The sequence below is a fragment of the Perognathus longimembris genome, chromosome 12 (genome assembly GCF_023159225.1).
Source record: "Perognathus longimembris pacificus isolate PPM17 chromosome 12, ASM2315922v1, whole genome shotgun sequence".
Classification (NCBI taxonomy): Eukaryota; Metazoa; Chordata; class Mammalia; order Rodentia; family Heteromyidae; genus Perognathus; species Perognathus longimembris.
Genome location: NC_063172.1, coordinates 3,329,904 through 3,617,563, shown reverse-complemented (window position 1 = coordinate 3,617,563; position 287,660 = coordinate 3,329,904). Strand labels below are relative to the sequence as shown.

At 52.0% G+C, this 287,660-nt stretch overlaps 1 protein-coding gene across 1 annotated transcript; it reads right to left on the bottom strand.

Annotated features, from left to right (window-relative positions):
- Nucleotides 1-98,349: 98,349 nt before the first annotated feature.
- On the bottom strand, nt 98,350-266,838 carry Col22a1 (collagen type XXII alpha 1 chain). Its single transcript, XM_048358696.1, has 63 exons — nt 266,739-266,838; nt 265,430-265,996; nt 250,846-250,920; nt 246,596-246,707; nt 242,208-242,331; nt 238,100-238,375; nt 237,718-237,798; nt 236,263-236,379; nt 231,131-231,175; nt 230,139-230,201; nt 229,604-229,642; nt 221,573-221,626; nt 220,570-220,623; nt 219,404-219,457; nt 218,601-218,645; nt 210,390-210,443; nt 209,138-209,182; nt 204,795-204,839; nt 204,543-204,572; nt 204,241-204,294; nt 201,850-201,903; nt 191,093-191,146; nt 187,101-187,154; nt 186,417-186,470; nt 184,620-184,673; nt 183,746-183,799; nt 181,077-181,121; nt 180,542-180,604; nt 180,021-180,074; nt 176,030-176,071; nt 174,316-174,348; nt 171,130-171,183; nt 170,820-170,873; nt 170,450-170,503; nt 169,502-169,555; nt 168,143-168,196; nt 165,822-165,908; nt 164,482-164,526; nt 161,920-161,997; nt 157,069-157,104; nt 155,724-155,777; nt 155,375-155,419; nt 152,501-152,548; nt 147,906-148,019; nt 145,440-145,493; nt 138,539-138,592; nt 137,147-137,200; nt 134,838-134,891; nt 130,857-130,910; nt 127,647-127,700; nt 124,179-124,232; nt 119,175-119,219; nt 118,356-118,409; nt 117,283-117,336; nt 114,047-114,100; nt 112,774-112,845; nt 111,780-111,815; nt 109,538-109,582; nt 106,497-106,676; nt 105,412-105,478; nt 102,258-102,440; nt 100,312-100,389; nt 98,350-98,626 (listed from the first exon to the last, which is right to left on the bottom strand). The coding sequence occupies exons 1-63, from the start codon at nt 266,833-266,835 to the stop codon at nt 98,439-98,441; spliced, it is 4,803 nt and encodes a 1,600-aa protein (XP_048214653.1). The 5' UTR covers nt 266,836-266,838; the 3' UTR covers nt 98,350-98,438.
- Nucleotides 266,839-287,660: the final 20,822 nt, after the last annotated feature.

Genomic DNA, 287,660 nt, shown 5'->3' with positions numbered 1-287,660 from the left:
CTACACGGTTGTTGGAGCAACATAGCAATAACAACAAAGAAACTTATGAGATGTCAGCTGATGCTCAAGTCATAGGAAGACAGCCTGGTCAGCAGATACAGTAAGGAGGGAGCTCTCTGAGTATCAATGATCACAGGACATATTCTCCATAGGATAACAACTGCACTCTTTTGCTCCCAAACTATTCCTATGCATGGTAGAAGGAAATAGTCTATTTCTATTAGCTAATTTGATGCCAGGTAAAAATGAGAATGCAAAGACACTACATATATAATGAAGAGCAGAGAGGGCAGGGAAGGAAATCCGAAGGGAACAAAAACTGAAGTGTGCATGGTAGGTGGTGGGACCTATTTAGTTAATTCTCTGAGTCAACTAAACTGAGTTATAAGGTCTCCAGGTAGGCGGCCAAACTTGAATGTCATGTTTCTCTGAGGGGGTTTCTCTAAATGAGACTAGTATCTGAGTTGGTGATTCTATCACAGTGCCCCTAGAATGTAAGTGGATCTCACCCAATCCTTTGAAGACTTGAAGGGAAAAAAAAAAAAAAAAAAAGATCTGACCTTCCATATAGTGAAAGTGAGGTGCTTTGCTTGACTACCTAGAGAGGCTGTGGTGTCCATGAGGTCAGACACTGAGGGCCTGGCTGGAAATATTGCTGCCTCTGGGTCTCCAGGCTGCCCGTGTTCAGACAGAGAGCACAGCACTGATAGTTCCGGCCTTTGTCAGCACCATGGCGACAGCCGCCCATCCCCCACCCCCACGCACTAACATATGACACCAATCACCTAAAGTAAAAGATAGAACTCCATAATCACACAAGCCAGGTCCGTAGTTTTGTTTCTCTGGAGAGCCTTATATAGAAGGTAGCTAGCACTCAGAAAGGAACTTTTTTTCCCCTTTATGTTTATTAATGGCGATGCACGTGGAGATTACTGAGATACGCTTAGGGTGAAGAAAAGGTTTGAACAGATGCTCTTCTCTGCTGGAAGAGAGAACCCTTTCCCGCGTACCTGCTTTCTTTAGGGAATCATTTCTAGAGAGACCAGTGTATATGATCACGTCTTCTATTTGATGCTGGTGCTGTCCAATTGTTACTTATTTTATACTTATTTAATATGTTTACAAATAAGTTGAGATCATGTGAGGTCCAGTACAAAACTTATCTGAGTTCCTGGTACACACTGACCATAAAGGATTCATGATTTCATGACTTATAAAAAAAAATGCAAGAGAAAAGCATGCATTCATCCTTCCCCTAATTCACCATAAGTGTATTAAAAGAAATAAAAGACAAATGTAGGCCGCTGAGAGAGCTCCTGTTATGTAAACTGATCTGCTCTGAAATGCCAAATGGAGGATTTGGGCTGCTGGCCTGGATTAAAGCTGAGACCCAAGGGGTAAAGCCGGAAGTGAAGGTGCTTGGCTTGCTGGCTGTCAGGAGGGGCCTGGAGCCAGCAGGGGGAGAGAAGTCTTCACAACAGGTCAGGACTGGAACCTGGAAGGCTTAGAGGTGAGAGGGGCCGGTTGAGGAGGAAGCGGGGAGGGGACAGGAAGCAAACTAAAACGCACAGTGGTCCCAGTGAAATCTGATAAACAGTCATGGGCCCTTTAGTCAGAGCCAAGATCGCATTCCGGACGGAAACCAAGCCAGATACACTGGGGGCGGTGGGGGGGGGGGGGCACTGCTCCATCGAAAGTAGGGGTGGGGGGATCCACTCTGAGTAGAATTTTATTAAGACTTGAATTTTCCCCCACGTTTAAAATTAGCACCAAGTAGTTGCACAGAGGGTCTTATTTTCATGTGGGTGTGCATGATGCATCTTGACCTGAGCCACACCTCCCTCCCCTCTCCCTCCCCCCCCCCCGCCCTTCCTTCCTTCCCAGGCCAGCCTCAGCAATATCTGCCCTTCCGTCTGCATCTGTGTCCATAAAGCATTTTCACCACAGTTTCCTTCTTGCACCGCATGAACAACCCAGATGCACCACAATGGATGAATGGATCCAAAAATGTGGTACCTGTACACAATGGGATTTTACACAGTCATTAGAAAAAAATAAAACAATGCCATTAGCAGGGAAATGAATGGAGCTGGACACTGATGGAAGTGAACTATACAACTCCTGGGTGGAGACAGGAGGGAGGGTCTGGGAGAGAATGAGGGAACGGAAGACACCGTACGAAAGGAAGTGTACCCACTACCTGATTTATGTCATTGTCATCCCTCTGCACATCACCTCTATAATAACAATAAAGTACATTAATAAAAAATATCTGTGGTGCTCCATCTATTCCCTCCCTCTCCTTAACCCTTAAACAACCATTCACTGTGGTTTCCTTTCCCAGAATGCCCGGGTGGACTAATGATATTCACTCTACAGCCTTTTAGCCTGGGATTTTTTTCACTTAGTGATAATTATCACATTGCTTTCTTATTTCCATGGCTTCATAACTAATTTTTTTCAGTGTTGAACAGTATTCTACTGTTTAGATATACCACAGTTAGTTTATTCCATTCACCTACTTTCAGGGCATCTGGATTGCTTCTGAGCTTAGGTGATTATGAATAAAGGGACTAGCAACATCGGTGTGCATGTTTTTGTGCAGATGTAAGTTTCTTCACCCTTTGGGAAAACACTCAGCACAACTACCGAGTCACAAGGTAACAACATGTCAAATACGGTTAAAAAAAAAACAACAATAACAACAAACTGCCAACCTGTCTAGAAAGGGACGGCTGCATTCTAAATTCCCGCCAACAATGCACGAGAGTTCCTGCTACTCCATCAGAATTTCCTGGCCACTCTAATCCTAGGTGGGTGGTAGGCCTTATTTTTTCTGCTTGCATTTGTATTTTCCAGGTGACACATGATGCGGAACGTCTCTTTACCTATTTCCTTTCTGTACCTCAGCCAAAATGGCGAAACCATTTTGGAGACATCTGTTACGCTGCACAGACCTGTTTTCAAGTCTTATCGTCACATTGTCGTGATTACTGCGGGTTTAGAATCAGTTTGTACACCCAGAAATTGTTAGTCCACCAACTTAGGTATTCTTCAATAGTTTGCTGGTTTGTGTGAGGTTTTTACTTCTCTAGATAACCTCAGAATCAGCTTGCCAATATTCACAACATAATCTGGTGATAGTTTTGATTGTGATGGTTTTGTTCCAACGAAGAAGAACTGATATCTTGACAATATTGGATCTGCCTATTCAGGAACATACAATGTTCTTCCATTTATTAGTTATTTGATTTCTTTCAACAGAGATTAGCATACATTTTGCTCAGATGGATCTTGAACATATTAGTTAAAGTTACATCTAAGTGTTTCAGTTCCAGAGGTATGATTAGTTCACAATCTATTTGTTAGTTTCTGATAAATAGGAAAAAAAATTGACATTTATATATTAGGCTTGCTTCTTGCAACCCTGTTACAGAAGATGTATTTACAAAAATTACTTCTAGTCAGGAACCAGTGGCTCATGCCTATAATCCTAGATACTCAGGAGACTGAGATCTGAGGGTCCTGGTTCAAAGCCAGCACAAGCAGGAAAATCCATAAGACTCTTATCTCCAATAAATTACCAAAAAAGCTGGCGGTGGAGCTGTGGCTCTTACGTGGTAGAGTACTAGCTGTGAGCAAAACAGGAGTTCAAAGACAGCGTCCAAGCCCTGTGTTCAGGCCTCCACACTAGGGAAAAAAACCACAAGACTAGAAGTATGACTCAAGTGACAGAATACAAGCCATAAGCAATAAAGCCAAGTGAGAACACAAGGCTGTGAGTTTTAGCCCCGGTACCTGCATACACACACACACACACACACACACACACACACACACACACACTTGTTTGGAAGTTTAAACTGAATTCAGGTGAGAAGTCATGCTCGTGTACACTGTAACAGGGGAGAAGTAGGAGTTTGTTAGAGCTGAACTAAGGCAAGAAGACACAAGTAAGAAATATGTGGGAGCAATAACCTGATGGGATGTGGCGACTGGAGGCAAAGAGAAAAGCTATAGATGTGAGTCGGGCAAAGGGTCAAGGGTAGCGTCTGAGAATTGTGTGTAGGACTCAGAATGGGTCCTTAGGGGATTGGTCAGTTAATAATAACAACAACTCACCATTGCCAAAGGCCTCCTGTTCATGGGCACTGAGCTGATCTCATCTTTAACTAAACAGCCTCCACGGTGGAAGGTATCCCCTGTGCCCCCGTTTTATACGTCATGTCACATAAAGATGGAGAAAGCAGGGTTTGGATGCGCATCTATTCAACTCTGAGTTTGTATCCTTAACTTCTGTTTCTCGAGAAAAGGAAATTTAATGTAAATGTATCCCACATAAAACTTACATATCCTATGTAAATCACCACCGAAGTCCACTAATTTGTGTTTCCAAAACACTTAGAAACTCATTCTTACTCCTCCTTTTCCAGGGTAAGTGGTTTTCAACATCACTTTAGTTTCTGACCACATTACTGTGTCCTGCTCCTAACTTTTGTGGTTTGCCTTCAGACACCCCGCTCAGTCATTGCCACACTATCCTGTTGGCTATGCACGGAGGGGAGAGGAACGCCTAAGTAGGGGAATAGATTATAAGAAGCAGGGTGCGTGCCATGGAGGATCATCTCAGAAGCCAAGAACCATGAGCACCCCAGTCTGCAGCAGGACTGAGGCAAAGAAAAGATGCAAGTCTCTAACACAGAAAGCCAAGACATTTACGATCTCTGTTAAATCACCCGCCGTGGGGGCACGAGGCATTCTCTCGCAAATACCGCGTGCAAAAAGCCACGGCAGACACGGACATTTTATCTGAAATAATGCTGAAAGGTTACCAGCAAATATGTCTCCCTCTCAAAGCGGTTTACTACACGCACCATAATTAATTCTGACTGTAAGATCTTCCGAGTAGCAAAGAAAACAAAAAAGTTAGCAGCAAATGGTCCTCTTGGTGTAAAAGAAGTATGTGCTCACACCCTGTGTCCCCAAGTCCCCTCGGATCCACAGGCAAAAGAAGCTTGTACCCTGCCGTGGGGATTTGTTCAATGAGCACAGGACAGCATACTGGTTCAAGATGAACACAAAGCAAGGGACCACTTTTGGCTAAGGGGCGAATGCTAGACTCAAGGTCACTCAAGGTCCATGAGCTACTCTAAGGTCTCTTTCTAGAGCAGTACAAAATAGTGGTCGAGAAAGAAGTCTGCAGAGGCAGACTGTCTGGGCTCAGAGCCTGGGACTTACAGGTATTACGCGGCGACAACTTAGCAGTTACTAAAACTTTATGAACCCTGGCTTCAGGAGCTACTTAAGGGAGATAATGATAGTTCCGGTGCTATCAGGTAAAGTGCAAATCAAATTAGGCGCGGCGTCAGTCAGCTTTCCATCACTGTCATACAAATGGGAGATAAATCAATTTAGAAGGAGGTTTATTTTGGATCGTGGCTCAGAGGTTCTAGTCCGAATGAACTGGCCCTTGTCACTTTGGGTCCTGTGGCAATGCAGCGTATACCATGGCAGGAATGTGTGATACAGGAAGATGCTTTGACGGGGAAGACAGGAAACAGAAGGACCAAGAGAGCGCAGCACCCGCACAAAGGCCTTCCAGGGCACACCGCCAATTTCCTGAATTCCTTCCATTAGGCTCCACCTCCTAAAGGCTCTGCCATGCCCCAGTCCCACCCCACAGACCCCTGGCCAATCCTTTCACACACACGTGGCGTTCGGGGGGATAGTCAAGATCCAAACTGTAAGCGTCCATCCTTACAAACGTGGGTGGTGCCACCCTTCCGCTCTCCTCATTTCACCAAAGAAGCATGTGTTCCAGACGTGGCTTCCTGTGGTCGAGAGCCTTGCCTGCAACTCCCGTGTTCCGACTCCCGGGAGCTGCCTGGACACATGGCTAGCTTGGACATGCAGAGAATAAAGCAGGTGAAGAGAAAGCAATTGTGCAATACCTTGTTTGAAGTTCACGGCTTTTAAAACGGAAAGGCCTAATTTTTAAAATGCCTCCTTGGCAAGCAGCCTAAGTGTTTAAGCCGTTGAGTTGGCCAAGGTTCTCACCCAAAGCCAGTGCCCTGGACTGGGAAATGGGCTCAGGTACAGGCAAGTGGATTCCTGGCACACAGCCATGTTTCCGTGGCCTGTGTTCTCCTCTATCCATCACATGGGAAATGACTGTCCTAAATGCCTCCCTTGAATGATGGCTTTTAAGGGACTTACAGCTTAGTGCCACCGGCAGGGACTAGAAAATGACCATCGAAGGCCGGCAATGTCTCCTGGAATGTCCCTGGCATTGTAGCTGTTCCCTGGAGAGAGGGAAAGCCTGAGAGCAAACATAAAGCTGTCTTGATACGATAGAGCAAGGAACTAAAGACAAGAGGTGTGGTTGACTTGCGAGACCATTGTGTTACTCGAGACCCAGCATGTGAGGGAGGCACTCCATCACCGGATCACAGATTCTCCCTGCAGTTCACCTGGAGGAATCCGGCTTTGGTGTTCCTGTGGCCATGAGAAGGGAGGGCACTGTTCACCTCAGGAGGGCTAGCGATGAGGGATTACCATGGCCACGCCGCACCTGTCCACCCCGCCGCCTCCCTTTACCTCGACAGAATACAGAATCCAGGGAACAACAATGATAAGTTCAATGATCTCCCAGGAATCTTAAGATTGCAAAGAAGCACTCATTACAAATGAGAAAACTTGAACTCAGATGCATTGAAAAGATGCGTCTGAGCTATTCACGGTGGTGAGTGCAGAAACTCTAAGTAATCTGATGACCTTCATGGAGAGAATGTCCTTGGGAATCTATTGTAACATAGAAATAAGGTGGCTTCAAATACGGGGCTGTTGGCCCACAGGTCCTTTTCAAAGCGTCTCAGAGATTAAATGTATCCCTGGGCAGTTGCTCTGCTCTTTCCTGTTTGCTCAGCAAATTCCTTCATCATAGACAGGAGAAATATTAACTGCAGCATAGCCTAGGTCTGTCTGTAGATGCCACCGATTTCAAAGCGATGGAAATCCAAATTAAACAGGGTTTCCTACACTTTCAATTTCAAGCACTTTACCTGATAGAATCGCTTAAGATTTTAACCAACTAAAATGAATACATTTGAAGTAATTAATAAGTATGACATAAATGTACATGTACCACTGCATCTTTATAATTTTAAATGTAGGTCTTTATCATTATTGTAATAATTTCTGTTTTACAGAAGGAGCAACTGAGTGAAAGAAATAAGCTATGTCCAATAGACCAGCTATGTTAAATCTTACGCTGATTTTTCTGGCATTGTTTTCCTTGTGAGTGGGTAGGTACGGTGGTGTATAACTAAATGGGTAGATAGAAGACTGAGTGAACAAAACAATAGGAAAGATCAGAACTAACTAATGAACTGTAGCACGAAAACCCAGGCTCCAACTATGCAGTTTAATCTCTCATTCACAGAGCGGAAAACCCCAGAAGAGGCTGCGCTACACTGGGTTGGAGGGGGAGTCCAAGAAGAAGCGTTGTACGCATGAGTCCTGGAATCTGCCATTCCCAGCTCCTTACAAGCCCTACCTGCCCTTTTCGGTGGGTGTTTTCTGAGTTGCCGTTATTGTTTCTAAAGTTGAAGAACCTAAGGTTTTCTACTGGGAAGAGTATGTGGATCCAATGTTATTCTGGCATGCAGTAGGTGTTCAGTAAGTGTGAGCGGAAAAGATGAGTGCACACATCCGCAACGTACCACTGGCATATTCAACATGAAAGGGATCTGTGTCAAAGCCAAGATTTGGGGTCTCCTTTGTATCATGGTTCAAACTAGGAAACACCTTGGTGCAGCAACAGAACTGAAAATCCCCAGGCTCAAATGTTAAGCCGGCATTGCACACCACTGGCTACGAAGCAGAAATGTTCTGCTGTCACTCACATTCGAATTACCAGATGAGCTGAGAGCTAATTGGGATCCACACGCCAGGCAATCTTCCTAATCCTTGGTATCTTTGAACTGCAGTTTGCCTCTTGCAAAAACAAACAAACAAACAAACAAACTGCATTCCTAAAATGGGAATGGGTTTCCCAGGTTAAGGCAGAATACTAGCTTATATGTGAGCTAGTTCTGTTTGATTTATGGTGGAGATCATTCTAGACTCTGCATGAGCTTCATCTTCAGGAGAATCACCATTTGGAAGACCAATGGTAGTTTCCCCGTCATTACTCATAGCTCATTAGAAACACATTTTTTTTCCATATCAAAGAGATAAATGGAACTCTCCATGATGCTTAGCTGCATAGTGCTCCCTCAGCAGACCAAGGGAAACTGGGCAGTGTATACCAGATTCATATTCCCTTCCTCAAATCATTCTGTTTCCCTCACATCTAACACGGAAAGATGAAGACACAGGACAGTCCAAGAAAATCACCCTGGAAAGATCTAGAGAGAATAAGACTGGGACAATGAAGTAGATATGAAAGGAGAGATCAAAGGAACAAAAGCTTCAAACGTAGAAGTAGAAATGTCTGAGGAAAGGAAACAGGATGATGATCAACTCTCCATGCTGCACTTTGAAGACGAACAGAAGCCAGGCAGGAAGGAAAGGGGTTCAGAATGTAAGTGTGGATCTGCACGAGAAGGGCAAGAGCAAGGGAAGGGCTCGGAGATGCGGGGATAGTGCGGAGGCCCAGGAATCTCTGCCACCAACCGAGGGGAAGAGCCACCTCGGGGAAGTCTGGGAAATTCCAGAACACCATGGAAGGCATGAGGAGTGCCTCACTGTCCTGACCTAGTGTCTGGAGTGAAAGATTCCGGCAAACAGACGGAATATCCTCAAAGGCGGGCCCTGACCCCTCAGAGCTTGATTCTAGGCAAATCAATCTGACAGTGTTGGTGGGCAGCTCTGGCGCCACCAGCTCTGGGTGACGATTCACATCCACGTTTCATTCTGCGAGGGCTCTCACCACGCTTTCTGTGATTCCCAAGAAACATCCACTTCATACCCAACGGAGGTGTCCCTGTCGTGTTTCCACACGAACGAATTAACTACACGAAGGTCAAAGCCATCCTTTCTCTGCTCACCTTTGAAGCCTTAGCAGTTAGCACCATGGCAGCCCAGCCCATGGCAGGAACTCAATATTTGTCAAATCACTGAAGGAGCAAATGCACGGATGTGTGCACACGCGCATGCACACACACACACACACATACACACACACACACGTGGGCGCAGTCTGGCAGGAGTCCGAGTGGCAGGTTACGGGGAGAAGATTGGAAGCAAAGGAGACTCCTTTGCAATTCGATTGAGAGGAGCATGGCCTGAAATAAGATGGCCACTGCGTTGGAGGGAAGAAGGAGCAGCATGGAAGGGGTCCACACCTGTCCTGGATGGGAGAAGATGGCTGCTAGAGGGAGGGCCAAAAGAGCGAGCAGATGCCCCCGGGCACATCTTCCTTTCGGGCACCAAACCTACTCCAAATGTGGCCGGCCCTCTGCTTGTCCGTGTCAACCAAGCTTTATGGGAACACAGTCACAGCCGTTTTTAATGAATTGTCTATGGCTGCTTTCTTACTACAAGAATAGAACTGATGGGGCTGGGGATATGGCCTAGTGGCAAGAGTGCCTGCCTCATATACATGAGGCCCTGGGTTCAATTCCCCAGCACCACATATAAAGAAAATGGCCAGAAGTGGCGCTGTGGCTCAAGTGGCAGAGTGCTAGCCTTGAGCACAAAGAAGCCAGGGACAGTGCTCAGGCCCTGAGCCCAAGGCCCAGGACTGGCCAAAAAAAAAAAAAAAGAAGAATAGAACTGATATTCCGTTTCACTTTCCTAGTTCTAGTACCCAGTATATACGGTTTCCAATGTACTCAGATAAGATACAGTGATAGCGCAGGGACAACCACAGGAAGGGGATACAAGAGGATGATCAACACTAGAAGCTACAGTTTCACATGGCATGTTGAAAGTAATTACAACAGTGATATATCACTCGCTTCCATAACATGGAGTTCATTTCACTTAGCATCATCTTATGCATTCATAAGGTATAGCTCTTGGGCTCTCGTGATCCTCTGCTGTGACTAGCCTAAACCTGTAATACCAAAATCGAGAGACACAGGACAAAAAGACAAACGACTACAAAAGCAATACTTGCAAAACTGTTTGGTGTAAACCAACTGAACAACTCATGGGGGGAGAGGGGAAAGGGGAGGGGGGAGGGGGAGGATAGGGAGGAGGTAACAAACAGTACAAGAAATGTACCCAAGGCCTAACGTATGAAACTGTAACCTCTCTGTACATCACTTTGACAATAAATAAGAAAAAAAAAAAGAATAGAATTGAGTAGTTGTGACAGAGACCAAATGGCCAAAACAACAACAACAACAAGCAAAAAAAATCCCTGAAGTATTTAATCTTCCTGGCCCTTTTCAGAAAATGTGTGCAAACCCCTATTTCTGGGCTCCTTTGATTGTCTGCTATTTCAGAAGCGACGCTGAGTCCAGAGGGCGGAGCGGACGCGGATTTTCGACCAGCACACGGCAGAGGAAGAGGGACAGGTGGGATTCCTGACATGCAGTATTTCAGCGTGTCCTGGCGGTCACACGGCGCCCAGGTGGAAAACCTCGGTTGTGAACAAAGAAGCCCAGCCAGCCAGAGCAAAGCCCGGGCTACTGGATGCCGGGCACCCTCCGTCAGCTCAGAGCTAAAGGTCTAGGAGACGGCAAGGGCCCTAGGGGCACTGGACCCATGAGGAACCCGCCAGGGACTTGGCAGGGACTCGGCTAATGGAACAGTTCGGGGCAGCCGTCTGGGGGCGTCCGCAGGTCCCGTCCTCAGCTCTTCGGGGAACCTGTGGATGCTGCCCCAGAGGCACTGCTCACCACTGCCAAAACGTCTTGGGTGTGGGGGAGGGGACCCAAGAAAGACACGGGCCGGTTGTCTGCCTTTGGAGTTCTCGGGCCACACAGTGAGACACGGACCCTCGATCATCCACGCTCAGTCTGCTGCCCAGAAAGCTGCCCTTGGCGGAGCAGCAGCCACGAGGGGCCTAACACCTCCGGGCAGCCTTCTCCCCTTCTGTGGAAGAACACCTCCCCTCTGAACTTCAGGCTCTAATCCAGGCTGAAGAAGGGTATAGACTTCTGGATGCGTTCTAGCTCCTACAGCCCAAGCTCAGACATTCAGACCCTTTCGTCTTCCTGTTTCTTTGTGAACACAGAGCAAAAGGAACCAAGGCTAGTACAGGGAGTCTGAAATCTGCAAGGTTGCATTGACATTGTGATTAGCCACACTCCCTGAGTCCAGTCTGCCGTGATTTCCACCACAGTGACCTAGGAGAGCTGACTCCATGACCTACATACACATCCCTGTTCTGGGTTCCTTCACACGCAAAATGGATATAACAACAGAACCTTCCTCCTGATTCTGTTATAATGTATGCAAACCACACTGAACAAGGCTGGACCTTCAGAATGCGTTTGTTTGTGTGTGTTTTTTTTTACAGCGATCATTGTTCTTTTGCTCTATTTACAGTTGAAGCCTCTGCTGTAAGTGGTGCATTGTGCTAAGGCCTTTTCTATTCATTTCCTCTGCTTTACCCATCCCAGTCATTATTCCTTTTATTTCCATTCATGATCACAATGATCCCTTGTGGCAGACGCATTCTTCTAATTTTGCAGATGAGGACATTGAGGTACCTGTGGGTAAGAGATATCATTTGTTCAGAGATCCACAGCCAGCAAGCGGCGGAGCCATGAGTGGAAGATTTCACGGGCTGTCTGGCCGGTGAGGAATGACTCGGGATTCTCTGCGGCAGTGCCTGGGACAGCCACAGCCCAGCAGCCTCAGGCTTCAGCCAACGCCAGCCTAGAGCACCGGGCTGGTCCACACCTGTAGTGAGAGGCGAGGAAAGGTGGAAGGTCGGCAGCCAAGTCAACCCCAGCAGGCCCCGCAGACACTGGCTGAGGAATCGGAATCCACCGCTCCTCACTCTGCCCCCTGCCCTCTTGCCTGCCTCTGGCTGCAAAGACTGGGGCAAAGAAGATGGATATTCTCCTGCCAGCATTCCCTCTAGTGAATATATCTACAGAACCGAACAGAAAACATAGGATGGGGTTGGGAGGAAAGGGAGTGAACAATGAAAGGAGCGACTTTGATGTGGAATTGAAACCCTTTTGTACAATTACTGAAAGGCTATGTATGTACACATATATGTATATGTATATATGTGTGTATATATGTGTGTGAATATATATATTATGCATATTATATATATATCCTTTTTCCAAGGAGGCTTCAGAAAAGTTTAGATTTTTCCCCCTTTATTTTCCTCCTTAAGAAAATACAAAGGGGGCTGGGGATATAGCCTAGTGGCAAGAGTGCCTGCCTCGGATACACGAGGCCCTAGGTTCGATTCCCCAGCACCACATATACAGAAAACGGCCAGAAGCGGCGCTGTGGCTCAAGTGGCGGAGTGCTAGCCTTGAGCGGGAAGAAGCCAGGGACAGTGCTCAGGCCCTGAGTCCAAGGCCCAGGACTGGCCAAAAAAAAAAAAAGAAAGAAAATACAAAGGAAAAGGCTGCCAGGGCCAACTTCTTTCTACTTTTCTTCTTTTTTGAGTAATGAAGATGTGATGTTTGGCGCTGTGGTCCTAACAAAACAACTAAGGATGACTCAGCTATGTCTGAATTGAACCCTTTGTATAAGTACTAAGAAAAGAAAGAACAGAAAACTCTGGAGCTGGCCAACTCCGGGCTGGCTTGTAGAAGGCACCGCCGCTGACGTACCATCCATCAGTCCCCTGCTCATCAGGCTGACAGCAATCCTAGCCCACGCCGGGAAGGAGCGCAAGTCTGCAGGGATATTCAGTACTTACCACAGACAGGCAGGGGACTTCAAGGGACAGATTCACTGTCTGGGATATCAATTCTCATCAGTAAAAGAAAAAAGAAAGAACAGCAATCGGCAAAGGCCTCTCCCAGGCCTCTGATAGGATGACTTTTTGCAATGGTAAGAACCTGCAAAGAATTTAAGTACTGACAGCATGCATACAACAAATTGCCAGAAAAATATCATTTAAGCATGGCTTAGGGATAGATGCGTAACCCTGTTTGTTAAATTTCTATTCAAGTATGCAGATGAGATTCTCACCATTACCCCATCTGCACAGAGTCTATCCTACTTACTGTCTTCATAAGGTTTCTAGCACGTAACTCATTTAATCCGCATGCAAACACTGTGAAATTAGTTGGATGGTTCTCTTTCCCAAAAGGCAGAGCTGAGATTTCCAGAGTCTGAGTTTGTCCACCTGGGACCTCTCTACCGACTGTGACGTACAGGAGCTCCAAGCCCTGGCTTCCTCCACCAGCCATGGCCACGCTAAAACCACCACTGACGCCTCTCCAAACCAGCAAGTCCTCCACAGCAACACTCTTCTCCCCACGGAACCTAACGAAGCACGGTGGGAGAGAGCTGCTAATGATCACCTACCACGAGCATCAGGATTCGTGTGGCCGTCAAGGTGCCATACAGACATCGACGAGCTCATCGGCCCCCTCTCAGAAGCCCGAATCAAGAGTCTAGTTAGATGAGCCAGTCATCCAAGTCTGGCATGAGAGATAATGAGAGGCATGGTGATAAAGGTCAAAGTTCTTATCTAATTAAACACAGCCAAGAGTAATATTATATATATATATATAATATGTCTATATGCATACATATATATATGTAAAACTTTGTTTTCTTTTTCTTTCCACCCCTTTCTACTTCATCATATAGCAAAGGCCACCTCGGGACAACGCCTTTTGTTCTGTTGCTCTTTGTCTTTACTTTTGTTTGGGGAGTTGTGTAGCATGCTTCTCTGCTTGGTAGAGCGAGTCACATCCAAGTTCTTTCAAGGCTCCAAAAGGGTGGAGATTAAGACTCCGGTGCTCTTCTGTAAACCAAGCCAGCTCCAAGGGAGGCAGGTGCATTGCTGAGCCCTTGTTTGCTTGTTTGTTTGTGTTTTTTTTAATGCGGGGCAAGAAACAGCTCAAGAACTGTGAGTGTCTCATCCTCCTCCTGAGAGCCCACCAAACCCTGAAAGATGCCCGGAGGGAGACACAGCAGAACAACGTGCTCGGTGGGAAAGCCAGAGCTCCACGGAGAGGCTGCAGGCCCCCAAGCCACAGCTCGGCCCAAGGAGCCGTCCTCCCTGCTCAGTTAATGTAGAGGAGCTTCCTGTTCCGTATCGTTTGGGGGAGAAAAAAGAGAGCTGATAACTTTTCAGGAGGAAAAAGAAAATATTAGCAACTTATCTATACAGCCAGGACTAGCATGAGACATAAAGATGCCATGCAGATAGAAACACTGAAGCAAGAAGACGGGGTACGGCCAGCACCGGGAGCGGACAGCCCAGCCCTGCCGCACCGACACTTCCTCCACAGATGCCTGTTTAGGGCACGTCTAGAGTTGGCTCTATTCCTTATAGAAGGGCTCACTCTCAGTAGACCACTAACAAGGCACTTTTTAAACAAGAGGAGAGAGAGAGGAAGAAAGAATACATTATTTTCAAATAATAAATCATTTCCATTATAATGATCAAGCTTCCCGTATCCTCAAGCTGTACCTGTCGCTGTATGACCTCTAAAGACGGTAGACGATATCTGGTCTCCATCCTAACACATCCTAAAAGGACGTTCCTGTTGTTAAAATTTTGAGAAGCAGTACATTTTGAACACCTTCTTATCGGCTAAGCAGATTGGGGCAGAGATAGAAAAGACATCACCGAAGCCAGGCCCTGAATCTCAAGATTGCCATCCATCACTCGTAGTCACTTCGGCGGAGACCAGGGGCATCACAGCTCCGGGTCAGTCCTGGCCTCCGCGGGAAAGCCAGGGGGGCTCCATCTCACGAAGGTGGGGGCCATCGGCTACCCAGCTATGGGGAAGCACGGTGCTGCGTACCCGTCGTCATCACCAGGGCCGCTGGGAAACACGGGAGCTAAGTCTCAACCCAGGTGGGCCTGGGCTTTGTAAAGCGACAGCCGACCTCACAAAAAGTAACCAAAGCGAGAAGAGGCTAAGAGGCGATCGAGTACCTGCCTAGGAAGAACGAGGCCCCGAGTTCAGCCACCAGGACCACGAAAAAATAAAAAAGTAAAACACGATACCACTTTCAGATTCCTCACGGTGGGGGAGGGGGGGGGCGGCCACAACGATCAGACAATCATAGCGTCAGGCAGAGCGGAGCACAGCCAGCGAGGGCCACGAGGGCAGAAAGAGAGCGTGAGTACAGGGGAAACACGGAATCCAGGGAAGGCAGCCTTTCCCGTGCGCTGCTCTGTGGAGAACGTCTGGGATGTCAGCTCCGGGGCCTGGACCTCTGCTCTTCCATCGCGGGGACATTCGGAGCGCTATGGCCCTGTGAGGGGTCTTGCCCTATTCCGTTCCTGTGGTGAGTGTCTGGGGGTGGGGGGGTTGCAAAGCAAAGGGAAAATGACGAGGAAGAGGGAGTGAGAGCCACGGACACCTCTGTCGGGGGGTGGGAATTGGGGAGGGGGGGTTAGTAGAGAGAAGGAGAAATAAGAGGGTCAAGATTAGAAATAAGAAGGTCAGGAAGGAGAAGATGTGACAGGACAAGGAAGAGACTGGAACCTGAGGCCCGAGCAGCCCTGAGAAGAAATCAGATGAGATTCAGGGATGTAAAGAAAAGCCTCCTGGTAGAGAAACTGATCGAGAGAAGACAATAATTAGTAGTAGTACTATGTAAAAATAACGGGCATGCAGAAGTCACTTGAAAACAGCCAACATGCACTTAATATACTTCACAGTGTATGGGCTAAATCCATCCACCTGCTTTGACAGAAAGGGAGATGGGGGGGGGGGGGCGGGGGGGTTCTGAGAGTTTAAATCCGTTCCCTTCCTCTATGGGGTACTACCTGACTCTCCAAACCACAGGTGGCCGTGCCAGACACTGGGCACGAAGGCAGGCAGAAGCGGACATCAACGTTGTCTTTAACGAGGTTGCGGTGTAGCCGGCGGGCCGGGCTGAAGGCGGCAACGCAACCCCGTGGGGCGCAAGCCCAGTAGGAACGCAGGCTGAGCAGGGGCTCAGCTCGAGGGTCTCTGCCCCCTTGGGGTAGGAATGAACACCCAGTCTTCACACACAGCTCTGAAGGAAATCCCCAAATAACCCCCTGCTAAGACGAAGGCCTCCCTATCAACAGCCCCACAGCGCCCGGGGCACAGGACGCGGGGAGAGAAAGCAGTGCCCGGCTGCATCTCCGATGACATCTATAGACAAGTCCCCGCCCACCCCCCCCCCACACACCAGGGCGTGGGAAGCCACACAAGAAGAGTTTAGCCATCAAGGTCTGGGTGAGAGGAGCACTGTACGAAAAGCACAAGAGGGAGGCGGGAGGACAGCGGAAGCGACGGGGAAATTCCAACCTGGAAAAACCCAGCATGGAAGGATTTCAGGACAGTCCGACGCCACCTCAGGAGAGACGCCCGCGGCTGGACGGCAGTGGGCCCACTGCCCAGAACCTCAGCGCCGCGAGCAAGCCAGCCCGTGTCCTCGTGGGACAGGCACTCCGTGCTTGGCGGGAGGTGTCCAGACGGAGCCATTCCCACACCAGCCCCAGGGCTGAAGCGGCCTCTCTCTCTCTCTCTCTCTCTCTCTCTGTCTGTGCCCGGGCACGGAGACGCTGCCCAGCCGTATTAGAACCCTTGAGGGTGCAGAAGGGAGCAGGTCACGTGGGCTGCACTCCTTGCCATTCCGGAGACTTCAGCACTCTGTAGAGGAGCTGTCTTTCCAAAAACCCCCTCACGCCCAAGGACCTCGCCGACCAACGCAATCCCCACTCTCCCACCCGCCTTGCGGGCAACTCTTGAGCCCGGCGCCTGAGTCCAACCTACTCACCTCCGTACACGGCTCGCAACAGGAATTACAGGATGCCACTCTGCAAACAGCAGCCAAGCCAGCCCTCCCCGGCCCTCCCCTGCCCTCCCCTAGCCGCTGGTGTCCGGCTCCACATTCCAGGGATGAGTCACCTGATGTCTCAGGTCCTCGCCCCAGGCGGAGGCCTACGGTAGAGACTCAGGCCCTTCGCCTCTCAACACCTCTGGTCCAGAGCGAAACCGAGACAGGTTGAAGCACTCGAGGGAGGCTGTGCGGTGACCCGGTCACAGAGCAGGTCGGAGTCTCGGACGGGAGGCGCAAGCAGGTCACAGAGCCACACCCAGCCGGAAGCAAGCAGAGATGACACTAGGCAAGGGCCCACGGGCACTGAGCGTGTGGACAAGTGTGGGAATCAGAGCCCGAGGCAGGGCCCTGTGATCCGGAGGAGGGGAGGGGTGTGTGGGGTCAGCGTCTAAGATCCCCAGGGGAGAGGACACCCCAGCAAGGGGCCTGGCTCAGGAATTGGGTTCCCTAACACTTGCCGGGGGGGAATTAATGGCCGAACACGGAATGTGGAAAAAAGAGAATAATGTTGTATCTTCCAAGATGATAATAGGTAAGGACAGTTTAATATCATCCACGCAATGCCACAAGACTGTCAGGAACATTTGTTTTCGTTTCTTTATCAGTCACAGGGCCTGCGTGCTGTCCCTGAGCTTTTTCCCTCGAGGCTAGCTAGCACTCGGCCACTTGGAGCCACAGCTCCGCTTCCGGTTTCTGACTCTGCCCCTCATTCCTGGGGATGCGGATGGCAGGCGCGTGACAGAGCACAGAAGCAGATCCCACCGGGAACGATGGATGCAACGCATTCTCCCGCTGTGTCCTCCAGCAAGTCCTCTACCTTCCCCAGGACCGCCATCTTGCACACATGTGGTTGAGAAGAGTCCGTCTGGAGGAAGGAATTACAGTGCAGGGCCTGAGAGTCACCCTGGCCGCTCGGGGGACCCCCGTAAGTGCGTCCGCGGGTGCGGGGAGCCTCTACAATCAGGAAGTAAGTGTAAAGCAGCAAGCAGCATAATCACTTCTTGGCTGTTTAATCCGAATTTATCCAAGCTCCTGGACCTGAGCTACCAATTGGTAGTCACTAAGCTGCATGTGTTTGCTCACAACGTAAATTAACTTAAATGTTATAATGTTCCTGAAATTCAAGAAGAGGGACAGAGATCTAAGGTAAATGGTAGCAGGCGGACAACTCCAGCATGGGTGTTTGTATAGATGACTGGCTAGACTCAAACAGTAAAGTCTGTGAGTGGGGGAGAGGGCTGGAAAGGAAACGTGGAAGACAGATCTATATTCGAAGAGAATAAAAACAGGCACCATGCAAATAAATACACATGCTGGTTGGATTCTGCTTTATAATTATCTGTAAGTAAATTTCCAAACCATCAGGAAATATGAATGTGGAGTATACATTCACTGGTATTGTGGAATGTATTTAACTTTAATGCAGCAGTATCACTGGAGTCTTACTGAACAATGTCTTAGTTTCAGAAGGAGTCTGCTGAAGTATTTGGGTTGTACTGCCTTGAAGTCTCATTCTCACTCTCTGTGTGTGTCTGTCTTTCTCTCTGTCATCTCTCTGTCTCTGTCTCTCTCCCTTTCTCCTTCTCTCTCACTGATAATACTGGGACTTGAACTCAGTATCTCTCATGCTCCAGCTTAGCTTTGTGGTTTAAGGTTGGCACTCTACCACTTGAGCCACACACTTCCACTTCCAGCTTTTTTTGCTGATTAATTGGAGATAAGAGTCGTATTTGTCTGATGGCTGGCTGCCAACCTCAATCCTCAGATCTCAGCCTCCTGAGTAGACAGGACTAAAGATATGAGCCCAGTCTCTCTCTCTCTCTCTCTCTCTCTCTGTCTGTCTCTCTTTCTCTTGCTCACACTTTCCCCCTTTCCTTCATCTCTCCTTCCCTCTCTCTCTCCTCTCTCTGTCTCCCTCACCTCTTTTTGTAATTAAACAGAGTCTCACAATTCACTCCAGGCTAGCCGCAAAGTCTTGACCCTCTTGCCACTCGATGCGAGCACTGGGATCACAGGCATGTACCACCCACACCTTGCTAACCGACTTTCAAGTGATCGAGAAAAACCTGCACATATTCCTAAGGAACTGCAGCAAATTATTAATAATTTTTAATAATTCTAACCAAATGTTAACAATTTTTATACCTGAGTAGCTACGTGAAATCATCGTGTCTTTCTTTAGCTTTTCTCCTTGATTGAATTCTTTTATAATAAAATTTTTTGTCACACAGCCTCCCAGGGAATTTGCAAAGCCTGATGTGTGTCAAAACGGAGGCAGTTCGTATTTGAAAGCCCTTTTGCTTCCCTTGCCTCGAAACAGAACATTACCCTTCTCCTAACACTATTTCCCTTACATGTGTGCCAAGGCAATCAAATGAGAATAATCACATTGTGTCATCAGCTGTTAGCACCTTATGATCCATCGCACGTGTAATATGGACAGAAGACAGCTTGCGTATTTTACTATCATCGAGATTTCAACACAATTCCCCCAATCCCCCAACCACTCGATGCCATTACAATTTCACAAAACTGCATTCCATTATTCTCCTCCTCTCATCCTTCCTTTTCCTTTCTACATAGTGTCTTGAAATTTCCATTTGCTCAAGAAACACGAGGTATGCAATTTCTCCTGTGTCTACACTTTTAGTAATGTTGTTAATTACGTTGATAAATTGTTATAGGTGGAGATTTCATTTCAACACGTCAATTTATGAGCACAATGCATCTATCATTGTCTGCTCTGACAAGGCTTCTTTCTTCAATACCCAAACTTAGGACCCCCAAAATTCCAAGAAAACGTATTAGTTGGTCATTGTGTTAAGTGAGGTCAGCCAAGCTCAGAAAGTCAAATATGCCTGGTTTTGTGCACATGCAGATGCTCAAACTGAAATCCAATAATAATATGCCAGAGTTGTAAAGGGGGAACTCTATCTGGGGGAGGAAGCAAGGGAGAAGGAAGTGAAAAGAAGAAGGAACGGGGATGAGTGTGGTGGAAGTACATGATCTATATGTCTGTGAAGAGCATAATGAAACCCACTAGAACCTGCTGGGAAGGAGTGACGAGGTGGCGGGGGGAGGGGGAGGGCAGGAGACGACACATATCATACTCGTGCATGTGAAGGTCGCACCGAAAAGCGTTTGTGAAGTAATCAGTGCTAACAAAAACTTTGAAAGAACAGGTAGTCACCGAACGTTCAGAGTTGTTTCCCCGCGTGAAAAAAGAACAGAAGGAAATGCTAAAGGTAACAAAACATCAGAATTAAGGAACTGGCATGACTTTTCCTAAGATGGGAAGACAGGGAAGGTGTACGCTACTACCGGTTACAAGGCACTTCTCTGCGCAGACACAGTAAGGAGGCAGCAGGTGGCTTCCCGCGGGGACTGCTCGCTCACCGGGGCTCAGCAGTGAAGAAAGGAAGGGCACGTGAAGGAATGGTGGGTGACAAGCCGTGCAGACAGCATGTCCAGGCTGCAGGGGAGGGCAGCGGGGAGAGGACGCGCCGGGGGGGCCATCTCCACCAAACGCACATCCTCTTCAGAGGGAGGGTGAAGACCAGGCGTGATTAATGGGGCTGGCCGTGCTCAAGTCAGGAGGCGTCATAGGAAGCCAGTCCTGAGTCTCCAGCCTGCTTCGTGAGAGGCTCTGTGGCCGGGCAGCGCGAGGGAGGACGGGGAGGAAGGAGCAGAGTCCCCGCCATGTTGCTATTTATTCCCCTTTGCTTGCCTGGTACAGCGGGTGAGGCTGGTCTCGTCCACTTGTGGGAAAGGACAGCAGAAGTTAGAGTACTCAGACGGGGCGGGGGGCGGGGCGGGGGGGAGGAATAGAATGCAGGGAATGGAGGGTTTGAGGATTCTTCAGTCAGTGTTCAGAATGATGCTGAGTTTCTAGAGATGGTGGATCTCAGCTAGCTTCAGTTCCAGACAGTGAGAGTATAGCCTGAGAGAGCCTGGCCCCGGGGAGACCCCAGCCTGGGAAGAGGGAGCCAGGCCCCCAGGGAGACCCCAGTCTGGGGGCCTCAGATGCCACAGCTATAGTTCTTCTCTGCTACATGGCCTGAGAGCAGAGAAGTCACTGTGCTTACACACACACACACACACACACACACACACACACACACACACACACACACACAGAGCATTTCTTATCCCCAGTACAGCACACACTTGATACTCGCGCCATACTTCAGGCCTGTGCCACAGCAGAGCACATGGATACCAGCCAGCCTACAGAGGGGCAGAGTCAGGAGTGAATTCTAGAGAACCAGAAAGAAAGACGGGTGCGTTCAATTCTTCTCAACTCAAAATGTCTCCACGTTTCTGTTCTGCATAAGGCCGCAATTCCGTGGTTCCCTGTTCCCTTGACTATCTATTTACAGTTTTGAGTCAGTAGTTTTGAGAGTCACAGTTACAGTCTTGAGAGCCAGCAGGATCCAAACAAAGAACGTGAAAATAAGAATGAAGAAGAAAATTGTGACTGAGTAACCAAATTGGTCCAACCCACAGCTTGAGAACAGAACCATCCGCAACACAAACAAAAAACCCACAAACCAACAAAAACACACCTTTTCATGTCATTCTTTTACTTGGAAACTGCTCCAGGGTCGTTGATGTCTATAGCATAAAACAAGGCATCCTCAGAAGGTCTTACACACCCTCGTGACCAAAAACATGCCTGCTATTTCTCTAGCCGCTCATCCTGACCCTTCCCACAAAATGAAATATTCTTGGGAAATGGAAATAGATATCTTAAAAGAATTCTAAACTTCTCTGGCCATTTCCTCTCTACATTCAAGGAAATGGGCATTCTTGAAACGAGAACATTGCCTGAAGAGTAAATGTCATTGTTCCAAACAGATGCGGCCTAAGTCCCTTTAAAGCAATTCCCCAAAAACTTTCCAGGTCCTCAGGGTAGCTATGTGCTGTCGATGAAAATAATGCACTACGACCCACCACAATGAGGCCAGAGATCAGCTGATTCATCATCAGACCCATCCAGACATCGAGCGGGCTGGGCAGAGTGAGTCACACCTTCTCTCCCAGCTACTCCAGAGGCAGAGACTGGGCAGAGTCTGGTTCAAGGACATCCCAGTCAAACAGAGACCTCATCTCAACCAGTAAACTGGGTGTCATTATGTGTGTTCAGTAATCCCAGCCATGCAGATAACAGAAGATCAAGGCCCAGGGGTTCCTGGGGGGAAATGCAGAACTCTACCCCAAAATTAACTAAAGCAAAAGGGGTCTGGCCAGAGTGACAATCAGGAGGCACCAATGGAGGGACAGTAGGTGAACAAGAGCAGAAGCAGTACTCATAGACACATGTTGAAATTGAACTGTACAATTCGTGGGTGGGGACAAGAGTACAAAACTGGGACAGAGCAAGGGAAGGCGTGGCAATGTCCAGAAAGAAGCGTACTCTTTACCTGACGATGAAACTGTAACTCCTCTGTACATCACCTTTATAATAACAATAAAACCAGTCCATCAATCAATCAATAAAAAGAGGCACTGTGTTCAAATCTCAGCACTAAAAATATTATATATATATATGCATATATAAAAGATGAGGAGAGAATTATTCTAGATGTATTGGGAATCATGTTTATAGTCATTTTTTTTAGTCCACCAATACGAGAGTGGGAAAGGGAGAGAACTTTTCCACCCGACTGTGATTTTACTGCTTCAATCCAGCCCAAGCGTTGTGCAGATGGGAATCAAGCTAAAAGCAGAATGAGCTCTTTTAACCAGAAGCCCTCCCAGGGGACCTCAACCCGACAAGGGGTGCCCTGGGATGGATAGGTTTATTATGCACACTATATAAAGATCACTATTCCATGCTTTATTTGACTATATCAATGTATCTCAGGCAAAAAGCTTTACATAGACGCAGTGATTTTATCTGAGGTTTGCAAATCCATTATAAGCAGCCAGCTGGTCAACAGAAAACCCATCATAGCCTCGATTCCTTCACAGTGCAGGGGAAGCTTAATCTCTGCAAACGCAGGCAATGGCGCTGCCATTCACGGAGGGTGCTGTAGAGGGCTGAGCAACAGGTAAAGCCTGAAACCAGACAGAAACCACTGAGCCCTCCACTTCTGTCATTCACTAAACTGTGCGTCCCGGAGAAAATTATTTAGTCAATAAGCCTCAGTTTCTGCCCTGTAAAGTTAGAATCATCCTATCACTTCTGCTACATGTTGTAAGGGACAAACAGAGACTCAACACTAGCTCCTACTTTTATTTCTTTGTCTTTTTACTTCTGTGTCTTTCATTTTTATTTCTGTTGTTCCGGATTTAAAAGATGCAAGCTCACTGAGGGTCTGCTCACGATTTTAGTGTGAAGCTCGGAAGCAGTCATCTTGAGAATCCTTGGTCACCCTTCCTTCTGATATAAGGACCCGCCCCACATAATCACGTGACTTGTATCCCAGCCCATGCCGGTCAGCTGATGTCCTCATAATGGACAGATCACACATAGCTATCAGCTCTAACAGCAATGCCACTGCCTTCCCCTACCAGGCCTTGCTGCATGATTAGTTCTCTCTCTCTCTCTCTCTATCTATCTATCTATCTATCTATCTATCTCTATCTCTCTTTGTCTCTCCTCTCTCACACACACACATGCATATCCATTACTTCATATTACATTTGTACCATGCTTTGTTTCTGTTTTGTTCTCTTTGTTGATTTTATGTTCTATTTTTCATTGCTAGCTGTCTACAGCAAAGAACGTAACCAAAATGTGAACCCATTACAGTGTCTTCCATTCCTCAACAACCGGAGACTTCATTTTTCTGCAAGTGTCATCCCTTTCTCTCTCTGTCTCTTTTTCATTAGTGCAAATTAATTGGATGTGATAGTTCCGCACAGGTGTATAATTTATGCATATTTGTTTCTAGTCTAGGTGCTGTTGGATGCCATCCACCAAACCTGAGGCTCTCTAGGTACAGATTCGCTTAGGCTTGTGTTCTCCCTATCCCCGATGCGTTGGATAGCATCCATCCCTTGGTAAATTCACGTAAATATTTGAGAACAATAACTGGATGCATATGCACTGTTCATCGCTAAGTGCTCAGTTCACTGTCACCCTCTTGTCAGATGCTTCTCCAGATCATTCTGTGACACAGACTCTTAGAGGCACCCACTTTGGGACAAGTCCTACAATCTTAGGGTGTTCACAAGTTGTGCGAAAAGTATACCTTTGCCTCCGGATTGATAGAAAACACACAGTTCAAAAATCATACTTTGTTGTCTGAAGATTGTAGGTAGCTACAAATAGCTGCCTAACTGTATGTAGCATTTTCTCCCCCAGGGTCACACAGTACTTCCCTGCTTCTTACCACGGGCTCCTTCCTCAAACCTCTTCAAAGTTCACTTCCTCGCTACCCACAATTCTCCCTGTCTCCTTCTATTTCTTTTTCTACAGGAAAGAACCCATTGCTCTACCTGGGGATGGACATGAAGTTTCACAGATTCCATTGAAGTCCTCACATTGATAACAACCATGTTTCTGTTCGCAACCCAGATCTCTCCTCATATCCACAGACTGTGAAGAGCTCCAAACCAGACACCAAATTATAGCGCTAAAATTCTTTGGTGTCTTAGGCGGTGGTGCTGTGACTCAAAGTGGTAGAGTGCTAGCCTTGAGTGAAAAAGCTCAGACACAGTGCCAATACCTTGAGTTCAAGCTCCACAACTGACAAAAATCTGCAGTTTTGATTCTTCCTTCTGCCACCTTTGCAAGTAATACCACTATTTATCTTATTCTCCAAACCAGAACTTTACTTCCTTAGCACTAAAAACCAATGCACCAACAAAAGCTTTTTTTAAAATGGCAATTCAATTCTTCACCTCCACCTGCTTCAGTCAGTTGAAAACAAAGCAGTAACAATGGTGGTAAGAATGTGGGAATGGCCGCTGTCACTCCTTGCTGGAGGAAAGAGCAGAATCACTTCGGAAATGACTTTGGCCATCTCTTACAAACTTAGGCAAACTTTTAGCACACAATACGATTTATCACACCCTGTGCTATTTATCCAAGTGAATTGAAAACTGATGTCCACACAAAAATCTGTGCCGAGATGTTCATGACAGCTTTATTCGCATTTCCCAAACACAGAAGGTGTCCTTCAATAGGCAAATGTTTAAGTACACTATGGTACATCTGAACAATGAGAAATTATTCAGCACTGATACAGAAATGAGCTGTCATGTCTTGAAAGACATGGAAGAGAGTACATGCATTTGATTAAAGGAAAAAGGCTAACAAAAAGGCAACCCCAATAGCCAACTACATCACATCTTGGCAAAGGAAAAATTGAAAATATCAGTGGCTATGAGAAGTTAAAGGTGAGAGAAGGAGAAATAAATGTAAGGCAGAGGACACCACAAAGGGTTTATAAAGTAGAAAATTACTCCACATGATATTGCAGTGGCGAATATATGCCATTTATATAATATATGTCTCTCTGTATATATAATATTATATGGTATATACCCAAATGCATAGAATATACAACACCAAAAGTGAACCTTAATGCAAAGGATGGACCAAGGGTGGTATGAGGTAGCTGATGTAGATTCACTGGTTATAAGAAATGGCCACTGTGGTTCAGGAATGATGGCAGTGGAGGAGGAGGTTATACATGGGAAGGGAGGACTTATTATCCCTCTATCTCCTTCCCAGTTTTGCTGTGAAGTTGAAACTGTCTGCAAACAGGCAGCCTATTAAAAAAAATAGGCAAAATAAAAGCATGAAATAGTTTCCCGTCTCGTTGTCTATACCGATCACAGCCCAATTCTAATCACCCAAACCAGAGAGCTCAAGGGAGATGTCTAGAGGAAAATTTTGACCAAGCCACCTCAATATGGAAAAAAAAATCTTTTCTCTACATAGGGACCTCGTATCTGAAAGAAGAGCAGGGACTCTTCAAGAATGAAGTTGAAAGACAAAGTCACATGATAACGGCGAAGAACTTGGGAAGATTGATTCTTAAAGGCTACCAGAGAGTTACTGAGTACGCCAGACTCCGTCCTTGTTCTGTGGAAATCCTAAAGCCCCATGGGGATAAGGTTTTGCGTTGTCAGCTGGGCCCAGGTCTGACACACACAGTTTCTTTTTCTTTCATGATGATGATGACGTATGAGCAGTTGCACAAAGGAGTCGCCATTTAACAAAACCGTTTGTGAGTTGGATAGATCTTGATCAATATCAAAATCGAAGTTCAGAATAAGACACCAGGAAGTGGGTACTGAAAAGGGGCTGCGTGGGGTCAAGGGGAGAGGAGTAGACAAATGATGAGAAGTTGGGGGGGGGGGAATGTAACAAGATTCCAATGCATATCTGACAAAATTAAGAAGAGGGGGAAGGGGGGAGGAGGAGAGAGATGGGCAAGAATGAAGAAAGGGAGTGACCCTGTCAGCTCAGACTCCAGGGCATGGACTCAATCTCACAAGTTCCTCCACCCTCCCCGCCCCCACCCCAGGCCCAGCTGGGGTCTGTGCTTCTAATGGGCTGGCTAACGCAGAGAGACCCATGGCCCCCACTCCACGTCAATAACTTACTACCTCCCCAAAACCAAGAAAGAGGGCCGGGTGAGCTATTTGAGGACTGGAGTCTGCAGTTGGAGGACTGCTTGGGTTAAAGGGGGGAGGAGGGGGGAGCTAGTGGGAGCAAATCTCACAAACAAATCTGGTGTAGTGAGGTGTGCTGTAATCCCACCTGCAGGGGAAAGAGGATCTGATCCGAGATCAAAGTCTGCAGCAGCTAGCAGCCGAATGTACAAGACTCTGGCAGATAAGCGGACGAAAGTAAAAGGGGTTGCGGTGGTAGGGTGCTTCCCAAAGTAAGTGCAAGCAGTTCAAACCCCAGAACCTTTTTTTTTTTTTTTAAAGACAAAACTAGGAAACACATGCAGCTCAGGAACAGCCAAAGGGAAGGTATTTTAAGCTAAGTGTTGGGGAAGGGGACAGGGAGCTTAGAACCCTGTCCAGGCAGCCACGCCCCACATGTATCGACCAGGCCAGACACAGTGCAGAGCGGTGTGTGCTTCATGGCGTCGGCATCAGTGGCCACTGACGTCGAAGCCGACACGGCTGTTATCACTGAGGTGTACAATGGAATTTCAATTGCATGACTCAATTATACACCTTTAATGTCTGCCCACAGAATAGGCCGTGCGGAGAAGAGTGGACAACTCAATGGGGTTAGTCTTTAATTTGCCCATAGTCTAGTAGGAAAACGCTTTTTTAAAAATATAAGCCACCATGTGTAATAAAAGGGAGGCTACGAGCAACCGTGGATGTGAGAAATAGGAAGGCTCGTGGAGGAGATTCGTTGGAAGGAAAAGTTTCAAGAAAGACCAGAGGAGAAAGTATAACTCGCCAGAAAAGAGGACGTTCAGGAAGAACACCAAGAACGATCTGCACATCCCTTGACACAAACACACCAGGGCCACGGAGCCTCGGAGAAGCCAGCCAACCTGCCCATCCACACTTCCCAGGGCGCTCAGAGGATGCACACTTCCGGGGCTCCCTCATCCCCTCTCCTGGTTGCCCGGCCTCTCTCCTCCCTCTCCCCACCCTCTCCTCCCTCCCCCGCGTCTACCTCCTTCCCGCCCCACCCTCCACTCCACATACGAGAGAAAATGTGTGGTACCTCGTCTTCCCGAATGTGTTTTAACTTCACTTAGGATGATCACTCCCAGCTCTCCCCATTTTCTTTCAGACACGGTTTTGGTCCTCCTTGTGACTGAATAATATTCCACTGAGCTCCTACACTGAAGAGCCAGGCTAAAGCCACTTTGAAGTCAGGCCCCACTTTACCACGCGAACCTGAGATAAGCAGGCCCTGTGAGCAAACCCAGGACAAGCTTATTAGGGCCCAGCCGGTCCAGAACTCTAACCGCCTGGGAATGCTGAACTCTAACCATCCCCAGAATGCCTCGGGCCCTGAGCCAATCAGATTTGTACCTGTGTCCTAATCTTGCTTGCTTGAACACCTGATGGCTGTAACTTTGTTTTTTGTCTTGCTTAAACACCTGATGGCTGTAACTTTGCTTTTGCCTTTATAAGCCCTGTGTAATTGCAGCTCGGGGCTCCCTCCTAACCTCCCCTGTGTCGGTGGGTAGGACGAGGCCCGAGTTGCAGCTCGCCTGAACAAAGCCTTGCTGTTGCATTTCGGAACGTCTGAGTCTCGGTGGCCTTCTTGGTGGTCTTCTCACGGCTTAGCATAACAACACCACATTGTTTGGGATTGGAACCTAGCTCTCTTCCACGAGGCGACGATCGTGGAATAACGTGAGGACGTGGTACCTCAGGAGTAGGCTGGCGGACCCCGCCAGGTGCACACCCAGGCTTGGTGGTGTTGGACCAATCGTAGAACTATTCTTAGGTATTTTTTGAACCTGATCCTCAAAGGGGCTGCGCCGCTATACCTTTCCACCCACAGTGCATACGCTTCCCCGCCGCCATCCTCGCCAACGCTTGTGCCTGCTTGTTTCCTTGGCCACTAGCCATTCTACCTGGGGTGAGGTGAGATCTCACCATAGTTTCTATCTGTAGTTCCTTGATGACTAAATGGTGAACACTTTCCGCACAGTTCATTGGCCATTTGAGTCCCAGAAGTTCTGACGCATCAACTTTGGGCAAAATGATCCAGAAACTGAATGAAACCACACACACACACACACACACACACACACACACACACACACACACACACACGAGGTGAAAGGGCAAGTCGGCAATTTCACCAAACACATTGGCTTTCGCGTTGGTTCAGGATGGTCAGTAATGTACTGATGAAACGGACACCTGAAATTCTGACTCATCCGAATCACTAGGAAGACACAATTAATTCCCTCTGAATTTACATCATTTTTTTTTTGTTTAACTTGACCAGAGTCCTATTCTATGAAGAGTGTAACTAAGTGTAAGTTTTTTTACAGTCTTCCACACATGAATCAAAACATTTTAGGGAGCGGATGTGGTATCAGTAATCCTCAAATAAATTATGCAAACAATTCACTTCCTCCAAACAGAAATTCTACCACCAAACTCACATAGTTTCTGTTTTCTTCCCCGGCCCCCTTTTGTCCTGCCTTTACGATTGATGGCTGAATTTTAAACACTTTCCACGAGGAACTTCAAAGAAGAAGAAATAAGTTTGGGGATTAAGCCAGTTTAGGGGTCACCCTCTGAGTTCCTCTCTGGCTAGTTGTGTGACTGAAGGCAGAGTTGTCCGTCTCCTCAGCTTTCACCCAGGCTAGTAGCTGTCCTTTCTAAGCAATCCAGGAAGGAAAGTTCTGGTGTCATCCGCACACAGCAGGGGAGCAGAAAGTGCTCCACCTGCCCTCCCATCCACACCACAGATAAGCCACGGCTTCGCTCACGTTAAATACGATTTCAGCAACATTTTTTGTTTCCAATATTCACATGCTTTCATAAAGAAGAGGAAGAGCAAAAATAAAAAAACAAACAGGGAAATCTCATGTTGTAATTCAGAAGCAATTATATGAATTTTCATTTTATTCTCTAACGGCCAACTGAAGCTGACACGTTCAAACACCAGGCTTGATGCATTCCACCTTGGCACAAGATCCCAAAGGATAATCTTAATCTTTATACGTTGCCTTTAAACAAACTAAAAAAAAGGCAACTTACGCTTCCGTGCATTTCATATGCTCATCGAAAATCAACAAGGTTTCACAGGAGCTATCACTTCAGCCGCCTGCTCTCCCTTGAAGGAACCCTTCAGCTCCACCGGCACGTGCATCCAGAAATTAATTTTCCTGATAGCTTCCACCATGTCTTTTAAATGGCAAAGGCTTTTTAAATTTGCTTCCAGCAATTTCTGGCCCAGCACATTCTGGTAATCAGCCTCTTCTGTCTTACTCCGGCAGAGTTTATAGATTGTAATTTAGTTTTCCTTTGATGAGTCACTGCCACAATTCTGAACCTGTTTCAGCATTATCCTGAGCACATGGCCTAAAGACTCTGAAGGCGTGAAACTCTCCCAACATCCTCACTCAAGATTCCCAGGACCTCCCTACTGAGAGTCTGTCTGCCCTTGATCCATCCCAAGAGAGATGCTCAATTCCCATTCACGAAAGCCCATCACCTAGGCCCACTGAGGTCAGCCCCCACCATTATCTTGTTTTATTGATATTGAATTATTCAGGTCAGCCTTTAATCAGAATAAGTCATGGTTACAGCTCCTGTGGTGTACCAAATATCGTATTAGAAGTTGTTTGATTCTGCGTATTTGTTTTATGAAACGGTCTCTAGAGCATTCCTATAGGTTGCTCATTATTGCTATCTTGGACACAAAGGTTAAGTAACATGCCCGATGTCTACAGTATGCCAGAGAGAAGTTACTATGATAAAGGTTATACTGGGAACTACTGTCACTGCGAGTCCCGTGGTAAGAACCATGACAGGAAAAGAACACTCACAGGTTGAGAGGAAGAGGAGAAAGGGGTACTTAGAGATGGCTACGAAAGCACAGAATGGCAGCAGTGGAAAAGCACAATGGAAAAATTCAACCAGCAAGCCAGGAGGGCGGGCCTGTGCCTCAGAGTATCTGAAATTCATAACGAGTGTGTGGTTTGACTGGGGCTGAGCAGAGCACAGGAAAAGCTATTTGAGCTGAGACGTGGAAAGCACGCAAGATAACGATAGGGCTTGGGGAGTAAAGAAAATCAAGCTCTAGGTGCCAAAATAATAGTAAAATGGAGCATAGCGGGTGTTCCAGTGGCAAATGCAGCCAGCCCGGGCGAGAGGACCCCGCGCCACTAGGACCCACAAGGCAATGGCGCTTTGAAATGATGAGCCAGACCAGATGTGAGCCAGAGCAGATGTGGCTGAATTAGGAAGGGCAGCCACAGCGAAGTGTTGTCCCCAAGCACGTCAAGGTTTAAGGAGATGGAGACACCGGGGACACAGATATCAGGAAAGAAAGGACTGGAGAGGGGAGTCGGGACCACAGGAAGAAGCACAAAGCAGCAGCCTTGAGGAACTTACTTGTCTGAAAGGAAGACATGGTGGAGGGGAGGGGCGGGGGCGCAATGGAAATCTCACATACTGTAGTGGATGTCAGGGGTCATGACATCCCTGGTTCTCTCTACTGTGCTGGGGTACCCATCAAATCGCTCTTGACATCCTTGGTTCTCTCTACTGTGCTGGGGTACCCATCAAATCGCTCTTGACATCCTTGGTTCTCTCTCCTGTGCGGGGGTACCCATCAAATCGCTGTTTCATTTGCTGACCGCAGCCATGGTCACCTTGTACTTGTAAGAATTGTCCCTGGCTGGCAGGAGGTGTTTCCCAAGAAATACCCGGAAAGACATGCTGCCAAGGCCAGAACGGTGATGACCGAATCTAAGGCGGCTCGCCTGAGGTGGAAAACAGTGCTCCCGGGATGAGGAGGCCGCTCAGAGCCGCCTGCAGGCGGTACTGTGTCCATGCCTCACCTCTTTCTTGCTAAGCCTTCTCTCCCCTTTCTCCCCTCTCCCCTCTCTTCACCCCCGTCTCTTCTCTCCTCTCCCCTCCGCCCTCCTCTCCTATCTCTTTTTCTCTGCCCCTTATCCTGCCTCTGCTTCTCTCTTCTCTCCCTCTTCCTCTCTCTTCTCTCTCTCTGGGTCTCACTCTCCCTCCCTTCCTCTCCTTATGTCTCATTTTGACTGAGAGTCCCCATCAGCAGTCAATCACTCATTTAGCACAAGAACTCCCACTTCAACCTCGGTATCTCAGGGGCCTACGCCAAGACACGGAATACATGGATCTAGTCCACAGAGCCCAACCAACTGCTCTGGGTCAGTGGGCTAACAAATGTGAGCACCCATCTGAGCCACCCAGGACTCGGGGCCTTCCTGGCACGAAGGCTTTCGGTTTTCAACACTGAAGCAGTCCTAGGAAAAACAGACCTAAGTCAGTCATTCTGGTCCCAACTGGGATCTCAACTAATACGTGCCTCCCTCCAAAGAACGTCCACTCTAGACAACATGAGCTCTCCTCTCCTACGCTCGGGAGGCCTACTGGGCTGGGTTTCTCCAGACAACACGTCCGCCATATTGAGCCCGCAGGTTCTGCGTCAGCTCTGTCCCTCTCCTAAAAAGAAAAAAAAGGCCACATTTTTAGCTGGGGTGCAAGGGGAGATGAGAAGATTTCACCAGATTTACAGAGCTACCAGGATTTTGCTTAGGAAAAAAAAAAAGCCATAGATTTTACCAAAAGATCCTTGGCATCATTAAAATCCAGCAAAGCGTGACTTTCTGCACCGCACCAGCATCTCACGCTTACAGTCCTCACGCAGAGCTGCTTCCCAGGAGACGCCGGACCCAGACGCACCCCGCATCCCACGACAGGGACAGAATCCACCACAGGGTTCAGAACTCAGCCTCGTCCTGCGGGGGGGGGGGGGGGGGGAGGAGAGGCGGGGCCTGCTCTGCTATTAAATGGAAGCCTGGAAAATGTGCAAGCCGAGGGCAGTGGCAGGGCTGGCCACGCCGGAGAAGCAGCAGCCTGGGGCCTGGCCTCGGGGAGCCCCGGGACTGCAAGAACAGCTAGGGACTCGTCATACCAAACCCCACTGAAACAGGACTGTGGTTAATGTGTGGGTTTTTTTTTTTTAATGTGAAAATAAAAAGTATCGTTTCATTACTGAAGCTTTCTGGCACTCACTGCTCTATGGTTATTTTGATAAAGAAAGATTGTGTGCTCTTTGAGTTCGGCAAATTCCAGGCTTACCATCTTGGAGGGGAGGACAGCAATGAGAACGTAATTCAACATCGTGCCACAGAACCACTGTAAGAAGGCTGGAATAATAGTGCAGAGAAGAGTACACGATGAATACAAGGGAGACATATCTAGAAATGAAGACCATTAGATGGGCACCAGTGGCTCACACCTATAATCTTAGCTACTCAGAGGCTGAGATCTGATTGGGGTTCAAAACGAGCCCAGGCAGGAAAGTCCGTGAGACTCTTATCTCTGACTGACCACCAGAAAACCGGAAGTGTTCATTATGGCTCAAAGTGGTAGAAGATTATCCTTGAGCAAAAATGCTCCTGGACAGTTCCCAGGTCCTGAGTTCGAGCCCCATGACTGACAAAAAAGACAAAAGAAAGAAATGAAGACCACTAAAGTAAACCACTAGGGTGATCCAGAAAGACCTCCAAAACAAAAGGGCATGGATGTAGGCTGAAAGCCAGCTACCGGAACACCACAGGTGACCTGCCTTAGCCAGCAGGAGGTCAAAAGGTTTTGTATGTGGGGTTCACTTGGGTTTGGGTTTTAGTTTTAGAGGGGCAAAGATACAGACCTTGTGGGCTAGAAGAACATTTTTATTTCTTCATTCTATATTCTTCCCTTGGGCAATCCCTCCTCCTCCCATGTGCTCAATTAGTGTGCGCTGATGATTTTCTACGTCTGTATGTTCACCCAAGAAGTCTTTGCCGAGCTCGATTGATATCTCTAATTGCCTAAAATGTACATTGATGTCCTTAGAGATCTAAACTACCTATACAAAACAAAATGTATTATCTTCTCCTTAAAAGCTTGTTCTTGTCCCTTTAACCCACTCACCAATGAACAACAGGAGGACATTCTATCAGCAGTCAGCAAACCACCAGTCCTCTGTCTTTCCTCTTCATCCTTCCACTTGTGTGTGGAACCATCCCATGATTCCCGTGAACGACTCTAACTTAAGTTTGCTTTGCCATCTCCCTCTCTGCTAGATTCGGGGCATCTCTGTCAGCACCTCCAACACTAGCAAACCCCCCCCCCTTCCAGGCCTCTAGGCCTCCCATTGTCTGTCGCTCAGTGAATTCTTTACGATGTAACTTGAACAGACTATTCAAAAATGCATGTGGCTATCTGTTGCTTTCTAGTTTAAAATTTTCCAGCATACCCACCCATGAGGACCAGATCAAAATAAAACTCCCTTATGCTTTCCCTAAATCCCTGAATATTCTAGCACCCGTTAATCAGTCTACCTTTGCTCAAGCCCTACCTCCAGCTACTCTATCTGCACATTCCCCCTGTGTGCAATGTTCTGCTTCATTTCTTAGTCTTTACACTGCCATTTTCTTTTACCTGGTACATCTTCCCCAACTCCATACCCCATCAAAATCTACCTAACTCCTTCTTGTCTAATCCTAGTCCTCTTCCTCCCAAACTCCCTGAAACAGCTCTTACAGGCTGGGAGAGTTCATTGATTACTTATGACATGCTATGTTACAATTACTTGTCTACTCATTTGTCTTCTTCATAAGATACACACTTCTTGAGGATGTAAACAATGGTCTTTCCACCTTGCCCAGCTTCTATCACTGAGCCTGGGGCATGATGGGCACTTAGGAACTGTGCTGAGAAGCTGAACTACACAGGGTATCTGGGACGCTCAGTAGATATTATCAATGCCATCAATTCCCATCAGCTCTCTTAGATAAAATTAAGATTTATATTCCTCTAGAAAAATAAGCCCAGGGAGGTTAGATTCCAGCTTGAAGAATATACCTAATTTTTGGTAGCACTAACCGTAGACTTTCCCCTCAGAAACATGACTTCATGGGAGATAAATATAAATCTTGAGTTCATAGAAAACAGTTTAGCAGGCAGTCAGGATCTAGACAGAAAAGTTAAAGATTACTCGAGAAGGGTGGGGTAGGACCAAGGGAAGAGGGGTAGGAGAATGAAGAGGAGAAAGTGAGGGGAATACAGCCAGAAATTCAATGTACATCCTACAACATGAAGAAAAGCAAAGGAAGGGATGGGTTAGTGGGAAGAGCTGAGAATATTGAAAAGGGTGACCACAATCAAGTCACAGGGTGTTCATAAAACGCTTTGCTGAAGGGCAACTACTTAAAGATGTTAAACTATTGTAAGGAACGAATCCAAGGCTTAAGAAGGAGGTTTCACTGAATGCTGGGCAGCAAAGTGGAGCTGAGAGGCTGGAGTGTCCTTGGGGGGTGACCTTGGCAGCGTGTGCCTGGCTGGGAGAGGCAGACCCAGCTGAGAAAGGCGGCAGGTAAGGGACTTCTCTTCACTCTCCAGTCAGAGGTCACTCGCGGGAAGAAATTTCCTGCTAAGGTTCTGGCCTAAGAAGACCCTCCTGCAGAGAGAGGGGAGGGGCCCCACCTCTGAGGACTCGCACGAGGAGTGCACCCACTGTCTCCCGTGCTCCAGTCCTGGACCACGCACTCACCCTGGACAACGCACCCTTCACTGTCCTTGCGCATCCTCTACTGCTGAAGACTGAGCTTGGAAACCTGGGACATCACTTCAAGGTCTGCCTAAGTAAAGCAAAATTAGAAACAAAACCCACGAGGGGGACGAAACGTTTCCTCTCTCACAAAGCCAAGTAAAAGTATGTACCACCTTTCATCACAATCGAAGGCCAACCATCAGAGAACCATTGGTGAGGACAGGCCCTCAAAGTGACTGCCAAGCTGCCCAGACACCCCAGTGCCCACCTGAAAACTCTCCCAACAAGGACGCTACGGTTTTCAGGTGCTCCGAGACATGTTTTGTGGCCTTGGTAGTCTTGGCATCTCCTTGCCTAGTCATGCTGGAGCATTACAGGAATGTAGAAGGTAACTATTTAATTTTACAATCCGCCTTTTGGAACCTGTCATTGTTGTGTCCCTGAATCGTTCTTGTGATGTTGGGAACAGCATCTACTCCAGGGGCAAGCCAACCTTGCCCTCTTCCATTCATTCAGCACACATGCCCTGAGCACATATCACAAGAAAGGACGGGCTCTGCCAGTGGGAATTGTGCCGTGAACTTTCTAACATGACACATTCATAAGTACTATAAAGAAAGGTGCAGCAAGGAAGAGCCTGAGGTTTCAGAAGGGGCGGGTAGGCATGGGAGGTGTATCTAGAATAAAGTATTGGTGTCCGTGTGGTTGTGGGAGGAGCTGCAGAAGAAGAGCAAGGAGGCAGGAAATGGAGGTGAGTAGCAATAGGGGGAAGAGGTAATGGCTCTGTTGGGATGGTGCTTAGTGTTGGAATGGAGTGAAGATCGTGTAGAGCTTGCAGAAACTGGCCTCACCTTTCACCTTGACTTGGGAAGCCTTAACCTTGATTGTGGAAAGGGTGTTGGGCTAAAAATTTAAGAAATTTGACTCCGAGTCTCATCACTCCTGGCATTTTTTTCGTGTAAAAAGGAACCGTGGGGAAGCCGGGATATCATGTTGTCAGTCCAGGTGAGAGGTGAAATAACTAGAGCCAGAAAAATAGTGGTGAGGATAGAAAGACACCTGGGAGTCAACCATGCTCCCTGCTTCCTGAGGCAATGGCCCCAAGTCCCTAACAAGTCCATTAACATTTCCCTGAGAGACAGCGTATCACTTCTCTCCTTCCTTAATATGTATTCTCTCACTGTTTTATACCCATTCCCTCTGTTTGTATCAAACTCATTGCCAGAATCCAGCTACTTCTTGTCAGCAATGTCCTCTAAAAGGCCACACTACCTTTCATTGTATCCAGCTTCCACAAACGACTTCTACTGTGCAGGTGAAAGAAAATTGTGCCCCAGGACAGCCTTCCACTGAGAGGCCAGCTCCACATACGGTCCCCAGAACTCTCAGCAACGGAGCCCTGTGCCTATCCCCAGTCTCTGGGAACAGCATTCCACCTTTCCCCTCGATCACCCAGCCCTGCCCTGACACTCATTTCCTAGAACTTCTTGCCTACAGTGCTTTGCCTGTTTTTTTCCCACTTCCTTCCCATCACCCCGTCCTCTTTGCTCCATGCAGACATTCCTTCAGACCTCAGCTGCCACTCCATCTTTTCTCTAAAGCCATCCCTGACAGCCATTCCTAGGAAATGGCAGCTCTTGGCTGCCACTGGGCCCTGCATTGCTGATGAGAATATCTGATCCTCCAACAACATATGAAGGACCTGGCCTTGTTCGTGGTTGGAACTCAGGGTCTGGCATGGGGCAGGGTATGGATGATAATTTCCCATACCAGGCACATCAGAGTCCCATCCCATTTATGCTAGAGGTGAGGGCTAGGAGCCCTGGTTCATCTGCCAATTTCCTTTGTGATGCTGAAATCTCCCTCCATAATCACTCCTGAGATTGGTGTGCAGCCACCTAGAAATGATTCATGTTGGAACAGCAACATTTGACACTGCTGAACACCGGGTATCTGGGAAGCTCAGCGGATATTAGCAATATCGTGAATTCTCACCAGCTCTCTCAGGTAAGATCAGGCTTCAGACTTACAACAGCTTCTATGGTGAGTAAAGGAGACCTCTAAGGCTATACAGGACAACAGAAAATCTTGACTGGACAAAAAAGATGGAACGAGGTATTCAATAATTGCCCGAGGCCCGGAATCATTTTGGACACTGTAATCCCAAAGGCAGAAGGAACTCCCCAAAAAGAAAAATGTGGTGATTGTGCATTAGAATTGTATAAGCCATGAAACTGGAAATAAAGGGTGGATGGATGACCACAGATGTAACCTCACTCTGTAGAACATAGCTCAACATATATGAACATTGGAACTGGGCAAACAAGGCAGGCCATATACAGATGAAGAAACTGAGGTTCAGAAAGGCGGGAAGGCACTGGGTGCTGCTGGCTCATGCTTATCATCCTAGCTACTCAGGACACTAAGATCTGAGGATCATGGTTCAAAGCCAGCCCAGGCAGGAAAGTCCATGAGACTCTGAGCTCCAATTAATCACAGAAAAAGCTGGAAGTGGCACTGCGGCTCAAGTGATAGAGCACTAGCCCTAAGCAAAAGAAGTTCAGGGACAGTGCCCAGACCCAGAGTTCAAGCCCTGGAACCAGGAAAAGGAGGGAGGGAGGGAGGGAGGGAGGAAGGGAGGGAGGGAGGGAGGGAGGGAGGGAGGGAGGGAGGGAGGGAGGGAAGGAGGGAGAGAGGAAGGCCAGGCCAAAACTTCTATTAGCAGTTAGTGTCAGAAGTGAATCTAAACCACATCTTATTGTACTCCCTGTGAAATTTCACACGCCTAGCCAAAAGAGGGATTTGGAGGATGGTAGGTGAAATAGAGGGAGGAAATGCATGTTGAACAATTCAAAACATTCTAGAACCTCCTATTATGGGCAACTATGTCTATCATTTGAAGGCTAGGTGCAACTTTTCTTATTGTACATTTTCCCAGCTGCTCTGCAAAGGTAGCTGCCATTATAATTCCATGTAGAGAAGGCAAATGGCTAATGGCACTAGATGACTCAGTAAAGGTCACACCCAGCTAGTAAGGGGAGGAGACAGTATTATGAAGCCCATGTTCTCTAATACTGGGTAATTAAGCATAAGGATCTTGTTCATTTTCCAGAACAATTATTAAAGAAAAGAAAGAATTTACATGGGCAGAGTGCTTTACAGTGGATGACAAGCTCCTCCACAGAGTGATTCATTTACCTCAAGCATTTGCATCACATGAAACTGGTATTAATAACTATTGGCATTTTATAAACAAGGAAACTTAGGCATTAGAATCTCGATTCAAACCCGGGCCTTACAGGTGATTCATGTTTTTCCCATTATAGAGGAGCTGAAATCAAGGGAAGAGATTGAAGGAGAAAAAAAAAACATTTTTAAGTCTAAAATATTCCATCGAAGGTTTCCAGCAAATGTTACATGAGAGCCATTCAATGCCAGATTACAGCTATTTTAAATTGCCCACTTGGGGGGAAAAAATGAACATTTAGAGGTCAAGTATGTGTTTCTGTTCTATTTCCCTAGCTTTGATGTGACCCTAAATAACGTGAAACAGCCCAGCAAGCACATCTCAAGTTTCCTGTACATACCACGGCAAGGGAAGGCCACTGGGCCAACCTTTGTGCTACTTGGCCCGGTAGGAGTGGCTCATCCTTGATGACATTTGCCTTGGCAGCCACTCCACCAGGTTCTGGGGCCACAACTGAGGCAGGATGGAGGGGCAGGGAGCACTGACTCCTGAGAGAGAACAAGTTTGTGTGCAAGCAATGACACAGCACAGTCTGTCACAAACAGCTTTTGATGGGGAGCAGGGGCGAAAGCCCATGAGAGGGAATCTGGGAAGGCTTCTCATAGGAAGGAGCACTTGAACTGGGAATAAGGAAGGGAGAAATGGTCATCTTATGCAGAGACACAATCGGGGGGGGGGGGGGAGGAGGAGGGAGGGAAAAAAAGTATAAAAGACCAGAGAATTGTGTAACAAGGGCCAGTTCCTTCCAATAATCGAAACTCCCTCAGCTACGCACTTGGGAAGTTTCATCGAACCGTGCAAGCATGTAGTGAATCTGACACTACAGAGCCGAGTTGGATAAAGGTAACTCAACAAGGAGCCTACAAGGCGTCCAGTGCAACCACCTAACCAATAGTTGAGTGCGTCCTCCCTCTATGAAAAATCGGTTCCTACCTCTGAAGGCTCAGTTCCACTCTGTGGAGGGCAGATCTCTCCATTCCACATGAGTTTTGTGCTCGATGTCAATGCTCTTGACCTTCAGCCCTTGTCATCAAGGAGGATTGCAGGAGGCGGCACCCCCTCCCTCCAAACCCCCTTTCTATCGTCCTACATGGACCTCACACAAACTACAGTGACCTACAGGTCTCATAGCTGATGGCTGTGTAATCACTTGCTGGGGGGGGGGAGGGGGAGGGGCTCCTTTAGAAAATGTTAATAAGCATTTTTTATTGCAGGAGGCATTAGGCTTCCAAAAGCCCTTCCAATTCATCCTCGGCACGATCCCCTTTGCCTTAAGAGCCCAGTAAACTGCAAGGATAGTTAGCATCCCACTTTACAGATGAGAAACTGAAACCCCAACCAGGCAGAACAACCCAAGGTCACACCGGAAGTACGTGATAAAATTAGGGTCCAAATCTTGTCCTCCTTCCTCCAGAGCTTAGAACACAGTATAATCCTCCTTGTGACATAAATCCCCAGATGAAATTCTGGCCCAATCACAACCCCTCAGGCTGCATAACGACATCATAAATTAAAAGGCCAATTAAAGAACATAGCCTTTTAACTGGGACTTGCCACAGTCCCCTGAGGCCAGGATATAAAGGAGAACCCTTTCAAAGTCCACGGCTGTCCATCCTGGAAACCACTCAAAGACCTACTTACCTACATACAAGAGCTTTCAGACCCAACTTATTCACTTAACTATTCGCTTCTCCTAGGTCTGCTGAAGGCCTGATCTTGGCAGCTGGGTTGGAACCAGGCCCAGACCCCTGGTCCTCCCCCTCTGGCCTGCAGATGAGGTTAACAGTTCCCCCACGCAGTGCAGCGTGGTTAGCCCAGGTGCCTCTTGGCTCTGAACTACCACATCGGCAGCCTCAGAACCCCGAAGCAGGATTGTCTAGGTGTCTGAAGCGGGGTGCTCCCCGCCCCCCCTCCCTGGACACACGGGTAAAAGGAGACTCCACATGGCCCTTGGTTTCCTGGCCCTGGAGAGAGGGTGGGGAATGAAGTAAGGAGGAAGGGAGGGAGTAGCCTGGACTTCTTGCTTACATTTTTATTTCTGTCCTCACCACCTCCCCAATAACCAACACCATCGCACGATAAACTTCAGGGCACCCCCCGCCCCGGGTGCCAAAACAGTAGGGAAGAGTTATGACTTCCCTAGCCTAAATCCCCCAGCCTACCCCCTGCCGTGGGTTGGGTTTGAGGCTGGCTTAACCCATCCAGAGCTAGCTAGCGGTGTTCTGGTTCTTTCCCATGTAACAGCCGAGCTGTAGTGCCTTTCCCAACCCTTGGCCCCTGCTACGGAGGGGGGGAGAACGGTTCTCCGTGCCAGCGTGGACCCCGCAACCAGGGGCCCCCCTCTTCCCCCAGTGAGGTCTTTTTTTCAACAGCCTGCCCGGGGCTGCGAAGGACCCGGCCGGGCCAGGGGGGGCCGCGTCTCCCCGCGGAGCTCCGGGGTCCGTCCGGGTGGTGACCCTCTTTGCCCTCCCGGGGCTCCCCCAGAGGCGCTGCCAGGCAGGACGGGCAGGGTGGTGGGGAGGTTGGTTGGCGGGGGTGGGGGGTTAGTGGGAAGCGAGAGAGGCAAACCCCGTTTCGCGGCAGAATCCCCGTTCAGTAGCTGGGGGAAACCATCCAACGAGCAGCCGCGCTGCCGCGCACGTCACCGCCGCCACCGGGGAGAGTTTCGCGGCGGCCGACCCCCGCGCGCCCTGCCCTCGCCTACCTGCCTGGGCCGCAGGGCTCCCGCTCCGCCGCCGCCTCCGAGGGCCCGGCCGGGCGCACGCCGGCTCCTGCCCGCTCCTCCTTTCCTGCCCCACACCAGCCTCTCCCCGCCACCCGCCCGGGGCCGTGGAGCCCGCGGTACCTGGGAGCTGAGTCTCGGGTCCCCACCACCACCACGAGGCTGCCTGGAGGAGGAGGAGCGAGGGGATGGATGCTGCCCGCCCCGCCGCCGCCGCCGCCGCGGTGCTGATGCGGTTGCTATGGTTATGGAACTCCGCCACTGCCTCTCTGCCCCGCGCAACAGCTGCCCGGACGCAGCAGCCTCCCCTCCGGACAGCCCCGGGCCGGGCCGGGCTGCGGGGTGCGCGCTAGCGGGAATCCAACGCGTGCCCCAAGGGGAAGGAGAGGACTGAGGCTGGGGTGGCGAGGGGGGGGGGGTGGGGGGGGACCCGGCGCTGCGCGCCCAGCCTCCGGGCTCCGCTCACCTCGGGCGCCCTGGCGCCTCGCTCCTGTCCCACGCCACGCCGGGATGCAGGGAGGAGCCCCCGGGGGCGGCGCGCGCCCGGCCGCCCTCGCGCCCCCTCGCAGGCTCCCCGCTCGGGCTGCGCACCCGGAGGAGGCTGCGCTCGAGCCGCTGGCTGGCTGGCTGGCTGGCTGGGAGGCGCAGCTCCAGCGCGCGCGCGCCCCACCTCGGCCCCGCTCCTTGGCAGGGCTGGCTGCCCCGGGGCCGCCCAACCCCGCCTGCCTGCCGACCTGCCGACCCGCCGGGCCCTTCCGCCCGGCCCGCCCGGCCTGCGGAGGGCGCACAAGGCAGAACCACAAGTCCAGCCCCTGCCAGTCCAGGCTGGCCGCGAGCATGCTCAGTCTCCAGCCTGGGAATGCTCGGTGGAGCTGCAAGACGGAGAGGTGGTGCGGGAGCCGAGGAAGGAAAGGGTGCTGTGCTGCGTGGCAGAACCACCCACCCACCCACCCACCGGGAGAGAGGGGTGCTGAGCCTGGAAGAGGAGTCAAGGGACTGCGAGTCGATGCATGCTTGAGAAAAGCTTGAAGCACCCGAGCAATCCATTACCTCCCATGCTAAGTCATTATCTCCAAAGCCAAGTCATTATCTCCTATACCAAGCCATTACCTCCGATACCGAGTTTCTTTCCTCCAGCGCTAAGTCAGCAGTGCCTGTACACCAAGCAATCCACCCGTGGTTCGCTCGTGTTCCTGCAGGACACTTCAGGACACTGCAAGTGCAGAGATGTCTTAGAGGCTGTTCCTGGAGGGAGGAGGAGGAGGAGGAGGAGGAAGAGGAGGACTGATGAGCTGACTCCAGGCTACAGAACATGCTTCAGTGGGCATTTTACCTGGGACCCCCAGGGCCCCCCATCCCAGTGTTAGGAAGTCCTCCTGGCACCCCTTTGACAGGGGTTGGAAGAGACTTAAAGACGGCGCCAAGGCTGGGACTTGCAGCCCAGTGCTCTGTCCAGTAGATTAGAGTATACTAACAAATATTCACTACGTGCCTGGTATTTTGGTTTGTTTCGCTTTTCTTTTTTTTTGTAGATGCCACTTCTGGGGCTTGAACTCAGGGTCTGGGTGCTGTCCCTGAGTCCTTTTTGCAACTTAATTGGAAATAAGAGTCTCATGGGACCTTCCTGCCTATCTTTAAACATCAGTGAACCTCAGATCTCAGCCTCCTGAGCAGCTAGGATTCTAGGTATGCGCCACCAGTGCCCAGCATGAGAGACATTTGCTTTTTAATTGAAAGTTCTGAGCAGAGTCAGCAGCTCCCAAACCAGGGTGGTCATGACAGAGGCCTCACTAAGCCAAGGCCTGAAGGCTAGACAGGAAGGACTGGTTTGTGTTTTTGTCTGTCTACACAGCCCAGTATTGGTAGAACAGAGCGAGCCAGGAGAGGTGAGGCAAAGGCTGTGATGCAAGCGGAGGGGTGTAAGAGAAAGATGAGACGTGGCCCCGGGCTCAGTGGGAGTCACTGGAGGAATCTCAGCAGAGGAAAGGCGGGGGCCTGGAATAGCGCGGCCATCACCTAGCTGTCGGCTGTGGCAGTGGGCAGGTGAGCAGGAAGGCCAAGCGAGAGGCGTTCCAGCCCCTGCCCTGGGGCCGGGACAGGCCAGCCTTCTGCTTGGCTGCTTGGCTTTGCTCCCTACAGCACCCCGCCATCCCTGAACGGTGTATACCCCCAGTGAACACCCAGCAAATGGAAAAAACAAATGGATGGTTACTTCTGCATGGGGAAAGGCACGCTTCTCTTCTTACAATATTTCGCCCCCAAGTAGTACACAATCCCATGACATTTTTGCTATTTACTTTACTAGTTAATTTACTTTACCATTTATTTTTATGCAAATGTACTTTTTATGCAACTCTATCCCAATATTTTCCTTCCCCTTTACTACTGCTCAGCAGAGGAGACAGGCCAGCAGTTGCTGGCTTGTACTGGAAGGCATTTCAATCATCTGGATCAAAGAGCCCCAAATGTACAAAGTAGAAACACAAAGAGGAGAATAGTGCTTAAAACAAGACATCATTTGTGAAACAATGGCAGAGACACACAAGGAAATGTATACTTGCTTCCATCAGCCAGAAATATACTGAAAGGAATTGGGAGGAATGGCCGTCAGCTGTGGACATTTGGAGGAAGAACTGGGTGAGCAAGTTTGGGTGAGAATGAAATGCTCAAAACACATTTCTACAAAGCACTTTGATTTTTTTAGACAAAAGAATAAATCGCACACATATGTGCATGTTCATGTATTATATATAATATTCATATATTACATTGTTTATATATTCATATTTTAAATATAGATATATATATATGCATGCATGTAACTAGAATCTTAATGAACGTTGAAATACCCTTCTATGAAACGGGCACCGTGCCACAATTGGATACATCACCAAACCTGCTTATCTGCTCCCTACCTGGCAAATGAGATATGTTATAAATTGTCCCTACAAATTGCTTCATTTGGAACCCTGCTCACAGGTACATGACAATGGCACCCCTCAGTCTTCCAGCTGGAAATTTGGCCTCTAGACCAGTCATTTCCTTATAAATGGGCCCAAGGCAGTTTCCGCTCTTGAGTGACCCATTCCCAGGCCCCTAGAGGGTGGTCTTGAATGGCTAGGGCCTGCAAGTCATCTGGAAGGGCCAGCATGGCGTGACTTGAAAGAACTGACTTGAGGGACATACGGCTTCCGTATTGTCCTCCCTCCCAGGGGAGGCCATCTCCCCACCAAACCCCTCAAGTAAGAAACTTCATGTTCTCCCAGGCTCTTTCTCTCTACTTCTCTCATCTTAGATATCGCATTAAACACAACCATCGATTCCACCGTGTGAATAGTTTTCCAAGTCTTCAATGGCAGTGAGCCCCGTAATGCAGGAGATTGGTTTTAAATGTGGTGCACCAAGAGGCTGGCAGTGACATGGCATCTAGAGAAAGGGATGCAGTCGTGATGCTTTGAGGCAAAGGGTGACATTGGTTCTGGGGACAGGTACCCCAGGCTGGGCCAGGGCCAGGATCTGGTACAGCTGGAAGTTGGCAGATAACCCATCTGGAAGGCTGAGCACCAGGAGTTACAATCTGGGGAGATGAATACAGAATACTTCCGCTGGTTTGGCCCTGTCCTAGGTGCTGGACGCTGCCTGTCATGGAACCTTGAGCCTCTTCCTAAGAGGAAAGGATCCCTGCAAAGTGGGCCAGCACAAGACAAGCTTTCAAAGGCGACATCCTGTGGCCACAAGAGGAAACTGCCGCCCATGAAAAGATTACCAAGGTAAAACACTCCTATGGGAGGAGGGAGTTACAATACTCCCCCACCCCCGCCCCCCACTCCCCAGTACTGGTGCAAGCTCCATGGTTTTAGGCCAGTTGAGGAGGAGCAACTACGAAAAAGAGAGAGACAGAGTATGTGTGTGTTCTGGAGTGATTTTAGACTTTCAGAATAAGCTCCATGCATTCAGACAGGCATTCAGAGGTGTCTGAAATCTGACTCCTGTTCTATTTGTTGCTTGTACTTTCCAGAAAATTTGCACATCTGTGAATTTTCACTTGTCTTCCAAACTTTGTCTCCATTTGATGTCCTTGATGAAGGCTTCCCAGAGCTTCATGGGAGTTTGCTCCCCTTCCACAGAGCAACCTCCCAGCTGCACACATGCTCAAACGCCTTGCAATGTAATTGCTTATGTAAAGTGTTGTACCATAAATCAGATACAAATCCAGTCACAGGAAAACAGGGAAGCTACATTTTGAGAGGTCGAATTGGGAGTCTTTAAGAAAGGCCAGTGACTACAGATGGACTCTTGTCTCAAAGACCTGCAGTCCTGAACAGAGCTCAAACCAAGCTCTTAAAGACAACAGCCACACGTTGGGTGGAGACTAAGCCTCAGCAAAAGCATTAAACATTAAGAGAGCACAAGGACCAGGGCTCCATTGGGGTAAACAAACAACATGATTCATCTACACCTTCCCCAAAGCAGCGTTCCCCACCCCGCCTTGCTCTGCCCATTGAGCCAGGCATCTGCAAGGCAGAGGATAACGTCTCATCGCCAAGCCCTGGAAGCCAGGCAGATAGCTGCCATCAGCTGGCTAGGCACCAGGATGACTGTGAAAACAAGGTGACTTAACTTAGACCTAGTCTCTTCCTTACTTCAAAGTGTATCTTCTGAACTAGACTGAGAAGTCAGAAGGGTGTTTCACAGAGATGAAACCTTTGTCTTGTCTGTCTGTACCTAATTCATGTCACAATGTCTGGAATACACCAAAGATGGATGGATGGATGGATGGATGGATGGATGGATGGATGGACTGTGTGCTGATAGGGTGGCTTGAATGTAGAGACTAATGATCTTGGTTGGTTTTCACACGTAAAGCTGGTGCTCTACCACTTGAGCCACACATCCACTTCTGGCTTTTTGGTACTTAATTGGAAATAAGAGTGTCTTGTATGTTTCTGCCTAGGGTGGCTTTGAGCCTTGATCATCATCAGGCATGAGACAACAGCACCACTGCAAAGCTTAAGTTTTTATTTGAATATTTGGGGGCCCATTTTCCTCCTTATGAAAGTGTCTTACCTGCTAATCCCAAGTCAAACTTTGTACTTACAGCAGGTGTGCCACAGCTGTGTTTAATTTAATAAAATGGTGGATTTGTTTGCTCTTGGCTCATTTGGTTCACATAGGGGTGGAGAGGGGCCTGGAGAGAGGTGGCCACATACAGCATTGCGACCTGACTTGAGGCACACAGGCCTTCAGCTCTGAGGATGCTGGCAGTCGTCCCTGGGCCGCGTGCAACAAGGAGCACAGCGGACAGTTACGCCTTGGGGTTCTTCAAGGCAACGGCACATCCCTGTCTCCTCTGCTGGAGCTCACGCCACCTTTACAGCAGGGCCGCGGTCACCGTGATGAGGAAGAGCTGGGAAGTTGCAGGCATGGCTGAATTCACATAGCAAAAGGGTGAGAGTCCCAGTGTGCACGTTCTATCCGTGGTCCTCAAAGGGAGCCACGGCACCTGTGCACCCTTCTGGGCTTTGCTTTGTTCATTTGCTGTGAGGCTTATATGTATAAATAATAGAGGCATGTTACCACCATCATCTAATTCAGTATTTCTCCTCCTCAGCAGTTGTGAGAGTTGGGGTCACCGAGCCTGCGGGGTCACCCCACGTACTGTGTAATGTTCATTCTCCCCGCTGCTCTGACCCTCCCCCGCCCCCTATCAGAACACTCTGCTGGGGGTGACCTGGGATGATGTCACTGGCAAATCCCCACGGGAACAGAGCATCCCACACTGACACCCATTCATCTGACAGAGTCCTCATCAATAGTCACAGGAAGGGTGAGTACACAACTGTCTCTTGTATAGATGCAACTACAAGCAAAAAAAAAAAAGTCAACAACAAAACAGTAACAAAAATTAAATGGTAGAATTCAAAATGGGGGAACATCAGATTCCTGGGGCTATCTTTGAAGCTCCTAATGACAAAAAGTGTCTCCGACTGCCATGGGACATAAAATTAACTCTTGGATCTTATTCCTGAAACTCTGGAGCCTCTCTGCCATACATGGGAGGAGATATCCCACTCTGACTAACACAAGCAGAGAGTGATGGATTTCTAAATCGGAAGAAAATCACCTCAAAAGCTTACCCACAGATTTTTCCATGACCACACCTCAAGATGGGTGCTGTGATTTACCATCCAGGCTTTTCCTAGGTCAGCGAACAGGGGCTCCAGTGGCCAATGGAACTGCTCCAAGCTAGAAAAAGGCAAAGTCCTATGCCTTCTGGTCCCAACATACCCACAATTGGCTTCCATTCAATGAAGCTCAATAAAGGTTTAAGTAGGGACTGAAAAGTCCAGGGCACAAGATCCATCTTACTTATCAAGTTAATGGTATCCATTTCTATTCTGCAGAGAAAGCTTCATCACCTGCAAAAGAGGTGAGCTAGTAGCAAAGCATTCGTGTCTTTGAGAATGTCACCAACGTTAAAAATGAGGGAGAATCTCTTCAGCTGACAGTGATCATTATAGTATTAAAAATAAATGTCCTTACTAAGTTGTGAGATAATGATACTATTTTTCAGCTCAATAAAAAAAATTATATATTTCTCCATCTTCCAAAGTTGGTGAATCATTACATTAAATGACGACTGTACTTTGGGGACAAATTCTTCCTTTTATAAAGAACGTCGCTTTGGGAATAAGCCAGGGCTTTCTCACTCCTCTTGATGGAAGTGTTTGGGGCTTCCATATCATTCCTGACTGCAGAAATGACAAGCACTGTTCCAAAACTTGTCTTTGTTGAGTTACGATGGAAAAGAATGAATCTAGAGCCTAGCCCTTTCTTGTCCCTTCCCTCTGAGATGTGAAACTGATATGAACCCCATCCTTATCGGCTGATCTGCAGGGCTAACTAGCAACTAACAGGCTCCCAGGATGCCCACACTGCTTCTTTCAGACCCCTGCATTCAAGAGTCTACCCTTCAGCTACAAGGGGTTCACATGGAAAGAGACTCAGTCACGCGCCACCTGAGAACAGTGCAGGCTCCCTAAGCCTTCCCTCTAGCACTGAATCTCGTGGGAAGGAACTCGGTGACCGAGGAAGAATCTCTGGACCTGCTGAGCCTCAGTTTCCTAAGCTCTGTAATGGGCACGATTTGTTAGGATACCTCGAATTGGATATTTCTGTTTTTATTCATTTATTGTCAGAGTGCTGCACAGAGGGCTTACAGTTTCATACGTAAGGCAGTGCATACATTTCTTATCCAAATTGTTACCTCCTCCCTCATTCTTCCCTACCTTCCCCCCCAGTCCCCTCCCCCCATGAGCTGTACAGTTGGTTTTCATCATATAGTATTGTAAGTATTGCTGTTGCACTGGTTTGTCTTTTTATCCTTTGTGTCTTGATTTTGACATTCCCCTTCCCTTCCCTAGTTCCAATACACGTATATACAATATCCAGTGTACCAAAATCTGTTTCCGTGACATCATGGATAAAACCATGGGAAAGAAATGCAAAAGAAAAAGGGTCTAATTTCACATGGTATGTTGAAAATAACAACAATGATAAATCACTTGTTTCCATAACTTTGATTTCATTTCGCTTGGCATCATCTTAAGTGTTCATATGAACATAGCTATTGAGCTATTGTGATTTTCCGGGAAGATTATCCTACACATGTATTAATTCTTCCCAATGAAGGAAAAATGATAAATTAAATTATAGATTTACTTCAAAGATCTGTTTTTCTTTATCCTGACCATGTTTCAGAGACTTAGTCATGTTATAAGAGGGATACATTTATTTATTACAATTACTGGCAAATACTCTACTGTGTTATAGGAATACAGAGGAATTTATTTATGAGTTTCTATGACAATGGATATCTGGCTCGTGTGTGTGTGTGTGTGTGTGTGTGTGTTGAAAGGAGAGAAGCAGAGAGACAGAGACAGAGAGAGAGGGGGAGGGAGGGAGAGGGAAGGGAGGGAGAGAAGGAAGAGATTACCTCCGTTAGAGATGCTAACAGTGTCATTGCACGAGCCCCATAGCACGTTTATGCCTGGTTTTGCTCTATATTAGGAAGACAATTGCATGTGTTCATTGACTGAGTAGTCTCACATTATTTTTCAGGATGGAGTCATCCTTGGCCCTCCGATCAGTGGGCTTAACTTCTCCTCCAGACCTTCCAACACCTGATGAAGTCAGGCTTTGATTTGCCAGCCTGAAGAATGAGGAATGCCTTTGAGTCTGAGATGAGTTTATTAGCATGTTTCTGATTGCGAATGATGTTCAGATTTTGCATGTCTGCTCACTGGTCACTCATAGCCCCTGCTCGCTCACTCGCTATTTTGGGGATCTTTTCTTTTCTTCATATATTCCAAGTGTTTATTGATTTCACGTGTTCGGACATCTTCTCAAAATATGTCACTTATTTGTCCAACATTTCCGTGATGTCTTAAAGAATAGAATTTGGTGTCGATGTCAAATTTTCCTTCCCTTTTTTCTTCTGAGTATGGGACTTGAGCTCAGGGACTTGAACTCTCCGGTGCTGGTGCTCCATCACTTTAGCCACGCCTCCAGCCCTGCTTCGTGCCTCTTGTTTTGGAGAATGAGCCCATGGCCTTTTCTACTCCCAGGATGGCTTCCCACTATGACCCTCCATGCCCATGCTGCCGAAGGACCCATCCGTGCAAGTGTGCATGCGTGTGCATGCGTGTGCACGTATCTAGGTTAAATATATATTCACTCTGACTCCTTGCTTGTCACAGAGAATGATTCCTTGTGATACGGTTCTTCCTCTAATCTGAAATACCAGCACTGCCAGGGATGAGGTTTTCAGACACGTTGGGTAAGCTGTCTAGTAGGGTATTTGCATATCCCAGCCTCTTGTTTAGCTGTGTATCTGTTACTCTTGACAAGACCCCGGGAAGGCTGGAAGGAAAAGGAACCAAGATTTCTTGCTTCCTTTAATATTTACAAGGTGCTTCTGTAAGATTCACAATAATGCTCTTTAGGTTTTTTCCTTCCTTTCTTCCTTCCTTTCTTCCTTCCTTCCTTTCTTCCTTCCTCCCATCCTCCCTTCCTTCCTTCTTTTCTTTCTTCCTCTCTGTCTTTCTTTTTTTCTCTGTGCCAGTCCTGGGGCTTGAACTCAGATCCTGGGCACTGTCCCTGAGATACTTTGCTCAAGGCTAGTGCTCTACTACTTATGCCAGTCCTCAACTTGCTGCTATTTTTTGCAGGTAATTGAAGATAAGAGAATCTCACAAACTTTCCTGCTGGGCTGGCTTTGAACTATGTTCCTCAGATCTCAGGCTTCTGAGTAGCTAAGATTACAAGCAGGAGCCACTGGTGTCTGGCTACTCCTTAGGTTTCTTATTGAAATTGCATTAAATCTATACAGAATATGAAAATAACTGCCTATTTGTTTCAGTCTTCTATACAGCAATACAATCTTATATTTGTCTCCTTAAACCACATGTAAATATCTTATTTAATTTAGACTTACTTGCCATGTATTTTTTATACTACTTTAAACATATTCCTTTGAAAATTACATTGTGTTAGCATGGGTAGATAGAAAAGAAATCAGCTAGAGCTCTTGTTTTTATTGACTGCTATTTTTACTCGGGTGGGATGCTATAACAAAAATACCACTAGCTGGTTTGTGTATAAACAACAGAAAGTCTTTTCTCACATTTCTAGAGTGTAGGAAATGGATGCCCAGTATGCAAGCCGAGATTCTGAGTTCTGCAGAGGAGTGTCTGCTTTGTAAGTGGAGTCTTCTGTCTGTGTCATTGCAGCATGGATGCAGAATGGCCAGTAAAATAAAGGAACTAATCTCTCATGGCCTAATCACCTCTCCATGCCCTGCCATATATATGAATACCACCATATTAGGTTTCTGATTTTCTTCTTTCTTTCTATTTATTTTCTTTTTCTGGTCCTAGGGCCTGGGTATTGTCCTCAAGCCTCTTTGTGCTCAAGGCTAGTGCTTGACCACTTGAGCCACAGCTCCACTTCCAGCTTTTTCTGAGTAATTTATTGGAGAAAAAAGTCTCACCGACTTTCCTTCCCGGGATGGTTTTGAACCATGATCCTCATATCTCCTGAGTAGCTAAGATCACAGGAGTGAGCTACCAGCACCCTGTTGACATTACGTTTCAATACACGAGTTTCCTTTTCAGGAAAAGCATTTAAACCATAGCAATCATATGCTGATAAGTCCCCTCTAATTCCAATAGTTTATCTGGGTTCATTTTGTTTCTTACACAATCAGTTGGGCTATCTGTGAAGCTGGGATTCTTCCTTTTTATGAAAATGATTTCATACAAATCCTTTCTCTTCTCCATCTTCCAGGGAAGACCAAAGGATGGGGGAACTAGTAATGAGAAGCCTTGCTTTGGTCTGTAACTTAAAGATAATTATTTTGAACAATTCAATATTGCATTCACTGCTCCATTATTTCATCAGTAAATTTCCATTGATTATCAGTTCAAAGATTTCTCTGATATCCTTATATTACGAAGCTTTTCAAACAATAAATGCTTCATGAAATTGTATCAAATATTCTCTTCTACATCTATGAAGATAGGAGGTTATTTTTCTTGTTCACACTATAAGTAGATTATGTTAAAAATATGTTCTATAGTATTAACATAAATTTAAATGCCTGGAATAAATCCCAATTAGGCTTTTGCAAACATTATCTTTTTGCAAACACTGCCCTATTCAGACTGCCAGTACTTTATTTAGAACTGTTTGATGTTTATCAATGAGGTGTAATTTCCCTTTGCCAAACCTGTTTGGCTTAAGAATCCGTTATCCTACCTTCCTAAAATAAGTTGTATGGCATTCTCTTTTTTTTATTTCTTTAAAATATCTTTCACAATAGTAATAACTGCTTCTTGAATACCTGGGTAAATATCACTGGATGCCTAACATGCTTTTTTGGTTGTTTTCAGTATGAGTTTTAATGATTAATTCCATTGCTGAGTGGAAGAATAAAGTCACCAGATTGTGCTCCAGATGAAACATTTCCAGGTTGACACTGCTACAGCCTACAGAGCAGCTGACGTGGAAGAACAATGGAGAACGTGACAATGGAGAGACAGCAGCTCACCCTGGGCTCACAATTGTCATCCCAGCTACTCAGGAGGCTGAGATCTGAAGAGCCAGGTTCAAAGTCAGCCAGCTCAGCAAGTCCAAAGAACTATCAGAAAAGCAAGAAGTAGAGCTGTGGCTCAAGTGGTAGAGCACCAGCCTCAAGCGAATAAAGCCAAGGCCCTGAGTTCAAGCCCCAGTTCTGACACGTGCACATGCGCGCACACACACACATACACAAACACACAAGACAGGTGAAGGAGGAACTGGGAAGGGACAGAGGGAGGCTCCTAGGGGTGAGAGGACGAGATGATCCTAACACCCTGGAGTAGATGAAACTCAGACTGCAGGAACCAGGCCTGTCCTGTAGCCACAGCCTAGAAGGGAAGGAAAATGGATATATTTAGGGTGATACGGGGACAGAAGCGTGATGGGCTTCATTTTATTTGGTCAGTAGAGAGAAGGCTTGCTTGACTCGGGAGAAATGGTGGGAATAGGGTTAAAGTTGAAGGCATGGGTATCTGGCGGTGACGGTTGATGGGAAGGGACTTGGCCAGCCATGGGTATCTGGGAGGACATGGCAGGTCACGGGGATGGCTGGACTTTCTGACAGGCTGTATGTAGTGAGCTTGGGTGGAGAGACCTCCACAGTCTGTTAATTAAGGGGAACTAGAAGATAGTGACTGCAGAGACAGATCATAATGGGGCGAGAGAGGGTAAAGGACCAGGGGACCTGGTAAGGTAAAGTCAACACAAGGTAAAATGATAAGAAGAACAGGATATTGGAAGAAAGATGTTACAATCAGAAAGAAGGGGTTGGGATTTATGTTTCAGCAGATGCTTTCCATTTGGGGCGGGGGGGGGGGGGGGAGGCAGGGCTAAGGTTTCAGTGCCACCATGGAAAGGGAAATGAAAGACTTGTGATAGAGTCAGAACTGAAGGAAACAACCATGATGTGATTCTTTCATTCTGCTTTCATTCTGCCACCCAGGCCTGCATGGTATTGAGAAATTTGAAGGCAGGGTGAAGTTTAAACACCAGGACACGAGGATGAGGTGAGTCTAATGTTTTCTCCAGTGTACAAATGAAAACACTATGTCCAGGAAGTGAGGTGCGATGCTCAGCTCGGCCATTGCTGAGAGGAGGTTTGATTCCCTGCCTTTCTGACTACGGAGGCTTTTGTTTAACTACTATTCCACTCTGCTAGAGAGACAAAGACGTTGGGTGAGTTAGGACATGAAGATCCCCAAAGGAAGAGGAGAGACGCCCCTTCTATCATACCAGAGCTAGGACAAGTGGCAAGTGGAAGAAACAGGCCACCACAGAGGACGCCACGTGGTGGGGACCAGGCCCTGGGCTCTGTGGGGAACCAGAATGTGAGTGTCAGGTCCCGCCATGAGCACCTAGAAGTGCAGTAGAATGTGAACAACGGTGTCCAAGACACGCGGCCTGGGTTCCTGGACAGACTCTGCCTTCGGAGGCCACAGGGAGGACTTCCAGAGGGACAGGCATCTGAACTTCAAGAACGAGCATGGTGGGAGTCCAGAGATACCGAGCAGCGCTCATCTCCCAGAAGCTAAAAGCATGCCTCGGGGGCTGAACCACCGAGGTGCCGGGGAGATGGTGTGGCCAGCAGCCCTCTCGTGGGGTCTCATGGGCAGTGGTGAGCACTGGTAAAGGAAAGGATAGGGTCCGCTTGCAGCGTACAGAGTCCTGGGGAGGCTGTGCATGGGGCTGTGGGCGCTCAAGGAAGGCATTTGCTAGCTTTGCCCACGAGGCTTCAGGGAGGAGGCGATGTTTGCACAGACTCTAAAGAGATGTTACACGAGTGGGTGACTGTCAAGCAAATAAGAGGAGGTGAGGAAAACATTCTCAGTGAGTGATGGTAGAGCCCTGAAACGGGAATGGGAAAGGAAGCGTCCAGATCCTTCCTAGGAAGAGTTCTTGAGAGATAGAAACACTCACCTGGTGGCTAAGACAGCAAGTGTCCTCGGGTCTGGCTTCCGTGTCTCAGAGGATGGCTAGGGGATGCTCCTCTCTCTTTCCTGTGCACACTACAAAGTGAGCTTGCCCCGGGTGGCATGGCACGGCTCAGCGAGTGGAGAGCAGCGTCCCGAAACGCAGGTGCCTCTGCCTGGCCCAACCTCGGGCGGCTGCTTTGCAGGTGGGTGTTTCCTCGGCGTGTTATGAAACCGACAAGCACACGGCAGGGGCTGACGGCGTGTGGGGTTTGTGAAGGCATTTAGCACGACGTGTGAAATTTCTCTCCGTCTCCACTTCCACCCAGTGAGTGAGATGTAATGATTCCTATTTTTGTGTAGCAAAACCTAAGCCGGAGAGATGAAGGTATTTGGCTAGGAACAAACACTTCCTGTAACTAATTGCATTTCTCAAAAAAGAAATTATTCATGTATGCTTTGAAATCTGTGCTCAACTGATCCTGCTCCTGCCAAGTCCAGCTCTGACGGGCCAGTTTTCTCTGTGGGCAGAGGAGGACAGTGGCTCGTTCCAAGCCACATGATCAGGAAACTTGGGGCTGACACCAGGAAGACGCCGGGTAGAATGTATCGCTGCTACCCAGAGCTCCCAGAAGACTTTACTGTTCAGGGTACGTAGTGGAACTCCCTGTGTCCTCCATACCTTCCCCTTAAGGGACAATGGGCAGACTGACACTGGATCCTGAACACCCTTGGTCCAGGTGGGAGAAGGGGGTGTCAGGGCCCCTAGTCTCACACACTCCCTCTAAGACACGGCAAGGTGGAGGTGTCAGGCAGAAGCACTGCTTCTGTCCGTCCACTTTAAAGTGTGACAAGAAACCGATGCTTCCAGTAGGAAGTTCACCCAGGCGTGGCGTTGTGCCTACCGTGAGAAGAAGGGAGGAAGGCTATAGGTGAGCGCTTCAAAGTGCTCTGTTCTGTTCTTTTCACTTAACTTGCGCTCACCAAACTTAACGTCATCCCTTTCAGCTTTGGTGAGAAGAACCCACGGAGTGACCATGGGCCTGAGCGCCCAACTGCAAATTCTGAAGTCATTAATAACTAGCTGGAAAGCATGGTCATTTCTGAAGTCTGGGAGAGGGCAGGTTGCAGAAGAAGAGCACAAAGAAACACAGAGAAGATAAGAAGTCTGTGTGTACTATAATGGAAGATGTGGAGCTCTCTGTATACATTATAATGGAAGGTGTGGAGTATTCTGCATGCACCATAATGGAAGAGGTGGAGTCCTCTGTGTGCACTGTAAGGGTAGACATGTACTATTATGCATTTTCAAAGCAATAGATTGTATGTCACCCCTAGTACACTTTGGATATTGGATGAGATCGAGGCCACCACTTGTGGCCATGTACCGCTGTCTGTCTGCTTGTCTGTCTGTGAAGGATGTTCATAATATACTGACAGCCATGTCTCTGTGAACATCTCTGAGCTTCCCTCTCAAAACTATTGCCTTGAAAAGTTCCTAACTCTGGGACTCTGCCCCCTCTTTTATGATAGAGAGGCAATAGTAATGACAAGGTTACAGTGAAGACGAAGTGATTCCATATACCAGAAACCCATTTATAGTACTCATTTTGTATCTGCTCATTATAGCAACTGCACTGGTGTTTACAGACTGGCTAAGACATATATGTGAAAGGAGACACACACACACACACACACACACACACACACACACACACACACAGATCCCAGTAGTTAGTTAATTGGATGGGGTCCCCTGTCTTGGGCAAGGACAGATTTCCCTACTAAGGTCCATGGCTCAAACCCAGTCTTTTCCAAAAACATTTTCACATCACAGATATACCTGGAAATAATATTTGCCTTCTCTATGGATACCTATTAATCTAGTCAAGTAAGCATATAAAACTGGCCATCACAAAAAGCTATAGGTATAACTGCTATACAAAAAAAATCCCATGCCTTTATTTTTTAAATGTTGATGCATTTGGGCATGTACATACCTTCATCATACCATCACTACTAGAAACATCCATCACCTCCAGACGTTCTTTTTCTTCTTTAAGAACATTTAACATGAGATATGTCCACTTCAATGTGTTATAAATTGCTGACTACAGAACAGCATTGCTAACTATAGATATATGCTGTACACCAGACCTCATTTTGCAGAACAGAAAACCATCCACAGAAAATCTTCCCTTTCCCTCATTCCCTGGTAAGCACACTCTCGTTACTTCTGTGAGACTGACTATTTAAGATGCTTCACGCGATATTTATTCTTCTGTGACTGGTTTATTTTACACTCAGCCCAGGTCCTCTGGCATGGTCCACACTGTTACAAAATTGGCCCTGGCAACAGGACAGTGGTCTAAAGACCATCAGGATAGGAAGGGCGTGTATCTGTAACACAGTGGCAGCATTTCAGAGTTTGGCAGCTAAGGACAACCTTCTCTTTGAATCAAACAGAAGAGACCCGAGTTTGATTTTAATCTCTGCCTCTCCATGTCAAAACACAACAAAAGGTTGGGACATCTCTTTTCATATGCCTTCTCCTGAATCTCTGGAGGCATTTTATTCCCCTTGGCATTTCCCAGGGCCATCTGCCTTTCCCTTCACCCTCACCCCAACCATACCTCCTCTCACTTGAAAGACAAATGGCAGAAACACAGCAGCCCGCCCCCTCCTGAGAGGAGGTCACTGTACCAGCGGCTGAGATCTCACCCTGCATCACTGGAGGCGCAAGACTGTTGTGACACTGGCAATGCTATCAAACCAGAGGATGACATAAAAGACGTGTTCACCACCTTTCTGGCCCTGACTCTCTGCGGTCCACTCTACGGCCTTGCACACAGGGAGCGTGAATCCCAGCTGGTACCTTCTGCCCTTCAGAGGGAATTCACGTCTGGACATCTGCAGGGAGAGAGTTGGGGCAAGATGGACCCCTGGTTTCAGGATGGGATTGGCGGGGGCGGGGGGGGGCAGTTCAAACCAGGCAATGGAAAGGGAAGTGCCAGGACCACGTATTGGTTCTCTCCAACCCCAAACAGAAGGCATGATGCTATGGCCACGCGCTGTGGGGGGTGGGGGGCTGTGAGGAAGGGGCATGTCCCGCACGTGGGAGAGGACACGACCTGCAAACACCCAATCACAGTCTCTCCGTGGGCACAGACTCCCCCCCCCCTTCGCCTTGCTCAGCAAAGAACTGCTGTGGCGACTCCTCGTGCCCCACAGTGGTAGCCTCGGGGTAACACAGTGGGGATTGTAGCACCGAGGCCCATGAAGCAGGTTTCTGAAGAGACCATGTGGGTCAAGTCTGCACTAGTGGACCCTCGATAAGCCCTCGCACCCCACATGGCTGATGGGATCCTGAGAATTTTAGGAACATTGCATCATAGACACAAATCGCTAATCAGAAGGGGCTTGCTGTGGGGCATTAGAAAGGTCCCACTGCTCCACCTAGCAGCCCCGGCAGCTGAAAATCGCAGTGTGACCTTGCCCCACCCTCCACCCTCCACCTCTCACCCCAACATGTGTGTTCACACTTCCATCCCTGGGCCCAAGCTGTTTACTCTGCCTGGGATACTTGCCCCTTACCCACTTATGTGTCAGGATTAAAGCTGACCCACACACCCATCATGTATTCTCAGGCAAAAGATACATATGGTCATCAGCTGCTGCAAACTGCCCTCAAGATAAACACAACCACGAATCCCCTTTCTAGGAGGTCCCCACTTCTGACAACCTAGTGCGGTGACAGTGTGTGGCTAGGCCTTCTTTTCTAGCTTCTACTTGACAATTCTAACGGAGCAGCGAACTCACAGGTAGCCCTGTGCTTGCAAGGCATGCCTGTGTTTTCTGTAGTAATGGATGTTAGAGCAGAGAAAAACCACTGTGACATACAGCAGCATAGGGAAAAATGGTCGAATAAAATAAAAGATGGAAATCTGTTAGCTAACTAGTTCAGATGTGCTTTACGTGTATCTCACAATAAAAGTGACCTATTAAGTGGAAACATTGGTTTAGAAATCAGTTTCATAGTCTGACCCCATTTTTGTACAAAATGAATAGAACAAAACATAATAGAGCAAAACATACCCTGAAAGTATATAAAACCAACATCGATTCTGGGGTACAGAGAAGACATGCCTTTAAATATCTACACTTAAATATCTACATTTAAGAGAATTCTTACTCCTCTTATTGTCTACATTTTTCTAAATGCCCTAGGAAAAGCTATCCCTGTCATAGGGCAAAAAATAAATGTGACTTAATATTATTTTTTAAAATCACCTCAATTCAAATTACCAGACTTTTTGTAGTCTGGACTATATATGTTAATAGCCGTCAATCCATCCACTCAGGGGAGGAGGAATAACATAATGTCTCACTCCCGTCACCCCGGTTATCCCCACCTGGGATGCAGCTGCCGTGGGTTGGGGAGGAAAGGCCTGGAGTCTGTGAAGGCCCCTTCGGTGCCACCTTCCACACTCACACCTGTGACACTGCACACACTGAGCAGGGACTGTGCTTGCTCTGTCATCATCGTTTGGGCAGTACTCACCAAAGCAGACCAGGACTGGCAGGACAGGGGACCAGCAAGCCACAGCCGTGCTAAGCAAGGTCCAAGATGAGATCTGGAAGGCAATACTGTCCATGGAAGGCTGTCACAGGAGTGCCTTGAGGTGCCCGGCACCTGTCCTGCACAGAGCGCCTAACAAGTTATGGACCCCTGTGGCTCCCTGATCCTCTTATAGGTACTGAGGAAAGAAAAGAAGCTTAGAACATGGGAGACCAAATATTGGAAAAAAAAAACTCTACCTTGTTTCTCTCCCAGTGTCCCACAGAAAGGAACTGCTCAGCCCCTGCCTTCAGTTACCTCTGCAGGTGCCAGCGTAGCCCTTGCTTGAAGTTCTTGTTAAGCAATGACTGGACGTGCATATAGAAACTCACCCCAAATTCCCTCTCCCTACACATGTGGCTTGGAACTTTCATTATCCAAGCAGGTTTTGTGCTTATATACTCCATTTTGCAAAATCCTAAAACATCTTCTAAACAATGGTTCTCACATAAACACATCTTTGGAAGTCATGAAGATTCCAATGAAGATTTTTGATGTCTAAGAGAAAATGCATACCCTTTCTTCTGATGCAAAAGTAATTTCCTCCCAATCTGCATAAAGGATCCTTTTCATTTAGAAGGAGAAGGAATCTTAATAATAGATGATTGCTTTATGAATATGAAAATTATATATTTGCTGCATAATCAACCGTTTAATTGACACACCACTGCTTGTCTCATGGAGTGTGGGGGAAGATCTAAATCCATGTGACTGATTGTTCCAGTGCTTCTTTTTGGAAAACAAGAGGAGTTTGATTTAGCTAAGAGAATAAGGAAATATCTAATTCAAACCCTCCAGTATGTCTTATGTACCTGCTATATGGAATGAAAATGTTGAAGAATTCCAGATACCCCTCACCATGGTGAAGTTCAAAATTCTAGATTATTCTAATGTATCTAGATTGAAATCTGTATCAGAAAGGACTGATCACATAATTGAGAAAAGGAGAAAACACAGGAAGACAAGTGTTAGGGATCAACTATCGGCAAGCACTTCGATCATAAACAGGCCGTTTCATTCTCAACACTGCCCCATCTAATAGACATCAATAGCTCCAGTTCACACACTAACTTTTACCACAGTGAGAAGAGCTCAGCTTCCTGATAACCGGCTATAGAATCAAAAAGAGAATAATTTGGATCCCAATATCAAACTTAATGCTTAACACCTCAATAGTGTTAAATTCCTGGAAGTCAAGTGAAGAACTGGAAAAGTCCACACAAGCCATTTGTACTCTCAGCTGTCCAATAAAAAGCTCCTATTTTTTTTCTTTAACTTTTAAACACACAAACAAGAATCAATACTCATAAAAGGCATGCCTCTACTAGAAATAATTCTATTTAAACTTAATGCAAACCAGGCAAAGAATAATGCATAGACGCACCCATTTACATGCATATGGACATGCATGTTTTTACATGAAAAATATAAAAAAACAGCACTTGACTCAGCAGGTTAACATAGACACTATGCTACATAGCATTTGTTGAGAACCTGTGGTGACCCTGTGTTCTTTGTTAGCCAGATAGAAACAGTACATAGATGGAAACAGAACTCTGGGACAAACAATGGACTCCAGTCAGGCACACATGCTTGTGAAAAGTACAGGGCACATCTATGAGCTTTGGAGCCTTCGTGATCTGAAGGCACTTTCTTTGCCAGTTTGACTCAGTTTCCTCTATGTAAACAGTGATACTTGGAAGCTTTTACCTGTATATTATTTTCCACTGAACTCTGAGAACTGGATGAATGGTAGGGAGGAAAAGACAGAGGGATCTGAGAAAAAGAGGGCTAGGAAAACTGAAAAAAGAGGCATCCTGGGGTGGCTATGTGTCTGGGGAACTCGTCGGTCCATTATTATCTAGAAGGATAATCACCAGTGAGTTAACACTTTGGGAGGACGTCTGTGGACACTTACAAGGAAAGGACACAGTGTTTAGCATTGTGTGTCTCTACTGAGCACTATCAAAGGCTCTCCAAAGTAGGCCTGAATTTTAACACTCCCACTAGCCTTGCAAAAGAGCATGAGGCTGAAGAGTCAAATTAATCAAGGAATAGAAGTATTTAATGTACGCATAAATGATGAAAAACATAGGTAAAATGTCTGATCTAGATTAGATGCAAGGGTTTTATACAACCCGAGGCCATAATATCACCAATGCCACCATTGTAAACTTACCAGAACCATCAATCAATCAAGACCAAATACTGGTTATAGATAAATAGGTAGGAAATAAAAGATTAAAAACATATATGGGAAATATATATATATATATATATATATCAATTAGGTAATAGTAAGTGTGTTACCGGTGGGTGGTCATGGAGGTAAGATTCCAGATTCTTGGCATCTTCAACAAAGAATCAAATAAATATGTACACACAAGAGAGAGAAGAGAGGGAGAAAAGAAAGGAGGAAGAGAGAGAAAGAGAGAATGGAGGAGGATCCCTTAAGGGAAACTGTGGGTTCAAGCTTGGTGGCCCCAGAATAAACACATGGTCAAGAAAATCACAGCTATAGAGTGTGAAGAGTATGATGAGGACTTTTGTATGCATTCATGGAACTGTCACAATGAAACTTTTCCCTTGTACAGCTAACAGATGCTAATAAAAAATATTTGGAAGGAAGAGAGAAAAAACAGAGATAGAGAAATAGAAAAAGAGGAAGGAAGGAAGGAGGGAGGGAGCGGGGGAGGGAGGGAGGGGAAAACAGTGAAATGGAGGAAAGGAGGGAGGGAGGGAGGAAGGAGAGAGAAAGGGAGGAATGATATAGGGAAATCGGCCTCAATTTTCGGCATCTTACTGAAAATTCTTCTGTCCTTTAACCACTGCCTGATTCCAATGACAATCCCACTTTCGGGTATTTCCTGTGCCAGTACTCTACTTCCAAAGATCAGTATGTCTTTTTTAATCTGATGGTTCATAATAATATTACCAAATTATTTAATAGTTTAAACCAAGATATATTTCTCTTGCAGGAGTGCCAGCATAGCTTAAGCTTGAAGGAAAGAAAGGGGAACTATTGGGTAGACAGGGCTAGAAAATGGTGGATACGGCTGGGCATTGGTGGCAGTTCGAAGCCAGCCCAGGGAAGGAAAATCACCGTGAGACCTATCTCCAATTAATCACTCACAAACCTGACATGGCCCTTTGGCTCAAAGAGCTCAGGGACAGCACCCAGAACCTGAGCTCAAGCCCCATGACCAACCACAAGGAAAAGAAAAACAGCAGACAACATATGGTCCATCATGATACTTCTTTTCCCCATAATGCCTTAGGCTTCTGCTCAAAATGAAATGAAACTATTTCTTCCCATAATGGCCCAGATGGTAGTGTGTGTGTGTGTGTGTGTGTGTGTGTGTGTGTGTGTGTGTGTGTGTGTGTGTGTGTTGGGGGGGGGGTCTCACAAGGTTAAAATGATATTGCACTTGATGCAAGTGGTCTCATGGGGGGCTGACCAGGGCAGGGATGTTTCTAAGCGCACAGGTTTCTGGAAGCTTTCCAGTGATTGCAGGTTGGTGGACTGAAGGATTCAGTGTCTCACAGTCCTGGCAGGAGACTGTCCTCGAGTTTTTGTTGCTGCACAGATAGCTCACAAGGTACCAACTTGCAATTCAGAGCCAGCAAGCACACAGGAACTGAAATGAGGTTTTAGACCCCAGGCCCAGATTCTAGGAGTCCTCCTTTAGCTCTATTCCTTCACCTGCATCTGTGAAATGGAGAGATATGGTTATTAGGAAAGATCGAGCAGATGAAAGGGAAGAAAGGGGACAGAGATCTCAACAGATCATAGCAGGCTTTATTCAGTGCTTCAGAGGGGTTCCAAGTAATGCCAAATGAAGTTGGAGATACAGGGGACCCAGAGGAAGGGAGGACCAGGGGTCCAGAGAGAAGGAGGTTCAGGGTTTAAGTACCAGTCAAACAAGGAAATCAACGCAGCAGTGGGCAAAAAGGTTCTACCTGGCAATACATATTTTTGGACAGGTGAGGTTTTCAAGAAAATTGCTTCAAGGTGAAGACTTTCAAGAAGGGTCCTTGGACAGGGGGGTTCAAGTGGACCGTGAAGACAGCATTGGCTTTAGGAGAACAATGCCCATTCCCACTGAAGGATTGACCCCCATTCTATTAACCCAGACACATGTGAACATCAAGCAAAACCCCAGGCATGTGCAGCAGTGCCTGACGCAGCCAGGCCTAAGCCTGGTCACAAACATCCCCTTGTAGACCTAACCTGTATGGAACTCTGAGGCAGAGTTGTGAGGCTAGGAAAGGGTTAAGAGGTTGGAGCGCCACCTCGTCAGTACTCAGAAGGCTGAAAACTGGACCCTGTAAAGATCAAACAGTCAAGGCAAGACAGATGTATACATTACTACCCTAAGTGTGTTTAAGGTAGAATTGTTTGAACACTAAAAGCTTCAGACGTTGGAAATAAGATTGCTCCCCTCTGGTCCCTAATCACTATGTACACAAACTATACCTCATGTTAATGGTTGTAACCACAAGATAGATTGATGGCCTATTTTCTGCCCACACTTGTAGTCACCACCCCTGTACTGAACTAAATAAATATGCTTGTTAACGGGAGCTCTGGCTTCAGAAGCCAGCGAGCGCTGGACCCCATGGAGCCCCCCCTTTTCTATCCTCTCTCCTTTCTCAGTTTTTCTGCTCCAGTATCGCACCATGCTGTCCCTGGTAGAAGGTAGATCACGAATGGAAGTCCTGACTCCCCCAGCCCCAATAGCCTTTTCCATCACTGTCTCCTTGCGCAAACCCCATAAAAGCCCAACTCCAACCCCACCTCCTTGGACAACCTCCATTCCTGCTGGGAGGCTGCTTGCCCTTCACTGCGGTCTTTCAATAAATAGTCCTTGCCTCTTGAGATGGAGTCTGTTAGGTTTTTAAAGTAGGTAGCTGGTAAAGGAGAACGCCACACGGTATTCAGGCAGGAGAGAAAGTTTATTACCGAACTGCTGGCCTGTGACCAAGATGATCCATGGCCGGAGAGAAGGGAGAGAGAGAGCGACCCCCACCCAGCCCTGCCTTATATCTAGGGCAGGGGCAAGGGGTGGGGCTAGGTGGATTAGGAGGTGACCTCAGGGAAAGGGGAGGTAACTGCCTCCAGGTCTGCAGGTTACCCAGGTAACTGGGTGGAGACTTAATGAGGTGGGGGCATCTACATGGAGCCCTCAGGGAGAGGACCTAACAGAGTCCAGCTTGTTCCTTTCCCCTCCAGTTTCCTAATGCCCATCATTGGTGGAGAGAAGAAAGGGAGATTTTTTTTTTCTGGCAGCCATTGGAGACAGTATTTCAGCATATCTACAACCATCTTGATGGGAGAAGGGAAGACACATTGGCTTCAGGTGAAGCAAGAACTGGGGTGGGAGATAGGAAAGGTATGTATAATTAAAACAATCCCACATCACAATTATGGCCAGGGCTTTGTGTCTGGAGGCCTGGTGACAGTCTGTAGCTTTTTACTGTTCTCTTCAAGATGGTTAGAAAATGGCATGACCTGTTTGAAAGGCAGCTTGCCCTTTGTCTGCCAGTCACTTGGTTTCTTTCCATGCTGAAACCCCACTTAGACCCTTTCCCCTTGGTTGTCTCTACAAAAATGCACAAGGCCGGGCTGGGAAGATGGCCTAGTGGTAAAGTGCTCGCCTCGTATACATGAAGCTCTGGGTTCGATTCCCCAGCACCACATATATAGAAAAAAGCCGGAAGTGGCGCTGTGGCTCAAGTGGCAGAGTGCTAGCCTTGAGCAAAAAGAAGCCAGGGACAGTGCTCAGGCCCTGAGTCCACGCCCCAGGACTGGCAACAAAAACAAAACAAATAAACAAAAATGCACAAGCCCCTTCTCTGTCCAGCACCTGTAACCATAACTGGTCACACAGTGGGAGGTTCCCCGGGCTCTGAGGTCACTTCGTCATCCACTAAGGTCACACCTCCTTTTCACCCTTCCCCGAATCTCTTCCCACCATGAGTTCATACTACACCCTACTCTAGGGCATGGTTGGCTTTCCCAGTAAACTCTTTTCTGCCTGAACCACTGGGTGGTCTCCATTCCAGTGACAAGATGCTCATCCGTGGTTACTTCCTGGAGCCCAAGGCAGTGGGGCAAAGAGACTACAGCAGAGAACAGCTCAGATGAAAGGGTGCCTGATCTCAAAGTTTAAGGACTGATTGCCCAGCTTTATCCTGCTTTTGACTTAGGTGCCCAGTGAAATCAGCCTTCAGGTTGTCCCTTCAGGATCAATATGTCATCTGTCCATCATCATTTTTCTGATGTGCTTTTGTCTCAAGACGGGGGAGCCAGGCTGGCTGGTGCCTTTCTTCCAGTTTAGCTTTACTACAAAGACCAGGGTGCTTCTCTCTCTTCCTCCTTGAGGAGGTCCCAATTTACCAGGACCTTATTCATAGATAATTACATCCCTTCTCCAGGGTTTAGCTATGCAAATTATATCTCCAGTACAAAGAACAAGTACTCCATTTGCATTTCTATGACTAAAAGAGAGCATTCAAGTGATTCTTTGCAGAACAATGAAGATCTGATTCAGGGTTATTTTTCTCTCTGACTACTGCTGAGAAGTAGCTTTTGACTCTACTGGCTGAAAAAGCCAAACAATAATTTTTTTTTTCTTTTGGCCTGGCTCTCTTACCAGCATAAAAGGCAAAAGCTGCCATTTCACATCCCCCAACTTAAACTCATTAATGCAAAAATTAAAAATAAAAACACAAATGAAAACTAAAATCCAATAGTAACTTCTGTGTTCCTGTAAGGAGGACCCATGAAGAAACCCAGAAAAGACTTGACTCAGATTTGGTTCTCTTTGTCTCTGTTTGACCATGTTTGTCAGAAGCTTTGGCCACGGGGCAGGCAGAGTCATCCCCGGAAGATGTTCCCTGAAATAAACTTTCTGCATTACATGTTCCACAGTATGGTGAAATCATAACCTTCGGAGCCGTCTTTCGGACTAGACAGAAGTCAGTTGCATAGTTCCTAGAAAAGGTCAACAGCGTGACGGGAAATGTCACACAAGGGCTGATGACCTTAACCATACAATGTCAAAACGAAGCTGCTTCTCTAAGCCTGGAAGGCACCTGTCAAAGGATGCCTAAGGATCTGCTGCACTGTCTTCGCTTTATTGCCACGTTTGAGGCATTCTTTTCTGACCAGTTTAAATAGGTAAATGAGAATGCAGTCACAAGAGCTAGAGAGGCCATGTAAGCCTGACAGCCCCTCTCCCATAGCCTCGCCTGCTCCTTCCACAGGTAAGGGCCGTAAGTATTCAGCCTCCACCTGCTCTCCCTTGAGACGGCACTCCTTTAGGGCAATGATGATCGTGTAAGGCAACAAGATCCCTTTACAGGTGACCTCCAGGGTCAAGGCAGCTGCGGGACCCCCTTGACAGCAGCTAGCAATTATAGCCGGACATGGTGAAGCCCCTGACCCCAAGTCCACCCCGAGTTCCCCACCTCTAACAGCTTCTAGGTTATACAGGTCACCCCAGACAACAGACCGCACTTCTCACTCCTCCGTGTTGAGGAGGGCTCCTGCCGGCCCCCTTTGCCAGCAATAAACTTTTCCTTTGTTCTTCTGTACCTGGATGACTGCATGGTTTCTGGCAGATATGTATATGCAAACTCTTAACAGGCCACATGTTGAGAGGTCCAACTTGGAGTCTTCATTAGAGAGCCGATGACTCCAGGTGGACTCCTGCCTCAGAGACTCGAGGCCCTGAGTCGAGCTTGCACAAAGCATTTAAAGACAAAAATCACATGTTTGGGTGGGGCACCCACACCCACCAAAAGCAGACCCTACAGGAAAATGCTCAGGTGCAAGCAGAATTTTCCCTACTGGGAAACAGTGAGGGTAGAGCAAATCAAACCATCTAGGGAGATAATAGCAAAGCCTTCCTGGGGCTAAACAACATGATGTCTGCAATTCAAAGAATGGTGACCCCACCTCTAGGCTTTTCAGGACTGGGTGGGAAGCCCCCACCAGCCAGCTAGGTGCCAGGCAGGCCGTCAGGGAGGACCAGGCATGGTGCTTCGACCCAGTCTCCTTATTTCAGGCGTCGTAGAAGCGAGGTCTGCATGCGGTGAATGGTTGTGAGCAGGAGTCATTTAGAGTTGTTTGCAATCTGGTAGCCACAAGAAGACTGTGCCTCTTTAGCCAACTGGTGGATGGGGGTTAGAGACATTACTTGGGGTTAAACAGAGAGAAGGGTGAGGGGTGGATATAGATAGTTTAAACAGCCCCAAGTCACATTCTATTAATGACCTTTTCTTTCTGGTGTTTAGTCCTCTTGCTAGAAATACTAATTTCCATAGCAATTCATAGATGGTGAATAGTTTATTATATGACCCGGAGCTGAAGATAAGCAGGTAAATCACTGAAAGGGTCGCAGATTTAAATTGTTTTGACGATCTCATATTAAATAAACAAAAATAATTCTCTATAGCAAAAATGATAATTATTCTTAGTTTCACCAAATAGATTTCTACAGTCTGTAAGTAAACCTGAAGATAATTTTTAAATTAAATCTTGGGCTGTAAGAAAAAGTTTTCTGTCCCATTACAAAACAGGCAGAAATTAACTTTTAAACCAAATTGAATTTTAAACCAAGATGCAAATTAAAATCTTCATTTCATGACCTCTATCATCTCTGTTATCTTTCTCAACAAAGAATAATGGCTCAGTGCTTTGCATTGTCATCCTTTTGAAATTTTCCTCATGAACTTGCCATGAAAACGGTGGTTTCTAATTTCAACGAAAATGTTGAAGTCTGTATCAAAATATTGGGATCTCATACTTGTGAGATTATATTAGTAAGTAAAAGAGGCTTGGTAGAGGATGTAATTATTAAACTTCGGTATAAAACATGAGTGGGAGCAGAGACAGTGAGGGTAGGAGGGGAGTGGTTGGGAACTTCAGACTGTACAATGGATTCGGGCAGATTTCTTCGGCTGAGCTGGACCGCACCAGCTGCTAGGACTCAAAGGGGTCCGTGCATCTCTAGAACGCGGGCACTCAGAGAGGGGATGTGAATGAGAGCCAGAAGGGTTGACCCTCTAGGGTCAAGTTGAGAACATATTCGTTATCCTAACATCGAGGGAATAGCATGGGAGGATTCAATGGTGAGAGAAGGGGGGATGTGATGTGGTATGCTTTATAAAGACCATAGTTTGGCTCTTAGGGACTAGAAAAAGCCAACAATAGTGTTAGCCCATATCAATAAAGAAGCAGCTGCAGGAGCCCATGGGCTGAGGAGGAGCTGATAACCACCCCCTCCTTGAATACAGTAATGGAGATGGAGGTAAAGGACATCAGCAAATTGGCTTGGCAAGCTTCCCCCTCCCCCTCATAGCCACCACCCAGGTGAAGGTCTAGGGTCTTGCTCTGTATCAGGCCAAACCCAACTTTCTAGGACCCCTACCCAGGAGAAGGGCTAGCTTGTTTCAAGCAAACCAATCGTGAGCGCTGGCCCGCCCACCCAGCAGTCAGCCTGGCCTGATGCAAAGAAATCAATCCTAATCTAGCAGATTGCCTGGAGGGCAGAGGGCAAGGTGGGGGGGGGGGGGGGGCTAGGACAACCAGTTTCTGGATCACACTGCTCATTCTTCCCAGTGGCCTTTGCTTTCTCTTCACTAAATAAACTCTCTGGTTTTATTTCAATATTACCTGAGAACCAGAATGTTCCACGCCCTGTCTCCTGCACCAGAGGTGTGCACCACTGTGAGAGAAAGAGACTGCAGGATGAAGCTGGAGACAGGGCAAGGCACGGCATTGGGCAGACAGGTAGGACTGGACTAGCAGTTACCAGACAGTGAATCACAGGATGGGATCAGCCAACTGACAGGTTTGGGGATGAAAAATTCACATTAAAAATTCAAATCTTTATCTGCTCTTGAAAAGAAATCAGATTTGTTAGTATTTGCCTAGCAATCATTCAAAACCATCTGCTGAGGTTGATGAGCGGCTGAGTCAAAAACCGGAAATCACTTCCGCATCTCCACTCAGGGCCCCTGGACTCGGCCACCTCGCCCTGCTTCCCGTACTGACCGACACCTCCTAAACACTTCCAGAACATTTCTAGGCGTCTTACCTGCCAAAGCATCGTTCCCCCAAAAGTTTCGATTTCATCTACATAGGGGAAAAAGTCAGACATGGCTAAGTAGTGAAGCTGGCTCAAAGAAAAATCAAGAAACAAGTATATATGTGTAAGGAAGTATTTCGAGTACCAGTAGTATGAATAAAGAAGAGAGCAGAATGGCAAATTCCACAGGTCAACGGGTTTTATAAGACTAAAGACCAGAGAAGGCTAACCAAGTTTCCTTTAGCCAGACAGAAGAAAAGTTGCACACGTTTCCTTCCGCCTAAGGTCTCCTTTTATGAGGCAGAGAAAGTGAAGGCAGACTGGGCAGAGGTCGGGGTTGTTCTAGCTCTCATTGGGGTGGGCATGATCAGAAGAGGGGAAAGGGCTCTCTGTTCAAAGACGGAGGTGGGGAAGAAGAGCAATCATTTCTTGAGTTGTGGGAGAGAGGTTTTGACAGCATCTGTGTGTAGCAGACGCATCCGAAGTGGGAAACTTACTCCTCTAGGTGAACAAAGATTGAGCACCCAATTAGCAGCCCCACTGACCCAGGTTTGTGGGTGGGGCAGGCAGGGCGGGGCCATCTGACTAGAAAGAGGTTGGTGTCAGCCCGCCTAACCTTCACTCTACCCAATGAATGCCTATTTTCTGTGTAACCAGCTTGTGTATAACGTAGGGTCTCCCCTCCCTTCAGGTCCGAACTTGTTGGCATCACCGGGAATACACTCCTTTAGCCTCTCTAAAAACTGGTCTTGATGGCGTGTCTGCATTGCAGTCACAGATCAGCACACAGAAGGTTACAGGTCATGGCTTTCAAAGCCCTTAGCTTAAGTCATTTTCCATGAATGTGTGTGTGTGTGTGTCCCCATGCTCATGCGTGTGTGTGCACGCATGTGTGCGTGTGCGTGAGATCTCACAGCACTGTGTGTGTGTGATCTAACAGCATAATTTCCTCTGCCTTCTGTGAGTGCATGTTTGTGTCTACTTATAGGTGCATGAACAAATTAATTTCATATCCAACACAATTGTTACATGACAGGCAACACTGAGTAATGCACTTTACAAGTCAATTAAACCTTAAGCTTTGTGAGTCTTCCTTTTTTTTTTTTTGCTGATACCAGAAAGCTTTCAGATTTCTTTTGGGCAAAAGCCCGCAAAATAACATACATGCTCAGCATCAGAGCCTTAACCAATAGTGAATAGTACTAGAAGGAAAACATCCTCATGGGTGTTTTTGCTAAACAACATCCCACTAGGAGAGTAAAAGAACATGCACATTTTCTTTGCTTATTTGTAACTATTAGAAAATTGGGTTTCTTATCATGTTCCTATTCTGTTGAGCTAGAATTGACAGTTTTATTATGTTAGGTCTTCTTCTGAGATCCTTTCAGATGCTTCTAACTGCTAGCTTTACAGGTATATTTGTATGTCATTTGTCCCTTTAATTTTATAAGAATATATGAGCACATCTAAAATATATGACTTTGAAATTCAACTCCCCACCATTATCTCTAACACAACTCCTCCCTACTACTCCCTTTTTATCCATTTGCAAATGATTCTCATTATTCCTTGCTTTACCCGGGGAATGGAAATTGAGGCCTGGAGTTTGGCTGGAATTACTTAATACGCTAAATAATGACTAGTCCAATCTCTGCTTGGTTGTTTGTTGCCCAATTTTCTTTTGGGAGCAACAGGAAGCCGTGTATAGCTTTAAACACAATGAGTAAAGTGGAAAATTGACACAATTATCTAGAATTTGGGGGCTGAGAGGAAAACAATAATTGAGTAGAAAATAACGCATGTTTCAGCAGACATTATACAAACAGGCTATCATCATCAGTCAAACTCATCCTCCTTTTGATTCATTGCATAGATCCCCTAGTAATAGGGTCATGGTCGGTCATGGCACATAACTGTTCACGGCCTACTTTCCCAGCAGTAGACGTGGGGGAGGGAGACTCTGGCCATGCTTTCCACGGAGCAAAAGAGAGCGTGCTTCATGCTGAACAGGGCCAGACATCTTCTGACCTCCAGCTCCACTCACTGTGGCAGGAAGGCAGGGCTGGAAACCTCTAGCTCCCATCTGTCAAATGGGGAGAGTATTACAATGTCCTAGACCACAGTGAGAGTTCACTACAATTACTTATGGATGGCAGAGTTTCCCGCATTCAGCAAATTCATGCCCATACGTCTTCCCTCCTCCAGGCTGGCAGGGGATGTGCATAGAGGGAAGGATGGGCTTAGGGTGGGGGACAGGCCTTTTCTGAACTCTCTGGGATTAAAATCCTATTTGGAGCTCTGGGCACTGGTGGGGTGGCTCATGCCCAGCTACTCAGGAGCTTGAGACCTGAGGATTGCAGTTTGAAGCCAGCCTGGGCAAGAAAGACTGTAAGACTTTTTGTTTGTTTTCTTTTGCCAGTTCTGGGATTTGAATTCAGGGCCTGGGCACTGTCCCTGAGCTTCTTTGTACTCAAGGCTAGCACTCCACCACTGGAACCACAGTGCCACTTTCAGATTTTTTGTTTTGAGTAGTTTATTGGAAATTAGAGGCTCATGGATTTTCTTGCCCAGGCTGACTTTGAACCATGATCCTCAGATCTCAGCCTCCTGAACAGCTAGGATTAAAGACATGAGCCACAGGTACTAGGTTTATGAGACTTTTACCTCCCATTAAACATCAACAAAACTGAAGTAGAGCTGTGGTTCAAGTGGAAGAATGCTAGCCTTGAGATAGAAAAACAAAACAACAAAAAAAAAGAGCTCAGGGACAGAGCCCAAGCCCTGAGTTCAAGCCTCCAAGCCTGGCTGGCACACACACACACACACACACACACACACACACACACACATCCAAGACCACACAAAGATAAAACAAGCCTATTCCATCCCAGAGGAGTGTAGGGAGAAAGGAGAGTGTGTACTCTAAAGACAGGACACAGAAAAGACAACCTCAAGTATCTTAATGAAGAGACTCTTTAATATCAAAGTTGTTGTAGGTAATCCAGACTACCGATAGTTCAAATAAGCTTTCATTTTTCCCTAGCAGAAAGAAAAATCAATAGATTGTTTGATAGTGATGATGATTATGATACTAATGAATGCTAATGTAAAAGAGCGATTCTCCGGGAGGTGATCGGTGAGAACAGACAGGAGGGGACCGGTGACAAGAACGGAAGGAGGTCACATATATGCACCCCTAAAGTGAGCAGGACGAAATCTTGTTTGAAAAGGGGGAGGAAGAAGAGGAAGAGTAGGACTATAATGGAGGAGGTGAATTTTTCCAAGTGTGCTGTGTGTTTATGTATGGAAATATCATAATGAAGCCTACTAACACTATAAATGTATGCTAATTCAAAAAAAAGATTGGAAACAACAGAGGAAATGAATGCGTGTTAATCCATTAAATGTATGGTGACGTATGTAGAATAGCCGTTTAATGAAATTTACTACAGGTAAACCCCGGTAGATGAGACGGGAGGTACGGGGTCTATTTGATGGCACCAGGTCCTCAGAGGCCACACTCGGTTCACAGGGGCTGGGGTCACAGTGGGTCACTGCATTCGTGTCAGCATCTCAGCCAAGGTCGCCCCCCACCCCAGGACCCAACACAGCGTGAGCAGTGGATAGTGGATAACGAAGATCCAGGAAGGAGAAGAGATCATGCTTCCCCCGGGAAGCAGCATGCAGTCCAGTGTTTCCGCTGCCACAGCTCCGGAGAGCCCCTTGAGCCTGGTCTACAGTAGTCATGGCGATTGTCGGAGGTGAGTAATGTTCAACTTCCATGGCATTGCATGGAAATCTTGGCCTATGCATCAATATTGCTGGGCTCTTGGGAGGCAAAAATGGGTATACAATATACCTGGATATCTTCTGTGTGGGAGGGAAGGAAGGAAGGAAGGAAGGAAGGAAGGAAGGAAGGAAGGAAGGAAGGAAGGAAGGAAGGAAGGAAGGGAGGGAGGGAGGAGGGAGGGAGGGAGGGAAGGAGGGGGGAGGGAGGGAGGAAGGGAGGGAGGGAGGAAGGAAGGAAGGGAGGGAGGGAGGGAAGAAGGAAAGAAGGAAAGGAGGAAGGAAGGGACAAAGGGAGGAAGGAAGGGAGGAAGGAAGGGAGGGAGGGAGGGAGGGAGGGAGGGAGGGAGGGAGGGAGGGAGGGAAGGAAGAAGGAAAGAAGGGAAGGAGGAAGGAAGGGATGGAGGGAGGAAGAAAGGAAGAAAGGAAGGAAGGAAGGGAAGGAGGGAGTGAGGGAGGGAGGGAGGAAGGAAGGAAGGAAGGAAGGAAGGAAGGAAGGAAGGAAGGAAGGAAGGAAGGAAGGAAAGAAGGAAGGAAGGAAGGAAGGAAGGAAGGGAAGAAGGAAAGAAGGGAGGGAGGAAGGAAGGAAGGAAGGAAGGAAGGAAGGAAAGAAGGAAGGAAGGAAGGAAGGAAGGAAGGGAAGAAGGAAAGAAGGAAGGGAGGGAGGAAGGAAGGAAGGAAGGAAGGAAGGAAGGAAGGAAGGAAGGAAAGAAGGAAGAAAGGAAGGAAGGAAGGAAGGAAGGAAGGAAGGAAGGGAAGAAGGAAAGAAGGAAGGGAGGGAGGAAGGAAGGGAAGAAGGAAGAAAGGAAGGAAGGAAGAGAGGAAGGAAGGAAGGAAGAGAGGAAGGAAGGAAGAAAAAAAGGAAGGAAGGAAGGAAGGAAGGAAAGAAGGAAGGAAGGAAAGAAGAAAGGAAGGAAATTCAGCAAGCGTCAGCCTCTATGCTCTTGTCCTTGGAAACATTTTGTTTATAAAACACATTTCTCTCCATCTTTGTTTAAGTGTATGACCATAATTGTGGGGCATGCCCGGATGCCTTGCGTCAGAAAGAGGAAGTCCCAGGGCTGGGGATATGGCCTAGTGGCAAGAGTGCCTGCCTCGGATACACGAGGCCCTAGGTTCGATTCCCCAACACCACATATACAGAAAACGGCCAGAAGCGGCGCTGTGGCTCAAGTGGCAGAGTGCTAGCCTTGAGCGGGAAGAAGCCAGGGACAGTGCTTAGGCCCTGAGTCCAAGGCCCAGGACTGGCCAAAAAAAAAAAAAAAAAGAAAGAGGAAGTCCCAGCTGGCCCCACCTGTTTCCCAGCCCTGGGGCCGTGTGGCTGCCACAACCCAGAAAGGCGGTCCTAGTTGGCCCCGCCTGTCTTCCGGCCCCGGGTCACGTGTGGCTATTACGAAGAACCCAGAAAGGCGGTTCTAGCTGGGCCCGCCTCCCAGCCTTGTGACCACGTGTGGCCAAGATGGCGCCTGGTGGTGAACCCGGAGGCGGTCCTGTGGGCTGTGACGTAGAATTAGGCCGCCTCTTAGGATTGGTCCCTCGCCCTCCGCCCTTGATGGACAGCTCAGGCCGCCCCTCACAGCCCCTAGATAGGTGCGCGTACACCCCGCCCCTTCCTGCCGCTCTCTGACCTATTTAAGAGCAGAGCTTATTTCAATAAAGCCAGATGTGCGCAGACATTCTCCCAGACGCGTCTGATTGTCCTCCGGTGAAGGGGGGCTGGGTGCGGGCAATCTGTTGACCCTTCTCCTTTCTTGGCCCGCCCCAGTCGGGGCGAGCTTCCCCATCTCTCCCGCAGGTCAGGAGAGCACTGGGGGCCAAAGACCCCGACAATAATCATTACTGCCTACCCAACATCTATCTCATCAAATGAATACTCTTTGGTTTATTCAATCACCATTAAGTTCTTTGGACATTAAAAAAATTGTCAGCGACAATACAGTACATAGCTTTGTTCCTAGCTTTTCTTTCAAAATTCAGGATATCCTCTGTAGTGGATTCAATTGTTTGCAAATTGGGTTTACTTTATTCTGCCACTCGAGAAACATTTACAGAGTGACCACTCTATGTCAGACGCTGAGGAATATCAAATAATTCGATGAAGATGGTCCCTCCTCTCTTGATAATTCTAGATTGTAGAGGGAGTATTCACAGCATCTGCTCAGCCATTACGTATTCCATGTGGCAAGCACTTATCTCCATTATTGTATTAGGAATAAGAAGCTTGGAGAGTCAGGTAGCCCAACCTGCTGCGGAATGATACTGGAACTGGTTATTCTCAGTATAAATCCAATGCCATTTTTCCTTTCTGCCCTCCACCAGCTGACAGACACAAGGAGGTGTCACCAGGACCACCTTTCCTGCCAGAAACACTGCCACAGGTTTCTCCGTATGCATAACTGTGAGCCAAGGACTGGGAACAACTCCGGGCACAGGACTCAGTCCCCGAACCACCATCCATCCTACTTGTGCTCAGCTCCCAAGATGGGAGACAAGAACGGCCAGCTGCAAAGCTCAGGGGCTCTTCTTTTCCCCTCTCCATGTCTACATTCCATGGTACCACTGTGGAACTCACCGTGGCAAACCCCAGCTTCTGGAAGCATCCCAGCTTCTGGAAGCATCCACGAGCATGCCACACAGGCCTCAGTCCCGTGCAGACATGCTCAGTCAGTGCCTTTGAGAACCGACAGTACAATGTGAGCAGTCACCGGGCCTCCAAAATCAAGTGGGTGCCCAAGGTGGGCAGCAGTGACTGCCCCAGAAGGATAGGGGAGGGCGTGAATCGGCCAAGAGACTGCGGGCTCTGGGCACCGGGCCTGGCAGAGCGGCTGGATGCTTTCCATCTGGGCGTGAAATGGGTTTTCTCTGTGGTTAATGAGAACAGCCTGTTTCCAATTTGACTAATGCCTTCCATTACAGCTTTGGCATGACCTGGGATTATGTTGTCATTTCCTAAAAGCCAGAAACTGCTTTGTCATTCAGGACTTACTTTTGGTCTGACCCAAGAATTCCAAGGCTAGATTTCTCAAGGCCGGTCATACAATAGCCCACTTCTTCCTTGGCTGGTAAGTAGGTGATCTTGGGCAAGAACTTCCTTCCCTGAGCTTCAGTTTACTCTTCAATAGAATGGATGGAAACAGTCACCCAGCCTTCTTCCCAAGTTTATCGTGAGGATCAGGCTTTGAAGCAACACATAGCAATGACTGTCACAATCTAGTAAGCCTTTAAGATGCGCCAGACATTGCGCAAGGCAGCTTACCTTTGACAAGCCGCTGGATCCTTACATGATCTCCAAGACGCAGTGCTGGGTGATGCCTACCTCGGGCACCAAGCCGACCAATCTCAGTCCCTGAACAGGGGAGTCGGCTTCGGTGCGGGAGGAAGAGTAGTAAGGCTGCCGGTGGGACTGAGGTTGCGGATCCGCTGACTTTAAAGGAGGAGGGTCATCTCGTGGGCCAGGGTTCATCACAAAAGCTCACGAAAGTGGCAGAGAGAATTGGAGACCTTGGGAGCAAGGTGAGGGCGAGGGAACGTGAAGACTCCACCGACCTCTGCGGGCCTGGAAGAGGGCACGGGAGGCCACGAGCCGAGGAAGAGGAGCAGCTGCTCAACGATGAAACAGAATTTTAAATCAGAGATACGTATATTCTCCAGAGCCTCCATGAGATTCCGGCCCACACCCTGGTTTAGTGTGTGTGTGTGTGTGTGTGTGTGTGTGTGTGTGTGTGTGTGTGTGTGTTTGTGTGTGTGTGTGTGTGTGTGCTTACAGAAATGAAAAATATTAGGTGTGGACCGTTGCAAGCCACTAAGCTCGAGGCATTTTATCTGATGGCCATAGAAGATCATACTCTGTTACCGCTCCTTTTCTTTCATTTTATTTAAAGTAGATGAAGGACCTGAGAATCAGGTAAAGAAAGAATCATCGCCCAGGCCTGTGGGTGATGACTGTTGCGCGTCCTGCCATTCCATCAGTCTCCGCCTGACTACGGATGATAAATGCACATGCGGTCGAGTCTGTTTCTGAAGGTGGCGTGCAGCTGTTGTCAGCTCAGGCCAACACCTTCTGTCCATGAACGTCAGGCCCGCGGCTGCGTCCTCCCAGAAGGCAGTGGGCGTCTCCTTTCCCACTGTGGAAGGGTGGGGACGGAATCATGGATGCTCTTCTAACGTTGCAGAGCGTGGTACCACCTGGTCTTGAACACATCTCCCACTTTGCATCTTTCCTACTTGCCTGGTCTTCGGCACCCACTTCCTTTCTCTGAGAAGTGATCTCCCCTTCCCTAAGTTACAAACTCAGAGTGGATAATGTAATAGATGCTTAAGCCTAAGTGACTCTCGGCCACTGTCCCGTCATCGCCCCTCCAGATTCCTATTGTCCCTCCCCCTTCCACCCACCCTCTCCCATGTCCCTTAAGCTAGTTGGGAAAGGGAAGAAGTGACTTTTATATTTTCTTCCTGTTGGGTCTTCTGGTAGTGCCCTTAGGGAGGGTGTGTATGTGTGTGCACGTGTGTATACACATCAGACACACACACACACACACACACACACACACACACACACACCTGTCATCCCAGTGCCCTTTCGGAGTTCTTCATTGCACCTGTCATCCTGCGACATTACCTGGCTTGTTGCTTTGGTTACTTCTTCCCATAAGTTCTTTGGGACAAAGACTTGGCCTGCTTGATACATGGCTGTTCCTATAACACTGAGAACCAGGACTGCAAGAGCAGCTGATTTTTTAGTATTTACCTATCTATTGTTAGTGAATAACCGAATGGCTGGCTGGACGAATGGGCCCTCCATTAGATGCCTGGATGGATGTTCTCTTAAATATAATCAAGCCCTGTCAACATCGTGGGGGCATCTCGTGGAATAATAAATACCCAGAATCCAAAGAGGTGATCCAGATTGGAATTCCACTGGCTGCAGCTAGGGTATATTTCTGCTAACTATCCGCATTCAGGTATCTTGAAGATAGCATGTGTTTTCTGGCCTTCTGAACAGCCTCCACTGAAACGCTCTGGGAGGAGTACAGCCTGCTGCTGAATTGTAAGATGATCTCTAGCTCCTTACTGTAGCAAAACACACTTGAATAAAACCCCATGTAGACCACCTGGGCCGGCACAAATCCTACTGATTGAATATAGATAGGCTTGTATCCCTTCTGAGAAACCCAGGTTTCTAGTCCAGATAATCACCCTGGGGGGATGTTTGTAGACCCGCAAAGTTGCCTCAGGGCCAAATTAATCTGAGGCATACCAAAGGCGGAGATATTTTCATTTTTACGAGTTAATGAACAAATGGATTTTCTATTCATTATTCACTGACTTTTGAAGTTTAATGAATAGCTCAGGGACAACCACTAAATTTTGGTATTTATAGAAAACCAATGCCAGCCAGCCTCAATATGCCTTAAGAATTCAAGAATCAGTCTATTATATGTAATGACTTTAACTTATTATTTCAACTGTCTAGTATTTATCAGCTTCGCATTTCTATTGCGCACAAAGCGATGCGTTCAGGAAGCGTGGTTCTGGCTCCTCCCTTCTTCGCTTTGTTTCCTCGGTGAGACGTGACAGGCAGGGGAGGGGGTGCCGGGCGCCCCCACAACTCCTTTTGTCTGTGTCTTCAAAATTGCATTTTAAAAAACCATTGTTGTTTCCAACAGAACTAATCATTCTCTTGACATTCAACTACTTTCTTCCGTTCGTTTCTTCTTTTGACGATAAAGTAGTATCTTTTCCCCCTCTCTCCAAAAAGAAAATCAGGGATCTTTGGTACATTTGTGTCCATGTTTCGACTCCCACCTGCTGTGGAATTTGGAGTGCCCGTTAGACTGACCTACACACACCGAAGGGATATTCATCCAATGTCTGGTCTGCACAAAGATGAAGGAGACATGATCTTCCCCCACCCCTTTCTTGGGGAATTTCTACTCTGAACTTATCTGACCCTTAGTGCACACTGAGCTTTCATGGTCCAATATCTCTAGGACAGAGCTTATTCAAATGCTACTCACATACCACGAGTTAGAGGTCAAAGTTAGTCGCAGGCCAGTATTTGGAGGTGGAAGCTGTTCTAATTCTGGGCTTGGGGCTGTAAATAAAGCTCCTTTGAAAACAAAACTCGGCTGCCATCTTTAGCCAAGCCTCCGTGGAATTTTCTTGCTCTCAGGTTATGACGCCAGTATCAACACTGAATCTGTATTTGAGCCCAGAGAGGGACCTCGTCTCTCTGGGACTCCGTGTGAATAAGCTTAGCAGGTACCCTGACTATCCACTCTGCCTGGTGGTTTCTGCAGCTTTTACACATGACATACTTGTTAATCCTTTCCCAGGAGCCATTCAGAGTTGATCCAAGTAAGTGGAACTGATGAAGGAAGAGAACGTGGCAGACATAAAGTACATTCATTCAGAGGGAGACTTGCTGATGGCTAGTGGTGTCTGTGGTAGAACCTCGTTTCTCTAAGGGCTGGGAGCCTTGTTATAGCGTCACCAGGAGCTACTAAATGCTCCCTTTCTCTCCTGCAGCAGGAAACAAGAGTTTTATTGACTGGGTAACATCTGGAAAAATTAAAATTAAAAAAAAGGACAGAAACTTCAATGGTTGCTAGGCAGCCTGAAGACTGCAATAAATTTGTTCTTGCCTGATGGCCAATCTTTCTTAATATTGCTTTTCATCCTTGCTGGGCTAAGGCTCGGTGGGATTCCAGGCCGTTGCTATTAGCAATGGTAAACTGTGGACTTTGGGAAATGATTGACTATAAGCAGATTTTTAAATCTTATTTCACACGATCGTATAAGAGGATGCTAAGTAAAATAAACTACAAGATATGGAAACAAGTGGTTTTACATTGTTATTTTTAAATGTGAATTTTTTTTTAAATCTTATTTCAAGATGTTTCCCAGACATAGAGATATGGAATAGATGTTTGATCGAGAGACACCGGGTAAAAAAAAAAAAAAAAAAGACAAACAACTACAAAAGCAATACTTACGAACTGTTTGGTGAAAATGAACTGAACAACTGAACAACTCATGGCGGGAGGAAAGGGGGAAGGGAAAGGGGGAGGGGAGAGGGGGGAATGAAGGATGAGGTAACAAACAGTACTAGAAATGTATCCAATGCCTAATGTATGAAACTGTAACCTCTCTGTAATTCAGTTTGATAATAATATATATATATAAATAAAAAAAGAACTCCTCATTGTTAAAATGCAGGAAGACTAAGTTAAAACCACAGTGACGTATTACTGAGTGCTTGTTTGTTTTGATAACTATTATTAAAAAAAATCCAAGACGACATAATATTAAAGACAGGAAGAAGGAAGAAATAACAGCAGTTGCTCCATTGTGCTGTAGAATTCTGACTCATTGCAAGTGTTCTCTGTGGAACGCGATGCCGACAGCAACAGGAAGATGTGAGCTCTTCTCCTATAGCTGTTTCCACGTCCTCACTATCTCTTCCTGACTTGCATTATTCAGCTGGTGCCACTGACTGGTATAAGCAGCAAGGTTCAACAGGCGCAAAATTGCTCTGTGAGAAACTGCAGGCAAGATCCAAGCTTGATATCTTCCATATTCAGATTCAATACCTTCAAAACTGGTTTCTGGACAAGAAGTTTCTAGGCCTACCCAGCACCTAGCTAAGAGTGGTCAGTCAGAGGTGAGCAGTTTTCCAACCCAGGTGCGGGTAGGTAGGGTAGGCAAGTGTGTAGGTGCAGCTAGGTAGGTACAGCTAGGGAAGGATGAGAAGGTAAGTAGATGGGTGCATGTGGGTAGGTAGATAGTTACAGGTACGTAGGTGCATATGTAGTTGCAGATAGGTAAGTACATAGGTGGAGTTAGGTGGGTATGGCAGGTTGGTAGGCTCAAGTAGGTTAGTACTAGTTGTTTTTAGCTACCTCTTAGAAGAGGGCTGGATTCCTGGCAGTGACATTCTTGCTTTCCCCTGATCGAGTGCTCAGTACTATTCCCACATATATATTTTGTGGGAGAAGAAAGACAAGTGCTAGTTCCTTATAATTCATAATGAGCCTGCTTAGAGTAACGGAGACAGAGAGAGACTGGGATTTTCCCCACACCTCCCTCCATAGCTTGAACAAAAGAGAACACAACTTCTTTTCAGGTGTCCACAGATCAGTTAACAATAAGAAAATTATTAAATACAGTCCTGAACGTAGAAATTGGAGGAAAAACAACTCCATTTTTTCATAAGATATAATAAACCTACAGCTTTCTGTCAGTATTATTTTTCAGAAGTCAATGCAATCTACAAATGAGAAAGGAGAGGTATGTAAATTCTTTTTTTTTTTTGTCAGTTATGGGCTTGAACTCAAGACCTGGGTGAGCACTGTCCCTGAGCTCTTTAGCTGAAGGCTAGTGCTCTACCACTTTGAGCCACAGCGCCATTTATGGTTTTCTGGTGGTTAATTGGAGATAAGAATCTCACTGACTTTGCTACCCGGCCTGGCTTTGAACCACAATCCTCAGATCTCATCCTCCTGAGTAGCTAGGATGACAGGAATGAGCCACCAGCACCCAGACCCATGATAATTCTTGAGTCAAAGAACTAAACATCAACACAGCAAATTTCTAGAAGAAAACAACTTGAAATTTGTATATGTGAGATTCATGAAAACACAATTCAAAGGGAGAGCTGCAGCCTTAAATAATTAGGTCAGTAGGGATGTAATATTTGGAAGAAAAGTAGGAGATGTATCACTATGCATGAGTGAATTTCAAAACTGGCAACTCAAGACAATTGGCAAAAAATTACCATAAACAGTGTAATAATTGAACTAGAAGGTGATATATAAAATTAATATTCAGGAATCAATCACATTTAAAAAGTAAAAAAAAATACTTTGGGAAATGTAAAATTATGGTGGCAACAAAATAGTAAAATGCATTGGAATCAATTTAGCAAGAAAATTGTAAAAATAGTTATAAGTAAAACTATACACGCAGGAAAAGATATACAGAGAAACAGAGACAGAGAGATAGCAGACAGATATAGAAAGGGAGGAAGAGAAGGAAGGAGCTATTGAGGAAGGAGGGAAGGAGAAAGGGAGGGAGGAAGGAGAAGGGAGAAAGAGATAGAGAAACACACACACACACACACACACACACACACACCACATACTTAGAAGTTGATAACATAATATATTCCTTGGTAAAAGGAGAAAAAAGTATCCATTTGAGAGTGAGATTCTGCATTAGGTACTGCATACATTTAATGCAATTATGATTTAAAAGAACAGCAACCAAAAACATCCTTCTTTTCTCCCTGCGGTAATTTCTCACTGACCTCGGGCGAATCAATTCCCTATACTGATGAAGAGGAGGGTGGCCCCTGGCACTCTTCCTCTGCGCTCTGTAGGAGGACAGTGCGATCTTACTGCACGAATAGCCTGTCCCCTTGAGCCTCCGCCACCCGGCGAGGTCCAGTCCAGAGCCAAGTGCTGGAGACACACAGAGGGATGTTGGCACTCAGGAACTAAGAGACTTGGCCACCAGTTCTTGTCCTTGCCGTCTCCCTGTTGTCTTTGTGACTGTCCCTTCTGTCTCAGTTCCCCCAGTCCCAGTGATTTCTAATTCACCGCATACCCACGTCCTCTATTGGGTCCTAAATGACCCCCTCTGCCCCTCTTGTGCAAATGCCCACCTGTGTGTGTCAGCTTGCATCTTCTTAGGGTTAGATTTCTGAAGCATCTCCCTCACTGGCTTCATCTGGAGAGTCTCTGCATTACATTCTGAGGGCAGCCGAAGGTCTTTGTTAAATATTAATTTGATCACACGTGTAACTTTCTGATGATGGTTCTTACTGTTTTAGAACAAAAGCTACAAATGTTGGTTTTTTTTTCTCCCATGGGTCTTTCCTCTAACGAAATTACATAAACATAATTTATATTTTTATCATCTTTAAGAGGTGGTACAAAGGGGTTTCAAGTCGACGTGCCAGTGTGGGAGTCAAATGCATCTTGGTCCATGTCACTCCTTCCGTCATTCTCCCACGCCTTCAACCCCTCCCATCCCCTCAGTTTACCTGGCTCCATTCTCGAATACATACACTGCAAATGATGGCTGCATTTGCCTGCCCTTCCTCTCTTCATCCATCTGCCCACCCTTCCCTTGACTTCGCCCCAGCTGGTGGCACCACATCTTCAAGCTTCTTGGTATTCATTTCGCTAAACTTTAAGCTCAGTGTTCAAGAAAGTTATACCATTGGACGTTCTCCTGAATAAATCATACGAAGACTCACACATATTATTTTTTGCCAGTCCTGGGGCTTGAACTCAGGGTATAGGTGCTGACCCCGAGCTTCTCTGTGCTTAAGGCCAGCGGCTCTACCACTTGAGCCACAGCGCCACTTCCGGCTTTTTCTGAGTGGCTGACTGGAGTCAAGAATCTCATGGACTTTCCTGCCCAGGCTGGCTTCAAACCTCAGTCCTCAGATCTCAGCCTCCTGAGTAGCTAGGGTTCCAGGCGCCGTTTACCGGTGCCGGGCGGCTCACGTTTTTAATCTTACATGGACATCTGCTTCTTGAAGAAGCTAGAGTAAATGTGGTCCCTTTGGGTGACAAAACACTAAGTTCAAGGAAGCTTCAGGCTATCACCCAAGGATGCCACTGACCAGAGAGCTCACCAGATGCCTGAAATACACGGTACTCATAACTACCACCGCGCGGAGGAGGCACCACTCAACTTGCCCTCCTCTTGAGTACGGTACCCCTGTGTGTCTCAGCCTGTAAACTTAATGCCACCCCTATGAAGCGTTCAGCAATCCCACAGCTCAGTTAGTTGGTCATTCTCATTGCTGCAAGGTTTGTGAAATACATCACACTCATCTGTCACTACATTTCCAGCTGCACTGTAGCTGAGTTTCTAATCCGATTTTGACGCTGATTCTGAGCCCTTTACAGTAAAGGAATGTAATCTCCATGTCTGAATGGTAATTGTTGGGGTCAGCTGCACCTTTAAGGGGCCACAGCTGACCTCAGCCTGTCCCTCCCCTTCCTGTCTTTAACAGGAAGAGAAGGAAGTCTGACATCACTTGAGGGACAGCCCCAACCTATTGTATTGACTTACCCATTGGAGATAGGTAATAACTCCAATAATGACTCCAGTGACTTACTCATTGGAGACAATTAGTGAGTATGGCAAGAAAGGAATGAATGAAGGAGGGGAGAGAGAGGAACTGAAGACAGGAAAGATGATGGAAGAAAAGAAGAAGATTGGATAACTAGGATTAAAGTTCAATCTCTCTAATAATCCATTTCTCCACTTTGAGAAAATGTTCCACCCATACTTAATTAGGTAAAGGAGTCCTGATATCATAAACGTAATTCATACCTTAAAGATTGCTATTGAGACACAAGTGGCTCTGGAAGTGTTCTCTGCAGTGAAAAGAGTGGGAACTTCCAACTCCCAACACAAAATCCAGAGGCAGGCACCGGTGCACACACCTTTAATCCTAGCTACTGAGGAGGCTGACTTCACAGCTAGCCTGGGTATCAAAGTATGTGATATTCTCAGCTCCAATTAACCACCCCAAAAGTCACAAGTGGAGCTGTGGCTCACATTATAGAGCCTTGAGCAAAAAAAGCTAAGGGATGGTGCCTAGTCCTTGAGTTCAAGCCCTTCAGTTCACACACACACACACACGCACACACACACACACACACACACACACACACACACACACCACAAAACCTTAAGTCCAAACCCAATCTACGGGGAATACTTGCTGCTCCTTGGGCATGTGGGATGTTTTCCCCAGTTCCCCAACTGAAAACCAAGAGCCAACAAGATGCCACGTGCCAGCGCGTGACAATTATCTGCCGTGTGGCAGGATCTATGGAAATAAAGGCATCACGTAAGACATGTTGTTTTCCAATCTTGGCCTAAAATGAGTTGTCAAGTTCTCTATTTTTATTGGGGGGGGGGGGCGGAAAACCTGTCATTTCACACTGACTCGCGACTATCTGCCACCTTCTGACAGCTCCCACTGCCTGGATCGGAACCCTGGGTTTGTCATTCGAAGACGAGGTGAGACATTGTGCAGATCCCACTAGTCTCAGGATGCAGAGATGTTCCACAGGGAGCGCTTCGGGCTCCCGCCTTCCGCCTCACCGACTCTATGTCCTGCAGCCTCCCCCCTACGTTGGCCAAAGCGCACACGGGCCATGCATATCATTACTAAGCTCCTTCCTGCTTGCCAAGTCCCCTCCCCGGCCCGTCTGCCTTGTCTCGCCTCTTCACGCTTCGTGCATGCTCTTCTTCCAACCCCCGGGGGATGAATTCACCCTGGGTGCTCGATGACACGTGACTTCCACATCTCCTTCCATAGGTCCATTTCACAGACACCCAGCCGGTGTCCACAGGTGGAGAGAGGTTGCAGAAGAGGGTGGCGATGGAGAGGAGGTGCCCTACACTCCTCCCGAACAAATGGTAGAGGGTGAGGCAAGGGAAGGGCCACGGCTGACAGGGGCTGTGAATCACGTGCGTACACGTGCGGAGATCTCCCAGGAGAGCTGAGGCTCAGGAAGAGCCCTGCGCCAGGCGGAGCTGCCTAACGAAAGACAGAAGAGGGGCAGGGCAGAGGGGGAAGCCTGGGAGGCCTCCGAGGGAAGGAAGAACACCGCATTGGATAAGAGCAGGTGCACCACAGGTGGGCGTAGGAGCCCAGATGAGGAATGGCCCTGAGCTCAGGCTTCCCGTGGGAACTGCACTAAGCCAGACTCCCTGGCCTGATTGGTCCGGATGGCGTTATAAGAGGATGGAAGATGGAGAACCTTGTCAGGAAGCGGGAGAACCCTGCCACCCTTCCTCCTTTCCTGACTGAGAACAGATGATTGAGGTAATAAGGACTACAGATTTCAAATCCCATGCCTCACTAGGCCTAGAAGCTCCATTTTGGGTGATTTCTTGGCTCTGCTTAGACTTTCCTAGGGTCAGGAAACTTTCTACTTCACAGAAACGCTGGATCCATTGTGAACCAACTCTAATTTCTGGACATCCATTACTTACATGGACCCCCAAAACATGTGACATCCCTACCTTCAAGAACCACGCACACCCAGGTTATTAATGTGTTCCCCAAGCAGTGATCTGTCAAACAGTCGAGGCCTGCTCTGTAGACTCCTCCAGTTTCTGCTTTTCTTTAGTGTTCTCTAGTTACTACTCCCTGGCTTGGATATCAGACACTGTCATTCTCACAAAACCATGCAAATCCTCCTGATGATGTAGTGAGCAGAACTGCCACCCATTTCTAGATCTGGTCTGAAACTGTCACTTCCCTTATTCTGTGTGCTCTATGCTTGCTGGCTTATGATAAAGCCAGTTTTTATTTTAAAACTCATGCCACCTTATCAAAATAGACTGGAAATGCCGTACATGATTTTCAGCCAGCTCCAAAGAATCGGAACCTCCTGTATGCAGAAGACCGAGCTCAAGCTTTCTCCATCCTAGAAATTAGACGTTTCCTTTGTATCCAAGTGTGAGAAGCCAGTGCTCAAGGGGAGCTGGCTGTACTTCCGTCCACTGCTGTGGAGGCGATGTGGCCATAACATTGTAAAGTTCAAATGGAAAACCAGAGAGCCCCTAAATGTCACATCCACTGGGTAACGTTGCCATGCCGAGCAGCAAGACCCACTGGAAAAGAAAGAACAGTATCATGGCTGAGGTTTACCTTTGCGATTTATTAACTGTGACCTTAAAAAGCAGCCGACTCCCCTGAGCTGTTTGCTTATTATCCCCTTCAAGGATTTTTTTTTAAAGTTTCGGGATGATTTAACTTAAAATAGGCCGTCTGCCATATGCAAAATTCACTTTAGAAAACTCCCAACTGTTAAATCTTCCAGGAAGCTGAAACCAGGTTTGAAATTTTTCAAAACAAACTGACACGAGATTAAAATCCAGCCTAGAATACTTTCCTGTGGAAAGTCTGAGGGGCCAGGCCCAAGGAACAGCAGAGAGTCAGCTACTGCAGCTATGGAAAAGGACAGCAGAGTCCGCGCAGTGACACAGTGGTCAGCCACCCCAGCTTCCCACTGAGCCCTAATTAACTCACGACACAGGCTACAGTGTAAGGAAGCTTCCTAAGAAATCCTGCCATCTCTGATGAGATCTAGATTCTTGGCGTCGTAGGTGTATGACAAGAGGCAATGGTTCTCTGGGGCCAGGCCTTGGAGACCCTGGGTTTTATTGTGCCGCAGGGGGAACTCCATCGGCTAACTTCCTCTGCTAGGCTGGATGTGAAAAGATTACCGGGATAGATTGATAAGCAGAAAAACAGAAAGGTGGGTGGATACTGTTGGGTAGAGGCTGGATGAGTAATTAGATGGTCAGAGGATAGATGGAGAGTGGATGGAGAAAGGGGTGGGTGATGTATGTATATATTTTGGATGGGTGGTTAGCTGGTTAGATGAACAGACAGACTAGAGCAAGCAGCAAGCACCACATAGTATTTTCATCAGGGAAGAGAATGTAGTTAGACTTTAGATAACTTATTAATCATCTCGTCTGTGATGCCTGAAATAAAAATGATGTAAGGGGTGACACTGACCAAGAGTCATTGTACTCACAAATGCACATGTTGAATTGAAACCCCTTTTACAACTATTTAAAGGTCATTTCTTTTTTTTGCCAGTCCTGGGCCTTGGACTCAGGGCCTGAGCACTGCCCCTGGCTTCTTTTTGCTCAAGGCTAGCACTCTGCCACTTGCGCCACAGCGCCACTTCTGGCTGTTTTCTATGTATGTGGTGCTGGGGAATCGAACCCAGGGCTTCATGTATACGAGGCAAGCACTCTTGCCACTAGGCCATATTCCCAGCCCGAGATTTTTTTTTTTAAAGGAAGTTTCTGGGAAAAAAATAAGTGTTCCATGGAGGCATTGCTGACGTGTAGTTCTACCCTTCGGATCTCCACCAACCACAGCCTCTATCCTTGCTCACATCCAAGGTGCTGCAGATTCAGGGACAAATAGGAAGATGTCCTTGTCCCTCCAAAGAGAAGAAACCATGACCTGAGCAATGATATGCTGGACATGAGGATTCGTGCAGGATTTATTCTCAACCAGCCCAACTCTTCTTCACACTGCCTTTGAAAACTCTGGTGCCCCCTTTGCCTGATTCACCATGCAGAGCGACAACTTGGTCAGTCAACCTTTGTAGAAGAAACACACACTTCCGGCCCTCCCTCTTCCCTGGATTCTAACAGATCTCAGGACCTCTCCTCTGCAGCTGCGGCACTGTGAGCGGACAGGCTCCAGCATCCCATCTCCTTCCTTTGGAACTTCCTCCCCTATCCAGAGCTCTGGCTCTGATGTCCCCACACTGTTCTTGGACTCACAGCTCTGGACAAATGGGACACTTGGCAGTATTCCTTGGCTGTTCTTTCTTTGCTCTCAGATAGAAGCGGATGTCCCTTAGAATGACTGAGGACAATTGCAGGCCAACTTTCTCAGCAGAAACTATAAAAAGACACTTATCCCCCGGGCCAAATGAAATGGCACCTGGTCTTGACAACTAGGGCTAGGTTAGCAGATGATGCATTTCTGCATTGAACAGCATGGGTTCTAAAGAGCTATGCATAGAGAGAGGGCAAAAAGAAATATTAGCCATAATCCATACCACAAATGGATAGTAGGACAAGTAGTTCTTGAGCATCTTGATTAGATTTTAATCCTGTTTTAGCAGCAGTAGCTCAAGTTAATGTTTGTTCAGTGCAAGAACATAATGTGGACTGACACCTAGGTAATTACGCTATTTATCTTAGAAAACTCTCTCAAGTGGGGAAACGGTGATTCTCTGGTGCTAGAGAAGGCTGGGAGCAAAAAGTCACAGTGGCAAGAGGAGAGAGCAAGAAGTCCGTTCCTAATGGGGCTGGCGGGAAAGCTCCACGACTTATTCTTGCAGAAGAAAACCTGGCCAGCTTCTCTGGATATGCACACAGAGCCAGCTGTCTGTGCTTCAGACACTAGACTAATACATCGCTCCCTTTCCTGTGCCTTTTTTTTTTTATAGCCTATAAGCCCCTTCTGGCTTCTGGTCCTCTCTCTCCCATTCCACACTCATAGCTGTTTTCAGAAAAACTACTCACTTTGCTTTTGTTCACTCTCAAGCATTTCCTCGCATAAAAACACACCCTTAGGATCTCTCCTCCTCCTCTGTGCATTAGTGAAATCTCTGTGACATGCGGTGCGCAGCTTCTTTTCTAAAACACAGATTAAATCGCAGCAGTTACCCGATGAAAACGGTTCCCTGGCTGCTCCTTACCTATGCGATGAAATCTTCCTATCAGCCTCGAGTCAGAGCGCTCCGCCATTGGCGTCCAGGTGCCCTTTAAAGCTCCCTGGATGGTCACTAGTCAGCAGCTCTCCATTCTGTGCACTCCACCCCCTTCCTAAGGCATAGGAGCAGCAAAGGCACCGCAGGGCGGAGGGGCCTACAGACTGGGAACTCGCTGCTGTGTTGTAAGAAATAGGGAGGAGCAGATGTCACACCTTGGGGTGGAGAAGCAACTGTGGAAAAATGGAAGGACCTGCACTTGGTGCTTCTGAACCGTGTGTCTGTGTCATCTGTGCGAGAGATCGTCACGGATAGGTAATAATAGCTATAGACAGGTGGCAGGTGAAAGATAGCCATAGGTAAGTGAGAGATGATAGGTAGAGATGGTTGATTGGTAGATGACGGATCAATAGGTGATAGATGGGTGGGGAGATAATAGATGGAGGGTAGGGGATCGATTGCCCCTCTATTCACACCAAAAGGACACTCGTTGAAGACCTATCTCTGACGTCTCTGCTGAGAGACTCCTTGTTCTCTTAGCCGCCGCTCTCCGGCAAGCTCGAGGCCATGGGCTCGCCAGCAGAGCCCGGTGCGGAAGCCACGCCTAGCGTCGCCACGTCCCCCGACCCGTCCCGGTGCGTCCTCCTCATCCGCACACACCGCGCGAGTGGTGACCGCGTCACCTGTAGCAGCCGCCCACCCCGCCACGGGGAAGGAACCAGAATCTCCAGCTGCCCCGGGGGCAAGCGGCGCCCGCCCTCCGCGTGTGGCTGAGCCTCGGTGCTGGGCACCGGCGGCACGGTCACGCACCACGGAGCCTGGCGGTGCCAGTCCCATCCATCGCGGGGCCCTGGGAGGTTCCGTCTGCCCCCGAGATGGCGGCTCCCTCCTGGGCCCTCCGCAGCGGAGCGGGCTCTGTTTCCTCACACGGCACAAGGTGCCTGGAGGAAAAAAAGAGGAAGTCGTCTCTGAAGAGAGGGCATGGGGCCTGCGGTCACCCCCCCCCCCCAAGCCCGATCCCCGGGGGACTCTGTCAGGAGGACAGACACGTCACGTCCAGTGCCAGGCTCTGCCCTCTCCCGCGTGGTCTCTCGCCCCCCCCCCCCCCCCGGCGCCTCCCACAGAGGCCTCGCCGTCCACGGCGTGCAGCTTGGGGAAGACGCCGCTGGGTCCCGGCAGGCTGGTGCAGCCCTCCATCAGCCACGTCTGTCACCGGCGAGGGGCACACCGGGGGAGACACGCACCAGAGCCGGGCTGAGGCACGTCCAATCCCAACCAGCTGGCCCGGGGGCGTCCTCTTCCACAAGCCCCCCCTGGACCACGTTAGGGGAGCAGAGGGGCGGAGACGTGCGGCTGGTCATTGAAGAAGCAGCTGCATGAACACGCTGGGCTGCAGAGTTCGCCGTCACGGGCCTTCCCAGAGAGCCCGACTCCTTTCCTTTCGCTGTGAGTCCCTTCAAGGTTGCTAGATGAGCACCTTCAGCCTGCTCAGTGGTGAGTGGGGCCCAGGAGGACCAGGAACCTTTATCCCTCTCCTACGGGTGTCGCCGTCCCAGGGAGGAGAGAGGTGGCGCCTTCCTGGAATGTATTCTTTTTTTTTTAATCAGTCTTATCACCAGCCCATGCCACCTGAGCCAAGTGGCCCCAGGTGGGCTCCGGAAGGCAGTGCTGGCAGCAAAATGCACCTGACCCCTTCCCCAGGTGAGGGGATGGATGGATGGATGGATGGATGGATGTCTGTGCTGGGTCATAGCAGACACTTCTGGACCCGGATCCCAGATGCCTGGATTTAGCTGCGTTCTTATCATCCTAGACAAGGTGTCTCACCGTCTTCGTCCATGTCTTGTGAAAGTTCGCCATGACAGCAACAGGGATTTCATGAACGGAGCGGTGAAGGGTTCTAGCAGAGGGGCGGGTTCTAGCCAAGGGGCAGGTGAGATGGGGCTTTCAAAGGACAGTGGGCAGGGGAACGTCTAGGGTCATTAGTACCAGGCCTGGCCCGGCCTTGAGCATTCACAAATAGCATCCTGTGGGCTGGAGGGAGGGAAGATCTAAGAGGAGCCTCATATTTGTGGAACTCCCTTCCTTGTAAACCAGGGAGTCTGGTCCACTATCAGGGAAATTTTCCCGTTGCTTGGTGCTGTCTTAGCCCCCTCCCTGCCCAGCCCGGTGGACAGTCTCGTCTTCTTGCCAAACTCAATGCTCATGGCAAGTCAACTCAAACAAGGTTCATGCATGATTCAGGGTGAGGTAGAATTGTGAGGCTTCCATAACCCTCAGGAATATTTTAATGTAAAATGTTTAATTTTTTACTATAACGACACAGAGGGGCTACAGTTTCATAAGTCAGGTAATGAGTACTTTTCTTTTTGGACAACGCCATCTCTTCCTTTGCTCTTCCCCAGTTTTTACCTCCAGTCCCCACCCACAATAATGCAATATTTTTAAAGCTAGAATCAATGCCCCCCCAAAAAAAAATTCTGGGAGAATAAAATAGCACATTTTAAAATAAAGTCACAAGCTGTGTTTTCAATTCTTTTCCCCCTGTGCCTCAGGCAGCAAGGTAACTTAGAACAGCATTCTTGGTCCTGTCTTGGCTCACAATGCTGCCTCTTCTATGAGCTCTGGGAAACCTCACTCCAACCTTTGGGGGTGGTGACCACCTCCCCGCCGAGAGGCCAGGTGACTTCCTTGGGTGGAGATTTACTGCTGGTTGGTTCTGTCTGTTCCTCTCCACGTTTCCCTGCCGCAACCCCAAAGGTTCTTCACGCGACGCTTGACTGAGAAGGCTCTTGGCCCCTGATGGATACACCCGCGCATGTTTTTGCTTGTGGTTGTTAGATTTTCGTTTCAGGGTGGGATGGGGAAATCCACTAACATATTAGATAGGAGTTCGCAGCTATTACTCAAAAGGAAGCCATGCGGATGAGGGTAAACCGCAGCATGCTGGATGGAGGAAGGTGCTCAACCCTCCCCGCGGGGCCACGTCCTCCAAAGCTGGTGTCGCTGTTGAAACGTTTCCTCCGCTGCTCAGCTGGAGGCGAGGGCCTGCTCCCTGTCCGCATCCGCGCTTCTTGGGCTGTCTCCCCTTTGACTGCAGTGGCAGGGCTCCAGCATGGTTTTCGGCAGGTGGAATGTCAACGCTCCTAACGGGCCCACGTGCTGGGACACCCCTCTCGGGCTGCAGCAGATGGGGGCTGCTCACGCTGCGGGCCCTCATTCCTCCAAGCTCCCCACCCCAACCTTCCATGCGGAGAAGGGGGTGTCTTGTCTCCTGCAGGACTTCTGGATGCCCTGAGCAGATTCGTTTCTACAGGTCCCTATCTTGGGAAAGCAGGAAAATCTCGCCCCATGAAACACTGAAATGACTGAACAGTCCTTCGCAAGGAATGAAGAGGGGCCAGACACGGGCCGGGCTCAGCCTCCCCGGTGCACACACCGGGGTCGTGGGAGGAAGCAGCGGGACCCCAAAGGACCCGACTGTCGATCAGGGCTTGGCCACCTGCTGCTGGGAGACGCGCCCCTCCCCCCTTCCCCGTCCCTCTCTTTGCTGCATAAGCAAGGCTCACGGTAACGCGCAGTGGTCTTGGGCGTGTGTGAGGGTCCGGCCACACCGTGGGCAGAATCCCTGGCAGGTGATATTCAAGGTTTTCTATAATATCAGTAGGTCTTCTCCTCGTCCACAGCGTTAATCAAATTAATCTAAGCCGTGCTTCCCGCGTGTCCGCACTCCCGTGCGTCACGCAGGAACACTTTGTTTCAGAATTAATTATGCACCAATCCGAGATCTCCTGGACCACGGACCCGTGTCCTATTTCCTCTGAGGACCCAGTACCTGGCACCATGTTGGTTTTTCATTTAAGCTGAAATGACCTCTCCTGCCGCCGCGTCCTCCCCGCGGGGACCTTTGGAGAAGAAGGCCTGCTCCGAGGCAGCCAGCCCGGTGCCTCCTGCCAACTTCTCTATTCTTCTCTGACTACGGGGGCGGGGGGGGGGGACATTCCAGAAAGGAACCAAGGTGAGACCAAGCCAGACAACCTCACAAAGGTCTCCATAGCAACAGCTTGTCTGTCCTGCACAAAGGATCTGGGCTGGTTAGGCAGCCAAAGGTCAAGTTGTCCCTGCGAGGCCTCCTTGCCAAGCACGGCTCTCAGAGCAGGCCATCCGCACTCCCAGCTTCTCCTTCCCCAACCCCGGGGCTGTGAGAGGAAAAGACACCGGCGACCTCACGACCACCGGAGGAAGAGAGCTCTGCAAACGGACGGCTGGCCTGGGAGCTAGCGGTCTGGCAGCACTTCGGTCTTATGCCCATTTGGGAGACCCCTAGTCCTTACATTTTCTCTCTTCCTCAATGAACCTAGCAGCCAGTTCAGGGTTTCAAATGACCCCAATATCCCGCTGTCTACAGCCTCACACAGTGTGCCACCTCCTGGCTGGCTCCACAAAACAGCAGCAATAAATGGATACACGGTGTTCACAATTGAGAAGAGGGAAGACGGAAATCAAGAGATGATCCAGCAGGGCAACGCCCAACCACTCCAGAGGCAGCCAGAACCGCACCGTCCCGCAGAGCACCCGCAGTGCCCTTAGCGCACTTCTGGAGAACGCACAGTTATCCGGCTATGACACAGAGCAGAAGAGTCTGGAAAATGCTGGGGAAAGAGACAGAGGTCCCCAGGCTCAGGAGTTCCCCCCTCCACGGGGCGTCTGGCAGCACAGGGAGAGGGGAGCATTCTCCCGGAAGCTGCACGCCCGGGGTGTGCAGACAACTTTGGAGAGCTGCCTCAACCCTCTAACACCGTTTCCTGAGTATGGGTTGGCCGAGGAGCTCGATGTAACACTCGCTGGCCACCGCCAGGAGGAAATGAGAAGGCGTAAGGAAATAAGCTTTGAAAAAGTGTAAAAAGCAATGGCAGGTTTGAAAGGAAAGGCTTTGAGATGGAAGTCAACAAAGGACCCAAGTTGACCTGTGAGCTCTGAAAGAATGACAAATTGGGCTGGCCCTGGTGGCTCACCCCTGTAATCCTAGCTACTCAGCAAGCTGAGATCCGAGGACCGTGGTTCAAAGCCAGCCCGCGCAGGAGAGTCTGTGAGATTCTTATCTCCAATTAACCACCAGAAAACCAGAAATGGCACTGTGGCTCACGTTGTACAGCGCTAGTCTTGGGTGAAGAGCTCAGGGACGGCGCCCAGGCCCAGCGTTCAAGCCCCACGACTGACAAACAAAAATAAAAATGACAAATGGGATAATGGTAAGGGATACATCTGTGTGATCTGCTTTGCAGAAAGTTAATCCCCCACAATTCTACAGTCCAATGTGTTTACTCCATACGTGGGGGGGGGGGGGGCGGGATGCGGTCTTCAATGTTCTCCTCATGTCCTCAGACTTAGGTCTGCACCAGTGGAGCGTCCAAGGCGGACGACTCACCCAGACAGAGCTACGAGACCCAGAGGTGAGGGGCGCTCAGCACCGCACTCCCGCTGCTTCAACACGAGAAGGTCTTACAGGTCCTGGCTCGTGGAAGCCAGGCCTGACAATGAGATCTCCCGCCTGCCCGCAGAGGCAGGCAACAGGTACGCCCTGTGCAGAATTCTACCTGATTGCTGCCCAAGGCCAATATGACAGGGTTTCAGGTTCTCTCCTTCCAGCAGCTGTGGTGCATTCGCATTGTCTGGCGGGCCCTACATGTGCTTAGGTATTTCAACACCTACCTGGGTAGCACTTGGCCTCATCCACTGTTTACTATAATGTTTGAAGCATCTGCAATGCGGTTCTGGCAGCAAGCTGTGGTCCACGCTGCACAACGAATTCTCAGAACTTCACAATGAAAAACAGATCACTTATTTTCAAAATGTGCGTGTTGGGGGGAGTCTCAGGAGACCTCTCTGCAAGGGAGACGAGCAGGGAAAAAGAAACATGTGGAAAGATTCTCACTGTTGTCTGCCACTGTTGTCTGTGTTGTTAACACAAGATAACACCTCCATATATCTGTGAGCATAGCCAAGATCCAGAACCTTGGCAGCACAAAGCGCTGGTTACATTGTGGAGCGTCGGCAACTCTCCTTTGTGGCGAGTGGGAATGGAGAATGGTTCTGCAAGACACGTCCGCAGCCTCTTATCAAACCACATGTACCGCCCCCCAGAAATCCAGCCATTTTACTGTTTACTATTTACCCAAAGGAGTTGTAAAAGTATGTCTACACAAAAGCCTATGCATAGATATCTAAAGGAATTTTTTTTTTCATAATTTCCCAAGCTTGGAAGCAACCATACCAACCTTCATTAGATGAAGCACTGAAAACGTGCTACCTAGTGGTGGAAAGACATGGAGGAATCATCAGCGCATACTAAGTGAAAGAAGCCAGGGTGGAAAGGCTGCAAAGGGGAAGAATGGGAGACTCTGGCATTATGGGAGAGGTGAACTATGGAGACATTAAAAGATCAGCAGTTGCTAGAGGGGAGGGGGGAAGGGGATGGAGAGCAGGGCACGGCAGGTTTTACCGGCTGTGAAATGACTGTGTGCCCGTGGACACCTGCTGTGATACACACACGCCCAAGCCTGCATAGAATCACTGTAAAGTATGGATGCTGGGTGGTGACAAGGGGTCATCACTTGTAGCAAATCCACACTGTAGTGTGGGGGCTGGCCTCTGGGGAGAGAGGGGGTCGTGGTGTCCAGAATATATGGAGAGATATGGGGAGTCTCAGTACCCTCATTTGTTCTGAACCTTAAACTATCCTACACACAAATGAAACAGAACAGTAAGTATCAGAGGGCACTGCCATCAGGGTAAATACTTTATCACAAAACTGTGTGTGTGTGTGTGTGTGTACGCGTGCGTGCGCATGCATGCGTGCGTGTCTGCCTCTTATTTTGTGCCTTACGTGGCTGTAAAACTGAGCTGGTAGGTGTCAAAAGGGTCCCAAGTAAGTTCCTCTCACTCTGCAAGGACGTCATTTCTTTTTGACCTGACACCCACCCTCTTAGGATAAGCACCAACTAATCGAACCCAAGAAACAGAGCTCTAGGCTTCCTTAAAAATCATATTGACCACCCTGGAAGGCGGTCTGGAGATTCATCAAAACAAGAACAAACAACAAAAACTAAAGCTCACTGTAATCACTTTTATAATAATTAAAAAAAACAAAACCCTAAACATAGAGCTACACTGTGATCCGGCAACACGACTCTTGGGCATCTTTCCAGACTCAGGATGCGAGAAAGCCACTTGGACACCCTGTTCAGTGCTTCTATTCACAATAGCCAAGTGACAGAAACAGCCCAGATGCCCGACAATGGATGAATAGATCAAGAAAGTGTGGTACATACACGCAGTGGGATTTTAGCCATCCCTTAGAAAGAATATTCTGTCATTTGCAGGGAAATGGATGGACCTAGAGAAAAATACATAAGTGAAGTAAGTCAGGTTCAGAGAGACAAATGGCACGTGTTTTCCCTTAAGTATGAAACCTGAAATACAACGATGTATGATAACATATGCAGGGCTCCACGCATGTGCATAGAAAGAACCCCGGGGAGGAACCCAAAGCTGTAACTGCTCTCAACAAGGAATGCACTGTTTGTCAAAACAACTATCAGGAAACGGACCTATGGTTCCCGGGCTTGGCAAAGATGGGGACGCAGGAATGGAGGGAGGGAGGGAGGGAGGGAGGGTGGCCAAATGCTGTCATTGTAGTCAACATATATTCTGTAGAGCAAGAAGAGTGTTTCTGTTAGGCCATGGTAATCAACGTCCTTGCGGGTGCCCTTGTCACAGCGTCAGACCGACTGGGGCCGACCTTCCCCGGTGTGGAGCCCTCGCCCCCCGCGGTCCCGGGCAGCAGGCACGCCCCCCGGGGCCTCGACCGCAACGCAGAACACGCAGAGCCGCCCCCACCGGCGCAGTCACCAGACGTCGCCCCGGCAGCAGCGGCCGGCACGGACGTCTTCGCTCGTGCGCACAGGACCGTGGTTTCCCCAAGGAGAAAGAAAGAGGCTTTCAAGAGTTTGAGGGGTGCTGGTGCACACTGGGCGTGAGCAATGACCCTTCCAGAGGCTGTAAGGAGGAAACTGGCGTTTATTGAGCACCTGTGCATGCTGGCAGCGTCTCTCTCACACACACACACACGCCGAAGCGATGATTACACAGCCAGAACCCTCGAGACAGAGCCTCCAGCTCCGGTCAGTTCCCCGGCCAAGGCCCGCCATGATGGAAAGACAAGCGAGTGGCCACCGGAGCCTCGAAAGCCAACAGGAAGCGCGCGAGGGGCTCTCGCGGGGGTTCTCACGCGGAGGGTGGACGCGCATTCACCCCCCCCCCCCACTCCCCCTTCCCCTCCGGCTTTCCCAGCTTTGGCTCAGATGCGAGTCCATAGTCCCACAAAGCTGTTGCCCACGTGGGGTGGCACCGCTTCGCTTCTGGAAGCCTGAGGCACCGGGAAGCTCACCGGCACCCCACGAGCACTTCTGGAAAATGCTTCCTCTTCCTGCTTCAGGCCACTCTCCTCGGAAGTGGTGACCGTCGGATTCTTTCCCAGGGCGCTCCCGGGGCAGAGCTGAGAACAAGCTCTTTGGCTCCGTTCTTGAACGTTTCCTGTCACCGTAGCAGGTGAATTCAGCAAGTGAGTGTCTGGTCAGGCTGCCTAGCACCAAGGTTCCAGAGAATCAGCAGCCCAACTGCAAATCACGCTGTGAGAGGAGCTGAGACACCACCTCCTACTCACGATCCAGCTCTCCCGGCCGCAGAGGAGGGCAGAAACTCACAAGCATTAACATAGGTAATAATAACAATAATAATAAACAATAATATTAATGATTATCTGACTGGCTGGCAGCATCCGTTGGTTTTAATTATTGTGAGGTCTTCCAAGTAAATGAAAGAGGAACAAAGGAGGGGAAAGGAAAAGGAAGGAAGGAAGGAAGGAAGGAAGGAAAGAAGGAAGGAAGGAAGGAAGGAAGGAAGGAAGGAAGGAAGGAAGGAAGGAAGGAAGGAAATTCAGCAAGTGTCAGCCTCTATGCTCTTGTCCTTGGAGACATTTGGTGATATTTCAATATCCAACTTGCTTGAAGTCTGTGGCCATTTCTCAAGAAAAAGAGAAGTGGTGAAAGAAGAGAAGGTAATGGTAGAGAAGAAAAGAAAAAGGGAAGGAAGGAAAAGGAAGGGGAGAAGAGAGGAATAAAGGGAAGGAAAGATATAGGCATGGAAAAGGAGGGGAGGAGTGAGAAAGGATGAGGAAAGCGGGCAGGGAGGAAAGAAAGAACAGGAAGGAAGAGGGGGAAGGAACGGAAGAGGAAGGAAACAGAAACAAGGAGGGAGGAAGAAGAAGACAGGAAAAAGAGAAGGAAAGAGAAGGAAGGAAAGGAGGGCAGGAGGAAGGAAGGAAGGAAGGAAGGAAGGAAGGAAGGAAGGAAGGAAGGGTGTTTTTAAGGCCTCTAGATTCTTTTTGAGTTCAAGTTTCAAAAATCCACTGTATTCTTCTTTCCGGAACCTTCTAGGGCCCCTTCACATTACCCGGCCGGGCAGCAAGACTGGCAAAGTAGGCACACTGGGAGGGGTCACACTGGCCAGGGGGTCCGGGTGGTCCTGGGGGCCCGGGATGTCCAGCTGGTCCCGTCTCCCCTTGAGGGCCGGGACTCCCTGGGAGTCCATCCTTAGCATAGCCAGGTTCTCCTGGTTGACCTGGCCAAGGGAACGAGAGAAACAGAAAGTGGTTGGTGTCTTTAATGAGAGCAGATGAGCCCTGCTCCTTCTCAACTTGAACTCAGGGCCTCGGGGCTTCTTGAAGAGTATATTTCCCCACTGGATGCTCTACTCCTGAATGATGAGCACCAGGTACCAGTAGCCCCCAGACATGCGGGGAGGGGGGGAAGCCTCTCCTGTCTGAACTAGCCCAGTGAACCAGCAGCCCTGGTTCCTGTCCACAGAGATACCTGGTGACATTACATTATCTAGCACCATCCAACTTGTCCCAGACCTGCTGCCTTTATTGGTGTCTTAAATTTCAGCCACACACTTGGATTATACTCATCTATTCTGTCAAATCCTGGTCAGTGACAATATTCAGGATATAAAATAACTGACCACTATACAGCCAAAAAGTTCAGAACTAAAAAATATTGTCTATAAAAAAAAGCTATTCCTCCACTTGTCACGAGCTACGATATCACACATAATCAATTATTTTCCTTTTAACTTTGGCAATTGGAAAGCTTAGTGTTAAGTATAGCAGCTCATTCGGGTAGTGATCACTTCAACCTTAGGAAGCATCTCGTCAGAGTCAAAGTTCTCTGCAGTATGTCTTCAGACATTCCACCAATTCTGTCAATGCTTGAGAATAGTTTTTCCAGCTATAGTCTGGCTTACACCAACTTTCAGACTAGCAATATTGTTCATTCTTTGACTGGGAGTCATTAAACGGTGCCATTACTCCAACCTCACGTTGGTGTGACGTGCTGGAAACTTCTATGAGTTTCTCTATCTATCTTCTGGTCTGCCTTTTTATCTTTATTGAAAATTTCCCTTTTAGGAAAATATTTATTACATTGTAACCTATTGGAAAGTAGGAAAGCTAAGAATTAATTATATAATAGAACTAATTGTCTTCTCTAATAAAAATAACCATATATGTCTACTTTGGCAAGTTGGGAAAATCATAAAAGAATAAATGATAAAATTAAAATTATCCATAGGTCCGAATATCCAAAATGAACTCAGGTCAATATGGAAAGGAGAATTCAGTTCCCATGTAGGAACCCACAATAAGGTCCAGTTTGGCAACAGAAGACTCCCGTTACGTCCTCAACGTTTTCCAACCCAGACACCAAGCTGCAAGGCCAACTTGTCTCTACCTTCCCGGTTACCTGTGCTTCACAACCGGAAGTTCCAGGACTCCAGAACAGCTGACCGCATGCACGGCCCTTCCCAGGCCTACCCCGAGAAGTACTAATGAGGCATGAACAAGCGCATGGCGAGAGGAAGAGGGTTCAACATTCAGTGAGATTGAAAGCATGAGGTTATGTGAAATAAACCTTGCTTTCCCTGTGATGCTTCCTAGCACCTCTCTAAGTTTATGGGCCTAGAGAATGATCCAGAGGGAAACAGCCCCACTGTGCCTGCACCTATCCACTCCTAAGACATTTTCCCCCTCCTGGACCGATTCTCAGTACTTCTTGTCATTTGATATTATTCTGTACTTATTTTCTAGAACTGTTTAGTAGAAACCGACGGCCTGCGTTCTGATCGGATGGATCCAGCCCCCTTTCTCCATCCGTTTCGGATTCCAGTCCATCTGCAGTCAAAGCCGTGGGAGGCGTGCAATTCTCATCTCTGAGCACATGCCCCCCAGTCCAGCAGACACTCCCTACCTGGGACTCCGGGGGGACCCATCTCGCCTCGGAGGCCAACTCCGGGGACACCGGGATCACCTTTGGTTCCTCGCTCACCTGGTGAGGAAAACACACACCTTCAGCGAGGAAGACCCACAGTGAGCGAGCGCGCAGACGGGGTGTCTCTGCCTGCAGACGGGCAAGAACAGCCCACCGTCACCGGAGCATCGACTCCAAACTTCCCTGGCTCACGTTTTCCCAGGTCCCAGGTACACGTTCATCCACTCCCACGGTGCACACGGGTGCGCACACGTGAACACACGCTCAAACACACACATTTATACATAAACACACTCAAGCATGAGCCACCCACACACCCATATGCATATGCACTAGCAAGTATACTCACACTCATAGACACACACAGACGCACTCAAAACGGGCAGCCAAACAGCCCCTCCTCTCCCCCTCCCCCCCCCCACAGGGCCACGGGAATACCCTGGTTCATACCTACACACCCCTGGGTCTTCTAGCATTTTATCTGAACCTTCATGAAGAAGGACCTGGGTGACAGCTAAACAAACTCAATGCGCTAAGCAGTATGGACACGCAGTAATGCGTGAGACCCAGATGGCACTCAGGAAGCTTGGAATCTAATACGATAGGTGGAAGGGGGGAATAATAGCTTGAGAGAGAATACAATAAGTATTGTTTTAGGAATTTTAAAAAACGACAAGTTATACTCTGAGAGAATATTTGGATCATATTTGAGCTAAGCATTCACAGACCTGATCAAACCCTATCTCTCAACTCTTTTTTTTTAAAAAATTTACCATCTTTTCACGTTTCCAAAATACTTCCTGTATGCCTCATCCATTTTGCGCAAGCCCAAACCAAAACTCTGCTAGTTCGTAGGGCCCTAGGACCACTGTTTTTTTTTTATTGTCTTAATTAATTTTGCCAAGATTTTTCCATAATGCAACGTTTTTAATGTGGGCAGCAGTAGGACCCACAGGGAGTCTTTCAGAATAAAGGCAGGTTCATTGGGGATGAGGAAAAGGGCGGGGTCTTCCATTTCTCTAACTCCACCTTTTTCCCGGAGCAGCTGAAACGATGCCCGGACACCTTCTGCCTCGGGGGAGGCGGGTTTTCAGGCCAGGGCTCTGCTGTCAGGCACCTGCCCTCTGCTCTTCACACCTGCCTGCCTAGAGACTGAGCACTCAGACCTTCTGGACATGCGGCAGAGAGGCCGCACATGCTCTTTCCCTTGAAGGAGAGACCTACGACTGTCCGGCGCTCCAGCGGCCTGTTGTATCACTCTCCTTGAGACCTGGACAGCCAGGAGATGTTTTGTTGTTGTTGTCAGTCATGGAGCTTGAACTCAGGGCCTGGTCTCTGTCTTTGAGCTTTTCTGCTCAAGGCTAGCACTTTACCACTTAGGGCCACAGCTCCACTTGTGGTTTTCTCGTGGTTACATGGAGGTGAGAGTCTCACGGATGTTCCTGTCCAGGCTCGCTGGCCTCTGAGATCCTCAGATCCCAGCCTCCTGACTAGCTAGGATCACAGGTGTGAGCCGCCGGGGCCTGGCGTACATGGACATTTTAAACTGCAGCTTAAAGACACTATTGCCTGGAGACTGACTATCCATCCTACCCCTCCGTTATTTCTAACCAGGGTAGAAATGAAGAGAGCGCTACTGGTGTTACTCGCTGCGGGGTGGGTGGAGGGTGTGGGATGGGGGGGTGGACAGAGAACCAGAAAGTAGGAGGGAACAGATTCAGTCTTCCTAGTGAGAGTATAATTTTGCAAGAATGTCAAGTATGAGAATCTCTTAAACACCATGCCAACACTCAGGATGCTACCAAGATGCAGGGGATGCGAGCAGAACGAGTCACGCGGGCTCCCGTGACGGGATGCCTCGCACCAGGTTTCTCCTCAGCCCTCCCCCAGCCCGGGAGTCACATGACCTCCACGTGTCTACTCACCTTTGGGACCTACTGGTCCTGAGGGTCCTTCCAGCCCCCCCTGGCCCGGCCGGCCTGGCTCCCCCATGGGCCCTGCCCGGCCAGGAAGCCCATCTTTCCCAGGAGGTCCTGGGGGCCCAGGTCTGCCTTGAGAGGCCTTCACCTGCGCCGGGGGCATCTGGGCCAGGAGGTAGGCAAGTCTGGCTGTGGAGTAGGAAAAAACAACAGAGAGAGTTCATGAAGCGTAGACAGAGGACCAAGGGCAGTGAGGAGAGCCCAGGGGCAGAGTCCACGATCAAAAGACAAAGCACTCAGCACCACGCACAGAGGAAAGGTGCACCCTCTGCACACGCTCCTGACTGGACAGGCGACACGATCAGTGGTGGCCGTCGTCAACCTCCTCGGCCCGGTGCCAAGACACCAGGGCCAAGCTAGGACCCCAGGCCGCGGCCGTGGCCCGCCCAGCAGCGGGGGGCCTTCCCCGGGCCTCTCCTCGCCTTGGCTGCCTTCTCTGGTAACAAGGAGACAGCGCTGTGCCACTCTTCCACTGGCGAGTGTGAGGAACACGGGAGGCAGTTCCAGCCACGCGGGGCAGGCCCGGCTCGCAGGCCCGGCTGTGGGCGGCGGCGGCGGCGGCGGTAGCTGCAGGAGTAGCGGAAGTACCGGGAGAGCCACGGTCCTGTCCGGAGCGGCGGCAGTGGTATCGTGGGTGATGGGCACACTTAGCCCGGCCGAGGGCAGCAGGGGGGCGGGAAGCGGTCCTGTGGGCGGCAGTGCTCGGAGCGGTAATCCTAGTGATCCAGAGCCCTGGCAATGAATGAGCAGCTCGGGCATCAGCAGCGGCAGCAGACGCGTGCAAGGGCCCGAGCCATCGTCACCGTCGTGGTATTAGGACAGGCAGTAGCAGTAACGGCCGTCGTCATCACTGCCCCTTGGGGAAGCTGAGGCGGAGGGGAGTCCCACGGCCGACGCAGCGCGACGTGGTGACTTTTCCCTTCTGAGCGCCAATTCCTGGTCCCAAACCACAGGGAGCGCTGAACACGGCGGGGGTTGAAGACGCTTGCAAATGCGAACAACCATCACAGAATAGCTTCAAAACCCAGGTTCCGACGGCGGGGCTGGCTTGCCTTCTACTGGGCTGGGATACGCTGCCCGCTGAGTGGCCGCCGAGAGCCACCCTGCTGGGGCGGTCATGGAGAGCCAGAGCCCCGGGCCCACCCGGGGGGTGTGGACGGGGCGTCGGGGACGGAGGCTCGCTTGGGGTGTCCTCACTAATTCCCTCCTCCCGCTGCCTCCCCCACAGGCCGCCGGGCAGCGCCGTGTTCTGCATCTGTGACCCAGCTCCTTGTCTAGGGGCCTCGGCCAGCGAGAGTCAGGAAGGGAGGATGTGGCTCGGCAGAGGCGTCCCCCACGCCAGTCCAACACAGGTCTCGTTCCAGATCTCGGCTAGGAAGTCCACAGGGACAGAGGCCAGCGGTTTTTCATTTGTTTGTTCATTTTCTTTTTTCTGTCATTGAGAAATCTAACACCCAGAACTCCGAGTTTCTCGTACGCGTGTCCTTCATACCTGCCCTGCCCTCTCCAACACCTACCTGATGAAGATGACTGAAACCCGAAACATCCATGTCCTGAAAACGCCAATGCCGTCCTTGCTGCAGGCTGCCTGAACCATCCCCCCCCCCCCCGCCCGTCTCCTCCCCAAACACATCCTGTGGCGGCAGGCGAGATGCCCTATGAACCCAGGGTCGTACTAGCTGGGGACAAGATGCCGCAAAACCCCAAAACTCAAGATAAGATTGCACCTCTGCACCAAGAGCCCCTTCCCCTGCTCCCGTCCTGCCCCCAACTCCTACCCTGCTTGACTTCACTCTCTGCCTAAGGAAAAAAAAAAAAAAAGAGTTCTTAGTTGTGAGGGAATTGAGCCATTTCTTCTTCAGCTGGGCTGAGGAAAAACGGTTGCCCTTCTCAGGATGAGTCCAATAAAGCTGTGGGCTGTGAGTTCATCTTTCTGCCATTTTCATTATTCATTCTCCCCGTATTCGAGATAGTTCCTTACATTCGGTGCTGAAACCTGGGATTAGAAACCTGGGAACGCAAACTATTGCCTTACACTGCCTCCTCTCGCAGTCCGCTCTGGGGAATTCTGTGTTTCTCTCCTGAGTGTGGACGTAGCCACGTGTTCCCACTCCAAGGAGTCAAAGAAGAGAGTCATCTTGCACGGCTGTGTCCTCACCCCCCGTATACAAGGCAGGTGCAGCATACACGAGAGTAAAGGCGTCCTCCCCTTCCGCCCACTTCCGCCTGGAAAACAGAGATTCCTCCTCTTTCCCACAATGCTCTCCTCTACTGCTCTCTTCTCCTGAGCACCCATCATAGAAGAACTGGAAGAGCTGGTTATCGACGAAGGCCTTGGGGTGCGGGAGCGGCGGGGGAGCGTGGATTCTGCAGCGGGTCTGTGAACGTGGAGTTGCTCCACGTATGTGCTCTTGGCGGTCCGGTCTAAACTCAGGCGTGACGTGGGACTTCCTGATTCTGGGGAAGCCCCCACGTCGCCGTTAGTACTTCGGACGGTCTGCCCCTCCTACCCGGCCCCCAGGACACCCGTTGGGCACCAGGCCCAGGCTGGATGTGGGGGGTCGTCGTCCTGCTGCTCTTGAGGTCTTTCCAGGGGCTTTGCCAAAGGTCAGGGTCTTGGTCCATCTTTGAACCCAAAACTCACGATGCTTTCCATCCAGGGAGGAGACACGTGATCACATCACATCACATTATGTCGTAGCATGTCCTACCATATCATATCGCCATGACCTGCCTCCGGGCTACGTGGCTTATGTTCCTCTGCCTTGTTTTGCTGACCACTGTGACAAAGCCAATGATAGGGCGTGTTCTTAGGGCACTGAGGTGGTCTTGCTGTTCACTGATGTAGTACCACCTCTGGGTGCTGTGTCCCTCGAGGTCTGTGTCGGGTCCCTCCACATCACTGATGACCAGAGACTGCTCTGTCTGTGGAGGGCGGGGGCCTGTGGGTTGGGTGCGGGCTGGACCGCAGCCCCCTGGGTGCCGCTCAGCCCACATCGGCCTGCTCCTAGGGTGCGTTCCAAACCAGTCCCCTGTGGAGGCACACGCACAAGGACCGCCCCCCCCCCCCCGAGAACCTCTCCCAACTCCCACCACTCACTCTCCAGCTGCTTCCCGAGCTCTTCCTGAATGAGCCGTCGAAGGGTTTCCATCGACGGAGACTCACCCTAGGAGGGAGGGAAGGCCGAGTGATTCCTCTCGCTTCCCGAGATCCCGGACCCCTCACAGAACCAAGCAGCTCGTGGGCAGCAGCGGCGTGGGGAGCCACCGCGTCACAGGTACGGCGTGGCCCCCACGGCCGAGGGGCGGGGCGGGAGCCGTGGGCGTTTTCATCTGCTCTGGTCAGAAATCGTCTCCTGAGGGCTTAGCGCTGGGGTAGCTAGGATTACGGGTGTGAACCACCAGCGCCCAACTCATGGCTGGATTTTATTTATTTTTAATTGTTCTTGATGTAGGTGTGCCACAAACGCTGCCTAGTTTTGGCCTCCAACTGACATCTTCCCAATCTCAGCTTTCTAAGCACCTTGGTTTACAGGTGTGAGTCACCATAGGCCCACTTTAAAAAAAACTGTCTGTATAGCGAGGAAATAAAGGGAAAGAAGAAGAGAGTAATAAGAGGGGACGAATGTGATCAGAGTACATCACAGGCAGGGATTAAAAAAAATTCGCAATGAATCCCCTTGTATAATCAATATGCGCTAACAAAAAGGCATAAAACACTACTACGTTTAACAAATGTGTCTGTCTACATCAGTAAAACATGAGAGCCAGAGGGAAGAATGAACGCCCAGGAGAGCAGGGAGAAGAGCTAGCCGGGCCACACAGGCAGCGCAGGCCTCCCGTGGTGAGTCTGGATCAGGAAAGCTGTCTACCCAGACGCATCTGTGCGGGGTCCCGGAGCAGAAGAGACCCCACCCCTGACACTCACTGCCCCTGAGACCGGGCCTGGGAATGGAAAGGGCAGAGAGCCGCCACCGCCGAGCAGCTCCTGGTAAGGGAAACCAATAAAACAACCTCTCCTCCATCTTAGCAGAAAAAGAAGGGCGGGCTCAGAGGAGGGAGGAGACTTGTCTCTGGCCTCACAGACAGACAGCTGGACGCCGGGGATCTGCACCGACTCCTCCCGAAGTCCCCCGGCTTCCGGCTTCCCCTCCGGAGCCCCGTATACGAGCGCGGCCTCCTTACCCTCAGTCCAGGAAACCCTGGCTGGCCTGGAGGTCCCGGTGGCCCGGCTGGCCCGCTCTCCCCGGGAGGTCCTTGGGGACCCATCAGTCCTGTGTGGCCTTTGTGGCCTGGGCTTCCGGGGTCACCAGGCTGCCCCTTCCCGCCAGGCGGTCCTTTGTCTCCTTTGATACCAGGGTCTCCCTAGGTAGGACAGAAGCGTGTCCGCGAGTGAGTTTGGCTGGAAGGTAATTCATGCCCCCGCCAGAGGTCCCGTCCTCCGCCTCCGGGGAGGCTCAGTCCCGGGTGACCTTCACGCGACTCCACATCTGATCACAGGACTTGATCGGAACCACCGCATCTACCCTCCTGACTGTTTGGAAAAAGACCACCACCACCGGCCAAAAACTCTGTAGAGGCCTGGAAGGGACTGCCAAATCCCAATCAATCAGGAAACCAACCATCTTTCACCTGGGGGGGGGGGGAAGGGGCTTGTCTATGAAGCAGAGAACACTGCGGCAGCAACACGAGGATTCGCACCGAGGGCTGCGTGGACAACCTTCCAGGTTTCAGTATCAACAGAAAAATCTCAAAGCACAGAACCCTGTCCGAAGTATTTTAGAAGTGGGGAGGGGTAAGGTATTCACCATATTTCCTTGGGAAACATAAACTATTTGGAAGGCTCTATAGGTATTTAATAAGGGCACGGGGCGACTTGGTCCAAAAAGAAATGTACTCACTCGCTGACTACTTAACTGTAATCACCTTCATAATAACAATAAATGGAATATAAATGAATAAGAGGGGCGGTGGAGGAAGGATGGGTAGAACTGTAACTTTCGTTCTGCACTGAGACTTCTACTGCAGATTGGACTTCACACACGTAGTTGCTGGCCTGCCTGGCGAAGGACGCCCAGCCATGCAGACTGCTCCTGGCCCAGCTGCTTCCTCTGTCAGCTACAGGACAGGGCTCTCCTCCTCAGGGTCCTCCCCAGGCCTGTCCTCAGCTACCACGAGCCCACAGAGTTCCCTGTGCGGGGTGCTTTCCCGCAATCTCTCACCCAGGAAGGAAAGCACAGGATCGGCGGTGGAGCCCAGTTCTCAGCACGTATGCACTACCGTGTCTGTCAGGGGTCCCGGTGGCCAGTGGGTCTGAAAACATGGCGGCCACAACACTGGCCTTGGTGTCCTGGGGTTCCAGTGTGGGGACGTGGCAGACAGAGGGAGGGGTGGGGGGAATGAAAGAGGAACAAGAAGGTAACTAGAAACTCCGCCGGACCTCCAGTGCGACCGGAGACTCTGAGAAAGACCACTGCCCAGTTCTGAAATGATTTCCAGCGTGGAGGATTAAATGGACATCACCAGGACTGAGAGAGCAGAAAGAGTAAGACCGGCTCAGGGAGCAAGGCTCACAGGGATGGTTTTAGCAGGTGTGCAACATCCCCAGTCTGTGTGCACAAATGTTCCAGAAGGTTTAAAAAAATAGATGAACAGGGATGACCCCGGGCCAAGAGCAGGATGGAAGGAGCTAATAACTTCCATTGCTTTCACTCTTGCAATGTAAATTGTGTGGTTATGTCCCTCCACTTGTTTTGAAGTTGCAACAGTAAAGGATAACATAACCAAAGCATATTATATCCATGTGTGGAAATATCACATATTAAACCCCTTTGTCTAATTAATATACACTGCTAAAAAGCCAGCCACAACCACAAAAGCAATGTATCAAAACATAATTTCTTTAGACCCAAGTGAGTCTCTTCAGCTCTGCACACAGGATGGATTTCATGAGTGCACTGTCATCTATCTTTAGCGATCTTGAATTCAGGGGTCAATAACAGCTTTGGTTCCTAATCTATCCGGAAGGCAGACTCCACCGCATATACAGTACAGCATTTCCTATTCATTAAGCATCTACATATCACTTCGCGGTAAGAGAACCTGGCCCCTATTCCAAATGTTCCCAGGGTTAGAAAGGAAAGGGGGAGTCGAGAGGCCCACTGGCAGTATTCCAAGAAACCACTTACTGGGGGAAGACATGCACTCCAGTTATTGATTAAGTGTTAGAGAAGCGGCTCCTGAACTCCCTGGTGGACAATGAGAATCAGGCCCGTTCCCCTGTTCTGCGGTCCCCAGGGGCCCCTGAGTGACAGTCTTACGGGTCACTCAACACCTCCTTCTCCGTCACAGTCGGCCTCTGGCTCCCATCATTCGGGAACCAACTGCCATAGGTCAGTGGAATCAAAGTCACGGGAAGGAGACTGGGAGAGAGCTCAGAAGGGAAGGAATGACTGACTGGCTGAGACCGCTTCCGCGTCTCCTCTCTTTTCTGTCGGCGGACACTCATCAGCTCCCGCCCTTCCAACAGGCAAAGGAAGCTGACATCACGTCTCAGGAGGACCCTGAAACGTAAATGGCGGCGGTGGGGGTTGGGGGGTGGGGAGCGGTGGCATGCCACAAGTGAGGTGACATCCACGTGAAAGGGTGACCGAAGGTAGGATTGTGAGCCAACAAGATAGGCCAAGCCACCCAAGGAAGTGGCAGCTGTGTGTGTGTGTGTGTGTGTGTGTGTGTGTGTGCACGCACGCGCACGCACCATCCCCCCTCCCCCCCCCCCCCCCCCCGCCTCCAGCTTTTCTGCAAGAGAAATGAGTTCTCGTTGTTTCTTTGGAGAAATGAGATGTAAAGAAAGCCTTTCCGAGCGTGGCGCCAAGGCAACTCATTATGGGAAAATCTGTTCCCTTGTCACCTCCAGCGACAAATCTGGCTCCCGGCGAGCTGGCGCTGGCGGAGCCCGGCCCGTTGTGCATGGCGAGAGGGAACCTGTCAAAGTCTCCCGACGCTTGCCTTTGCATTTGTGATTACCACCATCTTATTCCTCAAAATAACACCCCCAAAGAAAAGGAGAATCACACCGAACACAACAACAGTGGCGGCAGAGAAGCCCCTCGGCACCGCTCAAGACCTCACGAAAGGAATGGCTACAGGAAGCAGCTGTCTGCCTGGGCAAACGCCACCTGCCAGGTTCCACGAAGGCTGGGCTAGGCGACGACCCCCCCACTTACCCTTTCTCCTTTGGTCCCCGGCTCTCCCGGCTTCCCAGGGGCCCCCTGCAACGAGAGAAGCGTACGATTGTCATTTCATCCCGGCCCCAGCTGAGCTGGCGTCTTTGCCTTTCTCGTTTCTTCCACACAACCGTGTGCACAGGACAAGAGATCCCGCAGAAACACCACCGATCCCTTAAGCGCTCCCTTGCGGTTGGTCCCTTACAGGATTAGTCCACTTTCCTCCCCCCTCCTTTCCTCCGGCCCCTGGCCGCCATCGCGGAGGAGGCACCAGCCTGGGGCAAGCCTCCCCGGCTTCCTCTTCAGGATAAATCCATACCCCCCCCACCCCCCGCTCAGGGGCCTGGCCTTTGATAAGCTGTGGGGGGCGGGGGGGCAGGGAAAGGGCATGGCTGGCTCTAGCCAGACACGATGACTTTGGCCCCCCAACAGTGGGAACACGCTGATTTGCCATCTCATGGCTTCCTGCACGTCATTTTCTCTGTTCTTGTGAGACACTCCCAACCTCTGCTTGGATAGGTAACTGGCCCAGCCTCACACCTCCTCTCCTAGAGAGGAGAAGCTTGCGGGAGAGCCTTCTTGGAGCTCTTCACAGGCCTCAGGGGAGGAAGGAGGGACACAGCCTTACGCTTCTCACTGCCGGGACACCTGTTCAAAACATGCCAAACTCAAGGCTTGCTCCTGGGGAAACCAACTTAGCCCTCCGGCGCGTGTCTCGCCTGCAGGTAGACCGAGCTTACAGTGATTTAAGAAAGCAAGTATGTACTTGAGCGCTTCTGAGCCTAGCCGAATCGACCACCCAGAAACATCCATCCCAGAACACCCTGCCCGTCCAGAGAGGGGGGCAGGGGCCTGGCCCTTCTTATCATGAGCTGAGCTCCCCTGCCTGGCCTAGAAGAAGACCTGGGCCCACATCATTCTTCTACATGGAAGATGGGGTTTAGTGTCTATCATCAAAGCTCAAGAAGATGCTGTGCTATTCCCGAGAAAAAATAAATAAATAAAAAACCTGATTTTTTGTACGGAAGGTCAGGTAGAATCCGGAAGGAAAAGCAGGTACAGAAAGATGCTACCAGTGGGTGGGGAGTGAAGACCAAGTGTCAGAAATGGGGGAGGCAGGCGTAACCCGTGTCTGACCCAGAGAAGTGCAGCAGCTGGAATTGGACAGAGTAGGGTCGGATGGGGAAAGGAGGCCGGTTTGCGGTGGACCTTATCCTCCTGGAGCCTGAGAGAATCCGTGTGGGCCTCCGCCCAAGGATAAGCACACAGGGGGTGGACGCACCTTCACCTGGTGGGCTGGAGGGGCAAGGACGATGACTGGCCAAGGCGTGCGCGATAGGGACACGCCCACTGAGCGGGCCAGGAGCCTACACTTCCCAGACAGGAAGCTTTCTGATCCCGCGTCCGGGGAGACGCCCCGTTAAGGAGGTAGTCCAAAGGCACAGAGTGATAACAGGTCTTCCTCTTTCCAAGAGGGAGGATGCAGGCTTTGAAATACAGACGCTGATGTCTTCAGGACGCTCTTCCCTGAAGCCATTCACTCATCGCCCTGTCCCCCATCAAGCATTGTCAGTGCCTCGGCGGCGCGGGGCCCCTGGGCTGAGGAAGAGGACAGCAGGCGCTCAGGCCTTAGTCCCTGGTGGTCAGCGAAAGTCATCGTGGGAAAAGAGGAGGGAGAGAAGGAGTGGAGACTTTCGGAAAAGAACGTGACGCGTCAGGAACCCTCAGGTCGGGGTGACTGGAGCTCAGGGGCCGTGAGCAGGGCAGAGCACCTTGGAAGCCATTGGAGCAGAAGCAGGGGCTAAGAAATGAAGCAGAAAGTGGCACCAAGCGCTCTGTCACACAGACCCTTGCCGTGGGGCTGAGAGGGCCAGGACAGACGGGAGCCCCATCGGGATGCAGCTGGGACGGCTCCGGGGAAACACAAAGACAGGAAGTGGAAGTAACGGGGAGATCTGACTAGCACGGAGGAGGCGCCATGAAGCCGGCTCTGGTGTGCCGATCGAGGAAGGGATGGATGGTGAGGGATGGTTAAGAAGAGAGCTATGTCCAGACCAGACAGAGCTCCTGACGCCTGTGTCATTCGAGAGCATTCGTGCACAGTAGAGGATGAGCCCCTTGTTCCAAAGGCATCGACGAAGACACCCCAACGGCAGGCTGGTGGGCCTGTCCGGGCTGCCCAACCCTGGCTTCCACCTCCCACAGGAAGAGCTGCCGAGCGACGGAGGGTAGGCGTTCTTACCTCTTTGCCTGGAACTCCTTTCTCTCCAGCTTCTCCCTGAGAAACAGAACAAAGGATCAGTTCACTCTAACACCGGCATCGGGCACCTTACGCGGCTGTCTTCACCACGCATTTCCATCCGGGTCCTGTTCTATTAATGACAGCCACTATTTGACCCCAACAAGGCTCACAGCTCAGCCCGGGCAGAGGGAGGCAAGAACTGTCCCAGAGAAGAGGCGGATCCTCTGGCCTCTGGACCGACTCAACCTAGATGGTAGGATGGCAATTGTCTGGCGGTGAGGAGGAGGCCATTATTCTGAGGAGGAGGATGCTTATAGTGTGTGAAATAAAATAGCAAAAAGTCACTGAGGAAGAACACAGCAAGGAGGTCAGAAAAGGCTGGAGAACGTGTGCTGTGTCCCTGGTGGCTAAGGAAGCTGTCATGACAGCTCTACGTGCAAATCCTGACTCTTCCACTGATTGGCCCTATGATCTTGAACAACCTTCCTAAGTGGGATGTGACTCTGTTTCTTCATCTCTAAAGAAGGCAAAGCAGCCGCGCCTGCCCCCGGGGGGGCGGGTCTTTCTGCATCCAGGAGTCAGGTCCAGAGGCCTAGACTCAAGGGCAGCCGGGCGCAGACTCAGCCTGTGGCCTCGCGCAGACCGCCCATGCCCGCAGCCCTCCCTCGCCCGTCTCGACGACGATCGTCACGAAGATCTTTACCGTGCCGTCTGCTGAGACCCTCCCAGCGCCTCTGCCGCCCTCCCCAACACCGCAGGACGGTGCGGTCTAGCAGGCCTCACGTCACTAGGGGTTGGCGGGGAGGGGCGGGAGGGGCTGGGCGGCCCAGGCGGCTGTGACCCCTGGGTCATCACGCACTTGGACGCTGTGTCGTCACGACCTGAGCACCCGAGCCCAGGGACGCGGCCGACACCGTCAACGGTAGAGTCGGTACCGAACGTGAACATGGCACCTCTCGCTACACATCGGACCCCGCTGGTGCCCTTTGCTTACCGGCGGCCCTCGGGGACCCAGGAAGCCAGGAAGCCCTGGGCTGCCATTCTCTCCTTTGGTTCCCTTTTGGCCCTGGGAAGGAAAAACAGGGAATTCATGTCTCAAGGTCAAGTGTTGACCTGGCCTTTGGACCCCTCTGAACTGTGAAGCCACAAGACATCCACAAAAAAGAGAAGACAAGGCCCCTTCCTCGTGACGGGAGAGAAGGAAGCAGGAAGAGACGTGGAGGTGCTGGGAATCTTCACCGCACTGCACTGAGGCGGAGAAAGAAGACAAGGCCCACTACACACGGCCACGGCCTCTGGATTCAAGACAACAAACGCAGCGAGGAACGGATACTCAGCACAAAGCACCTCAAGCCTGTGATCTACCAGGAGGTCCTCTCATGAAGACACGATGCCAAGCAAGACTCAAAGCATCACAGGGCTGAATCTTTGGGGAAGGCCTTCGGAATAGTCAGCTTTAGCCTTTGTGGGAGTCACCACCTGTGGGGTCCGCTCTCCTGGGAGCGGATTGGACCTTGATGGGCTCCTTGTAGCCCAATCCTTCCCCGCTGGCCTGTCTCACCTGCAGGAACACCAGCATTCCTGATGGGGGTCGTGGAGCTTGCCATGCGGACAGAGGGCTTTTGCCCTGGCCCAACGGGACGATGCTGCCCACCAGGGCGATCCAATGCCTGGTGGCCCTGGCTTCTGGTCCCTCTGCCTCCACAGTGCCCACACTTGTCTGCCCAGCCGAGGTCAGTCCACAGTCCTGGGGCCCATTGCTTTGTAAGTGAAATGCGCAACTCACCACACTTGCAAACGGCCTCCTGAATACAGAGGGCAATTCTAGCAACATAAAAAAAGAAGCTAACTAGGCTAGGAAGAAACTAGTAAGCCAGGCTTGGACTTCTCCAACCATTGAACTCATCGAGGCACCATGGGCCTGAGCTCTGAGTCTGGAATCTTCTGTCCAGTGAGTGTGCTAGTCAGGCACTCTGCCTTCCTTCTGCGACATTCGGCGGGTCCTTCTCGCTCTCCACCCGACTTCTCCTCTATTTCCACACTGTACACTCACGCTGCCATCTACCTACAACAGGGCAGGTGCTCAGCCTGATCCCGTCTTACTTCTCCTCTGTACAACTGCCAAGCACCTGGTTTCACGTTGTTTCTCACCTCGCCTGTGGCTGCAGACAGCAGAGAAGCAGGGGTGTAATTTTTGAAAGAGGTTCTCCCCAGCCCCTCTAGTTGACACCAGAGGCCACACCACAGAACCATGGAAGGGTACTCACGGGGGTTCCTGGACGGCCAGGGTCACCGGGGGAACCTGGTGATCCGTTGTTACCCTGGTGGAAGAAACAGAAGTGGTCATCCTGCCAGGACTGCCCGCCAGGGGGCCCACGGATCAGGGCATTGCTGGAAGGGGGCGTCCCAGAGAGGGGCAGAGGGGCAGTGGAGGAGACACGGCTGGAGGGGAAGACCTGACTGCACGCAGACTCTGTTCTCACGGGGGCCAGGGCGGTTCACAGGAAACCACCTCATTCCTCGGAGGAGATTCCGCAACTTGTCAAGGAGAGCTTGCAGTATGTAATTGGTAGGATGATCATGGAGTTAAATGAGCCCGTGGGCGTGCAAAGGCCCAGCCCGGCGACGCCGGCCTTGAGCACGGGCACAGTAAAGCATGGCGGCCGCATCCATCCATCCATCCATTCAGCCTTCTGCTCACAGGCTGTGTTAGGAAGGAAACCCACTACAAGAACCTGATGTAGAGATGGTCGCTTGCCCCAGTGCATGCTGCTCTCCACAGAGGAAGCGTGTCCATGTGCTCTCTCTCCTTCCACTACCCAGCCCGGGGCATCACTGCAACCCCATTAACAGTGAAACAGAGAAGGGGGCGGCAGGCGCAGAGTCACATGGCTATGCCTGGCAGGTCCAGGTCCCGGTCTTCACAGTGCAGAAGTCACAGTGACTACCTCCATTCTGATACTTCCTGACCATTTTTAATCTGATGAATCTATTTAGCCAATAAGATTCCTGGCAGAGCAAGAAGTGATAATAATAAATCAGGAAGCCGAAGAATGTTCCTAGCTCCCTCCATCGAGGCAATTATGCCTCGGAGTCTCCCGACGGAGCTGGCCTCACCTTCTGCCCACCATGCTTTGACGGGGTCTGCCTCTCCTCCCCTGCTACCAGGAACCCGAGAGCCCGTGCCTGTGACTCTCAGGCCCACGTTAGCACAGGGCCGGGCGGAGCAGTCTCTCTCCATCAACGGATGGGTTCCTGCAAATGCTGTAATGCACGGAGCAGCTACTCACAAAGGTTTCCAGGAGACACGTTGGTGTCAGGAGCAGTGGTCCCTGTCCGGGCACTTCATACATAACACACCTCCAAAGGGCTTCATGTGCATGCAAACACCATCACCACTTTACAAGTGGAGAAACAGGCACAGAAAGGCTCAACTAGCTGGAGGTGGATGATCTGAACTGACACCACTTTGCACGTTGGTGGGGATAAGGCTTGCTGGTCAGTGATGATAAAACTGTCACCTCCACCTGCGCCACACAGACGACCATGGTGGGTCTCGTGTCTCCCAATCCTCCCAAGAACTGGGTGGCAGAGATGTCCCTAGACCTCTACCACAGGTGAGGAAACTGAGGCACAGAGAAAGCCTAGGCCCAGCCTAGGCTCGGAGCTGCACAAGGCTGAAACCCGAGCAGCAGGCAGTATTTGCTGCAGGGCCCCGCTCTCCGTCCCTGCCAGGAGGGCTGCGTGCTGGCTTGCTCAGCACTCCATCCCCCACCAGCCCATCTGCAGCCCTCTAAAAATACGCACTCCGGCTAATTCCTGCAGATATCGCATCTCATCCGCTCCTCCCTCTGGTCCCCGCTTCTCGGGAGGAGGAGAACAGGACACATTGGCACAGAGCATCAACACAAGGTATGGGGTTGTCCTCTGGGCGCTGGAGACATACAAGGGCGATGGAGCCCCTCCTCGTGTCTCCCCCTTTCTCAAGAATCCCCCTCTCCAAATGAGTGATCACAGTGCTTGCCTCGTAGGGTTTGAGGAAAACTCAATAAACAGATGAGGTTAGTGCTTCACAAAGGCTACAGCACGAAACCCTTCTGTTAGTTTCTAAAAGCCAATGGCTAGAAGTGGTCCCCGTAGGATCTATTCCCACCTCTGTGTAGCTGCAGAGTATAAAGACATAAAATGAAGTGGGTTGTTTTTTTTCTGGCCATGCACATACTTTCTATACATGAAGGCAATTCATACCTACTGCCAGCCACCAATGCAATGATGTTCTGGGCCACAACGGTTGCATACCCAGCGGTGGCTCTGAGAAGTTAGAACGGGCCTGAGACGCTTCCGACGCCTAACGGCCTCATAACCATCCCGATGTCACCGTAACCCAGACACGGTCGGGATGGTGCCGGTGAAACAAACCCACAAGAAGGGCAGGCACGGACAGGACAGCACACACCCATGCTCCACTCATGGTTCTTGATCATCCTACTAGATGACTCTTCTACAGGTTTGTACACTACGACAATACGCGTTCCAACTGAGTTTCAGGCTACATTTCTACTTAGGAGCAAAGCAAGTGACAGCCCGACATGGTGGAAAGCCGTCGCCTCTGCTACTCGGGAGGCTGAGGAAGGAGGATCTCAAAACAGAGGCCAAGTTAAGGATGCTTTGTCTCGAAAACAAAAACAAACGTATCGCAGGCGTTGCTCAAGCGGTAGAGTGCGTTCTCGGAAACGGCAACACCCAGAGTTCAATCTCCAGCCTCACAAAAAAAATAGTAGGTAGATAAAAATTTCCATAAAATACTACCTCATGTATTCAGACAATCACCTCATCCATACTGTGCTCATCGGCTAAGTTGGTCACATGCTTTTTTCCTTGCATACATAGCACCCTGCACATAAATATCTATGTTCCACCTCTGTGGTCCGTACTTTCTGGCTACTCTTATGTAAGTGTTTACCTAGGCGCACAAATAGGCAGAAATAACGTTCAAAATATTTACTAACATACGGAAGGTGAGGGGTTAAAATGTATCTCCTCAAAATAGGAACATTGGAGTGCTAGTAACGTTGGTGTTCTCAGAGTGACCTTCGTTAGCCATGAAGTCGTTGGAGACTGACGAGTTCCATGAGTTCAAGGAGCAGAAGGGGGAGATGCTGATGGGGCATGGCTGATAGCTTGTGTCATGGGCCCCAGACACACACAGAGGAAGAACTTCTCGTAGATGGAGGCAGAGGTGGGGTGAGGAATTCACCACCCAAGAAATGCCCGGCGGGCCAGAGCCCCCTACCCGCTGTCCTACAGTGGCCCCCTTTGAATTTCTAGACTACGGGGTGCGATTCCATGGGGGGAGCCTGAGGGGGGCCACGGGCAGTGGCTGACACCTGAAGCCTTGATTTTTCTTTCACACCACGTATGACTGCACCAGGTTGAACGAACCAGACATCACCGGGATAATGCTCGGCCCACGCACGCAGCAAATCCTCAAAGCAAAACTTACCGGGGGGCCCCTGGGACCGCGGGGCCCCTGTAGCCCAGCAGGTCCGGTGTCACCCTGGAATGAACAGAGATGAGCCACGTTATCACAGAGCCACACGCAAAGAGGCTGAAGGGCCAGCTCCAAATAGGGGCCAGACGTCCCCGAGACCCAAGGGAGCAAAGGCTCATTTCCAGGCATCCAAGCTTCGTCCTCAAGTGCCAAACACAAAAGGTGGCCAGCCACTGGGGACATGACCCCCTGGGAAACACTGGCCGCAGTCTGGCTTCCCCTTCCCCTGCTCTCTGAAAGTAGAGTAAATCCTTAACTCAATCCCATTTCAGTGTTCCATTTGCATCACCCCGGTAGGAAGTATGCCTGCCCTGTTCGGATTCAAGACCACATAAAACCACAAGGCGTCTGAGCCATCTAAAATGAGATGCAGCTCGGCACCTGTGACTCACAACTGTAACCCTAGCTCCTTGGGAGGCTAAGATGTGAGGATCATGGTTCAGAGCCAGCCTGGGCAGGAAATCCCGTGACACTCTTATCTCCAATTAGCCTCAAAAAGCCAGAAGTAGAGCTATATATAGTTCAAGAGGTCAAGTGTTCGCCTTGACCAAAAAACTGCTCACGGGGAGCACCCAGGCCCTGAGTTCAAGCCCCCAGACTGGCACCAAATTCATTAATTAAAAAATGAAATGAAAAGCAGCACATGGTGGGGGAGATGGAGATGGAGATGGAGATGGAGATGGAGATGGAGAGGGGGGGCTATGATTAGAAAGGAAGCAGGGGATGGAGTAAGATTCTGGGAGGAGCAGTGGCTGTCCTTCTAGGTCATAGAATATGGAACCAGGGAGACCTATCACAGGTACCAACAGACAAATCCACACACGCCTCCTGTCAGCCGCAAGGCGCAGGCCCCGCCGGCAGGAAGCCCTGCGCGGTCTGTGGAGTTCACCGCGTGGCTCTGCGCTTCACCGTGCAGTCACCAGCCACGGCAGAACAGCGCCTGCTGCCGCCCCCTTGTTCTCCCAGATCCTGCAGGCCACAGCACCCTCGTGAAACCCACTACAACCCCGGAGAAACACACTCACATCTTTTCCTGGTGGCCCTTCCTGGCCAGGGGGGCCCACAGCGCCAGGCTCTCCCTGGAAACAAAAAAGATGCTGTTAGGGACAGAGCGGCCTTCCCTCCTGGAGGCCGCCAGCCGGGGCTTCGGGGAACGTAGAAGAGATGCGGAAGTGGCCACGTGGGGAGCATCTCGCCAGAGCAGAGCAGCCCCTACACACGGAGCCTGCCTCAAAGCTGGGGTCTTCATACACCCAGGACCAGAAAGGTTGCAGGGCCCATGCCTGCTTCCCCAACAGCGCAGGCGGGCAGAGGAGCAGGAGGGCCTGCTGGGGCCCTCGCTTTATCTGGTGGCCAGGGCCCCCATTCTATACTGTGACTTTGTACTGGATACTAGCAATAGACCAGGAATCTAACCGCGGGCCCCTTTCCATGGTCCTTTCCATCTGAGCCCTGCAGGGAGAGGAGAAGGAAACAGACTAGGGCAGCGTCCCATATGGGACAAGGTGAAAAAAGCCACCTACATCTTTGGGGTGTCAGGTTCCTCTTCTGCAAAAATAAGCTCACTGCCAAGATTTGTTTCACAGGCTCACAGGCGACATGCACATCGCAGATGCTGGAAACCACAAGGGAGCTCAGGTGGCTTTGGTCACACTGGCTGTACACGGCCACGTGCCCTCCATGAGGGCCATCAAGAGGAGGCAGGCTAAGCGAGGGCCTGAGCACGGGCCCCAGTGAGTTGGGCAACAAGGTCCAGCCTCCCTGTGCCCCTCCGCAGCCCTCTCTCCGAAACCTATCAACTCGGACTCCCCTGGGATGACTTCCAAAATAAGTCACTCACTTACCCGGGGACCAGGGGGTCCAGAATCGCCTGTGTGTCCCTTGAAGCCCTGGGAGAAATAAGATGAAGTTATGCCACCGAGGAGCAGGCTCAAGGGGCAAAGGAAGGGCAGGGGATCGGCACGGTGTTCCAGGGCAGTGGCTTTGGCTCTCGCACTGCCCGCGGCCAGACGCCGAGCCCCACTGTGTGCTCAGGGCAGGTGGGAGGGCAGGAAGGAGGGCAGGAAGTGAGCAGGGGGAGGGGCGCAGTGACCGAGGGGGAGGGGGTGCCTCTCTGTGGGGACCATGATGCACTGTGCTCGTCCTCAAGTCACGGAAGGTGAGCTCTGTGTGCCCGTTTTACAGATGCGGAAACTCACGGCTCCATGGCTGCGGTGATGCCCTGGTTCCCACAGGTCCAGGACCGACACCGTGCGCCTCTCCCGGGACACTCGAGCCCAGCAGCAGGTTGTGGCCAAACAGAGACCTCGGGCCACGGTCACCTCACCCCCCCACCACCCCGGGCTTTGGCTGTATCTCCCGACTTCAGCCCAATTCCAGAAGCAAAGGAAGGTGCAACCGGGAAGAACAAAGCACTTGGCAAGGACCCAAGGGAGAAGCCTATGGAGATGCCCCTTGAGGTCCTTGTGTTCTCAACCCAAAACTGTGCTGCCATAGCGAACATCATCCTGTATGGGGGGGTGGGTCTGAAAGCATTTCCTCGAAAGGCAGGTAGGAGCCGAAGGTGTTCGCCCTCTTCCATCTCATTCAATACAGCGCTAGAAGCCATTGCCGGAGAAAGAAGGCAAGGGAAAGAAAAGGAATTCAAATAGAGAGGAAGAAGTAAAGTGACTCATACTTGTACATGATATAATCCTTTGCTTAAAAGATGCCAAGGATTCTACCAAAACATCCCTAGGCCTTAAAAAAAGCTTTTGGAATGTAGCAGGATATAAAACGAACGTATAAAAAAATCAGTAGACGCTTCTATATAACAGCGAAGATGCTGAGAACAAATTCAGTAAAACAATTCCACTCATAATAGCATAAAAAACTACAAAAATACTCAGCAGTAAACATATAGGCGGTAAAAGACCTATTCAATAAAAACTATAAAATATTGAAGAAATTTTTTTTAAAAACCCAGAAGATGGACAGACGTGCCATGTTTATGGATTTGGGCTGGCAGAATTCATGCTGTGAAAATGACTACACCATCTACGGATTCAGTGAAAACAGATTCATCCAAAGGCCCATCAAAATCCCAATGCCATTCCTCACAGAAGCAGAAAAATCAATCCTAAAATTCAAATGGAAATAGAAAAGATCCAATACACCAAATGTAACACTGGGCCAAAAAGAGCAATGCTGGAAGTATCACAACACCAGACTCCAAATCGTACTACAGTATTAAAAACAGCATGGTAGTGCAAAGCAAATAGATACAAAGACCAATGGAATACCGGATACCAGTAGCTCATGTCTACAATCCCAGCTACTCAGGAGGCTGTGATCTAAGGATCACAGTTTGAAGCCAGCCTAGGCAGGAAAAGCCTGTGGGACTCTTATCTCCATTTAACAACCAAAAAGCCAAAGGAGAGGTTTGGCTCAAGTGGCAGAGCGCTAGCTGTGAGTGGGAAAGCTAAAGGATAGGGCCTAGGCACTGAGATCAAGCCTCAGAACCCCCTTCCCCTCCACCCAAAAACACAAGATGTGGAGAACACTGGCTACCTACACACAGAAAATGGAAAAATGAAAACAGGGCCCTTTTCTTCAATCTTGGAAAAAATTCATTCCAAAATGGGTGAAAGGTTTTAAAGTAAGACCTGAAAATCTGAAACTATTACATAGGAAAAATAGAAAGTTTAGTCATAAACATTTTTTTTTTCTGAATAAGACTCTCAGTTGCCCAGGAAATAAAATCGAGAAGACACACACACACACACACACACACACACACACACACACACACACACACACACAGTGTTTGCTCCTCAAGGAAAGTAATGATCAGATTCCAAACACAACATACAGAATGGGAGAAGGTCTTAAAAGACATAGCCAGTTTTGTCAGTATCATTTATTATATTACATTCTATAATTCTATAAGCTATCATATATTATGCTTAAACCAATATGGAGTTTCTACAAGAAAAAAAAAATAAGAGTAGAGGCTGGGTGCTAGTGGCTCACATCTATAATCCTAGCTAATCAGAAGGATGCGATCTGAGGATTACAGTTTAAAGCCAGCCCCAGCAGGAAAGTCCATGAGACTCTTATTTCCAATTAACCACCAAGAGAAGAAAAAAGCCAGAAATGGAGCTGTGGCTCAAGTGATACAGCACTATCCTTCAGCAAAATGCTCAGGGCCCAGGCCCTGAGTTCAAGCTCCAGGACCCGAAGCCTGCACATGTGCACGCATGTGTGCACGCGTACACATGCACACACACACACACACACACACACACACGATTATGACCCATCTATACCTCTCCTGGGCATATATCTAAAGGGTGTCAATCAACATACAAGAGAAATAAATACATGCATACCCATGTTTACTGAAGTACTGTTCACAGTAGGCAAGATAAAGACCCAGGCTAGATTCCCAACAAATAATGAATAGAGAAACTACGAGATACATTGACAATAGACAGAAATCAATCATCTACAAAGAAGAATGAAATCAAGCCATTTGTAAGAAAACAATGGAACTTGAGAACACTGTGTTGACTAAGATAAACTAACGCAAAAAGCCAAATATCAAGGTTTTACGCATATGTGGTACCTGGACGAAGAAGAAAAGAAGAAAGAAGAAGAAAAAAGAGGAAGAAGAAGAGAAGGAGGAGGAGGAGAAGGAAGAAGACAACAACCTTAGTATAAAAGGGAAACTGAGGCAGTCAGTGGAAGGAGTGAATAGGAATGTCCCGGAGGATGAAGAGGATCAAAGTACAAGATAGATGTTTATGTGTGTCTCTATATATGTATATGAAGACAGCATAATGAAACTAACCCAACACTGTTGGAAAAGCAGTGGAGAAGAGGTAGTAGAATTGAGGGGATATAATAGAACATGCTCATTGTACACCTATGGAATTATCACAACAACACTCCCTTGGTACTATTCGTGTGTGCTAATATTAATATAAATACATTAAACAGCTTATTAAATTTGAGAAAACAGAGCCTGGGGTTGTAGCTCCACAGTACAGTTATGGTATGGTTCTATGGGCAAGTCCCTGGTTCCGTCCCCGCCAATGCTACAAGAAAGAAAAAAAAAGTGAACTGACCATTATTCACCACAAGACCAGACTTTTACGTGATTATATTATGTTCTATAATAAGCAGTCGCCTAATAAATTTTAAAAATGCCTTTAGAAAAGATATAATGAGATCATCAATTTCAAGTATGCTTGGAAAAAATCAATTGCTTATTCTATGTTTCAACACCCACAGGCAAAAATGGCCCTGGTGCTCAGACTCCTGGTGCGATCAGGTAAAAAGCTAGGAGATTTGGGGTAAGAGGAATATTGATTTTTATGTTTTATTTGCTCCTATTGAAAAGACTTGCTTTATGATTTATTGATTTTTTTTTAAAAAAAAAGAAAAACAACGTTAAGGAAACAGAAATCACAACTTGATCTGCTACTTCTTGGAAAATAATTGGATTTTAGGATCTTCATTAAACATCATGGTTTTTTTCCAGAAACAATTTAAAGAATTGTGCAAATCACTTTGAAATTATGTACAAAGAAAGCATTGAAATTCCTAAAAGTTAGTTTATTTTTAAGAAAAAAATAAGTTTATCTGTCTAAGAGCTAGAGTTAAGTGTAGAGATATTGAAATTCATCTGTGGGAAAAGGTCTAAATGTATACTATAATGTTGCCAGCACTTTATGTTGTAGAACTATAAATAACCATTCTCTTCTTTACACATTATTTGATATTGGTTTTCTTCTTATTATGATTATTAGGCTGTGCCTTAAGACAGGTTACTTTACTAACTGGAAAAATCTCAGTTACAGAAAATTTTGCAGATGAAAATTAAGACTTTATGCAAAAGATTACAAGTCAGGATATAATAAAGTCACTTGCACAATACTATTCATTGCTGCACTATTCACCATAGCCAAGTTATAAAAACAGCCTAGATGCCATAAAATGAATACGTGGATCAAGAAAAGGTGATTTATACACACACACACACACACACACACACACACACACACACGAAATTTATCCATCCATCAGGAAGAAAATTCTATGTCACTCACAGGAAAATGGATGGCACGAGAAAAAAGTATATTAACTGAAGCAACTCAGGCTCAGAGAGACAAAGCATGCGTGTTTTCCCCCCATATATAGCATTTTGATCTAAACTATGTATAGTTACACAATCAAATCACATAAGCATAAAATACGCAGGGGTAAATCTCAGTAGTGTGACTTCTTTGAACAATTAGCTGACCATTTAACAAAATAAATACCAGAAATCTGAAGTATGTTTTGTCTGAGGGTTGGTGTAGCGTAAGGAGAGGAGGGCAGACGGATGGAAAGAAATAGGGTGTGAAAACAGAGTCGAAATATTCACTGTCGAGATACAAAAATGGATCCAGGAAACTGGAGGCAATGGGAGGAGTGAGGAGAGATGGGGGTGAAAGACGGAAGGGGTGACGTTCCTCACAATGCGCTGTAATCAGAAATTGACCTAACTGAATTGGAACCCCTTAGTACAGCTACTTAAAAAAATATGTTTTTAGAACGCTCATTCTACAATTGAGAGAACACCCACTGAAAGCATCCTCAAGAAGAAGCCAGCACAGAACAGTTAGCACAGTCCTCGGTGGCGAGGGCTGTGATCTGCAGACCATACGCCCCGCGTAGCCATGGGAACGCAGCGGGGTCGGAGGACGCACCCCCATCGCGCGGTGTGACCTCACATTGGGGTCTCGGCTACCCTGCCAGGGTGGCCGGAGCCTCGAGCCGGGCAGGCTTCATCCTACCAGGCCCAGCACTGCTTCTGAACTTACAGGCGGGCCTCGGGCACCCTCCGCTCCCGGCAGACCTGGCTCCCCGGCTTTGCCCTGGAAGAAGAAAAGACGGGTTGGAGGATCATATTTGGGCATTCTTCTACGCTATCTGCCTGTACTTCCTATCTCTGGAGGTCCACACCATCTTTACCACTGTCCGCCTGTGCCCCCTCGTTTTCTGGTCTATTTCATCTAGGCCTACACCCACAGCACAGCCATGCACATCCAGGAATTCCTGGTTTTCCTGTGTCTGTGTACATAGAGCTCCAGGACTCGCCGTGCCCTGCACTGTCCCGAGTGCTCCAGGCTGAGGAGAGGCGACAGGAACGTCTTCACACGGCTTCCCGGAGGTGACGCAAAGTGCCAGGCGGTCACGTGTTCGTTCACTGAGCATCTAAGTGGAAAAGCCAGACTTCTCAGGCTTGTTCCATACCCAGAGAGACGGCTGCTAGCCTGCCGTGGAGGTCTCTGGGACGAAGGCAGGACGGGCCTATCCCGGCCTTGCTCCAAAGTCACTGGCCCTGATTCCCAGCAGAAAAAGGTGACAATAACCAGCAGCGAGAGAGGGTTACCGACTCCCAGAGGGCTCTAACTGTGTCCATGAATCCTCCCTGACATCCAAGGAAATGCTTCTTAACCCTCCAGCCAAGCACTGGGATGCAGGCAAGTTGAGGCTTCTACTCAAGGAGCACAGCTCAAGTTCCGGTGAAGACACTGACCAGCCACGTCTCGGGGCGCACTCAGGGGTGAATCGGCCCACTCCTGTCCTGCAGCTCCTTCTGAGGCTAGCTGGTGCGTGTGCATGTGCGTGCGTGCACGTGTGTGTGTGTGTGTGTGTGTGGCAGAGGACATGCTGGCACCAGCAGGCACTTGGAGGTGTGAAGAAGGCCTACACACGTGTGAGGGGAGGCCTCCAGGAGTGTTCACAAAAGGCTGCTTCCAACCTCTGTCGTAAGACCTCAAGGGCTCCTAGGTTACCTTTCCGGCCTGCTGGCTCTCCCCCCATCACTCAGAGGAATTAACGGGAAGGCAGGGCCATGAGGTTTCCCGATGGATCAGTGGGAGGTGCAGGCGTGTAACGCTCAGGCCCGGCGCACGCAGCAGTGCTGTCGTGCCGGGTGAGGTCACGGAGCTCTGGATGGGGCTCTCTGCTCCTGGTGGGGTTACCAAGTCATGTCTGGTCCGGGAGACGCAGCCTTGTGTACCTGTCTGCCCGCCTGGCACGGGCATAGGCCAGAGCCGGCATTCAGTGAACACACTGACCGAAAGATCAACGTCCCCAGTTGCCCTGCTGGGAGGAAAACCTCTCAGGCTACTGCGTCTCCAGAAAGCCGGGCCCCTGCGTGAGCGCCGTGCTCCAGGGCAGCCCCGGGAGGCTTCACGGATGAACGGATGACCTTGAGGTATCCCTCAACGCTCTCGGTGACAAGCTCCCCAGCCGCAATGACAAAGGTCCTCACCCCTGGGTGTCCGCAGAGACCTACTTAGAAAGGGGCAAGCACTGTGCCCAGGCCTCGGGTGCTTGCGGGAGTTCCAGGCAGAGGACACGCTTTCTCACGCCATCCACCCGCTGACTGCCCTTGGCCTCCTTCCTGGGTCAGCCCACCTGGGTGTCAGCCCCGCGCTGAGCAACTCTGCCAGATTTGTTTCAGAATTCTAGAACCTTTGTTCGCAGTGATAAGCTGTGGTTTCTCCCCCACCTTTCTCTTTCGTGGTAGATTTTGGCTTTAACATCTGGCGAACAGTGTACACTGACATAAAAGACACCTCTGGCAAAGCTGGAAGATTCAGAGGGAGTCATAACAGTTTATGACCAAACTAATTAAATAGAACATGAGCTTCCCTGTAGAAACTTTTATGGAACTCTTCTTAGAGGCTCCAAAGGCTCTGCTGTTCCCACCTCACCAGGAGTTAAAAATAGGGCAGTTGCAACAAAGAAACTCACTAAAATAATTAACAGTCGGACGAGCCTGAGACTGTCATGCCGCTTTCACCCCACTGACTCCTCCAGCGACTCCGGCCAGTCCGCTCCTTCCCTTCTTCGTGCCAGGTAAAAAGACACTGGGGCTCACTTGCTCTAGGTCACCAAGGAGCAGAGCCGGCACCACTTTCTGGTGGTGCTGGTTGCTGCCACTGCGCCCCGTGAATAGCATTTCAAAGTCACCTTACGTGAATACATTTTACCCCCTTCAGGCCAGCCAGGTGTGAGCAGACTGTGAACCTGAGCTCAGTCACGCTGAGCCGAGGGTGCGGGGCCTGCTGGGTGCGGGGTACATGCCGGCGGGGAGGGGGGGGCCTGCTGGGTGCGGGGTACATGCCGGCAGGTGCCTGCTCTGGGTGCTGGCGGGCCAGAGTTTTGGCTGATGGCGCGCTCTCCCTTCTGCAGAGGTAAAGTTTGCCGTTGGGAGACAATTCCTCATCACCGTGACCAGCCCGTGACTCCGCTGGTTCCTGGAGAGCGTATTTACAACACACATAAGGCAGGCTGCGTGCCGCGCAGCCCCTCTGTCTTCCTCTGTGCCACGGTGGTCCGAGCAGAGTCGTCCCACATCGATGGGTGCCCGCGGAAAGCCCCCCTTCCTCCGGACAACTGCCGAGCGAGGCTGTTCCGCCGCCCGCACGCGCTGTAGGCAGCCTGCTCCCGAGCTGGGCGTGTGGAGAACCCGGGCTTCCAGCCCACCATCCCGCCGTCCCTCCCATCTGCCCGGGAACAGCCGCAATTCCTTTTGTCTTGATGTGGTCCGTTGTTGTCCTCTCGGGGTGCTGGGATAGGCTCGAGGACCTCCTCGCTCGTGCTAACCAGGTGCTCTGCCACCGGGCCACACCCCGGCCACGGGGTTATGACAACAAAGTCGCTGAGGACGCTGCGGGGCCACCCTCCTCTCCCCCCGCCCCCTCGAGAGCCACGAGTGCAGGCAAGAAGCTTTGCTAAAGCCCAGGGAGGCAAGGCTGCAGTCACCAAGGTGGGATCTCTCTAGAAATCCCAGCAGGCTCCTGCAGGCACCTGGGACACCTCGGGAGCACTGAGTCCCTCTCCCTGGGGGATCCATGGAGTCGCTGGACTACTACTGCTACTCAAGAAAAGCAGCAAACACCTCACCAACAGCTACAAAGGAGGCGGCAATGCCGCCCAGCTTGCCAGTCTCATGGATGTCAGGTTTCCTTTGCAGAGCCAGCTCCCCCACCCCAGCAAGCGCGGCCCCCACGGACAGGACTGAGGTGCCCTGGGCGGTACAGCACAGGTGGAGGAAGCACAGGGACCCTGGGCCCAGGCTGTCCGGCGGGGCAACGCTGGGCTAGCCCCTTCACCTTCCCGAGACTTACCTAGCTCAGAAATAAAAAAGCAGGTGGTCTATCGGGGGGAGATAAAGGAAATACCTGGCTTGCAGAAGCCCCTCAGCACAGAGGAGCTGTTGCTGAGAAATGGTGAACTTGGTATACGAAATGAGAAGTGCGGAAATCCCTTACCGGCTCCCCAGGGGGACCTGGCTTTCCGTCTCTGCCCTGCTTGCCTTCTTCTCCCTACAAGAGAAACACGAACGAGTTGTGAGGTCAGTGGACATGACAGCAGAGGGAAGGCTCGAGGCCACCACAGACCATGTTTGTTTTCTGCCTAGTTCCCCTCCGAGGCTATCTCCATGCACACACATGTGCACACACGTGCGCATACACGCATGCTTGCATGTGCTCACACACACACAAACACACACACACACACACACACACAGTGGGTCTGGGTTCCCAATTTCTTCCCCAGCCTCAAGATTCTGACGATGGATGTCTGACTGGTTCACAGGACCCATCGTGGCCTAGAAAAGCAACACGTTTTGAAGAGTAACAACATCCTTGCTGGATCTGGAGGACCTCCCTCTGGACATTTTCATGCCCTTGGCTCATCTGTGGGCCTCCTGTGTGAACATGGCGACAGGGAGGAAGGTACCGATGAAGAAGAGGACATTAGGCAGGGTGCAGAAGGATATTAGCAATGCTCTTGGGGCACGTGTATGGCTCAGAGAATGAGAGCCAGGAAGAGTTCATTTTGGTTCTAGAAAGGCGATGAGCATTCTCAACCTCTCTTTATGAAGCCCCCTAGGAGTCCCTCTCCATCTGTCCCATCCCACTTCAGTGATAGATTTGCACTATCATCTTCCTGATCGTCTAAGAGGCAAGCATTTCCTCTGGAGATGGGAAAGGGACTCTATGATGGTAATGGTGCTAGAAGACAGAGACACCTGGACTGGACTCGGGCTCACGGGCCCTGACAGTGAGCACAGTACACATGGAAGTGTTGTGGTTCTCGTAGGCCAAGCACATGGGAGAGGGAAGAGCCGGGTAGGTGGGAATCCTTTGGTGGAGGGAGAGAAGTAGATTATAGTGGCTGGAGTGAAGGGTACAGTGCGGTTGGAGTTGACAGAGGGCGATGAAGATGAGAGAGAGAAAAAACAGTTCGTGAAGAACCAGGAGACCACAATGCCCAGTCTTGGCATGGACACTCATCAATGGATACTAGTCAGTTGACATTAGTCTTAGCAGTGACACTAGGCAAAAGAAACGGAGGTGACTGATTGGATCTACGTTGGAAGGAAAGAAGGGAGAGCGAGAGGGAGGGGGCAGGATGGAAGAAAAGATCAGATGTTTATGGAAACAGCATAATCATGTTGAAGGCTGTCTTCCTCTAATTGAGTCCCCAAGAGGAATCTATGTTGTTGAGATTGAATGCTGGGCCCCTGATTGGCCTCTGGCTGGAGCACTTCACCACTTGAGTCACAGCCTGGTCACACTGGACTATTAAAGATAAAGGGTGGATGCAAATTCCTAGCTCCAAAGTGGAGATTTTCTCTCCTCGCTTTACCATTGCTACAACTTAGCCAACAGTTATTTCCTAGGTACAATGACATACCAGACTCCAGGAATGCTAGTTACACTGACAGCAATTCTCATCCCGGCCTGTCACTTAGGATGCGTGGGTCTAGACAGGTTAATCTCTAGGCAGAGGACTGCATTCAGGGCTACCCAGGAGAGATACCTCCTCCATTCATCCGTGGTAGTGTTTGTCAGGCATTCTAGGAAGAAGGGCCCTTAGAGAGCAAGTCACCCATCTACATATGTCTTTAATTAATGTTTCCTGTGTGTCCTCTGTCTGTGCAGACCCAAGGGAGAAGCAGAGCATATGTAATTCTTAGCTCTCCTTGAAACTCCTCCCTCAGAAGGTAATATTACTAATTCATCTTCTCCGTTATGTCTGCAGTTCTGGAAAACAGAGGGTGTGTCATCGGAGTCTGTTGCACGCGCATCTAGATCACATTAAAGAGTAGCAAAAGAGGCGGTCACTCGGTGTCCACTCCGCCAGTACAAATGTGACCAGCAGCTGGGACAGGAGAGGTGAAACTGGGAGGCAGATTCAGTCCACAGGGGCAGGAAGGGAGCAGGAAGCAAGGACTGGACTGACATGGGAGGACCAGATTCCTCAGGGGTCCGGGGACATAGATAGATCATGCTTGAAGTTCTGGGTGCAATTTTCGAGAAGTACAAAATAAACCGAAAGTACAATCAACACAAAGAAGAAAGATGGCAAATGGAATTGGGACTGGGAATGTAGCTTAGGGGTGGAATGCTACCGTGTGTGTGTGTGTATGTGTGTGTGTATGTGTGTGTGTGTGTGTGTGTGTGTGTGTCAAGCCATAGGTTCAGTCCCCAGCACTGAACACGATGACAGCAGCCAGTGAAAGAGGAAACCAGGTGAAAATGCTCATAAGCCATGTGACCTTGAGAAAGGGGCCAAGCAAGGTAAGAAAGACTACAGCATGCCCTAGAAATAAAAAAGAAATGGTGCGGCGAGAATGACGGAGGCCTGGCCCTCCAGGCCTGTGGCCAGACAACACGTGGCAGCCGGCAAGGCAAGGACCCCAGCCACACAAGAACGAGCTCTCAATGGAGAGGCATTTCTGGACAGAGCTGATTACAAGCATGTGGTACATCTCGTCTCTACCGAGGTGCACGCTCACGTGAAAAGTTCAGAACAATGCTTGTGGGAAGCTATGTTGTAGTATAGATCAATAACCTTAGATACAAGCAAACCTTACTCTCAGAGGTCAGCCTAAAGAAAACAAATCTTATACAGTTATCCACTTAAGGGAAATAAGCATAAGAAGTATAAGAGAGACTGAGGGATGATTACATGTATTATGCTACCTTCACTGTATATACTGTATGTGATTTAATGAATTATTTAAGAGTAAGTACATATGTGTGTCTATGTAGATATATGTGTGCATATGTACACCTATCTATACAAATATATGGAGTGATATATGTACATTAATACTTAAAAATGTTTCTACATAAACATTTCTGTCAGCGTGCATACACATATATCCACATCCACACACACACACAGAAAGAGAGGAAATTCAACTTAAGTCAACAATAAATCACCAATGCATGTTTAAAGGAAGACTGGCTGCCCCCAAGTTGAGTTGATTTGGCTGATGAATAAGTTAATAGCTAGATATCATCTAATTTTACAATACATCAGTTTCACTAGTCATCATGCCTTTACACACACGCACACACACACACGTGTGTGTATATATATATATGCTTTTACTTATTACATATTTGTGTTTGCTTACATTTATAAAGAGAAACTAGATTTTTTTTTTTAAGAGAATCACTTACTGGGATTCCGGGGATCCCTGAAGGGCCTTGGGGTCCAGGGGGGCCTTCTTTCCCCTAAAAGAAACCCAAGACCCAAACAGTGAAGTCATTGCTTGGTTTGCCAGACATAAAGCACCTGGCTGGGATCCACCGGGGTGCGCTGGGAGGAGGGGGCTGCGGTGAGAAGCCGAGACCCTTCTGTAGCAGTGACCCCGCCCCTCCACCTCCCCAGCTTTGCTTCTTGGGCTGCCCATCTCCCCAAGACCGCGGCGTCCCAGGCTGTCGACGCGATGAACACTGAGCAGCAGTGTGCCACGGCCCACACCAGCGCCGCCCACCCCCTGCGCCCACCGCGGTGACTGGAGGGATTCACCCTGGTAACGGAGGTGGGAAGCGCACAGGAAGGGTGAGGCGTTGGAGTTCATCAGAGCTGGGTTCCGATCCCACTCGACAGGGGTCCCCGGAGGTCCTAAATGTTGGGTTTCCCAACCGCCCAGCCCAGAACCCTCCAGGTATCCCCACAAAACCCAGCGCTAATGAAGAGAGCTGACCAGGTGGCCACGCGCAACCGGTGATTTTTTTTATTATTATTATTATTATTATTCTTGCGGTTTTGGTCCAAAGATGATTAAACTGTAGAGATTGACTAGGCCAGCGAGTCACATTGGTATCTGTGTGAAGGACTGTTTTACGGAGTTGCATTAATGAGCACTTCATTGCCCATTTTACTCCTCAAAGACACCGCCCTGTCAGTGCTGCCCTGAACTGTCATGCAAGCGCGAGGCAGCCAGCGCCCCTCTCCCTCCCAAAGCCCTTTCCAGCGGATCCCACCTCTGCGCCATGAGTACGCGGAGACCCTGGCAATGTGATAATCCACTACCAATTCTTTCTGAGATGGGATGATACTAAATGCCAGCCTTAACGTTCTGATCATACAAAATGAAGATTTCTTTCATAGGTTATACCTTTATCCACTTATATTAAAAAAAAAAAGCATTTCATTTTCATTACTTGTGACAGGTCTATTCAATTGCTTAAAATTTTTGTGGTTCAGTTGGCTTTGCTGGCATAAAGGTTTGCAAAATATTCTTCCCTCATAAGATTCTAGATTTTGCTTGCTTCTGTTGTGATATTCCCTTTGTCGTCTCTAATTTTATTTATCTGGGTGATTTCTTTTCTTAGACTTTCTAAGGGTCTGCCATTAAATTTTTTTTTCAAAGAACCAACTTTTTATCGATTCTTTGTATGTTTTTTAAGTCTCTAAGTCATTTATTTCTGATCTAGTTTTTGTTTCTTTTCATCTGTGTGTTTTGTGTTTGGCTTGTCCCTTTTTTCAAGGAGCTTGAGCTGCATCATTGGAGTGCTGATTTGAGATTTCTCTAATTTGTTTAATATAGGCACACAAAGCTACAGATTTTCCTCTGAGTATTGCTTTTCCTGTGTCTCAGCCAAGCTAGTATTTTGTGTGTTCACTTATACTGAATTCCATAGACATTTGAAGTTCCCTTATCCCTTCATTGCAGCATTATATAGCCAAGATGTAGAATCAACCCAGATGTCCCCCAGTGGATGAAAAGACCAAGAAATGTGGTATATATCCACAGTGGAACTCTACTCATCAATCAAAGAGAATGATATTGTATCAGTCCTAAGAAAATGGAAAGACATGGGAAAATTATATTAAGTGAAGGAAGACCAATGCAAAATGATCGACACGATAAATCAAAATACTCATCTCTCCCCCATGTCACAACATCTACAAACACTTAAGCAGATAAAAGTGATACACTTAGCATGAAACACATATCCCATCGTTACAGAATTTTAAGCATTGATTACAGCTTTCTTGGTTCCTTCGTAGAGGAATTAGAATGGAAACAACTACAACAACCAACAGGATCCTGGAGAGAGCCCAGTAAGCTCTGGCCCTCTACCTGCTATTATAAATAAAGTTTTATCAGCACACCATCCCATCACTCTTTTCTGTATGATGCACGCTCCACAGTTTGCTTTACCCCAGCTGAGCAGAGCTGATGTAGCCGAGTCTATGGCCCACACAGCCTGAAACACTTGCTACTGGATTTATTTTATGGAGAAAGTTAGCTAAGTAAAAAGATTCTGTTGATTCTCAGGTGAAGAAAGTATGGTCACAAAAGAAAGTCACAAGCCCAGGAGAGGAATATACCTCCTGACTCCTTCTCTCCGGTGCTCTTAGCACCACAATCAGACTTTTCCAGTATTTAGAAAGCTGTTCCCTAGGCAGGGAGTGTTAAAACTCAGTAGACAGGTGCTCTCTTCACCAATCTTCATGTACATATCCTCCAGTTAATCCAGACCCACCATCCTTCCCTAACTCTGGATGAGTCAGCTCCACTGACACTGCCTCCTTCCTCAGTTCTTCCAAAGGAGGAGCCAAAGTCTCACAAGGAGACAGACCACTGTTTCCCATAAGTCTGTTTGTACCAATATTTGTTAAAGAAACACATTACCACAATCGTTACAACCCCCTTCCGTCTTCTTATTTCTATTATATTTTCACTACCAGTATTGTCTAGGTTAAGAAAACCTCCACCGTAGCCAGGCTTGGTATTTATGGCGACGAGTCAGGACTGTGGGCAGCTCCAAGCATGGCTATAGTTTGTCCTGTCATAGGCTCTGCCTTGTTTACTACTGTTTTGTTCCTAGGAATGCAGTACTTTAAAAAACAAAACACAATGAAAGAAAAAAGCCATATGGGCTCCACTTCCTACACTCCTCAGGCAACGACTTTTATCAGGGGAATTTCTTACACTCAGCATTGTTGCAAAGCAATCTGCAGTACTGTATCCCATCTGGGACTTCGGTCTGTGGGTGTTGCTCCAAAAGGACTGACCGCAGAGTGATCTTTGTAAGAGCCACATGGAGCTGGACACTGGTAGCTCATGTCTGTAATCCTCGCTCCTCAGGGGTCTGAGATCTGAGGAAAGCCTAAGGCCAGCCTGAGCAGGAAAGCCCATGAGACTCCTATGTCCAACTAACTACCGCCACCACCACCACCACCACCACCACCACCACCAAACAACAACAAAAAGCCAGAAGTGGGGGTGTGGTTCATGTGGTAGAGCCCTAGTCTTGAGCATAAAAAGCTCAAGGACAGCACTCAGGCCCTGCACGTGCGTGCATGCACACGCACACACACACACACACACACACACGCACGGCTGCATCATTCTCTGGTGTGTTGGTATGCAATAATAGAAAGAACTGTGGACTGAGAGTTCCCGGACTGACTTAGGACTTAGTACTGACTCGACATTATTTTCCTGTATGTGTTTGGAAAACTGACCTGGCCACTCTTTACATTTTAGGGCTGTTGTAGAGAAGGTTCATTCAGATGAGACAGGGGATATGAATGAATGGGCTGCCCATCCCTTCACGTGCTAGGCGTGCCTGGCGCCTAGCTAAACACTGGCTCTAGAGTGCATTTCACCTTTTGCTTTATGGCTCTGAAGTGAATGACGTGGTTCTAGCAGCTTCCTGCAATGAACCTAACGCTGGCTTTTAAGCTAGAGGCACTGGGGTTGAAAAGCTAACGGTGCCAGTTGTAATTCGGGGACCTCGTCTGTTAACTTCTGTCCATTTTCACTCCCCTCTAGAGCAGGAGGATCACCCTGCAGCTGTCCCGCTGACTTGGGCTCGCTCGGAATAAAAGCTACGCTGGCAGAGAAGGAAAGCAAGGTGCACCTCAAGAGCCTGCTCGTGCTGGCGGCTGTACAGGGAACTTTGGAATTGCAGATTATCAGATCGCTTCACGCAAACCTTTGTTTCGGTGGGCAGGCAAGCCGGGCCTCGGCAGGAAGCGATCCATTCTCTGCTCCCACTGTAGAGATTCCAAGGGGCAGATCTCCAGGGAATGTGCTGGCCCAGGAGGTAGTGAGGACCAGGACGGGGCTGGGGAACACGTGGAGTCCTGCCCAGGCCCAGGACAGATCGGGGACAGATTCCATCCCACGAGGAACTTACCTGTGGCCCTGGAATACCTGGAGGCCCAGCAGCTCCCACCATTCCATCTGCTCCCTAGAAAACAAGGCAGGAAATGAGTTCCTCGGGAAATGAGTCCATTGCTAGCACTCTCCCCTGCAAGGGCAAAACGATGCATGGATTTTTTTTTTTAATTATATTTTTATGATCTTTAAGTAGTTGTCTACGGGGGTTGACATTCCACATGTGTTGTTGTGATCAATGTCACCCCCTTTCGTAATTCTCCCCATCCCTCCCAGCCCAGCCCTTCCCCTCAAGTTTCCTAGTTTCACAGGATATGCGTTGCGTATAACGACCCGCACTCTCCCCCAATTCCTCTCGCCAGGTGCCCTGCGCTACCTCCACTACCCGAGGTGCTTCAAAGGTTCCTCCTGAGGACAGGCTGTTCTCATGGAGTCTAATGGTGCCGGAGGAGGACCCACCAGAGGCTTCAGGACAGTCACCGGCCCGTCAACGCTAAGACCACGGCCAGTGTGGTCTAACTTGATAATGGACGTGCTCAGCCAGGGTCCGGAAACATCTCAGGGCTGGAAGCCATAAAGGAACGCCCGGATCTCTCTTGTGAGAGATGAGGAAGGCCATCGTTTATGTCAACCCAGGCAAGAAGCGATACACGGGAGGAGGAGACGGAAGGAGAGTTCCACACAGGTACACAGAGTACACCCCGGGGGCGCAGAGGGGTCCCGGGAACACAAAGGAGTACCGGGCTCGCAGAGAGTCCCCGGGCCCGCAGAGGGGCCAAAGGCCAGCCTCAGACTCCGATCATCCTACCTACACCTTCAGCTACAACTGGGATTGTAGATATCATCGCCACCGTGCCCAGCCAAAGCGGTAGCTCTTCAGGGTAATCCTCACGACCTGCTACTGGCTCTCACGGAGCTGTACTAGATTTCTAAGCTGCAGGAACCTTCTTAGACTCAGAATTCTAGGTCCGTAGCCTGCCCTCCAGGTGAGCTGTTCAGGCGTCAGCGAGTGTCCTTACATCCTTTGTATCCCAGTTCCTTCACAAAATGCGGAAAAACCGCAGCAACCATTGCGTGAGGAATGAGGAAATAATGCATATAAAGCACCAGCCAGCACCAGGAAAACCTCAGGGGAGCTCAGCAAAGGACGATCCATTATTACAAGTGTCCATTGGCCACAGAAACGCTCCATCCATTAAATAGGGAGATACAGACAAGCAAGTGCTCACTGTCGGTGTATCCTTCGCTACAGCTTTGTCTTAAACTGCTGCATGCGTGGCCTACTGTTCCAGGTGTCGGCACAGTGTAGGAAGGCAGAAGTTTCTGCACCATAGACTTGGGCCTCAAGGAAATGGATATAGTTATGGAAAATGTGTCTGTTTTCCATGAATGGCAAATGGCTACAATGGTTTGCCTCTGTCTCTGCCACCAGACTCAGTAAATGTTCAGGAACAAAAGGGACGGTGATACTCCTTAATTTATAGTCTAAGGTTTGTTTTGTTAAGTTACATATCGGGTGCAAAGCTAACAAACTAGAAGATAAATGTGGAAGGACTCTCATTTGCTTCGTACCTGAATCAGAGTGCCTAGGACCAAGATCACTGGGCAACTTTCACAGAAGCTGACAAATAAGCATTCAAAACAGCAATGCATAGCCAGGCGCTAAGGGCTCACGCCTGTAATCCTAGTTACTCAGGAGGCTGAGATCTGACAATCATGGTTCAAAGCCAGCCCAGGCAAGAAAGTCCATGAGACTCTTATTTCCAATTAACCCCACCAGAAAACCAGAAGTGTCGCTGTGGCTCAAGCGGCAGAGCACTAGCTTTGAGCTGAAGAGCCCAGAGACAGTGTCCAAGCCCAGAGTTCAAGTCCCACAACCGACAAAATAATAGTAATAATATATATGCATAAAAGACCAGGTGAGAGGGTTAATTTCTTGCCCACGGTTGTTGCTTCTACATGACTTGCTGCTGGCCCTGAAAGGAAGCGGATTCAACAACACTCGTGTGCAAAGGCACAGCAGCTGGACAGACACCTGCTGAGTGAGCCCAAGGCACTTGTGAGTACAAGAGGGCCGAGCTGTGATCGTGGCTCTGTCAGGCTTTGTCCACACCTTCCGACTCCACGAGATCGCTCAGCTCCTGTCCATCCAGACCTCCCGGTCGCTCTGCATTCACCTGAGGATCTGTTCTTTCAGTTCATCTCTGGACACTCCGGGGAGCACCATTCCCCCAGAAAAGTTAGATCCAGTACAATACCGTCTCCATCCAGGAAGGAGAGGCTCAAAGGCCAAGGGCAGAAGAGATGGGCATGCAACACTCTACTTACGGGGGGCCCGGGGTTCCCTGGGGGTCCCATGAAGCCCGGAACTCCAGGATGACCCTGAGGAGACACAAACAGGGATTCTGGAAACTCCCTCACTAAAAGCTTTCACCACTAACAGACACAAGATTTCAGGTGGGAATCGACCATCCACTTGGAATCCCACTAACAATTTGGATGAATGACACTGACAGAAAAAGAGATGTCTTTTTTTCCCCCTATACACATCACTGGACAATCAGAAGGTAGATAAAGTGAGGAATGATATTTATTAAAAGTAAGTCCTAAAAGTGGATTTGCTCCCAGATAATGTGTGTGGAAATGATGCAGGGCCCTGGGCTCATTTCATTATACTCTCGGCCTTGTGGATAGGTTTTGACATGATCTGTAGTAAAATCGAAGAACAAATTCACACACACACACACACACACACACACACACACACACACACACACATACACCCTGATGTCCCTTAGCATCCACCGGAGGTGGGTTCCCAGGACCCTCACCCCACACAGGAGAACCTGAAGATGCTCATAGCCCTTACACCATACAGCATCTAACATAACACATCTTCCCATGTGTTCTACATGATCTCTTATGGTTACTACTGCAATGTAAATGCTGTAGAACTACATGGCACACCATACCCATTTAAGGGATAATATTGGGGAAAAGTCTACCCATCTTCAATTCAGATGCAACTTTCTAAAACATTCTCAACCTACAGTGAGTTGACTGCCTGGATTCAGAAACTATGGCAACAGAGGGTGGATTGTGTGTCTAGATCTCCCACAAGAGTCTTCCTCCTGTGGTAGTGCAGTGTGCAGTCGTGAAACGAAATATGGAGAGGTGATTCCCTCTCCTCCACCTCCATGCTCTGACGCTGACGAACATGTGCTATAATACTTGGGGTAGCGTGCACTTTGCCTTTGCCAAGCCATTGATGTGAAGATAACAGCGATGCCCATTGTTTTCCGACCGCGGAAGGGTGCTTCGCTGACGTCCTGTTCTGACCTAAGCCACGCTTGCGCCTCGCTGCTTCTGGATCACCTGCTCACATACATCAAACTTTCCTCAGCCACCCCAGTCACCCGGAGGTCGGGACCCGCCTGCTGCTCACGCTGTGTCTCAGACTGAGCTGGAGGAGGTGGTTCCTGCCATGGTACTGGTTCACAATGTTGAATGCTGGGCAGAGATGTAGAGGGACGTGAGCGTCCCAGAGAGGGGGAAAGATGGGGGAGGAGTGGGGAGGGAGGGGGAGAGAGACAGATAGAGAGACAAACACAGAGAGGCATAGAGACAGAGAGAGGGGGAGAGGAGGGGGTTATGCAGAGAAAGCCGGCATCAGAAAGTGCCGTACTAGCTATTCATTATTAAGGAGTCTTTTTCCTTTACCTGATCACCTTTCTGTCCAATTTCACCATCTGCACCACGCTCTCCTTGGCTTCCCTTGGAAGAAAAGAAAAAAGGAGTCATTGGAAATCTCACTGGAGCTACGTCATAAAAGGAAAGAACTGTTAATCATGTACTCATTCATCCATCCATCTTCCGCCATCCCTCATCGCGGTTCTGCTGCATGCCCAGCATGGTGGCGGCAGACAGGGCGGCGAAATGGCCTCGTTGGGCTTCAGGCACCGCAGAAGGGGCATCAGGAATGTCTCTAGGAAACAAGTGGGGTCTGCCTGTGACCCCGGTGCGTCAAATGTGGGTGTCGTTGCAGGCTCTGGACACGGTTGGAAGGCTGGAGGATCAGCTTGGATTTTAGCTGTGGTTGTGAGGTGAGCCAGATGGCCCGGGCTGAGGAGCAGAGAACGGATCAGGGGAGGCCTTTAGGTTATCATGAGAAAGAGTTGGACTGAGACAGCACCGGCAGGGTGCCTGCGAGTTCTGGAAAGCAGGTGTGCGGATGAGGAAGGGGACATGGTGGAGAAGGCGGGGGAGGGGAGCAGGGCCCCACACAGGGGTTTGCCGAAGACGCTCCTGACGTGCGGCCCCAACTCCCTCCCTGAATCTGGAACCTTGAGGAGCTGTGCAAACTCCCAGAGAAAGCTTTCGTCTTCTCCGGTTTTGTTTGTTTTGCGTTGGTCCCAAGATCTGAACTCGGGGCCCTGTGCTCTCACTCAGCAATGTCACGCACAGTTGGAGAGCCACATTTCCACATCTGGCTATTTGCTAGTTAACTGGAGATGGAGTCTTGAAGATGGTTACTGCCCTGGCTGGCTTTGTACCGCATCCTCAGATCTGAGCTTCCTGAGTCCTTGGGAGGACAGGTGGCTAAACTAATTACACCTACCCTATGATGTGAGAGAGAATGAAAGCAGATCATCAAACACAGCGATACTTCACACACAGCTCAGAACGCAGTGACAGCTTGTGAAGATGAGGTGTCCGCATTCTGGTGGCTATTTCACATTTTATTCCTTGCTTTCTCACTTACCGGGTGTCACTGGACAAGGAGACTCCACGCTCTCTACATCCTTACGTCCAACAAGCATAACAACGATGACCTCTTGCAGGGCTATTAGGAGACTGACAGGACCTAAAATCTCTAAGGTGCTTAGACTAGTGATGGGGCCCGTGTCCATCCTTAATAACGCTGGCGATCATCTCCCGCCATCGCCCCCATCGCCGGACCCTCCTTGCTCTCAGCCCATCACCAGCACACAGCGTCTCCGTCATCATCCTGACCAACACCAACACCCCAACTACCACCATCCTCCTCCTCTCTCGTCACCATCGCCACCATCATCTCCAACATCATCACAGTCACCACCACCACCAGCACCGTCAACCACCACTGTTATCTTCTTCTCTTCATCATCACCAGCACCGGCTCACCAGTGCTACCGTGACCACTGTAGGCACAAGAGAGTCAGCACACACAACCTACCAGAAACATCCTTAGAGACTAACCTTCAAAATACCATTCGGCTGGGCACGGGGCCTCACCCCTGTAGCCCTAGCTGCTCAGGAGGCTGAGATCTGAGGATCTCTAGGTTTTAAGCCAGCGCTGGCAGGAAAACCCTGAGATTCTTACCTCCACTAACTACCAAAACCAAACAAAAGCCAGGAGCGCAGCCATGCTGCAAGTGGTAGAATGCTAGTCTTGAACAAACAAGCACAGGGCCAGCACCCAAGCCCTGAGTTCAAGCCCCATGACCGGCACCAAAACAAACCACCAACAGCAAACATTCCAAGCTTCCCATATCTTGAGCATCCTCCTTCCTGGCTCTGAACCGACTGCGTTAACAAATGCATTAATATAAAAAGGTTAGGGAACGAAACCGCTTCAGGTCCCTGTCTCTAGCAGCAAGTCCGCCTTAGCCCGGCTCCACGCCCACAGCGCCTGATCTCTGTGCTCTCGGGCAGATCTTGTTCCCTGGTGGGTCGCAGTGCACCCTTCCAGGAAATGAAGCGGGGAGAGCAGGCCGCACTCGACGACGGAGGGGCCTTCTGGTCCCACGGGGCTCTTGGTGGCATGTCACGTCCTGTCCTCTCTCCACCCTGCCGCAGTGCCCTGCCGGGACTACACACTGACCCTCCTGCTCTCCCCTCCGGGGTAGGCGGCTCGGAGGGTTCCGCAAGCCAACGCCTGGACGGTGCCGCAGCCTGCTCCATAACCCACGAGAAGAAGGGCCGCACGGCGGCCTACCCGCCGGCCTGACCTTTAACCCACCACCTCTCAGCCAAGCCCTTCCCGCTCAAGCTCCTGGCCTCCGCCACGGCAGCGGTCTCGACGCTAGCCCGGGAGCAAGGGCCCCGTCTGCAGGTTGGGATCACCGCGGCTGACACCCCCCCCCCCCCCGTCCCCAGGCCCACCGAAAACGAGGGCCAGAGCAGAGGCGGCCGGAGGGGACGGACATTTCCAGAACCCCTTCCTTCCCAGGCACTCCGCCAGGGCTTCCCGCACGAGATCACGCGACACGGAGCCCGTTGTTTATGTCCTGAGCTAATGCCCAAAAAATAATAAGAAACGTGGCTTGGACATCTCATCTAACCAGTCAGATTGCTCGTGACGTAGAGGTCTGGAAGAGAATATTGGACATGAGCACTGGTCAAGAATATTGGTCAAGAGCACTGGATTGAGAGCGGGCAGCCTGAGGGGCCAGGCTCGCTGCGGGCAGGCTTGTCGATAGACAGTTTGGACACGCAACAACCAAGAAGACACATGAACGTCCTTTCCCATCCCTGGGTGCTATCGGTTCATTTCTTCACCAGCTCAGTTGCCTGCAGAAGATGTTTATGGTGGCATTTTAGGAAGGCTTGGCTTTCTCTGCCCACAACAGGGCACTGTAATATTAAACTGTAATCCTGTTTTATCATATTTCGGTCATTCAGAGGCTGACTTTGGGCTGGGAGTTGCTGTAAGGATGCCAGCCTTCGTAAATCAAATCTCCTGGACAGCAGGTGCCAGTTGTGGGGCACACCTGGAAGTCAACGAGCTGGCCCTGCCTGTTTCTCAGCCTCGGGGCCACGTGTGGCTAAGATGGCGGCGCCTAACAACAACGCGCAGCTGCTACAAGTGTCTTTGGTTATAACCCAGAGGGGGTTCTGTGGGCTGTGACGCCCCGGCTCCTCACCCCTCCCCTTCCTGCCGATCTTAGACCTGATTGGCTCCTGTGCCTTATATTAGTGGCACGTACTTCCCCAACAAACGAGGTCTTGGTTCGACTTGACTCTCAGGCCGTCTGATTGTCCTCCGGTGAGGGAGGGCTGGGTGCGGGCGGCCTGCCGACCCTTCTCCTTTCTTGGCTCGTCCGGTCGGGGCGTGCCTTCCCCGTCTCTCCCACGGGTCAGGGGAGCGTGACGCCAGTGGCTCATACCTATAATCCTAGCTACTCGAGAGGCTGAGTAGGCTCAAGGGATGAAGGATCAAGGTTCGAAATCAGCTTGGGCAGACAATATCTCAAGATTCTTATCTCCAACTAAGCAGCAAATTTCCAGACTTGGAGGTGTGGCTCAAGTAGTAGAGTACTAACCATGAGCAGAAAAGCTGAATGAGAGCTCAAGTCCCTGAGTTTAAGCTCTAGTACCACACACACACACACACACACACACACACACACACACACACACACACACACACACACACACACACATCTGCTACTCTCCAAAGACCTGCCCTCAGTTTTTGCCTGCTTGTCAGGAAAATCTTATCTAACCCTTCCATGCGCCTAGAATTCTGCCTCCTCCAGATGGCTTTCCCAGGTTGCTCTGCCCCAAGCTGCTTTTCTTAGAGTCCTTAGCTCTGCTCCTGACACCTCTTCTGTCTGCTTTCGTCTCAAATGGAGCAAGATCCTTTGCAGTCACAAGAATTATTATGGGAGGCCCTTCTCATACTAACTTAAGGGAGCTCTGTTGTTCTTTCAATTGCTATTTTATTTTCACCTCGGTTTTTTACAGCATATTTCTATGATATTTACATAGGTGTACAAGGAAATTACCACTCACCAAGTCGGTTTATAAGTGCAATGCACCTTGATCAATGGCACCCCTTCCATGATTCTCCCATTCCTCCCAACCCAGCCTTCCCTTCCTACATGCTGTCTTTGTACATTTTCTTTGGTTTAGTCCTTACATTTTCTTTGAGTGAAGCTATAGAGGAGGGACCCAAGGTTCGGAGAAGATAAATGAATGCACAAGTCCTATAACGAGGAAGTGAATTCACTCAGCAGGCTGGGAACCATCAAGCACCACAGCCCGGGTTTCTGTGCACAGATCTGCGGCCCGCAGCCTCAGTGACTCTTCTGAGCATCCCCTCCAGCGGGCTGCTCGTGGTCCTTCCTCACTACTCCAGGCCCGAGGGAGGCCTTGCTATAGCTGACCTCTGTCTGTACCTCTGACCTGGACAAAAATTGTCTTTTGGGACTGAGCAGATGTGCCAAGAGGTGCTTCTCCTGAAAAGAGCGTGCTCACGTGGTTGTGGTGATTTTCCAGGCAGGACAGGATTCCCGGGCCCCCTCTGACAATGGATCATCTCTGCCTTTCTAGAATCTTCCAGAACCATCTAGGGAAAACTTCTGCTCACCGAAACATGTCTGCGTTCACTATAGACTTCTTCTACACCCCATTACCAGGCTATCTGATGTGCAACGAAAACAAAATAAACCGCTTTTAGTGGGGCCCAAATGATTACCGTCTCTAACTGGAGAGATGCTTTTGTATCGGACACATCCGACATCAAGAACACTTGTTCCTAGGGTCTTTTTTTTTTTTTTTGCCAGTCCTGGGCCTTGGACTCAGGGCCTGAGCACTGTCCTTGGCTTCTTTTTGCTCAAGGCTAGCACTCTGCCACTTGAGTCACAGTGACACTTCTGGCCATTTTCTGTATATGTGGTGCTGGGGAATCGAACCCAGGGCCTCATGTATAGGAGGCAAGCACTCTTGCCACTAGGCCATATTCCCAGCCCTCCTAGGGTCTTTCTATGTGTGATAGTACTGGAGCTCGAACCCAGGGCCTGGGCACGCTCTGTTAGCTTTATGGCTCAAGACTGGCCCTCTACCACCTGAGCCACACCCCCGCTTCAGGCTTCGTACTGATTAACTGGTAATGAGAGTCACAGGCGGGCTTCAAACTGTAATCCTCAGACAGCAGCCTCGTGAGTAGCTAGGAAGACAGGTATGAGCCCTGACACCTGGACTCATCTTTTCCTTTATTTTTTTAATATAATTTTATTACTATTGCTAAGGCGTTTTACAGCGTTATCGTTTCATAAGTCAGTTAATCGCGACATTTCTCCTTGGGCAATGTCACCCCTTCCTTTGCTTTCCTCCAGCTTTCCCCGCCCATCTCTGCCCACAAAGTTGCACAGTTCATTCTCCAGATAGCGTCTCCTAGGACCAGGCCTGCATTTGGTCACCCTTTCTCCCTCCATTTCCATGCCCCAATTGCTCTCCCCTGAAGACAGAAAAGCGAACCAACAAAACAAAATAAAAACCCCGAGAGCAAAAACAACCACTACCACCACCAGCAGCCACGGAAAGAATCCTATGTTTCCATGTCCTGGCATTCCCTTCGCTGAAATCATTTTAAATGTTCAGAGGTGATCCTCCCTTAGAATATCCTCCGTAGCCTCACTGTTTGCATGGGAATGCCTACAGGCCTGTGAACTGACCGTGAGGATGGGATGTACCGGGCCCCGAAGGGAGCCCTCCACCTGCTGTTACTGTGGGACAAGCCTGCAAGGGGCTGCTCCTACACCCTCCCTGCCTTACTAAAAGAGAAGAGCAGCCAGGTACCTGGCTCGCGCCTGTCATCCTCGCTACTCAGGAGGCTGAGATCTGAGGATCCTGGTGCAAAGCCAGACGGGAAAGCAAGTCCGTGAGCCTGTTACCTCCGATTAACTACCAGAAAATTGGAAGTGGAGCTGTGGCTCAAAGAGCAGGGAGATTGAGAAACCCTCTGAGGGACACGGAGCTGAGATGCGATTCTACCCCAGGATCTGGTCCCTGATCGCGCTTTCCCAGAGACAACTTCCTGCTGAGGCTCCCTGCAGATGAGGTATAGGTCTAGCCGCCGGGCTCCAGGGAGAGAGGGAGGGACACAATTGCCCTGGAGTGTTGGGGGCAGGGTACACAGAGGCCACCGGGCATCGGGGCGTACCCTCAGAGAGCTGTGCCACCTCCCCCTCCCCCCATCCCAGCACTCACACAATATTAATATTGCCACCCAAAATAGCATGGCAGACAGAGCCACAGGCCCCATGCTCACAGCCATGGACTGCTTCCCTGCCTGTTCTAGAATGGAGTCCCCACCGCCCACCCCTGCTCCTTCCTCCTGGGTGGCTTCCCTGGCTCAGAGAAGCCACAGAGCTCGGGGCTGACTTTAAATCACTCACACGAGGATCGTGATGCTCGCCTGCATTTGTAAAGCAGTTGCCAACTTCTCATTAAGTGCCAAGTCCTTGTTTTTTGTGCATTCCACTATTCAGTTCTGACACGTCTCTCCAGCGGATTCTATTCGCAGCATCAGCGTGGAGTGAAGCTGAGAGGGCTGAGCCAATAGTCACGCCTTCACTGGGAAGGACCAGACGCTGCGGCGTCCTCCTGCATCTGATCAGACCTTGCAGCTCGCAGGTCTTTGTCGATGGTCGACAGAGGCTCTAGATGCAAGGCGAGCTGCCCTGCCCCGGGGGGGCGGAGGACAGTGAGTGCCAAGGTCAGACCGAGAGCCCAGCTGTTCTGAGCTTAAGGCTACTCACGCTTCCTGTATGCCAGCCATCCGTCTCCCGGGAGCTTGGATGAGCTGGGTGTTAAGAAGGCCGGACACGCGCAGATGGCAAGGAGTCTCACTCACCTGTGGCCCAGGTATTCCCGGGGGCCCTGGGATGCCTTGGGGTCCGGTGTCTCCCTGCAGCAGGAACATAGGAGGGGAAGCAAAGAAAGAATAAGGTGAATGTCTGGATCCTCCATCGCAGTCATTACAGATGCACCGGCCTTGCCCCTCCGTCCACCGACTTCCCAGAGAAAATTCTTGCCGTCGGCCGCCGGCGCCAGCCTAGCTGGCGAAGGATACGAGCAGGCAGGCAGTCGAGTGGCTGTGCTTTCAAGAGTGTGGCGGCCAGTCACCACGCTCACCTAATGTTCACACTTCCACGTCTGCTCCCCCCCCCCCCAGTAGCTCCTCTGTTCATCATGGGAGTTCTGTGTGGCCGACAGGAAACGGCACACTCGGCGCGTCACTTCTGAGAGCAGGTGTGCAAGGCCTGGCCCCCACCGTGGCCCGCCTCTCTCCAGCCCTGCCCACTCCCCGAGGGAAACCAACTTCCTTCTGCTGTCTCCATCCCGCGGAGTAGCTCCCTCCCTCAAGAAGACAGCACCTCCCGCCCACAGACAGGAAGTGGTACGCAGCCAGCAGCCCCAGAAGGGCCCTGCTGGGAGGAGCCTCCGCCAGACAGTACTGGAGATAGCTGCTGCTCAAGCCAGCCCAAGGAAGCCCCGAGTCAGAACCCGGCTAGGCCACTCCTGCTTCATAGAAATTCTGAGGGCATGGCACGTTTGTTGATTGGAGTGAACTTTTAACGAAGTGAGAGCTGACTAACAGACTTTGAAAGGGGTGTGTGTGTGTGTGTCTGCTACAGTGAGACTGAATTACGTGACATCTCATTTCATAGATGTGCGCCTTACGCGTTGAACTTCACACCTGCGTGTGTGCTTCCCAAGTGCTCCTGTTTGTGAGTGCAGTGCATCTTGATCAACGCCACCCTTTCGTCATTCTCCCCATTTCTCCCGGCCCCACCCATCCCCTGAAGGGGCTTGGCTCCATTTTCACCAGTGTTCATTGAATATTACTGAGCATCCTTGTCATTGTGAGTTCTTCCTATCTAGTGTGTGTGTGTGTGTGTGTGTGTGTGTGTTTAGGTCCTGGGACTTCAGCTGAGGGTCTGGGCACTGTCCCCGAGTTTTTGAACTCAATGCTAACGCTCTACCACTTGAGCTACAGCTCCACCGACAGCTTTTTGGGGGTTAATTGGAGACAGGAGTCTCCTGGAATTTCCCGCTTGGGATGGATTTGAACCACGATCCTCCAGTCTCAGCTTCCCAAGTACCTAGGATTACAGGCATGAGCCACCGGCAGCTGGCTTCTTTCTATTGTGAAATGTGTGAGAATCCTTTTAAAAGCTAAGTAATGGGCTGGGATATAAGTCAGGGGCAAAGCACTTGCCTGGCGAGTGCAACATCGTGGGTTCGACCTCCAGTACCAAACACGAAAAGACAAAACAGAACAAAAAAGTTGGACAGGGTTTTGCCAATTCTCTAACCAGCCATCTCTCTGTCAAGGACCAGGATCCCCCTCTTCGGAATGTGCCTCGCATGGGAAACGCTGGCTCTGCTGCCCCATTCCTGTCGTAGGGTGGCCACGAGGCCACTTCCAGTCATGCCCGGGGAGGGGCTGCTCTTTCCTGTGGACCAGCTGCCACGGGCAGACACCTCGCTGCACCCGTGTGCTGAACCACGCGGCCCCGTCTCTTCCTCGGGGGGCTCCTTGCTTGTTTTGAGATGAAATGTGCGGTCAGAGGCCGCATCCTCGTGGTCACACCAAAGGATGACTTTTGTTCGGACGTGGCAATCTCTTAGCAGATCGCCTGGGACAGGCATCCGATTCTGGTTCAAGGCTTATTCAACATTACAATTGTGGGGCTTTTGTTGCCTGTGCTACTTTTGTGGAGATGTTTTCAGAGTTGAGAGAAAATGTGTACTTTCACCCACACCTCGGTGCCGCTCACAACAGCTCATGAACTCCACGAGAACAAGGTCTCAGTCTTCACTGGCACGTTTCCTCAGCGTCTACATGCTGTCTACACATAGAACACACGCCAGAACCAGTGGCCACAAAGGAGTGACTGCGTGAATGGATGAACAGATGGCGGATGGACAGATGGGTGGATGGAGGGACAGACAGATGGATGGACAGAGGGACGGACTCACGGGTTCTAAAGGCCTATCTTGGTACCTGGCGCACATTCGATGGCGCAGAGTTGGATGGGTGGAAGGGATGGGATGAGGTCGGAAATGTCGGTCAATTCAATAGGAATTTCTAAATAGGGACAAGTAGGGTGGAATTCTACAGTCAACGGTCAACAGCTTCTGAAAGTGACAAAGACCCAAAGACAGCCACTTCCCACAGTTCCGATGCCCTGTCCCTTTAAGTCCATGCCCTCTCGAAGGGTCTAGACCTCAATGAAAGACTGAATCCCTTTGGAGGCTGCAGAGAGAGGCTGTCATTACAATGACCAAGAACATGTTTCCCTTTTGTCCTTACCTTTTTCCCTTCTATGCCTTCTCTCCCGGGCTTTCCTGGGAGACCTTTATCCCCTTTAAAGCCCGGCAAGCCGGGAAGGCCTGGAGGGCCAGGAGGGCAGTCATTGCATATGTCCTGGGAGAGGGGAGAGAGAGAGAAAAAAAATGATGAAATAATTCGATGACTTGCAAAGCAGCTCTGGGTCCTAACTGTCTGGGTGGAAATTTTCTTTTAGAATGCCAGCAAAGGTGGAAAAGAGAGTGAGTGGATTGAGTCATTACCCAGATAACTTAAACCTTTACATTTAGCACTGACGTGTCTGGGTTTTTCACTCCATTTTTCCTCTTAATTGGGGCCAGTCAGACTGAGGGAAGCGTAGTCTGAGAAAATGAGGTCAAAATCTGCCTTCAAAATGCCTGCCAGCATCAAAGAAAAATTAACAGTACATGTTTAAGACAAATACTGTGTTACTAAAAGCAGCAAGCTGTGTCCCTGAGATCAGAGTCCAACCAAGAGCAGAAGTGTTCACCATGTGGGAAAGTAAAGTGGTTCTTGAAAAGGAGGGGAACAAAGGGGCACCAGCCACACACCACAGGGCATCCTCCCCCCCCAACCCCCCCACCCTCTCCCCCCAGCCCCCTCGCCAAGACACACACCCAGCCTTCGCATTGTTCTGTGCCCCAGGGAGGCATTTTATGAAATAAGTGTTCTCTGGAATGTGTTCTATTTCTTCAAGGTCGGTAAAAAAAAGAAAAAAAATGCTGCCCGGGAGCAAATGTGTAAGTCTGTCAGTTCAGGAGTGACTCTTCCTGATCTTCTGTGCCAGGCTGGATCTGACAGCTGAGGAGACAGCAAGCACGAAGCCAGCCGGACCATACCCCAGCCACACCCTGCTTTCTTTCCCCGAACTACTTCCCCCATCATCTTTCCTTTAATCCTCTCTCCCTCTTCCCTTCCTCCTTTCTTCTTACTAAGCAGTTAAATGAGATAATACGATTGCAGCACTGAGAATGCCCAGTCAGCACAGATCATGCCCGGGACACTTATTATTTTTAACTCGTAATTCACTTGGAAAAGGAAAATGCATGCAAGGCATCTGCTCCAGGATGAGCACTGTGCTGAGAGTGGAGGCTGCAGTGTGTGTGTGTGTGTGTGTGTGTGTGTGTGTGTGTGTGTGTGTGTGTGTGCACGTGTCCTGAATGGTACCAAGAGCTTCTCAGTGCTCTGTCTAGGGGCCCCAGAAGGCATGTGGAAGCTACACGCGTTCATATTTCAACATACATATTCTTGGGTGATTTTAGCATGCATCTTGTTGGTCTCAAGTTCCTGAATATAGATTTCTATTACAGAAGCTGTCTGAATGGCCCGCCTTCCTTTTACTTGCCTCATTCCTACTGAATATTTGAGATGCTGTGGCCTAACAAACCTTCCTGAGGACCTCTGGATGGGGATAGGTCCATTTTGCTCCCAAAGACTTCAGGAATTACCACTATTGAAGTACTTGCCTTGTCCTAGTCAGTGGGTAGATGTATGGGTGGACGAATGCATGCGTGCATGAATAGATGGATATAGATGGATGCATGACTGGATGGAAGGAAGGAGGGAGGTAAGGAGAGATAGGAGGAAAAAAGACATGTGGATGAACTGGTAGATGGTTGAATGGATGGTTGGGTCGATGGATGGATGAGTGAATAGGTGGGTGGGTGGATGGATGGATGGATGGATGGATAGACAGGGGGATGAATGTATGCATGCATGGATAGAGGGATGCATGACTGGATGGAAGGAAGGAGAGAGATAAGGAGAGACATAGGAAAAAAGATACATGGATGAAGTGGTAGGTGGTTGAATGGACGGATGGTTGGGTAGATGGATGAATGAATAGATGGATGGATGGATGAATAAGTAGTAGATGGATTGATGAGTGTGTGGGATGGATGGATAAGAATAAAGCCAGATGGGCTGGGAATATGGCTTAGTGGCATGCATGAAGCCCTGGGTTTAATTCCTCAGCACCACATTAAAAAAAAAAAAAGCCAGAAGTGGTGCCACAGTTCAAGTGGTAGAATGCTAGCCTTGAGCAAAAAAAAAAAAATGTCAGGGACAGTGCTCAGTCCCTGAGTGCAAGCCCCAGGACTGGCAAAAAAAAAGAATAAAAGAATAAAGCTAGACTGTAGCAGCAAAAATTCAGGCTGTGAAGGTTTTACTGAACTTGGTCTCTGTACTGGTCATTAGGAACCACTCTTGGCAGTGACACAGCATCGAGAGATTACATCTGAGCATTAAAAATCATATTCCTTTCCAATTCCCAGTAGATCTGTGAGCCTAGGTCTGTCTTATCTTCCAATTATACAAGGTTATTCCTTAAAGATTGGACTATGAGTAGATGCAGATGGACCCATCCATAACGGGGCACTGGAGTCAACACATTGGCCCAATCTAGGAGTTCTGTGGGCATGGAGTGAGATTAGGTCCATTGGTAGTCCCAGTACAGCCATAAATCAATACTCAGTGAAATGCTATTGTTACACCACAACAGTGGTCAGCTCATCTAACCTTCTGTCGGCATCTGAATCTCAGTTCAGTATTCCTATCAAAGCATTGCGTAGCCTTCACCTCTCTAGGTGGGGGACAGGGAGCTCACTAGCGGCCCGTATTGTAGCGGAGCGCTGGCAGACAGTGCTGGCATGGCGGTTCAGTGCCAAGGTGCTGGGTTTAAATCTTGGTCCTGCCCCTACCCAGCTCTGCGACCTTACAAGAAGAAACATACCCACCGACGCCTAACTGCCTCCCTGTCAATGCACACAGAAACAGAACACACTACAGAGATCCTCACGACGACCCGATGAAATTACAGATGCCAGGCACTGTCTAAGGAGACATCCTGGAATTGGCCTCCCTGGACTCAGAACCCCAATTATAGGATTCCACTTAACAAGGACTGGCGGAAGATGAACCTTCTATGCCGGCAGTGTTCCGATGATCAGAATGAGCTAGAGCTTGCTAGAAAACTCTCGGGGGCAGAAATGAAGATGCCACAAAAAAAAAAAAAAAAAAAAAAAAAAAAACAAAGATGCTTTCTCAGCAGCGGGGACACCGTCTACCACTCACCCGGGCTACCCAGCAGGAAAAGGTGGTCGATTCCGCAACCTTGGCCACGCCCAGGCTGCTAGTCAGGTATGTTCAAGCTCAGTACACCTCCGTGGGCCCAGAGCATCTTTGAGGTCCACCCCCCAGCTGCAGATTTTCACACGCCCTGTCAGGCTCCAGCTGCTCAGATGAACAGGTGAACTCGGTTAACTCTGTCTAAGCTTGGGCTGTGTGGTCTGGTGTGGTCTGGACCCTCGCTGCATTCTTGCCAGTTGTTATTGGCATGGACTTGGGAGTGTTAAGGGGAAAGTTCCCTGGGGCGGGGGCCTGATGTAAACCCAGCATTTCCACTGCCACAGAATTGCAAAGAGTGGCTGAGGTTAATAAAAGCCCATAATAAAAACGGCACTGACTCACTAATGACTTCTTGTCGTGTTCTTGATGGTGCTGGGGGGAGCCCTCTTATCAATAAAAATCTTGAGAGATTACTCTACTACTCATTTGTAATAAAATGTGTAACATTCCACGGAGCCATCTCAATGTGTAGGAGATTGAGATTGAGTTTCAAGCTTATGAAAAGATTTCCATAACTCTTCATTTTCCACCCGTGGTTTCATGCATGAACTAAGGCCTTTCTGGCATTATCCAGTATTTTTTTTTAACAATACAAGAAACACCCATTGAAATACATGTTTTCCATGTAACAAAAACCGCACCTCACATCTTGTACATGGCCTTTCTTAGCTCGTTTAAGACCCGAGGCCTTTGACCAGGCACCTGGGCACCTTCACAGTTCAGCCTTCAGGTACAGCTATGTCCTTCCTTGTCCAAGCTTAGCGAGGCTCAAATTCTCAGGCGATTTGCTTCTCATGGGGAAAGCAGACATGGTTCTAGAAACCAGGTAAATCTGTTCCCATCTGGGCCTGTGCTGGCTATGAGCCCAACAGACAGCATCACCTCCTCACTTGCTTAGAGCCCTTTAGCCAGCAGAACCCCTAAGCCAGTTGCTTGATTCTGCCTCCGTCCCTTTTCAGAACACTCCACCTTTGCTGAAGGCCAGCCTTTGACCTTGGAGCTATTCCCAGAACACCCTGTCTTATCAATTGGCCTTCCCACTGCCTCCTGTTTCTTGCATACAAAACAAGAACATGAATAGTACCTACCTCGTGGAGTATGAAAGCTGAGAGATACACAAATGAAATGTAGCTCCACATGGTCTAGAACTTTCTGTCCCATATCAGGAGGGAGCCACCAGCTCATAGGTGAGCACTAAGTCCTTGAAAAGTGTGACCAACAATCTGAATTTTTAATTGTACTCCTTTCAATTTTAATTGGGACAGTTGCATGTGGCTAGTGGCTGCCGCATTAGAGACCCAGGATTTAGCGCTCAGGTGGGCATATATTGTGAATTCTTGACAAATGCTGCTGCGGCTGCTGTTAACACCATCATAGATTTATTCAGAGAAAAAAAAATGCTGAACTCTGTAAAATCCCATCACCATTGTACATGCACATGCACTTTTTACCTTAACCAAGAGATTTATGTCCCCTGGAGACAGCACTGAAGAAGGACCCTGGCAAAGTAAGAATAAATAAATACATACACCCATATAGTCAGTACATTCCATACACCTGCAGAAGACAAATGGCCTTCCAAGTGCAAGCTGTAATTCATAATGTATGTCTGTGTGCATGGTGTGCACAGTGGCACGGCGGATGCTCCAAGCCCGGGGCCACCAAGAAACTCTCCTCTCCTGCAGCTGTGGCTCACGCTGCCAGCCCTAAGTCCCAAGGCTCCAGACCTTTCAGGTCTCTTCCCACTCATCCCTTCTCTTCGCCAATGGTCCTTCCTTCCCATGCTCACTAAGCGCTGGTAGGTCCTACAGCCCCCGGGTAGGCTGGCTGCAGTCCAAATGGTCATCCATTTCCCGGGTCCGTAACCGTGGTTGCTATCACTGGAGGGGGCGTAGCTCTGAGCTGCCCTCCCTTCCAGAGCTCCCCGTGGGATGAGGACAGCTAGACCTAAGCTGAACTCACCTCCCCGGAGGGCGTCTTTCCACCCCATCCTGCCTGCTTCTCTCCATCCTTGAAGGTTTCCTCGGACAGTCCTCCCTCAACCCACCGCGGGCACTAGAATCCCCACCGTGGACTCTGCTTCCGGAAAGCCAACCGAGACGAAGGTTCCAGGCACAGGAATTCTACGCTTCTCTCCAAGCAACGTAGCCGTGAAAAACACAACTCTCTCGTGTCCCCCACGGAGGATGGACAACCGTAGCAGCAAAGGGTTAACTCAGCAGGCCCGGGTTGTTCCAATCTTGCACATTTCTAGCTGGTTCCTAGGCATTCATCGCCTTCAAGTCCTTGGGGACAGGCAGCCTAGAAAGGCTGTCGCTATTAACCTGGGGCCTTGGGCTGACACAATCAACACTAACCAGGTGACACACGGCACCCAGGTGACCCCTGGAGAGGCTGCGTGATCAATGGAGGCCATGTGGGCACACGATGCCTACATGACGGGCTCCCCGATGCCGCCCTTGAGCCGGCTCCCTGCACCAGCACCTTGTACAGGATGCCAGGCGGCATAGCTGGGAGGGACAGGCGCCGGCTGCGTGACTCCCCAGAAGTTGACAGCTGGACACTGTGTCTTCTGTCAGCGACTAGCTGCCCCCCTCCCCACCTTCCCCTACTCCCGTCAAGAGTCTCTCCCAAATATTTCTTCTGCTGAGTTGGATATGCACCCCCTTGCTGCAATGAGGCACAGGCATGAGCAGAACGGGATTTCTATGTTCACAGTTCCTTTAGCAAATCACTGAAACTGAGAGGGGTCTTGGCAGGCCCCGATACCATGCTTCTCCTTACTGAGATCACAAAGACCCTGAAGCCATGCTCAGGGCCATTTAAGGAAAGTACACCCCACGAATTTTAAAGGAGTCCAAATATATCTGTCTGTCTGTCTGTCTACCTCCCTAATATCTGTCTGTCTATCTGTCTGGGTCTGTCTCTTTCTGGATCTCTCTAGTCTCTCCATCTTCCCTCCCCGCCCCATCCTTCCCTCTCTCCCTCCCCCACCTCCAGCATTCATTTTTGTGGTGAGGAGACAATCACAATACCACATGGTCAGCTCTGATGACTTTCTTGCAGGGAAATGTCAGGGTCTTGGTGTGGCCATAGTGATTAAGCTTTCATTTCCTCGCCTGGCAGCTCCATTACAGCCTAGCCCTTGGAGGATGATGTGCTTCTGAAGTGAGTAAATTACTTCTTACTCACAAGGATTTATACACATAGACCCCCGCCCCCAGAGACTTGCAGTGAAAAGTTCCAGGATCCAAACCTGGATTATTGTCCTGGTCTCTGCTGGGTCCACCAGCTCATTTAAGAGAGGGAGGATGGTGGCCTTGAGAGTTCAAAGGGGACTCTGTGTCTGGGTCTTTCTTGGAAACCTGTAGCACACCAGGCTTGCAAAGGAGACATGTAGCCCTTCAAAGCCACTCCAGGGGAATATTCTGTCCAGGTGAGCATCTGGATCTGAAATCAGACTGTGGGCTTGCTTTGGAAGCCCACAAGTCTCCAGCTTCATGGTCACTCTCCCTTGCCGGCAGCACCCTCAGCAGACTAACTCCCTCCATAGCTACGCAGCTGCCGGGAACTGCCAGGACCTGCTTATCCCGAGAGGAGCCGCCATGATCTGTCAGCTGCCTCAGCCATTGCCCCTTCTCTCCAACAGGCTACTTGGTCACAGCCTGAGGACGCTACTCCGCAGGGAAGCCTGCAGGAGCCATGACAGAACTATGGCCACACTGCCAAGGACCGGGGCTTCCAGAGTAACCACATCCCCTCAAGCTTCTACAGCTTTCCACTTTCCCTATATAAGACAAGAATGGATGTTTCTGACCATCTCAATAATGCTAAGATGGCAATACAGCCGAAAGGCAGACAGAGGCAAGCTGGGAATCCGCAGTGGAGGCTGCCAGCGTCCATTCTCTCACTGCCAGCTTCCGTCCTCCTTGGGCCTGCTCCGCGCGGTGGAAGCTGAGCTCCTGAGATGGATGCATCCCTGCGGGCTGTGGTGGGGGTGGACTGGAGGAACGGAGCTTCAGGGGCCCGGGGGCAGGGGAGGTGCCCCCTCTGTGCCCCAGGCCAATCTTTCTGGCTGTGGCTTTGAATCGACATTTCCCTTCCTTATCTTACCATTCTGGCTTCGCAAATCCACCCCGTGGTGGGAACGACACTCCCTGGCGGCTTTTCTCTAGGTCTCACGTGGTCCATATCGTCTCCCTCTGCCCACAGATCTGAAGACGTCCCCTTGCTTATGCCTTGCACTGTCTGAATTGCATTTTATTTTTTTTTGCTGGAGCCCTGCCTGACAGTCAACATTCATCCAGAAGGGAAAGATGACATACTGGTTTTCCCGGAGGCCCTCTTTCTCCCGGATTTCCTGGAGCACCCTAAGAAAAGGAAGAAAGAATATAATCACTGAGATAGACATATACCTTGATCCACTCTACCCTCCCCCCCTCATCTCCTCTGCCAACTTCTCAAGTGTAATTTGGGGGTGGGGTGGGGAACCAACTCTGAAGATGGACGCTGTTCAAAAACTGACAGGAGAGCCGGCGGTGTTAAAGGCATTGGGGCTTCCTGAAAATCCTTGACGGGACTATACTGCTGTCTACATGGAAGAGCGAATGCCAGAGATAGTAGGCAATCAGGTGACTCTAAGGACAACCAACGATGCCATTCCTCTGTACTTACGTCCTGCCCGGCTGGTCCCTGGGGGCCGGGGAATCCAGGCAAGCCTCGAGATCCCTGATGGAAAAGAAGAGAAGACACCGCCCCCCCCCTCACGTGAGCAAACAAAGGCAAAAGTTGGCTCTCGTGGTACAAATGGTTATGGCTATGAGGAAGCCAACTTAATTCAAGTGTCTCGAGCACCCTGCTCACAGATTCCTCCGTCCGCTGTGCTGTGCGCACGTGGGTGTGTTCCCCACACACAGGGTGCTCAGGAAACCTTCACTTCAAGCCTAAAATCCCAGGCAAGCGGGGAGCCAGGCCGGAGCTCAAGTCCGGCACGCACCACCGTGGCAGGGCTGCCGACGGCCAAACTACGCCTCCTCGCACATGCTCAGTGCGTACGCGGCACCCAACAATACGAAAGGGACCCCTTCCCCTTCCGTCGAAACTTTCTGGACCACATCCGGGAACTGAACACGCTTCCGTTTCATGGAAGACTTTTCCTTACGTGGAACAGTAAATGGAAACCGGCTCTTCTTCGGGGCATTCTGATGCTACTTGCCACGCGTGAGCTGCCCCTGCCTGCTCTAGAACCTTCTCAGCTCTCCCCTCGAGCTCATTCTTCCTCACCTATACTTTGGATAACTTTCTCTGGGCCCTATCAGTTAATTGCTCCGTGTCTCAACTTCTTTATCAAAATGGGTATAAAAATCCATCTCTTCCTTATTCAGAAATCCTATGAACGGATACAGTTTCAACTATGGGTAAGGCTATGGTGTCTCTCCCAGCTGCTGAGATGGCACTCGCTTCCACGACGATGTGTTTGTAAGCAGTTAACATTTTCATGGTATATGTATACGTTTTCCTAATCACTGGCCATTGCCTCTCCTAGGACAAATGCTTCTAATAATCTCCTCTCTTATCCATTAGGTCTTCTCAATAGCTCAAAGGTCTTGCTGTGCCCCTGTTATGGCACAAAAAGAATTCACCTCATTTGTTCATGGTGGTATGGCTGGGGTCGGGGGGGCGGGAGGGTACAATTAAACAAAATCAGCTCTCCTGAAAACTAGTTTCATTAAACTGAGTCTGTCCTGATGTGATAAGGAGCTGCCCAAAAGTAAAGTCAGTCGCCTCAAGCCCAACTCTAGAATGGACACACTGAGTCAGATGGCCGTCCATCGCTCCGACTGACATTCATCCATACGTCACGTCCGAGCCCCTCGGTTGGCGCCCATATTTTAGAGTGCCACGCCGCTTAATGTTAGCAACTTTCAGGAATTATTTCGGTTGTCAGTGCTTCCATTTTTAAATGGTTGTGATTCAAACAGAATTCTTCCCGTGGGGACCCGTTTGGGGCATACCGTACCGGGGAGCCTTTGTCTCCTGGTGTTCCAGATGGGCCCTAAGAAACAAAAGAGCGAATCAGCAGGAAAAGCTGCCGTGAAGTGGCCATGCAAAGCAAGCGGTGCTGTTGGTGTCTGAGACTTTGACCGTCCCAGAAAACATCTCTAAATTCCTCTCATCTTGAAACCACATCCCCACCCCCCCCCCCCCCGCCGCTCACCCACGCATGCTGCTCACAAAATCGGAGGCGTTTCTGCATTTTTCCCCCTGAGCTTGTGCCCTGACACTCACTGGGTTTCTGAGACCTGAGCCCATGTCTCCTCTACGGCTCTCGTAGGCCCTGGCTCGATAGATGGGGTGAGGATGGGGTGAGCGCACCCACGTCATACTTGAAGATGCTAAAGGACACATTCAGGTCTTCCAGGAGCATTTCTGCCTGTGCCCCCAAGGGCCACGCTGGTGTTTCCGCATGGAAGGCCTTCCTCTGAATTTGGACATGGCGCCTTCCCTTTTCACAACTGGGCTCTGACTTTCCACGTCTCCGCCTTGGAAAGGCCTTTGGGTTGGAGTTAGTCCCACTTCCCACCACCCTCTCAGTGCATCCTGCACATTCTCTGTAGCAGAGCCCAGAAGAAGGTCCTGGGTGCTCCCAAGAGGGAGAAAAGGTTGTGCACAAATGCCAGAATCCTCGTAGTATTTTGGACCAAGTAACCTACAAGCCCATCCATTAGACACGGCATGAAGCTCCCTGACAAAGACAGAGTGACTATCTTTACAAAGTGCAGGTTGAATCCTGAGGAAAGTAGGGGGAAATGCCAAAGACCTAGAGGCTGTGTGATATCAGAAAACCAGTTTCCAATTCCAATATGGTTTTCCTGGATGGGAGTGGAGCCCTGTGTAGGGGCAAGGAAAAGTCCTTCTGCAGCCAGATGAAGGAAAGACGTTTAATGCATCATACGCTTTGTATGACAAGAGTCCTGATCACAACTGAACTCTGCCACTGAGTGGATGATGTCCGTAGACATGAGAATGTATATGCTTTTCCCTCTATCTGTACTGCACACTGAGTGTGCAAATGGTAAACAGGAAGTTCTGTACTGAGAAGTACTTTAGCTAACAAGGAATTAATGGAGTGAGAAGGGCTCCAGGTGTTCGTTTCCTCTCTCAGTATCTACCTGAAGCAGTGGTACGTGCACGGGGAGGCCACGGGTATGGAAAGGCAGAGGCGAAAGGAGAGAAAACACAAACTATGTCTTTGTGGTACTGGCTTGTGCTGTATGTGCTCTTTCCTCTCTGCTACAGTCCACTACAAATCAGAATGGATGTCGTCCTCCCTTTATCTGAATGTCTAAGATGGCACGGGCCTCGCGTGGCGTTCCGGGAGCCGGCCGCGTGCAGGGCTGCGACGACAGTGGATTGTGGAGCCTGCCCGCAATCAGCGCGTGGGGTGTGAGGAAAACCACTTTCGAGACCACTGACCAGCGTGTGGTGTGTGTGTGTGGGGGGGGGTCAGAGCTGAGAGACACCGGAGCCTCTGGTGGGGGCCTACTCTTCAGTAGAGCACTTGAAACGCTTCCTCGCCTATCCGCTGTGCCCGCGTGGGCCAGCGGCCCTCGGGGAAACGGAGGGCTTCGGCGGGAGGGCGCAGGTCCCGCGCTTGGCGGACGCCCGCGGGGAGCTCTGTCCTGAGAAAGCTCCCGCTCTCCAGGCCGGGGAGGCCCGAGAACGCTTTGATCTTCCCACGGCCGGCCGGACAGAAGCTCATTCTCAGCACTTCAAACCTCGCTAAAGGAAGATCAGAGACAGCTTGAAGATTAAAGCAAGTTTTCGCTCCTTGCCTGAGTGTGTGGAAGCAGAAAGCCAAGATCTCAAGTAACTGCCCTCCTGTTCGCTGATGGGGCAAGAGGGAGTGGACTGGGCCACCCCCCCCCCCGCCCGCCCCGGTCGCCCTTCCAGCGGGGCAGAGCTGCCCGAGTCCCCAAGGCCTGTGGCAAAACACTAGGTGGAGACTCCCTTCCAGGAGGAAGCCTTCGCTGAGAGAATGCGGTGGGGATTTGTAAGTCCTGCCAGGGGTGAGGTTACACTCATGAGGACCGAAGGACAGCAGAGTCTGTCTACTCTCTGGCCCAGCCCCTGGGCTGGCCGTGTAACGCGAGCCCTGCCACCGTGCCTTCGGCACCTCTCCCGGTTCACCCGAGAACACGGGTGTAGCAGACAGCTCATTCCGTCCCCACCTCAGCTGGGCCTGGCAGCCCGGCCACCCCCGCTGCAGGCCCTTGCCTCAAGACCCCTTTCTACCCAGCAGAGTGTGAGGCTCGTGCTCAGGGCAGGCCAAGAGTTGCTGGGGAGACTCGTGAGCAGTGACAGGTGTTGGTACACTCACACGACAGCTTGCTTATCCTGAGCCCACGCAGAGGTCAGCTGAGTGAGCCAGAGGTCATCTTCTCATGAACATAATCTCCCTTGACCCTCTCCCTCTCTCTCTCTCTCTCTTTCTCCCTCTCTCCCCCCTCTCTCTCTCCCTTCTCTGTTCTCTCTCCTCTCCATCTCTGATTCCTGGATGACTTCCTAAATAAACTCCTCACCCTTGAGATCACCCCCAGTGGGGGTGATGCTTTGAGCCCCAGAGAGGATCAGATCAACACAGGACTACCCTGCAAACAAAGGCAGCGTTCCTGTGCGGGGGGCAGGCACAGCCAGTGGACCCGAGACCCCCTTTCCTCCCCCGCGGTGCGCATCTGCTCTCGGCACGCCCTTGAACTCTCCCCGAAGATTCCCAGGCCGTCAAGAAGCCAGGCCGCAGGGAGCCAAGGAGAAGATTTATGACAATTCAACCAGGTTTCATCCACTAAGGAAGCTTTTAATAAGCCAAAGTGGTAGGAAGACAACTTGAAACAGTTGATTTACAACCTTAAGAGTCGGCCAATTCGTAGGTGGAATCACTTAGCAGGAAGATATTTCGTGGCAATTTTAGCTGACTCTTTTTAAGTGGGAGGGGGGCTGAGCCCACCCTGGCCTGCTGCCTGTCTCTCTGACGAAGGGTCTGGCACGGTGAATTTGTGGGGAGCAGACAGAACACGGAAGGCCGTGTTAAACAGGAGTGTGCCACATCCAGGCCTCAGGCCTGTGACAGTCCTCTATGCCGACAGGTATCCCACCCTTCACTCTAGTGAATGGAGCCCATGCCTCGCGGAGGAACAGAAATGGGTGGCCTCTTCTAGCAGGAAGGCAAGGAATCCTTCTTGCGAGTGGAAGGACAGAGAACAAAGGCTGGAGGATCTGGAGAGTGAAGCTAGAAGCCTAGGACTACGCTGGGAGGTAGAACAAGAGCACCAGAGAAAGCAAAGAGGATTCTTGGTAGTGGGGTGGCAAATAATAGCTTTATCTTCTTCTTTTTGGCAATACAATGCTAGAGAGGTAAGGGTTGAACTCAGGGCCTTGTACTTGTTAGGCAAGTACTCTATCGCTCCAGGAAGGCCCCCAGCCCAATTTCGCTTTTGTTGGTTTTCACAGGGAGCCCTTACTAGCTTTTCTCTTGTTTGTAAACTCCAGATTGGACTCAAACATGATCTTCCTCATCTCCGCTTCCCAAGGAGCTATGATTATAGGCATGAGCGACTGGGTCCACCCTTAGGTTTCCATTCATCTTCTTTGATTGTCATATATGAAGAATGATATACCTGCATTTCCTAAATGTGAAACCAAGAAAGACTGGACCGTGTACTTCTCTGGTCTGAATCCAGGTTATATTTAGTAAGGGTGCATTAGATTACACACCTGGATTAAAATAATAGCTTTAGCAACAATAATGCGTAGTTGGTTTAAAAAGTTCAGGGTTCTACATGATATCTGAAACGTACTGGGCATCTTAGCTCCTTGTGAATACTAGTAGGACATGATTATCAAGAAAAAAAATGCAACCTTAAGGTAGATAGATATGACATGTTTGGTAAAGAGGAGAGTAAGTGGAAGAGAAGGCCTCGAGAGCGAAGACTGCCCCAAATTCTAATGGTTATGATTTGTGAAGAAGTGTCACATGTGTGACACTTGGGGGACCATGAAAGGGAGGTTAGGAAGCAATGGATGAATGAGCCATAAACCATTCCTCAGTGAAATTTCCATTTTCTGTGGGGAACCGTCATGTTTCAGAGCCAGATACACCAGCTGTGGCTGAAGTGTGTCTTCAGTTTCCATAAATACTCGAGTCCTCAGAGAAAGAACATGGAGAGCCATCCTTGACTCGGATAAGAGCGGGACTCCGTGGATCCCGTATAATCTCTCTTAATTTACAGGTCTGACAAGTTCTTAGAATTACCACCACTAGGGGTCCTAACAAACGCACAGAGTGGATGGTGGGAAATTACACACTGAAGTACATCATACAAAACGAATGCGTAGATGGCATTTTAGAAACAACCTCATGTACATTTTTACACCACTAATGATAACAAGCAGGATGACTGGCTCTGTTGTTGGCTGAAATGCATGAACACACATTGCTTTTCCACGTCAGCTTCCTTTCCTAACCAGCTCGGTGACACGGGCTATGATTCCTTCCCTCAAAGTTGGGATGCGGAATTTTTCCTTTCCTTTAGTTTAAACTTTGATGATATTTGTTCACCTTTCTTTGGATAAGACAAGTCTTGGTTTCTCCACAAGCCATGGTCTTCTTATAAAAAGCACACCAAGCTTTACCCCCGTGTCGGCCCTGCCCACAGAACCTCCCCGCATCTGGCCCCAAGACCGCATCAGCTGAAACAGCAGGACCCTGCAGGAAGCCCAGGCTGCGGGCTCCGGTCAGAGCCAACCCACAATGGCTGCCTGGCCCCCTGCCCCGGGAGCAAGCAAAACCACTGGCCGAATAAACACTCACAGGAGGTCCAGCAACCCCAATGCCCGGGTCTCCACGGCTGCCAGGAGAGCCAGGGATCCCGGGAGCTCCTCGGTCCCCCTGGAAGAGAGAAAGAAAGAAAATAAGATAGAGCCGTCGGCGCTGGGAGGAGACGACCCAGGTGTAGGGAGGAGAGGGCTCTTCCTCGATCCTAACTGCTGTGTCGTCCCGTCGGTTCTCACCCCTGCACTCTGCGATTTCCCACAATGCACCGAGAGAGGCCCTCCTCCAAACAGGCCCAGCCCCGTGTGGACCTCGGACTATGGCTGCCATCACGGCACTATAGCCAGATCCACGGTGCCAGCTCCAGCTACACGCACCGAGCCGTCGTCCCTCGACCGTGGCCACACACGCATTCACGTTTCAATGCGGGGCCCACGTCACCAGGAAGCTCGCTCGTCGGTTGGTCAGGAATTTACCGATACCTTACATTTTGTGGTAGTGGCAGGGAGGGGGGTCCAGTGCTGACTGAGAAAACACTTGGCTCCAAGTATAATGCTTCATGGGGTGGACTTGACCCGGACTTCAACATGTAAGAAACTTAGGCAAGTAACTAGCGCTCTGAGAGCACGTTTCTTCATCGTTACGGGGTAGCTAATAGACGCTGCCACACCAGCTCCTCTATGAAGGGAGATAGAGCCCAGGGCGCCCGCGGCCCGGCCCGGTGCCTGGCCCCCAGCGCACGCGAGCGGCTGTATCGGCCGCTCTACCCACCCGCCTGCCACTGCAGACGTGACAGGAAAAGGGACAAGAAAGAAGGGAAGGCTGGGAAGAGAAGAAACTCTCACTGTCTCTTGTGGAAGAAGAGCTGTGGGTTTTCCACAGATTCCCACCACTTTCATCTCTGAGATCAAGTGTTGATCCCGGTTGGCTGAGCAGCGAGACCTGTCCGGTGCCGCCGCAGGCCGCTCTTTTCTCTTTTTGGTAATCGAGTTTCCCCTAAGTGCTGGTGACATTTATTTCGGGTGTCTCTCCAGGCCTCTCTAGCGCGAGGGAGATGAGCTCTGTAGTTTGCCCCTGAGAACCTACCCATAATCCAAATTAAATTTGATCTGAAATGTACGTGGCCCCAACAGCCTTGGGTAAGGGGCTGGCCCCCTCACACCGGCGTGAGTTCGGGTGAACCGCTGCCCGTCCAACACGCAGGTGTCAGACGGGGACCTCGCCCGGGCCACTTCACGCCCCTGGGGCGAGGCGAAGCCTCCAAGGCCGGTTGCCAAGAGTCAGCCAGAAAATGTGCAGGGAGCGAATTCCAGGTAGGACCTGGAAAGGCCTAGAAATGGTTCCAAGCATGTCAATCGGCAGGGCGTGGTCTTGCCAGCGGCAGGGCGCGGAACCGGGGCACGGAGCCTCCCCTTGTCTTTCCTCCGCCCGGGCCACCCACCAGTGCAGACGTGGCGTCCTGCTCACGTTCTGCCCGGCAGGGCTCTGGATATTTACTTATTCGAATATCTTTAAGTAGCTGTACAGAAGGATTTAAATTCAGCACCTCAGTTTACGAGTACAGTGCATCTCCGCCCCTTCCATCCTTCTCCCCCAACCCCGCCCATCCCCTCCATTTTCCCAGCTCCCCTGGCGATGTGTGTGTGTGTGTGTGTGTGTGTGTGTGTGTGTGTGTGAAAATGGCCTTGACTCCAGCCTCCAGCCTCCGCCTCTTGTGTGTGGCCGGGGCTTCAGGCAGGAGTCACCGGAGCCCTGCTACACAGCTTATTCTTTGCCCGGCATTTCGATGGGAAACCTTTTCATTTGGGGACCTTTAAGTAAAGTGAATCTCCTAAGACGAAGTGATGTTCCTGCAACACAACAGCTACCCAGGGGAGTACGTCAGTTACATGCTCCTTCAGCTAATGCTCACCGCTGGGTCCCTGCAAGCAGAGAGCTAGGCTCTGTGCCCATGAGGTGACTCAGTCCTGAGGTCTGCTTATTATCAGTGCTTAGAGCTAAGTTCCGAGGTGGAGTATCACTCATCAACCCGTGTGTCTTCAGGCGAGCTACGGGATAAGTAGCTGAGACGGGTCTCTAACCGGGTTACATATACACGGCTGAAACGTCTTCATTCAGGAGGAAGAGAGACGCCCCCTAAGACCCTCCGGCACCTGCCAGTTGCGGTGAGGAAAGGCTCATGTGAGCCCATGAACACCTTCAGACGGCCCTGGTCTTAGCGACCTGAGGTTTCCCCCCCACTTTCCTACAGCAATCCGCTCTCCAACCACAGGTGACCCTAACTCCCAGCCCACCTTCCCGCCGCCTTGACTGCGCTCTACCTCGCAACTGCACACCAATGCGCCATTGGTTTAAAAGCTGCATGTGGCAAATGGGGTAAGCTATTGGCCAAAGGGCCACGCCGCGCGATTTCGCACAGGAGGAACGCGCGCTGGCCGTGGGTGGGCATGTGGGGATCGTCTCAGAATCACCACGGTTGAGAATCACGGAACCTCCAGCCAACGGGGGCGTGAGGTGCCCAGAGGAGGGGGAGTGGACTGAGAGGGGGCGGGAGGGCTGCTTACGGCAAGAAGCTCCCACCCGCCCTGCCCAAGCACTCACCTTGGTTCCTGGAGGGCCGGGTAAGCCGGGAGAGCCTCGCAGCCCCTGGGGAAGTGAGAGACATGGGGCGGGGGTGAGGTCCTGAGTGAGCGCTGGCTAGCCCGCCCGCCCGCCCGCCCGCCCGCCCGCCACGTTGCTGCATCCTCCACTGGGGTGGGGGGGGGACAGGCAGACACCAAGGGCGGAGCACGGGGCCCCGACGTGTACAGCCGGAGACCACCCAGGGTTAATGAAGGCGGAAGGGAGGAGAACGCAGGCAAGAAGAATTCATCGTCTACACCGCAGAACTGAGAAACACAAGGGACGGGGTGGGTCAAAGAGGGGTGAAGACGTCCAGGCGAGGACGCTGGTCAAAACATCCACGTGTAATCTTAAGGAAAGCAAGAGCAGGGGTGCATTGGGAGAGGCGGGTGAGACTCGCTGTGTTCATAAACCGCTTCCGTGAATGGCCACTCATTGGTACAACTACTTACAGATCACCTAAATATTACCAGCCCCCACGGGGAAGAGGAAGGCTGGGCGTCAGAGCAGGGCTCCCCCGACTCCAAGGCCAGATCCCTATCACGTTCCCTGGGCTTGAAGCCCTGGGTAGCTCAGGGACGGAGCCCTTCCATTCAGGACGGCGAGGTTTGTTCAGCCTGGCACTCGTGGACACGACACTTGTGCGAGCCCCTCTGTCCACGCTTGCCTGTGACCGTCCTGAACGACCAACGAGTAACTCACTTGGCAGCAGTCTGCCCCGGTCATAAGCGTCTCCGAGGCCCAGACCAGACCACACCTTGGTGGTTCCTGGCCTGCGGCAAGCAGTCCGCACCCACGCGCTGGCCGGAGGTCAGTGCCCACCCCAGCGCGTCGGAGGCTTCGCTCTCCACAGTTTCCTTCACCGTGCTCAGCCACGGCCCAAACAGAATACACGGGAGGATTCGGATATAACTGACAGGTCTTAAAGGACTTTCACCGCAGTGTGCTGTTGTGGCTGATTTATTGCATTGTTGTCAGTATCTTACTGTAGTGAATACACTTTACCATATTAGTGTATGGACAAGAAAAAGCGCAGTGGCATATATTTATGGAGGACTCGGAGCATTACCCCTGGCTCCGGGGCCCCGGGGCGGGGAGGGGCAGGGCAGGTGCAGAAAATGCCTCTTGCCCCAGAGGTCACCTTTCCCAGCCAGGCTAGTTGGCTGGCTGTGACCACAAGGTTTGGCGGTGCGTCTCTGTGTGGCTAGGGCCATTTCCAGCCTGCTTTCTCCAGGCACAGAAACACATTCCTGATATGCACAGACACACACACCATATGCGCGCACACACACACACACGCGCACGCGCGCGCCTCTTACCGGTTCGCCATCCTGCCCTTTCCCAGGAGGCCCGGGATCACCCCGGGGCCCCGCTGGCCCTGGCCTCCCTTCTTCTCCTGCTGTTCCCTGGAGAGAAAAGTAGACAATTCCCAGGGTCAGCATCAGGCAGAGTTCCGTTTCCAGTGGGAGCCAGCCCCCCACGGGCGGGCAGACGCCCTGGGGTGGCCGTGACGGTGAACGAGAGGCACATGGAAGTGGGCAGTAGGAAGTGGACAGGAAGTGGGCAGCAGGAAGTGGACAGTACCCTGTGTGCAAAGGGCTGAATTGCACCCCTGCAAGTTTCCCGTGTTAAAGTGGCACTGGGTCTTTACAGATGCCGGCGGTTAGGTTTAAATGAGCCCCTCCCTGGAGGGCCCCAGTGGGCTCCATCCACTGTGACTAGCGTTCTTCAATGACAGCCGGGGATGGGGGGGAGGGGAGGACAGTCCCGGGAAGGGAGGCCCACGAGAATACACTGAGGGAAGACCGCGAGCGACGTGACACACGGAAGCCCGAAGACGCCAGGGCCGGCCCACTGCAACCTCACGGCGGCAGCAAAGGCCCGGCTCCCCCACTCCCGCTCGGCTCCTCGGGGTCCGGTCGTGACCCCGGCTGGACCCGCGGCTCCTTCACGAGATAGCTCAGTAGAGAGAGAACCCGAGAGACGGAGGCCGTGGGCGAGGATCTGCCGAGCAAGCGCGGCTCCGAACCGGCGACAGGACAGGGCTCATCGACCTCAAAGCCGCTTCGAAGCGGCTTCCGTGTGAAGTGCCGGGTCAGGCGCGAGAGACAGACAGGGATCTGGAAGCTGAGCCGTCCCAGCTCTCCTCGGATGTAGCGGGGCCGAAGTCTAGTGAGCCCAGCAAGTCCCTGGGCCTGGCTGGGCCCTCAGCCCGGGCTTCGGCTGAGGAAGAGAAGGTGTGCGCCGCCCCCTAGTGGTTGGAGGAGCCAACAGCCTACTGGGCTTTGAACGCTGAAACCTTCAAACATCTGCAAAATCCAACCTTAGCCCCCTGGTCGCCCCTTCTAGGTTCGCCCAGTGGCGTGTGATGTGGGGGTCCCCCAGCCCCGGCCCCGTCAGGGCAGACAGGGCTGTGGTTCCTTGGGACGCCCCACACCTCACTGCCGTCTGAGATGCCATCGTTCTTCGGAAAGTGCAGCACGTACGTCGCCCACAGGGGTTTCTGTGGCTGAGCCTGTGGTCTGCTAACAGCCTCCCCCCCCCCCACCCCAGCCCCAAGATATTGCCCGCAGCTTTGTTCTTTCTAAAATAAATCTGGAAGAAGTATTTTTTTTTTTTTAAAGCGGAGCCCAAATGCCGACTCTGCCTCCATTCCTGTTCGGTAGCCTATGAAGCTACGGCAGACGAAGCGATCCGTCCTTGGAAAAGCGTCAGCAGAAGCAGGCCGCAAGGAAGCGGGGTGGAGAACTCGGGTAACGGTGCCGGGGGAGGCGCAGGCAGACGACCCGTCGGGGGCGAGTCCTCTGCCCCTCTCTCCGCACCAGCCTGCCCGACCTCCGCTCCCCAGCTCCCCGTGACCTTCACAACCCTGGGATCCGTGTCGTCGGGAGCACCCCCGCGAGCCTTCCCTCCCTCCCGGAGCCAGGGGGCGCTCAGACTGCGGAACCCGGACACGGAAGCCAGCACGGGCCCTGGGTTGGACACCCACGTGTCCAACTCGGGCGCGTTCCCAGGAGCCCTGTGCATTTCCGGCTCCCCATCACCCAGACTTGGGGGTGACGGACGGACGGACACGTGCGGTGGGGGTTCAGAGGACGTGGGCTTCCCTCCTCTGCCCCTGGGGTTCCCCAGTGGCTGGGGGGGGAGCGCAGTGTCTCCCTCCTCCCCTCGCTTCGGGGAAGCGGATTCCCCTCGCAATCACCGTGCACAGGGGCGGCGGGCCCCCCCCCCCCCGCACGCAGAGGCCGCCACGCCCAATGGGCATCACCCCAGCCGTCCCGGGGGTGCCCGGCTGGCTCCCCGAGACTGGCAGGAGGGGTAGCGGAGAGGGCGGGAAGCCGCGGCGTCCTCCTCGCCTCCTGCTTCACAGTCCGTTCCCATTCCTGGGTCCTACGCTACACCCTCTGCCGTCAGCAAGGCCTCCGGGCAGGGGGAGGGGGGTGCGGCCCACAGGGGGAGGGAGTGCACTGCGCTGGGGGGAGGGGGGTGCGCCCCGCAGGGAGGAGGGGGGTGTGCCCCACAGGGGGAGGGGGGGTGTCCCACAGGGGGAGGGGGTGCGCCGCGCAAGGGGGAGGGGGTGCGCCGTGCAGGGTGGAGGGGGTGCACCCCCGCAGGGGGGAGGGCTGTGCACCGCGCTTACCTTCTCGCCCCGCTCGCCATCTCTCCCCGGCGGGCCTCTGGTGCCAGGAGCGCCCTGCGGAGAGCACGGTGATTCCAGTCACACGGTCAGGCAGGGGCGAGGAGCCCCCACGCCGCCTCCGTCTCCACCCTCACCCTCAAGTCCCACGGAGCCGCGCCGGGGCCCGGGCAGATCTCGCGGGAGCGGGTACGCGTGCCAAGCCTCCCGCCGGGCCGGGCGCCGTGGAAGGCGGGCCTCGGGAGCGTGAGGCCCGCGGGGATTGGGTGGGCGGGGGGGGGCTCCCAAAGAACGAGGCTGGCATCACGGACCGGCACCGACTTCCGGCGCCTGCCCAGTGCCCCGGGAGTTCAGGCGAAGGCGGGAAGCAGGCGTTCCCGAGACACAGCCCCGCAAAGGAGGAACGCGGAAAGGAAGAGGGAGGGCGGCTGGAGACGCGTGGGGAGCACCTGGAAGTCAGTCCTGCTGACGACCCGGGGACCCCCCTCCCCCTCAGTCCACCTAAAGCCGAAAGAGCCTGGCTGCCCGCCGCGGTCCACCCAGGGCGACTCCCGGCTGGGGCCACGAGCCACCTGCCCGAGGCCAGAGCAGAGGCTCAGGCCGTCCACGTCGGTGCACGGCGCGCGGGCAGGGAAGGGCGGCCCGGGCCAGGCAGCCTGCTCTGTACCTCCCCCTTGCCTCCGCCCGGCGGGGCAGGGGTCCCCACGGCCCACTCCCTGTCCGCGAGAGCCGTGACCCCCGCGGGGCTCCGGGGGCGTCCTCTGAACTCACACGATCGTCACGTGGAAGGGTTGGATGAATGAGCGGGGCGGGCCTATCGCTACCGCGGAGAATACATTTCCTCGGCCCGTGGCTAGAGGTCGAGTCCAAATCAATGTGTATGGCGAACCATAAAGCTGGGTCGTCGGAGACGCCCCACGCCCTCCCGCCACCGGGCTGCAGGGGCAGAACCTTCGTAGCTCTGACGCGAGGTGGCGGGGGCCTCTAGGGGTGCTGTGTCCTGTGTCCTGCTACCGCTCAATGGGGGAGCTGGGCGTGAAGTCCCGCGTGGGACAGCCAGCCGACGGCCTTTGACCTCTTCAAGTGCCCGCTGGCCGTCTAAATGTCCACACGTTTCTCCTCCCACCCGCGAAATGCACCAAGTTCCTCCAAGCACCACACTCCCATCGACCAGCCAGGGGGGAAGCCATCCCTAAGAACGCGGGCGTGGCTGGTCACGCGGGCCGGCTTCACCGGGACACCAGCCCCCTCCCCCCCTGCGAACCGACATTGAGCCTCCCCCACCCCCGCCCCTGTGCCGCAAGGAGGAGAGAGGCGGTAACCCCACGGAAGACACAAAGGGCCTGCGGCCCGGTTACTCACCGCACTTCCCGGGGGGCCGACGACGCCGGGGGGTCCTGCAGGCCCAGGGGCGCCCTAGCCAGAGACACAGCCAATGAGGAAGGCCAAACGCCCCGATCAGAAACCGCCAGCCCTCGCCATTCTCCGCGCCCGCCCCGTAGGCAGTTCGCTCGGACTTGCTAGAACAGTCTCCGGCCCGACGGCCCCTCCCCGGAGGTGCCAGCCCGCGCACCAAGGGGCTTCCGGCACGGAAGGGGGGAAAAACGGGGAGTGGAGGGGCGCCGGCCGGTTCCTTCAGCCCAGGCACAGAACGCGGGGGTGAGGAAGCGAGGCGGGGCGGGGAGCACGGACGCTCATCGTGGAAGGGTCAGAGGTGCCGTCCCGCCTCAGCCCTAAATGGGGAGGGAGGGAAGGAAAACGGAGGGTGGGACCAGCTGTTCGGAGCCGACTGGGTCGGGAAACGTCCTTGAGACGGGTGCGCGTCGAAAGACACCGAAGAGAGGAAGAACGGGGCCGAGCCAGGGCTGACCGTAGGCTGGACAGAAAGAGGAGTTCCGGGAAAACGGGCCGGAGAGCGTTCTACGGGGCTTGGGGTCCGTCGCGAGCTCGCGGAAGACCACAACGACAGCGCGGGGCACGCAGCAGATCCGCTTTTCATCGGCACCAGAGAGGGCGGCGAGGAGAAGGGACGGCTCTGTGTGTGCGCATGCGTGTGTGCGCGTGTGTGTGTGCGCGTGCGTGTGTGCGCGTGTGTATGTAAGGAAAGGCATTCCTCTCTTGGACCAAAGGCAAAGCCCGTCCCCCCGTGGCCCCCGCTCAGGAGCCCTGGGGTGGGCTGGGCTCTCTTGGCCCACCCTCTCTCCCGCCTCGCCAGCCCAGCACTGTGAGCCAAGGGCCAGGTCCTCTGCCTGGCCTCCCCCCCCCCCCCCCCCCCCGTCCACAGGAAGCAGGCAGAACACCAGGACTTACGGGGCTTCCGGCTGCTCCAGGGGCCCCTTGGGAGCCGTCCTGTCCCTTGGCACCCTGTGCGGGAGGTAGAAAGAAAGGTCAGAGGTCAGAGACCTTCACCCTCGGGGCGAGAAAGTACCATCCCATCTCCAGACAACCTGAAGAATCGCCAGGAACGATCCGGAGGGGCAGCCCAAACGGGGAGGAAAGACGTGGAACCAAAGTGCTACTGTGCACCAGGTGTCCTCTAAGCCGAGGGAGTAAGGAGCACAGAGCGAGGCCAGGCCCGGGGGGGCTGAGTTACGGAGGGGTGGGGATGCCCCCGGCACCCGGCGGCACCTGGCCGCAGCGCCCTCTGGTGGCGACCCGAGAAGAGAGCCGGCTCTCTTACCGGAGGTCCGGCGGGTCCCCGAGGCCCCAGTTCTCCAGGACGCCCCTGTGGTCCCTGAAACGAGACGATCTGTCCATCAGGTGGCTCATCACCCACCCGCGTTCCCAGAAGACGGGCTGTGGTGTGGGCAGCCGCGATGGGTATCATTTGGGATCCGCGGACGCGGCTGGTCCTGTGGTCTGGGTACCAGGTCCGGCTGGGCTCCCGGTTGGGCGGCGTGGTTCATGCCTGGGGCTGGCTGGCTCCCGGGCACCTCTGGGTTACTGCGGGGGGGGGGGGCGGGGGGAGCGTGCGGGGCGAGGACACTCACCGCTTCCCCTGGCACACCGGGGTCGCCCTTCTCTCCTTTGGGCCCTTGCTCTCCCTGCCAGGGCAAAGCATAGAGAACAGGTCATCCGCCCTGCACGCAGACCTCCCACTCCTTCCGGTGCCCACGTCCCCCCCTCAGCCTGAGCACGGGGCTCCTCCCAGCCCGTGGAGGGGCCCGGGGTGGGGGGGCCTCGGCTTCCCCAAGGGCTGGTCCCGGTGCTCAGGCCTCTTCTCCTCCCCTGCCCTGGGACGCAGACGGATGGATTCTGACTCCTCCTTCCTACGGACGGCGGGACCCTACTCCTTGGGGGAGGGGATCCCCAAACAGCCAAGTCCTCCTGTTACGGACGCCACCCACCCCCCCCCCCCCCAAGCCCAAGGTCTTCTGTGTGGAACCTGCTAGTTTCTGCTTATTTATACCTATCAACGTGGCCTGGCCTCAGTCCCCTCCAGGTCAGCACCTGAAGTGGGGGGGTCATCGAGGGAGGATGAGGGGGAGAACCTGAGAGGAGGAAGGGGGTATCACAGGCCTCTTCTTGGAGGAGATGTGACTGTGCTGTGCCAACAGGGCCTGGTCCCTTAGAGAGACTTGGGGTGGTCAGAGCGGAGGGTCTAGCTTTTACAGATAAAGGGACAGGGTGGAAAGCCAGTGCCTTGGGTGTGCTCAGGCTGAAATCCCGGGGATGAGGGACGCCCTCCTCCCGGGGTGCTTAGAAGGACACGAGGGCCTCGTCTTGTAGCGCGTGGGGCGCAGGGAGAAGGCAGGCCAGCGGGAGGCTAGCTGAAGACAGCCGTGTTTTCCACGGCTCCCGGGCCGCCTTGCAGGGAGGAGCAGGGACAGGGAGCCGGGTAGAAATGGATCCAGCTGCCGAGCTGTGCCAACTGGCGCGGACCTTGCCTCTGGTTTCCATACCTGCCACGCCCGCGTGTCTTACACAGGCAGAGGCTGAGCGACACGGGAGGCGTGACAGAGAGGGGCTCTCGGGAAAGGCCGGACGGCACGAGGGTGTCCGTGCAGGAGGTCTGCACGTGGGTGTAGAGGGAGTGGCTTCCTCAAGGAGCGGGGCATGGATCGTCTGAACCCCCCACCCCAGGCGGCCGCGGGAGCCTCTGGATTTGCCTTCTGGGAGCAGAGAAATGGGAGGAGTGGGAAGTTTATACACGAAGGCTTCTGAGAGGCGAGCTGGGGTGGGGGTGGGGAGGACCCCGGAGGAGACTGAGGCAGATGCTGATCACTCAGAGATTGGAGGGGTAGGGGGGAGGGTGGGATGGCCCTCAGGCCACAGAGGGTGGGGACAAACACGGGAGGGAGGCTGCCCCCCCACCCCCCGTGGCTCCCGCCTGCCCTCCACTCCAAAGTCCCTTCATGGGCCTCCCAAGGCGGAGGAGGAAGCCAGGGAGCCGGGCGCTTCCCTCCACCTCATCTCCCGTCTCCTCATCTTTTCATCGCACAGCAAACCCTACTGTCCCTCTCCATCCCGACCCCCCGGGTACTGCAGAGACGGAGACGGGAAGGCACACACCTGAGGAGAGCAGGGGGAAGTCAAACACCCGATCACCCTCTGGAGCCATCGATACAAACATGGGTTGCCATGGCAACAAGCCAGTTTCTCCCCCCCCCCCCCCCAGAGAGCGCCCCGCAATTTGCCGGCTAGGAGAGCTTCTTTCCCTTCAGCCTCAATTGCCCCGCTTTGATTCGGAGGGCGGCTCCCAGGCCGACCCCAAACCGCACACCTTGCTGGCAGAGGTCATTACCGGGACTTCCAATGGAGGGCGAGGCCGTGGCCCCCGACGCTCCCCCTGGGTGCTTCCCCAGCCCACCCTTCTAGAAACTCCCATCCCATGAAGCCATTCTTTTCAGGAGAGGCTGGTGTGTAGGGCTGGCTAATCTCAGGGGCCTCAGGGGGAACCCGAGAGGCCCCAGGGCCGGTGGCGGGGTTAGAGGCAAGGCCCAGGTAGTAGAGGTGTGCTAGGAGAAGGAGACCAGGAGCTGGCCGGCCCGCCTGTGCATGTGTGAGGTCCAGGTCACAGCGACAGGCGGAGGTGGCCACTCCACTGCCTGCGCGTGAGGTCCAGGTCACAGCGACAGGCGGAGGTGGCCACTCCACTGCCTGTGCATGTGTGAGGTCCAGGTCACAGCGACAGGCGGAGGTGGCCACTCCACTGCCTGCACCTGAGGGCCAGGACACAGCGACAGGCGGAGGTGGCCATTCCACTGCCTGCGCGTGAGGGCCAGGACACAGCGACAGACGGAGGTGGCCACTCCACTGCCTGCGCGTGAGGGCCAGGACACAGCGACAGGCGGAGGTGGCCACTCCACTGCCTGCACCTGAGGGCCAGGACACAGCGACAGGCGGAGGTGGCCATTCCACTGCCTGCACCTGAGGGCCAGGACACAGCGACAGACGGAGGTGGACACTCCACTGCCTGCGCGTGAGGGCCAGGTCACAGCCCTGGGTTCGATTCCCCAGCACCACATATATAGGACACGGCCAGAAGTGGTGCTGTGGCTCAAGTGGCAGAGTGCTAGCCTTGAGCAATAAAACCAAGATGGCTACCAGCTTTTAAACTGCTGAGAAGATGCAGGGACACAGCTGGAGTTCAGAGCGGCCCACTGCACCCTCTCCCCATGGAGGGGGGCGAGAAGAGCTGGTCACGGGGAGAGGCATGGACGCGTCCTTAGAACCTCTGCTGGCGGGGACCTGCACTTTTCTCTTCAGGGCTGCAGCATCAACAAGCAGTGGGCACAGACGCACACATGCGGCTTGTCCCCCGTCTCCCTCGCAGCCTCCCTCGCGTCTGAGCCCCTCTGAAGGTCCCCCACCTGGTCTGCACCGCCGGCAGCCAGGGAACAACATGCCTGCTACCCCCCTCCAGGCCATGTCATGAACGCTACCCAAAGGGAGTGTGGCCTTTGCCCGGGACTTCATGCCAACACCCGGGAATGTCCCTCCCGTCTGGCACAGGGTCAGTTTCCTAGAGGAGCTTTGTTCTCCCAGTATACTAGCAGGACGACAAGTCTGGAAGCCCAGGGGCCTGGCTGACCAGCATGAAAGACTCGGGGTTGAACCCCAGCCAGTCCAAGCTCCCAACCCACACTGGACAAGTCCAGCCAGGCCGAGGGCACCCTGGACACTGCGGCCAGGCTGCGGACACCGGGACACACCAAGGTGTCGCTGCTACTTACCGGCATTCTGGGGTGTGGTGGGAACAGAGATGTCTGAAAAGGAAACCACAGAAATTAGAAAGCCAGAAACTTGAAAACTGACATGTTGTTGTTGTTTTTTTAAAGTCTGCTATCTTGTCTTTTTTCTTTTCTCTTCTTTTTTCTTTCTGCTTTGGGTCTGAAACCAGGACTCAAACTCAGTACCTGGCACTTTGGCTCCTTGGCTAGCACCCTCACTGAGCAGCCATGCCCCCCAACCCCTGAAATTCCGCCATCTCTGAGAAACTTGCCAAGTGAGATGACGTGGCCCCGAGGGACCCTTCCGTGGCGGCCAGTTTTGAGACTAGAATTCTTTCTGGAAAGCCCCGAGGAAGGGTTAAGACACAGCAGTTCAGTCTGGGTGCCCTGGGGTCCATGGCCCGAGCACCAAACCCTGGGTGGCTTCGGAGACCTTCTGCCAGCTTCCAGAACCCCACCGGTCAGCGGGGGACGAAGCACTCTCCCCGTGGGGCATCACCCGGCTGAGCCAGTGGGCCTCGGTGTCTCTCCTCCGGTGCCACTGCGGGCCCTGGACCAGGCAGGGGCGGAGGCGCACGGACGGGCGAGAGACCCCGTGCTCTGGCTCGGGAACGGCCCAGCCTGTGTGAAAATGTCTCCGTGGGGAATCTTCCACCGGGTGCTGCGTGGAAAGCCAGCCTGGCCGCCACCAGCCTCCCAGGCTGGGCTGAGAACGTTCTAGAGGTCCTGCTCTCTCACACTCCATACTTGTGCAAATGCTTTCCCTGGATCTCAAACCGGCTCTCCCCCTCGGTTCACAGGGGGTTCAGAGCACAGCTTCCTCTGCCTCCCCCCTCCTCCCGCCCCCACAACAAACAAGCAAACAACAACAACAACAAAAGAAAACCCTGGTGCTTCAGTGGAGTGCATTTTAGATCCGTTTTACGTTCCCACGTGACTAGGAACGTATAGACGTACATTTCTGGCCATGACCAGAAACCCAGCCATCCCTGAGGTAGCAGCCAAGCCAGAGCTGGCCCATGAAGCCATGGGCTACTTCCTTGATGTCAGCTACCTGAGATTGTGAGGGGGGGGAGGGACATTAAAATAAAAAAAAATCCAAATATAGCCATATTACAGAACTCTCGGGGTGAGATAAATAACAATAACTATGTCAGACTTCTCTCAGTCTGCTCTTCAGTGTGTACCAGGAACTCTGCTAAGTACTTCATAGTATTCCAATTAATTTTCACAACCAATGTCCACACTGTCTGGGTAGAGTGGCTTTGGCAGATACAAAGGCTTTGTCTTCGGGCATTAGGTGACCCATCTAGGCCCACAGCGCTGGAGAACAGTGGTGCTGAGAGCCAGTTCAAAGCACCATAGCCCTCCTTCCTGAAGTGACAACTCAACAGCACTCAGCACAGACCACAGGGACAATAAGGGCCGAAGATGAGTCCTGGATAAAGGACTCCTTCTCTCTGGACCTCAGTTTCCCCATGTGCAATAGGTAGAAATGTACCGTCAATACCCAAGCACATGTTCTCAGAAAGAGCAATCACCCTTCTGTGGATCAAGTAAACCAGCAAACACAAATAAAGAGTGATTATTAAGTGGAGTGAGGGTGTGTGAGTGTGTGTGTGTGTGTGTGTGTGTGTGTGTGTGTGTGTGTGTGTACTGGCAAGGCGTTCTCAACGCTTTAGGAATTACAGGAGAAAGAATTAGGAGAGCAACTCACGGTTCCAGGTAACCCAGGAGGGCCTGCTGGGCCGGCTTCACCCTAGGTGAGGAAATGGAAAGGAAGTGACCACTCATTCTTCTGTTTGTTCCAGAATAAGTATGATAATATTACGTCTGCCCAGATAACCGGAACACCCTCCCTGCACTAACCTAGGTATACAGAAATGATAGGTAGACAGGGAGACAGACAGACAGATGACAGATGTGTAGATGAATGGAGAGTATAGAGCTGTACAGGTAGATAAATGATACCTACACTCTGAATTATAAAATCTTTTGGACACAAGGATCTACACACGTCTATAGCTACAGAGGATGTAAGTCGTGCACTCTCCCACGGATAGGTTCCATGCCGATGGCTTTCCGTATCTGCCTGTTGAGGGCACTGGGGCTGTTTTCCTGTGACGTGGTCAGAGCCAGCATGTGATCTGTTACAACAACGACCATGACGACGAGGAGAAACACGCCCTCCGGCTTGAGGACCTCACTGAAGTCCAGCTGCCTCACAGACAGAGGCCCAGAGAGCCGCCTCCTCTGCCGGGAGCGGCCGGCTGAGCTGTCCCCGGCCTGCGGCTGCAGGATCCCCCTGGGAAGCACACACCAGCGGAGCTCGAAACCCAGCGCTCGCCTCTCACCCACGCTAAGACGCATCCGGAAAGGGATGTCTTCCGCGCACAGCATCCTATCCGCATAGCCAAACAGCCCGAACGCGTGACCTCCCGCCCGCCAGAGAGGCCGGGAGCCGTTACGACCGGGAGAACCACACGCCTGGACTCCCAAGCCGGTCACGTGAGCGGCGCCGTGGGGAGCCAGGGGGCAGGGCCTACCCTGGTCTTGTTCCCGGAACCGGCCGGAGCTGGACCCGAGGCCTTCCATAGATGACTCGACGGGCAGATGAATGAATGAAGTCAGCTCAGTGAAAGACCAGCCTGACCTTATTAAGCAGCAACCCTACGCGGACGGAAGCTTGCGCCGCGACTTCTCCCACGCACGTTTCCTTCAGGCCTGGTCTCTGCATGGCCCTGCACGACCTCACTCATCTCTCTAGACAGTCCCCTGGCGTGTCTGGGTTTCGCCAGCTCACGGGTGGGGACACCAAGGCATAGAAACCTCCGTCGACAAAAATCCGACAGCCGGCCCGAGACGGGACGATTCCAAACTCAGACTGGAATTCCAGAAGCTTCTGAACGAGAGGCACACCCTCGGTGCATTCCCTGGTTGTCCCCGGGCTGCTTCGTGACACAGAGAGACTCGTGCCTCGAGGCCTGCGCATCCCCTCACCCGCCGGTTAGCAAGCCCAGACCTGTGCACAAGTGTGCGCGAGCGAGAGGACAAGGGAGCCTCCGACAGGAGGGCAGCGGCCGCCTCCGGAAACAGCCTCCTCCTCCTCCGGCCTTGGGAGATGCAGGACGAGGAAGGGCGGGTGGGCAGATGAGGCGGGTGGAGGGGCTCCGACGCGGAGAAAGACGTGGGAGAGGCCCTATGGAGTGTGGGTTGCGGGGGACGGGCTGAGTTCCAATCCTGCCTCATTGCGAGTGCTTGGCTGCCGGTCGCCCCGGAGCAGCCGGGGTTACACTGTCCCCTCTGCCCTCTGCGGAGCGCAGTGGACCGCAGGGCAGGCCGCGAAGGGCCGGGTCGAGGGGGGAGCCCACAAGGTCCAGCCGGGAGGCGGCAGTGTTGCTGTCACGTCTCAGACGGAAGGAGAAGTAATTGTGTGTGTTACCGCCCCTCTCTGGAGGCCTAGGCGGGTGGCACAGACTCTCCGTGTGCCCTGCCAAAGCAATCCGAGTTGCCCTGTGCGCCTCCTCAGCCTTGGCGTTCTGGAAACGGTCTCCTCACACCGAAACAGCTTCTCGCGAAGGCCCAGGCCAGCGCCAGGCCTGCCTGGCTCGCCCACACCAGCGGGGCTGGCACCAAGATGACCACGCAGGAGGGAGGGCTGGGCGCCAGACGGGAGGGAGGGCAGACGTGGGGAAACAATGTTCTTTGGAGAGCGGGGAGGCGAGGGTCATCTGGAGGGGGGTGTACCGGGCCCCAGAGTCAGGTCCAGGGTGCAGCACTGTGAGGAGCAGGACTCGGTACCCCGGTACCCACACTGCCTGGCTCTCCTAACAGCCTGGACAAGGGAGTTAGCCAGCTTTCCTGTGCCTCCACTTCCTGATCTCTGAAGTGGGAGCACTGTTGACAACAGGGAGCCCTCCCATGTCCCCAGGGATCCACTGAGCCCCACGGGGACAGTGTTCCAGATCGTTCTTCACACACTGAGTCTGCCCAGGTCACCCTCGGACCGGGACCACTTACACCTGGTGGGGACATCAGACGGAGACATCCGTCTGCAGAACCAGCGGCAAGCTGATGACCTGGGCATTCTGACGTGGTTCTGTCAGATGCCGGAAGCATGGAGTCCTAACCCAGCCCGCCTTTCTGATTCCTGGAACAGGGCAGTCTCCACTAAGCTGGGTTCTGAGGTGTGTGTGTATGTGTGTGTGTGTGTGTGTGTGTGTGTGTGTGTGTAAAACTGCAGTGGTAGGGTAGTAACTGTATGTGGTGAGAGGCTGAACAGGAAGCAGCAGGAGGAAGGACAGGATGAGCTACTGAGGGGCACTGCCGGGCCATGGGACAGGACCAAGCCACAGGCCCGTCGTGTCTGTGTCCCTGTCCTGAAGGCAGGGTGACCGTCAGGCTCCTGTGGCTCTGGAGAGAGCTCCCTCTCCTCGTCGTCTGGCTCTTTGCTGTTACTTTCCCAGGAGTGTTTCACTACCTCTGATTTCTTTCCCTTAGCACTTTCCACTCGTGAATTCATCCCTTATTGCTCTCTCTTTCACTGCCCGTCCTGATAGCACTGTTCATGGACAATACCAGGTATGTGGCAGAGGGGCGTTGACAAGTGATACAGAAGCAGCCCTACTGTGCACTGCAAAGCACACAGTAGGGCTCAGAAAATGCAGTCCTGTCCTCCTGGGTGAGATAAGAGCACAGCTGGACTCTAAGGCTACCTCTAAAGCAGAGACTTGTGTGATGAAGGAGAAGGACACAGTAGTCAGGGAACAAGGGATTTGGTTCTTGGCAAATTCTTCACCTTCTTGATGCCTACACTTCCCTCAACAAATAAATTACTAGTTTCTGTCTTCTACAGCTGTGCTAGTATTCAGAGAGAGAAACTGAGCATGATGAGGGCAAACTCAGTACTCGGCATATGAGAAGTGCTCAAGCAAGTCTCAAGCCTATGAGTACAAAAAGGTGGATGGATGGATGGATGGATGGATGGATGGATGGATGGATGGGTTGATGGGTGGATGGATGGATGGGTTGATGGATGGGTGGATAGATGGGTGTATGGATGGATGGATGGATGGATAATTGATGGATGGGTGGGTGGGTGGATAGATGGGTGTATGGATGGATGGATGGATGGATGGATAATTGATGGATGGGTGGGGTGGGTGGATAGATGGGTATATGGATGGATGGATGATTGATGGATGGATGGGTGGGTGGTTGGATGGATGATTGATGGATGGGTGGGTGGGTATATGGATGGATGCATGGGTGGATGGGTGGATACATAGATGGATGGATGGATGGATGATTGATGGACGGGGTGGGTAGGTGGATGGATGGATGATTGATGATACATGATGGGTGGGTAGATTGATGGATTATGGATGGATAGATGGATTGATAATGAGTGGATCTATAATGGATGATGGATGATGGGTAGATGCTGGATGGTGGATGGATAGGTGGATGACAGATGGACAGTGGATGGATGGATGGATGGATTGGATGGACATGTCACCTAGGGCTTCATTGCTTTCTTTTGAAGTTTACTGCAATTCCAGAGATTATTTCTAACTTATTCCCCCCCCCTCAAAAAAACTTTGCCATACTTTGGCATTGGACAAATGCATTCAGCAAAAACGTGAAACTTTAGGAAGCAGCAGCTAGTGGGCCTAGATTATCACCAAATGAGAGGAAGTCACTCTTACCTTTTCACCTCGGTCACCTTTCAGTCCAGGAATTCCCAGTTCACCTTTTTCTCCCTATTATGAAAAATACATTTATAACACATTCCAACCCGAAGTTTAATTGTTGCCTCTTTGTGGGAAGGCAATGTGATCTTGAACAAAATGTCTATTTCTTTCCCTCTCCCCTCTGCCCTCTCCCCAGCCCGTGCCTCATCAGTGACATGGCCAGAGCAAAGCCCAACCCACAGGCAGTCCTGCTGGCTAAGTGTTGACGGTGTAATTCTGTGCCGGGAAGGCAGCACCTCCAAGGCCCATCCATTCCCGTCATCCAACCGGAGGCTCCTCTGCGCTTCCCAAAGTAGCTCCCACCTCTGGGCCCTTCGCTTACGCGCATGAATCCGCCACCCTCCTCCCGTTTCCCCTTCCATCAGTCCTGGGGGAAAACTCAATTCTCCCAGCCAAAATGATCACCTCCTCACAAAGAACGAAGGCCCCCACAGCAGCTGCTTCCCGGGGTCCCGGGCAAGAGAAGCCAGCCTTACCTGGTCTCCTTTCTGTCCCCGCACACCTGGGAAGCCGGGAGCACCCGGGAGACCTGCTTCTCCCTGTGAGGACACAATGGCGGCGCTATCCACGCGGCACCCGTGGGAGGCCTCCCCCACCCCCACCCCCGCGTGACCCACTCGCTGGAGCATGCCCAACGGAGCTCTTTGCCCCCCATCCCCAAGCACCGCCCCTCACCTCCGTGAGTGTCTAGCTCTTCCTCACCCGCCATAGCACCTCCTCCTCATCTTGCCTGACATCCCTCAAGTCTGAAAAGATCCTCTCCCCTCGCCCACGTTTGCCACCACGCGCGACACTGCCGGACTCCTCCCCATCCTGGACCTCACAGCAGCCGACAGGCGCACGGCGCACGCGGACCCCTGTCGAGCAAGTGAACCAGCACCGTGGACTCTCCCCAGACTCAAGTCTTGGCGTGGGCAGGATGTTTAACAGACTTATCATAGAAGAATGGATGAGTGAGTGAGTGAATGAGTGAATGAATGAATGAACGAAATGAAGACATGAGTGTCGTACCTTCTCTCCAGGTCGGCCTGCCAGGCCCTGCTCCCCAACTTCACCCTGGAGATAGAATAACAGAGGTCACCACCCCGGCATGCAGACTTCCGGTCCTGGTTGCCACCCCCCCCCCCCCGCCCCCGGCCCGGGTCTGAACATCCTCAGCCCCTGCCAGGCACACCACCTCTCACCCTCAAATACGAGGCATGGGTTCAAGGCCGAGGGCCGTACACTAAACAGTGCAGCGTGTACCGTCCCTAGAAAGAGGGGCTCCACGCATCTTCACGTTGTCTGCCAAAGCCAGACACAATGCCTGGAGCTGCCCTGGCAGAGCCCAAACGTTTCCACACAACACAGCGCCCAATCTCCCGCTCAGGGGTCTGTGACACGTCAGGAAAACTCAGATTCCATCTTGGGTTCCAAGAGGGAGGGGAAGCTGTGGGGACGGAACTTGGTAAAGGGCCCGCGTCCCTAGCTGCAGTTCAGCCTCGTGTCATAAGCACCCACGGCCCGAGGCTAGAAGCAGTAGGAGTGTGGCTTGGTTTGGTTTGCTTGTGTGCAGGCCCTGGGTCTTGATCTCAGGACCTGGGCGCTGTCTCTTGAGCTTTTTCACTCCGGGCTCACGCTCTACCTCTTCAGCCACAGATCCACTTCGAGCTTTTTGTTGGTTAAGGGGAGATAAGAGTCTCACACACATTCCTACCAGGGCTGGCTTTGAACTGTGATCCTCAGATCACAGCCTCCCGAGTAGACAGGATCACAGGCGTGAGCCACGGTGACTAAGAGAGTTTTTTTTTAAATTCTTTTATAAAAGTATCTTTAATTGCACAAAGGCAAGGTCATGTAACAAAGCAGTTTATGGATGCAATCCATCTTGATCTGTGTCATCCTCCTCAATACTCTCATCCCCCTGTGACCCACCCCTTCCTGTCCTTTTCTTAAGTTTGGGGTACACACGACTAATTCTTGGCTACATCCTCCCTCCCTTCTCCCTTCATCATCGACCCTTCTCCCCTTGGCCCCACTCCTTTGCAATAGGAGAGTGCTTTTTACTTATATTTTTATTAGCACAGATTATTTGTGCAAGGGGTGTTTTGTGTGCACGGACACACACACACACACCCACGAACACTAAGACACTCTATGCCAAGACTCCTCAGGGCTCCGGCTGTGCTGTGAAGCCCCCCACCGCTTTCGAGCACATCTCATGAGGAAACCCCTCCCAAATGATGCGAGTGCGACGCAGCGACGAACTTCTCGCTTTGGATCTTTTCATCAGTAGTGATGATTAGCAACATAAAACATAGATTCTGGGAATAAAGGACTCGCTGAGGAGAAGACTCTTTCTTCACCCCAACGTGACCCCTCCACCGTCGTCTTTCTCTGTGGAATCGCGCCCAGGAAATTCGGGGGGAGAGGGAGCCCCAGGATAGAGGGCAGATACTGCGTGGCATCAACCCGGAGGCGCCGCTAATTCCCAAATACGAGCAGACGTGATTACGACGTACGGCTGACCCCCCGCAAAAAATCCCATGAAGTCAAGAATGAAAAGGAGGAGCAAAACGCCGACACAGGCTTTAAGGCCTTCCCGGGAAATGACAAGATGTCAGCCGGTCATTCAGACACTAGAAGGCAGACCGGTGATTTTACGACCGTGCGATTCCTCAGTGGGCAATCACCTCAGGAGAAGCATGGAAAAGGGGGGAGAAAAAAAGACATACACAGAAATCTACTAAGGTTAACAACCCCAGGATCGTGGTAGAGAACCTTCCAGTAGGAAGGACTGCCGGCTGGGGTTTTCTTGTGACCGTGGGAAGACCGAGAGGACTGTCAGCATGCGGCCGTCAGGGGACCGGCGGCTTCGGAAGCCGGGGCATTCAGGAACCGTGTGCACGGCCTGGGTCCACCTGGGCATCCCAGTGACCACGCCTGCGACGCTGTGCCCTCCTGTTCCGTTCTAACCCCAGCTCCTGATGAAGGCTGACTCGCTAGCCCGCACACCCAGAAAGCCCGTGGTCGTCACCCAGAGGCGCCTATGAGGCGGGGAGCCGGGGGTGTAGGGAGTCAGGACCCCCATAGCCCATCAGGAAGGCCTCCGCCTGAGGACAGAGTGATCACTTAGCACCACTCGGCACTGGGGGCTGAGCACCCACAGGTGCCTCGTCCACATCACCTACGGGCGGTTCCTGTTTCCCATCCCTGACGTACTCCTCCCTCGAGGGAAGCCGGCGGGGCCTGGGCCGCTCAGAGGCCCTGGCTGGGATTGTCTCTGCCTCGCCCTGTGGTCCAGCCAGTGGGGGGTCACTAGAGGAGGAGCAAAACTCAGCAAGACAGAGAGACATGGAGGAGGGAGGAAATGGCCCAGGAAGAAAGGAGGAAGCGTGTGTGTCCCGTCTGTGAGCTCCATGCTTTTCCTCTCCAGCTCACAGTTCTCCTCCAGGGGCCTCCCGTGGGGGTGGGGGTCGGGTCTCCTTGGATCCAGGACCCTCCCCCTCCTCCTGCACTCTCTTGTCAGCCTCAGGTGCACCCCTATTGGGACCTCTTGGTCCGACCCGCCTTTAGAACAGCCCCTTTCCCATCATCGGTGCTTCCTGCCAGGTCCGGGCTGAAACCCGGTCTGCGCGAGGTGAGATTCGCTCAAAGCCCGCAACGGCCCAGTGGGCGTCACAGGGAGGAGGCACACGTACCCGGGGGCCCGGCCTCCCCGGCAGGCCGCCTTCGCCTCTTTCTCCTGGCTCTCCCTGGAAAGAACGAGAAGCAGAGTTAACCGGAGAGGAGGAGAGGGCCCCGTGTGGACAGGGACAGGGAGCCTGCCTGCGCAGGTGCGCTCCGGAGCTCCTCGCGTGTTTGGATAACCACGCAGCCAGCACAGGAGGACCCCCCCCCACACACACACCACCACCACCCGGACCCCGCATTCCACAGCTCTGAAAGACTCAGACGGTGGAGGTGTGTCCTCCGTGTTTTTGAAACTATAAAGTGCTCCGTTTAGTCACAAGCTACTGCAAGGTAAGGGAGGAGAATGGTTACGTCCTGGATGACTTACGTCCGCGTCTATTCTGTATTTTGTCATGAAAACGTCCAGCAAATTTCCCCCATAAAGCAAACATTGGCATTGAGAGTGGCCTGTCAAAGACCTGACCCTGTGCACGTTCACTTTTACAAAACACACTGATGACATGCTTATGTGTGGGAAGTACGTACACTGAACTTGCTTTTGTACTTGCTGGAATTCGGTTTCCAACTTTTAACCTCCATCATCCTGCTGCAATGAGTCCCACCGGAATATCTTTTACATGGAAGTCTCTTGGGTTAGTGAGCACAGATGGACTTTTACCCTCTATGCAAATAAAATGAATACTGACTTATGGCAGACTGATTTCAAAGCCTGGAGTTTCCGAATACTTCCCTCGCTATTAGAGAGAGCTGTCCTAGACACGACGTGTAGATTCAGATGCTTCAGCCACATCTGATCCACAGCCCAATTAACTAGTGTTGCAGCTGAGAACCTTTGCACTGTGTGCCTCCGCCTCCTGCCCTGGGTCCCCGGTCAATACCAACCTTGGATCCGGGCAGGCCTGGTGGTCCATTTGGCCCGTCTCTTCCGGGTAACCCCTGGGTAGAACAAAGGACAAAAAGTTAAAACAAAGAAGAACATTTAGGGAGGTCTTCGAGGAAGTTATTTAAGGGCAGGTGACTGCAGCAGAGACTGGAAAGCACAGTCCTTCCTCCCAAATTATCAGCTGTGTCCTCCCCCCTGAGCAGCTGACCCCTGCTGAGCCAGGTCCTCCTCCTTCCACAAGCCACCACGACCCAAGTGCCACGCTGTGGTCAGGGCCTGGGCCCCCAGTCCCTGCGCAGGTATGGTAGGGGAAAGGAAGGTGGTCTGCAGAAACCTCTGTACACAGTTCCTTTCCTTCCCTTGGCTTTTAAGCTCCAGGTGGCAACACTGTCCACGCCCGTGTTGGGTCCTCCAGACCCTGTGGGAGATTTACTTTTCTTCTGCAGCCCCGCTTTCCTCTTTCCTCTTACCCTTCGCAGAAGCCTGAGTGCTATCTCCGGGCATGGCTGTGGCCTTGTGTTTCTGAGGACACCACAGAGGCCTTCCATGTTATAATTTCCATCTCTAGGTGTTTCCTCCAACCCCATCCATTCAGGTGGCAGGAAAGGTGGTCCTGACACCTGTCTGCGGGAACCCAAGGGTCTCCTGGCTCCATCTGGAAGTTCCCTCTGCAACCAGAGGCAGGTACTCCCCAGGGACAGACACTGGGCAAATAATTTCCTTTGTCAGAATATCTCACAAGCTATGGTGGCTATCGGTACTACATAGGCACCGGTGCAAACTCTGTTATCTTGGTGACGTCCTCTGTTGTAGGATCCAGCACAATCCGATTTCTGACACTTCCTGTGTTCTCAGCTGTGATGGTAGCCAGTGAAGGGGGAGCACTCCCCACCCCACCCCCGGCACATAGAAGGGGTCCTGGGGTCAAAGCCCCCGGAAGAACAGGACGAGCTTGCTCAAGGATTGAAGTCACCCATACGGATGGGAGCTGGTCCTGACCAAGAAGAGCAAAGGCCTTATAGACACGGACCAGAGCCTTATCATGGTAAGACCAGGAATCCCAAGAATCCCTTCCACACGGCTTGTTCTGTTCCCTGCTTCTGCGGGTTCCTCTGCTATGCGCATTTTCTGACGACACTGCTGGATCCAAGTTGATGACAGAGGTGGGGCTGTCGAGTGGGCCCGGACGCTGAGGCTAATGGCGTGGCCGAGGAATTCTTGTCTGTGCTGATGGAGCTCACCGAGTGTTTCTCCAGATTCACACCAGTTCACGGAAAGTGCGTGCTTTCCGGCACTGCTGATGGCGGGTGGCCTTCCGCCAGCGCCCAGGCGCGCAGCAGAGTTTAGGTTGCTGGGTGGCGGCATTCTGGTCCTGTACCTCAGTCTACCAATGGCCCTGAGGGCCATGGAGCGGAGGGGGAGCTTCCTGTACTGAAGTCTGCTCTGCTGCCTCTTCAGCCCCCCCCCCCGGGGCCCGGACTCTCCCTCAGCGCCATGTCCTCCTCGGGGGGGGGGGGGACGGGGGGGGGGACTGTCCCACCGAACACTCCATGCGCAAGACCAGTCACCAGGAAATCCTAACCCTTCCAAGCGGAGCGGATGCTCCTGGAGGGCAGGCCTCGGTCCAGAACCGGGTCACAGGAAGCCCCACCCACGCTGGGGAGAACCAGGCTGAGGAATGGGCTTTTCGGGTCAGGGGCCCAGGGAGGGGATCAGCCACCAGGGCCCAGCCATTCCACCCGAGTGAGGCTGAGAGGACGGAACGGGGGTGGCGGGGGGCGGGGGGGGGCACTCACCGTCTGCCCAGGAGGCCCAGGCTTGCCGGGGAAGCCGATTTCTCCAGGTAAGCCCTGAAGAGGAACCACAGGGCATCTGTGAGCCTATCTGGAGAGCTGAGCCTCGTCCAACCCTAATCCTGACACAGGCCCAAGCCCCCGACTCTGACAAGGACACTTTGAAGGTGGCCTGTGACCCTCCGTGCGGGCCACTGTGAGATACAAAATGGCCCCGTCACCACTGTCATGGGTACCACAGCCCTTCCCTCCCCACCCGGGGCACAGATGGACTCCCCCACCCTTCTGCAGGGCTGGGTCTGCCCCTCTGAGCACCTGCTGTGGGGGCAGTTTCCCAGCTGTGCCCTGACAGATGGGAGGGGAGAATGTTAACCCACACTCTCACCTCAAAGCTAACGCTCAAACGACCACCCCCAGCCGACACACACACACACACACACACACACACACACACACACCCTCTACCAGGAATCTAGAAACCACCCACTAAAGCACAACCTGAGCTCTGGGATATTTAACACACAGAGCCAGCAGGGCCTGAGGGGCTGCAGAGGGCCTGTGGGTATCTTCAGGAGGGCCAGGGCCCCCTGTTTGTGCCCAGGGCTGGACTTGAGCGGAAGAAAGGCAAGCAAAGAAACAGACCATATATTGAAGAACCTTCAGGTCAGAAAACAAAATCAGCCTTACCGGGGGGCCTCCGGGTCCAGGGGGCCCTGGGACGCCAGGGGGTCCGGGGGGACCCTGTAAAGAAAAGGGAGGGGGTTACAAAAGTACACAGCGCAGGGCTGGGGAGATAGCCTAGTGGCAAGAGTGCCTGCCTCGGATACACGAGGCCCTAGGTTCGATTCCCCAGCACCACATATACAGAAAAACGGCCAGAAGCGGCGCTGTGGCTCAAGTGGCGGAGTGCTAGCCTTGAGCGGGAAGAAGCCAGGGACAGTGCTCAGGCCCTGAGTCCAAGGCCCAGGACTGGCCAAAAAAAAAAAAAAAAAAAGTACACAGCGCAGCCTCCAGCCGAGGGCAGGTATGTACGAGAGACAAAGAAGAAAGCAAAGAGGAAAGCAGCTTCAGGACGAACTGGGGCTGTAGGCTTTGGCTTCAGCGATACTGTTTCAATTCCAACAGAACGGAGCAAAGGCAACAAGATAAGAAAGGTCTGAAGCGCAATGTGACAGATGGTCAGAAGTGTTTAGCACTGGCTACATTATCCTGCTGTCTGTGTAAACGGTGTGGAGGTTTAGAGAGAAGACGCGTGTGCGTGAGTGCGTGAGCACACGTCCCGTGCAAGGAAGGGAACGTGGAGAGCTGCCACCCACCAATCCCCCACCACACTCCAGATATGAAGCCACACTGCCTCCCCCCCCCCCAGGGGGAGGTCTCCAGGGCCACCCCTGCTGCTCCCACAGTTCTGGGCACATCCTGCCTCTGCGCTGGACAGAGCTCTCCCCAAACGCCACAGAACCCGGCCTGGAGGCCCCTCCCCGCTGCTCCAAACAACCGGCAAGCACCGGTCAAACCCCAGGGCTCCCTGTCAACCCCGCTGGACTTGGGTCATCTGAATGAATGGAGCAGCAGCGCCCGGGAAAGGCAGAGCTGGGCCACCAGAGGGCGGTCAACACTAGGGAATGTCCGCGCGGCTGCATCCGCGGGCTGTGCCCCTTCCGGCCTCTGGGGGGAGCATGTGAGTCAAACGTGGGCATCCAAGAGGCGCTCAACTACAAACGTTTACCAGGGCTTTGTGGTGGTCCCGGGGCCGTCATCTCTGTGGCTCACTGAGGCCTGGGGGGCCTTTAGGGTGGCACCCGTGCGCTTCAGACAGCTTGGCTTCCCTCCTTGTATTCCTGGCAGTGCCGCTGCCTTTCAACATGGTTCTCCCCGGAAACGGAGCTCCGACCCCACTTTCTCCCTCACTCCTGACCAAGGCCCTTCCTTGGCACTGCTGCTGTGCGCAAGCCCCGTCCTTCCCTACCGTTACCGATCATCGAGTATGAACCAAACTCCCACGTTTGAAGGAAGGAAACAGACCCAAAGAAGGTCAGGGTCCCAGTGGAGGCCAAGCCAGCCGCCCCTTCCAGGAGAGGGAGGCGTGCGAGGCCCGAATGGTCCGGCTGCTGCAGGCACTCAGCCGTCTCCTGGTGCACATGGGTGTGCTGGTCCCTGGAGGGACTCCCAGGCTGCGGGTCAGGGCCCTGGGATTCACCGGGCGGCTGTGCTGAGCCCTCAGGGTTGGGATTATGCGCCCAGGCCAGTTCCACAGACGCCATCCCCACCACCAGCTCGTCTGAGAGCCACGGGGAGGGCCACGGCCAAGGGGAAGGAAACAGGAAGCAGAGAGAATGGGGGCAGAGCAGCCACACCCCAGCTGGCTGCATGCCTGGCCAAGAGGTGTACGCTGAAAGTCATTACAGGCTCCACGAAGGTCCTCCCGTGTTGCAATGGGGGGGGGGGGCGGAACTTGGAGGGGAATTCGCTGGTAGTGGGTACAGCCGGCGTGACAAGATGCCACCCCCCAACGCCGTGCTCCAGCCCTGCAAAGGCCGGGTCCTGCTCCCTTCTGCGTGCCCATGGGGCCGCTACCTTGGCCTGAAGGCCCATTCCACCATTTCTGTTTATTCAGCAGCACTGGGGTTTGAACTGGTTCCGCTTGCCTTTCCCGGCTGGCCCCTCCTCTCATTTGCTCCGGTTGCTTACGCAAATTGCTGCCCCACCCTGGGACCCACACCTTCAGTCCTGCGTTGACTGCTTGTTTGGATACAGAATCTCACAGATGGGGGTGTTTTGTTTTTTTTTTTTTCCAGCCAAGCCTAACTTTAATCCTCCGGATCTCAGCCTCCTGAGGTTTAAGGGAGTAAGATTAGGATTAAGAAGGGTCTGCGCGCCCGATGCTAGAAGCACAGGACGCAGAGAGGAGCTCGAATGAAGCCTAACAGCGGAGGAGGCATTTAGACAGGGAAGCTGGAAGCAGCTAGAAGCAGCTGCTGGGAAGTCTGGAAACGTCTCCCGGAAGGTACCACACACAAAGAGGGTGGAGGTTTGCCTCGAGCTCCGTTTCTAATTTACAGACAGCATCTTGAAGGTGCAGGTGGGGAGGGGGGGACGGGAGAGAGGAGGCAGCGGGCAGGAGGCGGCCTCGGAGGCCCGGCCTGCGGGCCCGCGCTCATAACCACACGCGGTCGTCGGAGGGCAGAGCCCCGCAGGGAGGCGGAGAAGAACCGCACACCGCAGCTGCCTCGCCTCTGGAGAGCCACTGCGACCGGACACCAGGGACAGCGGGACCGCCGCGCTAGCACAGAGTCCACCGGGAGGGCCTGCGGCACAGGGCGGCGTCCCTGGGAGGACCTGGAGGAACCCGGGCTTGAACGTCCACGCGGGACACAGCCACGCCCCCATCAACGAAGGAGAGACCAGGGGATGAAGCACCGGGAGGCCGGGAGGCCTTTGGGCCCAGTGCCCTACGGTGTCATCTCTGTGTCTGTGCACACATCATGCCTCGGGGTCCCGGTTAGTACCTGTGTCTGTCTGGGTGCATCTTACAGCACTTACAACTGGTGAAGGGTCACCAGCTTGGGGATGCATGCAGCCCAGCCCTCAAGGGGAACATCAAAGCCCTGCCGGCTGTTTCCATCCCACAGAGGAAGTTCCTGGGGCCCAGCTTTGGGGTCTGTGGAGTGGGGAGCCCTACACCCAGTGGACAGCACGAGGATCCCCGGGCACTGTGGGCACGGGGCCCTCCGGCCAGGGCGTGCCCCTGTGAGAGCTCATGGCCCTGGAGGGGCTCTCCATCCTTAAATCCAAGCTGGGGAAACTGGGTCTCGGAGAAGAACACACAAGTTCACTAACCCTCAAGAACAATCACTCTCCGTCACGTCCACCCGCGGTCCGGGTTCTTGGACGGTATTGGGCAGCCTGAGAGGAGGGGACACTGCAGGGCCTGGGAGGGGGTACATTTGCCAAGAGCCCCGAGATGAGATGGGCAAGCTACCCTGGCCGTGTCCACAGAGGACATTCAGGGACTTTGGTTGAGGCGGAGCCGGGTCCAATCCTCAGCCACTTTGTGCCACCTCTGGACCTGGACGCATCTGAGCCTTGGCCAACCCTGCTGCAGCTCATCGTGTGTGGATTCAAGCAGCGGTGGGAGCCCCGAACGCCGGAAAACTTCACCAAACTTACTTCTTCCTTGTCTTTTAACCATGGATTAAAAAAATAATAATCCCAAGAACCAACTCATCAAACTATTAACGAGTGGCAAATTAACCAGTAGATTCTAAATGCTAACTAAATCGACGGCTGTTTTCATTCGTCGTAATACAAACAAGTCACGACTCTACATGTTAATTAACCAATCAGTCCCATTATTAATAATGGAGCAACTATTTGATTCCCTCTACAGTGACTGAGCAGCTATCAAATGCGATCCGTACTCATGATGATGATGCATAAATAACCAATTAGCCTAATTGTCATTACTAAAGGAATAGCAAACAATCGGCCCAGATTGCACCTAGTTCCACCTGGAGAGTGTCTGCAAAAGTTGAACCGAATTGGAAGGCTCCGGAAGAGTGTGGCGCAAGCGACACAGCGACCAATTTCCCGGCGCGGGCTCCCGCCTGAGATCTGCTACCTGGACAATGGCAGAACCGACCGTGCCGCGGTGGAGAGGCGCAGAAGACAGTAGTTACCTGCAGCCCCAGTGCTCCGGGGGGTCCCGGCGGGCCCGCATCTCCTTTCTTCCCCTGCGGGCAGAAGAAGCCAGAATTAACAAGCAGGCAGAGTCCATTTAATAACATGAGTTATAGAAACCCCGGTCTTCATGGCTCCAAGGCCCTGTGTCCGGATCATCAACCCCAGACCCCCCCGAAAGAGCAGCACAGTCGTCAGGAAAAGGTCTCGGGCTTCCCTGCCGGGAAGCTGGCTTTGGGCCCCAGCTCTGTGACTATACCAAAGTCACACAGAGGCATACCGCATGACGTCTTCTCGTGCTAGTCCCTGTCCTCACCTGCCAGACACTCCCGACCCCTCGGAGTTAGGCCACGTGCAAGTGAGACGCGTACCTCCCCTCCTTCTTCCCTCCTCCCCCCCTCCCTCTCTTCCCCTCTCCCGTCTGTTTCATCTTCACAACCTGCAGTACGCAGACCAACTGTTAATACACGCTGCCGTTTCACAAGTATCAACCTTCGTTGATGCTTTCAACCTGTGTGGGGGGCGGGGAAACTCGAGTGCCCCAACCGCCTTGCCCAGACAAACAACAAACAATGTTCACGACGAGGTGGATTTAGACATCTCCCCCACGGAGGCACAGGCAGGCACTTCCACCCTTCTGCGTTTAGCATCCTGGCTGCGGTGCATTGCTCCTGGTCCCCCCGGGTATGATCGTGGGGCGCCTGCCCTCCTTGGCTCATCTCTAAATGGGGGAATGCGGACTCCTGTATTTAATCCTATGATGAGGTAAGGGCAGATATCATCTGGAAGGTTTATCTGACCGAGGGTAGACTTCTTGCTTTCCTGGAAATTTTTTCCAGGAAATAAATAAAAGCAGCTCATTCAGAAATTTAAGGTACAGAAAACGACCTTCCATAAGACACAACTTTGATGGCAAACTCTCTTCCTGGTCCTTCCTCTCTTGTCCTGCTTCATTAACCAGCAGAAAGAGCTCGCAGAGCCGGCATTCACAGGCCCACGGCAGGTGTTACAGGGCGGGGACGTGAGTTAGGAAGTCACCCACTTCTCTGTGGCCTATGCTTGCCCATGCGGTTATAGAAACTCGCCCAACCCAGCCCCACCATTTTCCTTCTGATCCCTTCCTTCTTCCTTCCTTGATCCCTTCCTTCTTCCCCTCCATCCTTCCTTCTCCCTTCTCTTCTTTCCTTCCCCCCCTCTCTCCTGGTCCAGGATTTGAACTGTCACCCTGGCCCATGGTGTACTGGTACCAGAAGCATCAAGAAGGATGGAGCAGGGGCTGGGAATATGGCCTAGTGGCAAGAGTGCTTGCCTCCTACACATGAAGCTCTTGGTTCGATTCCCCAGCACCACATATACAGAAAACGGCCAGAAGGGGCGCTGTGGCTCAAGTGGCAGAGTGCTAGCCTTGAGCAAAAAGAAGCCAGGGATAGTGCTCAGGCCCTGAGTCCAAGGCCCAGGACTGGCAAAAAAAAAAAAAAGGATGGAGCAAAGCCGACCAGGAACGTATCTCAATGTTCAGTACAACTTCGTTGGGCCAACCCACTGCCGCTGGCCTGGACCCTGCAGTGGCTCCTAACACCCCTCCTCCTGAGCCTCACACTCAGCCGAGCCAGGGTGGTTCCATGGGAACTTCACTTGGTTTGCACCGCTTCTGCCACAAACACTGCTGGGCTTTCCAGCTCACTCAATGGCCCCGGCTGGCCAGCAGGATCCCACTTCTGCCATTCCCTCCGCTCACATCCTGACTCTCTTTCCCACCTCCAAGCACTGACCTCCTTCCTCTACCTCGGACAAACAACCTCCACCTCCAGATCCTCCCACTGACCGTTCTTTCCACCTGGAATGTTAGGTCCCACGAGATCTGTGGGAATGGAGTCTGTGCTTCTATGGGGTTGGTCGCTGTCCAAATGTCCTCTCGTCAGAAGATCTGCATCACTAGTCTCATCCAAACACCTCTCCCTCTCTCCATGGCATTCTCTTACCGGTTCAGCCTTTGTAGCCTGTGTCACCACGGACACACTGAGGACATTCAGGTCTATTTACTGCCTTATGGGCACTGTTGGAGGCAAGCCATCTGCAAGTAGGGGCTGGCTCTGGCTGTGTTTGTTGCTGCAGCCTGCAGGCCCCTGACAATCCCTGTGATGTATCGGATCCTCTGCACACACTGGTGGGCTGGAAAAGTAGAACAGACTGACTTGGAGATCGGCATGTCCGTGACAAGGAGAACAGCAGTAGAGGCTGGAGGTGAGTGAAGTTAGGAAGGAAAAGACGATGCAGCTTGGCGATTGGTGAGTCTGCCTGGTTTAGAAACATTAGGATTTAAAGCCTGCCTCTGACTCGGAAGCATTTCAGCCTATAGGGAGCAAGACCCAAGCTAAAATGAGTTTCTGGATACCTATCAAGTTATGGTCACAGATACCTCCAGAAACCAGCTACTCCTTCAACGCCTCCGTCTCAGTTTCCCTCTGCTTGAGCTCTGTTGAATGCGAGCATGGCGGCAGAGCTGATCCTAAGAGAACACAGAGCCGGAGCTCATCTTCCTGAGGGAACGGAAAGCAGATACCTCTAATTGGCTATCTAGACAGACACTCCTTCAGTTGCCCTTGCTTATTCCACGGAGAGCTGATGGTTATTTGCAAGATGAATGAGCCATTTTTCCCCTCAGGGTCAGTGGCACCCAGTAGGTAATCATCAGAATTCAGAAACCAAGCCGGCAACGCGCCTCTATTAAAGGTTAACATAAGAGCCCAGGACACTGAGTGACTGACCGGAAGCGCTAGGAAGGCCTGGGCTGTTGGTTGGGTGGGATACTGAGAGGACCACAGTAGGAACAGGAGGAAAGGGGCAGGGTCTACCACTCTCAGTCCAGGTAATCACCCATAGGGGACACTGTGGGGTCTGAGCAGCACTCTAAACCTTTCACCAGGCAAGATCTTGTGTTACTAATGCTCACAGGATGACAGGCTGACACTTAAGACGACGAAGGGACTGAAATTTACAACGAGCATGGAGTTGGGAGGTGCAGGCCATCCAATAAACAGATGTGAAGGAACAGATCCAAGGGCTGGGAGAAGGGAGAGGGTGGGAAAGACAGCAACGCAAAGACATCGACTGACAGAAGCAAACAACCCAAGGCGGTAGCCAGAGGCTAGAGGAAAATAAGTCAGAAATCTGGGCTCAAAGTAATGGCAGGAGGCAGCTTCTCTCCTTAAAAAGGTAGAGTGTTTCTGGACCCTCCAGGAAGGAACATCACCCCGAAAAATGCAAGGTGCCTACACTCAGGCCAGCTGCTGCCCCTGAGTGCTTTCCTTTACCCAGCACCCCCTGGGACAGCTAGTGCCTCTCAGTCACAGGAGTCAGCCCTACTCCTGAGCTAGTCTCACCCTCCAGCCCCTGCTGGGCCGGCCTGGACAGCTCCTCACCCTCCTCCCTCAGGCTCCTCCCACTTACATGCTCAGAGCCACCTTCTCCTCCTCCTCCTCCTCCTCCTCCACCCAAAGGAAATTCCCAAACTGTTTCTTCTGGGGATGGCCAGGCCCTGTGATTCTGACCAAGTGTTCTCTACGCTTTGCTCAGTGTAGCACTCCCATCTTCCGAGCAGAAGTCACGAGAGCGTCTGAACCCAGCCAGCAACACTTCTTACGGCTCCTGGCCTCTTGAGACTTTGCCCGCGGGGTTGTATCTAACCCGTAACACCGCCGCCTCCCTGTCTCAGCCTGCCGGAATCGCCTCTCACAAGGAAGCCCCCAACAGTGAGCGAGTGACAGAAATACAAGGAAAAAAAAAAAAGAAGACCACCACCAAACAAAGCTCTGAGGAGGCTTCCTTGGCACCTCCCAGGTGGATGTTGGTGGGGAAGGCAATGGTGATGTTGGTGGTGGTGACGATTCTAGCATTGAGGATGTGATGGTGATGGTGGTGGTAGGGGTGGTGACGATGGTTGTGGTGATAGTGATGATGAGCGTGCTGGTAGAGGTAGATGGTGATGGGAGACCGAGTGCCACCGCTGGCAGTGGTCGTTGTTGGAGTGTAGGTGACAGTAGTGGCGGTGTCTGGTGGTGGTTGATGGTAGTGGTCCTCGTGGTGACATCAGTGGGGGGGGGGTAGCTTGGCAGTGGTGGTAGTGAGGGTGGGGGGTAGCTTGGCAGTGGTGGTAGTGAGGGTGGTGGTAATGATACTGGCAGAGGTGTGGGCAGCAGTGCCTGTCACATGTCAGTGGTGGTGTAACCGGCAGCTTTAGGTGGAGCAGCGGCTGCATAATTTCTCCATTTCCCACGTCTAACTGATTGTGGGATCCGAGAAGGGCCAGCAAGGACAAGTGCCGCTGCAGTGGGGAGCTCTTTCAGTAATAGCAGGTCTGCTGGCTGTCATTTTTCTTCCCTCTTTTAAACTGCTACGCAGAAATTTAAATTGCTTCCAATTTATTCCTCCGGGCAGATTTTGCAAGCCACTCTTGGTGCCAGGATGCCCAGCAGGGCTGCGGTTCCAAGGTGGCCTGTCCACCCCTACAGAGACGGGAAGCCTCGAAATCCAGAACAGCAAAATCTCTGCAGCCAGGAGGAGTTCACACAGGCATTGTCAGAGTGACGAACGGACGAAAGGGTTTCCTGAGCCAGTCATTCTAACACGCAGCCTCTCATCGTTTGCTTAGTCCTTCTTCTCCAGGCTTCTGAATGCCATGGGTGATTACAGTTTTCCACTATTAGAGCTGGAACTAGGTGTGTGAGGGAAACCTAGGGTTCCTGACAGAAACCCGGGCTTCATGCCCTGGAAGGGAATCTGACAGTAGCTTGTGATCCAACTAGTGGAGCCAGAAAAGGCTCTAGAAGTGAAAGATTAAAACAAATACGACCCGGGCTGCCACTGACTAAAGACCACCCACGTTTCTCCCCAAGAATCTGCCAGGAGTCGCAGGTGGTGAGCCAGAGAGATCAGATCCAAAGGAAACAACCAGAGTCTAAAGTGAGGTGTATCCCACGTACCACATGGGGTGGACACAGTCAGAAAGGGCCTGAGAACTCTGCAAGGGGCCAACAGCAAGTTCTAGAACTCTGGGCTCCACGAGACACATACATCAATCCCAAAGCATAGCCAGTGAAAGGTCTGGAGCTATGCAGACCTGAATTCCAATCCTGCTTCACCTAGCAGTCTGGGTGACACAGGGTCACCCTGAGTCATTCCTTTAGGCCTTGGATCCCTCAACAATAAAATGTGACCGAGACTCCCGCGCTTGACAGTACCCTCCAAGAACTAGGTAAGAGATGCAAATGCAAAAAACTACCTAGTTAGGTGACTACCCTCCAGTGATAGCCCAGTTCCTTATTTCTTCCTTACTTTACCTCTACATCTGCAGAGGTAAATCAATTCTGACTAAAATGTGTTCTTAAGGCCACCGGTACATCTTTAGTAAGAAATACAGTGATCAGATCATATCTGATGGGATCAATGCTTCAGGTTTTTTTTTTAAATCTATTTTATGGGAGAATAAAAAACCAGACAATATTAAGAACACAAGCAAAGAAATCAGAGACCGCCATGAGCTTGTGCAAACAGCAAAGACAAAAAAAAAACCTTAGCGTCCTCCAGGACATGAAACGCCTCACTGTGAGTTTCAAGGGCCCTCTTCCACCGCGGTGTTTCCAGAGCTCAGGTATTCCACGCTACCCTGGAGTGCCTGGCTCCGTCCGTGAGGTGTTGTTCTTCAGCGTTCCCTTCCAGGGAAGAGGGACGAGGATGCTGGGTCATTCCCCCCATGATGGCCGCCCTGGCCGCACTGACGCAGAATGTTCCCTGCTCTGGGTCAGAACCCAGGAGAGCCGTGGGCACCAGCTCGGCTCACAGGCCTGGTCCTCTCCGCAGTGGACGCCATGGTTCCCACACACGACCTCCGTGAGGGGCAGGGAGGGAAGGAACGACGGATGTCATCGTGCGTGTATGTGCAGCTTTGCATGGGTTTAAACACTGCAGCCATAGGTTTTTCTGGCACCGGGGGGGGGGGGGGCTTGAAATCAAGGCCAAGGCACTGTCCTTTAGCTTTTTCCACCCACGGCTGGTGCTCTACCACCTGAGCCCACAGCCCCACTTCTGCTCTCTGCTGGTTAGCTGGAGAGAAGGATCTCACGGGCGTTTCTTCAAACTGGGACCCTCAGACCTACGCCTCCCGGGTAGCGAGGGTTACAGGTGTGAGCTCTCGGTGCCCAGCTATATCTAAATAATTGATGCGTATATAACGCTTGCATGTTCTCTGGGTGTGAAGTACTCTCCTCGGAACTATGAATATAAAAACAGAGAAGGGAAAATAAATCTCCACTCCCACAGTATTGCATTCTAATGGAGGAAAATAAATGAATTAGTAAACAAGATGAGCGGCAAGGAAGTTCCCCGCGGGGCCTGCACATAGACGTGAGTGGCAGGACAGCTATTTGGGGCTGAATGATGAGAATAGCAAAATTTGGTGTGGGGGGGGACGACGGGGAGAGGGGGGAAGTCAGCTTCCTGGAACTCTGTCACATCCTAGTCCTACAGCGGCCTTGGCCTAGGCTGGCTCTGGAATATTCCAGACTCGGGGTGGCTGAGCTCCTGTCAGCTGGCCGACAAGTTTCCTGCTTGCTCCTGATCCCCTAAACCCGACCCGCGGGAGGACAGTGAGGAGGACGCCCGTGTTCCTCCCGAGCCCCCCGGCAGTTCTGCGGGCGGCTGCCGCACCCCCTCACTCCTGCCATTGTGGAAAAGTACCGGCTTCGTCCAAAACGAATGGATTTACCTTGCCACGAGCTACACCGCCTGCCTGTCACTGATCCCCAAAACAGAGGGCCCAGACGCTGCCTCCGGCACCATCCGGGAGCTCCGCACCTCCAGCCAGGGGTCTATGCGCCTCGCCATTGCCTGCTCTTCCTCTGTGCAGCCCCCCCCTCTGCCGTCCGGCAGGCTTTCCTGAGGGATGGCTCCCTCCACTTGGACGGGGAGGGAATGGCAGGTGGCGGCCAGGGAGGGAAGCAGTGGTTTAAGTTCTGAAGAAGTCATTCTGTCTCAGGTTTCCCTGACTCGCCAGAGCGTGGGCCTGAAGGCTTACTCCTGGGAGCACCCAGGACTAGCACAGGAGCCGAGGCTGTCTCTGTTGCCGTAAGCAACCCAGTTGAGGGAGCCCCTCTGTACTTCCACTGTACCCCGAATCAGCACTTTCATCCCCACCTCGTCATTAGTGCTTCACTCTGCACGGTGCTGGATCCTTCAGGATTTGACTCCTGCCTTTCTCTCGTCCCCCTTTCCCGAACCCCCTCCCCCCCCCCCCCCGCCTCAGGTCACGTGGAGGACTTGTGACGGTCACTCAGAGTCCTCTGCGGCATCCAGTCCCTCTTCCTGACCTGAGACTCCGCCTCGATTGTGCAATCATCATCCTGCCCGCTCCAGTCTGGGTCTCCCTCTCCTCTGTCATCTATTCTCAACCCAGCCACCAAATGGATGTTTCCAGAATGCAAGCCAGGCCACCACGGCGGTGCTCAGATGAGATGGGAACTGGCTGAACCCGAAGATAAATATTTGATGACGCTTCAAGCGGCTTTCGCGGATTTGAGTGGGATAATGGGATTACAGTCCGGTTTCTCTTGAAATCCTGTAGCTTTGGGAGATGATGTACTGAAACACTTAGAAAACAAAATGATGTGGCATTAGCCATTGCTGTCAAGTGGGAAAAGTGGCTCTGGGTACAAAGAAGGCCCGTTTTTTTTTTTTTAATGACATGGCAAGTGGATGTGGAATATATGCGATTGCTTTCTACTGTTGCATTTTTATGAAAATAAAACACATTGAAAGCCTGTAGAAACCCCCTCCAGTTCCCTTACGGTAAAAGCCACAGCCTTGGTAATAGTCCACACGGCCTGCCTCACACGGTTCCGAGCTCCTCTCCTAGGTCCACCGTTTCCTGCCTGAGTCCTGGCTGGCTCCCGCCACCCGGGTCTCTTATGGAAGCATGCCAGCCCAGCTCCAGCTCCAGCCCCAGGACCATAGCTCCGACTCTCCCCTCTGCCTGGTGTGTCCTTCCCCGAGTGCTCACCGCAGCCAGCTCCCCTCCCGAGAGTCCACGCGTGAACTCAGCAGCAGACGGGGCATTTCTGCATCACCTACCTACGCGTCCATCTCTGAGCCTCTCTCCTCCTGCCTGCAGCAGCCTCGGGGGGACTACATTGCCTTTCTAGCTGAACGGAGACAATACCTGGAGCCAGTTAACTCTGAAGACCGAGTTGATCTTGCGGAAGGGATGGAACAGGAGAGAAGAGGCAGGGATGGGGAGGAGCAGGGAGAGAGCCAACAACAGAGGGGGAGAGACACGCAAAAGGAAATAGGAAACAGGATGGACTGATGGCCCCCGGCGCAGTGCTGTCAGGACACGCCTACAGTGCTTGTACTGATGCTCCCAAACTGGAGGAGAAGTGCCCGCAGTGCTGCGGGTGAGCAAGTGCACAGAGGCAGGAAGCCAACTCCCAGGGCCACTTCCTGTGCCCGCCCACCCCTCTTCCACAGGGCAAGGTCAGGGGCAGCACCCACACTAACAGCTCCCAGTCCCTTCTCCCTCGGAACTCAGCAAATTCTCTCTCCCTCCCTCCCTCTCTCCCTCCCTCCCTCTCTCCCTCCCTCCCTCCCTCCCTCTCTCCCTCCCTCCCTCCCTCCCTCCCTCCCTCCCTCCCTCCCTCTTTCTCTCTTTCAGCCTCCACCACGGATACCTTTGGGTTAGCTGCACTGCGTTTGGGAATTGAGCTCCTTAGCTGACCTTGAGCTCTTGGAGGGAGAGCCATTCATCTTTCTAGAAAACCACAGAGAACTGAGCAAGGCTGTCTGCACATCACAAGAGCGTTACTGACACAGGGCACGCAGAAGTGGAGAGAGGGAAATGGGCATTCCTCCTCGGAGATCCCGGCAGGGCCACATCTCAGCTGGGGGCTCTCAGGGCTTGACCTTCCCCTGTCGTTAGGACTGGCACCTACCTAGAGCTCCACACGACACGCCTCCCCCACCCTCTTCCCGCCCTGTCCTCTCTGCTCTGCTCTGCCTTCCCTCCGATACACAGAACTTGGGCATCTGCCCAACTCCCAAAGCCCCGACCCGTGCGAAGCTTGGCCAAGCCAAGTCCCCACTACATCTGTGCTTGGCTTTTCCTTGAGGGGCAACAAGTGCTTCTGGAGATGGCAGCGACCCTCCATGGAAACACAAACCCCAGAAGCTCCCAGAAGATCACACACAACCAGGAAGTGCAGGCCAGCCAGCCAGCAAGCTCCTGCCAGCTGTTCCTTCTAATAAGAGTGAAATAAATGAAAATGGTGATGAGGGATGTTCAGCCATCTTCAGAGAAACAGTTCCCCCCGCGCCCCACCTGCCACCATACCAAGACAATGTAGACTAGCGACAAGTCCACATGAACACTAATCATAGTGTGTGGTTTTCCCTGAAGGCTGTACGTGAGCACACGGAGAGAATGAGAGCTAGAGCAGTTGGCACAACTTGCTACCACCCTGGGCACCCTTCCTCCTAGCCCCTGGCCCAGGTGACGCCTTCCCCACTGTGACAAGAAGCCAAGGCCAGGAGAGACAGGTGACCTGCAAACATCCCTCAGCGGCTGGGCGGTGAGTCAGGGCTGCACACCCAGAATCCTCCCCGCCTCCCCCCACAGTTCAGAGGAGAAAGCAGCCCTACCGAATAACGAACTCATTTGACAAGCAGGGAAACTGAGGCCCAGGGAGGGTATGCTGAATGAGAAGTGGTGTTTCCAAGGTATGCTAATCGGAAGAAGAAGTAATTCTCTTTATCTCACACCGGAAGATGTCTTCTATCGCCGTCTCTCCGGCCTTTAAAACAAGTCCTAACGTCTCGAGAGTTGTTTGGAAATCAAAGCATTAAATCTCACTGGTGAGGAAGTGCAGACTGGAGTCTGCGATGAGCGGAGGGCCCCGATTCTAGAATGGAGCATGGGGTGGACGGATTCCCTGCACGTACATACACACCCACCGCACACACCCAACGCCACTGCTCCACTGAGTCAGAGGATCTTCTGGACGAGCGGGGGCCGCCTCTGCTGGACACCAGCACACCCACCCTTGTCCTGCGGGTGGGGCGGGAAGCCCCCTGCTCCTGGAGCCGCCACCCCAACCCCCACAGCGGGATGCGCACCACACGGTAGGAAGGAGGGCATGTGCCCAGAGTATGTCAATCTATAGCCCCCCTGCGTAAACCCATTGACACCAGGGCGGGAGCCAGGCTTCGGGACAGCATTAAAACACATGACAGATGCACAATTTACCTAAGACAGACGCTTCATTAAATCAGTGATTACACTGAATACCCCATGAACATGACATTCAAGGACAACAATATGCATTACCTGGATTAAAGCAGTGTAACAGGTTAGAAGATCCCTCTCTTTGTTCCTGTTTTCCCTTGGGCTTTTCTTAAAACTCAGCACAAATATCACCTCCTTCGTGAAGCCCCAGTGACCTGCAGGCTGGGCCGCCCGCATGTTTTGTGCTCTCCAGCACTGGGCCGCTTGGATCACACAAAGTTGGGTATTACTGCATACTAGACACACATGGTAGCTTCTCAAACAGATGAGCGAGCTGAGTCTTCTCAAACAGATGAGCGAGCTGAGTCCCCCCTTCTTCTGATTGCAGTATTCATGTCAGGTGCCTGACGCTGGCTCCAGCCCTCTCTTGAACGTTATAATCCAGTGTGAGTACATCGGGCATTGGAAAGGGAAGAGTTTACTTACTCGTAGACCTTGCAAACCAGGGGTTCCTTCTTTGCCTTCTGGACCAATCAGACCCTTTAGGAGGGGGAAAAAAAGAGAAGAGAGAGAGGTTGAATAGTAAATTCAGGGTTTAAAAGTGTGGGTTATTACTCTCAGTGGATAGGGAAATCTTACATCCTAATGTGAAATTGTAAGGTCAGGAGAGAAATAACAACAAATTATTGCCAATTTAAGTAAAAAAAAAATATGGAGACATCTGTGGTCTAATTAGTATGGTTAACAAGGAAGTTGTAGGCAATGCCATGTGAACTTTACTGAGAAGCACAGTAAGGAGTCGATGGCTTATTGTAACGGACTGCACGAAATGCACACACAGAAGAACCAACTAGAACACAAGCGTCAGGTTCTAAACCCAGCGCCCTTTGCCCTGCAGCTTGCCGGCTCACAGGAACGAGCTTCAGCTTTGTTGAATGATCACTCCTTTTCACGACGACGAAAAGATTGTAAACTACAATCTAAAAGTAAAATAAGACAAAAGAACTAGCCTTGGTCTTCTGACTCTCCGACAACAAAGCTGTGTGAGGGGCAAGGAAGTGAGATTGTCTAGGAGAAAAAAACACAAGTTCCTTGTCTAGGTCAGGCGCTTCCACAGGGGTGGCAATGGGTTGCTACACCCTCCCGACTCAGATTCCACACCCTCATTCTGTTCTGCTTTGCGTCTGCTGCACGCGCCACAGGGCACCGTCGAACAAGGCATCTATCTGATTCTGTCAGTTGAGTCAATCATCTTTTATCTTAGGGGAAAATAATGGGCCTGCCTCTTGAGCACTTGAGAAGACCACAGAAGTATGGGCGCTGAAGTCATGACCCAGCACCGCACCTGTGTCTGGAGTGAGAGCTTCTAGAACATACAGAGAGGCCAAGGAGACGGCCAAAAGCCCCTACCCAAGCTCTGGCTCCATCACTGCTTCTGAGTACATCACGGCCCTCTCTACACTTCAATTTCCTCATCTGAAATAAACAGCAGTGTCACTCCAACAGCTCCTAGTGCCAAGCGTCGCATAAATATTTGGTGACCAAGCTGCATTCAGATCCAGCTTCTTTATTTTTAGTGCTGCCATGTAAATGGACTCAGCAAGGCACAGACTGCAAGAATTCAATGGGTGGCTACCCATCCCTTGTAAGCATAGCTCTGCTGGACTCAGGGCACATGGGGAGAGAAGACCTTAGGGGATTCCGTCTGGACTAAGCGGCGAGGAATAGACAGCAGAGATTTGCTCAGCTGGACTTGCTGTGTCCTCGGCCAGACACTGGTAAAACTGCCAGGGCCTATTTCATCTTGGAGAAGGGATAAAAGTTGTCAGTATTTGGACGCAGAATGCCGCACACCGTTTCCATTTAGAGAACGGGCTATATTTTTCCTCTCTCTGGCTTTGCTGAACACAAGCTTAAAATTTTCCATTCTCAGCAGCAATCACTGAAGCCGGCTTCTCATTCCAGTTCAGCTCAATGAATACTTAGGAAGCAACCTCTCTTTGACAGGCCCTGATCTAGGGGCCCTTTGGGATTCGAAAGAAGGTTAGAAACAACCACTGACATCAAAACTGGCCTCTGGGAACCTTCGTTTATTTAGCCTTTGTAACATGCTTAGTTAAGATGATCAAAGATGACTTCCAAATTTTGAATGAACCAAATGAGGATTAGAGACATTAGGGAATGTCACCAAAGACATAAATCTCCTTTGTGGGTAAACATGGACAGGGAGCCAAATGCTGCTTTGGCTCCTTTATTTCTGGTGCTTTCCAGAGCGACACTGATCTTTACAAGCTCCCTCTTCAACCAGGCCAGCTTTAGTGCTCCCCCTTGAGTGGCCAATGGCAGGCCATCCCTTCACACACATTTCTTACATTCGTATTGTGCAAGAAACACTGGATGTAGAGAAGTTGGCCCTGTCTTGAAGGATCTTCCTTCAAGGTCTTCGACCTTTCACTATTGTCTTCCTTGGAACAAAGCCTTGAGCTAGGAGGGTTGCCTTTGGAACTCTGCCCAAGGGAATTTCACCAACCACGTATTCAGTTTAGTACCACAGAGTACCACGTATTGTGGCAAATCTCATTCTGTCAGGAGCGTCTGGGTGGAGGATGTCTTCAGAACCATGGACAGCTCAGGGCGGGGGGTGGGGGGCGGGCATTGGTGTCCGAGGCTGTTCTGGTGGTGTTTAAGGGACTTTCTTGTTATCCTGTATGGTGGTTCCGTGAAAGGTCACAGGACAGTTAGGTCTGATTTCCTGGGTGGGTGACTTCAGGGTGATGTCAGGTTTCTGAGCCACACACACACCAGTGGGAGAAAACTATTATTTTTCCGACCTGGGGAAATTCTAAGCCCACCCTGAGCTGGAGAGGGATGGCTTACCGGTGCTCCTGGGGGTCCCGGGGGGCCCTGGTGACCTCTTGGTCCTGGAGCTCCCTGGGAACACAAGCAGAACATGCATTGGTCCTGACCTTTCCCCACACCCTCCCAACGGCCCTGACCACCGCCGCCCAACCCCTTCCCTGACTGGAGTCCACCGGGCCTAGTCCTCCCTAACGGGCCCAGAGTGCCCTAGGTAACAGAGTGCCCTGGCCCTCCTAGCTGAGCCGGGCTCTACGGAGCCCGACTCATCCGCTGCGTCCCTCCCACTTCCCCCACACACAGAAGGGTCTGTGTCCCCTTACCTGCTCTCCCTTCAGGCCCTCCTGCTGCATCTGTGAGACAAACAGGTGTTAGCTCCCTCGGCAGTACTCAGGACGTTCGCATGGCAGGCCACGGTGCAGCGGCCTCAGGCTTTTATCCGATTTGATCCCTTTTATTAAATTTGTCGGTGCTGAAGTCTTTCTATCCCACCCCTGTCGATGCCTTCACGCGTGGCGGTAAAGACCCTTCCGACAACCCAGTCCCATCAGAGAGCCCAGCCCCCGGTGACTCACCACAGAGCCCGGCACACCAGGGGGGCCTGCCGGCCCGGCGTCACCCTGTACGGAAAGAGCAAACACTCTGAGCACTTGAAATGAGCGGCGTGGCTGCCACCTCCAAGCCCCCGAGGACCCTGCCCGTTCCTCTAACCCCGGGGGACTTCCTGGGAGTGGCCTCACCCACCACATTCCCACGCCTGGACTTATTCCACCACCACAGTATTCCTGAAGCCTCTGCGTCTAGTTCCTGCCTCTGACTCACGCTCATAGCTTTCTGGAGGTGGGGAGGACAGTTTCCTCGGTGCCCGCCTCTGGCTGGTGTTCAATGAACCCTCCCGGATCTGCACAAATGTGTGCTGCTTTGAGAGCGGCCCTTGGCCCACTACCCTGTGGGCACCTGCATGTAGCGGGCACTGTGCTGGGCACCAAAGGAATGGTGATCTATACCTTTTAGCATAACCATTGTGCTAAGTCCCTGGCTCAATATATATAGCCAGCATGCAACTAAGACTTAGGAAATAGCTAAGGAAAGGACTGCAATGGCTTCCATCCATCTTACTTGCTATGCTATAGGAAAGCTATGTATCTCACTGCCATCCCACGACATACAGGCCCCCAGGGCCACCAAGGCTATGGCTTGAACATCTCTTCTGGTAAAAATAAAAATAAAACACAAGTGGCCGGGGGCATGTCTACTGTCCTGCTCTGCATTCCGCAATGTCAGATGGACGAGTCCCATCTCCCAGACCCCGTCTCTGACACCAAACCTATACAAGCATTCCTCACCTTCCTAAGCCTACCGTCTCCCACGCCCGCCCCACGCACGGAAAACTCACCTCCTTTCGTAGAGCACCAAGAGGAGCCCTAACAATCTCTACTGCCCGTCTTGCTATGTCAAAAGCATCCGGGTGCCATGTTTCCTTACGTACCTCCTTCTACGGTCTTTCCTATGTGATTGTTGAGTTCTGCCTCACAGATACGGTTTATCCAGGCTTTCTTGCTCTTGGTTACCACTGCCCACACATGTGAAAACACGTGTGCTCACACACGTGCATGCCCACTATGCATTGTAAGGCATCCTATACAGGACCAGGCACTTCCGTGATGTGGACGGATGGCAGTCTCACACACCCAGACCCTGGCTCGAGGGGGTCTGCATTCCCCTCTGAGCACCTGCCTCCTCCCACCTTCCACAAGCCACATTCATACTTGGTAAAAACCTGCTTGCTGAGACCTGGTGAAAGAGCTCACCACTTTTTACTGACACATTGTATCACTAACACGTTCACTCCTTAGGGTTTTAATATTGTATTTGCCATTGTTACTAATAAAAGTGAGTTTTCAATGATACCAGTAAAGGCACTAGATACATGTTGTAATCACTTGAAGCTCAACATAGGAGCTCAAATATTGGGACACATCAAATGATGGCTAAGGAAAGATAAAATCCTGGCATTTCTGCAGAGCCACTGTGTGCACAGAACTTAGAGTTGCTTGGTAAGTTTCTCCAAGCAGTTAGGTATGAGTCCATTCTTTTCTCTATGATGTGAATTTCCTATGTAAGATTCAAGGGCTCTGAGGCACAGAGATGATTAGCAATTGGATCAAGGTTAAAATAAACAAAAGAAATTGGAATGCAAGAGAGTAAAAAGTCTTTCTCTAGAAACACTTGCTTTCTGGTTCATGGACTCATGGACACCTGTTCCCAGCTTCCATCCACACTGCAGACTTTCCCTGCAGGTTTCCACTACTATGTCGTGAACACGGCTGTGCCCACCAGCCCAGCATTTGTCTACTCCCTGGCTGGGTGCTCAGTGGAGTGATTTCCATCACCAGCAGCCTGGTGGGGAAGCCGTGTAAGGCATCGACTTCCGGCTGACCACCATGGGGGGAAACAGCTGCTGCTGAGCACAGAAGCAAGTGGGGAGCAGACTCTCTGGCCCAGGGAGATCTGTGGACTGAGCAGCCTCAGGGGTCCCCACGTCCAGACCATCCAGCCATGTCTTCCTAGAGTCCTGTCCTCTGAAAGGCTGTGAGATTACAATTGCTGCGTCAAGTTACTAAGGTTTGGGATCTTGGGTTACATAGAAATGGAAGACTGATACAACCATGGAGTTGAGCTAGTAAAATTCCTAATGTGGCATAAAGACTTCATTCCCACTGGGCTGTGGAGGCTCACACCAATGATCCTCGCTTCTCGGGAGGCTGGGATCTGAGGCTCACAGTTCAAAGCCAGCCCAAGAAGAAAAATCTATGCGACTTTTACCTCCAAATAATCACTAAAAAAAAACCAACAACCCAGAGGTAGAGCACTAGCTTTGAGCAAGAAGGCTCAGGGACAGAGCCCAGGCCCTGAGTTCAAGGTCCAGTACACACACACACACACACACACACACACACACACACACACACACAAAGGTTCATGCCTAATGAAGAGTTCAGTAAGATTGGCAGCACAGCTTTGGATGGGTACTCTGAGCCGGAGACCTTCATCTAGAATCCAATCAGCCCTGGAGTCAGGGGCAAGGCACCGACATTTGACGGGGTCTCTGGATGTTCAGAAGACAACCTCTACGGTCCCCGTGGCTTGCTGAAAGGTCGCGTGATATTAAAGATGCTGTAAAATCCCAGGTTTGCTCTCTCGGAATGAGATGAGAGGCAGAAAGCCACCTGCGCCTCACTGCTTCCTTGATTATCTCAATGAATTTTTCAAATAAGGTGAGGCTCCTTCACCTGTCCTTTCACCGCTGCCGAGCGCACTGCAATGAGCATAATTCAGTGCGTCTCCCAGTGTCAGGGCCCACACCAATCCTACACACACAGGAAGACTAGAGATGATCCTCCTCCTCCTTCCCCCTCCTCCTCCTTGTTACACACACACACACACACACACACACCAGCAGCAAACAGAGTTACCACCTACGTGGCAAGTTCAGGCACCTGCCCTTTTCACTGGCTTGACATGAATGTACTTCAGGACTTAACATCCCCTGTCAAGAAACCACAGCAATGTATTAAAATCCTGACCCCAGGCGTGCCAGCAATGCAAACCTCAACTCTCAAACCCCTCGAGTGAGAGCGTAACTATCTCCGCTGGGAGTGAAGGGAGGAAGCCCCAGTGAGCCGGTGGGAAAATGCCGACCTCTTCCAGCCCTCCGCCCGTCCTCGGTGGAGGTTTGCCCGGCCTGGGCCGTGCTTCACGACTTCTGTAGAATGCACAGTGCACACCTTCTCTGCCGCTGTAAACAGTCAGCAACACCTTCCCTTCCACTGTGGGCGCCTATGTAGAACCGGACCGTCCCCCCGTGACCTCCGCTGGACCCGGGGGTGGGGGGGGAACTGCTCTGATGCCACCCTCCACAGCCCGTCCCCCCTCCCGTCCTCGGGCTCAGGGCCGCATCCACTCAGAACCAACGCCTCCTCTCCGCCTCACACACAAACTGGGTCTCTTCATCCCTCCTGCCACGCTCCAAAACACCAAGACACCTCTCCTTTTCCCTCTGCCTCACCCCGAAAGCGTGGAGCATCGCCAAGCCATTATTGCCACGCACATCTCCATGAGCACTTCCCAATTGGCAAAGACTCTTCCATGCAGTTATTTCGTTTGAGATACAGAGACTCTAAGCAACAAACGTGTTCCGTTGAGCCTCGTGGGAGGGGGTTCTGAAATGGATAACCAGGACGAGAGCCTGGAGCTTTCACTCAGTTTAGGAAAATCTAGGGCATTTCCAAAACTCCCATGCTGATTATAAAAAAAAAAAAGTGTAATATTTTATAGGAGAGAAAGAAAGAAATGGGAGAAGAGGAAAGGGGGGGGCGGAGAGTTTGTAAGTTTGGCTGTTGTACTTCTCCTAGCCTTAAATTGTCCAAAACTATTTGAAGTAGGAAAAGGCTTTACTATATCATGAAATTACATAATACTGTCTTTGGGGGTGGGGGGCTTGTCCTGACTTTATTCTTAAGGTTATTATTATTATTATTGCCAATCCTAGGGCTTGAGACTCAGGGCCTGAGCACTGTCCCTGGCTTTCTTTTGCTCAAGGCTAGCACTCTACCTCTTGAGCCACAGCGCCACTTCTGGCCTTTTTCTGCCTATATGGTGCTGAGGAATCGAACCCAGGGCTTCGTGCATGCTAGGCAAGCACTCTACCGCTAAGCCACATTCCCAGCCCCTGTCTTTATTCTTAAAGGCAGGGAAACAACTGAAATAGAATAGCCAGAAATGTCATGCTAGCTGACTTCTCGGCAGCCAGCTCATCTTGTTGGTGTTTTCCCTGTGTCAGAACTCCCATCGAGGTCCTTTCCCTGGACCCTGGCTTGTGGGGACACACAGGGCCGCAACCCCACCCTCTGCTTACCTTCTCCCCTGGAGGCCCTGGCACACCGGGAGGTCCGGGTCTTCCCTGCAGGAAGGAAGCAAAGGCAGAGGGTGACAGGGGCTCAGGGCCTGGACAAGGACGCGCTCAGCACCGACAGCTCCAGTAGCTGTGGTTGGGTTTTCCACAGAAGCCCAAAATGTCCCCCAAAGAACCAGCTTCCTGCAAGGCAGTTCTTCCTGAGCTGACTTAAATGCTGCCTCTCCAGGCTTCCCCTTTTCCAAATCACGCTGGCATTCCCTCTTGGGTTGGGGTGTGAGGGCCACATCCGAACCCCAGGGAGAGATGAAAGAAGCCAATCTCCCAGATCCGCCCAGGCCCGAGGCAGCGCTGGAGCCCAGTGGAAACCCTGGAGAGATCTGGGGACTGCTGGGCCTCGGGGTCAGGACTCTGGCCAGGACGGTCTACCGTCACCGGGGAGCTGAGAGCTGACACAGGCACACTCCTCTGCAGTGTCCCCACACAATGTTACACACACACACACACACACACACACACACGCACGTCACTGGCGGGAAGGCAGTGCTCCTCCCGTAGGAGGGACGGAGGAGACCCAGGGCCCACGCTGGGCTGTCCCCGCGTCAGGCTCCTCGGGGAAACGAGAGGGTCCCGGGGGGCAGGCGGGCAAGCCCGGGACCCCCACTGCACAGGGAGGTCACGCAGGAGCGTCTTGGGACACGGGGGTCGACGGAAGGAGCTCCCGGGGCTCCCTCTTCCCCCCAGATGCCGTCCATTTCCGCCCACGTCCCCGTACTTCTTCCCGACCGAGCCTCGCGTCTCACGGACGGCCTGCGGCGGCGTGCGGAACGTTCCTTCACCCACGTCCACGCCGCGTGGCCTTCTCCTCCACCGAGGCAGGCTTTCCGCGGATTCCTACCACCGAGCACTTAGGCTCTTTCTGTGTCTCCACCTCCTGACTCTACGGACCAGACTGTGACTTTGACCCCTGTACCTACGTACAGCCCTTTGACCTCCGCACAGCACCCCTGGTCTTGGCGACGCCGCGTCGCACCCCTTCACCAACGGTGCGTTTAACTTCGTGTCCGCGCTGCGCTCCCTCCGGCTTGGAAAGCAGCCGCACGGCGGGGGTCTGATCGCTAAGCCTCCTGCGGCCTCTGGCTGAGCCTGAGCGAGGGGGCAGCAGAGGGCCCAGACCCACCGCAGAGCCTGATGTCGGGGTGCAGGCAATCCTGTTCCTTGAGAAACCCGGCCCAGCAGGTCATGCACCACCTACCTGCTCGCCCGTCTCCCCGGGCTTCCCGGGGAATCCATCCAAGCCTCGTTCCCCCTGGCAGGAGGGAGGAAATGAAGAAATGAATCGTGGGCAAATCATCTCCAGACAGACACTGATTGGACCCCTCACCCCTCCCCCGCCCCCACCCCCAACACTGGCGTAAGAAGCGGCAAGGCTGAGTGTCTGCACGCTCCACTTCTCTGTCCCCCAAACACCATTGGACCCAGGTAGCCAAGTGCATTCACTTTGCATGTACGACTCTAAAGTGTGTGTGTGTGTGTGTGTGTGTGTGTGTGTGTGTTGGTTGGGAGGGGGGGTGTCAAGTACCCGAGGTAAAAGATCAAAGAGTCTTAGATATTTATCTCTTTCAAAATCTATGATGCAGAAACAGCTTCCTAGCAGCTGTGAGGCCCTCCTTGTCACGTGGCTCGGTGTAGGTGTAGCGGCCAAAGTGATAGATGTGTGATGTCTGCCCCACAAGTGGTAAGACAGCAAGCATCTCTTACGCAGCGTCCATTCATCTGGCAAACGAGAACACTGCCCGTGTGCGCAGTGTCTGGAAGAGAACTGCGCATTGATCGCTGACTACCAGCAAGCCGTCAGAACCCATCCGCCCATCGGCCCGCAGCCCCTCCCCGCTGCCGTGGAATCTCCAACTCACACGGGACCGGGAGCAAGCCCGGCTGCCTTTCCAGGAATGTTCTATCTATCGCTCTGCTTCATGGGAATGGTAAGTCTTACTCAAAAGACACTTAGGACTACATCAGAGATGACACATCTGAAATTCCTCCTACGGCAGGCGGTGCCGCCTTGTCCCAGCTACGTACCGGCTCAAGCAAAATGAAGAGCAAAGGTGTGAAGTGAAGGAAAGAGAAGCCAGTTGGAAAGGGCTGGGGGGTTGGGGCTGACTGGAGGGAGCTACGGGGGAGGGGAGGCGGGAGCCCTGATTTCTAATCCTGATTCTGCCCTCTGCTAGTTAGTCACCCTGACAGATACCACAGTCCCCAGGTTCAAATCCCTTATAAACCATGAGGCAAAAGCAGCTGTAGTACCAAAGCTCTTTGGTACCCACACTTTTTTTTATCAAGGGGGAGATATGTGTTTATGCAAATGAAGAGGCGTCAGTCCCCCTTTCTACGAGTAATGATGTGAGCAGTGGCTCATGCAAGATATGCTGCAACCACTCAACTGTTCTCCTGCTTTCTACAGGACGCCAAGCCTTGGAGATTGGTTGGACACTGCCTGCCATCAGACAGCTCCCAAAGGGGAAAGGTATTCATTCTAGTTAGAACTGGCGCATGGATTCGGCGGGGCTCACGTGACGCAGGTGGCTACGCCTACTCACGGGAGGGCACAGGTTTCACCTTGAACGTTCCTTGAACCTTCCACGCCTCAGGTGGCCAAGCCGTTTACACGCTCTTATCACAGGGAAGGGGAGCTTCCCGGGGTTCTGAGCAGACAGGGCACACTCCCAACCCTGAGGCTCAGGGGCAGGGGGGAGCTTAGTGAAGATGGAGTCGGCTTCTGCTCGCTCTCTTTAACTGAGATGGAGTCAATCTGGCACCCCTCCACAGCCAGCGATGGCGCTGGCCAGATCTGACCTCCATATTACATCCCCCCACCTTTTTTTCTTGTACATAAAAATCAAATCACTGGGGCTGGGGATATGGCCTAGTGGCAAGAGTGCTTGCCTCGTATACATGAGGCCCTAGGTTCGATTCCCCAGCACCACATATACAGAAAACGGCCAGAAGTGGCGCTGTGGCTCAAGTGGCAGAGTGCTAGCCTTGAGCAAGAAGAAGCCAGGGACAGTGCTCAGGCCCTGAGTCCAAGCCCCAGGACAGGCCAAAAAAAAAAAAAAAAAAAAAAATCAAATCACTGATTTCTCTTTTTGGAGACCTTAAGCTTGTCTGGACTGTAAAGTGACTCCACCCACAGGCTGCTGGGGAGAGCCAGGATGAGACCAGAGCCAGTCCCATGGGATTGCTGCGCTGAAGCTTGCACCCAGGAAGAACCTGGTTACCTGTGAGGTCCACCCCAGGACAGCCGTAGGTGTGCTCACCTGTATAAATCTCCATCCCGTTACCTAGGTAACCGGCACACCTTCTGCTGGGTTGCCTGCAACTTTCTGCAAAGACTGCTTAAGAAACTTAACCTAGGCCTGACTTGCGTGAAGTCTCCTCATATTTTCCTGGCCGCCTTTTAAGTACACTGGCTTTTACAGGCTGGTGCCCCACTGAATTTCAAGACAGCTTTCTGGTCCCTTGATCCTAAAGGGGGGCTGAGGGGCAAAGATCATCCATCTTCTGAAACTTCTTCAGGCTGACTCAGGAGTGTTGGCCTTACCTAGCCAGGAACCTATAACCTTACTCTACTTTACCAAGGGGCTGCAGGATTAGAGGTCCATTAGGAGGTTTGCTCCAAGCTGGAGATTACACTTAACATTTAACTTTTAACAACTATGCAGACTTCTTGGGCTACAGCAGTGTAGCCTTTTAACACTCTGGTTTGCAAAAGCATTTTCCTGACTAGCTGGGGAAACTGATCTCTGATGACCGAACAATGCCTATATTACCTTTGCAGGTCTTGGACAGGTCTCAATAAGGACAGATATCGGTCAGATCCACATGTTTCCTTTCCTGAACAGATATACCAGCTTAAAAATCACTGCCAGTTAGGGCTTTCAGCAGATGCAGATTGTTGGGATTTTAAACTATCCCCCATTTGACAAACTTAGCTTTACAACCCACAATCACAGATGACCGGCCTGGTCCTGCCCAGTAGACAGACATGGGCATTAGGAAGGCATGCTTACAAACTATTCTTCTAGGACGCTCCAGCTCTGATTAACTTTTGAAAGGCCAAGCACACACGACTCTAAGATCTGACACCATCTGGGCCATCCAAGCAGTGGCTTGCTGCCTCTGAATACCCTGTCTCAGTCCTGAATGCAAAGCCCACAATACCCTGCTGGGAGGGTGCTGGCTGCTGGCTGCAGTTCCAGATGGCTGACAGCAGAGGGCAGATTCATCCCACCAGCCTTGGCTGCCCCTGTCCCCCCCCGGAGCCCCTCCTCCCCTCGCCTGCCGCAGGTGTGGCCCACAGAGCCTCTTTCTAGAAGGTGCCCCTCCCATGGCCAGTTCTGCCCGGGCGTATCAGGGTCATCACACCGGAAGGGACGTTAGGAAGATGGACAGGCGTGGGTTCTATTCCTCTGCTGCTGTTGTCTGAGCTCCAACCAGCACTTCTGCGCCATAAGCTCTGCTTGTTGCTTAGGGACTGTGAGTTGCATTTTGTTCATCTTTCCTTTGTTTCCTGCTGGTAAGAATACATGCAGGGAAGCTTCTGATTCGAATAGAACACTACCCGCCGGGGCCTGCCCTTCCTCAGAGACACCCCCCAGACACAGCAGCCCCTTCACCCTTCTCCTGCTTCGCTCTGCTCCTCCCTCACAATGGATGACAGATACGTACTTCATAGATAGGACCTTTGAAGACCAGGATGTGGCGGAGTATGGGGGCTCAAACCTGTCATTAGCATTACTTGTGAGGCAGGGATCAGGAGACCGGAGCTGGAGGCTGGCCCGGGCAAACAGAAGTTAGAGAGACTCCATCCTAAGCAACGACCGGGAGCGGCGGCCCCTCCCTGTTATCCCATGCAACACGAAGAAGCACAAGACAGACAAGCACCACCCAAGCCGCCACAGACACGAAACAACGAGACCCCCACCTAAAAATAATAACAAGAAACCAACCCTCTGGTGCAAGCGGGGGCTAAGGCGAGGCTCGGGTGGTAAGAATGACTGCCTGGCAAGTGCAAGGCACTGCACCGAGTACCATCAAAACAATCCATCCCAGTACCATCAAAACAAGAGCAGGGCGTGGCTCAAGACGCCCGTAGAGCCTGGCAAGCAATGAAGCGTCTACGGTATATGGAGCGGACAGGAGGCACACGGTGCCGGTCACCCCCAGGGAGGCCTCAGTGACTCCCTCCAGAAGTGCACACCACCCCTGCTATAGTCAGATCACATGACGGGGCCTCAGGGTATGAAGATGAAGCCCACCCCTCCCGGCCACCATACCATCCTTGCCCAGCAAGGGCCTGGGGACCCCCACCCTGGGGACTGAGACCTGGGGAGGGTGAAGATGGGAAGTTCTAGGATCTGGGACAGCTGGGCTGCCCACCACACTCTAGCTACCTCCTAGGCAATGACGGCCATTCTCGAGGAAGTTCCAAGTGGAGACAGCCACCGCCCAACCCACACACACGCAGGATGAGTCCGCCAGGGTGCTCGTGGCACCCGAATTTCACGCTGCTGAGTGGCTGCCTCATAAACACTGACCGGATGAAAACTGTGCCTCCAAGCACTCAGCCAACAGGCTGGTCGCAGACACCCAGTAGCGAGCACGGCCCACCCACGGAAGCAAGTCTCAGTGAGGTGGAGGCTCAGGGCAGTGTGTGTATGAGGTCTGTCTGTCTGTCTGTGTATGAGATCTGTCTGTCTGTGTGAGGGATGACTGAATCCAGGGTCTCCGACAAGATCCCAGGAAAGAACTCTACCATGTCAGCTGTGCCACCAACCCAGCCTTTTGTCTACATTTCCTTTTTGAGCTCAGGTCTTGCTAACTGCCCAGGCTGTCCTCCGATTCCCGATCCTCCCGCCTCTGCCTCCCACACAGCTGGGATTATAGTCATGTGCCGCCGCTCCTGGCACGGACAGTGTCTTATAAGCAGGGTTGGGGGGGGGGTGGAAACAGAAAGGACAGGGGGCGGCTGCCTCAGTTCCTTCCCAGCACCAATGCGTCTGCATCTGGGAAGCATCCCCCGGCGTCGAGCCCTCTAGTCACGGGGTCCAACACCCCCAGAGTCCCCTCCTATGTGAGGCCTGATGATCCCCAGAGGTTCAATAAAGACGCAGGGGGCGAGGGAGTTAAGACCTGGTCTAAGGTCCCCGAGCTCACAGAGGCACCCCAGGAAGGCCGGAAGGCCAGGCTTTTGACCCCGCGGGTGAGCAGGCTCTTCTAGTCTAGGCCTCGCTTAGGTTAACATCTGTTTGCCAACCATCTGGAGCCCGGCAGCTCCCTCACAGCCCCCAAAGCCTCCCTGCCCCTCGGCCCCAAGACTTCCTCATGGCTACGGAGCCTGCAGGCGCCCTGCTGCCTCCACGCAGACACTCGGAAAAGCCCAGAAGCGAGGGCAGCCTCCGGTCTGTTCTAGAGAACATCCCGTGTGGGATGTCCTGCGGCCATAGCGACAGATGGGCCTTGGCTCGCTCTGTCCCTGGGACACCGTCCCGACCCTGCCTAGCTGAGCGCCTACAGCTGGAAGGACCTACCCCACAGCACGATGGTAACTTCCCTCTCGCTGATGTATGGAATCAGAGAGGCTCCTGAAGAAATAAAGCATCCTAAACACCCACTGGAGAAAGGTAAGAGCCGGGAAGGGGCCTACGGTATCCAGGGGCCCAGGGTCTTTGCTCGGCTGACCCCGGGGCTATGAAGGAGGCACAGAGCAGAGGCAGAATTTCCCCCACATCTAAGCTTTAACAATGGAGGCAACTTAGGTTAGCCCTACATTGGCCTTCGCAGGACACACCTATTCTCCACACTGAGGAGATCTGAGCCTCGGAGGGAGAATGTGTGAAGGTCACACTGCTTGTGCAGCCCAGAGCGACAGAATCCCTGTGCACAGCCCCGGTGTCTCATCACATTGATGCCTTCTGTGCAGGCTCGAGGGGCTCGGGATGCTGGACCCTGGCCAGAGGTGGCCTTGCATTTTGTGAGCTTCCCCACAAGGCAGTTTCTGCACAGAGACGCCCCGGGGGGACCTGCCTGTCACTGCATTCTGGTGGCACTGCAGGCTTCCTGTCTCACAGGGGAAAGGCCAGATCAGGAACAGGAAGTTCTGCCATTTGCATTTCTCATCACAGCCTCACGGCACTAGATGGCACACACACACTGCCGCCCCTGGGCTCAGTTTCCCCAAGTGTACAATAAGAACACTGCAGGTTTCTGTCCAGTCCTTTCTAACCTGGGGTTTTCAGGGAAAGCCCACATTTCTTGATCAGATAGAAGTCACAGGACAAGACGCCAGAGATGTTTCCAGCACCTCGTGGAAGGGCTACTGATTCAACACACCGTTGTGGAAGTAACGGCTCTCATTGCAGAGTGATTAGATGTCTCCTGAAACATGGATGCCCTTCGGTTTGAAATCGACCCGGCCCAGGTCACACGGAAGCGGAGAAGCCACAGTCTTGGTATCTCTGCGGAGCTGCCACCCTAGGCCGATCAGGGCTCCCGTGGTTCTGATCCTCAAGACCCCACATTGTGACCGGACCTAGTCGAAGTTCTAGGGGCATTGTATGCCCCCCCTCCCCATGAAGCTATCTCCCGTTTGGACACAGCCAGCTCCGCCTCTGTGTGGGTTGACACCCCTGCCATGTCCCCATGGCCTTTCTTATAGAAGATCTGGTTTCCATAGAGGCGACTTTTTTTTTTAAATTATTGTTGATGTCAGTCATCAGGCTTGAACTCAGGGCCGGGGTGCTGTCCCAGAGTGTTTCCATTCAAGGCTAGCGCTACCATTTGAGCCACAAGGCCACGTCTGCTTGTCTGGTGGTTAACTGGAGATAGGCATCTCACCGACTTCCCTGCCCCGCCTGGCTTCACATGGCGATCCTCAGATTTCGGCAACCTCGGTAGCTAGGATTGCAGGCGTGAGCCACGGGCATCCGGCAGGGCAGGTGATTGTGTTAAGTCACCTCGTACCCATTCGCTGCGTTATCAAATGCGAATGACGTATGGCCATCTGCGTCCCGAGGGTCTGTCTACACGCGCACTGCTGCCTGCAGCCACCTGCCGCATTGACTTTGCCTACTAAGTTCTTGGGATCACCCCACAAAGATCGGTCCCTGAGTCCTCCCCGAAGGCAGCCTGTAACTGGCCCTCCGAGGGTACCAGCGGGAGCCTGGACGCACAGCTGCTTGACCAGACTCCCAGCGAGGGGTTGAGCCTGTTCCCCTGACCGTTTCCTCAAGCAATGGCCGCTACCTGAGTCCCACACACCGGAGCCTCGAGCGGCCGAGCTCAAAGCGTGTGCTGCACATGGAGTTCCAACTCCCCTCTGCCGCCACAGCCTCGCCCTGGGATAAGGCCTCGGTGCCTCGCGCCGAGCTGGGTCAGAACGTTTCAGCCTTTGCCGAGGGGTGCAGGTCAGATCCCTGAGCACCCGAGGTGCATTTCAACCCATCTTGCTGCGCGCTGAGTCCTCAGCCCAGCGGCTGCCTTCAAGTCCCCGTGATAGGAGAGGAAAGGGTCAGAGGCCCACCGGAGGGAGGTCGGACTGCGGAGCAGAGGTGCAGAAACCCTCGCTCCAAAGAGCCGAACGACGCAGCCCCTGAGGACCCAGGCTCCGCTTCATTACCGTGGGGCAAGCGACTCGGGCCAGGCGCCTCGCGGTCCAGAGCAGCTTCGTTTCCTCTGACTGCTAATTTTGCTTCTGGGAAGGCGGTCTAAGGAAATGGACCTAACTTTGAAAAAACAACTAAGTAATGCTACGCGCCTAAAAATGTCCACCAACGCGTTATTTTTTTAATAGCGAACAACCTGGAAACGACCCTAAAGGATCAATACCCCGGGGAATGAGCACATGTTCACCGGTGGGGAACACACCGTAGAGCTATTTAACGTTAAGTTCTCAACGCGGTACGGCAGTCAGGAGGAAATACGGGGCGCGGGGCCACCCACAGGACACGGAAGCCACGGGATCCGGTGTGTTGCGCGTGGCTGTGCGAAAAGAAGCTAGGAACATAGGAGAAAGTCCTGCCGCGCAGCTGCCGACGGCAGCTCCGGCTGCCTCATCTTTACTATGCCAAGACAGACTCAGAGACCAAAAAAAAAAAAAGAAATTCCTTAGAAAACTGGAGAAACATCCCACAGGAAGACAGAATGGTTGGTGCCCGGGGAGGCGTCTGGGCCCTCGCAAGGGGTATTCACGTGCGTGGGGGGACAGGATCTGGGAATCCTTGCTCCATGGCTCTGTCCATACCTGCTGCACTCTGCCTGGATGGAAACGAGACCCCAGCCTCTGGTACAGCTCTGTTTATGTGTCTGCACAGACATGGACACACACACACACACACACACATGTGTGTGATACACCTCCCCCCCCCACAGGAAGTGGTCCGCATCAGCAGGGGAAGATTGTAAATACCTTTTCTCCTCGCGTTCCCCTTTCTCCTCGTTCTCCCTGGAGGCCCTGGGGAGGAGACAGTCGGTGACACACATCCCAGAGTGGCCTACACGCGTTTCCCAAGGGCTAGGTGTGCAAGCCGCCCGGCAGGGTCCAGTCCGGGTGCACAAGAGCACGACGGAGACACCATCTCCCGGTCGCCTCGCCAACACCTCCCAGACGCCTGCGTTCCTCCCCCCGCCTGGGCCCTGGAGGTCTCTTCGTGGGAGCTTGTGGAACGGCCCTCCTGGCCTGAATTACCCAGGTCCTCAAGAACCACGGACGAACGGTTATTCACACAGATTCTTGGATCTCAACTATTTCTTAATGAGAATCGGGCCTGGGGTTAATACCCAGAAAGCAGTGCGCCCATCATAGCCCATGGGTCCTTCATCCGTTGCCCTTTCGTGCATCGGGTACTCTGTGTCTATTGGGTCTGGCACTGATCTTATGGGCTAAAATCCAGAGGATGCCTCCTCCCCCCCAGAGGGCGGGCACAAATGGCCTCTCGAGGCCAACTGTCGCACACTCCTGGGCTCTGCCCAGTTCCGTTATCTAGCAAATGTAAATCCAGGAATGTAGATGTAAACCCTGGGTACCACCGCATTTAAGAATTTCTAGTCTACGGAGAGAGAGACCCACGGTTTCAATCGCCCCCCACATGTATCAAACAGCAGGCATGATGAGGATCAAACTAGGAACAGATTCCTGCAGAACGGAACACAAGTCCCCCCCCCCGCCCTCCCCCCCCACCCCCCCACTCCCAGATACACGCCTTTACTTACGGGAGCTCCAAGGTGCCCGGGAGGCCCCGGAAGCCCAGGTGGTCCTTGGGGCCCCTGCAAGGGGTGGAAAGAAAAGACAAGAGCTGCTCAGGCAAGTGCCATGGTGGACGGGAAAACACCCGCTGTATCTCCTCCGTCTCCGCGCTCAGGCCACCTGAACAAGGCCTCCCAGGTAGACCGTCCACCCTCTCCTCTGCTTCCGAGCTTCCGCCTGGCAGGAAGTTGCAATCACACCCGGGAGTGCTGGACGGGAAGGAACAGCCGAGTGTGTGTCTCGGGCCTGTGACGGCCCTCAGCGCAGCCGTGATCATTTCCACGTGTCCCGTGTCCCCGGGCCTTCCCATGACCAGGCCTGGACACAGTCTAACACTGAGTTCTGATCCCTACCCCCGTCAGGTCTTAAGCTGCCACGGGTCCTGACAGAGTCCAGCAGAGTCAGCCACCAGCATACCACAAACTCCCAAAGCAGTAACCGACTAACGTGAACACAGTCTGTCACCAACCCACCAAACCCAGGCACCAGTGCCTCACGCCTGTAGCCCTAGGTACTTTTGGGGGGCTGAGATCTGACGATCACAGCTTGAAGCCAGCTCTGGCAGGAAACTCAAGTGGTAGCGCACTAGCTTGAGCACAAAAGCTCAGGGATGGCGCCCAGGCCTTGAGTTCAAGCCCAGGACTGAAAAAAGAATACCTGCTAAAATAAAGATGTGCATTTTTTCTCAGCTCAGGGATATCCTAATTTTTGTAATCTAACTGTAATTAAAAAGTATACCTTGCCTAAGGAGAACCACACACAGACGTGTCCACACACACATGCGTTATCACTCCACTGATTCTAGTAGAAGAGACAATTACAAAGTAACTTGAAGGCTATCTGTCTACAGAGAAGAAGGCGTGTAAACCGCGAGGCTTCCCGTATCAAGGAACACAGTGGTTGGAGTCGAGTCAAGGCAGTGGGTGGACTCTTTCCCCAGCAGGGAGAGATAAATGAAAAAAAAAAAAGATAAACTACCATGCAGAGATTCGTTTTTATAAGAACACAGGAGCAACAGTGTGTGGGGCGGGAGGGGTGGGTGGTTCATCGTCGGAGGAGGGGGCAGAAGCACGAGCCCGCCGTCTACACTCAGAGCACCTGGCTTTGCCGGGCTTTCTCGGGGGACACTTACCCGCATGCCCACTTCTCCGGGCAGCCCCGGCTCCCCCAGCTCTCCCGGCTCCCCCTGCACACAAGAGCGAGCACACGGTCACAGACAGACAGCGGGACACGCAGGTCCCACCGACGCCGCTGAAGTCCCCCTCAAGCGCGCGCGCTCACTCCCTGCAGCTCCGAACCCGTCCCCGGAGCCTGCCCTACCCCCCTACCCCCCCCCCCCCCACGCCACCCCGGCTGCCAATCTTCACCAGACACAGAGCCGTCTCAGCTCCCACTCCCTCCTCACGCTGGAGGTCAACACAGTTAAATTTGGAAAATGGACAAAGCATAGGAGTCGGGGAACTTGGGTGGTGGCTGCCCTCACGGGGGGGGGTGGGGGGGGAGGGAAGGGGGACCGGAAGGGAGGGAGTCCAGGCGGGCGCGGAGCCTCCTCTTCTCCCAGATGTCCTAAGCCAGCTGTGGGCCCACGGGAGGCCCAGGCAGGGATCTCCGCTCTGAGATCCACCCTTCCTGATACCGAGTGGAGAAGGGACAGAGAGGCGCGGACGCCAGACCAACGCCCAAGATCTCTCTTCCCCCGAAAAGACAGATCGACTATTTGAGATCACTCGCTTGGGGATCCTGGAGCCCTGGGGCAGGTGGGATCGAGACGTAGAGTCTGGGACGAGAGGAAAGCAGGCCACGGGGCAGTGTACGGATCTCGCCATCACTCCTCTGGCTAAGAACTGGGCCTTAGCCCAAATCCTCCCCCGACTGAGGCACTGGACATACAAGACTCCTCACGTCGCGCTGCTTATCAACCAAGGGGAAAGGACAGATTCCAGGACGCAGGGACGGTGCCCGCTGCTGGCGTCGTGAGATCCACGAGGCCGAACAGAATGCCAGGGTCCTCAGAATGTCCGGTGCAAATGAGTCCCAGCCCAGCCATGACTGGGCAGCCACCCCCTGCTGGAGGACCCCGGGCTTCCTCTGGAGACTCGGGCCCAGGGCTGCCCCGGGCTGTGAGCAGAACTTACTCTCACGCCTTTACTGCCGTCTCTTCCGGGGGGACCAGGCGGGCCCAGGGAACCCTAGGAGACAAAGAGAATAGTAACCGGTTAGCGACGAGGCCAACGCTGGGAAAGGCTCTCAATGGGGCAACGGAGACAGCGCTGGGTGGAGACACTGGGCACAACCAGAGGACTGGACTCCTTTGCCACAAGGGCTCTTGAAGTCTCACATACCAAAGCGTCTCCTGGTAAACTCTGGCTCCAGGGCCCGTGTTCCGCACACCACCCCTTCATAAAGCACATGGGTGGGACTCCGGCTAGCAAGACACCGAACTCATTAACTCCACATCCCTGCTACCCTACATTCCAGGTGGATCACAAAGGCATAAGGGCTCCTCGGGAGGAATGTTCTAAAGGGTGCTTCCCCCATAACCAGGCCTCTGGGGTTCTCAGTGCAGAGTGTACCCAAGGTCCTTCAGGCCGGGGAGTCTTCTGGCTCTTGCAGGCTGGGAAGTCCTGCAGCCGAGGAGCCCAGGCAGGGAGGTCCTGGTGGGCATGGGCCTGCAGAATCGATGTGGGGACAGCAGGGCACTGTGGCTCCCCGGGCTGCCTGACAAAGGGAGTCCCAGGGGAAACCAGGGACAATGCCCAAGAGAACTCCTGCGGGGTTCCAGAACCCAGCTTTCCTCACAACGGGGACTTCTCCGGTCTTGTTGGTTCACAGCAGCCAGTGGCTACCTGGATCTGGCTCGTCCGTGGGGCAGGAACTCTGAGGGGTGGAGAATGGAGACCACGTGACCAGGGCCTGCCTCGCCGCAGGGCCCCGTGGAAGCTACAGGAACTTCAATGCTTTCTACAGCTGTGCGGGTTGTAAGGAAAGGCAATGGGAGGTTCTTTTACTCGAGAGCTATTCTCGGGGCGTGAAGCACAGAAACGAAGTGAATAGCAGGTATGGTAGACGGACAATGATACCGAGAGTCAGCAAGTCATAGATTCAAATTCTCTCCTTATCATGCACTCCTTGACGACATTAGCCAGGCTAGCAGAATACTCCAGCTTCATCTCCACCTGCAGCTAGCATCTAGCTCCAGGAACTGGGCACAGCTTAGGAGCCTGGCTTTGGATGACTGGCAGCGACTACCCAGCCACACCCACTTGGATATGTGGGCTCTCATGGTACTCGTTGTCAAACACCTGATTGGAGACCTCGTTAGAGATGAATGTGTTCTAGGTCAGGAAGAACAGTAACTCCTCCCGACTTCTGTTGTGGTTAAGGTAATGAGGACGTACTACAAATTGACAGGTCCACTCCGTTTCTGCATGATGGCTGACCTCTGTTAAAAATGAAAAACATGCCCCTAAGCTGAGTGTGGTAGCCTTTACCTGTAATTCCACCACTTGGGAGGCTTAGGTAGGAGGATCGTGAGTTCAAAAACAGCCTTGACTGCATATCAAATTCAGTGATCATCTATCTCAAACAAAAATACCTGAATTTCCCCAGCCCATGGACTGAGTCAAAAACAGTGTTTTGGGAAAGGCTAGACTTTGCTCCCCAAATTGTAAGGTCAGGCATGAGAAGGGAATATATAGGTAAAGATCCACAATAAAGTACAAAAACCTTTTTCCTTTCCCAGTCCTAAGGCTTGAACTCTTGGCTTGGGCCTGTCCCTATGATTCTTTATTTCAAGGCTGGCATTCTACCACATGACCCACAGAGTCATTTCTGGTTTCTTCTGTGATTACTCAGGTAAGAGTCTCACAGACTTTCCTGCCTGGTCTGGCTTAGAACTGTGATCCTCAGATCTCGGCCTCTTAAGTAGCTAGAATTACAGGAGTGAGCCACTGGCACTAGCTCCCAAAAACTTTTAATTAACAAGTGTAAAAGAAGGTAAAGGGAGGAAGAAAGGAAGTCCAACTCCCTGCTGTGGTGTGAAGGTGTGTCCCCTCAAGACCCACACACTAAAACCTAACCCCTTGTGCAACAGCGTGAAGAACTGAGGTCTCAGCTGAGTGCCAGAGGTTCGTGTCTGTAATGTAGTACTAGTCGCTTGGGAGGCTGAAGTAAGGGAGGATTGCAACTTGGGGTAAATGGCATGAAGAAGTTTGCAAGATCCTTCCTTGACTGAAGTGATCAACCTAGCTTTTGTAGGATGTAGAAATAGGTGGATCACAGTACACACCTTCCCGGGCAGGAAGTGACACTCTAGTTCAAAGAGAACCATTATAAAACAGGGCTGAACGATAAAGTGCCCACCGAACAGTGTGAGGCTCTGAGCTCAGCGCCACCAGAAATGATGAGTTGGAGTTAGCGCACTTATAAAACAGGCTATGCCCCTTCTGCAGTATGAGGACAATCATGATAAACCGTCTATGAAGCAGAACTCCCTCACCAGATGCCGACTCTGCTGGCACTTCCATGGCTGACTTACAAGTCTCCAGAACTGTAAGCAGTCAATTCCCGTTGTTCGTAAATTACCCAGCCTCAGGTCTTTTGTTATCACAGCAGTTGTGGGTGTCAGCTTCACCCCTCTGGTGAGGTGATAAAGAATACGGCCTCTGGCCAAAGGATAGCTGGAAAGCCGGGACCTCTAGCCTGCTGCAGACCCACGGACTCAGTCACTGAGGGAGTAGTGGGATCTGAGGACCCCACTTATCAAACCTCCACGTAATTTGGGTGTTGGCTCACGTTTAAGAACTTCTCCAGACAGACTGTTGGGGATTCAAGCTGCCCTTCAACCAGCCCTGGGGCAGTGTGGGAGGGAGCCCCTCCCACCTTCCAGCCTCAACCGGAAGAGAAGTAAGCGGTCCCCGCCTCCCAGCTTTGCCTCCCTGCTTGGCCACGTGTCTAATGGCGGAGGCCCGGCCCTTGGGGGGTTGTGGTTCCCGCCCATAGAGGAAGTTCGTGACATCACCGTGACGGACACGGTCTTTAGCCTATGACTGGCCCTTTGGCCAGTCCCCCTCCTTTCCCGCCATTACCGTTATATAAACCTCCCCCCTCCCAGTTAAATCCTGTGAGACTCATGGGCCATCGAGGTGTCTCCCCGATGTCTCTCTCTCTCCACCGCCGCTCCTGACACGTGAGGGGACCGGGGGGAGGGGAGGCTTCGGCAACCTTTCCTCAACTTAGCGTAATCCATGAGAGCACGTTTTGCCTTCTGCAGGCGGGGGACAAAGCCGAGTGCTCTTTCATAGTTAGGATTCAGGCATCTCCCCCGGAGAAGTGGGGAGAGGGGTCCCAAGAGATCCCGACAACAGACAAAGGCTGGCTGTCAGAAAACAGGAGCCCAAAGCCTGACTCTACCATGGAGTAAGGCAGAATTGCCGGTTCCGGGGCCCACGGTCATTGTCACACGAGGCCCAGGATGGCTTCCTCAAAAGCTAAGGAGCACGTGCAGGAATCTCAGCAGGCCGGCAGTAAGTGCCTGTCAACATTCAGCACTATCGCTCTCGTAGACGTCCCGGGGGTTGTTTAACATCAATTGAGGAAATACATGGACCCCCCCCCTTCTCACCTGGGACACCTTTTCTAGAAGCAGACCCTGGATGTCCCAAGCTGTCAGGAGTGGGAAAAGTCCTCCTGAGGGGGGGGAGGAGGGAATCTCTGACATTTGCAGCTGCTGGCTGCCTCTGGGGAAAAGACCTCATTAATTCTGAGGGCGCAGAAGACGCCATTTGGCGCACTGAGACGGGAGCAATGGCGTAATGGTAATTATACTTCAGGTTTATGGGTACTTTTTAAAAATATGTCATTTATTTTCATTAGCTCATTTAATCCTCATAGCAACACTCAGATGTGAGTATTATTCGATCTGCCAAGTCACAGAGCAGGGAAGCCGGGGTCACAGGGGTCCAGCAGTGGCCCTGTGGTATAGCAGCTAAGGGTCCCAGCCCAGCTCTGGACCAGCCAGTGTGTCTAGAATGTTCTCCTTTCGTGTGTTCCCCTTTCGTGTGCCGTCACCTCACAAGTCACCCAGCACCTGCCCTTTCCATAAGTGCTCTCCCTTATGTGAAGCCTTTGGCATTATGACTGGTCCCTTCGTCTTGGCCAGCCACCCAGCGTTCAAAGGGGCTGGAGGACAACGCTCAGACGTTCCCGTTTGGCTAGGAGATCCTCGAACTCAAAACTTCTCCTGGGTGCCCTTCAGCACCACGGACAGAAGCAAGGACAGCCTTTTCTTATTCTGTCCGTATTTCGCCTCCAGTTTACAAGGCTCTCCAAGGAATGTAAGCAGCTAAAGTAATTTCCTCTAAATCCTTTAATTATTGTAAAAATAGAAGGCATTCAACCGTGAGTCGTGCAAATTATATGCACAGGCGAAGACAAGGAGATGAGAATATGGATTAAGCCAGCTGTGGATAAAATAAAACACACAGCTAGAAGCAAGCGGTTTCACACATATAAACACAAATGTATAATTTATGTTCTGTGGCCCAGAGGCTCTACAATGCAGTCTTTATGTAAAATAATTAGATTGCAGGCGGAACATGGTTTTTGAGTATGAAGAATTCCCTAGATACTTTTTTTGCAGGGGAGACAGGGAATGACCGATGGCATGGCCAGGAGTGGAGACCTGATGTCACCCCCAAAGTGTCTTATATCTTGTCTCAGATACACCCAGCCCCTGTCTAGCCATGCACCAGCTCTGTACTCGTGCTTAGAGCTGGCCTCCGCCCAGAGGCTTAAGAAGCCAATGCTCATGAGCTGAGCCATGTGGAATGCATCAAAAGGCCAATAAAGGGCTGAGGGTGCGAGTTTTTCCACTACCTTTCCAGACAGACTCGCTGCAACATTCAAAACTGCCCGTCTTGTCCAGTGAATGCAACTTAGCTGCTATGGCTCATACCCCTGTCTGTTGTGCTCCAAGAGAATCAACAAATGGGAAGGTACAACTTGCTCCTTGCTCTGCTGTGTGTTCTCTTATGCAAGAGACCCCTTTGCTTTAGTCCAATTGGGTTCTTACAGAACAGCTTAAAATGCAGAGCTAACACACAAGGTAGTTCTCACAGTTCTGGAGGCTGGAAGTCCAAGGTCAAAAATCGAGGCACGGTTCATTCTGTTGTGGTGAGCACCCGTTCCTAAAGGGGACCTCTGCACCATGTCCTCTCGTGCTGGAAGGGGAAGGGGCCTCCATTTGGGCTCCTCCACAAGGACACGGATACTTCCTACAAGGTCTCCACCCTCAGTACCCACCCACTTGCCAGACACCCCACCTTCTAACAACAACACCTCGCAGGGTGGGGCTTTAACCTGTGAATTTACAGGGATACAGATGTTTGGGTCACATTGTCCAGTTCACAGATGAGCACCAAATGGCTTCTGGGCTCTTTTTCTGGTCACTGCTGTAGAAAGGACGTGCCCAGAAGGAAAGCAACAAGACGGTATTTTTTCACTTGGTATTTGTTAAGAGGCTGGATTTCACAGTAAGTACTCTTCATTATAGTCTCAAAAATAAAAGTACTTTTTAGAAAGCAGCAGCTGAATTTGAGTGTTTAGGTCCCAGATGTTATGTTCTAAACCACACAGAAGTTATTAGCCTCGTGTTCAGGTAGCAGAAAGCCAAGGCTCACAAAAAGGAAGGCAGGGGACACAGGGAAAACCTGGGAGTGAGGGAAGGAAGGACAGTGTTCAAAAAGAAATGTATCGGACTTATGGAACTGTAACTCCTCTGTACATCACCTTTATAATAATTCATTTTTTTCATCTCTTTAGTATCAAATTAATGTACAGAGAGGTTACAGTTTCATATGTAAGGCAGTGAGTACGTTTCTTATCCAACCTGTTACCTCCTCCCTCAATTTTCCCCCACCTCCCTCCTCCCCATTTCGCTCTCCCCCGCCATGAGTTGTATAGTTGGTTTACACCATATTGTTTTGTAAGTATTGCTGCTGCATTGGTTTGCCTTTTTATCCTTTGTCTCTCAATTTCGGTATTCCCTTTCCCTTCCCTAGTTCCAATCCATGTATATACAGTATCCTGGGTACTAAAATCAATTACAGTGATATCAGGGGTAAAACCCCAGGAAAGAAATACAAAAGAAAAAGGGCATAATTTCATATGGCATGTTGAAAATAACAACAATAATTCGTTTTAAAAAAATGCAAAGCCAGATGCCAGTGGCTCGCATCTGTAATGCTAGCTACTCAAGAGTTGAGATCTGAGGATTATAGTTTGAAGCCAGCCCAGGCCAGAAAAGTCTATGAGACTCTTATCTCTAATTAGTCACCAGAATACTGAAAGTAAGAGCTACGGCTCAAGTAACACAGCAATGGGGTGAAGCCACGAACTGTGCAGACCACCTTAAATTCTTGAACAGCAGATTAAGTGCACAAGTGTCTGTGCTCTTGGCGGGGCATGGGGCAAAGTGATTGTGGAATAAAGGAAGAAATTAAGGAAGTGTGAGGGGGGAAATATATTTGTAGTTTTGTTACTCACAGACAAGTACGGTGTTGATAATATATTCATTCTGCAACTCATTGAAAGTGCTGTCTGTTTTTTCCTCAGGTCTTCACTTATTCTCCTATGCGATCGCACCCTAGGCTACTGTCACGCTGTTTAGCTGTGCAACCTCTCTCCTACCTTGGTCCTCTGCACAGCATTATCTGTCTCTGTTTGCACTGAGGAATTACTCCCACGAAGGTTCTAGTCTCACAGAGAAAGACCTTGTGGGTATGTGCTAGTGCGTGTCTGCATGCATCTCCTTGAAGCAAACCTAAGGAAGTTCCCGAGGAGACAACGGGCTGTCCTCATGGAGCTCCTACTCCTGCCATTTTGTAGAGTGACTTGGGTTATACATCTGCCCAGTGCCAGGGTCCAGCACCACTGGGTCAGAACCACAGGGACAATGACAAAATGCACTTTCCTAAAGGCTGCCCCCCTAGAAAAAGAGGAGAGTTTTGTTTGTCTGTGTGTGTGTGTCTGAGAGAGAGAGAGAGAGAGAGAGAGAGAGAGAGAGAGAGAGAGAGAGAGTGTGTGTGTGTGTGTGTGTGCAGGTACTGGGACTTAAACTCAGTGCCCAGGTATGGTCCCTTAGCTTTTTCACTCAAGGTTGGGTGGTTTCCTGAAAATAAGTGTTCCACAGAGTTTCCTGTCTAGGCTGGCTTTGAACCAGGATCCTCAGATCTCAGTCGCCTGAGTAGCTCAGATGACAGGCATGAACCACCAACACCCAGCTATTTAAGTTTTAAATAGCTGATAGAAGTGGGAAATGGCCTACTTGGTGGCTCTCTGCCATCTCTGTCTCCTCACAGGCTAATATTTCAAAGCTTTCCTCTTCAGAAGCCCTGCTTTCCACCAGGGTAGCTCTGCTGTGCCCCCCACACTGAAGGGGGACAAGGTGGGGTGACTCTCAAAGCTGGTGAGGCATTTTAGACCTCCCACAAGTTCTCCAGTTCTATGCCCTCCCTCCTCATCACCTTCCTCCCCATCCCCTCCCCTTTAAGTAGCCTCACTCCTCCTCGCATTTCTCTGGGCTGCCTCCTCTGAGCTCTATCTGGAACCTGACCTTCGGACACCTTCGGCACCTTTGGATACTCTCAGAGTCTCCCATGGCCTTCTATTAGTATGTTTTGATATCTTAGCATGTTCTTAGCATGGCAGTCCTCAAACCCCTTCTCTGGTTCTACTCCCTAACCCCTCTGTGGCCACTAAACACCTTCTGTCCTGAGCATCACTAACCAGCAGTATCTGAAGCAAGCTCACCTCCACAGCCTGCTCATGCTGGGCACCCCGTACCCTGCCCAAGGCCTCCAACTCCCCCGGGGCTCACTCGTGTGTCTACTGCTCCAACAGTCTTGTTAATCTCCAAAACACCTGGGTCTTTCATCTCACCTGTCCCAACTACCACTTCCTGTCTCCATCTCCTCTCCCTGCAGAGCCTGTACGAGCTTCAGGCATCTGAGTTGGAAGGATACACAGAGCCCTGCCCCACAGCCCTGCAGGGAGGGGCTCTCTCCCCACTAGAACTCTTTCCAGACAGTACAGAGGCGCCAGGCGCCTCCCACTGACACCAGCCCCATCCTGTGCCTTGGGCGCGTGCATGAAGGGAAGGTGCTTACCTTTTCTCCCTTCTCTCCTTGGATAAAGGGTCCCCTGCCCTAGAGAAGGGAAAACAGATGGCAAAGGTTTACTATAGAGCATCTTCAGGACACGAACAGCGAAAGGTCCCTGTCTTAGTGGAGCCCCTCTGGCTGTAGGGTTCCGGAAGCTCTGTCAGCAGCCATGAACTATTCATCTCTGTGATTCTTTCCCTGCCTTCCATCAGACAGAAAGGGCAAGGGGAAGCCAGGGTGGGTGGAAAGAAAACCCTTGCAGATGGAAGAACACGGCAACAAAGAACACAGAGAGAAAACACCCCCTCCCCCAATTACCCACGTCAGGAATCAAGGTGCGGCTAATTTGCAAGCCTCGAGAGCCACCACGGCAGATGGCCCTGCCTGTGTTGAGGAGCCAGGCTTCAACCCACGGAGGGGCGGGCTCAGTCGCCGGCACTCACCAAGCCTACGGACCACACCTGGTGATTGACAGGACCAGAGATGGGTCCGGCAAGGAGCTCTGCGTTCCAGCCAAAGAGAGAAACAGCACTACACTCACCATGTCCCCTTTCTCTCCCTTGGGTCCAGGAGCACCCATCAGCCCGGCGGCTCCTGTGTCTCCCTGAAAGGTTGGAAGCAGAAACAAGCGTGGGGTTAGGTCATCTGGCAGTCTCTGGAGCTCATCGACTGAGCTGGGCTGTTCAGCAGTTTGCAGCCACTGCTGGCCACATTTCTCTAGAACCAGCGGACACAGTCATTGCCAACTAGGCAGTGAGGTCCTTGTCCTACCCCCAGAAGGGGAGGAAGAAGAGGCCCAGGCAATGGAGGACATCATCCAATCCTAGTATTAACCCCAGTGCCTGGGCTGTAGCCAGTACAAAAGAAGAATATGCTGGATGAATTCCAAACTAAGAAAGGCAGGAGGTGGGAGTGAGAAGAGGTGGGGAGAGAGGAGAACTGGAAGAAGTCTATGTAAAGAAGGAAGCGTGGAAGCGAGAGGCCCACCAGACGCGGTGATGGCCGGTCATGCAATCATGCAGAATTCTTCTGCTTGGTGGTGATATGAAATGGGCACTCCCAGGTTTCAGCTTTCTGAGCTTGATGGGAGAGGATGACAACTTGGGGATCTGGGAGGGGAAGGAGGATGCTCATGACTCAGGATGGGGTGGGTCCCTAGGTTTGCACAATTCCTGAGAAGTTGCATGTGTAAGACTATCTTACGGATCAGCCCTTCACTTTGAGTTCCAAGCTCACATCAGCTTGCAATGCTGGACGCAGCGTTGTCCGACCGTGGAGGGCCGAGCCAGTTAGCTCGGGGCCTGGGTTCTGGCAGGCTGACCCTTTCTTGTTAATATTTTCAGGCCGGGAAACATCCTCAGCGTTTCAAGATGCACATGTTCAAACTTTATGCTCTCCGTTTTTATTTGTGTCTACACCGCCCCTAAGCAAAATGCTGAGGAGCTGGGTGCTCGCGGTACCGCTGTCCTTCCACAGGAAGCGAGAGAGGACCCCCAGGGCTCCCAAGGGAACCTGCGCCATGCCAGCACTGACCTTTGGACCGGGGAGCCCCACAGGGCCACCAAAGCCCCTTTCGCCCTGCGGGAAGAAAAACGAAAGGAGACAAGTCAAGTTCTGCTTTGAGTGCCCCCATCTTCAGTCAGGAGCTGGCTAGACCCTTCACGTCTCCAAAAGCAAGTTCAGTGAGACGGGGAGCTGGCGGGCTGGAGCGGACCTTGCCCCTCCCGTCTCAGGGGGAGAGGCTGAACTCGAGGCTTCGCGTTCAGTAAGCCAGCTTTCTCAGTGGGCCCTGAGCATTTGGGCCGCACTTCCAGTCCCACTTTTTGCGGGTTATTTTGGATATAGAAATCTGAAAGCCTCTAGATGTCAGCCTCCCGAGTAGCTAAGATGACGGGCCTAAGCCGTCAGAACAGGGTCAAGCGCCCGTTCTTCCTTGTTAATATTTATTCTTCCTATTTTAAGTAATCACGTAAAGGGTTTCGACGCGTCTTCGTCGATGTCACCGCTTCCGTCCGTCCTCCCCCATCGGTCCCAACTCCACCCATCCCCTCGAGTGTTCTGGTTCCATCTTCACCTAGGTACATTGCGTTATTATGATTTGCCCACCCACCCTCTCTCCATTCGAGTGCCCCTCTCTCTGAACCCCCTTCAAACAAAACAGGTTTCAGCTTCCTGGTATTCCTAGTTGGTTAATATGTCAGTTGATTGTTCAGAGGGGTTACACTGCTAGAATCCTTCCCTCCACCGGCCAGCCATACTTCAGTCCGTTTGAGTATGTATGTATGTATGTATGTATGTATGTATGTATGTATGTATGTGTGTGTGTGTGTATGTATGTGGCCCTGTATGTGTTTTCATATATAAATGTTAGGTCTAAAGTGTGAGCTTGTCCTTGCACTGTCAACGTGCACGTGGAGGACTTTGAGCATGACCCCACAGAGGCGGCACGTAGGCACAGAAAGATAAATCTGCTAGTTCTCACGTCTGCTTGGAAGCTGGAAGACCCGAACACTCGGGAGCAGAGAGGAGAACGGTAGTGACCAGTGGCTGCTAAGCAGGGAGGATTGGGCAGACATTGGTCAATGGGCACCACGTTTTAATTAGATACAAGAACCATGACAGGTATTGAACGTAATGGATACGTTCATTAACTTGATTCGCCCGTGCCATGGAATGGAATGTACAATTATAGCATAAGCTAGACAATTATGCTTTTTCAATACCCAATTATAAATAGAGGAATGCTTCCCAAGGCTATATTTTATCTGGATATGCCATCACTTCAATTAAAAAGAAAATTACATTGCTTGCAACTGTTCATGTGTTTATTGTTCATTGAAATGTGAAGCGTCACATGTCCCTAAGTGATTTCTAAATGTAAACACCAATTCCATTTAAAAATATGTGTGCAAGACCTTGTTACTACTTGAAAACTATGATCTTTAAATTACAGCTACCTATAAATACTGCCTCCTGAAAACAAACGCAGTATGATGCATATAATCTTTATGTGCAACTGTCAGGCCATTAATAAGTGACACAACATCATTTACATGTTTGTCTCCATCATGAAGAACAATCTACCCTGGGTCACATTTAGCTACTTCAGGACTGTGTGTTTGGGGGGGGGGCGGTGAATGAAACAAGTGCCTGGTGCTTGGTAGGCAAGTCCTCTATGCCCTTGTCTATCACTTTAGTTATTTTTTTTAAAAACAGCTCTAGTGATTTATGTCCAAGCCAGATCCAGACCACAATCCAACTTCTGCCTCCCATGTAGCTGAAGATATACAACATACCTCGCCACATCCAGCTTGTTCTTCGAGATAGGGTCTTCTTTTTTGCCCAGACTACTGTCAAACCGTGACTCTTAGCTCTCCTTCCCAATGGCTTGGATTATAAACTCTTAAATACATGGCAGCATCCATTCGGACAAGCACATTGAAGCTACTCTTGTGTGAACTTGACCTTTCGTGGTGTCCAACAGAAGGCCTTGCACACTGCTCATGCCCAGCCTATCGGCTGACCACAAAGACATAAACAGGGGCCCAACAACGTCTGCTGGCCTTGTAAAATACATGGAAACGCCTCACCAACTGAATGGAAGATTTAAACTACTGGAAAACATCGTCTTGCTGCCAGAGCTTGGCTTCCTAGCCAAGGGCTCTGAGGTGCTGGGCCTTGTGTTTTCATAGACATACAGGTGGAAGAGGCAGAGGCCAACACGGGGCTGTGGCGCTGCTCCCTGTAGCTCTTTCTCGGTGGTAGAGGGAGCAGGCTACCTTACTTCCCAGCTGTGCCTGGGAGCACTGTAAGCTCTTGGGCAGGAGCTCCTACTTGTCAACCGGAGGGCATACTCTAAGACCTGAAGGGTCAATCTTGTCGCAAAGCCTCTGTGTGCAGCCAAGTACGGCGTACACAGGAGGAAGCCCAATGTCTACTGTCAGAAACGAGGGATGATGGGATGCGTAAAGCAGTAACTTATTGGGTGACGGTGCCTGGACTGTGTCCACTGATGACCGTAAATAGCAGGCCCTTGTGTTGTGCCTTTATCCTCCACTCCTCTATCTGTCCATCCACCCACCCTGCTTTTCCTACCCGGATCCATTTATCCCCTGATTCAGTCATAACTGTGCTCAGCTCTGTGCTCAGCTAGGTGGTAGTCACAAAAACAGACGTGTAAAGATCCAGTCTCTGCCATTGGAAGCTTGGGGTCTTAGGGCGGCGAAGACAGGGAGACAGCGTCAGTGTGGGTGCAGCGTAGTCACTGCGTGCGACCGGGGAAAAGGGACCCCAGGCCTCGGAAAGAGCGGGTGATGAACTGTGACTGAATGGATGGGCGGGACATAATATAAGGTAAGGAAGGAAAGAGGAAGGCGTAGGGGGGAAAGGGGCAGGAGGGGTAAAAGGGTAACACACAGAGAGAACACGGTGCTTAGCAAAGATTGCTTGGGCGTGTCGGAGGAGCGGGCACCAGCCAGGCAAAGAAAGGAGCAGAAGGAGAAGGAAGGTGTTTCAGACACAAGCTGCTGCACATGAAAATGCTCTTGCTGAGAAAAATCCCTCCAAGAGTCCGAGAGCTCTGACCAGGCCTGGGATGGGGAACGAGAGCATGAGATGCGGCTCCAGGCTCGGGGGAACCCAGTGTGGGTCACATGAGAGAGAGAGAGAGAGAGAGAGAGAGAGAGAGAGAGAGAGAGAGAGAGAGAGCCTCCAAGCCATCCTAGGGAGGTCAGCGGAGAGCCCGGGTGCTGCTGAGCTGGGGGGTGGGGAGCTGGGGGGCAGGGGGGCAGGAGTGGAGGCTGTCTGACCCCAAGTCCCCCTCCCGGAGTCCCTCCGCCGAGCGACCCACAGTGAGCAGGCTTCAGAGGACCCAGCCGGGCACCGGCCTGCGCTGAGCTGGCTTGGGCTGCACTCCCTGCCTGCGTGTCCAGGACGGCGGAAGGTCAAACCCTCCTGTGCATCGTCCTTCACACGGGGCTCTCCCTGGAAGCAGCACTCGGAAGGGACTGGGTTTAGGCAGCTGCTGCTGTGGAAAGCAGGCGGTGGACAGAGGCCAGCGTCCGCCCGCTGTCTGGAGGAGAAGGCCCCCTCTCCGTGCCCTGTGTGCACCGCAGACTTCCTTCCCCCCGTCCTTCCTCCGCCCCCTCCATCGGGCCGGGAGCCTTCATGTCACCACAGCCAAGGAAAGGCCCCAGCGCAGGGCACGGCCGGCCGGGCTTGAGGTTGGGCCTAGAGCAAGCTGATGGGTCAGCAGTGGATGACTCCACTGGACTAACAGCTCCTAAAGATACCCCATGTCCACAGGGTCGGATGCTCTGGGCAGAACAAAAAGAAAGGAGGGCAGGAGGGGAGGGAACGGGGGTAGTGGGCAGAGAAGAAGAGCAGAGGGTAGGAAAGAAGGCAAAGGCAAGGTCTGCCTCGCTGCTGTCAGACATCACTTCACCTTGTGCACTGCGCGTGCCCAGACCGGGCAGAGCCACGGTCGGTGCCATCACTCCGCTCTCTGTGACAGGTCCCCCACTGTCTGTGGTGTCCCCCCCACTGTCTGTCTGTGGCATGTCCCTCACTGTCTACCCCTTCTGAGTGTGGTACTGAGCTGAGGTGGGAAGACATGGATCAAGGACCCCAGGAATATTGGTCCATAGGAACTTCACAAAGCATTCTCCTATCGCACTGTATTTTTTTTTTCAGAAAAATATATCTTTTAAGTAGTTATCCGAAGGAGCTGCCACTTAACAAAGCAGTTTATGATACAATGTATCATGATCAATGTGACCCCTTTCGACCTCCTCACCCACCCCTTCCCTTTTCTTAATTTGGTAGGCTATACACGGAGTTCTTGACTGCACTCTCCCCCGTTCTCCTTTTGCCATCCTGGTACACATGATTATGTTCCTTGTGTTCCAGAAGTGAGCATGTTTTTCTTATCCAGGACCACTGGTCTACAAGAAAAGGCTAACCTCAGCCTCAGGCACGGGATGACCTCTTCAGCCTCTCCAGCGGAGGAGGGTGGTACGATTCACAGAAATGTAAAATTTTTAAATTAGAAACAAAATACACGAAATTTCTAGTGTGTGTGTATTCAGATTATGGACTGTGATTGAAGGAAACTGACTCCAATACTCGGGAGGCTGAGGCAGAAGGGTCACAGAGTCGAGGCCACTCTAGGCTATGTAGTGAGACCCCATCCAAAAGACAGATGGAAGGAAAGGGAGGGGAGGGGAGGGGAGGGGAGGGGAGGGGAGGAGAGAGGAGGGGAGGGGAGGGGATTTGAGGAGAAAGGGTTAAGGACGTGTTCCTGGAGTGTATATCCAAACCCACATCCTTTCTGTTCTGAGTCGCTACTCGTCATCCAAGTCTTGTGAGATTCAGTTGCACATGAGTGCAGAGTGACACTAGTGGGAGCCGAGCAGCCTTCGGAATGCGTCATTAACCTCAGGAAAATGGTAATGAGAGCCAGGCCTGAGAATCTCCTCTCTCAGGATGTGCGTAGAATCAAGAATTAGAAGGTCCAAGGAACACCCACGATGCTCATGGCGACCCCGCCCTGGCAGGCCAGAGGCATGATGGGAAACTCCCACCTCACGGCCGGGCAGTCCGGCGGACCAGCCCTGCCCCGCTCTGGGACTACAGACCGGGAACCGAGGGCACACTATGGGCGGTACCTTTTCTCCGGCTGGGCAGGAGCAGTTGACGGTCTTTAAGAACCCAATCTGTTCACTGCCGGGGGTGGGCGGCTGTGGGGGCTCCGGCGGAGGCTCAGTCACCACTGTCACCTGGCACTGGACGGAGAAAGGCCAGCAGGTCAGCATCATATTGGGCCTCGAGCAATCACTGCCTGGATGAGAGGCTTTGTCTTTTGGGATTCTGGGCAGGCCCAGAAACAAACTCGATCCAGAAGCCTCTAAGGACTCCTGTGTGTGCAGGGCGCGTGGGAAGAGCGGACGGGAGAGCAGGTTCTTGCTTCTCCAGAGGCCGAGCAGACACACCTGGCCAGGCTGCCCCCACAGCCTCCAGAGCCTCAGAAGGCAGACAGAGCATTTCCTTCAGAAAGTCATGGGGAACACTTAATAATGAGACGACACCAGTAGAATTACAGCTCAGGCTTCTGCACCTGGTAGGTTCTTCTTTGGATCACATCTTCCCTCCCTCCCTCCCTCCCTCCCTCCCTCCCTCCCTCCCTCCCTCCTTCCCTCCCTTCCTTCCTTCTTCCTTCCCTATCCCTCCCTCCCTCCTTCCTTCCTTCCTTCTTCCCTATCCCTCCCTCCCCCCTCCCTCCCCCCTCCCTCCCTCCCTCCCTCCCTTCCTTCTTTCCTTCCTTTCTGCCTTCCTGCCTGCCTCCCTCCCTCCCTTCCTTCCTTCCTTCTTTCCTTGTATTCTCTCTCACTCACCCTCTATGGTTCTCATCTTCCCTCACCCTCTCTCTCCATACCAGGCCCATAGTTAGCACTTGTTGTACACCCACATGCCACAGGCATGCTGAGACCGGGCAGGGGTAAGTTCTTGCTGTGTTCTCAATCCTGGACTAGCCATATACATGGGAAGTGGGCTTGGTCACCATTCTTATCTTTCTAGCAAGCCTACCATTCGGATATAGTAGATAGGGAGGGATGGGGGCTAAAAAGAGAGGGGGGGCGGGTCCATCTCAAGGGGAAGCAGACCCCACACAGAATGGCCCAAATGGCCCAAATGGCCAAGGCTGGTCTCTGGGGCTGGCTGCCCTATGACCTCTCACCTCTCTACCCAGCTCCAGGCACTGTGGCTTCCTCTTCCCTTGGCTCTAGGGACACAGACGGCAGCCTTCTTTAGAGTGCCTTCCACATTCTACTACTTGCTGCACTTCCCAAAGCTTGCCCTCATCACTTTGCTGGCAGCTTTGGGGTCGGCTGACTAAGGTCCAGACCACAACAGCCCCTGGGGGGAACCTGCTGAATTCAACTCACCCAACCCACTCCCGGCGGGCACAGCAATCAAAGCCCAGAGTGGTCACAAGGCAGCCCACAGACCACACTGAGATGGTCAGTGCCCCCTGATCCCAACTGCCCGTTCCTAAGTCCTGGACACCCCCCTCCGCAGCCCCCACAGACTCCCTCCCACCCACTGTGGTCAGGTTTGCTCACTGGACCCGACGGGAGGTCGCAGCAGGTCTCTACTTCTGCGTGTCTCGAGTCACAGTAAATCACAATCCGCTGCAGGTCAAACTAGGAAGGAACAAGAGGAGAGAGGATGAGCTTCCCCGGAACCACGCACCGGAAATCTCCATGGTGTCAGGCAGGCCCCGCCCAGGTACCTCGCCCACTTCCTCCCTGAACTGCCACGCCGGAGCTCCCGGCAAAGCTAACCATCCCCTTTGCATGCCCGCTCCCTTCCAGAGAGAGCCCAGGCACGAGGCAGGCTCAGGGCAACGAGCAAGCTCCACGTGTTTCTGTTCCGCAGGGACCATGCCTGGGCCCCAACACCGGCACCGACAGCCCCGCCCACCCCCGCCCTCCAGATGCTCACATCAATGGGCACACTGTCGTAGAGGCGTTTGCCGATCACAGTCTTGCCCTGGATGTCTATGTTCTCCCTCTCCTCGATGGGCAGCGTCTGCACCAGCGCACAGTCGATGTACAGGGAGACGTTCTGGGCCTGGATGCTCAGGGCCATCTTGTGCCAGTCCCGGTCAAAGAGGTCGTTGACGCGGGGACCTCGGAAGACCACCCTGACGGCATCCTTCAAGGCGCCCACCGCGTTGTACTCCACGGCCTTGTTCTCACCATCTAGCCGGATGGAGACCTGGGGGGGAGGGGGTCCACTGAGCACCTACTAGGTGCAGGCTCGCATGCGCACCTCCTCTATGCCCTGAGCTTCGTGGGAGATTTATCCTTCACAGAGATAGGTCAGTCCTGGATTCTGACTCTCGTTAGCTGATTGACAGCCATCTGACTCAGGCCGATTCGGTCCAGCTCTGAGCCTTGGTTTCCTTCTCTGCATGAGAGCGACGGTAGCTACCTTCCGGGCCGCTCTGAATTTCGTATCAAAATCACACTCTAGCCAGCAGTCACAGGATCACCTGCCTTAAGAGGCCGTGTAGGTAAGAAAGCATTTGTGAGACTCATCTAATCATTGCTGGGTGGTAGGACCTACCAGAAATCTTGACTGAGTCCCAGGGTCTCCAAGAAGCCACCCTGACTAAACCAAACACATGTGCTAGCATGAGACACCCCCCCCTTCTGTGGACCTGCACTGTCCCTTGCTAGGATAGTCTCCTGTGCCAGGAGACTGGGGAAACCGGAGTGTTCCTAGACCTGTGCACAGCGTCTCTAGCGGAGGACAAGCTCCGGAGGAGAAGGGTCTACTGTTGATTGCGTTTGAGGAATGAATGAATGAATGAACGAATATGTTCTTGGAATGCTCCTGATCCAGGAAGCTTCAACTTGCCTTGCTGGTTTCCCTCACACACTTACTCGTGAGCTAGATTCATCCAGTAGCCCGAGTCACTTCATCCAAATGCTCATCAAGTCTTTAGCTCCTGTGGGCTCTGCTGTCAGATCAGCCTGAACCAATAGAGCACTTTTGATCTGTGTGACCTCAGGCAATTTATGTAACCACATATGGTTTCCTGGTTTGTAAAATAGGAACATCTTTGCTATGAGAATGAAATGAATATACGTATCCACAAGCAATTTCAACAGTGCTTATGTGCTAGGCACTGTTCTAAATCTTAACTATAATAACTTAAGCAAACAAGGTCAATGTCATCATTTTGGAGAAGCCTATAATTGGACCTGACCTGACCTGACCTGGTCATTTGTTCTCTCTTCTTCAGGCAAGCTCGTTGATTTGCCTTATTTTTTAATGCATTGCATCAGCATATGAAATGCTATTCCATTCTTCTTACTGCCTTCCCTGTCTTAGAAACATACTTCGTCTTCTCTCTCGGACGCCTCGGTAACCTTCGTGGCTAGAACAACCCAGGACACACGGTTGTAGTCAGCAAAAAGGCACTGAATAAAATGACTGAGGAGTGAATGAGCAAGCCCTAAGGTTAAGCCCTGAGGCTAAAGGAAAGCCACCGTTTTGTACCAGGAATCAGCCACAGTGTTTAGAACAGCCCAGGCCTTCTGGAACATTTTTTCTGATCTCTGCTTGGCCTCCATACAATGAAGTATAGACCTCATTTATGGTAACTGCCTCACTGCTTGTAAGTTGTGGATTATGAGAAAAACATAAAACTATGAACCCCTGTCTAAAAATAGAGTGTTCCTAATACACATACTCTAAACCTTCCATGACCGAACATGGTCTTCTGTTTCTTTAGGATTTGAACCTATATCCCTACTTATGTTCAGCACTTTCTGTAAGCTTGGCTCTCCTTGGTTGTTTCCATCTCTGCTGCCTGCTAAAGGGACCTGTCCTGTGTCCACCCGCACTAGGTCGGAAGTCACTGGGCAGGCACTTTGTGATCAGATCTACCACCAAACCCTGGGGTTTTACTTTCAAACTCCGTCTAGTCTCAACATCACGTGGCTTACCTGGTCCAAGGCGGCAGCATCCCTCATCCGCACTACTGTGTTAGTAGCATAGTACTCTCCAACAAGAAGCCCACAGGTGGCCTCCTGCCAGCTCTGGAATCTTGTCCCTGACTATCCCTACACACACGCACACACGCGCACACACACACACACACACACACACACACACACAGAGTGTTCCAGCTTTCCCGGCCTCACTCCTGTCTCTTCATCTTATCTGGGCTTCCTCAAATGACAACTGCAGGAAATGCCAGCATTCGAGGGTGGTTTTAAAGTGCCACGTGAGATCAAGGAGACACACATCTCTGTCGACAGACCGGCAACGACCACAGAGAGCCTGCTGCCTGCAGCTCACCTTCCTGCAGGCCCAGACCCAATGTTCCTGTGACTGCCTAGCATTTCCCTGTGCAAACAAGTTCGCCAACATCAGCATCTCCAGCACAGGGCACTCCCCCAAGGCTGGCCGAGTGAACGTCAACCGCCTGGTGTCTCTTCAAACACGAGCCTCGACTCTTTCAAAGCAAGCACCGCCTCTGTATGGCTCTGTGGCATTTCCACCCATGGCTCATTCCAGAAGAAGTGGAGGGGATAAAGACGTGGTAGGGAAAGCACACACATCTCTGCAAATGCCATGAAAGAAGAGAACCCAGACTGAGGGGGTGGTGCGGGCTCACCCCACAAGAATGTCATGGCAAGAGCCCAGGCCCACTCCGTCAGACCTGAGAAAATGGAGAAGCGAATGCGTGTGTAACTGGTGATGGAGGCAGAGGACACACAATGAGTCGCCTTCACTCCAGGAGAGTGGTCTCTGAAGAAGAATCTCCATCTCTCCTCCAGCCAACCACATCCCAATGTGATGAGGGATGCTACAGAAACATCCTTCCCTGGAACTACACGACCAGGACAGACTTAGACCAGAAACCAGCTGGGCATGTAATTAATAGCATCAGCCAGGGAGCTCAACTTCCCAGGCCCAAATCTCAACTCCCACTCTGCTTGCCTGTGAAAACTCAAATGCCCAACTCCTTCTGTGGTTCCGTTTCCTCCTCTGTTAGATAAAATAACAGTAAAAACCTACTCACAGGTCTAAGACAAGAACACAGCGAGGTCAGGTGTGCAACGGACCCCCCACTGCCATCGCCCCCATCACACACAGAGCAGGTGTGTACAGTGCGTGCATGCCAGGGTGGGCTCTGAGGAGGGAGACTGTCTGTCTGGGTAGGTAGCTGATTCTCTTAGACAGAAAGTCCACAGCAATGACTGCTGGTCCCATTTTTCCTAGCAGGTTTTTGACGTATTTCACCGGCACATGAAGAAGCAGACTGTCTCTCCTCACTGCAGGTGAGGAATGTCCACACACGGCTCATTTTCCACGAGCGGGAAAAGATAGGGTTGGCCTGTGAACCTGGTTAAAAAGAGGATTGGGATGTGGTGGAGAATGGGAAATAGTGCTGCGTTCCTCTCAAGCCAGAAGACTGTGCCTCTACAGCTTCCAAGGTCTGCCTTTCTCACCAGGTTGGGCCGTGGAAGGGTTGTTCTACCTTGCAGGTACTGGAAGCCAAAGATGGAACACAGAGCTTCCTGCAGGAGCCAACAGAAGAGCCAGAAGAACTGCTCCATTCATTAGAAGGCCTTTACTCCCGACAAATATATATACGTATATATGCTAGCCAGTCACATGGATGCTTTGCATGTATTATCTGATACTCTACCAAACGGTCATGGTAAATATACTATATTTTCCATTTTCCACCTAAGAAAACCAAGTCTCAGAACCTGGTCAGAGGGTCCACACCAAGAAAGTACGTGGCACGACCTGGCCCAGGTATCTGACCCTGTGCGAGAAGGTTCTGCCACCTGTGCCCCCAGCGAAGCAATCGCCTTGGACAGCAGAGCCGGAAGCCACTCCCACCGCTGGGCAGGGAGTCCGGGAACCCAGGAACAAGGTGCCCTTCCTGCCCCCGGGGTTAGTCTCCTCTTACACTGAGGCCTATGGCTTCTGTAAGCTTCCCACCGCAGATTCTCTGCCCCATGGAGAACATGGTGAGTCAGGCCATCTCTGGGAAGAAAGAAGCCTCAGGGGCCTCCCATACCTGTGGGATGCCGTACTGATCGATGACCTGCCAGATGTACCAGTCCTCTTTCCGAGACGTTTTCCTGAACCGGAACGTCGTGACGAAGGCGTACTCATCGGGAAGACCTTGGGGAAACACATCCCTGGGGGGAAGAGAGAGAGAGACAACACCAGGCTTAGAGCGTAAGAAGCCACCGCTGCTCAGCCACCGAGCCCCGCCAGTTTGACCTCCTAAAGAAGCCCACGGCCCACCGCGTGGCGTGCATTTGCTGCCTTTCCCTGGGGTCAGTGCCTCAGCAAGACCCTCCGCAGACCACCCCCGGGGCCTAACCATCTCTCCCTCCTCTGCCCTCAGTGGGGCACATCTGCTCGTCTCTCCGCCGGGAGCGATGGGGGTGAAGGGGTCAACTTCCCCCGGAGGAAATGCAGCGGTGATTCCTGGCTTTCCTCTCTCCTGCCCTGCTCCTTCGCAGCAAGGGAAAAACTGCCCTATCCCAGCCTGCTTTGTCCTCTAGCCCACCTCCCAGGATAGGATGGTCTTAATGGCTATGCTCTCCCAAAATGTAGGGGCTGAAATCGGCTTTCCCTCGGGGAGTGATGAGGTCTAGAAGGCGGAGCCAGGCGAAGGCACTGGGCCGCGGAGGTCGCTCTCCCTTGTCCACCGCTTGATTTCACCGTGAGAAGCCCACGACCGCGGAGCTGTAAGCTCAGACCTTCTGGCCTCGGGTCTGGGACAAACATACTGCAGCCGTTGGTGAGCCGTTCCGCACAGGGTACTTGGTTCACTCAGCTGCGACGATGTGCAGAGCCAGTCCCTCACCGGGGGGCATCCCACCCCGCTCCTCGTGGCTCCACCCCAGCCAGTCCCGAGACTTTGCTTTCCCTTCGAAATTCTGTTGTGGAAGTGACTAGTGCCCCCCCCCCGACGCCCCCCCACCCCCCACGGAGGGCCAAGTCCTGGAGCGGCCGGGCCCTGGGCCTCCAGGCCTCCCCCAAAGCGCCCTCCAAGGCCACGTCCTTTCAGCTCCGTGCACTGCCAGAGCAAAGCCCCCGGGGGTCTCCAGACACCACCCACCTCCCTCCAGGATTCTAGAAGTCGCGTTCTACACACTCTCTGCTTTCCTCTCCCCACTTGCTCAATCCATGGCCCCCTGGCTCCGGCCCCTCTCCCTCCTCCCCACATTGACTTCCTCGGGACCTCTCCGGTGAAGAAGACCTGGGCACTGCCGGGGCACTCGCCGTACCAGAGCCTTCCTGAGAACTTCCGTCACGCCGTTCCTGCAGAGGCCCGGCTCCCATTCTCGGAGGAAGCAACCTAGACAGCACTGCTGTCGGAAGTGGTCCTGCCTTGCAGGACCCCCAGGAACACCCCGAGCCTCCCCGCTCAAGGAGACAGTAGTATTCCTTCTACCCCAGTTGTAAGAACCCAAAATGCCTCCCAGATCCCGCCGCCATATCTTACAGGGGATAAGTTTCCTCTGGTTGAGACAAGTGACCTATGCTAGACTCACATCCTATCAAAGCAAACTTAAGTTTAATTCTCTATTCAGGTTACCCACATGGTCTCATTTGATGTAAGATTCTTCAGCTAAAACTTGAAGGGTTTTATATAGACCCAACACTACGTTCTGGCATAGAGCTCATGTCTTTATCAAAATAACTTGTGATGTAGATATCCTGACCCTTGTGCTGCAGGTGAGGGTGCCCAGACACAGTGCGACATGGAAGCTAGAGTTCACACCCCAAGAGCCTGGTCTCCTTGTATCTCTTTCTAAGCATCAGCTGACTGTGAGTTCATCCTGCAGAAGCTGGTCATGGCAAATCCCTAGCCGGCTCCGGGGCAGAGAGCCGCCTCGGGGAACGTAGCCACTGACGAAGGAAGAATCCGTCTGGCCAGACATTCAGGAGGGGAAGTGGGGAGGCGTCCGTGTTTCTGGTTCTTAGATTTGCAGATCCTCGGGGGACCTTTCTTCTGACTACTGAACACATGTGAAGAAAGCTCAGCCCTCCCCATTTCTCAGAACACAGATCCAAAGTGGGAGGCGGCCCGGGCATTCAATACCATTGTCTGCGCTGGGAATTCACCCAGGAGGCACTCAGGCGGGAGGAAGGGCCCATCGCCCACCAACAGCACTGGGGCTTCTCCCAGGACCCAGTGACACCGCCACCTGTGTCCACGTGGAAGACGACAAGGCGTCCCCGTCTAGGTCTGCGGACACAGGCTGGCGAGCCACAGAAGACACTTCACTGCCTTCTCTTTCACCCTCTTTCCTTAGTGAGTCTGACTGTGCTGTTGTTCTCTTTTGGAATGCATTTTCTCCTTATTCATTGAAAGCACACACACAGACACACACACATTTGTATCCTAACAAAAGTGATATAAGCAGGTAGCTAGTAGGTAGAACGGAAGGTATACACACACGCGCACACACACTGACTAAAATCATTACAGTCAAGGGGACAAGAGAGAACATTAGGGAATGAAAACATTCTGATACACTCCTTACACAGGAATGTAGCAGACTGTATGACTACCACGCAGAGGGCAGTGGCTTAGAGAGTTAGAGGACCTCCGTATGAGGCCGACTTTCTGGTTCCTATAAACTGGGAGGTTTTGAACAAGTTACTGCCCCGTTGAGAGTCTCAGACCTTGCACCACATCAACGAGAATAATGCCATGCTCACCTCCTTTGAAAGTAAATCAGGTGTGTAAAATGTCCTTCACATGGTCAACAAGTGAGATGGAAGGCATAAATATTGAAATTAAAACTACGCATACATACATTTCAAAGCATCAGACATTAAACAAAAGCACTTCTTTCCTGAAACATCCAAGCTTTGTGGGTTTGATTTCCTGTCGGGAGTCGTGCCATCAAAACAAACTGGAAGTCATATAAGAAAAAACATCCATTCCTTCTCAGGACAGACTGAGCATCACAGGACCCAAGTCCACAACCCACTGCCTGGGTCCACACAACAGAGCCTAAAGCCCTTTGAGCGCTTGATCCACGCATCTCATGAGAACAAGGCATGGCTAGAAAATGAAAGGGGTCTTCCGCTGCGCCCTTCCTCAGAGATTTGTGCAATTTTGCTCAATATCCTGTGCTTAGCATCTGGTTCTTGCTGCTTCTGAGCAGTGCGACTGGGGAATTCACTGGGGAGGATGGAGGTGGGAGTGTATGGAGCCTGGTTCTGTCCATCCCTCCCCGTGTGTACTCCTTAACCACTGTGGAAGCAGCGGAGTGCTGGTAGCATCGGTGCATCCCTGCCAAGAGAACTCTTCGGTGTCTGGGACACAGCTGGAAGTGAGCACCACCTCCAGCTGATAACTGAGAAATGAGGCTCAGGGGAAGGAAGCGACTTGTCTCATCTCCTCTCACGCCAGGAGCCAGGAACGCTCTAGTCGGACGCAGTGCCTGGGGTGGAACTCAGACTGGACTCTCTAAACCACTACACACAAACAAGAACCCCAACTCTGTGCCTTGTACCCAGAGCCCACCCTAACCAGCCAGAATCAGACAGTACACTCATTCACCATGGCCTGATCTACTCCCTCTTCGAGGCCCAGCAGAAATGATGACCCAGTCCCCTCCAAGAGTGTCGGTAGCAAAGGGCAGGCTGTCTGCAGAGGAGTAGCTCTCCAGTGGCTGCATGCTCACCAGGTGTAAGGGGAGTGGATAAGGGGAGGCCTCCTTTAGTCTGGCATCCCAGAAGGACTATGTTCCAGGGCATAATGGTTGAACTGTACTTGAAGAAGGAGCAGAAAAGGTGTCCCAGGTAAGGAGAAGAACACCAACAGAGGCCTGGCAGTGAGAGGCAGGGGCCTGGCAGGCTCCAGAAGAAACTAGAGACACTGGGGACAGTGGAGTCCTGGGGATAAACCATGAGACTTTAAAGGAAAGGTGGTCAGCCCACACATAGGCCCTTGGAATGCAGGAAGGTCAATCTCCTAGGAAGAACCAGGAGAAAATGGAGGCACAGAGGCATCCATTAAGGTGCTAAGCCAGGTACTCGTTCAACAATAAAACCGGACCTCCCTTGGCCAGACCTGTACATGACCCTGAGAGGTGTGTGTCTTTCATACAAGGCGATGGCTGACCCTTAGTAGTAGGTGCTATGTCCCTATTACCAGGGACACTGGTTATTTAATGAGCTAATAGAAGAATGCATGGATGAATGAACATGACCAAATATTATCGGTAAGTGGCGGTGAACAGACCAGGGAACCATTAAGTCAGTGACAGTGGAACAAAGAATCAGGTTGCATCCTCACGTCAGCGGCTGAGTTGATTTATCTGGAGGTGACCTCACCCCTGAGCAGTGGTGCTCATTGCTCAGCGCTCGGTATACAGCTGCCTGGCCCCTTTCCTGCTCTTTGCCAAGGCATCTGGGGAAAGGAACACTTACTCGGTCCTCTGCACCACGGGGAAGGACCCCATGCGGACATAGGAACTCTGCGCGCCGTTCTCTCTCTCCCCCAGGATCTCCTTCACACTGAACAAGTCCATGAGGTCGAAACCTGTGCCAAGAGAAGAGCCGGGAGTGAAGTGGACAGAAGGGGAGTGTGGTGGGAGACAAAGGCAGCATCCCTCCCCTCTCTCTTTCTTCAAAACCAAGTCGTCTGCCCTCGACAAGCCACCGATGGGAGCCCTGGGTGACACTCCAGGGAAAAGCGGCAGCGGGACACCGAGGCGGGCTGCCCCCCTGGAACGTGAGCTCGGCCAAGAGCATCCTGGATCACACTCAAGCAGGAGGCCAACGCAAGGTGTCTGGTCCCCTCCCGCCGCGGGCCCCTGGTGTTCCAGAGGCCCAAATGCAAGTCTGGCTGGGCAGGCAAACCATCGTTCAGGGCTTTCCTCCCTACGGCCACAGTTTTGCCTTTCACCTGGATTTTTGCTTGGGTTCTAGTTTGGCAGCTTTTACGTCTGTGGATTTTAAGGAAACGTGAGAGGGAAGAAAACTGTCTTCACAACATTGCCTTCACCAAAGGTGCTTGGTTTGGTTGGGTTGGGTTTGGTTTTCCTGCTCAGGGAACTGAAGAACCATTGTTCATGTAAAGTAACGGAGTGGAGTGCTCCTGGCTTGGCCTTGGCCTTGAGGAAGGGGGGGGGGGAGGGGGAGGAGGGAGTCCCATCCTGCTCAGCCACATATTCGGTTTAGCTCAGCAGGCTCCACAGCCAGCAGACGCCTACAGGATAAGGCTGTTCTGATAACGACGAGACCCCGACCCTGCACCATTCGCCAGGTCGTAGAAGCTTCACCAAGCAGGTCGGTTAGGAGTCATCGCTCACCACTACCACCAGTGCATCCTTCCCCGCCACTTCCCCGCCACGGGGGGCTTTTACGAAGTTCTCGGGAGCCCCTCTGAACGGCTCTGCGGGAGATGTTCACAGGGAAGTCTGGGAACAGTTCTCGTTCTGGAGGCTGATGGTGCGACACTATTCTGACTTGTGAGCCTGTGATGCTAGATGTCTCCCTTTGGGCTTAAAAACGGTACACGAGGCACGACTGTGCCTGAGACCTAGTAAGCGCTCTCCAAGCACCAGATGATGGAAATAATCCCCGGGCATGAATGACAGCATGACCACTCCCCTAATCCCATGGCAAGCTGAAAAAACAAGAGTGATGGCGGGCCTGGGTGGGGCTTCCTGTCCTTGCTGAGCGGGGACCGTGGCTGAGTCACTTTTGCCCTAGACACAGTCCCGTTCCCCCCCCCCCATCTGTAAGCTGGGAGAACAGGTGGGATTGGATCATCGTTTGCATTTTTAGCACCAATAACGATGTGTACGCCATGGCTACCAAGAGTCTGTTTCCCAAACGAACTGCGCTGAATCCGTTTGCACGAAGTGGGGAGCCCTTCGGTTCTACAGTCTGCCAGCAGCACGCTGAGGGCCGGCCAGGAAGGAGGCAGAGTGTGCGGTCAGGAAAGGCGCTGACGTGCCCTGGGCACCTGCACTGTTCACAGGGCCCCGGGCGGGCTCTGCACCAGCACAGACCCTGGGGTGAGTGACTCGGAGGGCCTTACTGGATTCGGGGGAGCCTCTTTCCTTCGCTGGAGACACGGAGGGGCTGATGCCTTGATGAGGTCACGCCGCACTAGGGAAGCGAGCACCCGGTAATTGCTCGGGCCACGCCACGAGCACCTTGATGGGAATCCGTGGAACCCCTGGCACAGGGAGCCTCATGCCATTTCTTCCTGAGCCTCACCACCATGGCCCTGACCACCCAGGACCAGGATCCAAGGGGCCCCCAAATGTAGGGAGAGGCCAGTGACATGGACAGCAGCCCTCAGCCCACTTGGAGTCTGGATCTGCTTTCCTGGGGACCGCGAGCCCGCACCCCATCTACGGGCAGAAGCGAAGATGCCCGGGATCTCTTGGCTCCCGCCAGGGACGGGAGCAGCTTGTGTGCAGGGGTACACTGCTGAAGGGGATCAGGAGAAACTGGGGGAGAAGTCCCCTGCAGGCCTCGCAGTTCTAGGCCCCATGGGACTGACTCCCAAAGGGACAGGACACAGGCCCTGCAGTGGATGTGACTTTCCTCAGAGAAGGGAAAACCGCACGGAATGGGCTCTGGCTCACAGGTGAGCCCAGCGGGCCCCGTGGCTCCGTGAACAAGCACGAGGCCGCCAGGGCCTGCGAGAGCCGCAGAGCACACCCGCACCGGCGTGGCCTCGAACCCAAGGAGCCCCGAGAGCAGTGAGGGGCCGGTGTGTCCGCCCCCCCAGCGGCCCCCACTGCAGAGCCCAGGCCACCGCGTCGACATTTCCCCTCGAAGAAGCACTCGTTGAACGGCTAAGTCCTGGGGGCAGAGTCTCAGCACAGCCTGAGTCAGCTGACCACGGGCAGACCCCAGGGGCGGGGTCACAGACACACAGACACCCCCGTGATCGCACCAACTGCGCGGCCCTCCTCACCCCGCAAGGGTCCACCCTGCGCGGAGCACTGTGTCCATCCACGGTCAGCCAGAGGGCCCCCGTGGCTTCACTAGGCCTGAAAACAAGGCGAGGGCAGTTCACCTGACGGTCACTCCTTCCCCAAATGGCCAGTCCTGGAAGAAAGACACTGGGTCTCCCTCATTTCCATTTCCCTCCTTCTCCAACACGGACTCCCTGTCCTTTGGTTCTCCTCGGGAGAGGAGCCTCCGGGTCATAGGGTCACTATTGCTTTTGTTTCCTTTAGGGACCTCCGTTCTGTTTTCCACAAGGCTCCACGGGCTTGCGTGCCCACCGACAGCGTGTGAGAGCTCCCCTCGTCCACATCCTTGCCTAGAGCCGTTACACATTTGTTTCTGTTTTTGCCTGTTGACTGAAGTTAACAATCATGGCCGATCTCAGGATACCCAGAAGGATTTCCGGAGAGATGATGGTTGTGGGCTGGGTGTCCAGATGACCCTGAACTAACTGCCACACGCTGCGTACACGCAACAGACGTCTCGGTCACACGGTGTGCTCATCTCTTTTCCCCGGCTGGACGCGCGGTGGGCAGGTGGGGCTCGGGAAAGCACTGTCGCTGTCACTTTCTGTCCAGTCCAGGAGCTAATGGCAACTTTTCACCTCTTCGTTTTGCTAGCTCCGGTACCTTGAAACGAGTGTCTTTCTAGCTGAGCCATTCTGCCCAGGGTATGAAAATGCCAGGCAGCTTGACTTAGACCTTTCTGCTTTTTGCCCTGGCAAGCCTAGCTCTTGGATACTGTGTAAATCTATCCAGCCTGGGAGTGCCAGTCCAACTCTGCCTTCCAGACACCGCCCGACACGGACGCGAGCACAGCCCCACACGGGAGCCGTGGAGCAGAGCACTGCTCCGGGGAGTACCAACTCCTCTGGCACATTCTGCCAGCTGTGCACACAGACACACAGCCTCCACCTTCTAGAAAAATTCCCCTCAGTGCAAAGACACAGAAGCTGCATGGTGAAGTCCGCAGAGCAATACTGATACGGGGTGTGGCCTGGGCAGCACCTGCCCGCAGGTTGATCCGACTTCACACAGCCGGCTGCCGATCACGAACGGGACCTGGGACAATAGCGGAGGGGCTGGGGCTTAGGGGAGCAGAGCCAGGGTGCGGTGCCGAGTGGGGAGGCGGAAAGGAAACTGCTTCAAATCCACACATTTGGAGAGCGGAGCAGGACGACAATCAGGGCTCAGCGCTGGTGGGATGTGGGGGGGGGGTCTCGGCGGCCCCGCGGGCTGCCACCACACTCGTGCTCTGTCATCTGCACAGAGGGACTGCGACAAGCCTCCGCCGTGTCCCCCCCCCCCCCGCCCCGGCTGCGGGATCTGCAGTGGGCTGCCTCTATCCCCGGTTCCCGTGTACGCCTGCTACACCATCTCGTTCCCCACCCCTCTCCGCAGGGCCTGCAGCCCTTCGCTCCTCCCCTTGCGTTGCCTGGCACTTGCTCCAGCGTTCGCCGACCTTGCACACACGCACTCACACGAAGGCGCCGGGAAGTAGATGGAAAATGGAGAACACGTTTCACTGTCGGACAAACTGTTGGCATCGGTACATTTCAGACCTCTCTCCAGACTTTGGTAACAGACAAGGACGAGGATACGGAGAGCGGGGCCTCTCCTGGGGTGACGAGGGTCCCATGCAGCGCAGTTCCGACAAAGTAGCTAGCGCCCGAGATCAAACCCGGGCGTTCAGCCCGTCCCTCCTACCTGTGATTTCCTGGGTTCCGCCACTGGTGTGCTTAAATCGGTCTCCTTCTACCCGCACGCTGGGGCACAGCACATCTGGGGAAGGGAAGAGGACACAGACAGATGAGAAAACGGGGGCGCGGTCACCGCCTACGGGGTGGCGGCGAAGGGCCCTCTGACAGCTCCACGAGCACGGAGCCTTTCCTCTGCACCTGCCTTCTCTAGCGGAGCACCGGCTCTGCGGAGGCAAACAGGAGACAAGGCAGCGCCCCGGCAACCATGAACTCACAGCCCCTACCCTGAAGGGGGCTGCGGGGAAGCAGTATTAGCCACCCAGTGGACTAGGCGGCAGACTGAAAAGAGACCCCAAGGCCACCCACGCTGACGACGCTTCGGGTACCAAACCATGCCCAATGGGGATGGTGTATCGGAGATAACAGACAGAAAGGGTCAGCCTTCCTCGCGAACCCGCAGACCACAAACCCAGAAAAACGCAAGTCCCAGCGGCAGCGAAATCTCTCAGTTATCTAAAAGCAATGGAGTAACGCATACAACAAAAGCATGTACCACGTTGTTACATGAACGCCGTATCCGAAGTCTTCAGGATCATCGCTTTAAAAGGAGTTGAAATAAAAGAAGCTCTCTCCGTCTCTCTAAAGAGCACGCAGAACAAGCCCTAGCTCTGTGTGGCACGTACTGGGGTCCAAGTTTTATAGCCAGGACCAACCAGTTCCGGGGACTCTCTGAGTCTGCTATGTCATGAGCACCTGAGCAGGGGAGATTTCCAAACACACCTCAGTACAGGAGCCACTCTGGGGATGGGGCAAGTTGAAGCCCAAGGACGAGGGGAGGGAGGGAGGCCCTCAACTTGGCCCACCGACAGCTCGCTGACCGCCCTGGGACCTGGCCCCTGCCCGGGAAGCAACTTCTCTACCAGACATTATGAGTCCGATCTCACATCACCAGCAAGTCCCATCACCCCGTTCATCTCACGAGGAATGGCCATTTCTCCAAGTTGGGTGCATTCGTATTGTCATAGTGGGGGGGGGGGGGTGGTAGGGTTGGAGGCTTTGAACCCAACAAGTGAGATCGCTCCTGATTTGGAAGGAGGCATTTTTAGGATTTATCCTAAAAGGCACCACCAGGTCTGACAAGCCCCATAGGACGGGTTATTTTGGAAATAGCACCGAGCTGTCTGCCCAGGACTAAACATGAGAGAAGACGCGGGCACCAGGCGATATTTAGACCGCCCCGCCCGGGACAGTGGCAGCTGTAGGGTGACAGGCAATCGCTGTAATGTGGGCAGCCTGCCAGGGAGACAGGCTGGGGATCGTGTGTCATGTCAATGAGCTTGAAATTTAAAATGTGTTGACTCAAAAGGTCCCACGCTAGATGAGGAGCGAACCTCTGGAGGCCGACGGCGACCGCTCAAAGCAGACGTCAGAATCGAGTCATGTCCGCCAACATCCCTAAGGGAGGACCGGGTTCTTCCGTCCAGATGGCAAGGCCAAAATACAAGGTGGGGAGCTTTCTCAAAGGCAGAAGTCGCTCAAAATGGTCTGAGTCATTCTCAACGGCAAATGCAAAGTGCCACAGCCGCTCATCCACTTAGTTCATGACATCACTAAGCTTAGGCCTGCATTCAAGGGGCACAGGTGTCCACTGAGCAACCATTGGATAAAGTCAGGGCAAATGGCTTCTCAAATGCCCTAAGCTAGGCTTCCCAGTGATGTGGGGGGCCCCTGCAGCTCGCCTGCTTTGCAGAAAGGCCGGCGTTGAGTCTCAAGCCCCTTGTTTTACAATGGCCTTTAGCAACGGGCGTTTGTAGTTCTAAGGTGATGAAGGATCTGTTCATTTCCACATTCACTTGTTTGTTCCAATGAAATATTTACTGAGCTCCAGGGCTAGAAGCACCAACCTTGTTCTCACAACAAAGAAATGGTCAACCTTTTCTCCAGTTGGGAAGCACGGACCCTAGTAGAACCCTCTGTATGTCAGTCACCGGACTTGGGATATAAGCCACCACAAATGCTCTACGAGGTGAATTCCACTCCAATCACACCAAAATAAAAGTGGAAGCCTACGGGAGTTTAGAAACTCACTCCGGTAGGAAGATTGCCTACGTGGAGAACCAAGGTAGGTGCTCAACCAGACGAGAAGGAGTCAGAGAAGGACGAATGGCAGCCCACTGGGGACTAAACAGGAATGGATCACTGTTCCTCCATCAACTCAGGGCTTCTACTGCTGAGAGCAGCGGACCACAGGGATGTAAGCTACCCCAGATGGTGGCGGAGAGGTGGGAGGGAAGAAAGACTGGATTCTAGCAGATGTACAGGGGTCTGGAGGATAACGACATTAATCACAATGCATCACACTCTCGAATTGACTTGTGGAATTGAAACCCCGCTTGTACAACTACTTAAAGATACTCTTGAATAGAGAACGATAATAAAATAAAAACAAAAGGCTCGCGGGCCTAACGGCTGCCACATGCTCAAGAACTGTCCGGGGTGTCTATGAGGAGTCCTTCTGGCCTTGTCACTGCTCTGCAGGAGGGAAGGAATGGTCTCCAGGACCAGCAGGGCAGGTGGACGGCTTGCTGTGCTCTACAGGCTGTAACAAGCACGGAAAACAAGTTGACATATTTAATTGATTCTTTATCACAGCTTTGTGGGGCAGGGGGTCATTATTTACAGATGCAGGAAGAAGGGCATGAGGAAGTTAGTAGATTCCCCGAGGCTTGTACAGGCAGCAAGTAGTGACCTAGCGCAAAGCTTAGAGATGGATGCAGCCTCTCCGTGGAGGTATATAGGGACTCCAGTCTGTCTCACAGACACTCTAATACAGTTTCTATTGGCGGATAGAACCTCTAGTCTGTCTCCAAAGCCTGCATCTCAGACGGACAGCCTGCTACCCCCTGAAGCAGACCAGTCCTGACCTGTAGAATTTGCTGTGATTTTCTCTGAACTTAGAGATCCATTTGTTTATGCGCTGGGAAGGAAGCCTGAGCTCAGAGACATTGTCATTTATCCAACATCACACAGCCAGTGGACGGCTGAGACAGACGCGAGCCACACTTAGGCATTTGTGCTCTCCAGGGCCCTCCATACAATCTCAGCCTTAGCAAACATACTGGGAGTTTAAAAAACAAACAAACAAACAAGCAATTCATCAAATGGCTCCATGGTCTCTGTGTCAAAAGATCACACGTTCTCATGGACGTCTGCGAGACAGCGGTTGTCTGCATCTCCTGAGTGAAATGGAGCACTCCTAGTTGTTAAAGTAGAGAGTGTTCATTCCAGCCCAGGGTGGTGGTACAAAGAAAGATGAAAAGATGGCAAGCTAGGAGCCAGAGACCGGGGTATTTTTGCCCAGTTCCAATCTTTACTTCCTTATCTGGAACATTCTAGAGACTCCTGGATTTGCCTGTCTTCTAAATCAAAGTAGAAGGGCACCAGTGGCCTCTGTAGAAGCCTCGGATCCGGAGACGCACATCTCCCCAGCCCTCGAGGCGTTCTCCTGCAAGTAGGTGCCTTCTAGGGAGCAGGCTAGAATATTTGGTTTGCAAAACAGTACTTAAAAGAAATCCCCTTGGGCCCCACTGGTAGCTGCGACCCTTGCTCACACCTCCCCTCCTTTCCTTCACCGCCACCCCAGAAAGAGTAAGGGCAGAGCAAGGTAAAATAAGCATTCTGTGAGATAGGGGTGACCCTTTTCTACAGTGACCTGGGATAGTCAGGTCGAGAGACCAATGAACAACCTCTTCTCTGCCAGCCTGAGTGCGAGCTGCTGAGTGGGTAAGGAGAAGCGGAAACAGGGCCAGGGGAGGGAGACCAGGTCCCCAACGCCGCTGAGAGACGTCGGAGTCACACAGCTTCCCTGCCCCTTCTGTGTCTACTTCCAAATGTGCAGCCAACGAGACAGCCAGTGGGAGGCGCTAGGCGCGATGGCTGGCCCCGCCCACAGGCTCACCTCCTCCGGTCTCCCACGAGGAGCCGGGTCAGCTCGCTGGTGGCGTGCCTCTGGCCCTCCTGGAATTCGTGTGCTAGGAAAGCAGGCAGAGGGCAATGCAGAGAAACAAATAAGCCAGAGGGAGTCACTCAAGCTATGGAGAAAATACCCCCAGGCTGTGCAGCATGATGGGAGAAGAGCCAGGGTGGACATCCGATAAGCGGGCCTAAGAGATCTCAGAGATGAGCGACATCTGAGCTTCAAGAACAGCACAGCCGGGAGATAACAGCCTGCAAGCCATACCCTGGAGCTACAGCGGCCAGAACAGGGAGAAGGAAGAGACTGTGTCCAAACGTGGAGTCCCACAACCCAAGGCAGGGGTCACAGGTCAGGACAATGCCCAGGCGGGCCACAACCAGAGGCCAAGAAGAAAGCGATGTGCTGCTGGTAGAGGTCACACTGCCTTGGAGTCGCTGTCTGAGGGTCAAGAGAGACGCGACCCATCATCCGTGACTACGATGTCCCTCGCCCGGCACATGGCCTGGTGCCGGTAGGACTGAGCAGAGACGGTGGGGAATGTCTCCTGGGCACGATGAGAGGAGAGGGAGGTACACAGGGACACTAGCGGACATCGGAGCCCTCAGCCACCTCGGGTGCCACAGGATCCCAAGACGTCTTTGCCTGTTCTGCTCAGCATGACTGCAACTCTTAGTCATCCCTCAGTACCCAAGAAATGACAAACAACACACAATCCCAGCCAGACCTCCTTTCCCTTGCCAAGGCAAGACCCGGATGGGGCTGGAAGGCAGCAGTGGCTCAACCGAGAGGAGGAGGAAGAGATGGAGAAAAGCCGATGAAGGCAGTAAACAGCAGAGTAGTGGACATCCAGGCCAAGGTTTAGAAGTGGGAGAAGTGTGGTTACACCGGCTGGAGGAAGATCAACAAATGGAAGATCAAGAATGAGGTGGGGGGGGGGGAGAGAGAGAGAGAGAGAGAGAGAGAGAGAGAGAGGAGACTCTAAAGGGCCACAGTAAGAGGTCACCCATCCAGGGCCCTTGATCTTGAAAAGGCCATCCTCTGCCATCCTCTAAGGAGGTTTGATGAGGAAGCCCTTAGGAGAAGCTATGGAAAACACGCAGGTCTGAGCCTCCCTCCCCAACACCCAGCCCCTCCTGCCCTTCCGATCTGCCATGCAGGCCTTGGAGTTTGCCAGGAGAAGACAGGCAATGGAAGGAGCTAAATAGCGGGGGCAAGCTGGACAGATCAACCCAGGAAGGTACTTGCATCTGGAGTCCATGTCCTCAAGACACAGACTCTGACTGTGGGGCCAAGGTTAAGTCCCAATGACCCCAGCATCAGGCCTCTGGCTTTACATGTCGGAGTTATTTCAATGAGGAGCATCCTGCCCCTCCAGAGCCTCACTTCACGTGCACCACCGCCCTTCCATAATGACAAACGCTGGGGACGGGACTGTGGTCTTCCGCCTCACGGGTAGGGTGGTCCTGGCAGTGACCGCGACTCCCACTGCCACCGAACCCTAAATCTTTGCGTCCTGCCTGCAGTGCAGACCTCGCACCCAAGATCACCGCCATGGTGAATGTCAGGCCTGGTCTCGGGGACGAATAAACATCTCCAGCTCCCCTGTCCGTCCCATGCGCTCTTCACGGAGATGGAGTCCAGTGCTGCGTGCGGGTGACCGACGCGGAAACCATCCGCTCAGCCGCAGAACCCACACCGAGTTCCTACTGCCCACCCCCAGCCGCCGGTGAGAACCGGGCGAGATCCCGAGGAGCGGCAGGAAGGACGCTCAGGACCCCCAGATCACGCGCTAGGCGTAGAGGTTCCCCAGGACGGCACGCACGCACCCTGGGCGGGAGGGCGGGCGGGCGGGCTGCCGTGTAAGGACGGGTGAGAAAACCACCCTCACACCTTGCTGCTCTCCAGCACAGATTCTGAGCAGACGGACAGAGGCTGCATCAAAGAAGCAGCCTGCTGGAAATACACCGCCGGGATCCGCAGGGCCAAGGGGGCGGCCTCCCTTCAGGGCCGAGGGGGGAAGCGGGACTTTTCACAGGAAAGGTGGGAGGAGAAGCTAAGAAAAACACTGCGGAAAGGTGGCCCGAGGCGACCCCGGTCAGACCCAGGGCTGATCCCGTCGTCATTCCACAGCTGTGGACAAACCCTCTCCCTCCCCAGTCTCCACACATCACAGGACCGGCGGGCTGGCTGGCCCCCTGCCTCCTTCCCGACTCTGTGGTTCTCAGAGGGAAGATGGGCGATGAGATAGGGCGGAGTTTATTGCTTCGGCTCTCAGCCACATTCTCTCCATTAGTATGCGCCCCGGGATCAGGGTCATGTCCCCAAATTCAGCCCCAGTGGCAAAGGCAGGCAGCAGGGATAGGAGGCTTGAGCCTCATCAAACAGCAGGAAGCCCAGCTCAGATCTCCATGGAGCCAGGCCTCCTAAACACTAGGAGGGAGCAGACGCACGCACGCGGTTGGGCTTCTTTTCTTGGTCCTAGGTCACAGGACAGAGACCGACATTTTCTCCAGGTCCTCTGCCTAGGGGGCAGGTGAAAGCGTGCTCCCAGTAAGGACACAGGCTGCCAGGAAATGGTCCTGGTGAGGCCGACGGGAGTAACCGAGGAGCAGCTGGTGTGGCCGGGATAGAGGGTTTAGCTCAAGCTTTTAAACCCGAGTCCGCTGCTGAACCTGATGCCAGGAAGTCACAGCCTCTGAGGAAGAGGCTGGATCCAAACCCCAGGCCCTGCCATGTTCTCGGGGCCCCTCTCCTGTGTCTCGGCCACGAGCGTATGGAGAGACTGCACGGCATCCCACCTGGGGGTCAAAAGAGCATTTGGGGCTGGGGGAAACAGATATTACCATGGCTTGGGACCCTGTAGAGCTCAACTGCACCCAGTGGCATAGCGGATGTATATAACGTAGGTGCAGAGTCACAATTTCACAGAAGGGGTGGCTGCGAAGTGTTCTGGGAGGAAATTAATAATAACAATAATAATAAATGTGAATTGTGTTGGACTTGATAATTTCTCTGTACCCACACAGCTACCATTTATCTATCTATTTATTGGTGGTGCTGGGTTTTGATCTCAGGGCCTTCCATTTGCAAGTGTCCTTAGTATTTGAACCACACACCCAATTCTATTTTGCTTTAGTTTACATTTCAGGTAGGGTCCTACTTTTCCCCCAGCAAAGTTAAATTACATATGTGTGTCAGGATGCCCAGCCTTTCCTTTATGTTTACATACATGTGTGTAAGTATATACACTAAGAGTACATGCCCAAGGCTGCCAGAATGCCTGGCACTAACTCACTAGTTGTTCACACCTTCTACAAGACAGGGGCACGGCCCAGACGGAGCCATCGGCTTCACAGGAAGAGATGAAGGAAGTAGAAGGTCACTAACCTGGCCGAGGCCACAGAGAGGAAGGAGGAGAGACAGAAGGTCCTGGGGAACCGGCTCTGTGTGGGGCGATTTACCAGTGCACGCTGATAACCACCACCCTGTCTGGCTGACACGGGCAGTGAGCTTTACCCACAAACGCCTTTCCTCGGAGGTATCCTGTAGGAAGCAGCCGGCATGCATATGAAGAGGAAGATCTATACTATACTGCCATAGAGAATCACAACTGGGAACACAGGAAGGAAGGAAGACTATGTTGGGGCACAGACCAGGCCCTTGGGGAAGACACATTCACAGTGAAAACCGAGACAGCGCTACCCAGTGTAGTATAACAGGTGAGTGGAGGAAGGCTTTGTGTTGCACCATCTCCTCTCAGGCTTATTCCCAGGGCTCCAGTTCTAGGCAGGGACAGGAATCTCTCAGAGACACACATCAGACAAGCTAGGACAGAGCTGGGAAACTGTATTTCCTTCCTTGAAGGACGCCCGTTGAAAACTAATAAAAAATAAATGAAGGGTGTGTGTGTGTGTGTGTTTTTAAAGTGTTTCATCATTTTCAGTAATTGTCTAATGAAACTTCCCAGCACATACTCAGAATTAAATAACTAGATTACTATTTCTAGCTGGTGAGCAAAATCATAACGCCTGTTCCCAAGAGGAACTCGCAGTGACCTTCCGCGGAGGGCGGGGCTGAGGCCTAAATGGTTCCTGAGGTCAACGTGGCCCCAAGTGCCAAGCCGCAGTGCTCGGCGTGGCGCTCACTCCGAAACCACAGCCGGAGCGGCCACCGGTCCCTCCCTGGAGCTCCTCCGAGTCCTCCGAGAGCCAGCGGCCGGGAGGGTCACCTCCTGGTCACATGTGTGTTCCAGATGTGGGGGGAGGGGGTGCCGGGGGCACAGGCGGTGTGTGTGAGGCAGGTGTGAGGATAGGGGCGGCGTGTGTGTGTAAGCCGTGGGTAGTGTGTGTGATGCGTGTGTGCGTGCGTGTGCGTGCGTGGGAGCATGGTACGGGTATCCTGTGATTATAAAGTCTGTGTTCACGATGTGTGTGAATGGGAGGTGTATATATGCGTGCGAGATGTGAGTGTGTACCTGTGATGTGTGTGCGTAAGGGGCTGTACACAGTCAGGCAGGTGTGGTCACGGAGGACAAGGCTACCAGCGGGGCTACGGCCTCTTTCGTGACAACGTCAGACTCACTTTGGCCACAGGGAACCGGTGACGGAAGGATTTCCCAGGCCTAGTGTGCCGGCAGGCAGCGGGGCTAGCAGCTCAGCCCTGGGGCTCTGGCCACGTCCTCACGGGGAGGGATGGCTCTACCTCAGGGTCCCTGAGGCGGACTGGCCTCTGGCTGAGAGAGGAGCCCGGCTGTCCCGTGAGTCCCCTCTAGCTATGTGAACGTAGGAAAGAAGCCATGTAGCGGGGCCCCCGCTCTGCCTCTTAAACATGGAGACCACTGGACTCCCTGCTAAGTGATGTGAGCCCCTGCCCCCCCTCCCCGAGTGCCCACCCCCGGGCTGGGTCTCCTGCCACACCGGGGCAGGCAGAGCCAGCTCCCTCCTCTCCAGCCTCCGGATCCCCCAGCCCCTCTGCACCCAGGTGTGTGGTCGTTCCAAGTCATTCCAAGCTCCACTCAGGTTTTCTCCTCTCAAAGCTGGACACGAGTGGCTCACACTTGTGGTTCTAGCCACTCAGGAGGCTGAGGATCGGCATTTGAAGCCAGCCTACGGAGGAGAGCCCTTGGGACTCCTATCTCCAATTAATCGCCAAAAAAGCCGGAAATGGCGCTGTGGCTCAAGTGGTAGAGCACCAGCCTTGAGCTAAAATGCTGAGGGACAGTGCCCAGACCCTGAGTTCAAACCCCCAAACAGGTGTACAGAGAGAGAGAGAGAGAGAGAGAGAGAGAGAGAGAGAGAGAGAGAGAGAGATCCTCCTCTGAGAGACTTTCTAACCCACACCACGCTGGTGCTTTGCAACATCTACTAGGGGTGCTCAGAGCACTTATCACAGTAGGAAATCGCCTGGCCCACTCCATGACTATTTCATTATCTAGCTCCTCTCTTTCTGGCAAGTGTCACCCTCATGCACGATGACATAGGTCTGACCCTCAAGACCTCAGGATGATGCCTTGAAAGACTATATATGGCTCAGTAAACGTGCATTAAACCTAACACTAGAATACACAGATGAGTTCCTTTAAACTCCGCAGTCACAAGGTTTTAGCTATGTCTATTTAGTCCATTTCTAATTACATAAATGTGCCCTCTATTGAAAAGATTTGTATGACACACAGGAAAAGAAATACAAAGCTGGGCACTCGTGGTGCACTCCCGTAATCCTAGCTACTCAGATCCTCACAATGTGAAGCCGTATCGGGGAAGGAAAGTTCATGAAACTCTTACCTCCTAATGAGCCACCAGAAAACTGGAAGTGGAGCTGTGGCTCAAAGTGGTAGAGCAGTAACCTTGAGCAAAAAGGGCTCAGGGACAGCGCCCAAACCCTGAGTTCAAGCCCCATAACCAGAAAAGACAAAAAAAAAAAAAAAAAAAAGTACAAAGTGAAGTTTTGATGGGTGGCCAATGGCTTATCTGAGCAGGCTGGCCACAGGTCAAAGCTAGGGAAAGCCCCCAAGAATCCTCAAGGCCCTTTGCCCACCGAATCCTCTCTCCATGTAGCAAACAGGCCCACACTTGAGTAAGCAAGACTCAGGGTCTAAACTCGCACATCTCTCGAGCTAGCACCCAAAGCGAACAATTAAGACAGAATTGATTGCCTGCTCACACACACAAATAAAAATCTCTCTCTCTCTCTCTCTCTCTCTCTCTCTCTTTTCCCTGACCTCCCTTGGGAAAATAGCACACCCAGGAGTCAAAAGTCCCACTGGAGTAGAAATACAACTAACCACAACACACATGGAACAAAAAGAGAAAGAGAGATGTCCACGTGTCCCCAGAGTTACAGTGCCGCAGGAGTGTGGAGAGGCCCCCTTCCCCCCCCCCCCGCCACACCCCTAGTCCAGACCCACATCTCAGCCCAATAAGACAGGATGCGGGAGGGCCCTAGGCCCTGGGGATGGGAGAGAGACCACCACAGCCTGTCCCCAGAATAGAAGTAGGTGGAGGCCTCCTCGGCGGTGGCCGGCTGGCATTTCACAGACCCACTTACAACAACCCGATAAGCTATATAAAGGTTGTCCTGCGGCCATGACAGAACCCGGGGTGGAGGAGGCTCTTAATTACTACCAAGGCTCTGGGGCTGGGCCTGGCCACAGCCTCTACCGCACACACTGCAGGAAGCTGAGGTTGACAGCCCCCGGGGAGGACATGGAGACGCAGGAGCCGGTACTGTGACGTGCGGGGCCCAAAGCCACTGTGTCAGAGCACCGAGGGCAGGCCAAGCAGCCTGCCCACCCCCAGGCCTGCCCCTTTTCCCCTTTAGTGACCGAGCTGGATAGAAAGAGAGGTCATGGCGCTTTGGAAACAAACAGACTTGTGTCCAACATCACAGAAAGGGAAAGGGGGGGGGGGGAGGAAGAAGAAAGGAAGGAAGAGAAGGAAGAAGGAAGAGGGTAAGAAAGATAGGAAAGAGGAAGAGGGGGTAAGTTAGCAATGATGCCATCACATACTTGAAGCACATACTGAACTAACAATGTACATATTATTCCTAGGGTGGTGGAGGGAGAGATCTGATATTTGTTTGTAAGTCTAATGGCCCCAGATTGGAGATTCTACATCCACTGTCTCTTTACACCACCAATCCCAGCCCCCACCACCACCCAAGCTGCCGAACGCATTCACAGTATCGTGTTATTACCTCCGAGAGTAACATCCCACAGAAAACGGGGGCCAGCTACGTGATGTGGTTCATTAACAGCCACATTAAAAATTCAAGAGAGCAAGATGAATTGGTTCTAATAGCTGAGCAAGAGGTTTCCAAAATATTAGCACCATAATGTGCAATCTAAGAGCCCTGTGGAAATCTATGTTTCTTTCTCACAGTAAGTCTACAGACTTCGGTGTGTGCGTTAGACTTGCCCTGTATCCCAAGGCTCAGGAGACCCGCATGTCGGCTACGGTGGGTCTAGAGAAGCCATGGCCTCCGGTGTAAATGCCAATATGGACACTTTATACGCAGACAAGGGTGAAGGAATGGAGCAAGACAATATGCTAGAGACACTCCACTGACAGCAGAACCTCTCACTACTACTCACCTTGAGTCCCCTACATTTCTCCCAGGGAGCAACCAAGCAAAAAGAGGTAGTACCAGACTTAGGAGAGGACACAGTACTTCCTTCACTTTTGTTATCATCCAGGAAGCAGCGGAATCCTTCAGCAATTCGATCATTTGGGACACTCATTTATCCATTCATTCACCCACTCATTTATGTATTCATTCAGGTCATCTGTCCATCCCAACCTTCATGAGTCCCTCTTCAGTGAAACCCACTGATTGCTAGAGCCTGTGGCCGTTTTCCCAGACAGAAACTTAGGAAGAGAGAGAGAGAGAGAGAAGAACAAGATCTGATCTCATCCTGTGAATGGCTGACCTCTGACCTTTCCACTCCTTTGGGAAAATAAACTCGCTTCCTTCTTCAGGCCACTTAGAGTGGGGTTTTCTGCCACCTATGCCCTGAGGGACCAAGGTCAGGGAGATGACCCCGGCCTTCAGTCCACACAGGGGAGGAGGGCAGCCTCTGAAGAGGAGGAAGCCGTACCCTGCTCCGAGTCCCACCTTCACATCCCAGGGGCCCGCCTCACTGAGATGATCTCTTCCGCCACAGAAACATTTCCCGGGCACAGACGAGTGTTTCCAAGTCTGCACCGGGCCCTGCTGAGATGGCGAAACAATGAAGCAGGATGTGGGGGTACCAGTGGCTGAGCCTTGCTTCCGAGACCCTGGAGCAAGGCGTTCTTCACCCCCGACTCTCCGCACTGCACTTCATCCGTGTCTTAGGTGAAGCTACGGTGCTGCGTCTGGCTCTTCTCGGCCCAGATTTCTGGCGAGTGTTTCCCTAAAGCCACCCCCTAGCCCAGCCTTGCCGGGCCCCTCATCAGGCTCCTTTCCCCCTTCCCAGCTTGGTCTCAACCCCCGAGGATGCAGATGGGTAAGAGGAGATGATGATGTCTGAGGCGGGGTAACGAGGGTGGAGTGAAGTCACCAAGGTTACATCCACAGCCGAGGCCTCTGGGTGCACACCGGAGGACAGGCTGGCTCCACACGGCTCTCCGGCCATTTGTGTCCTAGCCATTCTCATCAAGGATCTCTCCCAAAGCACAGCTCTCTGAATGCCTCTGGCCTTCAGTAAAACACATCTCCCCCGCTGTCCCCCGGGCCTTCCACGCTCTGCGCAGACCACGCAGGCCCATGAGTAAAAGCTGACACTGTCCCGACCCTCTGCGGCGAATCTCCAACAAGCAGGCAAAGCCCAACAACCCTCCACGTCTCGCCGGCAACCCGGCCACGCCGGCCAGGCGGAGGCACCCCTGGAATACTACCACGCTGCCTCTTCCTTTCAGTCCTATGCCGCTCGGGGATGGCCTGGGTCTACCTCCTCCACAGAGCCCTCCTGGCTCATGAGGATTGCTTCCCCTGACTCAGTTTACCCCACGAGGGCCTGCCCATGGGACCGCCTGGCCTTGTGTTTCCAGCACTCTTCCTGGGCCCTTCCCGACTCTAAGACTTAGGAGCCCCTGGAGGACATCTTTTCCTGTGGCTCTAGAAATCAGTACAAGGCCACACCGATGTAGATACCCTGAAAGATAAATAATGGGTTCCTAAGTGCCTTAAGTAAGCACCACGGGGACTCCCAGTGGGGCAAGGAAACCCAGGCCCATGCTAGGTTCTGGAATGGTCTAGCTAGTTCTTCCCTGGGCCTCGGGCCAGGCACATTCCTGCACAGCCACGCCCAGTAGCCCACATACAGACAGCATGGGCGGGTCCTCCCACCACGGCCCCCACCCCCAGCCACGGCAGAACCCGCTGGGATTCCCAGCCAGATCTGCTCAGACACCTACTCGTCAGTAAGACGGGCTGCGCCTCCGCTCCCGGCCCGCCACCAGCCTCGGAGCACAGCTGCTGCTGGTCCCCGAGGTCGAGAGCCACCCAGCTCTCACTGGGAGCCACGGGCGGATGCCACCCCAGTGAAGCAGGCAGAGGCAGAAGGTGGAGACAGGCCGGGCCTTGGGGAGGCAAGTCCGTCGTTCCTACCTTCACGGGGCGGGTAGCCTCAAAATGGCCCCACCAGGGTGCTGGAGGTCAGACTTCCAAGGGCCGCACAGAAGGGCCGTCGGCTGTCTGTGAGCCGGTGACCCAAGACTCCCACCCTGCCACCAGTCCCAACCTCAGTGAACAGGTTCCAGACTAACCATTAGAGACCTCAGCTCTGGCTATGTCCAAGCACAGCCAACTCAGTTCCTGAAAGACACGGCCCCCGACTGTCCCTAAAGGGCTGATGCAGGGTGCGTGGCACCCTCCACCGAGCCTGCCCGAGACCATGTTATCGCTTGATTTCTCCACCTTCGGCAGCTCTGCGTGGTCCGCAGCCCACGCTCCCACGTGAGAGGGGCGTGGGCCTCCCAGCTCCACGTGGGGCCAGCGCGCACATCCCCAGGGCCTTCCCATCTCGGACCTCCACCTCTGCCTGGAAGGGCCCGACAGAGCATTAGAAAACAAGCTGTTGTGCACCTGTAATCCTAGCCACGCGGGACGCTGGGACCCGAGGACCACAGTTCAAAGCCAACCCAGGGAGGAAAAGTCCCATGAGGCGCACATCTCCAACTAACCAGCCAGACAGAAGTCTGAAGTGGAGCTGTGGCTCAAGCAGTAGAGTGCCCAGGCCCTTATATTCAAGCCCCAGTACTGTCACACACACACACACACACACACCCCATGTCTACCTATCGGCACAAATACACTTATCTATCTCCCAATCACAGATCATCAATCACCTGTCATACAGTTATCTATCCTCTTCCAATCATCTATTATCGCCTATTGATCACTTACCTATCCTCTATCAACTCATCTACCACCTATCACCTATAACCCTATCATCTGTCTACCCATCAGGTTTAGCATCTGTCTGTCCGTCCGTCCGTCCCTCCCTCCACGGGGGCAGGCCGCGCTGGGCCCTGGGGGGGGAGGACACGGCTCACGGCGGACCCTGGGCCCCGCGAGGCCGCGTGGACACGCGTGGGGGGTGAGGGGATGGGGGGGAGGGTCCCCACCCACTCACTTTCACAGAGGCGGCGGCGCAGCTTGCCGCGGATCCTGTCGATGGCGTCGAAGTCGGACACGTGGAAGACGTGGGCGGCGGTGGGCTGCGAGGCGATCTCGTCCAGCTCCTCCCTCAGCGCGGCGCCCACGCCCACAGCGAAGAGGCGGATGCCGGCGGCGTGCGCGGCCCGCGCGGCCTCCAGCACCAGGTCCTGGCTGCGGCCGTCGGTCAGCAGGATGGCCACCTGCTGGACGCCGGGGTCCCCGGGCCGGCCGCCCGCGCGCGCCGAGAAGCTGCGGGCCGTGACGAAGCGCAGCGCGTCGCCCGTGCGCGTGTGGCCGCCGAGGAAGGCCAGGCGCCGGGCGGCGGCCTTGACCTCCTCGCGCGAGCCGAAGCGGCCCAGCTCGAAGGCCGTGGCGGGCCGGTCGCTGTAGCGCACCACCCCGACGCGCGTGCGCTCCGCGCCCACCTCGAAGGTGTCCACCAGGTTGGCCACCCACTGCCGCACCTTCTCGAAGTCCTCCTTGCCCACGCTGGAGGACGTGTCCAGCAGGAAGACCAGGTCGTAGTGCACGCTCTTGCAGCCTGCGGGGGGGTGGGTCGGGGGGGGTGGGAAAGGCCATGGGGATGGGTGAAGGCCGGGTCACCCGCCCCGTGCCCCGTGCGCGCCCCTGCGGGGTCCCAGGCCCAGGCCAGCCGGGGCGGGGCCCTCCCACACACCCATCGCTCACCGTCACACGAGTGCACAGTGGCCCGGCACACGGCCTCCCCACCCCCCAGGCTCACACGCACACCCTCACGTGCCCGCAGTAACACACGCACCGCGCTCACGCACATTCACACCCATGCACCCTTACACACCCACGTGTATTCACACACTTACACTGGCCCCCGGGAACACACTCGCAGGCTACCTACCACCCTCACACATTTGCACTCATACATTCTCTCACACACACACACACACAGATATTCACACAATCTTACGCCTTCTGGTAACACACATGGGAACACACGCCAAACTATCATAGCCCTACGTGCGCACACATTTCTACACGCCCGTGCCTATTCACACATTCACACTCGGACTCTGACCCTCATATTGTCACACACCACATGCATGCACACGTTCTCACACGCACTCTCCCCCCATCCCCCGCACGGGGACACGTTCCTTTCTCCCGCACGGTTCTAGATGAATGGCTCCAGCCGGCCCTTGCTGGCGCTCTCGCACTCGCAGACAGCATAATCGTGATCTCTCCCACGGGTCCACACCCCCTTGCACCCCGACAGGCACACACCGACGTGTCCACCCCACAGGGCCTACCTGCACGCTGGGCCTGGCAGCCACCATCACCGCCCCACAGCAACAACAGGAGCGCCCCCAGGAGGCAGGCCACCGCGCTCCCTCGGGGGCCGGGCATGGCTCTCCGGATCTTGAAGACCAGTGATCCTTGGCCAGGAAGAGACGCATCAGTGTCTAGTAGAACATTCCCTGTGTGGAGAAAGACACACCCTTTGGAAGCGCTCTGGAGCTGGAGTCGCCCTGGGAGGCAGTGCGGAATCCTGTGTCCCCTGGCCTTGGGGAGTACTGTGGTCCCGGCTGAATCCTCTGTGTATGAGGGCCTGCAGGCCATCTTCCCCCCTCGGCTTCATCGTGAGACTCCCAAAGACCAACGCCGAGCTTCCCCCGACTGTCCTTCCAGCCACCCAGCCAGCAAAGGCACAGAGGCCCTGCCAGGCTTAGGCAGGACAGAGGGCTACAGAGAAGAACAGCAGAGGTCTTGATGCAAAGGACGCCCCCACATCACCCTGTCTGGACCCCCTCAGTCATGTCCTCGTCACCCCCTACTGAACACGGCTCACAGAGCTGCCGCGACCTCCTGCTCCTGACCTCACTCCTCTCCCCAATCACCCAGCGATGGACCTGGGTAGCTGCGAGCTTTCCAGCAATTTCTCCCTGAAGCCAGGTCTCTGGCAGCCCCTCCTCTCTGAGACCCCACATTTGCTCGGAGAGCCCCGAGGGTACTCGGCCCAGATTCCACTCTCTCCCAGGCACCTTCCTCCCTAGCCAGATGAGGCGCCATCCTTGGCTGCCCCCAGTGACCCCCGAGCTCCCATCTCGGTGGCCGTGGGTGGGTGCCTCCTTATCCATTTGCCTCCTTGCCCGCCCCAGTTTCCAGCAGATGCTCAGGGGCGGGTGCCACGCTGTAGGCAGGGACTGAAGCCCAGCATGCAGGATGGATACTCAGCCAGTGTCTCCGGGAAGGTGAGGGGGACATAAAGAATGTCGCAAGGGCTCCCCACGCCTGAATACTTGTGATGGAAGGGGAGTTGTTCTCAAAGGCAACAGGGCATTCGTGTCACTCTACTTTAATAATGGGGGACTCCTGGATTTTTATATTTTAATGAACAAAAACAAATTAAGCAGACCATGAGGGAATAAGTTGAAAGAATTACACATTCTCAGTCTTGTAGAAAGGAAAACACATTCAGTGAATTGGGACATCCACTACAATGGAAGCCACAGGCCACCAACAACAGCCCGGACTGAAGCCAAGAGGAATGATGCAAACAAAAATGACATGGCAGAGGGATCAAGAAGGTATGTGAATGTGTGCAGGTGTGTACGCATGCATGCAGGTGTGTGTGCAAGCAGGTGTGATTGTGTACAGGTTATGTATCTGCATATAGGTGTATATGTGCGTGCAGGTGTGTGTGTGTGCGTGCACATATAGATGTTTTCCTCTTCGTTACATTTTTCGGAACTGTGTTGACATTTCTGTCTCTGTGAATTGAAAGGGAAGCTCCAAAACCCTGGCTTCGCAATGAAGGACAACATCACCAGAACTGAACCTGATGACAAACACAGGTGAACCAGCCTCTGCCCAATTCACTGGCCCTGGCCACACTGCTTGCTCCCTCCGGTCTCCCTGTACCTGTGGACATTCATACACACACACACACACACACACACACACACACACACACACACACCCCACATGCACACACGCAAGCTGCATATGCACTGAAAAGCAAGATGCCCCCCTAGGTTTCACTGACCACCATATCTATTTTCCCTCATGCAGCCTCTACCCTCCAGTAACAGAATTTCTTGGGAAATTTCCAGGAAAATTCTCTCATCTCATCTTCTACAGGCTGTGCCCCTCAATCTGAGATGACCCCATCTTGGTCTCAACATGGTTGAGCCAGTCAATTATTAACAACCCCTCGATCGCCCCCATTTTACAGATCATCAATAACTAACTTCTGCATGGGAAGGAACTTGCCCCAGTCACATGCCTAGCAGTCATGGCTCTGGGGACCGATGCCCCATGACCAGAGGCACATCTCCAAGAAGAGCCACCCTGTCTGCAGGGCATCTGGGTGTCCCTGCTCTACCTACAGCCTCTCAGCCTCGAGAGGCTTCGATTTCCTCACATTCTCTACACTTTCCAAATGCCAGTGAACAGCACAGCTCTGAAGACACCAAATTTCAGATGCACTTTGCCAAACAGACTGCCCCCATGCCGAACTGCGTGCCAATACCTAACACATTCTGCTCTCCACCTTCACCTTCCCACAAACCACTTAGGGCTCATTGGTCCTCTGAATTCTGCTTGCACCTCCTCCTACATGACCAGTTCCCTCCACAGGGATGCAGGTACTCAGGAGAGGAACTATTCTTCATGTCCTTCCTTGGTTGATGGACGCTGCACTGGGCCTGGTCACAGTACGTAATGTATCACGCTGCATGCATCTTCCCATGGGTCTGTTTGCCCCGTGCCATGGCACTTTCCAAGAGCAGTAACTGAGGCCTCCTGGTTTCTATAGCCTCAGTGACAAGTATAAAACACAGACCAGTGCAGGTCCTCAATTAACACTTGAGGGAAGGAAGATGAGACCAGAAGAGAGAAGGTTGATAACTCAAGTGTTACCATTTCAGATTTCCATTCCTGTGAATCTGAAAAGAACCTCCCAGTTCCTGGATTAGCAGTGAGGAACAATATCCACAGGACTGAGCCTGATGTCACCCATGGTCAAATTTGCCTCAGACACCCCACATGGACACCCCATGTAGACAGACATGGAAATAAAAAAGAGCAAGCTAGGGCTGGGGATATAGCCTAGTGGCAAGAGTGCCTAGTGGCACGAGGCCCTAGGTTCGATTCCCCAGCACCACATATACAGAAAACGGCCAGAAGCGGTGCTGTGGCTCAAGTGGCAGAGTGCTAGCCTTGAGCGGGAAGAAGCCAGGGACAGTGCTCAGGCCCTGAGTCCAAGGCCCAGGACTGGCCAAAAAAAAAAAAAAAAAGAGCAAGCTAAATGCATGTTGGAAATTAGGAAGCTACTATGAATCTGGACTACTGGCCTGGTCACAGGATTGGACAGAAATAATCCTTTCTCCATTCTATTTGAACATAGTGGTGCCAGGAGCTGATAAATTCTTCACCAAGAGTAAGGATTACCTAACTGCCAGTTAGCAACAGAATGGGGCATTAAGTGTCTGCTCCAGGTTTATCCCCACTTTCAATCCTATTGAATTCTCAGGTTCAGACACTATGCTGCCTCAAGATCTCCCCTACTTTATAGGTGAAAAGCTATGGCATGTGGAGATGTCCGTCTCACTGATGTTGGTAGGGGTGCTGGGATTCGAACCCAGGGTGAGCATCCTTTCTGCTTATCCATGTCAGCTTAGCACACACACCCCTCCTTCCATACTTAAGATCCGTCCTCTCTTAACATTATATCTTGAACAAGGCCCAGCCTGATAAAATCCCTCCGGAATAACATTGTTATTGAACTCATTATTGGTCACCTAGAACTATATCTGTCACTAAAACAATTATTTCGAATCGTAATGTCTAATGTTAGACATCAATGGGTCATTCTCTTTAACATGTCACTGAAGACACTTTTGTTCCAAAGCGTTGCCCATGTACAATTATTTCCTTCAGGTAAGTTTTTTTTTTAGGAAAACACTTAGAAGCTCCTATGCTTTATGTAAAAGTCCTGACAGAAATATTATTTTCCAAAAAGGTACGGGCCTCCAGCATACCCAACAATACCTACGTATTCCCCACGTACTCAGCAGCACTGATTAGGGTATCCCTGTAATCTTTCCCAGTGCGTATACGGGAATGGTGTTTCTTGTTTTCCATGCATACCTTTTACCCATGGGGTTTATTGTTGAGGTCTATTTTCCATTGTGTATTTTGTATTGCCGCGTGCCTACCTATTGCTAAGAGTGTTTATCACTGTTACAGTCAAGGATCTATCTAGACAGGGTTTATATATTTAACCGTGTGTTTATCCATTCAATAAACATTCACAGATGGTGTGGCATGTCAGGTGCTGAGGAAAGATAAGTAAACCACCCTGGGCCCACCCTAGACAGACCCTTGCTGACTCCGGAGACATGGAAAGATGCATCCCAGAGCTGAGCAGAATCAAGTGAAGGGGTGTGGGGAAAAGTGGGGTCACTGTCACTGAATGGTTACAAGGGAAGGCCAGGTTTCCTGGGTTACTACTTCCAAGTAGAGTTCAGAAGGTTGAGGAGAGCCAATGCTGACAACAGGTACATGATGACTGAGTTACACTGGTGTTGGGCCTCTGGGACACCAAGGCCCACCCCCCCCACCACCGACTGCTAACACTTACCATGGGCTTGCCAAGTGTCACGAGCCATTCTAAGGTCTTCATACGCAATACAGTAGCACATTGAACCTGAGCAGTTTGCATAATTAACTCCATTTATAGAGTAGGGAACGGGAACAAAAGGCCTCTGGCACCTCCCTGGGGCTCCACATGGAGGAGTGAGAACTGGGCCCCGGTGGGGTGAACACAGCCCACATTCTTGCTTTTCTGGGTGACTGAAATTTCAGTTGAACAATGTTGAAGGACAGAAAGAGAAAGGAACAAACCAAAGATCTAATCACATATGATGGTGTGCCACTCTGGTCACTGGAGGGAGAAAGCCAGGGCTTTACAGTTAGATAGAAGAGCAGAGCCTCTGGAAGAAATCTCCAGACAGGATCCTAGAGGGAAGAGAACGGCTTTCTTGGATCTGCCCATGTGGAAACATATGCAAATCCACTCTGTTAAACCAACCTTGCATTCCAAGGGGAAAAAACTCTCACCAGGCTATGGTATGTAAATTTCTTTTACACATGTTTAGATTTGATCTGCTGTTATTTTATTGGGGAGTCTTACTTAATATTCCCCCTGCTTCTCTCTTCTGGAAGAGACAGTAGAAACTAGAAAAAGACTCCTACCCAGGATAAATGGAGGGCTCATAACAATGCCCACTGAAGGAGGCAGCGCTGGGCAGAAGCCAAGCTACATCCTGAGTGACCGAAGGAGCAGCTCTGGCCCTCCATTCCCTGGACCATAAGTAGGGGACGGTTTCTCCTCCATGGCAGGGTAGGGCAGAATTACAGGAACCAGGCTGCCTGGAGCAGGATACAAAGGACACAGGAAATGAGGGGTGCTGATATACAGAAGGGTCTCTGTCACCCTCCTGAGGCCCACCTCACCTCAGATCACAGCCCCAGTAGTTGGGGACATCTCTGTGCCAGGAGTTAGCTGCCAAGGTGCCAGGACACAGGCCACCATTTCACAGCCCTGTTTCTGGGAGGGAGACCTCTGCTCATGGGCCCTGCAAGGCCCAGCAATTAATTTACTGAGCTGGGTTCCTTCTACTAGCCAACCCATCGCCATAGTAACCAGCATTCCTGATCCAGGGACCCAGAGGAAGGGGGAGGACAAACAGTTGGCAGAAAGCAATTTAGAGAGAGAAAATGAGATATGGCATACTATGAGGGCAGCCTGGGCAGAATCTATATTCTCTGCCTGACTCAAGACACTGGCCCCTGCCCACCCAGGGTGGGAGTCCAGGCAACACAAGGTACTACCGCCATGTTGCCAGGTGATGGGACGAGTTCTGTGTAGAATCTGATCTGGCTGGTGTATAAAAAGCATGCAAGGGGGGGGGGGCTGTGACCAGAGCCCTGAGCTGTGTCTTCCTTCTTATCACAGCCTGGCTACGAGGTCTGGCACATGCCTGCTGAGCTCTCTCTGGCATAAACTGCACATGTATCGGCAGAGAAGGAAAGGGAGAGCTGTGTGGCTTCTGTCTCAAGAGCGCTGCCAGGGAGCCAGCCAAGATCACTGGAGACACTGCATTCTAGATTCAAAATGGTTCCACGTGGAGTGAAACCTCTACTCTTCCCCCAGGGACCCACGTGAACTATGAAGGAGTTCTCCCACGCCCTGACAGATTTTGTCATTGTCATCATTTGGCTTCTCTTAGGGGCAGCAAGCATAGTGGTGAAGCTGTTCCATAAGAAACCTGTGTTCAAATTCCCAGTTTCTGCACACAAAGTATGCAAACCAGGGCAGGGAACTCAGCTTCTCTGGGCCCCAGACATTCCACACAACACAGTATTGGGCAAATTATCTTTTGATTTAATCAGTTAAGAGTACAGAGCCAGACCCTGGAACATGCTCAGGACATACCACTATCCTGATTGTTTCCAGTCCTCCGTTTCCTCAGCTCTAAAAGATAACAATATCTCTGAATTCAGACATCTAAACAATCTACGAAGATCTTAATGGAATACAGCACTGTTGTCACTGTCACTATTGACTAACCGGGAGAGACGGATCACCTGACCTCCACAGGAGAGACGGATTACCTGACCTCCATAGAGACCTTGGCTGACACTGACTCCACAAGGTGCCAAGCATTTCTTTTTTTGTGTCTCTAATTCAGTGATGACATTCACACACATCACCCTCTGCATACAACACGGTGTCCAATGAACTTGCAGCACAGGGGTACAGACAGACGAGCACAGAGATGGTTATGTATCTGTATGGTCAGTGTTCGAACAGAAGGGAGGACACAGAATTGTGGGAGCTCAGAACACAAGCACCGGACTCAGGCCCAGGAGGTCAGGGAAGCCTTCCTGTAGGAGGTCAGGCCTGAGCTAGTCTTGGGGGATCTGTAAGGAGTAAACAGGAGGACAGGGTTGTCTTGCCAGGAACATCCTGAATCTTCTGTGATCTCATTCCTTGCATGAGCATAAGAACAGTAATGTGAAGTAGAGGACCAAGGGATGGGACCTAGGTAGAATTCACGGGACACAAGGAATTCAAGAAATAGGAAAGACTTTAAGAACAAAAGAAGCCAGAAACTTGCACAGTGACCTAGAGCACATGTCTCAGAGACCACCCCCGCCCCCGTGGTGGAGGGATGGCATTCCATTACATCCACTGATTTAGATACGGGGGAGGGGGTGACGGGTGCAGTCCCCCCAGATGACATAGGCAGATGACCCCACCCAGGAACCTCGCAATCCCTGTAAGGCAGATAGCATCATTTCCTTCTTTCCTTTTATCAATTTTATTTTATTTTACATTCCCTGCATGTATAAATAGCTCAATGATGTAGTGTAATGTTGGGAAAACAGAATATGTGCACATAGGAAGTATAATGTTGGAAAAGCAGAATAAATATACACATATAAAGTGCATTCATTTAAAAAATGCAGCGTGCATAGGAGTTGTCGCTGGGTAGGGGACCATCTCCTCCTGTGGGTGAGATGAAAATCCACAAAGCTCAGTAAATGTTCACCGTTACATCACCAGGTGCGACAGAGAATGGATCTGAATCCAGGCCTTTCTGAGGAGAGGAAGGAAACCTTCAGTACACACCTTTTATCTTTCCCTGCCCTGTGTCAGCGAAGTTAACTCACTTTGTTAGTGCACAGAGTCTCCTTGGCAGTTTCCTCAGTTTATTATCTACCCATAAAATACATTTAATAACAACCCAGTGAATAACTCTATTCATCTTTGATTCATATCCACAGCTTCAACAAGACAACAGGTGTTTGAATAACAAATCCCTCTTCCTTCTGAACACATAAGAGACTATCTTCGTCTACTGAGACATCTGAAGCGCTGGGCAGCTTACAAACAGAGGCCGATTTCTCACAGTCCTGGAGATGGGAAGTCCGAGATAAAACACCAACAGATCTAGTGTCTTGGCTCATGGAGGCCTCCTTTTCCACGCAGTCTCCCACAGGAGGCAGGGGCCGAGGGCAGCGGGCAAGGGAGCTCTCTGCCTCTTTTCTTCGGACACTGAGCCCATTCCAGAGGGGCCCACCCTTGTCACCTAAGCACCTCCCCATGCCACACCCCCTAAGACCCGCTCCTTGAGAGTGAGTTTTCAATACGTGACATGTGCCTGTGGGGCCCAGATTCAGTCTCGGGCAGATAGCAGTCAAGCTGACCGACACCTCACTCACCTCACCCAGGTCCCCGAGAACCAGGGGCACGCTGGCTGTGATTGACAGGAGGGCACACAGGATGCAAGTTCTCCATCAGAGCTGCTAGCTAGCCTTTGCTGCACTGAGAGCACATGGCAGGGTGGGGTCAAGGTCGGCTAAGGCACAGGAGGCTACAAGCAGGGGCCAGGGGGGTGATAGGAAAGCCTCACTGTCTCATGCACCCGAGGCCCGGCTCCATCCACGAGGGTGAGTGGTATCCATCACCCTTGGACTGCACCGACAGGCCTTGCAGATACACAGGAAATTCCCCCTCCCTACTAGGAGTCCACTCAAAGTCCGTGACATTCTGGGTGAGAACTGATTCACCACACACGGGCCCTGAGCCACAATCTGTCCCTTCCACGGGGAATACACCTGAGGCCGGAATATCTCTCTAGTTATTAAATGTCGGTGGCTGTGTCTACATTCTGGGTACACAAGTCCATGGGCCGCCCCCACCCCACCCCCCCCCAAAAAAAGCCCACCCTTTTGAATGAAATGAAGCTAAATGTGGAAATGACTGCGCAGGACACTGAAGGTTCTGGAAAGGCAGTGCTTTGAGCTTGGTGCTCGGTAGCAGGCAGCAATGCTCATTGACTTTGAATCGTGTTTGAGTCTTACACTTCAGAATTAAAGGAGTTGAGAGAGAAAAGGGATGCCCTGGCCCAGGTGTACCACAGACATGGAGTGTCCTGAGACCACTTGCCTCTCGTCAGCACACCAGAGACCGCTTCCTGCCTGGTCCTAGCATCTCCCGCCCTCTGATCTCTGTCCTTGAGGAGGGAGAGTCCGTCTCTTGTTTTAGGTGGAAATCGCCTCTCCTCGGGGATGTGGTCCCCGCAGCCTGCCCATTCTCCTAGCTAGCAGATGGAATGCAGACGAACTCAGACTTCACTTCTCCCTGGGTGCTGGGGGGTGAGCGGAGACGGGGCACTGAGGGTTGGTGCCCCTGGGCAGAGCTGTGTTCCCATTAGAGGTCAGCCTGGTCATCGTTTTGACAAGAACCAGACAAGACCCCTTGCTCTGTTCTTTCCCCCTAGATTCGCCCAGCGCTCTGGGCCCTCATGAGACGCGCTTCTCCCTGCCTACGGACTTTCAACCGAAGGCAGCGCAAGCTGGGCGCTTGCTGTAGTTAGCAGGGCTGACAGACAAGGCCACCGGCCGCTCTCCCCCACCCCCCCAACCCCTCTGCTGCCCATCCAGACCCTTCCAGGCAGGGGGCTGGAGGGAGGAAATGAGTGGTCAGGAATTCTGCCCAGCCCCCTCCCCCGCCCCCTGCCCCCCCCCCCCCCGCCCCCTCCGGGGCTCGGGTTACAGGGGCTTGAGGACAGGGGGTATTTCTGTTGAATGTATTTTGAGCGTGTCTGCTCGGTGAAGCCATGTGTATAAATAGGGCCCCTGGCGTCCCTGGCGTCCCATCGGGCTCCCCGTTTTCTGGAGGGGGGACAGCAGAAAGGGCCCCTCCGGGGCTCTGGGGTGGGATGGGCGGGCCAGGGGCCGCAGCCTCCATCACTCCGTGGTCCCGCGAGCCGAGCCCGGCTTGTCTCTCTCCCAGCTCCGTCACCTCCCCTGGCTGCTGATCCACCCCAGCTGCCGCGTGGAGGGATCGGGTTCCCTACCCGTGTCTGGTTGCCAGTCAGAGGCCGCAATGGAGAATGGAGGCAGAGAGGGAGACAAAGCCTTGGTAAGGAGAGGCTGTCCTTACCCAAAGAATCCCGCGCATCGCCGACTTCACAGCCCCGGACCCCTCTGCGTCCCAGGGGAATCCACAGGCACCCCTGCGGTCTAATGCAAGACCCCGGCATCTCATGCAAAACCCTGTCCTCAGACCCAGGACCCCGGGGTCAGACTCAGGACCCCATGGTCTAGCCCAGGACCCCATGGTCTGGCCCAGGACACTGTCGTCAGACATAGGACCCTGTGATCTGATCGAGGACCCTGTGGCCTAGCTCGGGACCCTGGCTTTGCTCTGGAGCAACCCCTCCACACAGGCAGAGAATGGCTCCCCACATCTGCTCAGGTCGGCATTTCCCTGCTTCCTGCACCGTGTACGTCTGTGGAGGTTCTTGCTATCCTAAGCGCAGACGTCACTGGAGAAGACAAACTGGTTCAGGCTATTGTCTCCAGCTTAAAATCCTGTCTCCGGGCTCGCCCAGCCTGTACTAAGCTCCCTTTCCACATTCACCTCTCCTAAACCAACCCCCAAAGACTCCTCTGTCTTCCTCCAACACCAGCACTTTCTTTTCCTAACTCCCAATATTGTCTCTGACGTCACCTCCGAGATGACATCTTTTTGTTATCAGGAAAACTCCTACTCAGCAGCCTTCCAAATCCGGTTGGTATTTCTTCTCAGTTTACGGCTCAGCTCCTTGGTAGGCTTGTATCTGTTTTCTGACAGGACTCCCGGGGTCCTGAGGTGACCCTCTCCTCATTTGCCAAGACTTCTCCCTGGGCTGCGGTCCAGAGGAGCTCCACACGCTTCTCAAAACCACGGAGCTAGTAGACAGAAAAGCCAGACCCTGGCCCAGCCTAGCTTCCTGACTGTGACAGCCTGGCCAGGGAGTCAGACCGCCAGGCTCAGCCAGGCTCTCCACGGAGCCAAGGTGCCAGGAAGCCTGGTGAACCTCCAGGCCGCTCGCTCGGGAGTCTCTGTAACACCAGCGAGGCACCCTAGCGGGCATGGTCATTATGACTTCCGGCTTCACTGCGCCTCAGTATCACTATTTTGTGTGTGTGTGTGTGTGTGTGTGTGTGTGTGTGTGTGTGCAGGTGCACACGCACACCTATTCTGGGGCTTGAACTCAGGGCCTGGGCCCTGTCCCCGAGGTTTATTTTGCGCAAGGCTAGCATTCTACCACTTGAGCTACAACCCTACCTCTGGCTTTCTTGGTGCTTCATTGGAGGTAAGAGTCTCATGGACCTTCTTGCCCGAGCTGACTTTGAACCTCGATCCTCAGATCTCAGCCTCCTGAGTACCTAGGATGACAGGCCCGAACTACCAGTGTCTGGATTCATTATCAATATTTTTAAGCTATTCCATTCTCTAAAGAGGGGCTTGTCTCTCTGTTCCAACACTGCATAGGTAACTGGTGGTTCTAAGCTGAGCAAGGCAGAGCTCATGGACTCAAGCTCACTGCCTAGTGGCAACAACAGCTGGGCAGGACATAGAAAGCCAGAACTGGTCAGTGTTACAAGTTCTACGGAGGCCTGAGGCCATCCTCTCCCTGCCCCACACTGCCCATCAATCAACATGACTGGCTGGGGTAGGGATCCAGCACCACGCCCCAGGAAGCTCACAGCACACCTCCACTCAAGAGGAACAAAGGACTTACAATGGTTTCCTCTGTAGGAGATCTGAGGGAGGCCTCCTACCTGCCAAACGTGATGAGGCCAGCTAACTGTGCCTATTGATTTTTGTCAGTATTCTTCTCCATTTTGCTTGCTGGGCGCATTTTGATGTGGAAAGGTTATACATGGACATTTGCTGGAATGTCACTACTAGTTATAGTAGTGGGATAATACTAGTCATAGAATGTTATTACCCGCAGTTAAGACCACAAGGGGGAGGAGGGGGGATTGCTGGTGCTGCTGCATTTGTAGCAAGGCAGCTGTATTACCTTTATGATTTAAAAATGCTTCAGGTACTGGCGGCTCACACCTGTAATCCCAGCTACTCAGGAGGCTTGGATCTGTGGATCACAGTTTAAAGCCAGCCCCAGAAAGAAAAATCCATGAGACTCTCATCTCCAACAAATCATCAAACAGACAGAAGTGGAGCTGTGGCCCAAGTAGTAGTACACGAGCCTTGAGCAAAAAAGCCAAGCAAGGGTGTGAGGTCCCAAGTTCAAGTCCCAAGATTGACATGCACACACACACACACAAAGAAAACCCAACTGCAATAAAGAACAATATTCAGAAAGAAAAACAGCCACCCAAAAGACACATTTGCCATTTTATGTGGATTATATGTTCACATCTAGATGAATTCTGCTGACCTTATTCCAATTGGTGTGACTCACATAGATCTGTGTTAAAGTCGATCTAGAATGAGAAGGGTCTAGGCTGTGTGCTCGCAGTTTGAAGCCCAGGCCTGCCCCTGACCCAGGAGCCCCGGCGTGTCTGTCTGCGGAGGAAGAGTGTCACTCAGGACGGGCGCCAGAGGCGTTCGGAGAGTGTGGCTCGGGATGGGGCCTGAGGCAGGCACAAGGGGGTCACTTGGGATGGGTCCCTGGATGTGCACAGAGAGCGCCGCTCAGCAGGGGTACCTGAGGCGTGTAGAAGCTACACACCCAGTCTCCGGGTCAAGAAACATGCTATTTTTGCTCTGAGAGACCTAAAAATATGCCAGGAGAAAGGGATTTAATTTATTCTAAGTATACCCCAAAAACACAAAATAAAGACTGACCGAAACTGCAGAGAAAGCTTTCATTTGGAGAAAAGGAAGAATTTTTAACCACAGATCCAACAACACACAGGCTGATTTGGGAGGAGGTGATGTCTCCAGAGGCGCAGTACACAGGCCCCTGGGGAAGACGTGACAGGGCAGGACATGGTCCTCGGTGAGAAGGGGCTACATGGCACCCAGAAAGGCATGGGGGCAGGAGCCTCAGACGCAACGCCGAGGAAGGCAACGATCTGGTTGCCAAACCCTGAACTAGATCTCAGGATGTTCACCTTGAACTATGTCTCATGACCTTGGTGGGTCTGTTTTATCATTCCTCATCCTATTGTGGTAGGAACATTTATAGCCTGCCCTCTGCTCTTTGAGCAGACCGGTGAATACTGTGTTCTATTTGTGCATTTGTACAGTCCATCTCCAGAGTGTGCTGGCTTTGAGTCTTGCTCTTTGCTCTTTTTTGCTCATTGCTAGTGCTCTACCACTTTGAGCCACAGTACCATTTTCGATTTTCTGGTAGTTAATTAGAGATAAGAGTCTTGTGGACTTTTTTGCTTGGGCTGGCTTCGAACCTCCATCCTCAGATCTCAGGCTCCCAAGTAGCTAGGATTATAGACATGAGCCACACCCGTTGACTTTAAGTGCAACTTTATCTGATTGGTGTTTGTGGCCGGTTTGCTTTCCCTTGTCTCGCAGTAGCTTGTGCCACTGCCATGAGGCTGTCTGGCGGGCCATCGCAGCTTCCTTGCCCTGCATTCGTTTGCGTGGTCACAGGGAAGGATTCTCCTTAGAGAGAGGACTGCAACCAAAAGGTAGTGTAAACTTTGAACTACTTTTCCAAAATTTAATTATGAACCAAACTTAAAGAAAACCTAAAATATACCTCCCACCCTTCACCTAGAGCACAGCAAGGATTGGCTGGGATCGGTGACCAGGGGGAGGAGGATGGAGGCGGACGGCCAGGGTGAGAGATGAGCATCAGGTGGGATTTGTCACAGAAGGCCTCCGCCTAACTTCCCGTCGGGGGTCTCAGGACCACTAGGCCCGGGATGGGGAGCCGGTGGGGGGGGGGGAGCTCACACATTCTCTGGGTATCTGCCAGGACTCCTCTTTGTTTGTGTTCATTTTACCCCAACTTTTAGCCTCTTAAATATGCTCAGTCCTATTATCTCCCGAAAGCCACGAATGCCCCCATGTCCTCTGAAACCCTGTCCCGGGAGAATCATCTGGGGCGCATCACTGCCTGGGGGCGGGGGTGGGGTGGGGGATACAGCACCGGAAGGAAACGCTTAACCTATACCATCACTCATTCAGTGGAGGAATGTTACACAACTGTTACGCTTATGAAGGCCAGAAAGCAAGTGATCGCTTTTGTTAAACAATAAACCCCGGGGGAAAAAGTCCTGTCATGGACTCATTCATTCATTTATCTGTGCGCGCTCGTGCGTTTTCAACAAATTCAGCTGCCCCAGTCAAGTGCAAAGGAGATGACAGCCTGGCCACCCAGCCTCAACCTAGAGTTCTGCCTCCAATATACAGATGCATCACACAGACGCATGTCCACACACATGCAGGCATCCACTGCATGCACACGCGTGCACGCACGCGCACACCGACACACAGACAACACATCAACGACGGAGTCTTCAGTGGGAAGACGAGGGTCAGGCCCTTTGTCACGGTGCTTCCTGATCCCTGTACTTGAGACCCGGGTCTATCTCTGCACGCCTACCAAGCCACTCACCCCCACTGTCCTGTCCCCATCACGCTGCAGGGATCTGTTTCCCCATCTGTCAAATGGGGGAATTGCATTTTTCCTACCTCACCAGATTCCGCAGCTACTTTTGCCAGCCAGCTCAGCAGATCTTCGATTCTTGAAGCACGGATTGAATGAACAATCCTTCAAGATTGCTCTCACCCTAAAATTACTTTGTAGGCCTTTGTCATTTTTCAGTTCTCTTTGGGAGCTCTGTATCAATAATGCTGTCCTGTTTTTAAGGGGACCCCCCCTCCCCAATACAGGCAGAGAAAGACCTTGGTTGACCTGCAAATGGCTTTCAAACTGCCTCCCTCTGTATTCCCTCTGCCTGTCTTCAGGCAGATCATTCCATGTCTTTTACTCGTATTTACAAATTGAGATTGTTTGTGGCCCTGGCCCACAATAACAACCACACAATCTGTGTTAGCCTCCTCCGGAAGCATCAGCAGCACCGCTGGAGGTAGAAGCAGGCAGGAGGGAACTAGGCTGGAAAGAACGCTCTTACAAAGGGAAGGACGTCAAAGTAGACATCCTAGAGACCTTAAAAGCTCACCTGGTCCAGGCTTGCAAGTTTGGACCAGCCCACTGATAGCCCTCCGAAATGGCCATCTGACCTCTGAGTGTGCCCCACGGTGGGGTGTGTATTCACTAAGAAGCACCTGCCTAGGATCTGCACGATGACAAGAAACAAAATGAAGCTCTGAGCAGGGGAACTCAACCCCCCCCACCTCCACCCCCACCCCGACAAGACTGCAGCACAGCCTAACAAGCCATCCGCCGGTCATCGAATATAAGTCTGCCTGATCGGTCACAAATCTATTCCAAGTTATGCTTCATAAACCAGGACTACAGTCTGGTCTGCTACAGAATACAATGCACAGCAGAGAACAAACACAAAGAAACACCTCAAACAAAATGCGCAGACATTTTGAGAGATCTCCCTTTAGACTGAGGTTGTCCTTCCCACCTCCTTCCAGACTGTTCATTCTATTTTCTTTTCTCTTTTTTCTTTTCTTTTTGTGCTGAGCCTGGGACTTGAACTCAGGAGAGCCTGAAAACTATCCCTTAGTTTCTCCACGGACGGCTAAACAGGCTCCACTTCTGGCCTTTTCCCTTATGAATTGGCCATAAGAGTCTCAAGGAGTTTCCCGCCCAGACGTGTCCTCTAACCATGGATCCTCAGATCTCAGCCTCCTGGGCGGATTGCAAGGTGTGAACCCCCAGTGCCCAGCTTCAGACCAGATGGCTCACTGCAAAGTCGAAGGAGGCTGGTGCATCGCAGCCACTTTAAAAGCAGCAACTGGAAGCAGGCTCCTGGGTGTGTGTGCCCGGGAGCCCTCCCCACTCCCGGCTCCTAGAAGTCGAACTGGAAGCCCGGCTCCGAGGGCTTTCCTGGACGCACGTCCCTCGGAAGTGTCTGCAAAGCGCGGGCACCTCTCCTGCGCCCGCAGAGACGCACCTGCTCGGGAGGGAGGGAGCGCGGGCCCGGGGCCGGCGCGTGCCAGCTCCGGAGGGAGCGGAGGGGAGACCCGGCCTTACCTGGCGGGGCGGGGCCCCGGGCAGCGCTGGGCTCGGCGGCTGGGCCCCGGGACGCGGGGTCCGGAGAAGACAGACGCCAGATCGCACGGTCCGCCTGCCCGCCCGCCGGGGAGGCGTCGCCCGGGCCCGGGCGCCGGGAGAGCGGGCGTCCTCACCAGGCAGCCCGGTGCCCACCGCCACCGGGGCGAGCGAGCGCACGGCGGGAAACGCACCGCGCAGGGGGGGGAAGTGCGCGCGGAGCTGGAAAACGGAGGTGAGACGGACACTTCCTCGGCAGCAGAAGTGGCGGGCGGGCCGGCCCTCGAGGGCGAGGAACAAAGCTGTCCCGAGCCAGCCGCCCGGGGGCCGAACCCGAGCTGCGGCTCGGGGCTAAGAGCGCCGCGGCGGGGGCGGGGCCGGGAGCGGGGCGGGGGCGGGGCGGGAGCGCCGCGGGGGGGCCGGGGGCGGGGCGGGGCCGGGGGCGGGGCGGGGCCGGGGCCGGACTGGGGCAGGAATGGGGCCGGGAGCGCGGCGGGGGCGGGGCCGGAGCGGAGGCGGGGGCGGGCCGGGAGCGCGGTGGGGGCGGGGCCTGGGGCACAGCGTGCTGGGGCCTGGAGGGGGCGGGGCCGGGAGCCCGGCGGGGGCGGGGCCCGGAGCACAGCGTGCTGGGGCTTGGAGGAGGCGTGGTCGGGGAGCGCGGTGGGGGCGTGGTCGGGAGCTCAGCATGCTGGAGCCTCGAAGGGGCGTGGTCGGGAGCACAGTGTGGTGGGCCTGGGGGTGTGGCCTGGAGCGTGGTGGGGCGTGGCCTAGGGCGCGGTGGGGGCGTGGTCGGGAGCACAGTGTGGCGGGGCCTGGCTGGCGGTGGGGGTGGGAGGGGGGAACGGAGGAGGAGAGGGGTCGGGGGAAGGGCGAGGAGGGAGAGGGGAGAAGGAGCACCGGCAGTGGTGGGCAAGCTGGGTCGGGTGTTGGGGATGGGACAGCTTCAGATTCCAGGGGTGTCCGCGAAGGCCCCCCAGGCAGCCTGGGGGAGTGAGGACGACTCCCCGTTACAGCCATCACCGGATCTTCCGGGATGCTCTGGTGCCTTTGACGGTCCACCCCCCCAGTTTGGGAAGTTTGGGGGGGGGAAGGCACGGAGGAGATGGAGGGGGGCGGTGGTGCAGCCCTGAGTCCTGCGCCCTCAGGAGCCTCGCGGGCCCCTCCCACAGTGGCCTTGTTTAGCCCGGGTGGGGAGGGCGGAGGGGAGGGGGGCGGTGAAGGGCCGCTGTCACCCTCCAGGGCAGCCCGGGCGCCCAGGCCGATCTGGGGGGCTTCTGCACCAAGGACAGCTCAGAGGCAGGGCCTGGCCTGGGAGCCCTTTTACTTTTCCTTTCCCGGCACTGGCACTGTTCCTAAAAATGGTCAGGGCCGGAGTATTTTGAACTGGATGAGACCATGGCTTGATCCACGTGACCTCCCTGCCCAAGGAGTCTCCTTAGCTCTGGGGTATCTTTATTTGGCCGCCTGCTGGGTAGCAACACTTAATAAACAGACAGGATGGCCTCCTTTATGGCCCAGAGACTTTCAAACAAGCCACCCTCATTCCACCACGGGCAGAAGGCTTGGGAACCTTCTAGCTGCTAGATCACAAGGTGGCCCATCCTCTGAGCACAAAGTGGGGAGAAATACTCCTTCCATGGGACTCTCCCTTGGTGTCCACAGCCAAGAGTCGTGGGCTTCGATTCATTTATTGTTGCAGCCATAACTAATTGCCACAGATTTGTAAATTTGCATTCATTCTGTATAGTTCTGGAAGGGTAAGGATGATCAGGGTCAAAGTCAAGGTTGTGGCAGACTGATTCTTTCAGTGTTTTCCAAGGGGGGAAAGCTGTATGGACTCTGACTCTTCCAGTATCTGGAACTTTCCCAAGGTCCTTTGTGGGTACTTTCTCGAGTCAGACTAATTTCTTTGGTTGTTAAAGCTCCCACAATCCAGTCAAATATCTCTCTCCTTCCTCTTAGAAAAGTCTCTGTGAGGACAAGGAATCCACCCAGATTCCCCAGGACAGTTGCTTATCTGGAAATCCCTAACTCAAAGGCTCTTTCAGGCTGTAGGGAAGGAAATATGCACATAGGTTCTAGGAATTTGGACAAAGACTGTTGGGGGCCACTATCCACCTGCCGTAGGCTCGAAGCATCGCCTCCTGGAACACAGCTCTTCCGTGTCTCGCGCAGCTGCCTTCCGCCACGCAAGCATCCCATCAGTGCCTCAAGTGGAACGAGCCACCATGGCCTCTCGACAATGGGCCCCAGGCCCTGAGGCTAGGAGAGGGACAAGCCAAACGACGGGTTCCTTCCCGCGTGTGTAGTGTAGACCACCCACAAAGACCACGACTACACAAACCAGGTGACATCCCTGCAGGTCAGCACAAAGAAGAGCCAGAAACAGGGAGAGAGGTTGCCATGCCGTGGGCCATCCTTCGTGAGATAAGGGGGTAGCCCTGTCTGGAAAAGCCACCCTGCAGAAATGTCCTCAGAGTGGAGATGTGGGGGCCATGAGGGACGAAGACCTGACTCAGGAAGCACTGGAAAAGGGTGTCCAGGGGGCGGAACAGCCAAGGTCTGGGCTCTGCTGTGACAGTGAGCTTGGCACACTAGAGGTCTGCGGAATGGCTTCTGCACTCTGAGGACCCTTCGTGTCAAGCTACAATCTGGCTATGGGAACAGAATCACCCGCACAGGCCCCCACACCAGGAGAATTACAGTTTGCATATAAGGTGATCTCCCAAAGGCTAGTGCGTTAAAGGTCTTGGGCAATCCACCGGGGTGGCTACTGAGAGGAGGCTGCATCTCGAGGGTGCGCACTTAACCCACTGGTAAGTTCATACCGAACGGTTATCAGGAGGTGGCGCCCAGGTGAAGGAAGTTGGTAACCGGGGGTGATGCCTTTGAAGGGTGTATCTTATCCTAGCCCTTTCCTGTCTCCGCTTGAGGTGGGCAGCCTTCCTCCGCCTGGCCCTTCCGCCATGATGTTCCTGCCTGGCCACAGTCCCAAATGCAGTGGAGCCAGCTGACCATAGACTACAACCGTGGAAACCATAAGCCAAAGTCAATCTTCCCTCCGTCCAGCTGCGAATCGCAAGTCTTGTGTCATAGCACCTCACAGCTTACTAGCCCAAGAGCTCCTGCGCACGTCCCGGGCCGTTCCCTGTGTCCCGGCCCTTCTCCACGGACCACAGGGCCCAGCCCTCGGAGGCTGCACATGGCTGCATGGGGCTCAGGGTCAGGACCCCTTCCTGGGCCGCAAGCTCCCTCCGCTTCCTGCTTTCCTATGCTTTACGTCCCGGGGGTGGGGGGGATGGGGAGATGTGGTCCCAGAGCGTTAACTCAGGTCCTGGGGCCGCCCCCTAGCTTTTCCACTCAAGGCCGGGGCTCTGCCATTTGGCCACAGCTCCATTGCCCACTTTTTGGTGGTTAATTGGACCTAAGATTGTCAGAGACTTTTCTGCCTGGGCTGGCTTGAAGCTATGCGCGTCCGATGTCAGTCTCCTAAGTGGATTGTAGGTGCGAGTCACTGGCACCGAGATCATTGAAAAAGTTTGTATTTCTTTTCTCAACCCATATGAATTGTGGGCTAGAATGCGATGCTTTCATACCTGTGGGATTTTTGCGGCTTCTGTCAGGAAGCAGTCGCCTTCACCGGAGGAGGCCGGGCTAGGCCGTGCGGACGCCTGGCTGCCTTCAACTCCCTCTACAGGGGTGTCCCGGGTCTAGAGGAGACGCGGAGCCGTGGCAGAGGCCTCCCCGGCCCCCAGCTCCTCTCCCTCTCCCTGCTGCCGTGTTCCAAAGCCAGGGCTCCTGATGAAGATGAAGGTGTGGCTCTGACAACTATGACGGGCCTCAAGGAGGAAGAGCCTTCAGCCTCCCATGTCAGGAGTAAGAGACCCATGGACTGGAGGCGGGACACAGAGGCTCTGCAAAGACCATTCTGGAAAGCTCACTGTCTCACTTCCTTCCTCCTTTGGACTATTTCTCTGCCAAGATGACAAAGGGTTCAAACATCCAAGATGTACTAAACAGGAATAGAAGATCTGCATGCAGATCATTTACACACAAGGATGCTGATACACGTTTAACAGAGGATAAGAAAAGGTCCCAAGCGGCTTCACTGACTCTGTTCTCTCATTCCGCAACTACGATGACTAATGCCAATGGCAAATATGACAGAAAAATTTCGGAGACAACCAACCACTCTTCACACTCCTTTCTAAACCATTTCCTGTTTCGTATTCACATAGTGACCTGTCTGTAGTTACCCATCATAGGCCAGCTTATTCAGGATTTTCCAAGTTAGAGTCCGGCATTGACCTGATAGTTCCTACTCAAGTCTATCGGCATTTTCTTTTATTCGTCCTTGGACAATCTCCTTAAGCCCTTTTCTCATCATGACAGGAAGTGTAAAGGCCCCACAAGAAGGAAGGGAGGGGTGCAGTTATGTTTACTCTTGAATGCCTAGACTTCAGAACAATTCGAAGAGCGTGATTGGTGCTCCTGTAAGCAAATGTCCAAGGAATAAGTGACTGAAGGAGTGAAATGAATGGAGCTGCTGTTTGACCACCATGATAGTTCCTTAGGGGTTGAGGATGGGTCTCCTCCTATTGTATTCTATAGCAACACAGGACACAGGATGTGTGAACCTCCTACAAATCTACACACTTGCTATGTACACAGGAGCTGCTTGATAAATTCAAGAACCAATTTATTCTTTTCAGATCATTTAACATTAGCCTTTTAAGCTCCTCAGAGATCAGTTAAAAACGTCCCTCAAATATATCTTGCAGGGAAGAAACATGAATAGCCTTCATTAGCATGATTTGTTTCAGGATAATAAGCATCCTAGAATCTTTACTTGGTGGTTGGGCTTCCGTTTTGCTACATTTACTCCCTTCTACAGAACAGCAGATTAAAAACGAGAACACTCCCGTTCATTTTTGTAGTATTATATGCCTTTGTTTTTGCAAAACGTGTCAGTCAGTACTTCAGGGAAACAAAGTTAGTCTGGGGTTGTTTCTTTTCTTTTTTTCTTTGCCAGTCCTGGGTCTTGGACTCAGGGCCTGAGCACTTGTCCCTGGCTTCTTTTGGCTCAAGGCTAGCACTCTGCCACTTGAGCCACAGCACCACTTCTGGCTGTTTTCTGCATATGCGGTGCTGGGGAATCAAACCCAGGGCCTCATGTATAAGAGGCGAGCACTAGGCCCTGTTCTC

Coding starts and splice junctions, on each gene's coding strand:
- Col22a1 (XM_048358696.1), bottom strand. CDS start 266,835: ATGCCCGGCCCCCGAGGGAGCGCGGTGGCCTGCCTCCTGGGGGCGCTC. Junction 229,643..230,138: donor AGGGAGAGAAAGGGGACATG/GTGAGTGTAGTG, acceptor TCCCTTCTCTAG/GGCAGGGGACCCTTTATCCA. Junction 176,072..180,020: donor AAGGTGACCGAGGTGAAAAG/GTAAGAGTGACT, acceptor TTCCTCACCTAG/GGTGAAGCCGGCCCAGCAGG.